Here is a 268,696-nt window from a genome sequence, read left to right on the forward strand (position 1 = left end):
TCCCCTCCAACTAGTGCTTCTCTCACCTGCTCGCTAAATTTCACACAACAGTCTTCCTCCTTCAGCTTCCACCATCTGATCTTTTGTTGAGCTCTCACTCTCTTCTTCTTCTTTACCTCTAAAGTCATCCTACAAACAACCATCCTATGCTGTCTAGTGACACTCTCTCCTGCTACCACCTTACAGTCTGTGATTTCTTTTAGCTTGCATCTCCTATAAAGAATGTAGTCCACCTGTTTGCACCTTCCTCCACTTTTATGTTACCCTGTGCTCCTCCCTTTTCTTAAAGTAGGTATTCACCACAGCCATTTCCATCCTTTTTGCAAAATCAACTACCATCTGTCCTTCCCCATTCCTATCCTTGATACCATATCTACCCATTACTTCCTCATCACCTCTGTTCCCTTCGCCAACATGCCCATTGAAGTCTGCTCCTATCACCACTCTTTCATGCTTGGGCATACTCTCCACCACCTCATCTAACACACTCCAGAAATCTTCTTTCTCCTTCATCTCACAACCTACCTGTGGGGCATATGCACTGATGATATTCATCATCACCCCTTCAATTTCCAACTTCACACTCATCACCCTGTCAGACACTCGCTTAACCTCCAACACACTTTTAACATACTCTTCCTTTAAAATGACCCCCAACACCATTTCTCTTCCTGTCCTCACCATGGTACAACAACTTGTACCCACTGCCGATGCTCCTGCTCTTACTTCCCTTCCACTTGGTCTCTTGCACACACAATATGTCTACCTTTCTCCTCTCCATCATATCAGCCAGCTCTCTCCCTTTACCAGTCATACTACCAACATTCAAAGTCCCCACTCTCATTTCCACCCTTCTAGTTTTCTTCTTCTCCCGCTGTTTGCGGCAACGTTTTCCTCCTCTTCTTCGTCGTCGTCTTCACCCAGCAGTAGCCCAATTTCCACCGGCACCCTGTTGGGCAATAGCACCAGTGGCGGACGTTGTTAACCCGGGCCGCGACCGATCCGGTATGGGAATTCGATTCTGAGTCTGCATAGTTGGGTTGGCTTGTTTTACACCGGATGCCCTTCCTGACGCAACCCTCCTCATTTATCCGGGCTTCGGACCGGCACTCAGAATGTACTGGCTGCACACCCCATGTGGCTGAGTTAGGAGGGGATTAAGGACCTTGCCCAAGGGCCCTTAGTGATTTTTCTGTCAGGCTGGGATTTGAACCAAGGATCCTCTGGTCTCAAGCCCAACGCTTAACCACTGGACCATCACTTCCCCCTAAAGATAATTCAATAGCTTGGAACATACCTCGAAAATGAGGAAAACTCTTACTGACGAGCATGCTGTCTAGTTTGACAGTCACTCTTATCTCCTCTTAGTCAGTGTAAAACATGGATGTTAATGGCACTGTATATTTTTATCTGTAATTGTAGTGTTTGCATAGCCCTCATACAAAGAACATAATCATACAATACCATGCATGGTCAGTTGATAAACTAAGCTTATTCAGTGAATTTTTTTATTTCATACCTGTCAGTCATATCTTGACCTCTATAACTAGTATTATTGCAAGAGCAAAAAGGGCTCTGATAACATCTGGCATAGAAATCTGAAAGTTCCAGAAAATAAATATTTTGTACTCAGATCAAAATTTATATTAACACTTTAGCTGAGATTATTTTAAATATATCATAATGTCATGACAACATTCATACAGTGAGGCAAACAAGTATTTGATCCACTGTTTTCTCCCTTTAACAGTAAGACTATAAAAAAAATAAAAAAATTAAAGCATAGACCATCTGAAATAGAAGCCGTTACTCCAATTTCCTGTGAGTTTCATGCCAAAAAGCAATCATCACACATCAAATTCCTTTGTCGTCTAATGATTGCCTTCTGGCGTGAAACGTAGAGTAACGGCTTCTATTCCAGAAGGTCTATACTTGAAATTATCATATATTGTAATGGGTAATTGTAGAGTACGTCACTGAGTAGCAGCAGTATCTTTAATCATTTGAGTTGACAAAAATGTTTTGATTTTTATAGTTTTTCTACAGTGCACACAGCTCTTCAGTGTCAAAATAACTATTTGTGAATCTTCTAACTGAATTGAGTTTTGCAAAGCAAAAGGGATTGAATACTTTTGCAAACAGCTTGTAATAGTGAGATGCCTGGAAAGAACTCCCAGCCAAAAATTTCACATGAACTTTTCAAGTAGACCCCAACCACCACCAGCTACAGAAATCAAGGGAAGGAGGTTTGAAGCTCGGAAGGATACCACCCACTCCACCAGGTAATTTCACTGATTAATATCACTTTGAGCAGATGGAATCAGTTAATCAGTGAAATCACCTGCTGAAGTGGGTGGTTTCAAAAAAACAAACAAACAAAAAAAACCCTGCACTCTTGGCCCTTCTGGAACCTAGTTTGTCACCTCTGCTTTATTGACACTTGTGGTCCTCCACAGAATACTCCTCAGCCCCTTTCACATTGGCGTATTCGTAGAGCTGCTCATTGTGGCGTATCGTCTACACCAAGTTGAGCAGCTCTCCACCCACTTTTAGCCGCTCTACATCGAGTTTTTTCTCCCTACGCAGCAGTATGTTGAGAGCTACGCGTGTAGCACGGAAGAAATTAAACATGTTTAATTTTCTTTGGTGTAGAGTGCTGGACACGGTTTTAAGCAGGTCTGCACAGCACAGCATTACTGCATGCAAGTCTGTGCAACACAGAGCTCCTGTACACAACCAAAAACTGAGTGCCTCAGCTGGAGAACATGATCACACAGCCCACAGCACCTGTGTGTTCAGAACAGGGAATCAAACCTCAACTCAGAAATCCAGAAACAGCAAGTTGGTCGGTCGCTCTCTCTCTCTCTTTTTCACTCTCTCTCTCTGAGTTTGTGTGTCTGATCAAACCTGTGACTTTAAAATAAAAGCGCACTCGCTGCATGTCGGTGCGTTCATCAAACGCCCTGATCGATCAGGTCTAATCAAACCTGAAAAGAGCTGTGACTCTTTAAAATAAAAGCCTCATTGGTGCGCTCATCAGACGCCCTGATTGATCAGGTCTGATCAAATCAGTGGACTTGATCAGAGCAACCGGATCTTCAAAAGTTTGAGTCACAGCGCTTCATTCACAGCAGTCTTTAACACACAGCCAGACTCAGCAGCATCTGAACACAATGAAAATGATCCACCAAGACAAAAATAATTAATAATAATAATAATGTTAAATGACTGTTTCTGAGCGGCAGCACACTGTGCAGTAGAGAACAGAGCGCACTTCCACAGAGGCAGGAAACAGCAGCTATGGCTACATACGTGGCAGTAATGAAACTGTAAAAACCTCATGATACAGTCCACTGTTTTCCAAGAGCAATGATCTGTTCTGCACAGCCGACAGGAGGAAACTGGTGCGGCAAGGTGCACACATTAAAAAGTGAACACACACAGCTGCAAGCAGATCCACGAACACGGAAAAAGGCTGAGTACGCGCGCATTTTGGGCGTATTTAAATGAAACACAACGCTGCAATACGCAGTTCTACAAATATGCCAATGTGAAAGGGGCTTTCCTCTTTTGAAGTTATTTACATTTCTCACCTTTCTAACCTCCAGCCCAGTAGGAGGTGATAGTGCAGTAACGCTGGATATCTTTTGCCTTTAAATATAATATATATATATATTCCTGCTAGCATGCAAAGCTACAGATGTGACGCTGTCTTTTAAAAATGTCTCAAGTCCAACTGCTGGATTGTTTGAAAGAACCATCATAGACTACAAAGAAGAAATTTTCCATTTAAAATAAGAAAACAAACTACTTAAAGTCATATTTCTAGACAGACCTTTGCACACCAGGTTTGTTACTAAACTTTTGCATTCGTTATACTTTGACTTGTAACTAGTAGTTGCATAGAGCTTAATAACTAGAGAGGACATCCTGCAGCATAAACCAGTAGTTCAGGCTCAGTGATTGAATTCCATTCCAATGTCAATAAATCAACCTGCTCCCTGTTTACTATAGAGTAGCTCATGGTGGTTTTGTATGCACTTGTATGTGCAGAGCTAAACTCTTCAAAAATCATCTAATTGAAGGTCATTGAACATTTTTTGGTTGGTAACACATTTGCCACTGACAGCGGAATGGGTGAAATGGCCGAAATGGCCACACCCCTTTTTAAGAGAAGCACTACCACCCGCCATTACTGTATCTCCAGAACCGTTGGACCTATAAAGTTGTGTGACCACTCAGAATGTTCAGAATGGCCACATTATGGGGGGTCAGTAATACATTTTCATGTCCACAAGTCAATAGTTTTTGAGATATTTGCCAAAAAACTGATTTCAGCATGGTACGCACTACAGTTCTGATGTTCTATTAACTACTAGTACTAACAGCCTATCAATACTACTGTACTATTGATAAGGCTGGTGAATTACTGGTATTGTTGTAAATTTAAATAAAATGATTCTTGTATTTTCCTTTCTTAACACTTATATTTTCTAATTTTATTATTTTTTATTTATTTATTTATTTTTATTTTTATTTTTTATATTTAATTTTCTGAAAGTTTTCAGGTATCCACACTGCAATTCGCTCTCAGACTGCAGGCTTACTTGTAGTTCCTAGGGTTTGTAAGAGTAGAATGGGAGGCAGAGCCTTCAGCTTTCAGGCTCCTCTCCTGTGGAACCAGCTCCCAATTCAGATCAGGGAGACAGACACCCTCTCTACTTTTAAGATTAGGCTTAAAACTTTCCTTTTTGCTAAAGCTTATAGTTAGGGCTGGATCAGGTGACCCTGAACCATCCCTTAGTTATGCTGCTATAGACTTAGACTGCTGGGGGGTTCCCATGATGCACTGTTTCTTTCTCTTTTTGCTCTGTATGCACCACTCTGCATTTAATCATTAGTGATTGATCTCTGCTCCCCTCCACAGCATGTCTTTTTCCTGCTTCTCTCCCTCAGCCCCAACCAGTCCCAGCAGAAGACTGCCCCTCCCTGAGCCTGGTTGTGCTGGAGGTTTCTTCCTATTAAAAGGGAGTTTTTCCTTCCCACTGTCGCCAAGTGCTTGCTCACAGGGGGTCGTTTTGACCGTTGGGGTTTTTCTGTAATTATTGTATGGCTTTTGCCTTACAATACAAAGCGCCTTGGGGCAACTGTTTGTTGTGATTTGGCGCTATATAAATAAAATTGATTTGATTTTAATTCCCTTTAGCCACATTACATTGCAGAAGACAGATGGATTTGCCATGCGAAGTAGTAGTTAACAGAACATCCCCTCAACGTGCAGACAATGTTCCAAAGAAACGTCCAAAAACTGTAACAAGTAAACGTTCCTGATGGAAGTTGCCAGGAGGTGGACAGAATGTTCCTAATTGTGCAACAAAAATGTAACCTCCCAGTAACGTTGCAAGTACGTTCCGTGTTAAATGAAAAACCGTTAAACATCTGGCATTTAACAGCAGCCGGCGATCGACCGGCGCATGCCAGGTCTATATGATTTCCGTCATTGCACAGTTCTCCACTTGCGGCGCCAGCTGATGTACACTGCTGTGAAGTATACACAGGTCACGTGCGTATAGGTTCTTTTCCCAGCTGCAGTGTTTATCCCAAAATATGAGAAAGAAATTGAAAGATGACTGTCTGACCACCTTGCAGTTTATTCGGTGGAGCTATTTGCAATCTGCCTTGTGTTAGAATGGATAGAGGTGGTAAAGACCAGATGTAATGTTATTTGCTCTGATTCTTTGTCAGCATTGACTAGTATCCTACGTGGCAAGTCAGCGTGTAGACCTGACTTACTATATGATGTTCTTCAAAGTCTTTTCAGGCTGCATCAGCAAGATATTTTGGTTAATTTCTTATGGGTTCCATCTCATTCAGGTATTGAAGGGAATGAGGTTGCAGACCAGCTTGCTAAGGATGCTTTGAATTCTGCGGTTTAGTTGAACATTCCGCTCAGTAAAGCAGAAGTTAAGCACATAATAGTTACTAAGATGCTAGGCTTATGGCAGGGGCAGTGGGACAGGGAGCGTAAGGGCGGCTTCCTTCGCACTGTTCAAAAATGGGTTCCCACTAGAAGACAGTGTAGTTGGAGTCGTAAAGAAGAGCAGGTAATAACAAGGCTTAGGATAGGGCACACTAGGCTGAACCATAATCTCCACATTATTGGCAAGCATGCTACGGGTCAGTGTGTTAACTGCGGGGACATGGGGACTGTTCATCATGTTCTGTTAGCCTGCCGAGCATACAGCATAGAAAGACGTATTCTGCTAGAGGAGGTCAGAGAACTGGGGGAGACCAGGCTCTCTCTTGTGGGACTACTTTCCCTCTCTGTGCCATCAGCTTGGAGGTTTGTGTTTAAGTTCCTTAAGAACACAGGGCTTTTTGATAGGATTTAGTTAACTCTATCTATCTATCTATCTATCTATCTAATCTATCTCTTCGTCGATGCTCCACATCTGTAGTTTCACAATTGTACAGTTGGTGGCGGCAATGCAACATTCTGGGAGCCAACCGCCAATAAATTGCAAGAAGAAGAAGAAGGTTCTTTTCCGGTTCCCCCTCCCGCGTGGCCAGTCGAGTCAGAAGATTTCAGCTCAGTCTAATTCTTTTCTAAGATTCTGTTTGGTTTTATCCACCGAGAAGACAAGAAGATTAAAAACGGTAAGGAACGAAGGATCAAATTGCTCGCCTGTAATACTTTAGTTCGTGTTTTATTGCTGATTGGTCTAATTTTCCTTTGCCACCTTTCTATTTGCATTCACAAAGGAATGAAGTCAGACACATGGTCATGGACGGTCTACAGGTTTTCTGTTTGAATCTGAATTCAGTAAGAAATACAGCCAGTTTAAACTTAGTTATGCTAGACTGCTGTATTTGAGCTTCTGTGACAAACTCTCGTGCTGGAGGGCTGTCCAGCAGATGATATAGGAGTAGGGGTATTTATTTATTGGCAGCCACATATCTGGCACCATGCTGATATCATGATTTTCATCCAGTGTCATCAGAGTGAATTTCTTGGCATCGAACTTGAAGATTGATACCAAGTAAAAGGAAATTATGTCTACTTTGCCCTTTTGGTGATATTTTGTCTTGGGAACACAGTCACGATTAACTATAGACACTGGTACACGTGGGAAAAAAAAAATCTTGTGGGCGCAGCCATTTTGTTCTGGCCTTTTTAGGTCACAATTTGACCTGATTTGGATACACAATCCAGCTAAAAAAGAGAAAGTGGCTGCCCTTTTTCAACTTTTTGTTTTATTGTCGATGATCAGGGACCAATGTTCAGACCTGATTGATCAGGGCGTTTGATGAGCGCACCGACATGCAGCGACGAGGCTTTTATTTTAAAGAGTCAAGCCCCTTTCACGTTGGCGTATTCGTACAGCTGCGTATTGCAGCATTGTGTTGCAGCTGCATGTGTTCCCTTTTTTAATGTGCACACAGTCATTACCTTGCTGGTATTTAAAACCAGTTTACTCCTGCCTGGTTATACTAGTTGCCGTCCAGAACCGTCTAGTGCAGACCAGAGCCGTCCATACAATAATGATTATCAATATAGTAATAAGAAATGCCATTTTTGCCATCAGTTACAGTAAGATTTATTTTTAACATCACTTTAATAGGCAGGAAATAAAATTATGTTAGCAGGGCCTTGAAGCTCACCTGGTTGAATAAAATATATGGGAGAGTGGAAAAAAAAATTAAGAAATTTTCAAAATTTTCCCTACAAATTTAATTCATGTTTGCCTAATTTTAGTATAATCCCTTACAGTGTCAGAGAACTCAGTGGATTATCCCCATCAGAGGAGGTGTGAAGTGTTCAGTCTAGAGCAGAGTTCAAGTAACACAAAGGTGTGAATGACTAATATTGATTTTCACCATCAGTTATAGTAATAAGAAATGCAGACCGGACAAATTTTATTTTCAACAGTTACAGTAAAATACACAAAAGATGTGTAGACCAAACAAAAAAGTGTTATCCCTTATAGTGTCAGAAAATAAATGACTTAAAAAAAAATCCAAAATTGGTGGTAAATTATTCTCGGACAAACAGTCACATCTAGAGTTATATTGGGGTAAATTAGGAGATCAAGAGCAGACCAGAGCTGTCCAGTGCAGACCAATGTCGGTTACAGTAATATACACAAAAGATGTGTAGACCAGACAAAAAAGTGTTATCCCTTATAGTGTCAGAGAAATTATTTTTACACTCTAATATTATCCTCGGGTCTGCCCCATTTGTAGTGTGCTCCATGCTCCTCATATGTAATGCCCACACTCCAGTTGGTCATAGTTGGTGAATTTTGCTCCACTGGTCGGTCTTTGTACTAATTATCAGCCCTAACTGGTACAATGATGCTTCTGGACGGCTCTGGTTGGCAATTAGTATGACCCCTCCTGCCGGCTGCGCAGAACACATCACTGCACTTGGAAAACAGTGGACTGTATCAGGAGGTTTTTACAGTTGTAGCCAAAGCTGCCATTTTCTGCCTCTGTGGAAGTGCACTCTGTTCTCTCCTGGACCGTGTGGTGCAGAGTCACAGCTCTTTTCAGGTTTGATCAGACCTGATAGATCAGGGTGTCTGATGTGCGCACCGACATGCAGCGACAAGGCTTTTATTTTAAAGTCACGGGTTTGATCAGACCGGATCGTTCAGGGTGTTTGATGTGTGCACCGACATGCAGTGAGTGCGCTTTTATTTTAAATTCACAGGTTTGATCAGACCTGATCAGACTAGGGCTGAAACGATTAGTCGAGTAATTGGATTACAAAAAATATTTGAGGCAAATTCTGTGCCTCGAAGCTTCGTTTAACGTTGTAGTACATATGCCAGGCCTGTGTGTGGCGCTGTAATGTCCTCAGAAAAACAAACAGAAGAGGACTAGAGCAAGCACTAATCAAATTAGCACAAAAGCTACACCTTACCAACGCGACAAACAGTGAAATAAAGCCTTTTAGGAAAAAGACGGTCCACACTGATCATCTGAAATAGCTTACTGTCCATTTAAAGCAAAGCAGTGTTTGTTTGTTTTTTTGTTTTTTTTTTTAAACACAGTTTGGTCCGCTGGCTGCTCTATGCGCGGCGGCCGGCTGCTGCCTCTCTCTGCCCGGTGTGAGCGGCTCAGCTCTGCCCTCACACAGCTCTGTCCCGGCCACAGAGTGTCTGGAAGAAGTCCACTCGTTCTTCTGTGTGACTTGCAATGAGTGTTTTGCTTTTTAATTTTTGCTTGTTGGGCAACACACACAATGCTTCACAAACACGGGAACTCAAATAAAATAAGTTGATTCCTCTGGATGCAGCACTCAGTTTTTGGATGTGTACAGAAGTGCAGTGTTGCACAGACTTGCCTGCAGTAACGCTGTGCTGCACAGACCTGCTTAAAACTGTATCCAGCGCTCTACGCCGAAGACAATTAAACATGTTTAATTTCTTCCGTCCTACGCGGGTAGCCCTCAACATACTGCTGCGCAGGGAGAAAAAACTTGATGTAGAGCTGCTCAGCTCGGCATAGATGATATGCCACAATACGCCAATGTGAAAGGGGCTTTAGGCTGAGGGAGGGGAGGATTATTGAAAATTTTCTTACTTTAATATCATAAATGTATGGGGCTTTGAAAATTGGCCAGTGGGGAGGAGGGAGTCTGGAAAATGTTGGCCTCATAGAGGAGGGAGGGACCATCTGAAAAATGCATCAGGAATGGGGGGGTCAGATTTTTGGCTGGATTGTTGGGTGGGCGGGGATCTGGGCAGAGCTCACCTCCTACCCCTAAATAACTTGGCATTTTAGGGGATTATTTTCAGTTTATATATATTTTTTCTTTACTTGGGATTTTTTTTTTCCATGCTGCATTCAATAGTATACCTCTGCTGTAAAACAAGAAATTATCCACTGATTCTGAGATTTTTTTTTCTGTAAAAATACAGGGTCTGACATATCTACACCCCACATGCATGATCCTGGGATAATAGTAGTATTGCATGCTTGGTTCCTACTAATTGTTGCAGATTGACAAAGTGTCAGAACATGGCAGAAAGGAAGAGACAGCGCCATGAATACAAGAGGATTGCTGCTAAACGAGCACGCCAAGCAGCAGAGAATCTGCCCGACAGCCAGCATGACCAATTCAGCAGTGATGATGATAATGGCCGTTCTATTCCTTCACTTGAGTTGGTGGCACCAGCGCTAACCTCACAAAATAGACATGTTGAAGATATTACCCAAAATCCAGCAAACAGCAATGACACTGACAGTTGTCATTCTAGTAGTAGATCCAGTGGTGAAGATAATGGTGATAATACCAGTTTGGGGCATCAGTTAGATGAATGGGATGTGACTGATCATCATGAAACTGTATCATCAGATTCAGATGATAACATGCAACAGACCAGTAATTTGGCAGATAACTTGGTAGCATGGGCAACTGAGTGTCAAGTGACACAGCATGCTACTGACAAGTTGCTCAAAATTATGAAGCAATCAGGATTTCCAGAATTACCAGGACAGTGAGGAATGTACCAACAAAAGTAGTATCTGGCATGGAATATTTTTATTTTGGACTAGAGGAGGAACTAAAGAGCTCGATGCCATCTTCAGAGGGTAATGTATTTATACAAACAACCATGTCATCAAATTTCATTGCATGAAAGGCCTATTAACTGATAGAGTAGTTCTGTTGTGTTTACATACGTGTTCCTGCTTTCATCAGCATTGCATTGTACTACTGTAGCTGTTTGATGTACACTAAACTTGATGCTTGAACTTGAACTTTGCTGTGCTGAGGGGACTGGCACTATAGAAATTATTGTATTTTTGTGAACGATTTTCTTTGCTTTTTAGGCAAAGGAGGAGGATGAAAAAGTTGGTACTGCTGTCGATACTGACTCAGAAGCTGGGGTGGATGCCGACGCCATGGACAGTGGTGCCATAACTGATGATGCCATGGATTATTTTGGTGGTGACACGATTAGTCATGTGTCTGATGAGAAGTGATCCATTTTTGAGAACTTGAGACATGTTGGTTTCGCTTCTGTTGGAGTGCACAATACATTGCTATTGTAATAATACTTCGAAAATAATAAACTTGCAATGTACAGACTCATTATGCAGTGTTTACATTTCTTTGTGTTGGGGGACACTGCAACAATATTGCACCAATGTTGTTGACAAGTTGCTGCTTTAAGGGGGGGACTTCAGTTTTATCCATGGCTTAATGCTATTGTAATAATACTGGATGATGACCCCATTAGTCATGGGTCACACAGTGCAGATGAGAACTGATCAATTTTATACTGAGAACTTACCCATGGCTTAATAATACTGGTTGGTTGGCAACGTTCTTGGCACCATCCCAGGAACATTCTGGAGCGTGATACAACGTTACTGCCACTTTGTAACATTTTGGCAATGTTCCATTGTTGGCTGGGAATGTTGCAGCAATGTTGTCACAACCTCCTGAGAACGTTCCAGGTTTGTTGGTTGGCAATGTTCTTGGCAACATCCCAGGAATGTTCTGGAGAGTCTACAAATGAACGTTCCTACAATGTTGTGATGTAACGTTCACGCCTATAACGTGGCTATACTGAACATTTTGAGTTTATGGCAATAGTGTGGGACAACTACATTTTGTTTAAAAAAAAAAAAATCACAACAGTTGTATGACATTGAATACCCCAATTATGTTTTGATTATTTTACTGATATTTTATTCAGAGATATTTTAAAACGTTAAAAAAACGTTTCTTTACCATTCATTTTTATCATTGAAGATCAAAAGTCTGGGTGTGGGACAAGCACAAAACGGTAATATTTGCATATAATGATGCTGAAAAAAGGTGAAAGACTACTAGAACAAATTTCTTAACACACTTTAATTGTAAAGATAACTATAAAAGTGTGAAATTTCCCCTTTTTTCTGTTTTTCATACAATATGATCAAAGGACATAAGTTCCCGTAGTCTAAGAATCACCCATAAATGAATGCTGTTGTATCACACCAAGTTTATGCTGAAACTGTGAATGTTGTATTTTTAAGATGGGGCCTGTTAACTTGACTACCAAAACCTCTGCAATGTTATCTGTCATATAGTGCCAAAGGCAGAAGATATTACTGGGGTTACCAATGAAAATCTTGGGATGGTAAACTAAAAATGCTGCAGCTTATGCATGAAATTTACTATATTAGATATACTTTATTGATCTCACAATGGAGAAATTACATTTACACTCCAGTTACCTCAGACAGCAATTAGTCCACAATTATTACTTCTTTACCGTAATAATGGCACACATCAGAATTAAAGGCAACACATACACATTTGACACTGTTTATGTGCACTAAGTTTGAAGAAGTCTTATCAGAATTGAGGCAAGTGGGTGAAGGTCACACAGCAACCCTGAGATGCGCCGCCATCAGCTTAGGGGGGGGGGGGGCGTGGGCTTGCAGCTAAAACTGCACCACCCCCGCAGAAGGAGTTACGTTAGCGGCGCCGGAAAGGGTGGGTGTTGATGGGAAGGAGGGGGTGGGGTGGGAGTGAATGGAACATGCTTCAGTCCTGTGAAAATCAGTTTATTGCCTTTGTGAGATGAGATAAGAAACAGCCAATGTTCCCCAGGCCGAAACAAATTCCCCTAGAGGAAGAAGTAGGGCAATTTGACCTTCAGGCTCGATAAGCCTGTAATGTTATTGTTACAGCAGTGAAATCACTTTTTAACAGTTCCACTTGCACAACCAAATCCCAATTATGAATTAAGAATATTCACCGGCCTCTGAATTCTTCAGCTTCAACTGCAAGGCACGCATCTGCTCCAAGATGTCATCCAATTTGCGTCTGAGTTCTAGAGTCATCGCAGTCTGACAATGCACTGCCTTGCCAACCTCGTTAATCATGATGGACAAGCGAGGGGCCATGGTTCTCAAAAGGTTTGAAAATGAACTTGTCCCTAGGTCTATTTTGTTACACTACTCAAGAAATTAGTACAGCTCGAATTTCAGCAAAATCAAAATATAATTACGGGGATCACCAAGGCTTTGACATTCTTCAAAAACCATTAAAAGAAAATCAAAAAAATTCATTTCAAATTCATAATTTCAAAGCATTGTTAATATCAGGCCCGGATCCAGACTGGTTTGGACCGATGCAGTTGCATCGGTCAAATTTTTTTACGCATCGTTCATCATCGGTAAAAAAAAAAAAAAAACTTGAATAATCCCGAATAGTGCCGAACATGTCCCCGCGGTGAACACTGCTTTTCGGTGGTTTTCATGTCAACCTATAGTCCGTAAATTATACGGATTTTTCTGAGTTTCAGTTTATGTCCAAAGTTTAAGGATCCAGTGACCAATTTCATATTTATTTACTTTAAGACTCAATAAAATGTTCAATTTCAATTCAATTGGCTTATAAAGTGCCAAATCACAACACAATCTAAATATACTAAAATACATCACAATTGTACATATTTAGTCATGGACATGATGAATATTGTTACCTGCTGGACTGTTTCTAATTTTGATTAGTATCAATGGAAAATGTCTTCTGTGAACTGTCTGTATCTCAATATATTATTAAGAATATATGCAGTCATATTTTTATTGATTTCATCAATTGAAAAAAAATTATATATAGATTCAGGTATAATTGAAAGATTTTGGCAATAAATTTGATCCTGTTTACAGTCAATTTTTGTTATAGTGTTTTTTTTTTTAGGACATCATATTTATACAAATAAGTGTTCACTATGGTCCATGAAGTATAACAAATATATTAAAAGAAGTGTGACAGTGTATGTTGCACACAAATAAAAGAATGAAGATTATTGAATAACAAGATGCGTATAATTTTTATTTTATCATTGGGCAAAAATGCATCTGTCAGATTTTCACTCTGGATCCAGCCCTGAGTATACACGTTTGTTGTTTATATTGTCTCTTGACACAATAGAAGGCAGAGACAGATGTTTACTCTCCAAATTCTGTAGTCTGTGCTAATTTCTGTAACAGAATGACATGAGGTATGAAACTAAAAATTGCTGGAAGTAAAACTGTCTGAACTTTTGTTTCAGACGTTTCGATGGGCAGACTACACTGTCTTTATTTTATTTGAGGATCATACACTCAACAAAAATATAAACGCAACACTTTTGGTTTTGCTCCCATTTTGTATGAGATGAACTCAAAGATCTAAAACTTTTTCCACATACACAATATCACCATTTCCCTCAAATATTGTTCACAAACCAGTCTAAATCTGTGATAGTGAGCACTTCTCCTTTGCTGAGATAATCCATCCCACCTCACAGGTGTGCCATATCAAGATGCTGATTAGACACCATGATTAGTGCACAGGTGTGCCTTAGACTGCCCACAAGAAATTAAATTAATTAAAACCAATTAAGAACAACCTTTATTAAACACACACACAGTACTTTTTTAAAATACTGGTTCTGTTTATTTACCTTTTTCCTTTTAACCTCTCTTTTGCACTGAATGACACTGCATGCAATTTCCTTATTCTTTTTTGTATAACAATAAAAATTATGATTCTTGTTGTATATTTAATATATTTTAATATATATTTAATTCTGTACGCAATAATAATAATTAATAGTGCACCCTGTACATTGCCTCAGAGGTGACTATATGCTAGGGACAATTAACCACACAACAAGCCATATTATACAGATATTTGCAATAAAATGCTCAGAAAAGACGTGGTCTTCCACAACAACTAACCGCCACAGCTCTGTGCTAAAGGAGCTCTGTCCTCCACTCAGCAGCACCTGTCACTCAAAGCCACCACACCCCCAATTATGCAGACCTTTATGACTTAAAATGTCTTAAACTAAGGAGTTCATAAATGGTAAATGGTCTGCATCTATATGGCACTTTTTCATCTGCATCAGATGCTCAAAGTGCTTTACAATAATGCCTCACATTATTCATATATCCAGTATTCACCCGTCAGCATACCCAGGGCTCTCCACATGAAATTCTGCTTGAAGAAGGGGCGGGCATGAGCATGGCCAATATTATGTTCATCAGAATGGTGAGTTCAATAAAATGTCCAATATCATGACAAATAAAAATATATTACAAATAAGTCATCTGTTTTTTTTTGTCCTTTTCTCATTCAATGAATGTGTTCATTGTAATTTATGTCAATTTTGGGTGGGCATTTAATCAACTTTCTTCAAAAAGGGGGTGGGCTGATGCTCAGCCCTGGGCCCTCCAAAGGGGAAATACAGTGTGTGAGCGTATACACACACACACACACACACACACACACACACACACACACACACACAACTCTGCATAGTATGATTATTAGGGATAGAACATTTTTGGCAAACCCACAGTCCTGCTTCATATTCTGATGAGCTTTTGCCAGAAAGGAATGAAACTCAATGTTTTTGTGGGTTTTTTTTTTTTGGTTTTTTTTTGCATTTGATAAAAAAAGTTCACACATGACTTACTTTGAATTTTTTTTTTTTATATACTTGCTTGCATTTTTGTGGATTTCCAAAAACTAGAACTCTGTTTTAATAATAAACAAAAAAGAGAAAAAAATATGATGTCTCAGTAATATAATATAATCACCACTGAAGTTTTAGAAGTGTTAAAAATTTATTGTAAGTAAGTAAAATTTATATAGCACTTTACACAGATAAAAATCTCAAAGTGCTTCACAATGAAAATATAACATATTACAACTATATAAAACAATAGAATACACCATAAAACAGCAAAGTAATTAAAAGCTTGTCTGAATAAAAATATCTTCAGCTGCTTTTTAAAAGAGTCAATGGAGTCTATACAGCGTAAAGACAGGGGAAGAGAATTCCACAGCCTTGGTGCCACTACGTGAAAGGCCCGAGCCCCACGAGTTTTAAACCGCGTACGTGTATCCAACAGCAACCTTTGACCTGACGATCTAAGAGCTTAGGATGAAGAATAAGGTTTCAGCAGGTCAGAGATATACTGAGGAGCTTGACCAGGTAAGGCCTTAAAAGTTAAAACTAAAATTTTAAAATGAAACCTAAAATTTACTGGCAACCAATGAAGAAAAACCAAAACTGGAGTGATATGGGATATTCTATTGGTGCCAGTTAAAAGCCTTGCTGCAGCATTCTGTACAGACTGAAGGCGATCCAAAGTTGATTTATTGAAACAAAAAGACCGTTACAATAATCCAAACGAGAAGAGATAAAAGCATGAATAATCATCTCAACTTCAACCTTTGACACCAGTAATCTGAGTTTTGAAATATTCCTTAAATGATAAAAACAATTTCGAACCAGCTGTTTGGAACGATGCTTGAGGTTCATTGAACTGTCAAAAGTGAACGCTGAGTGCTGTCCAGCCTTGCCCATATTCAATCAGGTTTTGCATAAAAGTACAAACATGGGTTCATGGGTGAACGTTTTTAAGGGTAGCTAAAAAGTCAGTTGAATTTAGTTACTTATACGCCCATCACACATAGCCGGAATTATGCAGAATAGCGTCACAATGACGAATTGGCGCACATCGGAAAAGTGTGGGATTTCAGTTGCAAAATGTTCTGACAGCCATCTTCAGAAGTCCACACAGTTGGTCAAAATCGGACAGCGGCCTAGAGTGTGATACACATGTTCAAAACCCTCCAAACGCCGTTGAGATGGGACACCTATCTGAAAGCGGTCTGAGCACCATCTGAGTGCAATTTACATATTCTGAAGGCGGCATAAACAGGATCAGAAACGATTTGAGCGCATATGAGGGAACCTCGAGATTTATCGGCATGGCAAAGCCTGCCAACATGACCTGCACGTGCTACTTATCCACTTATAATGTCCACCTCCACTGCCCCCCGGAGCACAAAGGAACCGTTGATCGTTGATATGTATGTGGCACACAGCCATCCATGTGCAGGGGATGTGAACAGTGCGAACAAACCAAAAGCCCCATGTCCACTGCGGGTCAATGTGTGGCACAGTGCACGGCGCTGCAGATCTGGACAGGCCGTTATATCCATAATAGACCTTACAGTGCAGATAATATTCCTCCCCATGGGACACATAAATAATGTGAAATATTGTGCCCATCAGATCTGCAACACCACAGCAGCTGGCAGGCAGGTGCGCACGCTGTCACACATCACATCAGAGGCTCAGAGCTGAATAGATCTCACTGCTGTAATAAACAAACTACTGCTTGATCACATTTAATTCTGTCGGACATATGACGTGGAACTGTTTTGCAATGCCAACATATGAAACATGAATCTCGCCTCCAGGAGCATTTAACAGTGCAGTGCATCAAGACCACACAGCCTGTGGTAGAACGCTAGAAACAACGACACCATAAATAAATCCCAAGTGATAAGCCAACCAGAAATCACGATGTAGCGTTGCATTGTGGGGGGGCGGAAAAGAAATTTAAGTTTGCTGGAAAGGCTGCGTCTGACGAATAGTGGGAAAGCTCACTGAAAACTTTTAAGCAAAGGTGTCCTTTGACTCTCAGCAAAGGTTCGCTGCGTGTGCAAGTTTAGCTGGCAGTAGAACTGTCCAGTGACAGCTGAGCATGTACGCACACATAGCAGCTCATTGTTAAAACAGATACACACATACTGAGCGGTCATTTCCTCATGTTAGCACTTCTACGCACACAAGCACATGAGGTCAGTGAGCCTGGCTAAAAGAGGATGAGCGAAGGAGTGATTGTACGGCAGTGGGTGACCGCACAGACTGACATATATGGCGTGAGTCCAGTCCATACGATGGTTGTTCTTTGATGTCCAGTACAGGTCCTGTGCAAAGGGAGGAACACAGCGCTCCGGTCCCGTGTTTTCCATCCAGACATTTGGAGATCGGCCAGTCTTCAGCGCTTTTTATGGCCATCTGACAGCAGTCTGTGTCGTCTACATATACTTTGGATGCGATTTGACGTGTGGACGAGGCAGTCTGTCTGCATTCTGACACGCGTGACCACGCCTCTTTTCCTTATGTCAATATTTGCTGTGTCAGGCATGATTCCTCCACATTCTTGTTATGTGTGATGGGGGCTTTATGCATAAGAGATCAACTAAATATGATACAGGAATTTGTTACTGAGCAAGAAAATTATTAGCCTGCTCTCTGTGTGTGAGGCGATCAGAGGGCACAGTGAATCATCCAGTCGAAACAAGTGTAACAAATGTCTTTGTCCACTAATGGAAAATCAGTATCTTCCAAAGAGTCTCTCTGGCCTGCTGGGAAGAATGTTACCTGACCCCCTAAACCACAAACAGAGCCCAAACTCCCCCAAGCATTTCCTGGCTAGACTTATGACCCCTCAGGACAGTACACCAACCATCGTTGGTGTACTGTCGACAAAGTTGACTGTGTGTTTGTTCTCTCCTGCTCTGAAAGCAACATTCACACTTCGAGGCTCATTCAGTTTGAGGAGCCCCACCCCTCGCTCCATTGATATGGTAAACAGTGCTTTACACCGGAGCGAGAGAGCTTGCCACAGGCTTATCCAGTAACATTCACAGGAAAACTAGTCCAGCAATCCTGATACTCACACACTGTTTGAGCAAGTGAGATTGTATGAGAGGCTCTCCGTCTGCTCACTTTCACTTTCGCTGTGCGTAATGGCGCAGGGCGCATTGGAGCAGCCAGGAGGCTATTCAAATGGGCCAACTAGTGACACATCACTCCTAAAAACAATCTTCGGTGTGTCACGTGTGTCAGATCCCGCTTTTTAGATACACGGCACACGCTCACCCTCCGATGAGTGTGTTTGTGTAAAAACCAGCTCTCCATCTCTGGGGTCCGACCTTCGTGTCTCCACGGGTATTACCCGGCAGGGCTGCACAAAGGCTGTTCAAGCTGGTGGCGAGGAGATTCATCTAGCTGCTCACTGCCTCCATCCGGACGTCCACCCCGCTGAAGCTGATCTCGCACCTCGGTCGAATAGCCTTCTCAGGAACCAGGATACGAACCGGCCACGCCCGTTAACGGCAGCTCTCCTCTTCTGGATCAGGGCTCTTGGTATGTTGCTAGATTTTGAATTTAGTGACTCGTACAGCGAGTCCCCAGGATGTGTTATTTTCATTAAAAAAAACAGACTAACCTTTTAGAGCCTTTTTGATGTTGTACACCCAATAAACTTTTACACCTTAAGAAGCATCAATAATCCAATGTCTGAGCTTTAACACTTTAACTGCATGCTTGGAAATTTATTGCAGGTTTTGCAAGTGCCAATAACATAATCAACATAGATTATATGGTGATAATTTCACAACAGTAATTCAAGTATAATTAGAATAATGATTGGCAGAGATTTTTGTTTTTAATTCAATAATTCTGACTGATCTTACTTTGACTGGGACTGGATTGACTTAACAATTTTTTCTAGGAGTGAGGGAAGGAGGTTTTTGAGGTTAGGGTCCCCAGCTCGATGAACTTGATTTCCTCTTCATCAGCTATTAATCGTTAGCTGACCACGATCCTTGTGTGATGTTGTAATCCTTCAGGAAGTTAATCCACATAAGAATTTATTCCGTCTTCAATCAACCAGAGAGAGAAATTGTTGAACATTCCCCACTCAGACTTAAGGCCAGTGGTTACTCTCCGTTGTTCTGCTACTCCGTGACTGGATGGCCTGAGTGGGAGTTGAAATCTCTCTCAAATGATCTTTTATGGCTCCAGTCCTCTCACTCCACGATTCCAATTGCTGCTCACAAGATGGTCAAGTCTTGTGATCTCCTCGTAGCAGGGGAGTAGTGGCAACAGCACCTCTCCCTGGAAGAATAACCCCGTTTTCTGGTGTTTCACAGTTTATATATGTGCTTGACTCTTGTCGTCCTCAGATGATCTTGGTTACCATGGGGACGCTGTTGACTCAAAACCTCCTCCCTTCTTCTACTTTACTGGAAATCCCCGCAGCCCCTACCAGTAAACTTATTTCTCAAGTTCCTCTTTTCTGTTAACCCTTCAGCTTTTCTGAGAATTCATTCTTTTAAATCATTTCTTCAAAATCACATCAATCATATTCAATCATTTCATTACAACTCTCTTTCACATAAAAATGATTCATATGATCATATACAAACATTCTCATTCCTTATTATTCATTTCATTTTTACCAACATTTTAATCATTTGATCAGTTGTTTAACATCAGCTTTTCTTGCCCTACTTGCAACATCTTCTTCACTTCCTCTTTTTTCTCTGACTCTGCACTCCTTATGAAAAACAACTCATATAATCATTCATTTCACTTATTTGTAACACTTTTTCTAATCAACTCTTAATTTTAACACATTAATACTTCATTTGATCATACTTGTCATGTTACAATCATTCTTAGACATATTCCCTCGTCTTCACCACCGAGTTCATTCCGTGGGCCTCCCCATTTACAATGGAAAAGTCCGGTATGACCTCACTTACTCCTGGAAGGTACCAAACACTGTGCAGTTTAATCCAACAGCATGTATATTAATTCCATGGCACGTATTATATTCCAAGATGAAAACAAGCTGAAAGCAAGCTTAAAGTCATCTTTCCTGACACGTGAGGTGAATGTACCCTATGATTGGATTTTGGAAAACCATGTGACGGTGAACCAATTCCGATTGGACACTCACATTGCTCACGTCATCACACAGCTTCTATGAGGAGTACAAAGATGGTGGATGGTGGCTCAAAAGTCCGCAGAGTTAACGTTCAGCAAAAAAAAAGTAAGTTTCTATCTCATATCATTAAAAAGTTATTTATAATTTAGTAAAGCTTGGTTTCAGCCGTCCCCAGAGGGTTAACATCACAGACTTATTGTCCATTCGGCTGCTCCCGTTTTGTGTTCGGGGTCACCACAGCGGATACAGCCAGATCCACATTGGTAGTTAAGCACAAGTTTTACGCTGGATGCACTTCCTGACGCAACTCCAGTTTTTACCTGGTGAAACACACACAGCCACTGGTGTTCCAAAGAGGTCTCCCATCCAAGTACTGCACCCTGAGAACGTAGGGCCCAAGCTGGTACACAGGGGCTTACCAGGTCATCCAGATAGGGAGGTGCAAGTCCATGAACAATCTTATAAACTAATAACAGTGAATTAAAATCCAATCTTCCAGCGACTGGGAGCCAGTGCAGGGATGCCAAAATGGGCGGAATGTGGTCGAACTTTCTACTTTGTGTCAAAAGTCTGACAGCAGCATTTTGAACCAGTTGAAGACCCCTAATCCTGGACTGCGGTAAACCAGAAAATAGAGCATTACAATAGTCCAATCTAGAAGAGACAAATGCATCCACCCTTTTCAGGTTTCAAATCCCGCAAAACTTCGGAGAGGTCGCCGCGCTGCGAGATCTCAGTACCACTGAGAATTACATTGAGACGCTGCGATTACGCTGCACTTTAACCGCTGCACACAGACAACACCATTAACATTGCAACATAAAACTATTTTTATATTGTGCCTAAAACTCTCAGAATATATTCTCTGGATTTTTAGACGTTGTTATTGCGTTTGTTTTATGTAAACATGCGAGAATCACAGTCTGTCTCTCTGTTATTTTCAATGGGAGCTGCTGTGAGCTACAATTGCTGCCCGATCATGTCGTTCTGGGGGAAAGTGAAGTTTGCTCTTTAATGTCTTGATTATTGTTCTTTACAACACTGTTTGTCCTCTTTGTTCCAGACTAATATATATAATATGTCTGAAATTCGGTTTGCGTTTATTAAATTCCACGGAGATTAAATGTAGCAGACACAGATTATTCGTTATAATTGTTTTAGCAAGTTTTCAGGGTATCATGCAGCAGTCTCTTATTAACGTGTTGAAAAGCATAAATACATTTTTGTAGTATAATATTCATTTACAAATGTCATCATGTGGATTTTCTGTGTTATTTTGACTGCAGCGACTCTCTGGCACGCAAGGGATTATGGGCCAGGGTGGCCCAGGGATGAATCAAAGTCTCAGCATCAGCCAAAGACAGGATGGGACGAATCTTCGCTATATTTCACAAATGGAAGAAAGCAGCCCTCGTAATGTCTCTAATGTGGAGGTCAAAAGACAACTTAGGATAAAAAATTAGAACAAACTTGAAAGAAAGCAATTATAAAATGATGGAAATCGATCTGTAAAAGGAGATCTGCCACCCATAAACAGTGCTGCCACAGTTACTTTGAAAAGTTCCTTTATTAATTACTTTATACAGTTACTTCATTATCAGCTTCATGCAATTACTTTATTAGGCGCTGCCAACAACTTGTAACTAATAAGTAATGTAACTAATAAGGTAACTAGCAATCTAACTTGGTTACTCTTAAGACTGAGTAATCAGCAAAGTAACTAATAGTTACTTTTCTGAGTATTCAAGCTTAAAAATAGCCAAATAAGATTGCTAGTTCTTTTATTAGTTACATTCAGCAGCTGTCAACAAGCTGTCTGCAACTGCTAATGAAGTAACTGTGTAAAATAACTGTATAAAGCAACTTTTCAAAATTACTGTGGCAATACTTAAGTGTGTGGTCATTGCTAAATCACTGACGTCCGCCATTATTGTAGACAGTTTTGTCGACCTCCGACATTTATGGAATGCCATTCCTGTGTAATGGAGGCCAGTGGGTGGTGCTATGCAAAAGTAGTTTGTAAACCTCACTCCCCAAGGACAAAAGACACCCTGGCTGCAGACACTAGAGTCCAGCATCTAGCATCCAGGAGTACTTCGCATGGGTTCAAAGACCGGTGGCCTTGACCTACTTTTCAAGGTCACCAGTGGTCACAACTGTCAAATCCTTCGCCACAAGGTAGCTCAGCACCTATTGCTTGCAGAAACTTCATATTTGGTGGGTACATGCTTTGAAGGAGGAGTACTTTGCATGGGTTTGACCTCCATTTCAAGGTCACCAGTGGTTGCATTTGTTTTGAAGGCTGGCAACCGTGACCGACTTTTTATGGTCACTATTTGTCACATCCTCTAAATAAATATTATGCCAATCTCCAATTTTTTTCATTGTATATCCCAATTTACATGAAACACATAAGGCTTCAACCAAACACCCACCCCATACAAGTAAATATTACTGCACTTTGCATGGAAAATAATACTGCGCGCAGGGCATTTCGGGATGAATGTCTCTAGTTTCTTTCTGCGACTCTGAACTGAACTAGACAGAGTCTTGCAATGGGAGACAGATGCAGCTTTCAGTTCTGCAGCAGCGAGAGAGAGCTTCTCTCTGCAGCAGAATGATCAGCATGTGATCTCATTTTAAAAATGAACGTATGAAGATGGAACCTGGCTACCAGCGAATTGCTACATGCAGTGCTGAGAAAAATAAATGTCATATCAGCGACTAGAAATGGCAGATACTAGGGGTGGGCAATATATATGATATAACCATTCACGACATAAATTTGACCGACAGAAGAGATTTAGACTCCACAAACCAATCGCGGTAACGCTAGTTGATGACGTCATCGTATCTTCCTCAGTGACTCTGAACAACTGGAAAAGGCTGCAGTCAGTGCTTTGGTCACAGGCTCCATCTCCACCTCGGCAGATTAAAACTTCTCCTTGTAGAGTGTAAAATCGTGTTATTTTAACACGCTGGAGTCGCCTGACTGAATTCGATCATGTAAAAGTCACATGATCGAATTAAGCAATTGTCCCATTAAATTCACCAGACTCAGCCTCTGTTTCAATGTGTTTTAAAAGTGCACGCTTCAAACTTTATACAAGTTTTAAAATTATTTTCATAGGCCTACTATAACCCGAATTATGATTAGTAATTCCCGCAATGTTCTTTGTGAATGAGATGATTCCAATGCACAAAAATACATGTCTAACAAGTCAGAGAATCAGGTGTTCAAAATTAATCATGTTTTTGAGTTTTTTGTTGTTGTCTTTATTTGTTTATTTCAATCCAGGGGTTTCCAAGTTCGGTCCTCAAGATCTACCTTCCTGACACTCTTAGTTGTCTCCCTGATCCAACACACCTGAATGCAGTGAAAGACTCATTAGCAGGCTTTTAATGAGCCTTTCTTTGGATTCAGGTGTGTTGGAGCAGGGAGACAACTAAGAGTATCAGGAAGGTAGATCTTGAGGACCGAACTTGGGCACCCATTTTAATCAATTCAGCTTTGCAACAGGACTATATGACCCATTCAGAAACACTTCCATCATAACTTTTACACTTAAGTTAATATTGTGATATATACCGTTACTATGAAGGGATTCATTTTATATCGTGATATGAATTTTAAGTCATATCGCCCAGCCCTAGCAGATATTTGCAAAAATTCTGAATACATACACACATATATGTGTCATGTACATTTGTCATAAAAAGGGAAACTAGCTATAGAGAACAAAATCATTGTTTTTGTTGTTGTTGCCGTTTGTTTGTACCAGGCTGTAAACATGTTTAGTTCTGCTTGAAGTTGGAATTTTAACATGAGCGTTTATGAGAACCTGCTCCCTTTTGGAGCCACCATCAAATGGCCATTCAAGGAACTGCAAATTTTTCTTCATCTGGGTATGCTTCATTTTTACCAGCTGCAGATTGCCGCTTGGTAACAATACCTAATACTGTTTACTTGGGAGTTCAACCAATGCATATTAGCTCATCTGATAAGTACTTTTTATATCTCTCTTGTAGTCTGCCTTCTTTCTAAGGACACATACTTGCATTTATGCTTCCACAAGTTGTACTTTCGGGATGACACTGTCAACTCTTATTCAGTTACATGTCAGTTGGGTCTCCAAAATCAGGAGGTGCTGAGTGGTTACCGTGACTGCAAGAAGTGGTGGCTCTCCTATCTGTAGTGTCATCAGCATGACTTTTTACTTTCTTCCTTGGTGTGGAAGCTGTAGATTTTTGAAAAATCTTGGCAGAATTCCACTGAAAGATTTCTGGACCTCCTTCTTTTTTGCCATCACGAAAGTGACAGGTGCAAACCCGTGAGTGGATGCTTGGTTCCCTGTCTGCACGCCTGGGGGTTAAAAAAACAAACAAACAAAAAAAACATTATATTAGGACATGTTTTTCATACTTTGTGTGAAACCTATATAGAGTGTTTTCACATGACCTCACAAACATAGAAGTCAGCCATGTTGGAGATATTGATTTTTCCACTTCACTAATCCTTTACTGGCCTCTATTCTTAGCATTCTAAAGTTATCATGATGACTTACTGTGATGTTGTCGGCTGCCACACTACGTCAAAGAGAGAGACAGACCTGCATTACTATAGAATGTCAAAAGTGATTAGGAATCGGGGCGAATCTTGTGAAAAAGCCAGTGACAGAAAAAGATATCTGCAGGTAGCCCAACTGCAACAAAATTCCAATTGGAAAAACCTGGACAACATCCATGTATGCGCTGCAAATTTCCTATCAGGTAATATTAACGTGTGAGAGAAATTTAGGATTCAGTTGCTGAGAGAGAGAGAAACTAATTTTTGATCTATCTGATAGAAATAAAATCATCAAGTACATTCTTTGGTTGTCAATTCATGTAAAAAATGCAGAATAAAAGAAGGAAAAATGACAAAACTACATGTGATCAGATCCATCTCACTACATGTATCATACATGTGTACAAACAACAGCCATTTGACCTTAGCTTCCATCAGGACTTTGTCCCTCATGATCTGACATTTCTTCTCAAATCCAGCCACTAAGTGGTTAGACACAGCCACGCCAAGCCTTTGTAGTTTGTAAAGTCCTCTGATGTAAAGGGGTTTGATGAAAATAATAAATAGTTTAAAGGGTTGTAATTTCAATTCAATTTCAGTTTATTAATTTATATAGCACCAACTCACGACAAAGTCACCCCAAGGCGCTTCACACAATCACAACAACACAAATTAATCTAAAATCAAAATTAAAAGCAAGAAAAGCACAATAAAAAGATAAAACACAGTAGAATAAAACCAAATTACAAAGCAAACACAAACAGATTAAATTAATGATAAGACAGTCTAAAAAAGTGGGTCTTCAGTCTTGATTTAAAAGTCTCCACCGTGTTGTAATTCCCAATTTTTCCCAGTTTAATGGGGAGTGAACCCAGAAGACTCAAAAACTGATAGGAAATGAACTCCAATTTTAGATCTTGTATAGAACAGATGCCTTCACTGAACAGGGAGATATTGGTTCAGTTTGCAAACTGAACACACAGCCCTCTGCCTGCACTACTGCCTGCTCTCCAGCACCGCACACAGATGAGCAGGAGAGGTGGGCAGATCAATCCTAATATTGATAATATCGATACCGACGCTGGTATTGATACTGAACAATAAAAAGTATAAAAAGATCGATACCCAAGCTTTTTTTCTCTCTGCACGCACTGACTGCTGCGCATGCAGATTCATCAAAGTCTACTCTCTGTCTGTAAGAGCAGCGCTGTGCTGTGTCACACAACACGGAGCAGCGCACCCTTGTATTGTGGTTTGTCAGCCCTCTACCTCAGGAGATTTTAAGTTGTGTTGAGTGATTTTTTTTTTTAAACAAAATGTTGATTGTGATAATAAAGTAGTTTACTGTCATGTACAATGCTTGGCAAAATTCTATCCTAGGTCTTTTGGATCCTTTGGATCCATGAAGCTTAAATATGAAAAAGTATCAGTATCGGCATTGATATCGGCGATACTGGGCCTGTACTTACTTGGTATCGGATCAATACCAAAATTCCCGATATCGCCCACCTCTAATGAGCAGGCCGTTCCACTCAGCGTGGATCAGTAAAGTTATGTGATTGTTTGAAAGATGTTGCACTTTGACCTTTATATATGGTGACTGCTCGCGCTGTATTAAACGTCATGTGTAAGAGTAAAACTGTGTTTTGTCCATGTAGCATAAGCAGAAGAATAGTATGCATCATGGCATTCCAGAGGAGATACAAAGTTATTATTAATATTATTATCATTATTTGTATAAGGTGATATGAAGTTAGCAAAGTAGCAAACTGGCCATGAGACACACTCCTCCCCCAACAACATCACAGTGTTGCATACATGGGCATCATGAATTCATGATGCCCATGTATGAAACACTGTGATATTTATGAGTTTTACTATGAAACATCCTTTACGCCTATTGATGTATGCATTATACAGTAGTGTTCAGAATAATAGTAGTGCTATGTGACTAAAAAGATTAATCCAATTTTTGAGTATATTTCTTATTGTTACATGGGAAACAAGGTACCAGTAGATTCAGTAGATTCTCACAAATCCAACAAGACCAAGCATCCATGATATGCACACTCTTAAGGCTATGAAATTGGGCTATTAGTAAAAAAGTAGAAAAGGGGGTGTTCACAATAATAGTAGCATCTGCTGTTGATGCTAGAAACTCAAAACTATTATGTTCAAACTGCTTTTTTTTAGCAATCCTGTTAATCACTAAACTAGTATTTAGTTGTATTTCCACAGTTTTTCATGATTTCTTCACATCTGCGAGGCATTAATTTTGTTGGTTTGGAACCAAGATTTTGCTGGTTTACTAGTGTGCTTGGGGTCATTGTCTTGTTGAAACACCCATTTCAAGGGCATGTCCTCTTCAGCATAAGGCAACAAGACCTCTTTAAGTATTTTGACATATCCAAACTGATCCATGATACCTGGTATGCAATATATAGGCCCAACACCATAGTAGGAGAAACATGCCCATATCATGATGCTTGCACCACCATGCTTCACTGTCTTCACTGTGAACTGTGGCTTGAATTCAGAGTTTGGGGGTCGTCTCACAAACTGTCTGTGGTCCTTGGACCCAAAAAGAACAATTTTACTCATCAGTCCACAAAATATTCCTCCATTTCTCTTTAGGCCAGCTGATGTGTTCTTTGGCAAATTGTAACCTCTTCTGCACGTCTTTTATTTAACAGAGGGACTTTGCGGGGGATTCTTGCAAATAAATTAGCTTCACACAGGCGTCTTCTAACTGTCACAGCACTTACAGGTAACTCCAGACTGTCTTTGATCATCCTGGAGCTGATCAATGGGTGAGCCTTTGCCATTCTGGTTATTCTTCTATCCATTTTGATGGTTGTTTTCCATTTTCTTCCATGCGTGTTTTTTCTTTTCTTTTTTTTTTGTCCATTTTAAAGCATTGGAGATCATTGTAGATGAACAGCCTATAATTTTTTGCACCTGCGTATAGGTTTTCCCCTCTCCAATCAACTTTTTAATCAAACTACACTGTTCTTCTGAACAATGTCTTGAACGTCCCATTTTCCTCAGGCTTTCAAAGAGAAAAACATGTTCAACAGGTGCTGACTTCATCCTTAAATAGGGGACACCTGATTCACACCTGTTTGTTCCACAAAATTGACAAACTCACTGACTGAATGCCACACTACTATTATTGTGAACACCCCCTTTTCTACTTTTTTTTACTAATAGCCCAGTTTCATAGTCTTAAGAGTGTGCATATCATGAATGCTTGGCCTTGTTGGATTTGTGAGAATCTACTGAATCTGCTGGTACCTTGTTTTCCATTTAACAATAAGAAATATACTCAAAAATTGGATTAATCTTTTTAGTCACATAGCACTACTATTATTCTGAACACTACTGTGTGTATTTTTATACAGTTTTTTTTTACTTCACACAATAAATTCTGAATTATTAACCATAATCTTTGTTTAGCTTAAAGTGTTTTGAATTGTCCACTGCAGCTGAAAAGAATCTTTCGAATATATTTATACTGACGATTCTAAAAAAAAACCCTAAAGTAGAATTATTATTATTATTACTGTTTTAAGGAAATCAGAATAACCTAGAAGTCAAAGTTTATTTTCGAACACACTGTGACCGATGCAATGAAAGTGTCAGATATAAATCAAACTCTGTATCTCGACAAGTAACCGATAACAGTGAATTAACACAGTGCAACATATGTAACAATCGATCAAATAAAACAACCTTGTGATCTGTAAACACACACACACACACACACACACACACACACACACACACACACACACACACACACACACACACACACACACACACACACACACACACACACACACACACACACACACACACACACACACACACACACACACACACACACACACAATGTAGAAGGCCGATTAACACAACTCGACTCAACGCCGATCGATCGGGTGGCAAAAAGCGAAACAACTCACCAAATTAGTTTAATCCATCGCTTCTTTATTTTTGGATCCTTAGGAAACCGAAGAAACCTGCAGACATCTCGCTCAGACACTCCGGAACGAAACACTGCACCATGTCCAAAAAACTAAACGGACATTTTGAAACTATTTCTGCTTCCGTTTCTTCTTCTGATGGAGTTTATCGGAGGTTAGTAAACCAAAGTGGTGCTTTACCGCCACATACAGGACTGGGGTGCACACAGCACACTCAAAGAGTCTCATTTCATTCCTTTACTCTCACGATCACACAAATCATCACCATCACAACTATCAACTGAACCACCACTTGCTGCTGGTGGTTCTTCCCAAGGTACACTTAAAATAAAAAAAAAAAAAACCCGCACATTTTGAAGCAAACGTGTAGAACCCATAGAGGCGAGAGGGGACATTTACAATTTTATTGTAATTTAAAATGAATACTAAATTATGTTGTTAGGTTGTTGGAGTGTGTATAAACTGGGGGGCTCAAAACAAAAACTCATATCAAAAGTCCTTTTGGCTGTTCTTGTATTTTTTCACTCGGGGTCTCCACAGATCTAAGGTGGGTCTGCATATTGATCTGGCGTGAATCATGCCTGGCATCCTCCTCCTCAGTCCTGCATTTTGGCTCGGACAGACAGATGACGTAGCATTTAGCGGAAAAGTTTTCCCGATTTAAAGATATATATGCACTATTCAAAGAGCTGGATTTGAACGGAGTGTCCCTTTAATAAAAGCATAATGATGTCATATTTCCTCATTGGTTGTCCGTCGCCCTCACAGAAAGTACATCAAAGAACTCCTACCACATGTCCTCAGAGAGAGAGAGAGAGAGAGAGAGAAAATGATTAAAAATGACACAGCACTGTCTGACCTGGAACAGTTGTGTCTGTGCTCCACTCCTGCAGAATTGTGTTCCTCAATTTAAAAAATGAAATAAACAAATAAAAAAACATTAAGCGCATAATTCTAGAAAGCTCAAACAGCTGTCACGTACTGAGATGACTCCGTACCAGATTTGTGTATTCACTATCTGCACATGTGCCAAAAACAGGAAGTTTGTTCTATACTTTTAACCTTTCTGTGTCTGGAAAGAACTGAGAGCTGGTTTCAATTTAAATAACCCAAACCCAAAATAACCCAAATTTAAACCTGATTTTAGTCCGCACTCTGCAAACAGAAAGGGTAAACTCAGTACAGAACAAACCTCCTGTTTTTCGTGGAGATAAGATCATAATTTATTCACATTAAACCTGATTTTGGTCCACGCACAGAAAGGGTAAACTCAGTACAGAACAAACCTCCTGTTTTTCGTGGAGATCACTTTTATAATATAGCTATTCCTTGTCACATCTCTTAAAAAACATTTTGACACTGAAGATACCCAGAGATGAAGAATTCCAGGTGGTATTTCATTCCATTCTTCCTGGAAACACATTTGACCAGATGTGAGAAATACTATGTTTGAAATGTCTGGAGGAGGCAGAGGAGGTGGGGGAAAAGTTTAGGCGATGCTGAAGACTTGCTCTTCTCATGCCGGTGAACGACAAGGAGCTCAATAAGATGCTGGGCGGCGTGATGATCGCTCAGGGCAGCGTGCCCAACATCCAGGCCGCCCTGCTGCCCAAGAAGGTCCAAAAATAAAACTCGATGTTTTAACACCAAAAAGGCTCTTTTCAGAGCCAAAAAGTAAAGCTAAATGTTTGGGGTCATTATTGTTACATTTTTAATTTCAAAATTCTCCACACATTCTCTTGTGGGGATATAGGTCAAGACTGCAGGCAAGCCAGTCCAGTTCACGTATCCTCCTCTTCCACAGACATGCCTTTGTAATGTGTGCATAATGTGGTTTGTGTTGTTGAGAAACATCATAAACATCCCCAGAAAAAAGGTCTTGAAGGCAACATATATTGGTCTAAAATCTAAAATGTGTTTTTCTGCATTAATGCCACCATCACAGAAGTGTAAATTACCTTTGCCAAGGGCACTGTCACAATCCCATAGCATGACAGACACTGGCTTGTGGAGATGTTGCTAATAGGTTTAGATGGTCCTTTTTGTCCTTGGTCCAGAGCACACGCCATCCACTTCTTCCAAAAAACATCTGGAACACAGATTCGGCTTACCACGATACACAGCTTTGTTTTTGGACAATAAAGTTTAAGTGGCATTTATGAATTTATGTAATTTTGTATAGTAGTACTTGACAAAGTTTTCCTAAAATAATCCCTTACCCATGTTGTTATATCAGCTATAGATGAATGCCAGTTCTTGATGCAGTGCTGTCTGAGGGATGGAAGAGCACGGGGGTTCACTTTGGGCTTGTGCCCTTGCCCTTTATACACTTAAATTTCTCCAGATTACTTGAATGGTTTAATGGTACTATGTGTGGTAAAGTTGAGGAGTTGTTTTAATCACTGAAATTTTCATGAATCATGAATGAACATGGCAAGTCAGACTTCTGACACCCTGGGAGTTTTACCCAGGGAATTCTCCAATTTGAACAACTTCAACTCAAGACACACAGGTTCACTGCAAAGAGAGGCAGAGTAGGTGGTTCGCAGTACAAAAAGATTTATTAATAACAATTTATAAAACTATTTATAATAATTAGTACTAAATATTAAATACTACTAAGCATAGCTATATGAGGGCGCCCTTGCACCACACAGTTCAGCAGCAACCGTAGCTGTCCGTTTAAGCTGACAGAACATTCACAGTCAAAATTCTACACACAATACCCATAATGACGTTTTTTTTTTTTTGCAAATTTATTTAAATTTAAAAACTAAAAAAATCACATGTACATAAGTATTCACAGCCTTTGCCATGAAGCTCAAAATTGAGCTCAGGTGCATCCTGTTATCTCTGGTCATTATTCAGATGTTTTACAAATTAATTAGAGTCCACCTGAAGTGAATTTAGTTGATTGGACGTGATTTGGAAAGACACACACCATATAAGGTCCCACAGTTGACAGTGCATGTCAGAGCACGAACCAAGCATGAAGTCAAAGGAATTGTCTTTAGACCACCGAAACAGGATTGTCTCAAGGCACAAATCTGGAGACGAGTACAGAAACATTTCAGCTGCTTTGAAGGTCCCAATGAGCACAGTAGCCTCCATCATCCATAAATGGAAGAAGCTGTGATCCACCAGGACTCTTCCTAGAGCTGGCCACCCATCAAAACTGAGCGATCAGGGGAGAAGGACCTTAGTCAGGGAGGTGACCAAGAACCCAATGGTCACTCTGTCAGAGCTCCAGCATTACTCTGGAGAGAGGAGAATCTCCCAGAAGGACAACCATCTCTGCAACAATCCACCAATCAGGCCTTTATGGTAGAGTGGCCAGACGGAAGCCACTCCTTAGTAAAAGGCACATGGCAACCCTCCTGGAGTTTGCCAAAAGACACCTGAAGGATTCTCAGACCATGAGAAACAAAATTCTCTGGTCTGATGAGGCAAAGTTTGAACTCTTTGGCATGAATGCCAGGAATCACGTTTCAAGGAAACCAGGCACCATCCCTACAGTGAAGCTTGGTGGTGGTAGCATCATGCTGTGGGGATGTTTTTCAGCAGCAGGAACTGGGAGACTAGTCAGGATTGAGGGGAAAGATGAATGCAGCAATGTACAGAGACATCCTGGATGAAAACCTGCTTCAGAGTGCTCTTGACCTCAGACCAGGACGATGGTTCATCTTTCAGCAGCACAATGACCCTAAACACACAGCCAAGATATCAAAGGAGTGGCTTCAGGACAACTCTGTGAATGTCCTTGAGTAACCCAGACACAGCCCAGACCTGAATCTTCTTGGAGCCAGTCTGCCCTCCAGCCAGGACTTATATCGGTGCAGGACCAGGAAGCGAGCTGATAATATCTCTGCAAACCCCTCACATTCTCTACTACACTGTGTTTAAACGCCGCCCCTCTGGCTGATGTTGCGGAGTTCCGTACATCAAAACAAGACACAGGAACAGTTTCTTTCCACAGACCATCACACTGATGAACAATTTATTTAAATCTGTTTGTCTGATTCTTTGCACATTTTAGTTGCACATTTTTATTGTGAATTATTTAGTGTTTATTTATACATGCTTGTACAGAGAGAGTACAGCATATTCACCAAGTTTGAAGATACTTGGTGAATAAAGGCAACCTGATGGAGCTTGAGAGGTGCTGCAAAGACGAATGGGCAAAACTGCCCAAAGATAGGTGGACCAAGCTTCTGACATCATATTAAAGACTTGAGGCTGTAATTGCTGCCAAAAGTGCATCAACAAAGTATTGAGCAAATGGTGTGATTTTTTTACTTTTTGACCTTTAATAAATTTGCAAAAAAAAAAAAAAAAACCCTTTAATGTGTCATTATGGGGTATTGTAAGTAGAACTTTAAGGAAAAATATATATATATTTCACTCGATTGTGTAATAAGGGCATAACATAAATTACTGAAAAAGTGAAGCTCTGTGAATACTTTACAGATGCACTGTAAACAAAAGTGCAATGTGTCACGGTGTACATCTGCCAAGCCTACAGTTCCATAGGTGCTTGGTAGACAAACACACAGGTGAGAGGTTTTGTTTAAGGGGTGCTTTTGGAGAGGATGCCTTTGGGGGATATTTCTGATGTACACAGTCCCTTGCATAGCCTTCTGCAGCAGCTCACCCAAAGCTCGACAGAAGCACAAGGGTCAGAGAGTTCTCACCAGTGTTATAGTTTTTGGGTGGGCATCAGTCCTAGTAAGAAAGGACCCGCTGGATATTTGCTCCCACTCCTGTAGCAATGATCAAGAGGCAAGTGCTACCTGTCACTGGGAAGGCCCCCACTGCCCAGCGATGATGGTAGGCAGCGGGGACCACCAAATTCCTGGATGTGTAGACAGACCTATGTCAAGAATTCCACAAGGAGAGACATAACTTGTCATGACCTTGCACAAGAAAAGCCCCAGACTGCTGCTACAATAATAATTAACAGTCGCAATAACAACAATAATTATTTTTATACCACTGTCTGGACACATACATAGTGCTTCTCAAAATAAAATTTAATAAAAGACAAAAGTATAACAAAGGAGGCATGTTTTTGCTTCCCCCCCCACCCTTCAGGTTTTAGTCATGAGGAGAATAGCAAAACAATATTTTTTGTCATATTACCTATTCCCAGTCAAAGGTCACATCACATCCCTGTAAAACCGCACCTGTTTTAAAGTGCTGTGGGTGTGGAGACAGACACCAACACCAGGTTTTACTCAGGTAGTCATAGGTTGCTGTCTCTGATGTAAGTACATTTGGAGCATGTCTTACTCCATTTTGCTATTTACACCAAGTGTAATCAGTGCAAATTAAGGCGCTGGACACAAAGTGGTTCTATTTCATCATCCAATTAATCACTTGTGTTTTGGGGATAACATGAATGAAACCAATCAGATTGCCATTTTTTATTCCCTTGCATCTGAAACTGCCACACCGCTATTTAGATAGATGACTCAGTAGATGAGATAAGATGTTTTCTGGGGAAACATTGCATCTGTGTGCAGAGTCAATGGATGTTCATTTATGGGGGCAGCAGATTCCTGAGGTGAAGCAGGTATCTTGTTCCAACAATACTGCCTCCTCCACTCCATCTCACCACTGCTGCTCCCATGTACAGCAATGTCTTAGTGCCCACTATCCACAAACCCAGTGTAGAACAAAACTAGGAATACATTTGTGCTCCAGACCAGTGGCTAAAGTTTTGCATTTAGTTTTCCTGTAGTTTGAAACACAAATGTGCATACAAGCAGCATGTACACACATTGAGAACCTGCCTATGTAAAGTATATCTGAATATTGCGCCATACAAAAATGTGTGCTCAACGTCAACCAAGGTCTTTGGTGATTTATGGTGCAATGGCTTTAAAATGCTTCATGTTAACATTTCCAAATCATTGCACCTGACCGCACCTCATCTAAAGACAATTCTTTACAGGCACATATGCTAATTTAAAAAAATGTGGGTGGCTGGGTATGAAAATGACAATTGTATTGTGCACTGCTGTGTCCCACCTGTAATATATATACAAAATTATTCAGTCTTTAGTGTCCTTAAATCAGAATTCTCTTCTGTGTGATTAGATATCAACAGTAGATGACCAGCTGCTGGTGCTTAAATTTTGCCGTGTTCTCATCTCATAATTTAAACTGCACAATGACTTGACAAGTCTGACACATCTGTTTCTCACATCACCGTCAGCTTCTTGAGTACTATTGTCCTTAGTGTCAAAGTGCTAGTCAAGTCAGGAACCTTCAATTATTTCCATTAAAATCACATTAATGAAATGTAATGCTTCTCTAAAAACCAGAACATCAATAATCACAAGAGAAAAAAAAAGTGTTACGTAAAAATCATAATTGTTCCGTAATTTGTGTGGTTTGAGACATGACATCAAGGGTGTGCCAAATTCTTCAGGCTTTGAGTTCTGTGATTTGGGATGCAGCACCCAGCTTAGTTGTTTGGGGAGGTGAGGGCAGCAGGCTTGTGACCAAAGGACACTTGATTTGGTTACCAATCAGAGCAGTCAACTCACTAACCTGCACTTGAACAAAGTTCTTAATCTCAAAGTTGCTCCCAGTGCCTTGCATAGAGCCACCATGACATCACTGTGAGTGGGTGAATGTAAGGCATCATTATAAAGTGCTTTGAACATCTATATTATCCAGTCCAGTCTTCTACTCATTTCATCTTGAAAATGAACAAACCTAAAAAGTCAATAATATCAAATGTTATTTAGTCTTCAAACATTTCATATGCCACATATGAAGAGCGAACGCTCAGTGGTCAACCACTCATTTATTTACATGTCATCGCTAATACAACCTCCTATATGTCTCATGTTTAACTTTAGACTTCTACCTCGTATACGGGCATTACACAAAATCAGCCATAACTGGTTCAGTTACACATGCAGGTTTACAAATCAAATAGGTTCAAGTATGAAATTTCATGTGTCTGTTCAGATCACTCTTATTTCTAAAGCTTTTATTACACTGAAAACAGCAAAATGGTTTCTCTCCCGTATGAATTCTCATGTGTGTGTTCAGACTACCCTTTTCTGTAAATCTTCTACCACACTCAGTGCAACCAAATGGTTTATCTCCTGTATGAATTATCATGTGTTTATTGAGATTGCTCTTATTTCTAAAGCTTTTGCCACATTCAAAACAGCCAAACGGTTTCTCTCCCGTATGAATTCTCATGTGTCTGTTTAGACTACCTTTTTCTGCAAATGTTCTACCACAATCAGAACAGCCAAATGGTTTCTCTCCTGTATGAATTCTCATGTGTCTACTCAAATTGCTCTCACTTCTAAATCTTGTGCCACACTCAAAGCAGACAAATGGTTTCTCTCCAGTATGAATTCTGACATGTTTATTCAGATTGTGGTTTTCTCGAAATCTTTCCCCACATTCAGGACAGCCAAATGGTTTCTCTCCTGTATGGATTCCCATATGTTTGTTCAGGTGGCTCTTATTTCTAAATCTTTTACCACACATGAAACAACCAAATGGTTTATCACCTGTATGAATTCTCATATGTTTAACCAGATCGCTCTTATTTCTAAATCTTCGACCACATGTACAACAGCCAAATGGTTTCTCTCCAGTATGACTTCTCATATGTGTTTTCAACCCGCCCTTTTCTCTAAAATGCTTGCCACACTCCAAACAACTAAATGGTTTCTCTCCTGTATGAATTTTCATGTGAGTGGCAAGATTGCTCTTATTTCTAAATCTTTTGTTACACTCAGAACAGCTAAATGGTTTCTCTCCTGTGTGAATTCCCATGTGTTTGTTCAGATTGCTCTTAAGTCCAAATCTTTTACCACACTCAGAGCAGCCAAATGACTTCTGTACATTATGAATTCTGATGTCTGTATTCAGATGGCCCTTTTGTCTCCACATCCTTCCACACTCAAGGCACATTATTGGATTCTCCCTTGCTTGATGTCTCTTGCATTCTCTGAAACCATTTATGTGGCCAAATGTTTTTTCACATTCAGAGCAGTTAAATTGTTTATTAGCAATGTTATATGTGTTGTCACTGTTTTTCACAGAGTCTAAACCTGAATGAGGTACCCAGGTCTGCTTCCATTCAGAACTGTCATCAGTTTCTGTTTCAGGACAGTCTGAACTCCTGTCATCCATATCAGACTTCAAATGACTGTATGGATCAGAGCTGCTGGCCATTTGTGGTTGTCCCCAGTCCTCCTCATCAGACTTTATTTTCAGCATGCTGTATTCATTCGTACTGCTGGCTACAGGCTCTGCCTCTGGGCTGTCATCAGTCTCATTTTGATAAAGCTGTGATGACTGGGAGGGTTTTTCATCATTTTCAATCTTTACAGTGACAACAGTAAACGGGAACATTGTGAAATCTGTCTCCTCCAACTGGTGTAGCTGCTCTTCTTGACTTGTCCACAGTTCTTGCTGTTCCGCTTTTAAAATTGTGCGCTTCAAGTCTTCCTGGTCCACACTCAGATTCCACTCCTGCTGAGGGACAAAGTCTTCTTTCCTCACTGAGAACTGCTGCATGTCTGTAAGAGAGTAAGTAAATTATTCTTAAAAATAAGAGCCTTTATTAAGATAAAGAAGCAAAGTGGGGTGTGTGTCAGCCCACCCCCCAGGTTTTGTTTTTAATGAAAGTTAGTTAAATGCCCACCCCAAAATAAACTGATTTTGTGATGCCAACGCAGCATATAAATTTTTCACAATGTTTTTTTTAGTCGCTTCTGTCTTAGCTGTGATGACGTCAGTGTGCACAGGTAGTAGTCGCAAGACAATAACATAAATTTGAGAGTTTACAGTATGAGGGGCCAAGGAGGAACGGATCGGGCACTGACACAATAGTCCCACAGTGTGACAGATTGAGTAAATTGATTAGAACAAATTAAATTAATAATTTGTTTGGTGGCAACAATCATCTAATCTGTCTGTCTCCAGTGGATATCAAGCTGTGATGGAATGAGTGAACAACCACTGAAAATGGATGTGCATATAGTGGAAAGGTTTGTGTGTCCCTATGATCATGATCTTATCATGGTGGAGAGGTTTGTGTGTCCCTGTGATCATGATCTTATCATGGTGGAGAGGTTTGTGTGTCCCTGTGATCATGATCTTATCATGGTGGAGAGGTTTGTGTGTCCCTGTGATCATGATCTTATCATGGTGGAGAGGTTTGTGTGTCCCTGTGATCATGAGAGCTATGCTGTAATATAATATCCTTAATAACAGAGCGGAAGGCATTCAAAGACATTAAGTATGACAGTTTCAATTCAGATTGAAGCACATTCCCATCAGAGGGAGCAGAAAAAACTAAAAGCTTTCTTTCCTATTACACTGCGAACATGAGGAACATGGAAACATAGCATGCCATTAAAGCATTAAGCATAATAGCTTTCAGATCTCTGAAGTAAACTGGATAAATAGATCATAACCAGCCCAATAAGAGCCTTGTAAACCAAAGTCATCCAATATGTACATCACCTTACAGTCAAAGAGGGCATGCCAGCATTAGCCTACAACTCACAGTGGTGGGTGAGGCAGCTACAACCAGTGATGAATCTCAAGGCACAATGATTGTGCTCCTGGTAGGGTCTCCTATGGCAAATTGGTCTCAGGTGAGAGGCCAGACTAAGAATGGTTCAGAAAGACTCCACAGAAAAAACAAGGCAGAGGGAATGTGACCCAGCCGAGAGGAAGCCCAGGCCTCGCATTGGGACCCAGGCCTGGACAGAGGGCCCATCATCAAGCGCCTAGTGACTGGGCTTGCCACAAAGCCTAGCTGTGCTCAGCTTGAAGAGGAAACATGGACTTTCCATCTGCACTTTGTGGGCTCCCCACCCGCAGTGGGAACCGCTGGGGTTGGTACACTGTCCTATGGGTGCCAGTGAAAATCAAGGATCTCAATAGACCAGACACAGACAGTAAAGGGTAGCTCTGGGGGCGTGGAAATATCACCTCGCTGTGGAAGGAAGGAGCTGGAACTCATGCGGGAGGTGAAGCACTACCTGTTAGATCTGGTGGGCCTCACTTCCATGCACAGCCTTGGCTCTGGAACCACTCTCCTTGAAAGGGGTTGGATCTTATTCTTCTCTGGAGTTGCCCAGGGTGTAAGGCAAGTGTGGGGATAGTCACACTACCATCAACATTAATGCTTGCCAATTGTCTGGGACAAGTGTAAAATGTGATTGGACAAGCAATCTAAATCTTTGTCCGACCGCACAAGTGGCATGTTTTGTTTTGTTTGTTTTTTTTGGTTTAAAACATTCAAATTCTTTATTTTCATCGCTCGGAAACAAAATACCTGACTGCCGCCTTTTTCTTATTTACATCATGTCTTGTCTCGCACCTCGCGAGAAAGCGTCTTCGTTTTTTCCCGCCACTCTCCACGCAGCGGACAATCGGAAAACATATCACAGGGTTCTCCCCACACAACGGAACAACGGTGCCGCGCCATCAGTGTTCTGACAGCGCCGTCACACTCTGCTCTGCTATCAGGTAGTTTTCTAAAATCCAGCCAGGCTATTTGTGCTGAACTGCCCGCTCGTCCCTCCCCCACCAGCAGAGAGCCGAGCAGCACTGCAGCTCAGAGAGCAAAGTGGAAAAAAAACTCTGTCAAAGTCTTCAGATAAAACGAGCTCCTTCTGCTTGTATAGCTCCAGAAATTCATTTATAGGCTTTATTTTACAGTTTAAAGCCTTCATGTTTCCAAAGTTTGCTCAAATACGGTGTGAGAGTGAAGAGTCTCTCGTTCCCTCACACACAGAGCGAGAGAGAGAGAGCGCGAGAGAGCGAGGGGGGGGGGGGGGGGGGGGGGGGGGGAAGGAGGTAAAAGTGTTACTGGATGTAAAAATGCAGCAAAACAATTTTAATAAACGATCATCACACAGCCTCAGTGAAACAGTAAAGTGTGAAAAACTGATTCAGAAAGTTCATTCATCCAGGATTCAGCTTTAAAAGAACAGATTTACTCCTTTACTTCTTCCAGAATTATTTTTTTCATTTTCTTTTTATTATTGTTGTTTATGCACCAATGACACCAGATCAAATTAGTTGTATGTGAGAACTTACTTGGCAATAAATCTGATTGTGATTTAACAATCAAATTAGTCCAGATTTAGCTCTTGTTCACAAGAATAAGTTTGCAATTCCACTCAAAAATGTAAAAAAAAAAAAAAAAAGAATAATAAAAAAAAAAAAGCTAAACTGTCAACATGACAGAAAATACTCTGTCCAGACTCTTACTGGACTAAAGGTACAGTGTGTCATTTTTAAAGAAGAGAGCAAATGTTATGTCCATCAAATATTAATTTGTTTTTAAACTTTTCAATGTCATTTATTTTCTTAACATAGACAGAAAAATACAAAAGAGAACTTTGCTATTACAACATAAGTGTAAATTTTTGTGTATTATTCTTGCTTTCAATGCATCTAAAACCAGTCAATATGACTCGCAACGCGTCGTCTCGGGCGATAATTGCCAACAGCACCGCTATATTAAAAATTTTGGGAATAACCCTATATAATGTGTGCACCAGACCACTGTATGGAGTGTGCGTTCGTAGCATCTTCTTGCAAGATGGGGTGGCGGGAAACATTAGATAAACATCGCATCGATTAACACGCCTTTTGAAGAATATATTGAACAGCATGTCTTTTCTAAAACCTCCGAAACTGGGCCAGATACTAGGGAAAGCGCCAGTCAAACGCAAAGCATCAACCCCTGCAAGTGTAGAAGCTTCAAAGAAGAGGTATGAAGAGAAAGGAAGAGAGAGGAAGTTTGAGAGTAGCTGGACACAGGATTATCCGTGGCTGGGGCTGTCAGGATTTTCCTTCAATTGCGGACCAGTAAGTCATTTTTAAATGTTGAAATAAAAGAATTTGATTTGCTTTATCAAAAAACATACTGGCAAATGATCATGCATTGAACAGTGATGAATTCAGAAAACACACAGGAGAGAAGCAGATGCATATTGGCATTTACCAATTATTTTAATTTTTTTCCCCAATTATGAACAATTGCAGGAGAGAAACATTATGAGCTATGTCTTGCTTAACAGATTAAAAGGCTAGAGGCTATGCATGCAATATGTAAGAAAATTTATTTTTTGAAATTCAATTTTACCACCCACACAGGAGAGAAGCAATTTATGAAAAAGTGTAATTTCAGTACTTCCACAGTAGCATGCCCCCAGACACCCCTAGGTGACATGCGCCATTGGCGTTATGTATCGCGTGCCTTTGGCACGCTTCACGCGCCTCGAGCCCGCGGCGCTCGCTTGTCCGGACACCAGCTTTTCCTATAGGAAAAGTAAACTGCCAGGGGTACTTGTCCTATGGACAAGTACACTAAAAAGCTTAATGTCAATGCCTGGTCACGAGTTCCCGGCTGAGTGCTACTACATTGGACATTAACCAGTACATGAGAAGGCTGCCTCCTTGCACCTTCAGGCGGCAGGGACGACGACCCTGAATGTTGCTGAATGGAGAAGCTCCAGAGAGCAGATATATGTTTGGAAGTTAAGGCAGCAGACTCTCCTGAAATTGTAATAAACATCCCAGTCCTCTACAACTCACAACTATTAGTAATGTTACTGTGAGCCCAATACCATTAGTGGCAGCTGTCTTTTCCTATGATAAACACATGAAGATGTTGTAGGCTATTTAGTGTTTTTAACAGTTTAATTTCTTGAAACAAAGTTGCTGATAATATTGATAGGCAAATGGTCAGTGATAAAAAAAATGTGTGAGAGAGAGAAAAATTCAGTTTGTTTTATTGCAGGGAAGTACACTGAGGGGACTGCGAGAGAATAGTGTGTGTGTGTGTGTGTGTGTGTGTGTGTGTGTGTGTGTGTGTGTGTGTGTGTGTGTGTGTGTGTGTGTGTGTGTGTGTGTGTGTAGGCCACATGAGAAGCTGCAGAAACTGACAGCAAAGCACTGTCTGTCTGAGAGAAAACTGTCAGGCAATAATGGCTGTTTAACTACCAAGTTACTTTACCTTTTTCTGTGTTGATTGAGAGATCCCAAGCAGCAGCAAATGACATATTGTTACATGAAGTGTGTCCTGAAGCTGTCTTTGAAAGATTCTTGTAGAGAGGAGCAGGATATTGCTGCTATCACATGCTGTTAAAATATAACATTTACATAATAAAATCAACTACAGGCATACCCAAATACTGTAATAAATTAAGCATGATGAGTTGAGCATATGCCAGCATGTGGCCCCCCTTTTAACTCTCTCCTTTTTTTCAAACCCTTATTGCAGATGGACAGACTTAAGCTTAAAAGTGCAGTATGGAAGTATTACACTCAACCAACACCAGAGATGCACCAACACCAACACATGCAATAAAGGTGTCAGCATGGAAGCAACAACAGGAAAAACCACAAATACTTCAAACCTGTGGTTCCATCTTAGGATTAAACACCCTGAGTTGTATGAAACAGCACAGAAGAAACGGAAATCTGAATCCCATCAGGATAAGGCAACTTCATCTCAGCCAACAATGGAGGACATGTTTCAGAAACAAAGAAAGTGGACAAACTCACATGACAGGTCAAAACTAATGGACAAACTAGTCATAGGGATGATAATCACTGACAACCAACTGTTCACCCTGGTGTCTGATGTTGGCTTTAAGTGCCCCAGGGCTGCAGCAGAGGCATGATATGCACTGAAAAGTGACAAGTATGACTGAACTGAAAACCTGCAAGAAGTTCACCGCAAGATCAAAGCCCTGATTCAACCAGAGAATGCTGGCTGCTCTTTCTCCTTCACCACAGACTGCTGGTTTGGTGTGACAGAGCCTCTCATAAGACTGACATGCCATTTCATTGATGCTGAATGGACAAGAAGGCAGGTTGTCTTAAATACAAGATTGATGAATGGGTCCCACACTGGGGAATACCTGAAAGAGACATTCCTCAGTCTGTTTGAGGACTGGAAGGTAAGCAAAGACCGTATAGCACTAATGCTTCGAGACAGCAGAGCAAATATTATGAAGGGAATGAGGCTCGGTGAACTCCTAGACCTCAGCTGTACAGCGCACACCTTGCAACTTGTGGTGAATGACAGTCTGTCAAGTCAAAGAGCCGTCACAGATGTCATTGCAATACTTATGAAGTGGCCAAACACCGTCTGAGAGGTGGTTGGCTCTCACTGCGGTAGGTGGTTGGCTCTCACTGCAGTATTGTATCACTTCCTGTTCCGGAGCACAGCAGTGTTTTGCTGCATCTGTTAGCTGTTTAATCTGCGCAGTTAGATTGCTCTAGTTAACTACATAATGATTTGTTTCACAGTGTAATCTTCACGTGCCTTAACTAAAGCACTCCCTCTGCTGAATCACCTCTAAATTATTTACACATTATTCACTTTGTGTGTTTTTAGGAATCCGCTAGCTTAGCGCAGCTACTAGCTCTTAGCCAGTTTAGCATGGCGGCTTCTCCTGTCTCTCCCGCACTTTTCTGCTCTGGGTGTGAAATGTTTAGTTATTCCTCGGCCTCCTTTAGCAGTAATGGTACTTGTAATAAGTGTAGCTTATTCGTAGCTTTGGAGGCCAGGCTGGGCGAATTGGAGACTCGGCTCCGCACCGTGGAAAATTCTACAGCTAGCCAGGCCCGTGTAGTCGGTGCGGACCAAGGTAGCTTAGCCTCCGTTAGTTTCCCTCTGGCAGATCCCGAGTAGCCGGGAAAGCAGGCCGACTGGGTGACTGTGAGGAGGAAGCGTAGTCCTAAACAGAAGCCCAGTGTACACCGCCAACCTGTTCACATTTCTAACCGTTTTTCCCCACTCGGCGACACACCCGCCGAGGATCAAACTCTGGTTATTGGCGACTCTGTTTTGAGAAATGTGAAGTTAGCGACACCAGCAACCATAGTCACTTGTCTTCCGGGGGCCAGAGCAGGCGACATTGAAGGAAATTTGAAACTGCTGGCTAAGGCTAAGCGTAAATTTGGTAAGATTGTAATTCACGTCGGCAGTAATGACACCCGGTTACGCCAATCGGAGGTCACTAAAATTAACATTAAATCGGTGTGTAACTTTGCAAAAACAATGTCGGACTCTGTAGTTTTCTCTGGGCCCCTCCCCAATCGGACTGGGAGTGACATGTTTAGCCGCATGTTCTCCTTGAATTGCTGGCTGTCTGAGTGGTGTCCAAAAAATGAGATGGGCTTCATAGATAATTGGCAAAGCTTCTGGGGAAAACCTGGTCTTGTTAGGAGAGACGGCATCCATCCCACTTTGGATGGAGCAGCTCTCATTTCTAGAAATCTGGCCAATTTTCTTAAATCCTCCAAACCGTGACTATCCAGGGTTGGGACCAGGAAGCAGAGTTGTAGTCTTACACACCTCTCTGCAGCTTCTCTCCCCCTGCCATCCCCTCATTACCCCATCCCCGTAGAGACGGTGCCTGCTCCCAGACCACCAATAACCAGCAAAAATCTATTTAAGCATAAAAATTCAAAAAGAAAAAATATTATAGCACCTTCAACTGCACCTCAGACTAAAACAGTTAAATGTGGTCTATTAAACATTAGGTCTCTCTCTTCTAAGTCCCTGTTAGTAAATGATATAATAATTGATCAACATATTGATTTATTCTGCCTTACAGAAACCTGGTTACAGCAGGATGAATATGTTAGTTTAAATGAGTCAACACCCCCGAGTCACACTAACTGCCAGAATGCTCATAGCACGGGCCGAGGCGGAGGATTAGCAGCAATCTTCCATTCCAGCTTATTAATTAATCAAAAACCCAGACAGAGCTTTAATTCATTTGAAAGCTTGACTCTTAGTCTTGTCCATCCAAATTGGAAGTCCCAAAAACCAGTTTTATTTGTTATTATCTATCGTCCTCCTGGTCGTTACTGTGAGTTTCTCTGTGAATTTTCAGACCTTTTGTCTGACTTAGTGCTTAGCTCAGATAAGATAATTATAGTGGGCGATTTTAACATCCACACAGATGCTGAGAATGACAGCCTCAACACTGCATTTAATCTATTATTAGACTCAATTGGCTTTGCTCAAAATGTAAATGAGTCCACCCACCACTTTAATCATATCTTAGATCTTGTTCTGACTTATGGTATGGAAATTGAAGACTTAACAGTATTCCCTGAAAACTCCCTTCTGTCTGATCATTTCTTAATAACATTTACATTTACTCTGATGGACTACCCAGCAGTGGGGAATAAGTTTCATTACACTAGAAGTCTTTCAGAAAGCGCTGTAACTAGGTTTAAGGATATGATTCCTTCTTTATGTTCTCTAATGCCATATACCAACACAGTGCAGAGTAGCTACCTAAACTCTGTAAGTGAGATAGAGTATCTCGTCAATAGTTTTACATCCTCATTGAAGACAACTTTGGATGCTGTAGCTCCTCTGAAAAAGAGAGCTTTAAATCAGAAGTGCCTGACTCCGTGGTATAACTCACAAACTCGCAGCTTAAAGCAGATAACCCGTAAGTTGGAGAGGAAATGGCGTCTCACTAATTTAGAAGATCTTCACTTAGCCTGGAAAAAGAGTCTGTTGCTCTATAAAAAAGCCCTCCGTAAAGCTAGGACATCTTACTACTCATCACTAATTGAAGAAAATAAGAACAACCCCAGGTTTCTTTTCAGCACTGTAGCCAGGCTGACAAAGAGTCAGAGCTCTATTGAGCCGAGTATTCCTTTAACTTTAACTAGTAATGACTTCATGACTTTCTTTGCTAATAAAATTTTAACTATTAGAGAAAAAATTACTCATAACCATCCCAAAGACGTATCGTTATCTTTGGCTGCTTTCAGTGATGCTGGTATTTGGTTAGACTCTTTCTCTCAGATTGTTCTGTCTGAGTTAGTTTCATTAGTTACTTCATCCAAACCATCAACATGTCTATTAGACCCCATTCCTACCAGGCTGCTCAAGGAAGCCCTACCATTATTTAATGCTTCGATCTTAAATATGATCAATCTATCTTTATTAGTTGGCTATGTACCACAGGCTTTTAAGGTGGCGGTAATTAAACCATTACTTAAAAAGCCATCACTTGACCCAGCTATCTTAGCCAATTATAGGCCAATCTCCAACCTTCCTTTTCTCTCAAAAATTCTTGAAAGGGTAGTTGTAAAACAGCTAACTGATCATCTGCAGAGGAATGGTCTATTTGAAGAGTTTCAGTCAGGTTTTAGAATTCATCATAGTACAGAAACAGCAATAGTGAAGGTTACAAATGATCTTCTTATGGCCTCAGACAGTGGACTCATCTCTGAGCTTGTTCTGTTAGACCTCAGTGCTGCTTTTGATACTGTTGACCATAAAATTTTATTACAGAGATTAGAGCATGCCATAGGTATTAAAGGCACTGCACTGCGGTGGTTTGAATCATATTTATCTAATAGATTACAATTTGTTCATGTAAATGGGGAATCTTCTTCACAGACTAAGGTTAATTATGGAGTTCCACAAGGTTCTGTGCTAGGACCAATTTTATTCACTTTATACATGCTTCCCTTAGGCAGTATTATTAGACGGCATTGCTTAAATTTTCATTGTTACGCAGATGATACCCAGCTTTATCTATCCATGAAGCCAGAGGACACACACCAATTAGCTAAACTGCAGGATTGTCTTACAGACATAAAGACATGGATGACCTCTAATTTCCTGCTTTTAAACTCAGATAAAACTGAAGTTATTGTACTTGGCCCCACAAATCTTAGAAACATGGTGTCTAACCAGATCCTTACTCTGGATGGCATTACCCTGACCTCTAGTAATACTGTGAGAAATCTTGGAGTCATTTTTGATCAGGATATGTCATTCAAAGCGCATATTAAACAAATATGTAGGACTGCTTTTTTGCATTTACGCAATATCTCTAAAATTAGAAAGGTCTTGTCTCAGAGTGATGCTGAAAAACTAATTCATGCATTTATTTCCTCTAGGCTGGACTATTGTAATTCATTATTATCAGGTTGTCCTAAAAGTTCCCTGAAAAGCCTTCAGTTAATTCAAAATGCTGCAGCTAGAGTACTAAAGGGGACTAGAAGGAGAGAGCATATCTCACCCGTATTGGCCTCTCTTCATTGGCTTCCTGTTAATTCTAGAATAGAATTTAAAATTCTTCTTCTTACTTATAAGGTTTTGAATAATAAGGTCCCATCTTATCTTAAGGACCTCATAGTACCATATCACCCCAATAGAGCGCTTCGCTCTTTGACTGCAGGCTTACTTGTAGTTCCTAGGGTTTGTAAGAGTAGAATGGGAGGCAGAGCCTTCAGCTTTCAGGCTCCTCTCCTGTGGAACCAGCTCCCAATTCGGATCAGGGAGACAGACACCCTCTCTACTTTTAAGATTAGGCTTAAAACTTTCCTTTTTGCTAAAGCTTATAGTTAGGGCTGGATCAGGTGACCCTGAACCATCCCTTAGTTATGCTGCTATAGACTTAGACTGCTGGGGGGTTCCCATGATGCACTGAGTGTTTCTTTCTCTTTTTGCTCTGTATGCACCACTCTGTATTTAATCATTAGTGATTGATCTCTGCTCCCCTCCACAGCATGTCTTTTTCTTGGTTCTCTCCCTCAGCCCCAACCAGTCCCAGCAGAAGACTGCCCCTCCCTGAGCCTGGTTCTGCTGGAGGTTTCTTCCTGTTAAAAGGGAGTTTTTCCTTCCCACTGTCGCCAAGCGCTTGCTCACAGGGGGTCGTTTTGACCATTGGGGTTTTTACATAATTATTGTATGGCCTTGCCTTACAATATAAAGCGCCTTGGGGCAACTGTTTGTTGTGATTTGGCGCTATATAAATAAAATTGATGATGATGATGATGTCACAGAAATCCTACTTTACAATCACACTGCAGTCATTGTTAAATTATTTCCTGTTGCATTTATAATAAACATTTGTATTTATTTACAGTGTCTGTTTTTATTGTTGAAATGAGATATAAATAATCTACCAGACTTAAAAAAAAGTACAAATTTCCATGTTATTTTGTCTAAAAATAAATGTCTGAGGTTCCTTATGTTAAACAAGAAATTATCTAATCTGAAATCACAGGTGGTTTTAATTTACAGATGAAAGGTTTCTAAAGAACCATTTATTGATTTATTTAGCTATTTTTTTTAAACAATAATCAGAAATTCTGAGGTAATAAACAACAACAAAAAACATGTCCAAGGATTTTTCTTCAGAAAACTGCTCCATAAATGAGCAGTCCTGTGACACGTTTGTTTTGTAGAGATCAGTGGTTTCAACACCGATCCAGTTTTTTTTTTTTTTTAACACCGATCCATTTTGTAGAGATCAGTGGTTTCTGCCACTAGTCTTCTGTGTTTTGGCCCGATGCGTAGTTCCTATTGGACAATGCAAAGGTACGTCACAGCTCAGAGCATCAAAAGTTGGATTGAACTTTGGCTGCGTCAGCCTGCCGACAAGCAGCAGTGCGCGCTCCCGTCAGATGCGTCGGTTTAGCTCGGCTTTTGACGCGACGCATCTGACACATCTAAAACGCAACGCGTCTCATTGTAAATGCTTTTTAGACTGATTTTTGATGCATTTGACACAGCTGACGTATTCAGTGTGAAAGGCCCATTATTCTAAAATAGAAGAAATTAATTTTTCCCTCAAAAATCTACACACAATACCCAGTAATGACAACGTGAAAAAAGTTTTGAGATTTTTCCAAATTCCTTAAAAAACAACAACAACAACAAAAAAATAATCACATGTACATAATTATTCACAGCCTTTGCCATAAAGCTCAAAACTGAGCTCTGGTGCATCATGTTTCCACTGATCATCCTTGAGATGTTTTACAGCTTCACATGACAGGATTTTAAAATCATCTTTAGGTTTCCAAAACCTGAGAGACCACACACGTGAAGATAAAAAAAAATCATCGATCTAACAGGTTTGGTCGTACAGTGTGCAGTGTTCAGCCACCCGGTAAAGACACCACCACCACACATGAACAGATTTCACACACGAATATTCCCAGCTCAGACAGGACATCTCGCAAAATTTCTCGAGATTAAACATGACTTCAGAGTAAACAAACAGAGGTACTTTGTGGAATATTTAAAACAGAGGGAAAAAATTATACAAAAAGAAAAAGAAAAGGCATTCTTTAAAGGAGTGGAGACAGCGTGACTACCGGAATTTCTGGTAAGTCAGAACAGCTGTTCTGAGTTTAGATTTCGCTCCATTTGGCTGCACGTCACATTCAGCAGGCTGCGTGCTCGTTTGTGGTTGGAAGACACCACACACACTGCGATATTGGGCCAAGACAATCCAATATGTTGAATATCCCTGATTTGCGATCGGAGCGCCCCTGATGTCCTTCCGAGCAGATCAGAGTGCTCTTAACACACCACATATGGCAGGAATATCTGATAAGATTATCTTTAGCATCATCACAATTGTCGGGGCGTCCTTAAGATTGTTTAAAGGGGAAGATCAGGTCGGATATCGGCCTAATTATCTTGTCGTGTGAACCAGGCTTTGGATTGTCCGGGGCAAGTAGACAAGCTGTTCCAATAGCAGGGGTACTGTATTATGTTGTCCTAATCAGAGAAGTGCAGTTTTTTTTGTTGTTTTTTTTTGTATAAATTGATCAAATTATTTATAAAACACAAACTGTGTTGTAAATCACCGGGAACTACATGGGTGATTCTTTAACTACGGGCACTATTGGCCTTGTAAATGTAATTTCCACCACACCATTGCCTTACAATATAAAGCACCTTGGGGCAACTGTTTGTTGTGATTTGGCGCTACATACATGTGCTCCGATTTCACTGTTTATCTCCATAGAAACTACCAAAACAATCTTTCATACAAACTGTTTAGGGACATTACAGTGTTGTGGTGGAAATTACAGGAATAGTGTGGGACAACTACATTTTGTTTAAAAAAAATCACAACAGTTGTATGACATTGAATACCCCAATTATGTTTTGATTATTTTACTGATATTTTATTCAGAGATATTTTAAAACAATAGAAAAAAACGTGTCTTTACCATTCATTTTTATCATTGAAGATCAAAAGTCTGGGTATGGGACAAGCACAAAATGGCAATATTTGCATATAATGATGCTGAAAAAAAGGTGAAAAAGTCATCATACACTACTAGAACAAATTTCTTAACACACTTTCATTGTAAAGATAACTATAAAAGTGTGAAATTTCCCCTTTTTTTGTTTTTCATACAATATGATTAAAGGACATAATAAGTTCCCATAGTCTAAGAATCACCAACAAATGCATTGTGGGAAACGCCTTTTTAACATGCAGAAATTTTTATTGAATTTCATTTTACACCTTTGCTGATGGCCTGAGTCAAGACAGCGACTTGAAGCAGTGATTCACGATGGATTTAAATCATTTAGGTTTTGAAAACATCCTGTTTTACGATTTGCTTCTGTTGTTTTATCACTTAACTGCTGAAGGCAAACCTAGAATTTAGATGTTGGGCCACATGGGATTCAAGCTCTTGTGACATAATTCTTTGTCCATTAGTCTCATGATTCAAAAACACCATTGAGAAATTCTGATTACACTGTGTAACACAATTTTTGTTCCTGGCTTCTAAGTGTTATATTTCAAGTGCTTATGTCTAAAGTCTATGGAAAAATGACTACATTCAGCACAAACTTTGATTTTATTTTTTTTAACGTTCTAGAAAGTTCTAAAAGTTTCTTGAAATTTCTAGATAATTCTGGAAACTTCTAGAAAATTCTGGACAGTTCTAGCAGTTACAGAATATTCTAGAAGACTACTCAGTAGTAGTGAAGGCGAATCGAGAATATTCTTGAAAAGACAAATTTCAAAATATCATTGTCCTGATCACAGAAGAAATGTTTCTGTGGAATAACAGCTATTTTCTATTTATTTAAGGCATAACATGTTAGGAAAACACACTGTGTACCCAGGAACAAAACAAAAATAAAAATGTTACATAGTGTTAGGTATCATGGTTCAATCTCATCCAAGTAATTTCAGAATTTTTCATAAGCAAATTTGTAAACTTTAAAAATATAATCACAAATGTATCATTTCTAAATGACACATTTAGGGTAGAATCAAATGTTATTTGCCATATTTTGTATTTGTATCTGCAAGTAGTTCTACAGCTAGCCAGGCCCCTGTAGTCGGTGCGGACCAAGGTAGCTTAGCCGCCGTTAGTTCCCCCCTGGCAGATCCCGAGCAGCCGGGAAAGCAGGCCGACTGGGTGACTGTGAGGAGGAAGCGTAGCCCTAAACAGAAGCCCCGTGTACACCGCCAACCCGTTCACATCTCTAACCGTTTTTCCCCACTCGACGACACACCTGCCGAGGATCAAACTCTGGTTATTGGCGACTCTGTTTTGCGAAATGTGAAGTTAGCGACACCAGCAACCATAGTCAATTGTCTTCCGGGGGCCAGAGCAGGCGACATTGAAGGAAATTTGAAACTGCTGGCTAAGGCTAAGCGTAAATTTGGTAAGATTGTAATTCACGTCGGCAGTAATGACACCCGGTTACGCCAATCGGAGGTCACTAAAATTAACATTAAATCGGTGTGTAACTTTGCAAAAACAATGTCGGAGTCTGTAGTTTTCTCTGGGCCCCTCCCCAATTGGACCGGGAGTGACATGTTTAGCCGCATGTTCTCCTTGAATTGCTGGCTGTCTGAGTGGTGTCCAAAAAATGAGGTGGGCTTCATAGATAATTGGCAAAGCTTCTGGGGAAAACCTGGTCTTGTTAGGAGAGACGGCATCCATCCCACTTTGGATGGAGCAGCTCTCATTTCTAGATATCTGGCCAATTTTCTTAAATCCTTAAAACCGTGACTATCCAGGGTTGGGACCAGGAAGCAGAGTTGTAGTCTTACACACCTCTCTGCAGCTTCTCTCCCCCTGCCATCCCCTCATTACCCCATCCCCGTAGAGACGGTGCCTGCTCCCAGACCACCAATAACCAGCAAAAATCTATTTAAGCATAAAAATTCAAAAAGAAAAAATAATATAGCACCTTCAACTGCACCACAGACTAAAACAGTTAAATGTGGTCTATTAAACATTAGGTCTCTCTCTTCTAAGTCCCTGTTGGTAAATGATATAATAATTGATCAACATATTGATTTATTCTGCCTTACAGAAACCTGGTTACAGCAGGATGAATATGTTAGTTTAAATGAGTCAACACCCCCGAGTCACACTAACTGTCAGAATGCTCGTAGCACGGGCCGGGGCGGAGGATTAGCAGCAATCTTCCATTCCAGCTTATTAATTAATCAAAAACCCAGACAGAGCTTTAATTCATTTGAAAGCTTGACTCTTAGTCTTGTCCATCCAAATTGGAAGTCCCAAAAACCAGTTTTATTTGTTATTATCTATCGTCCACCTGGTCGTTACTGTGAGTTTCTCTGTGAATTTTCAGACCTTTTGTCTGACTTAGTGCTTAGCTCAGATAAGATAATTATAGTGGGCGATTTCAACATCCACACAGATGCTGAGAATGACAGCCTCAACACTGCATTTAATCTATTATTAGACTCTACTGGCTTTGCTCAAAAAGTAAATGAGTCCACCCACCACTTTAATCATATCTTAGATCTTGTTCTGACTTATGGTATGGAAATAGAAGACTTAACAGTATTCCCTGAAAACTCCCTTCTGTCTGATCATTTCTTAATAACATTTACATTTACTCTGATGGACTACCCAGCAGTGGGGAATAAGTTTCATTACACTAGAAGTCTTTCAGAAAGCGCTGTAACTAGGTTTAAGGATATGATTCCTTCTTTATGTTCTCTAATGCCATATACCAACACAGTGCAGAGTAGCTACCTAAACTCTGTAAGTGAGATAGAGTATCTCGTCAATAGTTTTACATCCTCATTGAAGACAACTTTGGATGCTGTAGCTCCTCTAAAAAAGAGAGCTTTAAATCAGAAGTGCCTGACTCCGTGGTATAACTCACAAACTCGTAGCTTAAAGCAGATAACCCGTATGTTGGAGAGGAAATGGTGTCTCACTAACTTAGAAGATCTTCACTTAGCCTGGAAAAAGAGTCTGTTGCTCTATAAAAAAGCCCTCCGTAAAGCTAGGACATCTTTCTACTCATCACTAATTGAAGAAAATAAGAACAACCCCAGGTTTCTTTTCAGCACTGTAGCCAGGCTGACAAAGAGTCAGAGCTCTATTGAGCTGAGTATTCCATTAACTTTAACTAGTAATGACTTCATGACTTTCTTTGCTAACAAAATTTTAACCATTAGAGAAAAAATTACTCATAACCATCCCAAAGACGTATCGTTATCTTTGGCTGCTTTCAGTGATGCCGGTATTTGGTTACACTCTTTCTCTCCGATTGTTCTGTCTGAGTTATTTTCATTAGTTACTTCATCCAAACCATCAACATGTTTATTAGACCCCATTCCTACCAGGCTGCTCAAGGAAGCCCTACCATTATTTAATGCTTCGATCTTAAATATGATCAATCTATCTTTGTTAGTTGGCTATGTACCACAGGCTTTTAAGGTGGCAGTAATTAAACCATTACTTAAAAAGCCATCACTTGACCCAGCTATCTTAGCTAATTATAGGCCAATCTCCAACCTTCCTTTTCTCTCAAAAATTCTTGAAAGGGTAGTTGTAAAACAGCTAACTGATCATCTGCAGAGGAATGGTCTATTTGAAGAGTTTCAGTCAGGTTTTAGAATTCATCATAGTACAGAAACAGCATTAGTGAAGGTTACAAATGATCTTCTTATGGCCTCGGACAGTGGACTCATCTCTGTGCTTGTTCTGTTAGACCTCAGTGCTGCTTTTGATACTGTTGACCATAAAATTTTATTACAGAGATTAGAGCATGCCATAGGTATTAAAGGCACTGCGCTGCGGTGGTTTGAATCATATTTGTCTAATAGATTACAATTTGTTCATGTAAATGGGGAATCTTCTTCACAGAATAAAGTTAATTATGGAGTTCCACAAGGTTCTGTGCTAGGACCAATTTTATTCACTTTATACATGCTTCCCTTAGGCAGTATTATTAGACGGTATTGCTTAAATTTTCATTGTTACGCAGATGATACCCAGCTTTATCTATCCATGAAGCCAGAGGACACACACCAATTAGCTAAATTGCAGGATTGTTTTACAGACATAAAGACATGGATGACCTCTAATTTCCTGCTTTTAAACTCAGATAAAACTGAAGTTATTGTACTTGGCCCCACAAATCTTACAAACATGGTGTCTAACCAGATCCTTACTGTGGATGGCATTACCCTGACCTCTAGTAATACTGTGAGAAATCTTGGAGTCATTTTTGATCAGGATATGTCATTCAAAGCGCATATTAACAAATATGTAGGACTGCTTTTTTGCATTTACGTAATATCTCTAAAATCAGAAAGGTCTTGTCTCACAGTGATGCTGAAAAACTAATTCATGCATTTATTTCCTCTAGGCTGGACTACTGTAATTCATTATTATCAGGTTGTCCTAAAAGTTCCCTAAAAAGCCTTCAGTTAATTCAAAATGCTGCAGCTAGAGTACTGACGGGGACTAGAAGGAGAGAGCATATCTCACCCATATTGGCCTCTCTTCATTGGCTTCCTGTTAATTCTAGAATAGAATTTAAAATTCTTCTTCTTACTTATAAGGTTTTGAATAATCAGGTCCCATCTTATCTTAGGGACCTCGTAGTACCATATCACCCCAATAGAGCGCTTCGCTCTCAGACTGCAGGCTTACTTGTAGTTCCTAGGGTTTGTAAGAGTAGAATGGGAGGCAGAGCCTTCAGCTTTCAGGCTCCTCTCCTGTGGAACCAGCTCCCAATTCAGATCAGGGAGACAGACACCCTCTCTACTTTTAAGATTAGGCTTAAAACTTTCCTTTTTGCTAAAGCTTATAGTTAGGGCTGGATCAGGTGACCCTGAACCATCCCTTAGTTATGCTGCTATAGACGTAGACTGCTGGGGGGTTCCCATGATGCACTGTTTCTTTCTCTTTTTGCTCTGTATGCACCACTCTGCATTTAATCATTAGTGATCGATCTCTGCTCCCCTCCACAGCATGTCTTTTTCCTGGTTCTCTCCCTCAGCCCCAACCAGTCCCAGCAGAAGACTGCCCCTCCCTGAGCCTGGTTCTGCTGGAGGTTTCTTCCTGTTAAAAGGGAGTTTTTCCTTCCCACTGTAGCCAAGTGCTTGCTCACAGGGGGTCGTTTTGACTGTTGGGGTTTTACATAATTATTGTATGGCCTTGCCTTACAATATAAAGCGCCTTGGGGCAACTGTTTGTTGTGATTTGGCGCTATATAAAAAAATTGATTGATTGATTGAAATGATTCTTTAATTGGCTAAAATAGTGAATTAATGATCAGTTGGTGTAGATTTGAACTAAACTGTCACAGTCATCTCTAGCAGTTGTGAAGAGCACTGATCGCATAGTTCACTGTAAGTTACTGATGTATTTATCACAATGATTAATTATTACTCATCATAATGGTTACAAGATACACTGTGAACAATTTGAGTTTCTGGTACATCTACCAAGATATTGTTTTTGTAGAACAATCATGTATGAAAGCAGACGCATGCTTAGCTGCTCATTGTATACACTACCATTGTTTATTGATGGCCTAGTTCAAAAATAATGAAGCCTAACTGCTGATTTGCATTGCATTTGTCATGAACAAGCCATTATTTTATTTAGCACCCTCCAGATTTATCTGTGAGTTGCCTATAGTCTCTTTGACAGGTACTGAAAACTTCATGGAAAAATTCCACACGGTTCCAGAGACATGCATGAAATTTACCACAAAAATAGCACTTTTTTCAACAATTTTGTGTGACATTGATATTTAGCATTATCATTTAAAGTTGAATGTTAAAGAAATAACCTTGTCTTTTGTCAGTTTGTTTGTACTTCATACTAACACACAATAATACATTTTTGTAAAGGTAGAAATGTCATTTCCTAGAAAAATACATCATGTTTCTAAAGCAAGGTAAAACTGTCGCAAGCGTAACGCTGAGAATACGTCCTTGATTTATTTGTGTTAAAACCTTAGCTATATCTCCTACGCTGCTTCAATAGAATAATAATATTACTTGTTCAATAATACCAGGAACTAATGGACAGAATTTCTTTGTTTCAGGCTTCTGCGGACTAAAGAAGATACCTCCAACTGTTGTCGCAAGCGTTACACTCTAGCACATTATAGTATATATGCACTGATAATTTCTAGCAATGACTGAACCGAGACGAGTAGAAATATTGAAACACTGATATATAACCATACCTAAAATGATAACATTTCACAAAAAGACCACTTTTAAATTTTGATGGTTATGTCACACTTTGGCTTCGTTATTTTTGAACTAGGCCATCCATATCTCAGGTGCGACGAAAGTATGAAGCTGTTCTAACACTTAATAAGGATTAGTGCACTTATTACGAGGGACCTTGTCCCCATGTGGGACAAAAGCAAATAAAACAAATCATCTCACTAACAAAACTTGAGTACGAACAGTGTTTATGCCACTGGTGTGTATAAATAAATTACATTAATATATCACAATTGAAATATTGTGTTACTAGAGTGGGGTGACTTCATAATGGGGTGACGTCACTATGAACTTACACACTTCTTGTAGAGAAAATAAGAGCTAGAATACGTGATAAAGAATAAATCAATTTAAGCCCCCCCCCCCCTTGTTGAAAAAAAGGGGGGAGCTTAGTGAACAAACCTGCTCTGTATACTTCAGGCTTGAAATCAGCGTTGCACTTTAAATCGTCTGTTTTCTGCTTTTAAACGACCGACTTTTTCGTCGTACTCGGCGATCGTTCTTTCTTCATCACCAGCTCTTAGCTGTTGTTTCAACAACGTTGTCAGCAGCTAATAATCAACATTTTCTACAAAGCCTTTAAAAGACAACTTGCGTTCTACTAAAAACGACTAAACTCAATGTTTACAGCGACAAAGCAACATTAGCTTGTAGCAGAAATATTAAGCTAACAGGAAATGGGCGGTCATCCTTTAAGCGCTGGGTGTCTCTACTGCCTCCTATTGGACTGGAGTGTGATTCATGAGTATGCGCGTTCTTTTTTTTTTTTTTGGAAGGCGTTGCTGCGCTTCGTAACTAGTGCATTTGCTTACATAACACAACATTTATTGTCTGATTAAAAAAAGCTTGTACAGATCGTACATAAAAGCATATCAAAAGTTAGAAACCATAACAATAATAACTCCAATGTTAAAAACCACAATAATACTTGTACACCATAACATATTAATTTAGATAAATAGTACATAAAAGCACACATCACACATCCACGGTTAAAAACCACACTAATACTGATTGTACCTATCTTTAAAAACACTAACAATGGGCAAGTTCCCAACATCCGGTTTGGTAGACTGTTCGGTCTACCAAACCGGGGTCTATTGTTGCATCCTAATCATTACTGGCATTGTATCCGAGGGCTGTCTTCAAGATGGTGACCGTTCCCTTAACTGCAGATATCTGCACCTCATGGGCTCTTGGGTGACCAGGGATTGCTTCGAGGTATTTCTTCAGGTTCTTCTTCATAAGCCCTGTTGCTTCCACCACAACTGGTATGATATCTATTTCTTTCAATGACCATGTTGTTTGTAGGTCATTTTTTTTGTGTCAGGCCATAGTCATTTGGGGACTGTTACATCAATAACTTTTGCTGTTTTCACTTGCTTGTTCCAGATGACAATATGAGGTTTTATTGCACCTCCTTCAGTATGTCTTCTTGCTGGGATCTCTTTGTCATAGAAGATAGCTACTATTCCGTTGGATGAGACTGGTGCTGGCTCATGCTCCCAGACATTTCCCTCTACTTCCACCTCCACTTCCTTGCATACTTTCCACCGTAGATATTTACAGATCTTGTTGTGCCGGTTTGTATAATGTCTGTCTGCCATAAGGATCTGCTGGTTTACACTCTCAACAGCTGCAGAATCAGCATTGATCATTTTGTGAACTTCATGCCATTTTTTGAAGCCCTTTATTAAAAGGCTCTGATCTTGTGCTCCAACTACAATTCTTTCTCCATCGAAACCAAGTTCTCCATTTGTAAGCTACCTTACAGACCCTTCTTTGTCTATGTATTCCTTTTCAAGTTCTTCTTGGAATTATCCAGCCCTTTTGTGCTGTTTCCATCTGTCCATTCAATGTTTTTGTTCTCTTTTGCTGTATTTTACCCTCGTCTTTCTTGCTAGTTTTGTTGCAGGCGTCAGATCATTGCTTTTTCTCTCTTGTAAGAGATCTCCACCAAAGTTTTCTGCCAATTTAATAATGGAGGTCTGTAGTGACAAGGTCTTAATGTGATGTTGCGTTACCTTTTTCATGACTTCTTATTGAGAACTCTTTAAGTACTGCCCAATACTTATTATAGATGCTCTATAAGCCTGGTTCATTTCTGTAAGACCCAGAAATGTACATTTTAAAGACTTAAAGCCACAAGACTGATTCACAGATCAGTGTGTGCCAGGACTGTTTCAGCATCTCAAAACACTTTCATTGTAAAGATAACTATAAAAGTGTGAAATTTCCCCTTTTTTTTTGTTTTTCATACAATATGATCAAAGGACATAATAAGTTCCCGTAGTCTAAGAATCACCCACAAATGCATTGTGGGAAACGCCTTTTTAACATGCAGAAATTTTTATTAAATTTCATTTTACACCTTTGCTGATGGCCTGAGTCAAGACAGCGACTTGAAGCAGTGATTCACGATGGATTTAAATCATTTAGGTTTTGAAAACATCCTGTTTTACGATTTGCTTCTGTTGTTTTATCACTTAATTGCTGAAGGCAAACCTAGAATTTAGATGTTGGGCCACATGGGATTCAAGCTCTTGTGACATAATTCTTTGTCCATTAGTCTCATGATTCAAAAACACCATTGAGAAATACTGATTACACTGTGTAACACAATTTTTGTTCCTGGCTTCTAAGTGTTATATTTCAACTGCTTATGTCTAAAGTCTATGGAAAAATTACTACATTCAGCACAAACTTTGATTTTATTTTTTTTAACGTTCTAGAAAGTTCTAAAAGTTTCTTGAAATTTCTAGATAATTCTGGAAACTTCTAGAAAATTCTGGACAGTTCTAGCAGTTAAAGAATATTCTAGAAGACTACTCAGTAGTAGTGAAGGCGAATCGAGAATATTCTTGAAAACAGACAAATTTCAAAATATCATTGTCCTGATCACAGAAGCAAAGTTTCTGTGGAATAACAGCTATTTTCTATTTATTTAAGGCATAACAGGTTAGGAAAACACACTGTGTACCCAGGAACAAAACAAAAATAAAAATTTGTTACATAGTGTTAGGTATCATGGTTCAATCTCATCCAAGTAATTTCAGAATTTTTCATAAGCAAATTTGTAAACTTTAAAAATATAATCACAAATGTATCATTTCTAAATGACACATTTAGGGTAGAATCAAATGTTATTTGCCATATTTTGTATTTGTATCTGCAAGTAGACCAGCACAGTAAGACACTGAAAAAGTCAAATGAGACAGAGAAAATGCCCTTGGACCCCAGAGGGATAAGTAGTTTGGAAAATATATGAATGTTGTGTGTTTTTCACATTTGATTGAAACTGATCAGCCATATGACTGCAAATGATTCTTTAATGGGCTAAAATAGTGAATTAATGATCAGTTGGTGTAGATTTGAACTAAACTGTCACAGTCATCTCTAGCAGTTGTGAAGAGCACTGATCGCATAGTTCACATGGAACTGTGTGATGACTTACTTTGACACTATGACATTTTAAGCCACAAGACTGAGTCACAGATCAGTGTGTGCCAGGACTGTTTCAGCATCTCAATGTTTCAGCCTCTTTTGACTGACAGGCAGCGCAGATCTGATGTTACACTCTTCAAAGATAACACGATCCAAGCTATATCGTATTAACTATGGCAGCAGAAGTTACCCCTCGGCGAACTCGCCCTGGGTGAAGTCACCCCACTTATTTTGATGAAGTCACCCTACTTTGTTTAGGTGAACTCACCCCAGTGTGTGCTTCTTATATTTCAGTCATTTCTGTCACTCCACTTCATTTAGCTGAGATCACCTAAAGTCACCTAAGTGTATGTTTCTTATATTTCTGTCACCGGACAGGAATGATGCATGTAAAAGTATTAAGTCTCAGCTGGGTATGTGTGGCACTGCGTTATACACCTACAATCCAAATGCTGTAAGTTACTGATGTATTTATCACAATGATTAATTATTACTCATCATAATGGTTACAAGATACACTGTGAACAATTTGAGTTTCTGGTACATCTACCAAGATATTGTTTTTGTAGAACAATCATGTATGAAAGCAGACGCACGCTTAGCTGCTCATTGTATACACTACCATTGTTTATTGATGGCCTAGTTCAAAAATAATGAAGCCTAACTGCTGATTTGCATTGCATTTGTCATGAACAAGCCATTATTTTATTTAGCACCCTCCAGATTTATCTGTGAGTTGCCTATAGTCTCTTTGACAGGTACTGAAAACTTCATGGAAAAATTCCACATGGTTCCAGAGATATGCATGAAATTTACCACAAAAATAGCACTTTTTTCAACAATTTTGTGTGACATTGATATTTAGCATTATCATTTAAAGTTGAATGTTAAAGAAATAACCTTGTCTTTTGTCAGTTTGTTTGTGCTTCATACTAACCCACAGTAATACATTTTTGTAAAGGTAGAAATGTCATTTCCTAGAAAAAAACATCATGTTTCTAAAGCAAGGTAAAACTGTCACAAGCGTAACGCTGAGAATAAGTCCTTGATTTATTTGTGTTAAAACCTTAGCTATATCTCCTACTCTGCTTCAACAGAATAATAATATTACTTGTTCAATAATACCAGGAACTAATGGACAGAATTTCTTTGTTTCAGGATTCTGCGGACTAAAGAAGATACCTCCAACTGTTGTCGCAAGCGTTACACTCTAGCACATTATAGTATATATGCACTGATAATTTCTAGCAATGAATGAACCGAGACCAGTAGAAATATTGAAACACTGGTATATAACCATACCTAAAATGATAACATTTCACAAAAAGACCACTTTTAAATTTTGATGGTTATGTCACACTTTGGCTTCGTTATTTTTGAACTAGGCCAAAAATGCAACATGCTGCCGTCTCAACGGGGTAGATATCCAGGTGCTGTTCATATAATTAGAATATCATGAAATTGTTTATTTATTTCAGTAATTCCATTAAAAAAGTGAAACTTGTACATTATATTCATTCATTACACACAGACTGATATATTTCAAGTGTTTATTTCTTTTAATTTTGATGATTATAACTGACAACTAATGAAAACCCCAAATTCAGTATCTCAGAAAATTAAAATACTGTGAAAAGGTTCAATAGTGTCACACTCTAATCAGCTAAACACCTGCAAAGGTCTTTAACTGGTCTCTCAGTCTAGTTCTGTAGGCTACACAATCATGGGGAAGACTGCTGTGACTGCTGACTGTGACTGCTGAAGACTGCTGACTTGATGTCTTGCCTGGGCTAAAGACAAAAAAGACTGGACTGCTGCTGAGTGGTCCAAAGATATGTTCGCTGATGAAAATAAATTTTGCATTTCCTTTGGAAATCAATGTCCCAGAGTCTGGAGGAAGATAGGAGAGGCACAGAACCCATGTTGAGCTCCAGTGTAAAGTTTCCACAGTCAGTGATGGTTTGGGGTGACGTGTCATCTGCTGGAGTGGCCACTGTGCTTTCTGAGGTCCAAGGTCAATGCGGCCGCCTACCAGGAAGTTGTAGAGCACTTCATGCTTCCTGCTGCTGACCAACTTTATGGAGATGTAGATTTAATTTTCCAACAGAACTTGGCACCTGCACACAGTGCCAAAGCTACCAGTACCTGGTTTAAGGACCATGGTATCTCTGTTTTTAATTGGCCAGCAAACTTGTCTGAACTCAACCCCATAGAAAATCTATGGGGTGTTGTGAAGAGGAAGATGTGACACGCCAGACCCAACAATGCAGAAGAGCTGAAGGCCACTATCAGAGCAACCTGGGCCCTCATCCCACCTGAGCAGTGCCACAGACTGATTAACTCCATGCCACGCCGTATTGCTGCAGTAATTCAGGCAAAAGGAGCCCTGACTACGTATTGAGTGCTGTACATGCTCATACTTTTCATGTTCATACTTTTCAGTTTGCCAACATTTCTAAAAATCCTTTTTTTGTATTGGTCTTAAGTAATATTCTCATTTTCTGAGATACTGAATTTGGGACTTTCATTAGTTGCCAGCAGTGGTGGGACTAGAGTGATTTACTCCCCGGGCGAAACCCCCTGCGTGCGCCCCCCTCGAGCACACTAACGTGGCCACCACCTCCGCCCCACCACCCATAAAAACACTAACTTCGTCCAGAACACCCACAATCCCACAAATTAACTCACAACAGCTATTTTCAAGAACAAATTTCCAGTTTTAATGACTACTGCAATAACAAACACAAAGAAATTGTCACAGTCTAATGTGTCATCATCCATGGACTTATCTGCAATGATCATCTCAAACGTTTGCAGGAGGCATCATAATTGTTTGCCACAGTGCTCACTATCCGTAATGTGAAATTCCATCGAGTAGCAGCATTTCTGGGCAATCTTGAGCAGCCTGCAGACTCAAGAAAAGACATCCTCTTTGTGGATTTTGAGAAAAATGTGGCAAACCCAGAGAGTGATGCAAAAAATATTCTGCACTCAGATAAGCATTTAGCCCCCTGAGACAGAACCAGATTCAGTCTGTGTGCATAGCAATGCACAAACATTGCACTGGGGGCTGTTGCTTTAACTTTGGCCTGCAAACCATTGAGAGCTGAAGTCATGACAGCAGCCACGGCTTCTTCATAAGGAAGACTATCAAATGGCTTCACCAAAATCCACAACAACATTCAAATTGTCTGCCATTATGTGCAGCTTGCTACCTAGCTAGCTCACTAGCTGGGACTGGCGCGAGGCTAGTGTGACGTTTGTCCGCCTGTGAGTGCTTTGTGACGGTGGAGGAGCTCAGCAGCACCCGCTGCTCGGTAGGGACAGAAACTGTGATAGAAGTCGGTCTCCAAACACAAGCAGCTACAAAAAAACACACCAGAAATAGAAGCTCGATTTGTCGCCAGTCGTTTTTAACAAAGAAAATGCCACTAAGAGGATTAGGAAAATCTCCGGTTCAACTCAGAACAGAATGAAAACTAAAAAATGCTCCCACGGACGTTTACACCAAAAGATCGCTGATTCGCTCATTTCGCTGTCAATCAAAAAGGGATTCAGCCTCAGACAGATCATCCAATCATCATGCAGAAGCTGAGCGTCTGGGCCAGCCGAGGCCCGCCCACTGCCCCATAGACCCCAGACACGCTGAGCGTCCGATGGGCGGGACAAAGCCCAACATTTATCCAATGACTCGTCTCGTTTCGCTGCATGCTTTGCTTCGTTACTGTTTATAGCACTGTGAAGCTGCGGGAAAGTGAGAGGAAAGCCGCTATGGGACGGGAAGTGCCGCTCTGCCGTAACGTAACGACACCACGAACTCCCCTGTCAGGACAACTCCCTACCCCGCTTTTTTTTTTGACCGTTTTTTTTTTCTGCACGGTCGTACCGCCCCCCCCTGCGATGCCGCCCGGGGGCTGCCCGGTTGGCCCGCCAACAGGACCAACCCTGGTTGCCAGTTATAATCATCAAAATCAAAAGAAACAAGCACTTCAAATAGGGCTGTCAATAAAGTATAGGTCCTTTTTATTTTTTTCAAAAACTATATGGATTTCATTCATGTTTTTACGTCAGACATGCTTGAACCCTCATGCGCATGCGTGAGTTTTTCCACGCCTGTCAGTGACGTCATTCGCCTGTGAGCACTCCTTGTGGGAGGAGTCGTGCAGCCCCTCGTTGGAATTCCTTTGTCTGAGAAGTTGCTGAGAGACTGGCGCTTTGTTTGATCAAAATTTTTTCTAAACCTGTGAGACACATCGAAGTGGACACGGTTTGAAAAATTAAGCTGGTTTTCAGTGAAAATTTTAAGGGCTGATGAGAGATTTTAAGGTGATTCTGTCGCTTTAAGGACTTCCCACGGAGCGAGACGTCGTGCAGCGCTCTCAGGCGCCGTCGTCAGCCTGTTTCAAGCTGAAAACCTCCACATTTCAGGCTCTATTGATCCAGGACGTCGTGAGAGAACAGAGAAGTTTCAGAAGAAGTCGGTTTCAGCATTTTATCTGGATATTCCACTGTTAAAGGAGATTTTTTTTTAATGAAAGTTTCACTTTTTTAATGGAATTACTGAAATAATTAAACTTTTTCATGATATTCAAATTATATGACCAGCACCTGTATTCTATCCATGCACTGATTTGTAACTTTATGTAGGGTGAGCATCTTGCTGGTTTTAGTGTCTAAATTACTAAGCTCACCCTGTGCCTGTGGCCAGTCTACTATGCCAAACCCACTGGTCACCACAGGCAATGCAAACTGATTTATGGCTGTGATCTTATTCTTTGGTGTTAATTCTGATTTACAGATCTTCTTTAAGCAGTTTAGGTTGTCTTGTGTTACGCTCTCTCTCATTTTCTTATGCTCTGTTGTCGTATTTTCTTCAATTCCCAAGTATTGTGCATGGAATCCTTAGCCAGATCTTCAATGGTGTGCCGTGGCCCTCCTCTGTCCTGCAGGGGCGGTTTCTCCTGCAGGCAGAGGCGGGGTCATGTCTAATTGAAGTCACCTGAGGCTCAAATTTAAAGCAGGGCTTCAGCCACATTCACTCTGCTTGTTCCTGCAGGTAACCTCCTTTTTGTTCAGTTTGTTTTTGTTTTCACTCAGATTTGCACATCCATGCACTGAATAAATCTTACATATTGACATGGCACACCTCATTGCTTCTTATTTAAAGTTAATTTACAATAAAGCTCTTTGATTGGCCTAAACCTTGTCTCCCCTTTGTTTGTAGCAAGCTGGGAGCAGCTTGTGACAGGTGCTCCCCTCCAACTGTTTTCTGCAGTTTCCTTCTTGCCTCCTGTTTGTACATTTATCCAGTCCAAATTCCATACCAATGTCTTTGGAGAACTTATGGACTGCCCCCACTAGCTGACTCCCTGCTCTGAGTCAGCAAATATCTTCAAATCATCCATAAATAAAAGATGGCTCACCACCTCCTGATGTTTTCTTCCTCTGTCTCCACCCAAATCATACCTGATGCTATGCTCCTTAAGGATCTTACTTAGTGGGTCAATGCTGAGACAGACTAAAAGTGGAGAGACTGTCTCCCTGGAATATCCCTCTCTACCCTTTTATGTCTGGGATTATTTATCCTTCTGTATGATTTAAGGTGATGGTGGTGCTCCACCTACCCATCTGGGTCCTTATAAGATCTTATTTCTTTGATCTTTTAAAGCTCTAAGCACCTCATGATCCAGGTGTGTGGCACAGTCAAATGCCTTTTTATAATCAATCCAGGCCATACTGATGTTTCTCCTCCTTTTGCAGTCCTCCATGATGGCTTTGTCTATCAGTAACTGTTCTTTAGCTCCCAATCACTTCCTTTTGCAACCTTTTTGTTCATTTTCCAGGAATCCATCAGTGTCCAGATGCAGCTATGATTCCTGTCAGCCATTTGTATGTTAGGCAGCAGATGGGTCTGTACTTGTTGGGTAGCTGTTTCCTTGGTCTTTGGCAGTAGGCTTGTGTTCCCAGTCATTAGCCAGTCTGGTTTGTCCTCTGTTCAGAATTTTTGTGAAAGCCACTGCACAGTAATGGTGCAATGCCGTCAGCCTTTTCAGCCAAAAATTTGGAACTTTCTCATGCCAGGTGCCTTAGTTACTGTATTCTTGAATTTGACTTCCCACTTCAGTTATTGTAGTTGCTGGCATTTGCTGTTTTATTATTTCAATCCACTCAGCCTGCTGATGTTTAGGGTCTTCAGAGTGGTCTCCAGAATCTCAACTTTCTCTTTTGGGTGGCTGTTGTACTTCTATTGTGTCCTCTGCCATGTTTCTGTAAACTAGTCTGGAGTTTTCTGCAATCTGTTAGTTTTTCTGGCATTTATTTTCATATCTTTGTTTCTGATTTGAGCAGCTAAGGCTCTCACTATGGCTTGATGCTCAACCAGTTTATCTTCAACATTGCATTTTCTTTTAATGCAGTAGACTTTTTGAAGGAGGTTCCTTTTGTGGTTTTGGCCTCTCAGATATTGACATTTGGGAGATCTCTGCTCTGAGGTGACTTTTCTTTCCATCAGTGCAGTACTCCTTTTCCTAATTTTGGGTCTTCTGTCCGAGTAAAGTGAGACTAACTTGCTTTGGATGTACCACGCCGCTCCATAATTCAGTTTAGCTCTAATGTGGTTCCCTGTGGGACCAGTCTGGCCAATCCAAGGTTCATTTTCTTTGGCATACTTTTGAACTTTTATTCTCCTTTTAATTTGGTAAATGTTGGGACACGCTTTCATTTCAATTCTGTTTCCTTAATATTTGCCAATTCCTCTAATTCCAGCTGGTCTGGATGCATCTGTATATCTTGTGGTTGAGTTGGTGAATGACTCACTTTTTTGGGGGGTACCTGATTTCTATTTTGGGGGGGTGGTGTTTGACTCCTACTTCTCCTCTGGTGTGAGAAGCTGGCTTGGTCTGTTCTTCTTGGTGGTCCAGTGGGTTGTGTCAGAGCGCAGATGGCGTCCCTGACCGTTTGCTCAGCCTCATGTTGCATCAGTTGTATTTCAACATCAGACGTTTTTTTTGTCTAAAGTTGTGACTTTGGGTAGTGAGTCAGCCTCTTGGTATGTCTTTCTTACTTGGTGGAATATTCAATTCCTCTCTGGTGTATTTCAGCCCAGTCACTTTTGTCCTCAGTCAAAAAATGAGTCCAGTTTTCGTGATGGGTTTTCTGTTACTAAGCCTATTCCTAATCCCAACCTCCCGCTTCACTTTTAATTTCATGCAGCATCACAGAATGAACTAGAATGAATTTGTGCTCTTGTGACAAATGAGGTGTTTTTCGTAACAGTATCACAAACCAGTAGATTAATGTATTTCATGCTGCTGAATCACAACATGCTGAGACCAGGTTGTATATTTCACTGTGGTATATTCCATTGACCCCTGCAGTACCCACTTTTCCTCCCTCTTCCACTGATTCCTTTCAAACTGTTTCCTCCAGCAACTGGTGATCCTTTGTTTCTTCCTTTATACTTTATTTCTGCTGCTGTCAAATACTTTGATTTGAGGCAATTGATTGTAGTCTGCTCAGCCTCATGCTGCATCCCTTGTATTTCAGCATCTTTGAAGTGTTTTTGTGTAATAAAGTTGTCTCTGGGTGGTAAGTCAGCCCCTTGGTATGTCTTTTTTTTTGTGGGCAGTGGTGGAATATTTACATCTTTCTCTCTGGTGTATTATCTACTGTATTTGTATGTGTATGTATATATGCATATTTGAGTGTACTGTACACTTCTGCTGTTTTTCTTTCTCTTCTATTATGAAGCTGTAAATGAAGGCAACCTTCTAATTAAGGACTGACTTGGGGGTGGGAGTAAATAAGCTTGTCTTCATCCCACTCCCTTCCGAGCTGTTTTTTCCCTCTCGCTACTGCTGTAAGTGTGAATATTGTATGATTTGTTTTTTATATTGCTGGCTTGGAATAAACTAAAACTAAGGGGCAGCTCCTCCCCACATTTACAGACATTTCTATAAAAAGCAGCAGCTCAGAACTCATTTTAAGCAGCGGACATCAAGCCAGCATGGACTCCTCATGCTCTCCTTAGACCTGGACAGGGACCTAACCTGCGGAAAACACATAGCAGGCCCGGAGCAGCCCTGGGCGACTCCACCCAGTTATTCATCTGCTGAAGGGGTTGTGAAGAGGGAGCAGCAGCAGGAGGTTTCGCGGAGCCACGTGGGCTTCAACCTCCCATGGTCAGTTCAGCTCGAACCAGGCTGGGGTGAGAGGCCTCCTTCTTCACCACTTTCTAAGCTGGGAGGCGTGGGGCCCCTTCCTGCTTTCACGGCAGCTGGGACACAGAGCAAGGTACAAGATGCCGAGCGGGGTGAGAAATACACATCTTGCATATCAGACCAGCCAGACTGGTTCCTGTCTGAAGACAAAGTCAGAGTGGCACACTTACTTCTGGTGGTGATCAAAAGTTAGAGAGAAACTCTGTTACGGTTGTCAGGTGGAGCACCCCAGCCAGAAAAATCACGAGTGCCTGGAGCCATTAAATTAATACTTTTTTTTTCCCCAGACACTTTGAGTCATGACAAACCTGTGGACTCCAGGTTCATCCCAACTGTGCTAAAACTCCTGATGCAGTGCTGCCTCAATCCACCGGCAGCGAGGGGCCAGGGTGCCGTAGAAAACATTCTTATTGAACTGAAACATTGTGATAATTTCAAAGAAAAGGTCATCGAATTGTACGTTTCAGTGAAAACACAACTCTGGACCTGAAGGGGCTAGAGGCTGTCTAGAAGTCTGACTGAAAAATAAATGTTTTCAGTCATGGGTAACTGTCTGATGCAATTCTTTCAGAGCCTGGGGGAAGTTTATATTGTACACGGACTCTCGTATATGCTGGAACAGGTGGTCATTTGCAGGCTGGAGAATCCTGACACGCCGCCTTCGTGCGTTAAGTAACAGGTCTTTATCAGGCGTCGGGCTGAGCCCGGAGTGTGGACAGAACATGTGCGCAATACAGCTCACCACTCATCTGAAAAATCTCTGTACAATGTATTACTGAGAATTGCTGTTTTGACTATTTTACAGTGTAATCCGGTGCATGTCTTTACATTATATGCTCTGGATGTGGAGTGGTGGGTGAAACAGCGGCAACTGCCGAGACGTGAGACTTTTCCTACACTTTTACAGCTGAATACTGAAACTGTAAATGCAGGGGGCATGTATTCAGTTTTTCAACTTTGTATGTGAACAAATGCTTTTTTTTTTGATCTCCCTGAATTGCTGTCTGAGTGGTGTTCAAAAAATGAGGTGGGCTTCATAGATAATTGGCAACGCTTCTGGGGAAAACCTGGTCTTGTTAGGAGAGACGGCATCCATCCCACTTTGGATGGAGCAGCTCTCATCTCTAGAAATCTGGCCAATTTTATTAAACCCTCCAAACCATGACTATCCAGGATTGGGACCAGGAAGCAGAGTTGTAGTCTTACACACCTCCGCAGCTTCTTGCCCCCTGCCATCCCCCAATACCCCATCCCCGTAGAGACGGTGCCTGCTCCCAGACCAACAACCAGTAAAAATCTATTTAAGCATAAAAATTCAAAGAGAAAAAATGGCACCTTGCTTTGGAGCCCAACACCCCAAAGCACATCATTCTATTGAGGACCTGAAGGTCTTCCATTCACTCTTTGAAGACAAGGACTCACCTCCACACAACTGGATATTCAAACACATGGACCTCCCCCGTTGCCCTCTCGGTCCAAGAGGACATGAGAAGACACTTCAAAAGGCTGAATCCACGTAAGGCCCTGGGCCCAGACTGTCTCTCCTGCCACCCTGAGACACTGTGCTGATGAGCTGGCCCCAGTCTTCACGGGGATCTTCAACACCTCCCTGGAGTCATGCCATGTTCCAGTCTGCTTCAAGTCCTCCATTATAGTTCCAGTCACCAAGAAACCACACATCACTGGACTTAATGACTACAGGCCTGTGGCTCTCACGTCTGTAGTCATGAAGACCTTTGAACACCTGGTTTTATCCCACCTGAAGTCCATCACTGACCCCCTGCAGTTTGCCTACAGAGCCAACAGGTCTGTAGACGACACCATAAACCTGGCCCTGCACTCCATCCTGCAGCACCTGGACTACCCAGGAACCTACGCTAGGATCCTGTTTGTGGACTCCAGCTCTGCATTCAACACCATCCTTCCGGCTTTGCTCCAGGACAAGCTTTCTCTGCTCCACGTGCCCGACTCCACCTGCAGGTGGATCACAGACTTCCTGACTGACCGGAGTCAGCATGTGAGGCTGGCAAAGTGTCTCAAACACTCGGGCTCTCAGCACAGGATCTCCACAGGGCTGTGTCCTTTCCCCTCTGCTCTTCTCCCTGTACACTAACTGCTGCACCTCCAGCCACGACTCCGTAAAGCTCATCAAGTTTGCGGATGACACCACCCTTATCGGACTCTATTCGGATGGGGATGAGTCTGCCTACAGGAGGGAGGTGGACTGGCTGGTGACCTGGTGTAGCAGCAACGTGAAGCTCAACACCCAGAAAACAGTGGAGATGATCGTGGACTTCAGGAAAGCCACAGCCCCATCACCACTGGACTGTCATCGCTTCCTTGGCACCACCATCACCCAGGAACTCAAGTGAGTCAACTATTAGCTCCCTCATCAAGAAGGCCCAGCAGAGGATGTACTTTGTGCAGCAGCTGAAGGCCAAGCTGTCTGTCCAGCTGATGGTGCAGTTCTACACAGCCATCAAGTACATCCTCTGCTCCTCCATCACAGTGTGGTAGGCCGGGGCCACAGCCAGGGACACACAGACTGCAGCGCATTGTGGCATCTGCTGAGAAGGTGATCGGCTGTAGCCTTCCATCTCTCCACAACCTGCACGTCTCCAGGACTCTGGGCCGAACAGGTCGGATCACAGCTGACCCTTCTCAACCTGCAGTCTATTCAAACCACTCCCCTCGGGCAGGAGGCTACAGTCCATCCAGACCAGGACCTCCCGCCATAAGAACAGTTTCTTCCCCTCTGCTGTTAGACTCATGAACTCCTCATAGCTCAGTCACCTTAACTCTGTCACTTTATCATTTTATCACAGGTCACTTTAGACAACGTACTTTGGATTTTAATTGCACTCCTCCCACTGCAGTTTCCTGTTCCTCTTTCTTTGTTGTTCTGTTGCACACAGCCTTTCATATTTCATGTCATTTTTTATCTTATTTTGGCACATTGTATATTGCATCTTAGCATTTTATATTGCTCTATGTTGCACCATTATATCGAAGTGAATTCTGTTCATTGGCAAACTTCCGATTCAACTGCACCACAGACTAAAACGGGTAAATGTGGTCTAAACATTAGGTCTCTCGCTTCTAAGTCCGTTAGTCTTCTTTGTCTTTCAGCTGTTCTCGTTAGGGGTCGCCACAGCAGATCAATCGTTTCCATCTCACCCTGTCCTGTCACACCAACCACCTGCATGTCCTCTCTCAGCACATCCATGAACCTCCTTTAGTCTCCCTCTTCTCCTCCTGCCTGGTGGCTCCATCCTCAGCATCCTTTTCCCTATATACCCTGGGTCCCTCCTCTGCACATGTCCAAACCATCTCAATCTCACCTCTGACTTTGTCTCCAAACCGTCCCACCTGAGCTGTCCCTCTATGTTCATTCCTAATCTTGTCCATTCTTGTCACTCCCAAAGAGAATCTCAACATCTTCAGCTCTGCCTCCTGTCTTTTTGTTAGTGCCACTGTATCTAAACCATACAACATAGCTGGTCTCACTACTGTTTCATAAACTTTCCCCTTCACTCTTGCTGATATTCTTCGGTCACAAATCACTCGTGCCACCTTTCTCCACCCTGCCTGCAATCTTCACCTCTACCACACTCTCCATTACTTTGAACAGTTGACCCCAAATATTTAAACTCATCTACTTTCACCACTTCTACTCCTTGTAACTGCACTATTCCACTGGGCTCCCTCTCATTCACACACATGTACTCAGTCTTGCTTCTACTGACTTTCATTCCCCTTCTCTCCAAAGCATATCTCCACTTCTCCAGACTAGACTCAACTTGCTCTCTACTCTCACTACAGATCACAATGTCATCAGCAAACATCATAGTCCATGGGAACTCCTGTCTGATCTCATCTGTCAACCTGTCCATCACCACTGCAAACAAGAAAGGACTCAGAGCTGATCCTTGGTGATCCTAATTCCCTCCACCTTCTCAGCACACACTCCTCACTTGTCAGCACATTACCATGTGCATCTTTTACCACCCTAACCTGCTGCACATCCTTTCCAGCTCTGTCCCTTTGTCTGGCCAATTGGTACAAGTCCTTTTCTCCTTCCTTACTATTCAACTTCTTGTAAAGCTCGCAATATGCCTTTTCCTTTGCTTTTGCCACTTCTCCTCGCCTTACGCCGCATCTCCTTGTACTCCTGTCTACTTTCTTCATCTCCGACTATCCCAAAATGTTTTCGCCAACCTCTTTCTCCTTATGCTTTCCTGGACCTCTTCATTCCACCACCAAGTCTCCTTGTCTTCCTTCGACTGTCCAGATGTCATACCCAGTACTGCCCTGTCTCCCTCACCACATCTGCAGTACTCTTCCAGTTGTCCAAAATTGCTTCCCCTCCAACTAGTGCTTCTCTCACCTGCTCGCTAAATTTCAAAGTCTTCCTCCTTCAGCTTCCACCATCTGATCCTTTGTTGAGCTCTCACTCTTCTTCTTCACCTCTAAAGTATCCTACAAACAACCATCCTATGCTGTCTAGTGACACTCTCCTGCTACCACCTTAGTCTGTGATTTCTTTTAGCTTGCATCTTCTATAAAGAATGTAGTCCACCTGTGTGCACCTTCCTCCACTCTTATATGTTACCCTGTGCTCCTCCCTTTTCTTAAAGTAGGTATTCACCACAGCCATTTCCATCCTTTTTGCAAATCAACTACCATCTGTCCTTCCCCATTCCTATCCTTGATACATATCTACCCATTACTTCCTCATCACTCTGTTCCTTCAACAACATGCCCATTGAAGTCTGCTCCTATCACCACTCTTTCATGCTTGGGCACACTCTCCACCACCTCATCTAATACACTCCAGAAATCTTTCTCCTTTGTCTCACAACCTATCTGTGGGGCATATGCACTGATATTCATCATCACCCCTTCAATTTCCAACTTCACTCATCACCCTGTCAGACACTCACTTAACCTCCAACACACTTAACATACTCCTTTAAAATGACCCCAACACCATTTCTCTTCCTGTCCTCACCATGGTACAACAACTTGTACCATCGGCTGATGCTCCTGCTCTTACTTCCCTTCCACTTGTTCTCTTGAACACACAATATGTCTACCTTTCCCCTCCATCATATCAGCCAGCTCTCTACCTTTACCAGTCATACTACCAACATTCAAAGTCCCCACTCTTATTTCCACCCTTCTAGTTTTCTTCTTCTTCGCCATCTTGGCCCAGCAGTAGCCCAATTTCCACCGGCACCCTGTTGGGCAATAGCACCGGTGGCGGACATTGTTAACCCGGGCCGCGACAGATCCGGTATGGGAATTCGATTGAGTCTGCATAGTTGGGTTGGCTCGTTTTACGCCGGATGCCCTTCCTGACGCAACCCTCATTTATCCGGGCTTGGGACCGGCACTCAGAATGTACTGGCTGCACACCCCATGTGGCTGAGTTCTAAGTCCCTGTTAGTGAATGAATAATGATCAACATATTGATTTATTCTGCCTTACAGAAACCTGGTTACAGCAGGATGAATGTCAGAATGCTCGTAGCATGGTCCGAGGGGGAGAATTAGCAGCAATCTTCCACTCCAGCTTATTAATTAATCAAAGACCCAGACAGAGCTTTAAATCATTTGAAAGCTTGACTCTTAATCTTGTCCATCCAAATTGGAAGTCCCAAAAAACCAGGTTCTTATTACCTGTCGTTACTGAGTTTCTCTGAATTTTCAGACCTTTTGTCTGACTTAGTGCTTAACTCAGATAATAGAGAAGCTTGAATCTTCAACTGGACTGGGTACTTGACGCAAGGATGTTTCGCTTCAATCACAGAAGCTTCCTCAGCTAAAATTCTTGCTCTGGTAGTCTGACTTCTGTCTTGACTCTAGAGAAGAATAACCAGAAGCCAACAAAAGCTGGAGTTTTTATCCTAACCAGACCCCACTACAAGAGGCTGACTGCTATAGGCTAATGACTAAACAGTAGCTCTAATTAGTACCTATTGTGCTCTAGTTAGCACTCTCCTAATGACAGGATGGAAGCCTCCCCTGATGGCTCCCTTGACGACTCTCTCCTGATGACGTGAATGGTTCATTACCATGAACAAAAGACTGAAACTGCTTTGACCTGAGTACCACATTGTACACAGGGGACAAAGCATGTCTGAGACCCACCCCCCAGTTAAGGCTGGGTTTCCACTATTACAAAGAATGCTTCCTTGACACCTCAAACCATTTCTTCTCTGGCTAAGATTTTAACTTCCTTGTCCTCAAACATGTGGTTAGTGTCTTTCAGGTGGAGATGAACTGCAGATTGAGGTCCACTGGCGACCTCTCTGCAGTGCTGGTATAGCCTCTTGTGTAAAGGTTGCTTAGTCTCACCTATGTAGTGTTCATTACAGTTTTCCTGACATCTGATGATACACTACATTGCTCTGTTTGTAACTAGGGCTCCTGTCCAGGGTGAACTAATTTCTGTCTGTGTTGACTGGTTTAAAGTAAACTGGGATTTTGTGCTGTCTGAAGATCCTCTGTAGTTTTTTCCCCTACTCCTGCTAAATACGAGGCACTCCTCCTCTTCTCTCTCCCTTAATAACATTTACTTCAATGGACTACCCAGCAGTGGGGAATAAGTTCATTACAGTAGAAGTCTTTCCGGAAAGCGCTGTAACTAGGTTTAAGGCTATGATTCCTTCTTTGTTCTCCAATGCCATATACCAACACAGTGCAGAGTAGCTACCTAAACTGAGTGAGAATCTCGTCAATAGCTTTACATCCTCACTGAGGACAACTTTGGATGCTGTAGCTCCTCTGAAAAAGAGAGCCTTAAATCAGAAATGCTTGACTCCGTGGTATAACCCACAAACTCGCAGCTTAAAGCAGATAACCCGTAAGCTGGAGAGGAAATGGCGTCTCACTAATTTAGATCTTCATTTAGCCTGGAGAGTCTGTTGCTCTATTAAAAAAAGCCTCCATAAGCTAGACATCTTACTATTCATCACTAACTGAAGAAAATAAGAACCCCAGGTTTCTTTTCAGCACTGTAGCCAGGCTGACAGAGTCAGAGCTCTACTGAGCCAAGTATTCCATTAACTTTAACTAGTAATGACTTCATGACTTTCTTTGCAAATAAATTTTAACTAGATGAAAAAAATTATCATAACCATCCCAAAGACATATCTTTCTGTTCGGCTTGCCATCAGTAATGCTGGTATTGGCTAGGACTCTTTCTCTCTGATTGTTCTGTGAGTTATTTTTCATTAGTTACTTCTCTCCAACCATCAACATGTCTATTAGACCCCATTTCTACCAGGCTGCTCAAGGAAGCCCTACCATTAATTAATGCTTCGATCTTAAATATGATCAATCTTTATTAGTTGGCTATGTACCACAGGCTTTAAGGTGGCAGTAATTAAACCATTACTTAAAAAGCCATCACTTGACCCAGCTATCTTAGCTAATTATAGGCCAATCTCCAACCTTTTTCTCTCAAATTCTTGAAAGGGTAGTTGTAAAACAGCTAACTGATCATCTGCAGAGGAATGGTCTATTTGGAGAGTTTCAGTCAGGTTTTAGAATTCATCATAGTACAGAAACAGCATTAGTGAAGGTTACAAATGATCTTCTTATGGCCTCAGACAGTGGACTCATCTGTGCTTGTTCTGTTAGACCTCAATGCTGCTTTTGATACTGTTGACAATAAAAATTTTATTAGAGATTAGAGCATGCCATAGGTATTGAAGGCACTGTGCTGCAGTGGTTTGAATCATTTATCTAATAGATTACAATTTGTTCATGTAAATGGGGAATCTTCTACTTCTTAGTCTAGAATCTTCTAGACTAAGGTTAATTATGGCGTTCCACAAGGTTCTGTGCTAGGACCAATTTTATTCACTTTGTACCTGCTTCCCCTTAGGCAGTATTAGCCAGCATTGCTTAAATGTTCATTGTTACACAGATGATACCCCCGCTTTACTAATCCATTGAAGCCAGAGGACACACACCAATTAGCTAAAATGCAGGGTTGTCTTACAGACATAAAGACATGGATGACCTCTAATTTCCTGCTTTTAAACTTGGATAAAACTGAAGTTATTGTACTTGGCCCCACAAATCTTAGAAACATGGTCTCTAACCAGAGCCTTACTCTGGATGACATTACCCTGACCTGCAGTAATACTGTGACAAATCTTGGAGTCATTTTTTGATCAGGATATGTCCTTTCAATGCGCATATTAAGCAAATATGTAGGACTGCTTTTTTGCATTTGCGCAATATCTCTAAATTAGAAAGGTCTTGTCTCAGTGATGATGAAAACTAATTCATGCATTTATTTCCTCTAGGCTGGACTATTGTAATTCATTATCAGGTTGTCCTAAAAGTTCCCTGAAAAGCCTTCTGTTAATTCAAAATGCTGCAGCTAGAGTACTGACAGGGACTAGGAGAGAGCATATTTCACCCATATTGGTGTTATATGGCTGGGGGGGCCTGGCTGCCGGTTTGTTTGTCTTTTTGTTTCACATCCCCAGGGTTGGATGGTACGGTCCCCTGGGGGGTGATGGGGTGATCTTTGGGTTGTTTTTTCTCTTTGTTTTTTGTTATGCCCTCTCTTCTCCTCTGACTCCAGCCGGGTGTGCCGTAGTGTCGGCATGCTGGAGGGGTGCAGTTAGGTGTGCTGGGCGTTTCCCAGGTGGCCTCTGCACCCGGGAGGGGGGGGGGGGGGGGGGTGGTTTTGGGTTTTTTTTTGTTTTTCCCTCCCCCAGTTTCCGCCCTCAGGGTTTGACTGTGGTGTCCTCTGGGGGGGAACGGGCGTTGGGTCCATCTAGCCGTGGACGGCCGGGGCTGGGTCCATTAGTCATGCGGGGAGGCGTCTCCTGGGGTTGACGAGTGGTCCTCTGGGGGGCGCTGGTGGTCCCCGGGGTGACGTTGGATCCCAGAGGGACCTCGGCCGTGGTTATTACTCCTGGAGCTGGCGGGTGGCCCTCTGGGGGGTGTTGGTCCCTACGTGTCGTTTGGGGGGGAGGAGGGGGGGGGGATTTTGGCATTTGTTTGTGAGCTTAAATTTGGATTGTTTTTCTTTTCTCCCCTTCCCTGGGGTTTGATGGAACGGTCCTCTGGGGGGGGGGGGGGGGGGGGGGTGGTTTTAGTGTTTTTGTTTGTGGGCTTGGGTTGGGTTGTTTTTCCTTTCTCCCCTTCCCTGGGGTTTGATGGGACGGTCCCCTGGGGCGGGGGGGATGTTTTGGTTGTTTTGTTTCTGACTAATCACACATGTTTGGTTAAAGGCTGACCGCACAGGTGTAGGAACTCCTGGCCACACCTGTGCTGAGACTGTCAAACAAGGGCAAAGATGCAGCCAGTTCAACCAGTCTGTTGGAGGACGAACGCAGACGCGGTTTCCAGCCATGGTCCCTGGAGGGGGGTGTTTCTCCTGGGCCAGGTGTGTGGTCGCGGGAGGCTTCCCGTGAGGGTGGGTACTGTTATATGGCTGGGGGGGCCTGGCTGCCGGTTTGTTGTCTTTTTGTTTTCCTCCCAGGTGGCGTGCATTTGGGACTGAGTGGCTGTGTTGCTGAGGCTGTCAGGACCTCACCCTGATCACCTGCGACTCGTCAGGACTCACAGCTGAGGTGCATCTGGATGGATTGGGCATGTTGACATTTAAGACTGGAGTGCACAGTGTGTATTTGCCAGAGACTCGACCTTGTGACCAGACGGGTGAGATCGTCGTCTCGGGAGCCATCTCATCAGCAGCGGATGCTGAGAACGTCCAGGTTTGATGCACAGTCTGTGAAAGAGGAGGGGGTGAGGTCTCACGCTCGTCAGCCACACTTCCTGAGGTACGTTAGATTTTGTGACTAACCGTTATACAGTCAGTAAATGTGGTGTCCCTCACACCTTATTGTATGAGCTGTTGTTAGTCATGTATCAGCTTCCACTGCGGTGGAGTTTTGTGAACTGGATGTTCCATGCCTGCAGGTTGGAAGCTGATCAGCAATCAAGCCAGGAAGTGTTTGCTGTTTGTACACCTTTAAGTGTTCTGTGTGTAGAGTGTGGACTCACATAATGGTTCCTTCTTTCACAGACTCGGTTGTTGCGGCCACCTGGGGGGTGTCGGCGGGGTCCTTGGGTCCGAAACAGCTTCTGGCTCCGGACCGTTAGCGCTGCTGGGAGCGCACCACGCCAGACCGCACCTTTCTGTATTATCACTGTTATGTATTAAATTCAGTTAGCCTTTGTACCGTGCTCTGCTTATTTCATACTGGGTCCTTCAAACGCTGGTCGGTTCTCCGAGCTGCGTCCGACACATAACAATTGGCCTCTCTTCATTGGCTCCCTGTTAATTCCAGAATAGAATTTTAACATTCTTTTAAGGTTTTGAATAATCAGGTCCCATCTTATCTTAGGGACCTCTTAGTACCATATTACCCCAATAGAGCGCTTCGCTCTCAGACTGCAGGGCTTACGTGTAGTTCCTAGCGTTTGTAAGAGTAGAATGGGAGGCAGAGCCTTCAGCTTTCAGGCTCCTCTCCTGTGGAACCAGCTCCCAATTCGGATTAGGGAGACAGATATCCTCTCTACTTTTAAGATTAAGCTTAAAACTTTCCTTTTTGAAAAAGCTTATAGTTAGGGCTGGATCAGGTGACCCTGAACCATCCCTTAGTTATGCTGCTATAGACTTAGACTGCTGGGGGGTTTCCCATGATGCACTGACTGTTTCTTTTTATTCACCTCTTTTTGCTCTGTATGCACCACTCTGCTTCTAATCATTGGTTGATTGATTGATCTCTGCTCCCCTCCACAGCATGTCTTGTCCTGATTCTCTCCCCTCAGCCCCAACCAGTCCCAGCAGAAGACTGCCCCTCCCTGAGCCTGGTTCTGCTGGAGGTTTCTTCCTGTTAAAAGGGAGTTTTTCCTTCCCACTGTCGCTAAGTGCTTGCTCATAAGGGGTCATTTGACCATTGGTGTTTTCGGGGGGGGGGGGGGGGGGGGGTTGCCTTACAATATAAAGCACCTTGGGGCAACTGATTTGGTGCGATATAAATAAAATTGATTTGATTTTTTTTCTTCATGTAAGTGGAACAAATACTTTTTCTTAATGTTTTCCTTCATGTAAGTTGGGTTTAAGAAACACAATTGCTTTTTTTGTGTGACTTTAATGAATATAATAAACCATGTTCTAAAACTTGTACAGCCTGTTTTTTTCCTAAGTTGAAAAGGGTAAAAGTCTTTTCAAATGAGGTTTTCGTGAAAAAAGGTTCTCACCATATATCTGAAGTATGCACGCTTTAAATTAAAGGCAAGCGCTGACCTGTGAGCGCTGTTCACGGTGCTGAATCGGAGTTCAATTTAAAAGTAATGCGTTTTAAGTGGTTATTTAAAACAAAATAAATTAATTTCTCAAGGGTTCAATTAAAGACGAATATTTTCAGTAAAACATAAAAATCAAAAAGGACTGCCCGTTTTATCATTCTGAAAACATTTGTCAAAAGATGGGTGAAAATCTGAGGAAATTGTATTATAACCCGCAGAGTTTTGGAGGATCAGAGCGTTTAGGCAGGGCTCTGCATGATCATCTTGGATCTAAAATTCATATGAAACATCAGATTTCCTGTCGGATGAAGATGCATACACGTTACACAAACCTGCCAGGACGCATTTTCCAAGAAATAATTGTCACAAACCCCCTCAACCAATTGCAGGCAGATTTATGTGACATGCAGGGCTTATCAGATTTTAACGACGGGTACAAGTACCTACTGGCTGTTATCAGTGTCTTCTCAAAAAAAGCATATGCCAGAGCCCTGAAATTGAAACAAGGCTGCGAGGTGTCGCAGACCTTTAACTCAGTCTTAAAACACAGCAGGTTACCCCTGAAGCTGCAGACTGACGCAGGGAAGAAATAAAAAAAAAGCAAAGATCTAATGAAAAAAACACGGTATTATACATTTTGCCATGGCCAGTGATCTGAAAGCCTCGGTTGTTGAGAGGTTTAATCGCACACCGAGTATAGAATGTGGAGATATTTTACCACTAAAAACACACGAAGATACATTGTCTTACCATCTTGCAGCTTATAACAGTTAAAGCATTAAGATGACACCGAATCAGGTTACAAAGCAGAATGTCATAAGTTTTCAATCTTTATGGCTCTGTGCCATCTCGGCCGCCGTGCGTGAGGATGAAATTTAAGACGGGTGATGTCGTGAGGGTGTCTGAAGTGAGGGGTGTAAATGAGCAGACTTTCACCGAAGTGTTCATGGTTTCAGAATGTATACGTGTACCCCGTTTATAAATTGAAAGAGTATGACGGTGACCTTATTAGCAGTTCATTTTATGAGCAGGAATTACAAAAAGTTAAAATAAGCTGAGATAAACGCTATCAGGTGCAAGAAGCTCTGGACGAGCGGATGAAGAGGAAATATTTCCTGGTCAGGTGGAAGAATTGGTCTGAAAAGTTCAACTACTGGGTGCCCGCAAATCAGATTTCAGTGTAAATACACACACCGTCGATTCTCTCCCGTACTTTGAAATGGGCCAGGAACTGAAACACGGGTTTTATGTGACTCTACCGTCAAATTTCAGCCTGGATGAGTCTAAAGACAACACAATTTCGTGCTGTCAGGTCGACTTAGCACAGCATCTCTATTTAGAAGGCGAATGGCAGGTGGCCTTAAGCGAGATCTCGTACCCACACATGGTTGAATGTTGCGGACAGGCAGAGTTCCGTGTTTCACTGGATGAAAAATGGAGCCCCGGTTCAAGAAGACTGAGATGGGATATTGTGACCTTGACGTGCTCGCGTGTCAAATTCTCGCATGACAAATATGAAACTCGGCCTGAAATATAACGTTATTAAATTTCCCTCCGTTTTCAACCGCCCATGGCCTATATGCTGGGTTTAAATCCGAATGAATGGTGCGGGCAGGCGCACGTAAACTCCCCCCACCACCCGATATAAAAGCGGGCATGTATCACCACGTTTGCTACACAGACATCGTGCAGCACAGAGCGGTCCGTAACGCCTTTGCTCCTCTCCTCCGAGCACTTGAAATTGAAGGTCATTTTGGGAAAATAATTACAAAGAAACTGAATCCCGCTTATTACATAGTCTCTAAAAGTCATATTGAAAAAATATGCGTTGAAATCAAAAGTGATCAAGACCAGACGGTTAATTTCATACGGTAAAGTGGTTGTGACGTTACATTTTAAACCAGCGGGATAAAGTCTGGAGCAATGCATAAAGCCGACATTTATAGATTTGTGCCTTACTGTGAAAACCACATTGGGAACACATTTTCAAAACTGTTCAAATTTGTAACGCCACTATTTAAACAAGGATACACAATCACCAAACCTCACCTGAAAAACGCGGCTCGACGCATCGCTTCCAACATAGTGAGCCCCGTTGTTGAGGGTCGGACGGAGTCAGGAACCCGAGCAGCAGCAGCAGGAGTCCAGGATCATGGTGCTCTCAAGAAGGCCACAGAAACATCCCCCAGGGAAACGGGTGAAAACGGTTAAAAAAAACGTAAGATCCCCAGAAAAAGCAAAACAGTTCAAAGAAACCGGAAGAAAGGTCCAGAGATATTATTCTCTTAAATGATCTCTTTTGCGATATAATTCACTGAATGCCCATGAGCGAATTGGATTCATTCGCCGTCCCCGGGACCCAGCTGTCCATCGAACAAAGCCAATATGTCGGTCACCCCGTTATCTGCCCTGAGGGGCACAGGCCCTATCGAATTTTTTTTTTTTTATCACCAGAGACGGTGAGCGGTATTTAGACCTCAATAATACGCTGCTTTATCTGCGTTTGAAAATTACAAACGCTGACGGGACTGACCTGGACGACGATGCCCGCGTGGGGTTAATAAATTACCCTCAACACAATTTTCTCACAAGTTGACGTGACTCTGGGAGACAGGTTAATTTCCCAGGGCAACCCACCTCTACAGAGCTATAATTGAGACGCTGCTGAACTTTTCACCAGATTCAGTGAAATCACGGTTCATGGCTGGATTGTTTTACAAAGACACCCTGGCTCACCACAATTCAGTTCAGGGGCTGCTGCACAGACTTTTTATTTTGCGAGAGGCTTCTCAATAATGTTCTTGGAGTTGCAGGATGCTTTTAGGATAGTATTCAATATCTGGAGAATCAAACCGGGGTTAAACATTTTGTATCACAACAAACAGCTTCAACATGGACTATAGGACGTATGTGGGAAACACTGTGTATTATCTGTATAACAGAACTACTGGGATGTTGTACCAAGATGTGCTGTTTATACAGCACATCTATACCGTGGTCTGATTTTGTAAAAACATATGGTTATTGCCTTAAGAATAGATGCACACCTCCTGTAACCAGCTAGCCGGGCCTTTGCACGTGTTTAAAAATTGTCACAGCTTGTGTTGATCTCTGACCTTGATTTTTTTTTTTTTTTTGGTGAAAATATAACCCCTCTTAGGACGCTCTCCCAATGATACCTTTTAAAGTTTATCGCATTTGCACGCTTCAAAACGTTAAGTACACAAAGTGTTGACCTTTGACCTTGAATTTTTTTATGCTTTTTTTGTGAAAAAGATGTTCTGATGTTGAGAGCGGCCTCCCGATCATACGTATAAAGTTTTATCGCATTTGCACACGTTTAAAATGGCTTGTGTTAATCTTTGATCCTAAATTTTTTTGTGTGAAAATATAACCCCCGTCTTAGGACGGCCTCCCGATCATATCTTTAAAGTTTTATTGCATTTGCATGCTTTAAAACGTTATTAAAGTGTTGACCTTTGATGTTGAAAGTAGGATTTGTTTTTTTAACCATTCACCAATTAAAACTGCTGAAGACCGCTGATGAGTTTCACTTGATGTTTTATTAATAAGGTGAAAAAAAAGTTTAACAGTAATTATGTATTAAAAATGCTGATCATAATATCCAGTCTGTTTTTTTTTTTTTTTTGATGCACGCTGCCATCCTCCTTTTATGGTGAGAAACCTTCCCAACGCTGGAAGTTTCTTCCTGGCCAGTGACTTGGTTGAAATGTGGTTTTTATCTGGTGAGCTGCTCCATCCTTTTTTAAGCTTCTGAAACTGCTCGCGGGCTTGCAGGTTTGACACACACGTCACTGGAATGTTTTGCTCCTGTAAAGTATTGAGGAACTTTTCCCAGCCTGTAGGGGGTTCGATTTCTTGAATGAAGATCCAAGATGTTTCATGAGATCTACGGCATGAGACCCCCTCACAAGTTTCCCTTTGTAAATAAATTCCCCTGACGGACTACAGTGTGTATCACCCTTTGACAATTTTCTCATATATTCAGCATTTCTGTGGCATCTGGATGGTATATTCTTGAGGAATTTTCTTATAGTTTCATCGTCCTCCTCCTCAGGATGTTTAGCGGGACGTGTCTCTCGTGGGATTGAAATACGCAACTCGTGTTCCCCCTGTTTGATCAGTCTTAAATAGCGCTGCAGCAAAGCCTCACTTTTAAATTTTGTTTTTCATAAGGGGAGTGAGTGCATTCGTCCAGCACGGCCCACATTTGCGAGTCTAGAACATTTTCAGCCGTCTGTTATTACCGCTCGGGGGGTTTGCAGGACAGAATGGCTGAGTTGATGCAGCTGTTGGAGTCGGTAAAAACATCTTTTGCGCAGCTTTGACTGCCATTATCCTCTGGGTAGTATTAGACTCATTATAGCAGGCAGCAGAGGCAGGAGAAAGCCACCCGTCTGAATCAGCGCTCCGCGCTTCCTTTTGTAGGTGGTTTTTCTGTCTGCAAGATGTAAAACTTCTTGGTTTTTTTTGTTTAAGGTACAGAATTGAGAATCGCTCAAGGCGATATTCTCCTTTAATATATTCAAAACGATCTTGGATAAAGTTTTCAGAAGCTCCGGCCTGCACGTCTTCAGGATGTGCTGCCTCGCCCCGGCTTGGATTAGCGTTTTAAGAGCGGGGGCGTTCCTTTTTAAAAGAGCTCATCATTTATCTTTCTGTAAATAAACTGCCACTCATGTGGGAGTAATCCCAATCTCAGTCTGAACTGATCTGGACAGTCCTGCGTGCAATCCAGTAATAAATACCCGTAAGGTACGCTCGTACCATCATCGAGAGCCGCCATAAAAAATTGTTTTCTGCCCTTTCACCCGCATCACTGTTTTACCTCCTGTGGTTTTAAGCGCAACTTTTGGGTCCTGCTGCTGCGAACTCTGCGATGGTGTCACCGCCCAACTCATCGGTGAGCTGACCCAAATAATTACCGGTAGGCAGTGGGGTTTCACCTTGCCTACAAACGTATATCAGGCTATCAGTATCATAATACAGAATCCTGTCAGGGTTTGCCACAGCCTCCATAAAACCGTACAAGGTCAAACACGCGTACGCTGTTGTAAACGCCACGATAAAAATATTGTCGGCTTTACCCGGTCGGGTGACATACCGAGGACCAAATCTTTGCCATCTGTCGTTTTGTAGGATTGAGTGATTTATTTACACCTGAGAAACTCAAACACTTTTATCCGCCCGTCAATCTGAGCATGCCCATCAACATAATAACCCCCTATTTTTTTCTCTCTCCTGTTTAGAGTGTGATCGATCGCTGTGTTTTGCGTCTCAGCAACCCATTCTAACCATTGCATGGCAACATCAGAATACTTTTTTATGGGTTGTTCTATAATTATAACTGGGCGGGATTGCCAGCGTTTTTGGTGCAAGAAAGTTAGTTTGGAAGACTTTCATCTGGCTGAGGCAATTGTAACACAGGTGAAAGGATCCACACGTGTTTCAGCGATGGATGTCAGAATTCATCGGTGGATTTTTGTCATTATCACAATACATTATGGCCTTGGCTTTAAAATCAAACTGCGTTTTTTTTTTGGTCTCGTACCACGCATTAAATTCCTGTCTTTTCCCCTCTGACATATTAGCGAGCCCGTAAGCTATAGAGTCGGGTTATGGACCTACATAGTTCCGATTTTTTTTTTTTCTTTCTTTTCTGAACTGAACAGGTGCGGAAAGTAACCTTTGCTTAGCATTTCCTCTTTCAGCCGGATTCCCATGGCTTTCAACATTTGTGCCAAACGCATTGTGAGAAATGATAAGGAATCTGTCATGCTCGGCCCCAGCTCGGGGTTTAGGTCTTAGCCCTTGGTGGATTTCCTTTGTGGTTTTCTGGTTCTACTTTTCATTAGTTCATACTTTAACAAGTTAGTCTCAGTTTGGTTCTGTTTATTGTTTTGCTTTGTTTATTATTTATTTACTGGTTTCATTCAGCACCTCATTTAGTTTGCAGTTATTCAATTATTTGTTGCTTTTTCTTGTTACACTTTCGTCACTGGTTTCATTCTTTGTTGTGTAGTTCGTATTTGCTCACTCTGGGTTTTTTTTTTTTTGTTTTAGTTCTGTTTATCACATTTGTTGTATACTGTTTAGTCATAGGTTTTTGTTGTTGTTTATCTTTGGTGTTGCTCATCAGATTATGTTCCATTTGTTCATTGCATTTTCTGTTTAGCAGTTATCTTTTATTCATTACATTATTCTGTGTTCACTGGGTTTTGTTTATTTGCAGTTTAACTAATAGTTTTGTTTGGCCATTTTATTGTATTCACTTTTATGTACTGTTCAGTTACAGTTCCATTCTAGTTTTAGTTTTACTCATTAGTTTTCTGGTTTTCCCCTTTTTGATTTGTTACTGTAGTTCTTAAGTTTGCCCCTTTTGTTTTTGTTCACATTAATTTTTTGAACACGTCATGTTTCTCACAATTAGTTTTTCTGTCACTCACTTCTCTTGTTTTGCCCTCTTGCACACTCTTGCCTTTCTTCTCTCCTCTTTGTTCACTTCCACACACCTGCTTCACATCAACCTGATTAGTTTGCTCCTCTTTAAAACCCTCACAGTTCCACAGCTCACTGCCTGATTGTTGACTTTGTTCACTCTCTCGCCTTCAGTTCATGTCCTGTTTGATTCTGTATTTTGACCTTGCTTGTTTCTCCGACCTCCGCCTTGCCTTAATCCTGAACTCAGCTTGTATTTTTGACTCTGCCTTTGTTTTTGCCTGTGATACTCCTCGACGCCGTTGGTATGACCTCAGCTCGTATTTTTGACCACGTCCCTGCCTGTACCCTCTCTGATACTTCTGCCTCGTGTAAAGAATCTACTGCCTGGTTCCAAGATAAAGCTATTTATCCATCACAACCAGCCATGTCTGAGTCTGCATTGGTCTCCACCTGTTTCCTGTGTCAGTCCATCACGAGCCCGGACAGAATCTATATACATATTTCTGTTTAAACACGGCGTCTCATGAGTAATGGTTTACTTTCTGTCATAATCACAGCGGGGGTTATGCCTTGCTCGACTAAATACCTTAGAAGCAGATATCCGTCAAAACATTTTGAGTTGTGAGGGATGAACACGTATTCTTTGTTACAGTACTGACGTAAAATGGTACATGTTCGCCGTCATTATTGACAATCGTTTCAAAGTCATAGACGTATTTGTCAGAATGCACCTCTTCAGCTTTGAGCGGCGCCATATAGCAAAGGTGACCCTCGCTCGGTTCATAGACCGCTTCGCTGCATATGACACCTTTTCTGCTTACAGATGTGCGGAGTGCTGTTTTTAGAAAATGTTATGTAATACTGGCGTTTACATCGAGGGCATATTTTCCTGTTATCACACATGCTAACGAATTTAGCGGCGAGAGGACGGTACTTCGGCTTTTTGTGCAGGCTAACACGGGGGAGCGATATGGCTTGTTACAATCACTGCAAAATACGGAGGTTTTTTGGGGTATAACAGTGTCAGGTTTCACAAATTTTACAATAAGACGGACAGTTATGAGAAATAGGTGTTATAACCCTTGTAGCAAAAACTGCATACATATTTCACCCCCAAAAACTGTTTCAGGTTTTTATCCCGTAATAGTGATTTTTAAACAGAAAAACAATTCAATTTATTAATGTATATAGAGCCAAATCACGACAAAGTCGCCCCAAGGTGCTTCACGTAATAATCACAAAAACTGTTTTCTGTTGCAATGGCATTCCTGTTTGGAATTTTGCCAGCTTTCTTTCCCCTTCAGGTCTGAAAAACACCAATTTTCCACCCCAGAGCACTTTCAAATTTTCCTACCTGATCGAGCGATACTGGCATATCAGCTGTTAACCCCACACTAATTTGTAACGTGTGTCCCCGCTCCTCTGCTTCCCACGTGGTCAGATGAGGATTCAATAATTCCAGAGAGCTGTTGGATAAAGCGTTGGAATTCAATTGCACTAATCGTTCTAACAAATTTTGGAAGGCTGTCACATCGGTTTCATCGTTGTATACTGTGGTCAGGGCAGCCTGGTTGTGGACGGACTCCCCACGAATTTCCATTTGGATAAAGTCCCCAGCCCTGGCGTGTGTTAACTCTTTCCATGGAGGTTTGGACAGCTCCCATTACATTACGATACAATTCAGCGTAGTCAAGGATTTCATCGGCATGTAGGAAATTTAGAGGCTGATTTCAATATTGTTAAAAGCCAGTCTCCTGATGACATTAGCCGCGGATCAGCGCTACAGCCTGGTACAGCTTCTGCATCATTGTTTTCCATCAGAGCAGACAACGCTGCGTTAAACGCACCCTGTTTAAAATATCATCTTCCCTGTGCGCCCTGCGCGGGGAAGGACTTCTGCAATCCGTCCGCACGTCTTTCATTAAAAAAAAAATCTCCTTTAACAGTGGAATATCCGGATAAAATGCTGAAACCGACTTCTTCTGAAACTTCTCTGTTTTCTCACGACGTCCTGGATCAATAGAGCCTGAAATGTGGAGGTTTTCAGCTTGAACAGGCTGATGACGGCGGCTGAGAGCGCAGCGCGACGTCTCGCTCCGTGGGAAGTCCTTAAAGCGACAGAATCACCTCAAAATCTCTCATCAGCCGTTAAAATTTTCACTGAAAACCAGCTTAATTTTTCGAACCGTGTCCACTTCGATGTGTCTCACAGGTTTAGAAAAAACTTTGATCAAAGCGCCAGTCTCTCAGCAACTTCTCAGACAAAGGAATTCCGACGAGGGGCTGGACGACTCCTCCCACAAGGAGTGCTCACAGGCGAATGACGTCACCGACAGGCGTGGAAAAACTCACGCATGCGCACGAGGGTTCAAGCATGTCTGACGTAAAAACATATGAATGAAATCCATATAGTTTTTGAAAAAAATAAAAAGGACCTATACTTTGACAGACCTCGTATTATTATTAAGAATATATGCAGTCATATTTTTATTGATTTTATCAATTGAAAAAAACATCATATATAGATTCAGGTATAATTGAAAGATTTTGGCAATAAATTTGATCCTGTTTACAGTCAAATTTTGTTAGTGTTATTTTTTAGGACATCATATTTATATAAATAAGTGTTCACTATGGTCCATGGAGTATAATAAATATATTAAAAGTGTGACAATGTATGTTGCACACAAATGAAGATTATTGAATAACGAGACGAGTATGATTTTTATTTTATCATTGGGCAAAAATGCATCTGTCAGATTTTCACTTTGGATCCAGCCCTGCCAATAAAGGTAGCTATTGTTTCACATTCTTAAAATCAGTCTTTTGTTTCATCACAAACACATACATATGTAACAAACTTAAATATGACAAATCTTTGTAGATATGTACGTTGAGCATTTTAAAAGGAATAATGTGTTGGGGTTCTGCTAATTGGCCTGTTTGGCTGTTTTTGAGTTTGGTATCTTTGTTGGGTCTTTTTTCATCTGTCTTTATTTTTTGCTTGTGTGGGTGTGTGGATATGTGTCATACATGTGTCCTGCACGTGTGTGTGAGACAAATCCGAGGTGATCTGTGTCACGTACCTTTGAGTGTGTGTGTGTGTAACAGACATGAATGGCTCTGTCATGCAAGTGGGGGTGTGTCCTGACATCCTGCACGTGTGAGCATATCCTGATGTTCTGTACCTGAGTGGGCGTGTGACTCCCTCCTGGAGGAATCAGTTCTGAAGTCAGATTCTACATGTGTGTTCAGCACTGACATGTACTCTGCCAATTCAGTGAAGGCAATGGAAAGACAGCGACAAGGTATGGGAGATAAACTCATTGTAAGTAGTGGTGATATGAAGTGACCAAAGGACTGGAAAGAATTCCTGTCTAACAATGACAACAAGGTGCAGCTGGTCAAGGTATTACTTGATACCTGGAGTGGTGCAGCAATGGCTCCAATATTGCATGATCGAGTAGTCCTTCTATATGAAGGAAGTGCATACATGTTGAGGTCAACTGGAGACAATGTATCTTGTGTTGAAGTAGAATCCCTGCAGTCCAATCAGGAAGAGACAGACACAAGAGTTGTTATACTGCATGTATGCAAAGGAGATGCTGTATGCAACAGCCATCTGATAGATATATTTTTTATCCTGCTTCACCATGCTTGTCGGCTCAGTGGCCTACAAGTTCTATTTGAGTCAGGAAAAGGACGCACAAAGTGCTGTATTGACATCAGCAAACTGGCAGAATCGTATGGTACAGTGCTTACACCAGCATTTCTTGGGCTACATGCCTTTTCAGGCTGCGACAGCGCTAGCTCATTCAGATCTAAAGGAAAGGTGAAACCCTTGAAGCTCTTACAGAAGCATGAGAAATTCCAGGCTGCATTTGCTGAGCTCGGGGAGTCATGGACAGTTGCGGAGGAGGTGGTGGCTTTGCTAGAGGAATTCACATGCCTATTGTATGGCGACAGACGTGCAACAGAAGTGAATACCTTGAGACACACTCGACTTCTGAAGAAGTGTGGTGAGGAAGGAAAGCTCAAACCATCCAAGAAGATTGATCTGGCCTCTCTGCCACCGTGCCAGAGTTCACTAGTTGAGCATATTAACCGTGTGAATTTCCAAGTTGCCATATGGAAGCATGCACATATTCCTAAACCAGACATACCTGATCCTACAAAAGGCCATGGATGGATTGTTGAAGGGGGGCAAATTCAGCCAAAATGGTCAGGAAAGAATGTGCTGCCAACAGAACTTGATATTCTGGACACCATGAACCAAGAGGATGAGGAGGCTGAGGACAGTTTTACAGATGGAGAAAGTGACAGTGAGAACGAAGAAGAGTCGGCCAGCGATAGTGACACTGAATGCTAGATGGGTTCTTAGTGAGAATAGATAATATTAATGTATGTTTACCAGTGCTCTGAAGAGTCAATAAATTATAAATTAAATTATATTGGGAATCATTTTACTAGAGGTTTCGTTGTATGACCCAAGAAGCACAATTTATAGCCAAAGCTGCAAAAATGGTACATTTGTTATGTGCAGACACAGGTTGAGGAGCGGACCTGCGTCTGACTGAACCCAGCGCTAAATAACCAGAAAGCGGTTCCAAAAACAAAACAATTTCGTTTTTTTCTCCTGTGCAATAATCTGTGTACAACATAAATGTGCGTTTGTCTGGCGAGGTGAAGGACAGCGCGCTCTCCAGAGCCCAAATGGATCACAGCTCGGCGCTTCTGGACCCAGACTCACCGCCGAACACCCCCCAGGTGGATACGACAAACTGACTCTGAAGGATGGAAAAGGTGAGGTAAGTCAACAGCTACAACAAATATCCTTCAAAGGCACACACTATCAGCAACACATTCAGGTCTGAATTTAAGCTTTATGTAAATGAGCAGCTTCTCACAACAAGTGGAGGATCATCAATCCGTACGACACGGCAGTGAGAAGTGAGCTGCACAATTCTCATCAATATTCAAATATACTGTGTAACAAAATACCAAATTACTGTTAACACTTATTCAGACAATAATCACCTGATGTGTGCTGACAGCATGTGTCCCTCACCTGTCCTCCTTCACAGGCACGATGTGTCAAACCCTGGCGCGGTCCTCAGCGTCTCACAAACGAACGTCACAAGGTCGAGTTCCCGGCAATTCTGCTCGAATTACTCATGGCTTAAATGCAGAACGCCATCTCATTATCTGTTTCAGCTGAAAGTCCTCAAGTCTGCACATGAGCATCATCCACAGGTGCTGCAAATCATGCTGATGAGGGTGAAGGACTCTTCTGCCAGCACCTTCTCCACAGACAAAAACCAGTTTGCATACCACCTGGAGAGCAAAGAAAGAAAACACCAAAATGTCCAGCCAAACCCCCCAACACACAACAGTACCCCCCCATCAACGGGAAGCCTCCCGGCAACCGAACAGACCAGGCCCGAGAACAGCACCTCCCTCCAGGGTCCACATCAGGAAGCAGACGGCGTAACGCTCCCAAGGTCCACCGCAGACAGCAGGACAGGGCACCGCGGCTGGAAGGCCGGCTGGCATCAACAAAAAAAAACAAAAAGTCCCATATACAACCCAACATACAAGAAAAAAACGCAAAACCCACCCAAACCCTCCCCAGGGGACCGTCCCATCCAACCCCGGGAAGAAAAGAAAAACACCCAAATCCAACAACACAATACCAACATAAATTCACAAAGAAAAATAACAAACAACCCCCCCAGAACGACTTGCAGAGCCCAACACCCCCCAGAAGACCATTACCGCCAGTTCCAGGAGAAACAGCCAAAGCCGAATCCCACAGAGGTCCCCAGGTACACATGGAGCAACAGCGCCCCCCAGAGGACCGTACCATCAACCCCAGGAGGCACCCTCCCCACAACCCAGGAACCCCAGACCCGGCCACACTTGGCTAGTCGGCCCCACAAGCCAATTCCCCCCCAGAGGACCGTCCCATCAACCCTGGAGGTGGAACCTGGAAGGAAACATAAGAAACACAAAATCCAACCCACGGCGGACTTCATTAAACCACCCCGGGGGCAAATAAAACTACCGGAAAACCCTGTTACCTCCCCCAGCACCCCGAAAGACCCCAGATCACCCCCAGAGCCTATCGTCGGCTCAATTTTGGCAAACGGCACAAAACTACCAAGCTGGGGAAGGAAACAGGAAAAACTAACCCGATCCCATCCCCGAAGCGCAGCGGAAAACCGGAAATGCGTCCGGTGCCCCTACCCGACCATACCACCAGCCCATCGGGAGGGGTGGAACTACCGAAATGGCGAACGGCAACAGATCGGCCCACCACTCCGACTGAGGTATGTTCCCGCTGCACCACACCCCGGTAACACCAATGACGAACGGTCAAAGGCCCACCGGGGCTGGAGAGGAACCGGGCCCTAACCAAACCCCAAAAAAATGCCCCTGACAACCCCCCCTAGGTGCAGAGGTCTTCTGAGAAATGCTCAGTGTGACCAACCTGCACCACCCCACAACCCAAAAGACAAACGGTCTCAGAGCAATGTGAGGTTGGGGTAGGGAAGCAGGGAAATAAAAAAACAAAACAAAACGACCCAATCCTCAAAGAGGAAATACCTAAGTCCAAATAATGAAAACAAACAATTACCTGAGTCCAGCCAAGCTTCGAACTGCCAGTCGTTCACTCCACCAGAACCGCCCCTAAATCCCCAAACAATTTATAACCCCTTACAAAAACAAAAATTGCCCAAATAACTAAACAACCAAAGGTGTTTTTTTGTCCATTATTTTGCCTGTCCCAGAACACCTGGAGATATGTCATCACTATCTTTCTTGACGCTTATGTGACCAGGGCAATATGGCGGCTTCAGCTCGTCCGAGCTGCATGGGCTCATCCGCAAGAGGAGCCAGAGCTCCTGTCGGAGGAGTCTCAGTGGGGCAAAGAAGAGGCAGCCCAGATCTGTGTCAGGGAAAGCCCGAGACGAAAAGACCCGCTCTGATGTCCGCCCTCTCTCGCGTCCACGCTCCTTTATCCGATCATCTAGACGAATAACAAAAGATATTAGTTCATCTAAATCTTTTGGTTCGTCACGGACTACTAGCTCGTCTTTTAATGAATCGTTCAAACCATCCACAAACACTCCTCTTAAAGCTGCGGCATCCCAACCGGACTGAGCAGACAAAATTCGGAAATCCACGGAATAATCCGCCGCACTCCGCCTCCTCTTGGGTGACGGAGTTATCTGCACCGGTATTGATAGTGCCACAGCAGGAAGCAGAACGGCTTGCGCTGCAAGCTCCGTAATGCGAGCATCTGTTTGTTTAATTTGATTTGCGAGAGGCCGTAATTGCTCCCATATCTTCTCCAAGTATTCTTGAACTTTTTCAGCAAAAGGAACCGCTTCTGCCGCTGGGTCCATTTTGGAATGGCCGGGAACTACTGTTATGTGCAGACGTGGGTTGAGGAGCGGACCTGCGTCTGACTGAACCCAGCGCTAAATAACCAGAAAGCGGTTCCAAAAACAAAATTTTATTTTTTCTCCTGTGCAATAATTGGTGTACAACATAAATGTGCGTTTGTCTGGCGAGGTGAAGGACGGCGCGCTCTCCAGAGCCCAAATGGATCACAGCTCGGCGCTTCTGGACCCAGACTCACCGCCGAACACCCCCCAGGTGGATACGACAAACTGACTCTGAAGGATGGAAAAGGTGAGGTAAGTCAACAGCTACAACAAATATCCTTCAAAGGCACACACTATCAGCAACACATTCAGGTCTGAATTTAAGCTTTATGTAAATGAGCAGCTTCTCACAACAGGTGGAGGATCATCAGTCCGTACACCACGGCCGTGAGAAGCGAGCTGCACAATTCTCATCAATATTCAAATATACTGTGTAACAAAATACCAAATTACTGTTAACACTTATTCAGACAATAATCACCTCTGTGTGCTGACAGCATGTGTCCCTCACCCGTCCTCCTTCACAGGCACGATGTGTCAAACCCAGGCGCGGTCCTCAGCGTCTCACAAACGAACGTCACAAGGTCGAGTTCCCGGCAATTCTGCTCGAATTACTCATGGCTTAAATGCAGAACACCATCTCATCTGTTTCAGCTGAAAGTTCTCAAGTCTGCACGTGAGCATCATCCACAGGTGCTGCAAATCATGCTGATGAGGGTGAAGGACTCTTCTGCCAGCACCTTCTCCACAGACAAAAACCAGTTTGCATACCACCTGGAGAGCAAAGAAAAGAAAACAACACCAAAATGTCCAGCCAAACCCCCCAACACACAACAACATTATGACACTGGGAAGAAGGGTTAAATCTTTATAACTGTATCACCCTTCAGGGATTTGTTTACAGTCACAAATATTACTAATGCCAACATTAAAACACCTGAAAATTGAGTTAAAGATCTCTAAGCAATTTGGCCACAGCAGCATTTTGATTCAGGAATATTGTAAATTTTTACTTATAGTATGCATGACATTTTGACCTATATTTACATAAACAATGAAGCAATCAGCTTTTAATTAATACTAAAATTTAGGGGAGCTCAAGACCTTTCAAATGACACCTAATATGCCCAGATAGTAAACTTAGAAATGTGTAATCTAATCAGTTTCATTTCCCCTACCTCTAATTTTTCAGTCCATTCGAAAAGTTAAGTCACAACTCTGATATTTGGCTTGAATGCATATTTTGCATGCCTGTATTTGGCGTTAACATCATTTTTCTCATGCTGTAGGCATATATATATATACACAACAGTATGCCAAAGAAGTTAAGTTGTGGGGGGGTTGCATGAAGACCCTAGTAGCCCATGGACTATAAAGTTAGAAAGATATTCACAGATTCGAAGTTCACGGCTCAATAAATCTTAAGAGAAACGTTGGAGAAAGACAAATACCACTAGTTTCTAACTTCAGGAAGGTAGACAACGAGCTACAACCTTATTTTTATCCATATGAGCCGTCCTCTGAGCTGAAAAAAATAACACTGATCTCAACGGGCAGCCGGCAGAGAAACGGAAGCTTAGGGACCGTCTACAAAGTGCATACATGCAAAAAAGACACCAGAAAATTATTGAATAAATCATTGCAATAAGGAGTGATATCACCAAATTCACTGCACACATCAGTGGGGTCCTGCTGATTATACTACAACACTCAGTTTGGGAAAGTCATTTTCAAAAAATCTTGGAGAATTTTTGATTGTTTACATTTTCAATAGCATCAAAGTCATAAGGTGTAGTGACACAAAATTTCCTGCACACAACAGTGGCGTCTTGTTGATTATACTACAACACTCACTTTGGGGAAAGTCATTTTTTGGAAATATTTTTGTTTAAATTTTCAAAAGCATCAAAGTCACAAGATGTGGTGTTGCCAAATTCACAATGTTCAACAATGACATTTTAGTGATTTTTTTTTTAAATCATTAAAATAAGTAATAAAATGACCAATAACCACAGTATAACATGTTGTAGTGCCACCAAACCCACAGCATTCATAAACCATTTCGTCGTGATCATACTACATCTCTTAGTTTGCTAAAATATGCTAAAATTGAATTGTCCTGATTTTTTTCTTACCATTAACTTTTGCAATAGAATAAGCAATAGCTACACTATTACATCGTGTGGTGACACCAAAGTCACGGCACCCATAAAGCATCTCCCCTCGATTATACTATAACTGTTAGTTTGGTTAAATGCGCAAAAAGTAAATTTTTGTGAAAAAATAGTGATTTTTAATTATTAAATTCAGCAATAAAATGAGTAATAACTGCAGTGTAGCATATTGAAGTGCAACCAAACACATAAACTATGTCCTCGGGTTCATAATACAACTCTTAGTTTGATAAAATGTGCTTTAGGTATTATCAATCAATAATACTGTTGTATGGCTGGGGGGCCTGGCTGCCTTTTTGTTTCTGTCTTTTGTTTTTCCTTCCAGGTGGCTTGCATTTGGGACTGAGTGGCTGTGTTGCTGAGGTTATCAGGACCTCACCCTGATCACCTGCGGCTCGTCAGGACTCACAGCTGAGGTGCATCTATATGGATTGGAACATGGTGGCATTTAAGACTGGAGTATACAGTGTGTATTTGCCAGAGACTCGACCTTGTGACCAGACGGGTGAGATCGTCGTCTCGGGAGCCATCTCATCATCAGTGGATGCAGAGAACGTCCAGGGTTTGATGCACGGTCTGTGAAAGAGGAGGGGGTGAGGTCTCACGCTCGTCAGCACACTTCCTGAGGTACATTAGATTTTGTGACTAACATTTATACAGTCAGTAAATGTGGTGTCCCTCACACCTTATTGTATTGAGCTGTTTGTTAGTCATGTATCAGCTTCCACTGCAGTGGAGTTTTGTGAACTGAATGTTCCATGCCTGCAGGTTGGGAAGCTGATCAGTAATCAAGCCAGGAAGTGTTTGCTGTTTGTACACCTTTAAGTGTTCTCTCCGTGTGTAGAGTGTGGACTCACATAATGGTTCCTTCTTTCACAGACTCGGTTTGTTGCGGCCACCTGGGGGGTGTCGGCGGGGTCCTTGGGTCCGAACAGCTTCTGGCTCCGGACCGTTAGCGCTGCTGGGAGTGCACCACGCCAGACCGCACTTTCTTTTGTTCACTGTATTAAATTCAGTTAGCCTTTGTACCGTGCTCTGCTTATTTCATACTGGGTCCTTCAAACGCTGGTCGGTTCTCCGAGCTGCGTCCGACACATAACAAATACTTTATCAATAAAGTCACTTTTATAAGTTGTAAGGTGACATAAACATCAGCACATATCTATCCATATATATATTTATATATCCATATCATGCTGTTTACTCTACAGGGCTTGGGGATTTTGTATTTCACTCAATGTCGCATGCATCATGTTCTCAGGTAAAATTTGTAGTTGCAGTGGCCATGGGTATGAATCAGAGCTTTGTCCTTTGCTGCATTTCATCCCCCTCCTTTACTCCCAACACTTGCTGTACATTATCAGCAGGTCCATCTAAAAAAAACATTAAGGCCACACAATTTAGCAAGTCACCAATGCATTTTGTATGGAACCATCGTCCACAGGTTTCACACTGTATCTACAATATGGGGAAATACATGACTATCATATTGTGATTCTTTTAATAAGAAGAAATCAATATAGAATAAATTTGTTTGCCATTTCAGTTCATATATAATTGTTTTGTTTTTTTTAACCTCCAGATCAAGCTATCCAGTAAACAGATAATTAATTGATTATGTTAATCCATTAAATGCTTTTTCCTCACCCAAAGGGCAGCAACAGCAGAATGGAGCAGGTCCCCATTTCCACAGGAGCAGAACTCATCCCTTGAATCTTAAAATAGTTTCAATCAATTAGCCTATAATTAATCTTATTTTAAAAAGAAATAACTTTCATTTGCAAAAATAAGTCTTTTATTACCTGATCCTTTGAGAATTTCTTCTGCCATGTCTCCTCTGAGTTTCTGAATGCTTCTTTTTGATGACTCAGTGTGAAAGCTCTTTAGTATTTCTGGAAATTCCATCACTGTCATCTTGGCCATCTATACAAAAGGCAAAACACATGCATTTTGTGTGAACCTACACTGTAAAATATATATATATTTTTCAACAATATCAAAAATGTTGTGCATATAATTACCTGCATGACAAAGACCCCACAGCCGGTGCCATCTTTCTGGAAGGTGTGGGTTATGATGCCAGGCTTCCACTTGATGTGAACCCAGACCTCTTTTCCAAGTCTATTTCGGCACATCTTGAAGTACTGTCTGCAGAAATCAAGGATTTTGATTTCTCTTAGGTTCTTACTCTTTTGCTTTGGAAAATATTTGTGTAAAAAGTCAATTTGTAAACAGCTCAAAAATAATACTCAAATCTGTAGCCAGCCATCCTGGAGTCCTCAACTTCATTTGACCCTTGCAGAGGATTGACCACAAAAATGTGATTTGAAGGGGCATGGAGATACTGTTTGAATGACGTGTATATCATTGAAACAAATTATCCTTAAGCACTAACAAAAAAGCAACATTGTTATAAACAACATAGTCACATTTAATACATCATCATAAAATCTATGCAAATAGCTTTGAAATGTATTTATGAAAGTGTTTTACAGTGAAATTATGGTTAATTATTGTCTATATAATGATAGCCACGTGGCCTGTGTGTATGGCTTTGATCGCGCAACGTTGAATGCTGCAAAGAGAGTTTATAATAACATTTTTTGATATAGTGATTTTAGATAACTAGTAAACAATGGATATTATGTTGCAATGCACTATGGGAGTTCAGGGTTTTGAGGTTTTAAATGTTGTGGTTCATGGTAGTTTAACAATGTTAGTGTCATTCATTTATTGCATTTTTGTAGTTCAATTAGTTTAGTCAGTTTAGTTAAGTGTTATGTTGCTTTTACAATGAGTGAAATGTGTAGTGCTTTTAATGTCTTTCGCCACTGTCTGTCAAAAAATTTACAAAATTTATTACAAGCCTTGAAATATATCAGCTACCTATTTTAAAAAAACACTACTCAATCTAGAGCCTATGGGTCCCTACAGGGAACATACTAGTTATGGTTAAGTCAATAAGAAAATGTATAAAAATTGCACTTAGTGTTGAGGAATTTGAATGCTCTCCAAATATCCCGATATGACAAACATTAAAAAATGCTTCCCTAAAATAACAATGAAGACCATAAAGACATTTTAAACCTTTTTAAAAATGTCTCAAATTAATCAGAATGAAAAACTTTTGTGTGTAAAAAAAAAAAAATAAATAAATATTGGACTGCAATGGGATTTTGTTACTGCTTGTTTGCTCATGAAGTATTATCAATAAACACATGTGCCTTCAGTGCCAATTACATTATACAGTTATTTATGTTAACTTCAAATAACAGACAGTTCTGTTCTTTGTAATTGCAGTGCAGGTAACGTTAAACACATTCAAAGAGCCTTAAGGAATACACAAGCAATATGCTCACCACAAACTTCCAGTGCACATTGTTCATGTTGACAAATCCAATGATTCCATCATAGTCATCAAATGTAACCTGTAAAGTGTTCGAGGAAAAGTTTGAATTACTCTTTTTTTTTGTGATAAGACTGGGGTTAAAAAAATGTTTTCTTATTCGCAGAGAAAACAGTATGTGCCTTTCCCAAGTGAAGTAACTCCAAAAGGTGAATGTTGCTATGTATTAAAGAGAATACTATCAGTTGTCACATCAAGGACACTAAAACTCAAGAATATCTTCACATACAAATTCGAACCATTCGGTTGCAGCACATCACACTGCCTTTTATTTTAGAAATTAAGAGTTATACTTACACTTTTTAAACCTTGCCTGGCCACCTGCTCTCTTGTGCCGTATAATATTGCGCCCATGTTGTAGTGACTTAATTGGTACAACTGGCCAGCAGTATCCTTTGCATTGAGGATGACTCTTATGTAACCTTCAATTACCTTTTAAAGAAAGTTTATGAAATTAAGAAGCATGCCTTAGGATTTCGAGAATAAAATCTAATACAGTGAGTATCAATAGGTTTGAAAATAGATTACTTTTAAGCAATGATTAGTTTTTACTTAAAGTTACACTGCACACGGTCTTCCAAGGAAATCTTCCTTAAAAACATTGCAGCTCAACACTGAAATGCAGCTATTTTGGACACAGAAACAAGCTTGCCTCTCCTAAGAGAAGTTCGTGAGGCCTCAAACTCTGAAATTCCCTGTCTGAGGGTGATCATCTTCTGTTCATCATTTCTGACAACAGCCACAACAACTTCATTTGGTTTACTGGTCCAAAGACACTCATGAATAATAACTGTTATCACTTTATACAGTATAAACCAAGTCTTTGAATTAAACATTTTCAAAACTCTGTCATTGCAGCTACTTAATGCTACTGTGAAGCATTAAGACACTGTCTTAATGCTTCACTCACATAAATATTGATTTATTCTGCCTTACAGAAACCTGGTTACAGCAGGATGAATATGTTAGTTTAAATGAGTCAACACCCCCGAGTCACACTAACTGTCAGAATGTTCGTAGCACGGGCCGGGGCGGAGGATTAGCAGCAATCTTCCATTCCAGCTTATTAATTAATCAAAAACCCAGACAGAGCTTTAATTCATTTGAAAGCTTGTCTCTTAGTCTTGTCCATCCAAATTGGAAGTCCCAAAAACCAGTTTTATTTGTTATTATCTATCGTCCACCTGGTCGTTACTGTGAGTTTCTCTGTGAATTTTCAGACCTTTTGTCTGACTTAGTGCTTAGCTCAGATAAGATAATTATAGTGGGCGATTTTAACATCCACACAGATGCTGAGAATGACAGCCTCAACACTGCATTTAATCTATTATTAGACTCTATTGGCTTTGCTCAAAATGTAAATGAGTCCACCCACCACTTTAATCATATCTTAGATCTTGTTCTGACTTATGGTATGGAAATAGAAGACTTAACAGTATTCCCTGAAAACTCCCTTCTGTCTGATCATTTCTTAATAACATTTACATTTACTCTGATGGACTACCCAGCAGTGGGGAATAAGTTTCATTACACTAGAAGTCTTTCAGGAAGCGCTGTAACTAGGTTTAAGGATATGATTCCTTCTTTATGTTCTCTAATGCCATATACCAACACAGAGCAGAGTAGCTACCTAAACTCTGTAAGTGAGATAGAGTATCTCGTCAATAGTTTTACATCCTCATTGAAGACAACTTTGGATGCTGTAGCTCCTCTGAAAAAGAGAGCTTTAAATCAGAAGTGCCTGACTCCGTGGTATAACTCACAAACTCGTAGCTTAAAGCAGATAACCCGTAAGTTGGAGAGGAAATGGCGTCTCACTAATTTAGAAGATCTTCACTTAGCCTGGAAAAAGAGTCTGTTGCTCTATAAAAAAAAAAGCCCTCCGTAAAGCTAGGACATCTTTCTACTCATCACTAATTGAAGAAAATAAGAACAACCCCAGGTTTCTTTTCAGCACTGTAGCCAGGCTGACAAAGAGTCAGAGCTCTATTGAGCTGAGTATTCCATTAACTTTAACTAGTAATGACTTCATGACTTTCTTTGCTAACAAAATTTTAACTATTAGAGAAAAAATTACTCATAACCATCCCAAAGACGTATCGTTATCTTTGGCTGCTTTCAGTGATGCCGGTATTTGGTTAGACTCTTTCTCTCCGATTGTTCTGTCTGAGTTATTTTCATTAGTTACTTCATCCAAACCATCAACATGTTTATTAGACCCCATTCCTACCAGGCTGCTCAAGGACGCCCTACCATTATTTAATGCTTCGATCTTAAGTATGATCAATCTATCTTTGTTAGTTGGCTATGTACCACAGGCTTTTAAGGTGGCAGTAATTAAACCATTACTTAAAAAGCCATCACTTGACCCAGCTATCTTAGCTAATTATAGGCCAATCTCCAACCTTCCTTTTCTCTCAAAAATTCTTGAAAGGGTAGTTGTAAAACAGCTAACTGATCATCTGCAGAGGAATGGTCTATTTGAAGAGTTTCAGTCAGGTTTTAGAATTCATCATAGTACAGAAACAGCATTAGTGAAGGTTACAAATGATCTTCTTATGGCCTCAGACAGTGGAATCATCTCTGCTTGTTCTGTTAGACCTCAGTGCTGCTTTTGATACTGTTGACCATAAAATTTTATTACAGAGATTAGAGCATGCCATAGGTATTAAAGGCACTGCGCTGCGGTGGTTTGAATCATATTTGTCTAATAGATTACAATTTGTTCATGTAAATCTTCTTCACAGACTAAAGTTAATTATGGAGTTCCACAAGGTTCTTTTATTCACTTTATACATGCTTCCCTTAGGCAGTATTATTAGACGGTATTGCTTAAATTTTCATTATGCAGATGATACCCAGCTTTATCTATCCATGAAGCCAGAGGACACACATCAATTAGCTAAACTGCAGGATTGTCTTTCCGACATAAAGACATGGATGACCTGTAATTTCCTGCTTTTAAATTCAGATAAAATTGAAGTTATTGTACTTGGCCCCACAAATCTTAGAAACATGGTGTCTAACCAGATCCTTACTCTGGATGGCATTACTCTGACCTCCAGTAATACTGTGAGAAATCTTGGAGTCATTTTTGATCAGGATATGTCATTCAATGCGCATATTAAATATGTAGGACTGCTTTTTTGCATTTACGCAATATCTCTAAAATTAGAAAGGTCTTGTCTGAGTGATGCTGAAAAATTAATTCATGCATTTATTTCCTCTAGGCTGGACTATTGTAATTCATTATTATCAGGTTGTCCTAAAAGTTCCCTAAAAAGCCTTTAGTTAATTCAAAATGCTGCAGCTAGAGTACTGACGGGGACTAGAAGGAGAGAGCATATCTCACCCATATTGGCCTCTCTTCATTGACTTCCTGTTAATTCTAGAATAGAATTTAAAATTGTTCTTCTTACTTATAAGTTTTGAATAATCAGGTCCCATCTTATCTTAGGGACCTCATAGTACCATATCACCCCAATAGAGCGCTTCACTCTGACTGCAGGCTTACTTGTAGTTCCTAGGGTTTGTAAGAGTAGAATGGGAGGCAGAGCCTTCAGCTTTCAGGCTCCTCTCCTGTGGAACCAGCTCCCAATTCAGATCAGGGAGACAGACACCCTCTCTACTTTTAAGATTAAGCTTAAAACTTTCCTTTTTGCTAAAGCTTATAGTTAGGGCTGGATCAGATGACCCTGAACCATCCCTTAGTTATGCTGCTATAGACTTAGACTGCTGGGGGGTTCCCATGATGCACTGAGTGTTTCTTTCTCTTTTTGCTCTGTATGCACCACTCTGCATTTAATCATTAGTGATTGATCTCTGCTCTCTTCCACAGCATGTCTTTTTCCTAATTCTCTCCCCTCAGCCCCAACCAGTCCCAGCAGAAGACTGCCCCTCCCCGAGCCTGGTTCTGCTGGAGGTTTCTTCCTGTTAAAAGGGAGTTTTTCCTTCCCACTGTGGCCAAGTGCTTGCTCACAGGGGGTCATTTTGACCGTTGGGGTTTTTTCTGTAATTATTGTATGGCTTCTGCAAAGTTTTTCATAATGGCATTTTTCCAAACTGAGCTCTGTAGTATAATCAGCAGGACCCCACTGATGTGTGCAGTGAATTTGGTGATATCACTCCTTATTACAATGATTTATTCAATAATTTTCTGGTGTCTTTTTTTTTTTTTCATCTAGGCACTTTGTAGACGGTCCATAAGCTTCCGTTTCTCTGCCGGCTGCCCGTTCAGATCAGCGTTATTTTTTTCAGCTCAGAGGACGGCTGTAAAATAAGGTTGTAGCTCGTTGTCTACCATCCTGAGGTTAGAAACTAGTGGTGTGTCTTTCTACAACGTTTCTCTTCAGATCTATTGAGCCGTGAACTTCGAATCTGTGCATATCTTTCTAACTTTACCTAAATATCCTTTGGCTCGAACCAGCTCCGTTTTCTGATGAACTTTAAATCACCTCACACAGCAACGTTTCATCACTGTGATCGGAGTTTCAGCGGCGCGCAAACAACTTCGTGCACCGTAACATTATTCCTTCAGTCTCGGATCATTACGTGAAAACGACAAAGTTAATATCCACTGTGGCGTCTCATCACAGACGTTTCCAAACGATTTTACAAACACAAACCTTGTGAATAAAGCCCACATTAAATCCGAACAGGAAAACAAACGGAACGTTCGTTTAATGGCGGCTTGCAAACCAACACGGAGCATTACTGCCACCACCTGTTTAGGCGTGGAACTGAATGGATTTTGACATAACTTATGTAAAATAACCCGGAAACGTTCACCACGTGAGTAAAAACCCTGAATTTCGGTCATTTCCGGAAGACTTTCATCACTGGACTAAATGACTGTTGATAACTTAACAGATTATTTTCATATTATACTGTTCTGGGACAAAAGCAAAACCCTGCAAATAAATCCTTAGTTATGTATTGCTGTTCAGATGAGGACCACAATGGAAATAAGTATTTATGCTTTTTTTTTTTTTGTTATCCTCGGCAATTTTAGATCTTTATGTATATATTTTATGTACTTGTATTTTGCCAAATGAGTACAAATACAGGAGGTTCTGCTCCCCATTTAGCCCAATGTTGCAATATTACAACATTTCTGTAAAAACTTACAAAAACATAACATTTTTGAAAACACTTCATTTTCAGCCCCAAAGTCCTCCTACAACATCTGAATGGTTTTAAGTTTTTTTTTTGTCTGTTTGGGTTTTACAGGATTGAAAATAAGCAGATACACATCTAAAAACAGAGCAAAAATTTTACAGCCAAGCAAGAGTAAACACATTAAAAAAAAGAATTAACATTAGTAAATACAAAAAAGGAGCAAATGTATAAATAGTAGAGGCAGTAATACCAAATAATTCTATGTGGCGCAGCTCATTTTGTATCTCTGTGACAAAGGTAATACCACACAGCAACCTCCATGAACAGAAATTGTATTTCAAAGACGGGGGGCGCTACAATTGTATGTGCATCTGTGCTGCATAAAATAAACTATATTAATTAGTTATCCATGTGAAAATGCCAGATATGAAATTCTAATGCAGTTGCAAAAACACAGCAAATCAGACTTCATACTCTTTATTTCTTTTATCATTTCAGTATGGTGGTCATAGCTGCCCTTCCTCTGGCACGCATCTGGAGCACTCTCACATATTTTATCATGAGGCATAATGCAAGGGGTTACATACAGGCACAGCGACACACACATTGGTTTAAAAAATGTGCAAATCTTTCACTTACTGTAAGTAAAAGTACTAATAAAAAATAAAAGGAGTAATATTAAAAATATACTTTCAGTACTAACAGGAAAAGTACCAAGACCAGGGCCCGTATCCGCGAAGCAACTCAAAGCCCTCCCAAAGAGCTCCTAACTTAGCCTAAAATTTCCTGGCAAGGAATCCTAGCCTAAGAATGAGCTAGCAGGTGTCTGAGAGCAACTCTGAGCAAGGAGGGGACAGAAACTCATCTTTGTGAGGAGGCAGGGTTGACCCTATTGCTAGGTATGATGCAGTCCTCTAAGAGCTGTGATTGGTTGTCACAGGAAAGGGAGGATAAATCAAACAAATGCGCTCTGCCCTCATCATGAATGGACAGAAAAATCAACCGATCATAAAAACAGAACTCCATTAAGACGTGTAATCACAAGGATAACTTAGTTATAATGATGAAACTCAGCAAAAATAAACTGTTACACAGTTTGAAAATGTTTGAACATACCTCACTCAAATGCCGAAAATCTATATATTAAAAGCGTGTGTGCATCTGTGCATGAGTTTATTTAGTGCATTCATTGAGTTACATTGTGAGTACATAATTGTAAATACACTACAAAAATACATGCATGGCAAAAGAAAATGAAGACACTTATTTCCTTTGTGGTACATTTAAAACCAAATTAACATAGATGCAATAAAAGAAAACTGAAAATAATAATACAATAAGAATACATATTGACAGTATGTATATGATAACAAGCTAAACAATTTATAAATACATTAAGACAGGAAATTAACATAATTACGTAGATAAAGCCGGAAGCCTTACTGACTCAGTCATCCTACATACGGAGAATATCTCTGTTTCCTCTCTGTCATTTCTGCCATCTTCTCTGCTTAAGACACTCTTAGGCTTCTTAAAAGAAGTCCTCCCTACGCTTACCAATTTGGCATCCTTAAGGCCTAAGGTAACTTTCATCTTATTAAGGGAGAATTTTAAGAAAAGATTTTTCTTAGAATAACGTCACTGTGAGCTATTTTTAGCCTTAGGCTGCTTCCTGGATACAGGCCCTGGTCATTTCAGAGTAATATCTACCATATTACTAGATTACAATTATTGATGCATTGTGTAATTTGCTTTATTGTTGCATCTGGTACATTTAGAGCTTATTTTAATTAACTGATATATATTTTAGACATTACCTAAAACTGGGTAGCTTGTGAACTTTCTCCTGCAGGCCAATTATAATTAATGTGTTGATTATACTATGTATGTATTTGTAATCTCAATCTACATACTAACTAAACCTGCTGGATAACTGTAGTGGAGTAGAAAGCCCATTTGCCTCTACAATATGGTAAAAGTTTTTTTTATTTTTTTTTTTTTTTAATTGAAACTCAAGTCTCAAGTACTAACCCATGCTTAAGTATAGTACCTGTGCAAATGTACTTACTGCAGAGACAGCACATTATCACGTTATTTAACAAAAAACAAACAGAAGGTGTGGTAACAAAGTTGGGTACTGTCAACTTCTTATCAAGTCACATATTGTAAAGCTTGCAAATTATTGGTTCACTGGTGTAATTATTACAAAGTTACTGGTGAACCCTGCGGCATGAATACTCATTTGTTTAGAGTACCTTTTAAATGATGAAGTTGAGTGCATTTACAGTAGTGTTCAGAATAATAGTAGTGCTATGTGACTAAAAAGATTAATCCAGGTTTTGAGTATATTTCTTATTGTTACATGGGAAACAAGGTACCAGTAGATGCAGTAGATTCTCACAAATCCAACAAGACCAAGCATTCATGATATGCACACTCTTAAGGCTATGAAATTCTACTATCAGTAAAAAATAGTAGAAAAGGGGGTGTTCACAATAATAGTAGTGTGGCATTCAGTAAGTGAGTTCGTCAATTTTGTGGAACAAACAGGTGTGAATCAGGTGTCCCCTATGTAAGGATGAAGCCAGCACCTGTTGAACATGCTTTTTTCTTTGAAAGCCTGAGGAAAATGGGACGCTCAAGAAACTGTTCAGAAGAACAGCGGAGTTTGATTAAAAAGTTAATTGGAGAGGGGAAAACGTAGACGCAGGTGCAAAAGATTATAGGCTGTTCATCTACAATGATCTCCAATGCTTTAAAATGGACAAAAAAACCAGAGACGCGTGGAAGAAAACAGAAAACAACCATCAAAATAGAAGAATAACCAGAATGGCAAAGGCTCAACCATTGATCAGCTCCAGGATGATCAAAGACAGTCTGGAGTTACCTGTAAGTGCTGTGACAGTTAGACGCCTGTGTGAAGCTAATTTATTTGCAAGAATCCTGCGCAAAGTCCCTCTGTTAAATAAAAGACGTGCAGAAGAGGTTACAATTTGCCAAAGAACACATCAATTGGCCTAAAGAAAAATTGAGGAATATTTTGTGGACTGATGATAGTAAAATTGTTCTTTTTAGGTCCAAGGGCCGCAGACAGTTTGTGAGACGACCTCCAAACTCTGAATTCAAGCCACAGTTCACAGTGAAGACAGTGAAGCATGGTGGTGCAAGCATCATGATATGGGCATGTTTCTCCTACTATGGTGTTGGGCCTATATATCGCATACCAGGTATCATGGATCAGTTTGGATATATCAAGATACTTGAAGAGGTCTTGTTGCCTTATGCTGAAGAGGACATACCCTTGAAATGGGTGTTTCAACAAGACAATGACACCAAGCACACTAGAAAACAAGCAAAATCTTGGTTCCAAACCAACAAAATTAATGCCTTGCAGATGTGAAGAAATCATGAAAAACTGTGGTTATACACCTAAATACTAGTTTAGTGATTCACAGGATTGCTAAAAAAAAAAAGCAGTTTGAACATAACAGTTTTGAGTTTGTAGCATCAACAGCAGATGCTACTATTATTGTGAACACCCCCTTTTCTACTTTTTTTTTTTAAACTAATAGTCCAATTTCATAGCCTTAAGAGTGTGCATATCATGAATTCTTGGTCTTGTTGGGTTTGTGAGAATCTACTGAATCTACTGGTACCTTGTTTCCCATGTAACAATAAGAAATATACTCAAAACCTGGATTAATCTTTTTAGTCACATAGCAGTATTATTCTGAACACTACTGTCTATAGCACTTTTCCATCTGATACAGATGCTCAAAACTTTACAATGATGCCTCATTCATCCATTTGTATAAACACACACCGACGCACACACACACGTGCATACTAAAATCAGCATGCTGCCATGCAAGGAGCTCAACTGGACATCCATCAGGTGCAACTTGGGGATTAGCGGCACCTTGATAATAGACCCCAAATTGTCTGGTGAAGCAATCCAAAGATGCTATGGTTACTCCTGCTGCTCGATCCCCCAGACCACACGTCCTTTACTATAAATCCGTTACCACGCTCAAAAGAGCTAAAGATTTCTCTTTGGTATGAACTGTCATGTGTTGGTTCAGATGGCCCTTTTGTGTAAATCTTTTACCACAGTCAGAACAGCTAAACGGTTTCTCCCCCGTATGAATTATGATGTGTTGGTTCAAATTTCCCTTCTGTGTAAATCTTTTACCACACTCAGAACAGACATATGGTTTCTCTCCCGTATGAATCCTCTTGTGTTTGTTCAGGTCGCTCTTCACTCTAAATGTTTTACCACACTCCAAACAGCAAAATGGCTTCTCTCCCGTATGAATTCTGATATGGTTGTGCAGGGTACCTTCCACTCGAAATCTTTCACCACAAACAGAACAGGCAAATGGTTTCTGTCCTGTATGAATTGTCATGTGTGCGCTCAAACTATGTTTTTCTCGAAACCGATTACCACACTCAGAACAGACAAATCGTCGCTCTCCTGAATGAATTCTCTTGTGTTGGTTCAGATCCCCCTTTCCTTTAAATCTTTTGCCACAATCCAAACAGCCAAATGGTTTCTCTCCCGTGTGAATCCTCATGTGGTTGTGCAGGGTACCTTCCACTCTAAATCTTTCACCACACTCAGAACAAGAAAAGGGTTTCTCTCCTGTATGAATTCTCATGTGCGCATTCAAATTGGACTTTTCTTTAAATCTTTTATCACACTCAGCACAGCTATATGGTTTCTCTCCTGTATGACTTCTCATGTGTTTGTCCAAATCAATCTTTTTTGCAAATCTTTTCAAACACTCAGAACAACCAAACGGTTTTTCTTCTGTATGAATTCTCATGTGTATGTTAAGATGGTCATTTTCTCTAAATGTTTTACCACATGCAAGACAGTCAAAAGGTTTCTCTCCTGTGTGAACTCTGACATGCCTGTTCAGATGACCCCTTTCTCTAAATCTTTTACCACACTCAATGCATTCAAATGGTTTCTCTCCAGTATGAATTCTCATGTGTTTGTTCAGGATGTACTTTTTGGTAAATCTTTTGCCACATGCAGGACAGCCAAATGGTTTCTCTCCTGTATGAGTTCTCAAGTGTAAGTTCAGCTGGAACTTTACTCTAAAGGCTTTACCACATTCAAGACAATTAAATGGTTTTTCTCCTGTGTGAATTCTCATGTGGGTATTCAAATGGCTTTCATTTCTACATCTTTTACCACACTCAGAACAGCCAAGACAATTTACTGGTTTTTCACTTGGTAGTGTTCTGTTGTGTTGTTTAAAATCAATTTTGTAAGCAAATGTTTTTCCATATTCAGTGCAGCTAAACTGTCGTGTTGTAAAGGTACAATTGTTACTACTGACGGATACATCACTGTTTTTTAGACAGGTTAACCCTGAATCAAGTTCCCTGGTCTGCTTCCACTCATAACTATCATCAGTCTCAGTTTCAGAACAGTCTGAATTCCTGCTATCAGTACCTGCTTGTAATTGACTGTATGGCTCTGAGCTGCTGGCATGTTGTGAACCTTGGCAGTCCTGTACTTCTGTTTCTATTTTCAATGTGATGTGTTCAGTTGTGCTGCTGGCTACAAGATCTCCCTCTGTGCCTTCAATGGTTTGGTTTTGATAAACCTGTGAAGACTGGGGATTTTCATCATCATTTTCAATCTTAACAGGGACAATAGTAAAAGGTAATTTAGTGAAATCAGTCTCCTCCAGCTGGTGAAGTTGCTCCTCGTCGTGACTTATCCAGAGGTTATCCTGCTCTTCTTTAACATTTGGTGGCTTTGTGTCCTCCTGGTCCAGGCTCAAATTCCACTTGTGCTGCTCAAGAAGAAAGTCTTCTTTACTTATCGACAGCTGCTGCATGGCTGTAATAAAAAAGAAGAAAGAAATTAATAGAACTAAGAACATTCAATAAAATAAAGAAAACAGCAGAGTGATGCGTGTGTGAGAGACCAGATGGCATTACTGTACTGATAGGATTGACACTTGAAATTTACATCAGGAGTTTGAGAGTTATATTTCACAAACTTTTGTGTAGAACAGACATTTTCACATGACATGACATTCAGTATGTTGCAGCACTACAGGTGAAAAACAAAAGTGACATTACGATGGAGGAACATGGTTCTAGGTAGGAAGGTCTAGGAAGGTCTAGTTTTAGACATACAGAAAGCCCATAAAGAAAGATGAATAGTGGGTATATGTGGTCATATTTGATATTCTTGGTTATAACCCTGTCACACTTAGCACAAATAAGGCCGAATACCAGCTGAATGATAATTTGAACCACAACTGGCAAGTGCCGAGGTGCATTGTGAAATGTCGGACAGCTTTCGCAGAGCAGTCAAACAGGTGGGAACAGATGTGCAGCTGCCCTGAATGTTGGAATCCCTGTCACACTAGAGCAGTGATTTTCAAACAGTGAGGCACGTCCCCCCTGAGGGGGGGTGCCAGAGTTCTTCGGGGGGGGGGGCATAAGGATACTTTTCTTTTTTAAGAATCATTAAGAAATGATTCAATCCAACAACAATAGCCTCTTTGCTTAAGGATTCCCTTATCGGTCTTTCAAAGTGGCTGTTTTTGAGGGTGTTTTATCGGAAAAATGATCAGACGCTGCAGTGGGTCTGTAATCAACCGCTTCTGCAGTGGCTGTTCTTGAAGCAACGAAGCAGTACTCCGACCCACTGCTTCGTTGATTCATTGCTTTGCTGCTTTGCAGAAGCGGCAAGTCTGCTTCTTAACCCCTCACAAAGCCATTTAAAAATGTCAATCGTGAGTCACTTTTGTACGGATTAAAGTCAATAACTGGGACAAGAATCGTCCTCCGTTACATTTGCAAAGCTCTAAATGCTGCGCCGCTCTCTGCCAAGTCAAGTTGGAGTCCGGTCGGAATTAATAACTTCAAAGTGAATCACCATTTTAAATCAAATGACACCTCTTTCCAAATGTTGTAACACAGCAACAAACTACAACAGTATAAAATGTTTTTTTTTCCCTCCCAAAATGAGATGTCCTGCATTCTTTATGAATTAATTACATTGATGTTGACTTGCAGCGCAGCCTGCTGAGCTCAGCTCAGAGGTATGGAGTGACATTCATGCCATTAATGTCTGAAAGGAAATGATGCTTTTGAGAAAAACTACAGATTTTTATTTATGGCCAGAGATCAAGGATCCAGTGACCAATTCATATTTATTTGCTTTAAGACTCAATAAAATGCTACTGACATAGAAATCCTGTAAAGCCTACTTTTAGTATACAGAAAATCCACAGGAGGTACTGATACGGGAATCGATAAGGAATCAGATCGATAATGGCAATGATAGATAAAATCTTATCAATACCCATCCCTGTTTGAATTAATATTATTTATGTTAAAATGTGTTAGTTATGCCAAAGACACTTAAAAACAGAGCTCTTTAAATCTTTTACAAAAAACGATGTTTAAAATATGACAAAAGGTAAAAATAGAAGAATAGAAGGTTCTTTAAAAACATGTTTACAAAGGCTGTAAATTGTGTAAATTCATAGACAGTTCCTTAAAAACGCACATATACTTGTAAAATGGGTTTCAGATGTATTAAAAAATTAAAATGAAACGCACTCCAATTGTGCGCAAATTTCAGTTAAGGCGGCTTCGGCCCACATTCTGGGTATTCACATGGCATTCATACACAGATGGCTGAATATTTGTCCCTCCCGAATGCGTCTCAAATTTTGGCTTTCTTGCCCATTCGGGCTCATTCGTGTTAAGTGTGATGGGGCCTTTAGGTTTGTTGTGGCCACATTTTGGAACATCTCAAAACTTTAAATAAGGGTCAGTATCATTTCATTTTATTTGTGGTAAACCAGTAATGTTCAGGCCCCATTTAGGCACCAACAAATGGCGGTCCCGAATGGTGGGCAGTACCACCCAGTGCCGCTTGCCAATGGGCAGATCCCTCTCTTAAAAAAAAAAAAAAAACAAATCCTTCTCTGTGTCAGTCCACTATGAAGCTGTGTAAGTGGTGATGCAAGAGTTAAGTCATACAATGCATAATTTCAACCACCGCCTAAGAAGCCTATAACTCCTAATGTCTACATACACTGCTCAAAAAATCTGTGTGTGTGTGTGTGTGTGGTGGGGGGGGGGTCATGCTGGATAACTTTCCTGATATGGACTGGGTAATGTGTCCAGAAGGAAAAGATATCACATTGCTTGATGGAAATGAAAACAGTTAACCTACAGAAGACTAAATCGAAAGACATCCTGAAAAGCAAAAAACCAAATCAAAGCAAAAAAAAAAAACCTATGTAGTAGGCTTGACCATTTTGTCAAAATTGGACTGCAGCAACTAAAATAGTAATCAGTATTATGCATGGCCCCTATGTGCTTGTCTGTATGCCTGAAATGTTGGGCCATGCTCCTAATGAGACGACGGATGGTGTACTAGGGATCACCAAATTCATGGCTGGCGTACACGTTTCTACAGCTATTCCACTGCCGACACAGGGAGGTGATGCTGAGAAACTATTAATAATGTGAAAACAAGAAATCAGAGTGATGTGCACATCAGAGGCACACTTATGAACAATTAACACACACGTTTGAAATTATATGGGTGGATATAAAAGCTTGCGCAAAGTGATGAGGCAAATGGTATTAATAGCTACGATAGGGCTGTTAGAAGACTTTGCAAATGGTACAATCCGAGGTGAGCATGTATTCAAGGAATGAGAAGATTTACTTGCAAATGACAATAATTGTCTCAAACATATTTTGTTTACCAAGGCCACTGTTACTGGAGTTGTGTGCAGAACTACTGCCAACCCTAGAGTGCAATATGGCGAGGAGCCAGGTGTTGTCTGCCCACACAGGTGTTGACCACGCTGGGCTTCCTGCCAACAGGTATCCCACCAGGAGCTGGCTGATCAGTTAGGAGTGTGGCAGTCAATGTTGAGCTGAGCCATGCCAGCTGTGTGGAACGCAACCATCAGAAAGTCATCCAGGTACATGACATTCCAACATCAAAGTTGGGGAGGTGATGGTCTAGTGGTTAAAGTGTTGGGCTTGAGACCGGAGGATCCTTGGTTCAAATCCCAGTCTGACTGGAAAGTCACTAAGGGCCCTTGGGGAAGGTCATTAATCCCCTAGTTGCTCTTGGTATGTAGTGGCTGCCTTGCATGGCAGCAGCCTCACATCCGAGTGAATGTGAGGCATTGATGTGTAAAGCGTTTTAAGCATCTCTTATTCTGCACTCTTTACCTGTATTAACTGCACCTGTTTGAACTTGTTACCTGTATAAAAGACACCTGTTCACACACTCAATCAATCACACTCCAACCTGTCCACCACAGCCAAGACCAAAGAGTTGTCTAAGGACACCAGGGACAAAACTGTAGACCTGCACAAGGCTGGATGGACTACAGGACAACAGGCAAGCAGCTTGGTAGAAGACAACAACTGTTATGATTATTTATTAGAAAGTGGAAGAAACACAAGATGACTGTCAATCTCCCTCGGTCTGGGATTCCATGCAAGATCTCACTTTGTGGGGTAAGGATGATTCTGAGAAAGCTCAGAACTATACAGGAGGACCTGGTCAATGACCTGAAGAGAGCTGGGACCACAGTCACAAAGATTACATTAGTAACACATGATGCTGTCATGGTTTAAAATCCTGCAGGGCAGCAGGGACCCCCTGCTCAAGCCAGCACATGTCCAGGCCCGTTTGAAGTTCACCAGTGACCATCTGGATGATCCAGAGGAGGCATGGGAGAAGGTCATGTGGTCAGATGAGACCAGAATAGAGCTTTTTGGAATCAACTCCACTTACCATGTTTAGAGGATGAGAACAACCCCAAGAAAACCATCCCAACTGTGAGGCATGGGGGTGGAAAAATCATACTCTGGGGATGCTCTTCTGCAAAGGGAACAGGACGACTGCACAGGATTGAAGGGAGGATGGACAGGGTCATGTATTGGGAGATTTTGGCAAACAACCTCCTTCACTCAGTAAGAGAACTGAAGATGGGTCATGATTGGGTCTTCCAGCATGACAATGACCCCAAACACACAGCCAGGGCAACTAAGGAGGTGCTCCGTAAGAAGTATTTCAAGGTCCTGGGTTGGCCTGGCCAGTCTCCAGACCTGAACTCAATGGAAAATCTTTGGGGGGAGCTGAAACTCCAAACCTGAAAGATTTGGAGAAGATCTGTATGGAGTGGACCAAAATCCCTGCTGCAGTATGTGCAAACCTGGTGAAAAACTACAGGAAACATTTGACCTCTGTAATTGCAAACAAAGGCTACTGTACCAAATATTAAACTTTGATTTTCACAGGTGTTGAAATACTTATTTGCAGCAGTAACATACAAATAAATTATTAAAAAAAAATCATACATTGTGATTTCCGGATTTTTTTTTTTTTTTTTTTTTTTTTTAAGATTATGTCTCTCACACTGGACATGCACCTAAGACGAAAATTTCAGACCCCTCCATGATTTCTAAGTGGGAGAATTTGCAAAATCGCAGGGTGTTCAAATACTTAGTTTCCTCCCTGTATGTGATGCGCAAATGCATTAGGTTGGATTGGGAACAGGCTAGGGGCTGGCACGGTGCACAATGGGTGGCTGCTTAGTGATTTAATTATGTATTTAGTTGTTCAGAACAAAAACCAGCGCAGGCACATTTGGCCATGTGCGCATTCAAATGTGTTTTTTTGTTATCATTAATAGGTGTTTTTTCTTGAGGGTTAAACTAGGGCTGCAGAACTTTGTAACAGGCCCCCGATTGTCTCCCTGTGCTCAGTATTTGTTAAGGCTGCCACACTTAGTTGACCAGTCACGATTACGTTGATGATCAACATCACTGGCTACTAATTTAACAATCGACGTCATCTCTTTTTTAAGCTTTGTTTTTCTCTCAAAGCTGCTGCTGTGCCTTCCGCTGTCTTCAAAAACCATTGTTTGATCTGTGGCATATTTCCTTATATTTCTGTAATTGACACTTTTTGAATCCTGTAGCTGTGCACTTTCAGGGCCAAATCTGGGTGAGCAGGAAATTTGAAATTTCAGCAAATAAGATGTCCTTTCCTGTGTTAACCAGTACACAGAGTTGATTTATATGGTTATTTTGGTGATTAGAGGTCGAGATCATTGATAAAGGTCAAGCTCATTCTCAAATTTTACAATTTTTCACATATCTTTTGTGCTTAACAGGGCATTTTAGTACCTGAAATGATAAAAATTTAGTTTGACTACATCAATTGATAGAACATATTGATAGCATAAAGTTAATTGCTAACATGCACAGTTTTAAGTATCCGCATTCTGTGAGGTAATCAAATCAAGCATTCTAAATGCAGAAGAAGCTGAAAAAAATTGGGTTAATTTTTTTTTTACCAATATACATTTATTACAAAAAGGTATTTTCTCCATTCATACCATGATATGCAAAGTTTACAAGCTCAAAAATGTAAAAGTAGAAGTTTATATTCAGTCTCCTATTACATGTAACTTCTATTGTGCAATTAATTTTTCCTCTTAAAACTGATAAAGCTAGCATAGATTTTGTGTCAGCTTACCAAGGTAATGACATATCTTTGAAATTAAAGACTGCAAATTAATTACAAATTGTATTTGTACCGATATATCTCACTTTCTGTTTTTGATAGGTAGCTATTGGCGCTCTGTACAAAGAAATGGTTGTCTAAGCCACACACAAATATGGCTATATGAATAAGACAAGAACAACATGACCTCTCAACGTGTGCAAAATTTTGTCAACCTCTTAAACTAAGTCAACTCAAGAATATGATTTCTTCAATCTTTACCAAGCTATACATCTCAAGAATTCTCACTGTAAAATAATACAAGGTCTTGGCCTTGAGTAACACTGCAATATTCTGATTACACATGTGACATATCTTAACCTCTCAAACCCTAGAGTCCCCAAATTTGGGGACTTGCCGTGTTTTGGAAAATTTGAACACTCATAACTAACCAGTGCTGACGCCAGCATACACTTATTATACATCAAAATGTCAAGCAAAGTCTCCTCTACAAAAGTATCCACTTCAATCACATATCAACTAACCACAGCTGAAACGCCAAGCAAATGTCAAATCGGAATTCATTTTTTGGGAGAAAAAAAAACAAAACCTCATTTACTCCTACCAAGTATTATTTACTTTCACTTTTTTGCATCCACAACATCCCCTAGGACCTGTCTTTTAGCTGATCAGACATGTCTGTATACACAATACACACACACAGACACATACACCATTCATTCGGCGCTGAAGGGCGAGTCCTTCACTTGAGCTCTGTCGTGCAAGTCCACGGCAGTCTCCATGTCAGTTTCCTGGACCGCATCTGTGATAGCTAATGTACTCTTGACACGGAACAGATGGAATAGTTTGCACTATCTGTCATGCTCAGTTATCATGTTATGGGGTAACATATGTCACAGAATCCAATGGATGCTGACCTTGTTTGACCTTTACTTTGGACACAAAGCATTAAACAGTCAAAACGATTCCATTTATTAACCCTATTAGCTCAACCAATAATTTGCATCACTTTTTAACAAAAATCAAGGAACTTTAACTTTTGACCCCTGTACAAACTGAAACTGACCTTTGTCACCATTTTTGCCATTTTTACATCATAACTCCAGAACATTCAGTCACAGATAGTCCAAACTATACCTTTTTGGAATTGTTATGATCAGACAAATAATGTGGTATAGTTTTTAACGTGATTGGAGCTTTTTAAAATTTTGACCTCTGTGTAACTTTTTATTGACCCCTGTAGCTCATTAGGTCAGCTCCAGGATGGCTCCATATCTGGAAATAAACATTAGTTAATTTAGAACATGTATGCCAAATTTGATGTTTTTAATCACAGAATGCACAATTGTTTTGCTATGCGGCCGCACTAATAAAAGGGTTCATGGACTGGCACCTCCCTATTTAGCTGACCTATTTTGTCATAACAATTTTTGGTAAAATATATAAATTCAGAATACAAACTAAAAGGTTATGTAACAGGTTAAATTAGCTTTGGAATTATTTTATCGTCTGCTTTGTCAATATAGTATTTGCAGCCTCGGATTCGATGGTCATGCCCTCTGTGTTTAAAGACAGTAACTAGGGAATTTGACCTTCCCTCAGAAAAGGTCACTTTGCTAATTTACACTGCAATATGCCACACTACAGACACTAAAAATATTTAGAAAAAGATATTTCCTAAATTCTGGTACACAGGGAACAGCAATACAGGTGTCGAGAATTGACAACATTCACTTTCAAAAACAGCTTTTTTACTCTATATTTCAATGCAGAGACGGCAAGCATGGCCAAAAGTGGGTCATTTTAAAAATTGTCTAAAGTTGTTCAGAACGTTTTATGGAGTGAAAAAATGTTATGGGTCCAAGATTTTATAATTGCTGTTCACTTCTGGAGAGTTTCATGGAAATCGGTGATGGTCATCTAGCCAACTTCTTTTTTTCTGCATGATTTTCTCTGAGACAGCTCATTAAAAACAGAGATGTTTAAATGTTGAAAAAAAGATGTTTAAAATATGACAAAAGGTAAAAATAGAATAATACAAAGTTCATTAAAAATGCATATTGAAAATGTTTGAAAAGGGTGCAAAATGTGTGAAAGAACAGAAAGTTCTTTAACACAAATATATTTAAAATGTGTTTAAGATGTGTAAAAGAATAAAAAGAAACACACGAAGATGTTGAAACTATGTGTATGTGTGTCGGGGGGGAGGCAGTGATTCATTTGTTCTCTGGGGGGAGCTCACTCTCCTGAACTTTGAAAACCCCTGGTCTAGCCTGTAGAGATCTGTGGGTCCTTCCAGGGATATGCCTCCACAGATCATCACTGACTCCCTGCCAAACAGGTCATGCTGAATGATGTTGCAGGCAGAATAACATTCTCCACTGCACCTCCAGACAAGGGGTAAACCAATGGCTGTGTAAGGACTGTTACCTGAGCAGCGGAGAGGCGGCCCACGATGGGGTCGCGCCTACGGCCAGACGCCCAGCAGTCGAGCGGCCCCCATTACCAGTGGTGTATCTTGTGACTCGGGATCTAGCAGGCGAGCGAGATTCATCAGTTGCCAACAGTGACACACATTCACAAGTCCAAATAAAGGTAAACTCTAGAAACCCTGCCATAAAAACACCGCTCATACAGGATCTTTCAAACACTTAACCACTCCAAAACAGTATGGGATCCCAACTCCAAACCTAAAGGACTACTACTCAACAAAAATATAAACGCAACATTTTTGGTTTTGCTCCCGTTTTGTATGAGATGAACTCAAAGATCTAAAACTTTTTCCACATACACAATATCACCATTTCCCTCACATATTGTTCACAAACCAGTGTAAATCTGTGATAGTGAGCACTTCTCCTTTGCTGAGATAATCCATCCCACCTCACAGGTGTGCCATATCAAGATGCTGATTAGACACCTTGATTAGTGCACAGGTGTGCCTTAGACTGCCCACAATAAAAGGCCACTCTGAAAGGTGCAGTTTTATCACACAGCACAATGCCACAGATGTCGCAAGATTTGAGGGAGCGTGCAATTGGCATGCTGACAGCAGGAATGTCAACCAGAGCTGTTGCTCATGTATTGAATGTTCATTTCTCTACCATAAGCCGTCTCCAAAGGCGTTTCAGAGAATTTGGCAGTACATCCAACCAGCCTCACAACCGCAGACCACGTGTAACTACACCAGCCCAGGACCTCCACATCCAGCATGTTCACCTCCAAGATTGTCTGAGACCAGCCACTCGGACAGCTGCTGAATCAATCGGTTTGCATAACCAAAGAATTTCTGCACAAACTGTCAGAAACCATCTCAGGGAAGCTCATCTGCATGCTCGTCGTCCTCATTGGGGTCTCAACCTGACTCCAGTTTGCCGTCGTAACCAACTTGAGTGGGCAAATGCTCACATTCGCTGGCGTTTGGCACGTTGGAGAGGTGTTCTCTTCACGGATGAATCCCCGTTCACACTGTTCAGGGCAGATGGCAGACAGCGTGTGTGGCGTCGTGTGGGTGAGCGGTTTTCTGATGTCAATGTTGTGTATCGAGTGGCCCATGGTGGCGGTGGGGTTATGGTATGGGCAGGCGTCTGTTATGGACGAAGAACACAGGTGCATTTTATTGATGGCATTTTGAATGCACAGAGATACCGTGACGAGATCCTGAGGCCCATTGTTGTGCCATACATCCAAGAACATCACCTCATGTTGCAGCAGGATAATGCACAACCCCATGTTGCAAGGATCTGTACACAATTCTTGGAAGCTGAAAATGTCCCAGTTCTTGCATGGCCAGCATACTCACCGGACATGTCACCCATTGAGCATGTTTGGGATGCTCTGGACCAGCGTATACGACAGCGTGTTCCAGTTCCTGCCAATATCCAGCAACTTCACACAGCCATTGAAGAGGAGTGGACCAACATTCCACAGGCCACAATTGACAACCTGATCAACTCTATGCGAAGGAGATGTGTTGCACTGCATGAGGCAAATGGTGGTCACACCAGATACTGACTGGTATTCCCCCGCAATAAAACAAAACTGCACATTTCAGAGTGGCCTTTTATTGTGGGCAGTCTAAGGCACACCTGTGCACTAATCATGGTGTCTAATCAGCATCTTGATATGGCACACCTGTGAGGTGGGATGGATTATCTCAGCAAAGGAGAAGTGCTCACTATCACAGATTTAGACTGGTTTGTGAACAATATTTGAGGGAAATGGTGATATTGTGTATGTGGAAAAAGTTTTAGATCTTTGAGTTCATCTCATACAAAATGGGAGCAAAACCAAAAATGTTGCGTTTATATTTTTGTTGAGTGTATGTGGACATTTGAATGCTAGAAGCATATGTAATAAACGGGAACCACTTGAACATATTTTTTATGACTCTAACATTGATTGCTTTGGTATCTCTGAATCTTGGTTGAAACAAACATCAGCAGAAGCCATGATAACAGTGCCGGGCTACCATGTATTCAGGAAGGACAGAGAGGCAAGGGTGGGGGAGTTCTGCTCTGTTAAGAACACAATGACATGCAGAAAATTAGAATGGCCTGACGACATTGCTTTTGATTCTATCTGAGTCAAAATTACTCTATCAAATGAAATGTCATTTCTGCTAATTTGCCTCTATCACCACCCCTCAACTAAAGTGGAGTTTTATGACCAACTGAAAAACATGCTGACCTCTCGTAATCAAAATAAAGAGATTATCATAATAGGGGATTTTAATGTGAATTGGGACGACAAACAGGCTCGTAAAAATCTTAAACGAATTATGGATTATTTTAACTTTGATTATTTTAACACTGGGGAGGTAATGGTCTAGTGGTTAAGGTTAAGAAGTCTGGAGCATAACAGCTAATCAAATTAGCAACAATAGCTACAGCTTTCCAACATGACACAGAGTAAAATAAAGCCTTTTATGCGAAAGATGGTCCACGCTGATCATCTGAAATAGACTTACTATGCTTTTAAAGCGAAGCAGTGTGTTTGTCCATTTTTAAAAAACACACGGTCTGCTCTACGTGGGGAGGGACTATTGACCCAGTGGCCGGCTGCTGTCTCTCTCTGCCCACTGTGAGGGGCTCTCAGACTGGCGAGTCACAGCTCTGTCCCCGGCCACTCTTTCTTCTGTGTTTCTCTCAGACTCACACTGAGTGTTTGACTTTTTAATTTTTGCTTTTTTGGGCAACACACAACACTTCACAAACACGGTAACTTAAATAACACCAAAAACACCAAAAAAAAAACTGTATGTATAATGTTCACCAAAAGACCAATTAGGCTAGCCAGATCCCATGTTTTCTTGGAAGGGGAAGAAGTGGTGCTTGTGAACCAATTTAAATATCGGAGTGGCATTAGACCCAAATCTTACATTCAAAAAACATATCAAAAAGGTAACTAACACTGTAAAGTTCAATCTATCTAATTTTAAACAGATAAGACCGTTTATTACAACAGATGCGGCCAAATCTTACTTACACTGCATGATCTTGTCACATATAGAGTATTGCATTACAAACAGGGTCCTTTGCAGGAACAACTGTACTGAAACCAGTCGAACAATTGTACAAAAAAGCCGTAAAAATATTGGACAAAAAAAACACAGACTTCTCATCACTGTCCAATCCTAGAAAAATATAAACTTTTAAGTTTTGAGAATTTAATGCTATTTAAAATGTGTTGTGTTGTGTAACAGGTCCCTATACAATTTGGCCCCACCTCCTCTGAGGAACTATATTAACAGGAAAGGCCGTGGCTACGGGTAAGGACCCGTATCTACAGAAACCGTTCTAAAGATACGGAGGGTATTCCCCAGTGATGTCATGTCTTACCGACCAATCAGAATGCGCAAATATGTCCGTACCCGTGCGCACCTGTCATTATTGTATACATCGCTTAAGGCTTAAAGCCTTTGAAACAATCCTGGTAAGCCTTAACTTTCAGCCTTAACAGTCCACTAATGCTACTGTATACGAAATTCAATGGGAGCGGTGTGAGTTTGGTAGTTAGAATTTTTGCCCCCGTCTGACCCACGCATGCGCAGATGCATTGCGCACTTCGCTTATTCTCTTTGGTCCGTACCTTTAGCAGTCCTGCAGAAGATACGGATGTACGTATCCTTAGCAACTTCAAACAGGAAAAGTAACAATGAAATTAACACCAGATCCTCCATGAGGGGTGATTGCGAGATCAAATTTAGTAAGCCTGCCTTTGCTCAAAATGTACTCTCTATTAGGGGCAGTAGCACATGGAATACTCTGCCAATGACAATCAGGCTTAGCCCCACATTTGCTTTAGTCAAGACACAGCTTAAAACATGGCTTAAAGATAACAAACCTGTAATCATTACTAGTTAAAGACATGCGAAAACAATATACTTTCATATACATGCACATGAAATTATACCTGGCAACATTCACATCTGAACATTCCTGTCCACTTTCCCACTGCATCTTTTCCTTTGCATTTTCACTTTGTTTGCGTGTAATTTGCTTAAAAACCCATTGAAAATTTATCCTAAATTTGTGATCTGTTGTTTTTCAAACTTATGCAAAAACAAATCTTGAGAAAAAAAAAAACAGTATGCAATAGTTAATAATTATTAAGAGCCTGTTCTTTCATATTTATGAATACATTTTACCACATTGCAGTTGTTTTATTTTTTTTAATGAAAACTCAACCTATCATTCTTTTTGAGTTCTACACATGTGGTGATACCTTATTTACACCAGGATGTTAATAAAATCAATGCTGGCTATTCTCAGAATAAAGTACTTATATCCACAGTTTCAAATTGCATAAGTCAAATGGTGTCCACTTTATGGTCTTCTCAAAACATTAAAATTACTGTTCTGGATGCTCTGAATGCATCTGAGCTTATCTAGAAACCGTTGGCTTCTGGGGGCCTAAAGCGGCCCCCAGACCCCCGGCCTATGGGCTTCGGCCCTGCGGGCCTCGCACTTTGTCGTCCCCCCCCAATTTCTAGTTCTAAATTGTGCCCTTGGATACGACACGACCCGTGTGTCACTCTTCACAACTTTAAATTTGTGCCTACTATAATTTTCTCATCCACTAGATGTCAGTGTTTTACGCTTCGAGACATCGACACTTTACTCGATACAAGGGGAACGTGACAGTCTCATAAGCTTCACGAGGCTTCATTTGCCTGACCTTACGACTAAACAATTCATGAAAAGAAACGTTTAGCAAACAAACCTGTTCAGCGTAAGCGACCTTCAGACTCGAAAACAGCATCCAGCTCTTCAATCCGTGTTCTTCGTTTAAACGAAGAACGTCTGCTTCGTATTCTGCTGTTGCTCTTTCAAACAGTCCAAATAGTTCTTCAAGAGGTTAGCCGTAGTTTCAACAATGTTTCCAGCAGTTAGAGTTAAGATGGTTTTATATATCACTTGTATCACTTTGCGTTGTACTTAAAAACGACGAAACAACGCTTATCACTACAAAGCTAAGCTATGTATAGCAGAACTGCTTTACATAACAGGAAATCTACGGTGGCCGAGAAGGGCCAAACGCGTCTCAGAAAAACCAAATTTCACAAACTCAAAAACCATTTTAAACGAGTTACAATAAGAGGAACGTGGTGCAAATGAAAAAAAAAAATGCATCGTCATCAAATGCGTCATAAACGACGCATAACCAGTCGCTTCAACGGAAGTGCTTCAATTCTGCAGGGGGCGCTCTCAGCGTAACAGCCATAGTGATACGTATATAATGTCTATGTGGAGAACGGTGTTTGCGACCATTTTTTTTCAACAGCCACATTGACAATAAGGGCTAAAATGGTAGAATGAAACAAGCATACAAAATGAGATTTAAAAAAAGAAAAAAAAAAATCAAACCTTCAACTGTGCCGTATGATGGAATCACTACGATGACCTCTCAAAGATGGCGACCGCATTTCTTGCGCCACAGCGCTGTTACTAAACTGATTTTCACACGATTTGTTTTTTCTGCAAACGTCACACATGTAGTGCAGTAGATAACAGAATATTGGCAGTGGAATCGCTCAAATGGTGATGCAAGCACCAAATTCGGCAGAAATACTCCTTAGACATTACTCGTTTGAAAAAACGACTGGCCACTTGAACGTTCAAATGGGCAGCGAGGTAGGGGTCAATTGAGGAATTACACAGGGGTCAAAAATGAAAAATGCTCCAATCATATTGAAAACTATACCACATTATTTGATTGATCATAAAGATTCCAAAAAGGTATAGTTTGGCCTATCTACAACTGAATTCTCTGGAGTTATGGAGTTAAAAACAGCAAAAATTGTGACAATGGTCAGTTTGTTTCTACAGGGGTCAAAAGTTAAAGTTACTCCAGTTTTGGTAAAACGTGGTGCAAATTAATTAACAATATTGGTTGAGTTAATAGGGTTTCAAAAAGAAATAGCTTGCACCTTGTGTCTTCCTTAGTTATCATGTTATGGGGTAACATATGTCACATGTCATAGATTCTAATGGACGTCGACATTGTTTGACCTTTACTTTGGAGACCAAATATAGTAGACAAGTCTTTTTTTCAAACTTTATTGGAATGTACAAGACAAGCAAAGGAAAGCGTAAACAGCCACAAATTAAGGGCAAAAATTGTAGAATGGTACAAGAATACAAAATGGGATTTTAAAAGAAGAAGGAAAAAGAGGTATTCAAATCCTTAGATAAGTGTACAACATTTTTTAGCCTTTTGATTCAGTTTTTCTACACATTACAAAGATTTAAAGTAGTGGGTGAAATCACAAATGAAGGCAGAGAAAGAAGGGTTGTAGCTTCACTTCCTTTATTATGCAGATGCAACTGCCACGTGAGTTGAGCAAAGTTTGTTTCGTTTTGTGTTTTTTTTTCTTTTGTTGTTTTTTTTTGTTTGTTTGTTTGTTTTGTTTTGTTTTTTTGTTGTTGTTGTTTCGAGAGGCAGGATAGATAGGATTTAATTTCTGGTCCGCACCCCGGAGCAATAGGTGGCGGTAATGGATTTAACAAGGTGGTTGGCAACCTAAGTAAAACAAGAAGAAGAAGAAGAAGAAGAAGAAGATGACGATGACGATGACGATGACGATGACCCGCTTACTGTTAGCATACAGCGATACCCAAGCTAACTTAGCTTTGTAGCGGTTCAGTAATTTTTACTGCAGGGCAAAGTTGTGAAAAGACTTAGTGTAAAAATACTAACAGCCAACCGCCGAGGAAGTTAAGTCAACTGCTAAGTGCTGCTGATGAATAAATATTTGGATTGTTTGACAATGACAGAAGAAATTTTCCGTTCGAACGAAGAAAATAAACGACTTAACGTGCTGGATGCTGTTCAGGAGCCTGAATTTCACTTATACACAGCAGGTTTGTTCACGCAACCTTTATTTTAAATGAACATCATGGCATTGATGTGTAACTATAGTAAAATCTACGAATCAAGTATTCTTGTTGTTTTACGATTATAATAACCTTTGTTTAACCAGGTAGAATTCCGTTGAGATCGAAACCTCTTTTACAGTTATGCAACACGCAAAGTCTGGTTTTCTGAAAATATTTGGGTTCATGTTTTGTGCCTAGAGATTAACTTGGTGGTTTGGTTGTAAGGGCAAACCGTCAGATCTGTGCTTTCAGTGAAAAGAGGCAGAAATCAGTGTTGTCAACTCCTCAGTAAGAAAAGTAGCTATTGGCTGTCCTAAAAGTCGCTAGAAGTTGCTAAATGACGCCATTGTCTAATTTGCATATTATTTGTATAATATGATGTAACAGATGCTGTCAGAAAAAAATAACGTCGTGGGAGACACAAAAAAAGTGAGGAAAATACCATAATAATATTTAGAACTACAAATAAATTTGATTCTTGGTTTGTTTATTTATCTTGCCATTAAAGGACATATCGCACTGAAATCATAACAGTTTAGTTCTAAGCCGTTAGTGGCCATTTGATGATCCACCAGGATTACTTTGTGCAATTCCGTGACAAGTTTCAAAGTATATGGCATTCGCAGCAAACAGCTATGGAGACTTCTGAAAACAAAGTACTCATGAGTACTCGAGTGCTTCTGACAGGTGATGTAGTTATGGTCGCACGCACGCACATAATGTCTGATCACAGCTCTTCCTTCAGCTCAACTTCTGTCAGGATCGTGGCACATTAGATAGTCCATTAGCTCCTGAAAATAGCATCTTCTGAGTTTTTCCATAGGAGACATACATCTGCGTGTCCATGATCACAGCAGCATGCAACTGCCACACAAATGGCAGCATCGCGGCACTTTAAGTTCCAAATCCGACAGACTCTAAAAAAGTTTTGGGGTGAAGTATGTCACCTCCTCTGTACATCTGAGCTGCTGCTTTCAAAGAAAAGCTCTGAAGCTTTATCGGATGGCACTGCATTTGTTTTTCTCTGCTTGTCTCTGTCTGGGATGTTTCTGTTTTGCTCTTAACTATGTCACACAAAGAGAAATGCCAAAAATTGCCCAGTGAGATGTTTTCTGGAAATGCATCTGTTTCCTGGCTTCAGGAGAGGAATAAAAACATCAGAAACCACTAATTATGAGCATATGCTGGGCTCGACAATAGCACTGGTCCGATGGCCCGGCGGCCTTTTTTACATGTTCCGGGCCACCACGGGCCAGTGAAGTTCATATTTCACTGGTCCGTATGGGCCAGTAAGAATTAAAATCGCTTTGGGCAGATTTATTAGTCTAATGTCGCGTTCACCGGGCGCGATCAGACAAATTCGCGGGGGTCGCTTGGCAACGGACGCGCCTCCTTCACCCGGTGTGTCGCTCTGCTTTTGCTGCGAAAATTCGCCCCGGTGCGTCATCAAGTAGGAGGAGCTTCCATTCAGCTCGCCGGCTCCGGTTGTCAGTCAAGTTAACATGATTGATCACACGGAGCGAGTTGTTGTGGAAAGCTGACAAACGTCATGAGACGTTCCCAATTCAGGCAGTATCATTATTTGCTGCAGGAGCTGCGTCTGGATGATGGCTGCTTTCAGCGGTCCTTCTGCCTCTGCAGGACCCAACTTGAGGACCAACCGTCCCGTTCACGCGCGCACATGTAAAGAATTAAAAAAAAAGAAAAAGAAACTCCGCTCCCACTGCTGTGGGGCTGCTGCTCCTCCAAAAACTCTTGTCATAGTTGTGAAATAAAGGACAAAAGAGACATACGTCCTGCTCACAGGCTGCTACCAGAGACAGGACATGTTGCACTACTTCGCAATGTTGGGAACATTGCCGAAGTGCAGACAAACTTCGTCTGCAGGCGCATCTTCTGATGTGGCGCAAATTTCGCTTCAACATCGACGCGTCATTTTCGCTTAAGCAAGATCGAGCGCAGTGAATATTATGAATTTCTTGAAACCTCCTGCCCCTGGGCAGAAACCAGGAAAGCAAAGGAAAGAACAGCTATCACCCTCAAAACAAGCACAGAAGAGGAAGGCTGCTGATGCTGAATATGAGAAGAAAAGGGTGAGGAAAACTTGGCAAACTTCCTGGAAGAAAAGACGGCCATAGCTGGAGCGTGATGAGGAGAGTGAGGTTGTCTTCTGTGGAACTTGTAGGGCCATGCCAGAATATGCTAACAAGTAAGTATAAATATACCATGTCCTGGTAGACAATGTGGTATGATTTCATGCCAGTTTAAAAGTCTAATCAGTATGCCCTTGTGGAAACCCCACGGTGACAACATTAGCAAGGGAACTTGGTTTATGAAATTTAACATATTAATTTTGTAAATGATCAAGAAATAAATTTATTTTTGTATTAATGTCTGAGTGTTGAAAAAATTCCTATCAGTTACCTACCGACATTTTTTTCAAAGTTTACTCACTTTAAGGTTTTTATCGTGTAGTATAAGAATTTTGTGTTTGTTTTTCAAGTGTTTTTACATTAAGGAAACCCAATTCTAATGTCTGATAAAAATTCTTATCAGTTACCCCCCGGTTCGGCACAGGCGTGAAAGTATGGGCCAGTGATATTTTCATCCGGGCCAGTAACTTTCAGATTCTACTGGCCCTGTGGGCCAGTGCATAAATTGCCTTATTGTCAAGCCCTGATATGTGCACAGAGAGATTTACAATCATGAGTACTTTGATGTTGTGTTGCTAATTGGGACATTAAACCACATGCGACATGTCCTTTAAAACTGGCCATAATGTTTCAAAATAAAATAACTTCTCAAGGCCAGGGCTTCTGAAGTCATAGAGAATAATTAAGCACACTGTGCAGCAAACGAGGTAAGTAGACTGACTGAGTTTGAGTGAGGTCTGCGATTCACTGATCAAATCATTGCAGCAGTATTTAGGTGAGAAAGAAATTTTTTTTGTTAGATCCTTTCTAAAACAGGGCGGGGTCCGCTGCAGAGGCATCATGCGTGTGTGATTCATTTGCACTTTGAATGCAGAGGAGTGTGTATCTCTCACCGCTCTGCTTTGCAGCTGCTGCAGGCGACACACACTCTGTACTGATCGCTTGTCACTGCTGTGGCGTAGTGCGGACCTGCTGCCGCTCGGTGAGAACAGAGACTGACAGATCAATATGTGCTTTCACTTTTGAGTCACCAAACACCAGAAAAGTTTCCAATGACACCACGAAAAGTAGCTAGATTTGTTGATAGGCGCTTGTAAGGAAAAAAGTCGTTAAGAGGGTTTGGAAAGTCACCAGATTTGGAGAGAAAGTTGCCAAGTTGGAGCACTAGCCAGTTTTGAGTTTAAGTGGCGCAGGTGCTGCTGGATAAGTTCACAGGTCAAGTCATACAAACCACGCATTCCCAGGATCACAAAAAGTAAGCAAACGCACAAAAAATAAACACTGTCATCATCTTTATCAAAAGCAGTAAATCACAGTGTTAGAAGTCACAGTTTATCTCTGGATTATATTCATAAACTGTTACAGGAACGGCTCGGCCGTGTTGCGTTCGTAAACATTACACAAACCAAAATGAACATGCGAAAAATAAATAAATAAATAAAAAATTCCCAGACACGGTCATTATCTTTAACAAAAGCAGTAAATCAAAGAGGTAATAGTCACAGTTTATTGCTGTATCATATTTATAAACCAGTAGGGGAGGTAATAGTTTAGTGATTAAGCATTGGGCTTGAGACCAGAGGCTCCTCAGTTCAAATCCCAGCCTGACTGGAAAATCAGTAAGGGCCACTGGGCAAGGTCCTTAATCCCAGAGTTGCTCCCGGTGTGTAGTGAGCTGCCTTGTATGGCAGCACCCTGACATCGGGGTGAATGTGAAGCTTTATTGTGTAAAGTGCTTTGAGCGTCTGATGCAGATGGGAAAGCGGAGACGAGATTTTGTGGTTCCCAAACCAGACCCCCTCTACACCCTGGCTGCGCCTAGAAATTCTGTCCATAAAAATAATGAACAGAACCGGTGACAAAGGGCAGCCCTGGCGGAGGCCAACATGCACTGGAAACAGGTTTGACTTACTACCGGCAGTGCGAACCAAGCTCCTGCTGCGGTTGTACAGGGACCGGATAGCCCTTAGCAAAGGACCCCGGACCCTGTACTCCTGGAGCACCCCCCACAGGGTGCCCCAAGGGACACGGTCGAACGCCTTCTCTAGATCCACAAAACACATGTGGACTGGTTGGGCGAACTCTCATGAACCCTCGAGCACCCGATGGAACGTGTAGAGCTGGTCCAGTGTGCCACGACCAGGACGAAAACCACACTGCTCCTCCTGAATCCGAGGTTCGACCATCGGTCGAATTCTCCTTTCCAGTACTCTGGAATAGACCTTACCGGGGAGGCTGAGGAGTGTGATCCCCCTATAGTTGGAACAGACCCTCCGGTCCTCCTTCTTAAACAGAGGGACCACCACTCCGGTGTGCCAATCCAGATGCACTGTCCCCGATCGCCACGCGATGTTGCAGAGGCGTGTCAGCCAAGACAGTCCCACAACATCCAGAGACTTAAGGTACTCAGGACGGATTTCATCCACCCCAGGAGCCTTGCCACCGAGGAGCTTTCTAACCACCTCGGTGACTTCGGCCTGGGTAATGGATGAGTCCGCCTCTGAGTCCCCAGTCTGTGCTTCCTCTTCGGAAGACGTGACGATGGGATTGAGGAGATCCTCGAAGTATTCCTTCCACCGCCCGACAACATCCCCAGTCAGGGTCAACAGCTCCCCACCCGCGCTGTAAACAGTGCTGGAGGAGAGCTGCTTCCGCCTCCTGAGGCGTCGGACGGTTTGCCAGAATCTCTTCAAGGCCGACCGATAGTCCTCCTCCATGGCCTCCCTGAACTCCTCCCAGACCCGAGTTTTTGCCTCTGCGACCTCATGGGCTGCGGCACTCTTGGCCTGCCCATACCTGTCAGCTGCCTCCGGGGTCCCACCTACCAACAAAAATAAGTAGAACTCCTTCTTCAGCTTGACGGCATCCCTTACTTCTGGCTTCCACCACCGGGTTCAGGGATTGCCGCCGCGACAGGCACCAGAGACCTTGCGACCGCAGCTATGAGCGGCCACATCGACAATGGAGGTGGAGAACATGGTCCACTCGGACTCCATGTCTCCAACCTCCCCCGGGATCTGGGAGAAGCTCTCCCGGAGGTGGGAGTTGAAGACCTCGCTGACAGAGGGTTCCGCCAGTCGTTCCCAGCAGACCCTCACGATACGTTTGGGCGTGCCAGGTCTGACCGGCTTCCTACCCTCCCAGTGGATCCAACTCACCACCAGGTGGTGATCGGTCGACAGCTCTGCCCCTCTCTTCACTCGAGTGTCCGAGACACGTGGCAGAAGGTCAGATGATACGACTACAAAGTCGATCATCGACCTCCGGCTCAGGGTGTCCTGGTGCCACATTCACTTATGGACACCCTTGTGCTCGAAAATGGTATTCGTGATGGACAAACTGTGACTAGCACAGAAGTCCAACAGCTGAACACCACTCGGGTTCAGATTGGGGAGACCGTGCTTCCCGATCACCCCCCTCCAGGTCTCACTGTCACCGCCCACGTGGGCGTTGAAATCCCCCAGGAGAACAATGGAGTCCCCAGTCGGAGCACTATCTAGTACCCCTCCCAGGGACTCCAAGAAGGTCGGGTACTCTGCACTGCCACTCGGCCCGTAGGCCGAGACAACGGTGAGAGACCTGTCCCTGACCCGAAGGTGTAGGGACGCGACGCTCTCGTTCACTGGAGTGAACTCCAACACATGGCGACTGAGCTGGGGGGCAATAAGCAATGCGACCCCAGCTCTCCGTCTCTCCCCGTGGGCAATGCCAGAAAAATGAAGCGTCCAGCCCCTCTCCAGGAGTTGGGTACCAGAGCCCAAGCTGTGCGTGGAGGTGAGCCCCACTATCTCTAGTCGGTATCTCTCACCCTCCCACACAAGCTCAGGCTCCTTCCCCCCCAGCGAGATGACATTCCACATCACAACAGCCAGGGGCTGTGGGCATGGACCGGGCCGCCGGGCCACCCGCCCTCGACCGCCACCCAATCCTCTCTGCACCCAACCCCTGGCCCCCTCTGCAGGTGGTGAACCCACAGGAGGCTTCACCACCTGAACGCGCGTGCACCAGCTGTTCACGTGTACACGCGCCTAACAGAGTCTGAGGACCATCTGACTGCAATTTACATATTCCGATGGAAGCAAAACAGGATCCGAAATGATTTGAGGGCATACGAGCAAACCTCAAGATGGATCTAGCACGGCAAAGCCTGCCGGTATGACCTGCACGTGCCATGTATAATAATGTATTCATTAATTAAAGTTCCCTGGAATGGCTGTGTCTTTCACATAGAACAGCATGGCCCAATGCCAGTAAACTTTCAGCAAAGCTGTCCAGTGCCGCGCATGTGCGCCCCGCGTGCCCCAGCACGGGCTTAGTGGCTCCTGCAGCGTTACACACACACACACACACAGACACACGACTGAGTGATAATTGCAGCCCCATGCGTGTGCCAGCATGCACGTGAGGAGCACAGCGCTCCCTTCCGCTCTGGTCCCGTGTTTGTCATCCAGAAGTTTGGACATCGGGCAGTCTTCAGTGCCTTTTATGGCCGTCTGACAGCAGTCTGTGTCATCTACCTGTTGTTTACATGCGCTTTGGATGCCATCGTGCAGGTGTGGACAAGATAATCAGTATGCTTTCTGACACTGCTGACCACGCCTCTTGTCAGGCATGGTTCCTGCACATTCTTGCTATGTGTGCCGGGGGTTTTACTTTTCCATTTGTCCTCCACGATCTGTGACACTTTTTCCCTGACCAAGCCACAAACAAGCTGGTTACAGACATCCAAGCTTTTGTAGTTTTTCAAGTCCTCTGAGAGGTCCAGGTGACAATAATAAATAATTCACAATGTCCATGTATGTAACACTAGGCACTGAATTCTCACTCTCCGACCAGGCAGATGACGGGATTTCACAGTCTTCATCACCAGTTAGCTTCATCTTCATCTCATAGCTCAATCCTGCTTCACTGCTGAGTCCGTGTCCACATCTGTCTCACACATTTTTACAGCCTTTTCACAAACGTTCACTATAGGAGAGAGTAGAATGTGTGCATCCTCTGTTGTTTACTTGCCGATGGCACCGACATGGCCAAAATGGCTGGTGTGCCGAAAATTGTGACGTTGGTGGAAACACTGTAATACTCATAAAGTCCATTGGTAATATTAACTAAATGTCCACAGAATTTAGCAGTAATGTTCATTCAGTTGTGAAGTGGAACACAATTGAGTTAATCAGTTCTGATCCTTAGAACATCACTAAATGTCCCAGTCCCCAAGCAGTCTCCAGAGAAGGCACAGCCAGTCCACACAATCAGAACATCACATCGGTGAGTGGTCCATGGGATTCACATTCCACAGTTAAGACCATCTTCCTGCCACAGTACATCTTCTGGGATGTAAGTTGTGGATGTCTGCAGCCCTTCATCAGCCAAGACCTTGGTCAGAGACCAAAGAAATCAATGAGCTGGAATGAACTTGACAGCAACATTATAACCAGGATGCTCGTGTGAATGCCAACAGTATAGTCCTACATCTCACAAACATTCCCCAATATTTGGATGTGGTGAGACTGAGACAAACTTCACCAGTAGGAACATAATAGATTTAGGAGAAAAAGTATATTACTCACAGGATAGAGAGAACAGATAAGTCTTTTATCTGGACTTGAATTATTGAGATGATGAGCCAAGAGGGGTTAGCCTACCTGAAAAGGTAACCAATTCTTAAGGATACAATGTGCTGGGCGTGGCCAGGCATGGCAAAGAGTAACTGGAGACCCTAGAACGAAACGACCGCGGTAACACCGATACCATCTCGCTACGTTGTTGGAACTGCTACGATCTTGGAACCAGGACGGTCACGGTACCACATGTATTGATCCACTACAAGCCACTGAGATCTTGGGAACTGTTTATGCGTTTCATACTCCTTCATCTCACTTAATATTTGTCCTATCCTACCGAGTTCTTCCTGCTCACATCACCAGGCTCAACGCCCCGCTCTGTCCCTCCCTCCTCTGCGTGCACACACTCATCTCGTTTCACCGAAGACGTTCCCTACGGTACATTGGCAGAGGGAATACAGCCGAAACTACCACTTCCACTGTTACATTTAATGGCTCACCCCGATAGAAAGCCAAGGAAAAGAAAGCCAGAGGCAGAAAAGGCTGCGATGAAAAAGGCTCAGAATAAAGCAAGAGGTCAGATGAGAGTCGACATCGGTACGGCATTTTCTTGGTGGAAACAACTGAGGCATCTGAACGCTACTATTGTACTTCACGCAATAGCATGCACGTCATCCTGATGATCCCACCCGCTGTGTTCCCAGCTGGACACCGTTCTTTGTTCTACCGGCTGCCACGCGCTCTGTGCTGGACGCTGTGTGTATAAAATAATTATTTCGTGTCAGATTAATCATTTTCTCTGCATCATTTTCTCTGCAAATTGGCCATGGAAAATGGCTGTAATTGTTTCCTGAATCACAGAGGGCCACTCCAGCTCACCTGTTCACGTGCGCATGCGCCTAACAAGCTGTAGAAAGCATTTTGAGCTGTCTAAAAAGGTAATTATTTGTCATGTTTACATTGTCATGGCTTGATAAAGTTGTATGTTCTTTCCTTCTTGTGTGCAGCTGTTAAAGTATAACAGATTTAACTTGTTATAATCATTCAGACGAGCTGCACTCTGATGCGATCCACTGATATCACCACTCGCTCTGTTCACTTCTTCTTTACTTCACTTAACGAGCTGCACATCGTGTTGGCAATTAGATCACGGCGCGTAGCACAACATTTATGCGTGAAAGATTTTTTTTTGAACATTTCAAAATTCTCTTTGCACAATAGCACACGCTGGCGCCCCTCTCATGTCCTGTCTGCACCCGTTAAAGACGAGTTTACTCTCCAGCATGACACAGGTCGTGCTAGTGCGTGAGTCAAACTCATGCTCGTGTCAGTGGGCCTTTACAGGTGAACGAGAAATGAGGTAGTTTGGTCGATGCTGAAATGGCTATGTCGGCTCTCCTCTGCCCCACTGAGTCCCACAGTCAGATGCGCGTTAAAGTTTGTGGGGGCATGGCTTTGGATGGAGCACTGACAGGGTAGGGGAGAGGGGGTGGAACCTAGAGGAGGTGCTAATTTCAGATCTTCCTAGCTTTCTTGCTAGCTCTCCAGGGCTACCAACTTTAGCTTTAAATGCTTTTGGCAGACCTGCAACAGGGGGAATACCAAAAATTGCAGATAAAGAATTCAGAACAACAGCACAGCGATAAGCTCTACTCAAAACATCAAAAATGTATGCTCAGAAGGACCCTAGTTTGGGACATAGCCAAAACATATGTGCATGACTTGCCGGTGTCAAATTACGTCTTCTGCAGGCATCATTCAGATGGCAAATTTTTGCCAATCTGGCATTGGTATACTGAACCCTAAAAACAACGTTAGGGCTCTGTCCCACTGGGGAGAGGATTAATTGCGCATGAATTGAGTATACAAATTGCGGGCGTTCGTTGTCGTCCGCAACAAAAATGGCCAAAAATGACAAATGTCCCAGTATGATTACCGATATATTAATAATATATAGCGAATATATGATGAACAATCACGGTTATATAACGCATGTAGTGAGGAAACTGATCCGACACATTGAGATTATCACGGCAGTATTACGGGTGTATTATGAATGCATCGCGCACGTGTTGCGCGTACACGGCATCTGCATTGCGGTCATAAAATAAGCGCACTCGGGCCGTCGGTATCACTATTCACACTAGCAATACAGCCTCTGGAGCATTTGCTGGACATGGACAAGTTGATCACAGAGTGTTGTCATGCGAGGGTTAACTGTTCATGAGTTTGGGGAGCAGGAGGGGGGAAGCCGCTCGGGGTGTGAGACTGTGTTTTGTTTTCTTTTTTGAGAGTGTCACAGAAAACAGATGTCAGCATGAGTTGTGGGTAAACAGCAACTCTTCCTTTTGTTGGTGTTAAATAAAAGTCCTGGATTGCAGCAGCTATTATGTCTTTGTGGATCTACACAGCCAGACCGGCACTGACTGGCAGGTATGTCGCGTTCTGCCAAATATAGTACTTTGGGTTTATGTGACGTGTTTGTTATGCATTCACAGATTGTCCGCAAAGCAGATGTAATAAAAACGCTTTATTCGTGGCCAATTTGTATGCAGTCGCTACAACATATTTTAGTTTGTGACGTGGACATGATAGGCACGATATATATCTGTTTTACACACTGTCCCGGTCCGCTGCCAAGCCGCAAATCCCTGTCAGTTGCGGATATCAGCGGTTAACGGCAGATATACAGCACATAGAGTGAGTATGTATTGTGTATGAATTGAGTATGTATGGAATATGTAAGGCGGATGTTATCCACATTCATATTTTTGAACAGCTCAAAAATCCTGGCTGCGGACATGCGTGCCTCTGCGGATGATAACGGGCGTGTTCGGATGACGGCCGACATACAGGCATGTTACACGGATATTGCGGATGTTTGGCGAATATGGGCCAATTTTGTGCGCAATCCATACGCATATCCTCCTAAACGCCAGTGGGACAGGGCCCTTACATTGAATCAGTCTGTGAGGAGCAAAGATAGAGAACACGTGAACAAGAGACAAAGCAGAATTCCATTGTTGTTCACTAAAGGTAACATTTAGGCTTTCCTTCCATACATTCTTGATTACATTAAGTGATGTTGAGGATAACAACCAAATAGACCTATATATGACAGAAATACATCCCTTAACTACAGGGTCCGTTGAAAGAGTATCTAGTAAAGTTTCTGGAGGACAATTCGGAAAATGAGGAAACAATGTTTTAACAAAGTTCCTAACCTGAAATAAATGGAAAAGATGATGCTTTGGAAGGTTATCTGTGGAAGAGAGCTGCTCAAATTAAAAAAATACACCGTCGGTGTGTAAGTCATTAATAGAATTTATCCCCTGATTTTGCCAGACCCGAATTACTGGATCAGTTCTAGATTACATTACATTACATTATGTTTGGCAGACGCTTTTATCCAAAGCGACTTACAATCGAGGACATAATCATAGCATATAACACTTGCAACTACAAAGTGCACAGGAAATATACAGAATAAGTGCAAATGCCAAGTGGGGTTAGGGTTTTTTTTTTTAAATTTAAGTACATTAACACAGGGTTAAGTAGAGTAGACACACATACACACACACACACGCCCAGAAACCCCACATACAACATGCCTTAGAGTCTACCCCAGGTCTGGGCCAGCTTAGGCATCAGTGCAGTAATAGTCACGAAAGAGGAGAGTCTTTACTTGCTTCTTGAAGGTTGAGAGAGATAATTCTAGTCTTGTTGCTTCTGGAAGTTTGTTCCACCACGGAGGGACAGTGACAGAGAACAGTTTTGACTGGGATCGCTTAGAGCGAGCAGGGGGCACGGCTAGGCGGTTTGTGTTGGAGGAGCGCAGATCTCTGGCAGGAACATATGGCCTTAGTATGTCCTTCAGATAAGCTGGGGCCGTTCCTGAGGTAGTTTTGTAGGCAAGGGTTAGGGCCTTGTGCTTGATCCAGGCAGCCACCGGTAGCCAGTGCAACTCGATAAATAGAGTAACATGGGCCCTTTTGGGTTGAGTGGGTCTAGTGGGTCTAGATGGTTCAAAAGCCCAATTTCTGTAAACAGAAGCCAAAGTAGAAGGGCCTAAAAGCACAAATTGTTTCCTGAACTGATTCCAAATCTTTAAAGAAATTAGTACCACTGAACAACATGTCAAACGCGAAAGTGAGAGCTGAGAGCACAAAACTGAACACAGCGAAAATGGGGATAAGCTCTTTTCCAGATACACCCAACCAGACAGCATACCCTTCTCCTCATGCATCCAAAACAGAAGACCTTGCATATTGGCTGGCCAGTAGTAGTACCTAAATACTGGTAGGGCAAACCCTCCTTTATCCTTAGGAGACTACAAAACTGATAATCAGATTCTGGCTGGTTTGCCAGCCCATAGAAAAACCATAAATGAGTCTGTCTAACTTCTCAAAAAAGATTTAAGAAAGACCAGAAGGTGCTGAAACAAATAAAACTTTGGAAGAATCACCATCTTAACCAGATTTATCCGACCCACAAGTGAGAGAGGCAAAGATGACCAGCGTGCAATGTCCCTTTAAGTCTTGTCAATCAGAGGAGCAAAATTAATGTGATACAAATCCGAAAGAGATGTAGAAATATGAATGCCCAAGTGTCATAAGCCACCAGTTAAATGGTGCTGTAGAGGGAAGAATCATTAAAAGGTAACAGCTCAGTTTTTTGATAATTAAGTTTATAACCTGATATGTCACCATATTTATTCAAAATATTAAAAATTGTAGGAAAATAATTAACAGGGTCAGATACATAGAGGAGGAGGTCATCCATATATAAAGAAACCTTATGAACGGTTGATTACAGACCCTGCAGCGGGTCTGTAATCAACCGTTTCTGCAGCGTGGCTTTGCTTTGAACCTTGAACCAATGAAGCAGTGCTTCGATCTGCTGCTTCGTTGGTTCATTGTTTCACTCCTCTTCAGAAACGGCAACTCTGCTTCTTAACACCTCTCAAAGCCATTAAAATATGTCAATCGTGAGTCAGTTTTGTGCAGATTAAAGTGAGTAACTGGGACTCCTGTGTTGTTGCAAGAAAGAACTGCAGTTGATCAAAATCAACAAACTGCAATTGATCCAAATGGGTTTTTTTTTCCTCCCAAAATGAGACGTCCTGCACTGATGTGCAGCAGCCCAAGACTATATGGCTGCAGACCTGCAGACTCCAGCAGCCAGCTGAGCTCAGGTCAGATGTATGGAGAGACAGTCATGCCATTAATGTCTGACAAAAACTACAGATTTTGTTTATTTCTATTTATGTCCAGAGATCAAGGATCCAGTGGCCAATTTCATATTTATTTACTTTAAGACTCAATAAAATGTTGTTGACATAGAAAACCTGTAAAGCCTACTTTTAGTACACAGAAAATTCACAAGAGGTATCAATAAGGGAATTGATAAGGAAATGTATCTATTGATAAAATCTTATCAATACCCATCCCTAGACGAGAATGGACAGCATTAGGAATGCACATATCAGAGGGGACAGTTCAGGTGGGACAGTTTGGAGACAAAGTCAGAGCAGTGAGATTGAAATGGTTTTGACATGTGCAGAGGAGGGAACCAGAGTATATAGGGAGAAGGATGCTTAGGATGGAGCCAACAGGTAGGAGGAGAAGAGGGAGGCCAAAGAGGAGGTTTATGGATGTAGTGAGGGAGGACATGCAGGTGGTTGGTGAGACAGAGGAAGTTGCAGAGAACAGGGTGAGATGGAAACCATTGATCTGCTGTGGCGCCTCCTAACGGGAGCAGCCAAAAGAAGAACAAGATTTTATCACCTTTGTGTCAAATACGCATAATTTAATAAAGATTATTTCCTTCAGTGCTGTTGCTTACATTTCTGACAACACTCTGGTCTTGACAACACTCAGCAGGCCCAGTATTACAATAATTGGGGCAAGCAGTTTTAAGAGAATTTGGTACCACGGCCCAGAAAAGAGCCATGAGGACCAGCTGTTATCTCTAATAAAGTCCTTACAAATGGTATTTCTCAAAAGTGTTAGATTTTGGATGGCCAGGCGTATTAAGCCTCCTTCATAATTGTCTGAAATGAATGTACAACAGCTTTCTCCCACCATGGCACACATTCCACCTGAGGCCGCAGTCATTTGATCCAAAACCATTCGATTTTGCTTTTCCATCATCCTCAGAGCTGTCATCTCCGCCCTCATGCGCTAAGAGCATCAACAGTGGAGTTCAAAAAGTAGCTAAATCGATCATTTAGAGTTTCACCTTGCCCAATTTTCACTGCAGTGGGGGAGGTCAGCAGCCCTCGGAACGGGCCTTCCCACTTTGGAGATGACCAGTTCTTTCTCTTAATGGCCTTTATCAGCACCCAATCTCCAATCTGGATAGAGTTCTCAGCTTCCTGCGCAGAAACAGGAGAATCTGGCATCTTGTTAGCATGTGTTACGTCTTTGTGGGTTAACACTCATCTCATATAATCAACTAATCCCTCATCTTCACTATCAGGCCCCATTATTGCTTGTAAGTCTGGTAACCTATAGGGCCTTTCATACAGAATGTCAAATGGAGTAAGACCAGTTTCTAAACTAGGCGTTATATGCATGTACAGTTTCACTAGATCTAAACAGTAAATCCAGTTTTTTCCTGTTTCTTCCATGCATTTTTTCAGTCTATTCTTAACTGTGCCATTTGTTCTTTCTACTAAACCTGCTCTTTGTGGATGGTAGGCACAGTGTGTTTTTGCATTTATTTTCAAGTGATCTGCTAAATAGTGGATGATTTTATTCACAAAATGTGAGCCATTATCACTGTACAATGTTTCTGGTATAGCATGTCTCAGTATTATCTCTACAGAGGATTTTCGCTACTCTCAGTGCATTTGCATGTTTCACTGGGAATATTTCTGCCCATTTAGAGTATGCATCTATAATGACTAGACAATACGTTTTCCCTTCACACTGATTTCGTTCGATAAAGTCCATGTGTATTATTTGAAAAGGGTATTGCGGTGTGGGAAATTTGCCCCTTTTTGGTCTTTTGTTACCTTGTGGATTGTGCTTTGCACATATTAGACATGCCCTACAAAAGTTTTTTTTTTTTAATTGCATATGTCTGCATATGTCTGAAACTCAAACGTGGTGAAATGTTGATATACCACAGTCCAACCTAGGGATGTGAATTGTACAACAACTCACGATTCAATTCGATTCCGATTCTTGGGGTGACGATTTGATTCAGAATCGATTTTCGATTCAAAGAGCTCTAAGAAATAGTTATATTACTTAAAAAATGTTTATGTTTAAGAAAATGCAGCTTTACAAGGTTAATCAAATGATTCTAGATGTAAATTTACTTATCTGCTTTGCTCGTTCAGAGTTGGCTGGCAGTTTAGCGAAGCACTGGTCAGTAGTCGGCAGATAACACTGCTCCCCTCTTTTAGCTCCGGGTGATAGCGTAGCATGTGGGCTTGTGGATTTGAAATGTTTCCGAAGTACTTGACTTTCATTTTGCAGATTCTGCACACTGCATAAGTCATGTCAAGCTCCTTCTTACGCAGCAAATAATAAAATCCAAAATGCGCCCAAACATTTGCCTTCAGCAAAGACGGTGCTGGCTGAATTAGCTCTTCGTCTGCCATTCTAAGCTACAGCCACTGAACTCTGCAGTACACGAGTGTTTGAAGCACGCCGGTCCACCCCCCCCCCCCCCCTCGCGGGGACGCTGTGGTACGGAAGCCGTTGCCTGACAAACAGTACACGCAGCGAGTAAGCAAGATTATGTTTAAAAAATGCTTTTAAAAAAATTGAATCTTGGACATTTTGGATCGATTCAGAATCGTAATAAATAAGAATCGCGATTCGGATGTGAATTGATTTTTCCGACACCCCTAGTCCAACCATCCCTCCTGTTGAGGCATGGCAAGGACCATGGCTCAAAATAGCTGCCCATTTATATAAGCGTTTGGATAATATCGGTCTGTCTAAAGGTCACATGTAAATGCAATCTCTGTGTTGCCCCTCGTTTTTCTCCATACCTCATCCTTTTTATCCCCAAACCTTCCCAACATACTAACACCCCTTTTTTTCCTTCCCCTGTGCGAGGAGAGAGAGAGACAGTGAGACGCCTTTTCCTTTCCACTTTCACCCTCTCTGGCATCTCTCTCTGCCATCGAGCTTTTATTTTGGTAACTCAGACAAAACACATAAGAGTGTGCAGAAGCAGGCATGAATCATTTTTAGAGTCTGTCTCCATACAGATAAGCCATTATTATGGGTTTTTCGACAGACTCAAAATAGGTCTGTTTGCAGCTGCTTTCACAGGCCTTCTTCGTTCTTTCTCAAGGACAGTCAGTTAATTAAAAATACACCACTGTGCTCAGCTCATTTCTCTGAGCATACAGAAGTTAGCTTAGTAGAGAAGCTTGAATCTTCGACTGGACTGGGTTGCTTGACACGAGGACGTTTCGCTTCAAATCGCAGAAGCTTCCTCAGCTAAAATTCTTGCTCTGGAAGTCTGACTTCTGTCTGACTCTTGTAGAGAAGAATAAAACAGAAGCCAACAAAAGCTGGAGTTTTAAACCTAACCAGACCCCTCCTACTGAGAGGCAGACTGCTATAGGCTAGTGACTAAACAATAGCTGTAATTAGCAACTATTGTGCTGTAGTTAGCACACCTAATGGCAGGACAGCTGTCCCTCTAATGATGGGATGGATGCCTTTCTGATGGCTCCCTTGATGACGTGAATGACTCATTACCATGAACAAAAGACTGAAACTCCTTTGACCTGAGTACCCCATTGTAAACAGGGGATAAAGTGTGTCTCAGACCCCCTCCCCGGTTAAGGCTGGTTAAGTTTTATTCTTCTCTACAAGAGTCAGACAGAAGTCAGACTTCCAGAGCAAGAATTTTAGCTGAGGAAGCTTCTGCGATTTGAAGCGAAACGTCCTCGCGTCAAGCAACCCAGTCCAGTCGAAGATTCAAGCTTCTCTACTATGGAAACCACCTGGACAACTGAGAGCCTACACAGAAGTTAGCTTAGCTGATAAGATTCATGGTCTCGACATTCCTCATGGCAGCAAGAGGTCATTTCACACAGTAATGATCAGTGGTTCAATAGAAAATAAAATCTCACACACAATGTATAAGGACATTATAAGTGATAACATATATTTACAATTTCTCTAACCCCTGTGCCATTCTATGTATTAAAAGCCAAGTGGGCAATTCCAGCGTTACTCACGTTACATTTAAAACAGATGCTTGAATAAAGGTGTCTCCCTCTTTTATGACTGGACTGAACATATGTATACATGGCAAATACTAAACCCTAACCCATGGTGAATACTAAACACCAGTCTCTACATCCACATAGCACAACATGAGAAAAATCTTTCTTCATTGTCCTTGCTGGGCACATTTTGTCACCGTTACTCACATTATGCAAAAATCACATGGCTTTTTTTAACTTAAGTTTGCTTTCACCTTCTTGTTAAACTACAGATGACAGAGCAAAATGATCTATTATAGTTTAAACCTTTATTAATAACCTCTTCAAAAGAACAAACAAATTGGAACAGACTAACATTTGTCTTTATAGACATTAAAAGAATAAAAGTCGTGTTATGTTACGTTACTCACGTTACATGTTCACCAAGAACACTGCAGTGCATTAAAACCTTAAGTTTTTGAAGTGAAGACTGCCGAGTAAGCAATTAGTAACTCTGTGAAAACTGTTGACTAGCTCCCCCAACACCCCACGATCATTGATCAATCTTGTCCATCAACCATGGAAATGCAACATCAATAGTCCTGTACAAGAAAGTTGAGTGGAGTATCTTTGAGTTCCCGATACTCCCTTCGTATTTCTTTCACAACGTCTTCATCAATCGAAAAGGAATTTTGGGATTTTCCCCTACTCCCTTATTTAGCAGGAGTAGGGGAAAAACTACAGAGGATCTTCACACAGCACAAAATCCCAGTTTACTTTAAACCGGTTAACACCTTGAGACAGAAATTAGTTCACCCTAAGGACATGATCCCTAGTTACAAACAGAGCAATGTAGTGTATTCTATCAGATGTCAGGAAAACTGTAACAAACACTACATAGGTGAGACTAAGCAGCTGTTACACAAAAGGCTATACCAGCACCGCAGAGAGGGTGCCAGTGGACCTCAGTCCGCAGTTCCTCTCCACCTTAAAACACTAACCACACATTTGAGGACAAGGAAGTTAAAATCTTAGCCAGAGAGAAGAAATGGTTTGAGAGAGGGGTGAAGGAGACATTGTATGTGAAACAGTTGAAACCCAGCCTTAACTGGGGAGGGGGTCTGAGACACGCTTTGTCCCCTGTTTACAATGGGGTACTCAGGTCAAAGCAGTTTCAGTCTTTTGTTCATGGTAATGAATCATTCATGTCATCCAGAGAGCCATCAGGTGAGCCGTCAAGAGAGGTGTCAGTCCCATCGTTCGGACGGACAGCTACCCTGTCATTAGGAGGGTGCTAACGAAAGCACAATAGGTGCTATTAAAACAGTTGTTTAGTCACTAGCTAATAGCAGTCTAGTCGGTAGGAGGGGTCTGGTTAGGTTTAAAACTCCAGCTTTTGTGGCTTCTGTTTGTTCTTCTCTACAAGGGTCAAGACAGAAGTCAGACTACCAGAGAAAGAATTCTAGCTGAGGAAGTTTCTGCGATTTGAAGCGAAACGTCCTTGCATCAAACAACCCACTCCAGTCGAAGATTCAGGCTTTTCTACTATGTTTGTTTGATGTCGCTGGAATGAAATTTGTTATGACATGACACAGATTCAATTTCTCCCACCATACAGGAAATTACATGTATCACCTATTGCACTATGGGAAAACAACCTGCCACCTATGTCTCAAAGTTAAAACAATAGCTAATTGGCTGCCACCTATATGTTAAAACAATAATTAGTTGGCTGTCTGAGTAACTTAGTGGTTCAGTGATGAAGTGAGTGTTACTCACGTTACAGTGTTACTCACGTTACAGATTTTGAAGCACTTCTGCCCAAAGGCTATGAGGGATTTTTCTGATTTTGTTTCATGAATATAGTAATTCAGGGTGGAAGAGATGAATGCAGGAATCTGGCTGTTATATCTACCAGCACTGTCAAAGTAGAGAAAATTTCATCATTTTTTGTTACTCACGTTACCTAGAAGGACTACCTCATTTTCGTTGCCCAGGCTAAAAAACACAAGGCTTGCTTTTGAAATTAATATGTTGTTCTCATTACTCTAGTAAGAATACTAACAGAAAATAGTTACAAATTCTGTATTAAGCTCAGGACTTGTGTAATACAATGAGGAAGAAAAACTGTGTTTTGGACTTGAAACTTGCTGTTTTGTTGGGGCAAAAATAAGTTGTGCAGCCAAAAACCTAAGGTCGGCTGAACTGGTAGAAATCCTCGTGTTTCTCATACTTGGGTACCCAAAGGACATAACCAAGTGGTATTTGATGTGATATTTACATTTTGAAATTTCACCTGCCATGTTACCTTTTTGCTGGAATTGCCCAGGTGCCTCTGTGTATGTGCGTGCATGCGTGTGTATGACTTAGATTACGGAGAAACTGGGGAGAGCTGACATTTGTCGTTTGGTATACTTATGTATTTTGGGTCAAGGATGAACACTGCGAAAACAGAAAGTTGATGGGTCTCGTATTTTTTGAGAATTAGGGATATTAGGTAACAACAGTGAACAAGGGATGTTAATAATCAAATTCTGGACTCATACGCCATTCCAGCAGGGGGGCGGTAAATCATCTATATATTAAAAGCCAAGTGGCCTCTGTGTACGTGTATGCATGCATGTGTGTACTTTCGAACACGTAGAAACTGGTTTGAGCTAACATTTACAGTTTTTTATGATTGTGTTTTGGGTGATGGCTGAATGCCGCCAAAACTGAACGCTGAAAGGATTAATATTTTTGGAGAAATTGCGGATATTTCATAACTTTTCTTTAATGCTAACTTTTCTGACACCTTCTGCTTAAAACCCAAAAAGTCAGAAGGATCAGGAGGCCCGGCTTTCACGGTCTGTATTCATACTGAAAATCAAGATCAAGCCAGTAGCCCGTGGGCCAACATAGGCTACCGTGCACCCCCCAGGACCCATCGCCACTACATTTTTCTGATACTTTATGACCTCTAGATTAAGAAAATTAAATGTTGCCATGAATAAACTTGATCCCGTTAGCATTTAAGCAGCCTTATTTAAGGCTACCCCTTAAAATTTTGCTAATTTCAACAATATCCCAGCATTGACTTTATGAACCTTCATATTAAAAAATAAATTGCTTCTTGTTATGAGGAACCATGTAATATTGCATAACAGAACAAAATTTAATGTGATTTTAAAACTAAGTAAGGTATTTGAGCCACAAATGGTTTAAAAATGACAAAAAAGTGGTGGTGTTTTGAAAAATTAAAACCTGTTTTTTACTCTGTTTCAAGAAAGGCTTTATTACCTGAACAAAACACATACCAATGGCCTCCAAACTTACCCTGTTATGCAATGCAATAATTTTTGTGTAAATTTGGCTTGTTATATTTCAACTAGAAACATAAATGTTACCCCTACCCCCTAATTATCTACAAAGTTGCCAGGTGGTAGGCTGCTGGTAGGGTTCAACCATAAACCTTCAAATCAAACAATAATGGCTTCTATGTATAAGAAAACATTTTATACCTAACAGCAGAACAATGTAAATACAAAACTACACAAAATTTGAGGCCTTGTGGGTCTTTTATTACTGAATAAATAACAAAAAAGTTGTCATTTTGATATTTCAAATGCTTATTTTACCGTCTTTTCAAAAGACATTTTAAGGCCAGGCACAAAACAAATACCCAATGCCACCTTAATGACCCTACAATGCAATACAGTAAAGAGTAGTGTGGATTTGGCTAGTTATATTTAAACCCAAAGCATTATTGTTACCCCTACCCCCTTAATTACTTGTAGTTAAGGCGCTAGTATAATATACAATTGTAAGACAATTCTTGTCAAAAACTTAAATTTCAATTTTTATTATACATCTCAAACACCAATATTATTAGAACTAACAATACAACTTACATGTATCAGTACAATAAACAGCTTTGGCATAAACACTGTATAGACTCCTTACTTAAATATTTTATAATTGTTCTTCAGATAATAGTACAACAAATGATGCTAGAAAATGCATTCCCATGCAAGTAAAAGATAAAACATGTTATGTGTCATGAGAATCTTTGAAACAACAATAAGAGTTTCATTCAAGACATAGGAAATATAAAAGTTAAACTTGTATACTGTTTTGTTTTGTGAATTTCAAACACACTTTAAATAAGCTTAGTTTAAACACACATATATCAGCAATCAGACTTTAGTAGGCAGTCAGTTCATTGTTTATCATCACTGTCTGTAAAATCATACAACCTCTGGCAAAAATTATGGAATCACCGGCCTCGGAGGATGTTCATTCAGTTGTTTAATTTTGTAGAAAAAAAGCAGATCACAGACATGACACAAAACTAAAGTCATTTCAAATGGCATCTTTCTGGCTTTAAGAAACACTATAAGAAATCAAGAAAAAAAAATTGTGGCAGTCAGTAACGGTTATTTTTTTAGACCAAGCAGAGGGAAAAAAATATGGAATCACTCAATTCTGAGGAAAAAATTATGGAATCATGAAAAAAAAAGAACGCTCCAACACATCACTAGTATTTTGTTGCACCACCTCTGGCTTTTATAACAGCTTGCAGTCTCTGAGGCATGGACTTAATGAGTGACAAACAGTACTCTTCATCAATCTGGCTCCAACTTTCTCTGATTGCTGTTGCCTGATCAGCTTTGCAGGTTGGAGCCTTGTCATGGACCATTTTCTTCAACTTCCACCAAAGATTTTCAATTGGATTAAGATCCGGACTATTTGCAGGCCATGACATTGACCCTATGTGTCTTTTTGCAAGGAATGTTTTCACAGTTTTTGCTCTATGGCAAGATGCATTATCATCTTGAAAAATGATTTCATCATCCCCAAACATCCTTTTAATTGATGGGATAAGAAAAGTGTCCAAAATATCAACGTAAACTTATGCATTTATTGATGATGTAATGACAGCCATCTCCCCAGTGCATTTACCTGACATGCAGCCCCATATCATCAATGACTGTGGAAATTTACATGTTCTCTTCAGGCAGTCATCTGTTATATGGCTGGGGGGGCCTGGCTGCCTTTTTGTTTCTGTCCTTTGTTTCTCCTTCCAGGTGGCTTGCATTTGGGACCGAGTGGCTGTGTTGCTGAGGTTATCAGGACCTCACCCTGATCACCTGCGGCTCGTCAGGACTCACAGCTGAGGTGCATCTATTTGGATTGGAACATGGTGGCATTTAAGACTGGAGTATACAGTGTGTATTTGCCAGAGACTCGACCTTGTGACCAGACGCGTGAGATCGTCGTCTCAGGAGCCATCTCATCATCAGTGGATGCAGAGAACGTCCAGGGTTTGATGCACGGTCTGTGAAAGAGGAGGGGGTGAGGTCTCACGCTCGTCAGCACACTTCCTGAGGTACGTTAGATTTTGTGACTAACATTTATACAGTCAGTAAATGTGGTGTCCCTCACACCTTTATTATATTGAGCTGTATGTTAGTCATGTATCGGCTTCCACTGCAGTGGAGTTTTGTGAACTGGATGTTCCATGCCTGCAGGTTGGGAAGCTGATTAGTAATCAAGCCAGGAAGTGTTTGCTGTTTGTACACCTTTAAGTGTTCTCTCCGTGTGTAGAGTGTGGACTCACATAATGGTTCCTTCTTTCACAGACTCGGTTTGTTGCGGCCACCTGGGGGGTGTCGGCGGGGTCCTTGGGTCCGAACAGCTTCTGGCTCCGGACTGTTAGCGCTGCTGGGAGCGCACCACGCCAGACCACACTTTCTGTTATTTTTGTATCACTGTTATGTATTAAATTCAGTTAGCCTTTGTACCGTGCTCTGCTTATTTCATACTGGGTCCTTCAAACGCTGGTCGGTTCTCCGAGCTGCGTCCGACACATAACATCATCTTTATAAATCTCATTGGAACGGCACCAAACAAAAGTTCCAGCATCATCACCTTGCCCAATGCAGATTCGAGATTCATCACTGAATATGACTTTCATGCAGTCATCCACAGTCCACGATTGCTTTTCCTTAGCCCATTGTAACCTTGTTTTTTTTCTGTTTAGGTGTTAATGATGGCTTTCATTTAGCTTTTCTGTGTGTAAATCCCATTTCCTTTAGGCGGTTTCTTACAGTTCGGTCACAGTTCATTCCTCATTTGTTTTGTTGTGCATTTTCAATTTTTGAGACATTGCTTTAAGTTTTCCATCTTGACACTTTGATGTCTTCCTTGGTCTACCAGTATGTTTGCCTTTAACAACCCTCCCATGTTGTTTGTATTTGGTCCAGAGTTTAGACACAGCTGACTGTGAACAACCAACATCTTTTGCAACAGTGTGTGATGATTTACCCTCTTTTAAGAGTTTGATAATCCTCTCCTTTGTTTCAACTGACATCTCTCGTGTTGGAGCCATGATTCTTGTCAGTCCACTTGGTGCAACAGCTCTCCAAGGTGTGATCACTCCTTTTTAGATGCAGACTAACGAGCAGATCTGATTTAATGCAGGTGTTAGTTTTGGGGATGAAAATTTACAGGGTGATTCCATATTTTTTTTCCTCAGAATTGAGTGATCCATATTTTTTTTCCCTCTGCTTGGTCTAAAAAAGTAACTGTTATTGACTGCCACAATTATTTTTCCTGATTTCTTATAGTGTTTCTTAAAGCCAGAAAGTTGCCATTTTTGTGTCATGTCTGTGATCTGCTTTTTTTCTACAAAATTAAACAACTGAATGAACATCCTCCGAGGCCGGTGATTCCATAATTATTGCCAGGGGTTGTAGTCACCTTGTGTTGCTGTTTCATCCTCAGATTCTTCACTCTCACCCTTCCAGTGAACTACCTGAAAAATAAATTGATTCTAGGTTACAAATTTTGGACTCAATTAATTTTACAGTGCTGACTCAGAAAAAGAGTATATGCTGTTGGGAAAGTGTAGTGACACGGACCCACAACAGGGGCGTAAATGAACGGACAATGGAAGGAGTCAAATTATAACACTTTACTGTTGTGAATGACACAACCAAACACAGCAGATTACAGAATGTGCAAAAGTCAATCAATAAGGTGTCGTGTGGGCAGGCTCGACGATAGGAGACACCCGTCTGGAAACGAACCGGAACCACACGATTTCCACTGCCACCGAACCCGAGGAATACTGGAGCCGGGTGGCCACCGTCACGGCGTGTCGGATCTGGTACTGCTGGCAGAAAGCAAAGACAGTTAAGGGTGGGTGCGTGAACACCCAGTAACAATCCTGGTGGGAATTCCACCTCCACCTCTCAATACGTTGCAGCGATCCCTCAGAGGAAAAAGAGTGCCGTTTTGCACAGCCTCCACAAAAAGGACCGGTACTCCTGCAAACACTCACAATAAACTGTTTACAAAATACCACAAAAAGGCTGAGGATATTACCTCTGGTAGAAGATGATATCTCGGCAGTGTGGTGGAGGTGTCTTCCTGCTTTTATTCCAGATGTGGATTGGATGATGGGTGACAGCTGTCACCACGGCTTGTTCCTGAGGCGGCAGCGCCCTCTGGTGGTGGGCCAGCAGTACCTCCTCTTCTGGCGGCCCACACAACAATATGCTATCAGATTACATTTTAAGTAGACACATTTACCTCTCATTGTCCAGCCATTTCTGTCAGTGGATGAAGGGACCTCCGGGTAGCACTCATGAGCCCTTTTCCAGATCCCAACTTGGTAATTCACACGCCGAATGTGCTGCTCAAGAGTACTCTTGCAAGCAGCAAGGCAGGCCATGTCAATGTTTTTGGAGGCATCCAGCTTGTCCTGGTTTGCACCACACTTTATCTTCACCATTTGGAACCTTAGATCATTGACACTGGTGATTCGGGGTCTGCCATAAAGCACACAAGTGAACTTTTCCATTTCATCCAGCACCCAGTCTGGAACATCCCAGCTGTCGCCCAGGAGTGACAGAACACTGCAGTACTTTGGACACTTTTGTAGACACTTGATGGGTTTCACTTTGCCAAGCCCTTTGAAAGCAGATGTACAGTCTGCCACAGTGAATGCATGTAGAGCTAACGGAGCAGTACAGTATTCAGAAGTAAATCTCTGTGACAATTCACTGATGTTTGTCAGGCGTCTCTTATTCCCAACTCCTGTTTCAAAGAGTATTGTGGTCTTCTTAATCAGTGTGCTCACATAGTGCAAGAGCAGAAAGAAGATGTCTGTGTCAGGGCTCTTCACTATAATGTACTTGTACTCGTATCCCTCTCTCTCCCCATGCAGACTGTACAAAATCACCCTTGTGTCAGTCTCCTCTTGGTTGGACTTGATCTCAGGAATCTCTGTTCTGCTAACTTTCTGGCCATCTTCTGATGAGTAATTGAATGCTGTCCCATTGCATACGAGTACCACCTTGTGGTTTTGGATACGGGGTGCTAGGTCATCGTCATTCCAAACATTAGCCAGAAGTTCTATGAGCTGCTACTTGTTTTCATCATTGCAGATAAACTCTTTCCAGTTTGCTGGTTTCCTTGTATTCTCCCCTTTGATGATCAATTTTTCACTGGTCCGCCGTCTTTGTCTTTCCAAGGACTTAATAGATTGAGGTTTGTACATGTCTGTACTAAAAATTGCATCAGAAGCAGGAACCATCGTAAACAGTTTGAGTGCAATTTCCTTGAAGGTTGGTGGTACATCCTTCATCTGATAGAAAAGAGCATTGCCATCCAGAATGGTAAGTGTCTCATCTGTGGGCGGCATTGCTTCTACATTTTCCACATCAGATGTGAGGTATTGGAATCCCTTGCTCTTGTCTGTCAAGGGATCTGGAACTTGTTCACACAGCTCTTGCATCCTTTGTTTGGATCCACTTGGCTGTAAAAGCCTTTGTTTGCATATACTCTTTAAATGTTCAAATCTCCCATTTGGATCTTTGGTGCTCGAGATAAATGTAAATGCTTTGCATTTAGATCCTGGAAAGTGTAATATATATGTTCCAGAGGTGGCTGGCGTTTCCACTTTCGATTCATTCCTTTTACGCTTTCTTGATTCCATAATTATTGTTCATTTGCTGAAAGCAGAAAGGTAAGCAAGTGAGTCTTGCCTTCAGATTGCTATATTTGAAAGCTAAAAGAGCTAAAAGGCTACACTGACATGCATCTAACAAAGCAAAGTTTTGTATGGATATCTATATGTTATAACTAATCATTAACAAAGTGATTAGTACAAAGCAGCTATATGGACATCTAGAGCATAAAGAAGTTAGGGCAAAGCAAATGACAGTAACCAAGAAGAATATTGTATGTTACATATTAATCTACTGAACAAGCAACATTCTTTAATACATATTTTGAATAATTTAAAATAAAAAATCAAACATGGAAAAAGGTTTCTGTGATGCTTTAGGACCTCTAGAACAAGATTAATAAATGGTGACATTAATAAACACAGTCCCAATTATGGGCAAAACCTACAAGCAGCTGACACCTGGCAACTTTGTAGACTACTGTATTAGGGGGTGGGGGTAACATTTATGTTTCTGGTTGAAATATAACAAGCCAAATGTACACAAAATTTATTTTAATGCATTGCAGAGTAATTTTGGAGGCCACTGGTATATATTTTGTACAGGTAATAAAGCCATTGTTGAAACTGAGAGTAAAAAATAGCCTTTAATTTTTCAAAATGACACCCATTTTTTTTTGCCATTTTTTCACAGTTTTTGACTCAAATACCTTGCTAATTTTACAAATCACATTACAGGCTGTTTTGTTATGCAATATTACATGGTTCATTATAACAAGAAGCCATTTATTGTTTAACTTGGAGGTTCATAAAGCCAAAGCTAGGATATTGTTGAAATTAGCAAAATTTCAAGAGGTAGCCTTAAATAAGGCCATTAAAATGGTATCGGGATCAAGTTTATTCATGGCAACATTTAATTTTCTTAATCTAGAGGTCCTAAAGTATCAGAAAAATGTAGTGGCGATGGGTTCTCGGGGGGGGTGCACTGTAGCCTATGTTGGCCCACGGGCTACAGCTTTTTTGACCTCCTGGACGTGATGGAGAGGGAACTACAAAAATTTAAATGCTGGTTTGATTCAAATAAATTATCGCTTCATTTGGGTAAAACAAAATGTATTATATTCAGAAATAAGCCCAGGAACCTAAGTAGAAACGTATTATTGAATGATGCTGAAATTGAAATAGTAACCGAAACCAAGTTTCTTGGAGTTTTTATCGATGATAAATTAAGATGGAAAACATATAAATTATGTTAAATCCAAAATGTCAAAAGTTATTGCAATTCTGTATAAAGCACAATACTTTCTCTCCCAGCATTCGTTGGTTACGCTATATCATTCATTGCTTGTCCCATACATGACCTACTGCATTGAGGTTTGGGGAAGCACACATAAAACAAATACAAACCCAATATTTCTGTTAGAAAAGAAAGTATAAGAGTTATAAGTAAAAAAAACATATCGTGAGCCAACAAACCCACTGTTTGCTTGCTTGTACACATTTTGAAATTTTGGGACTTGGTTGATTATATTACGATGCAGACCATGTATAAAGTTAACCATAAACTCTTGCCTCAACATGTCCAGGAACTGTTTAAAATGAGGGAGTCCTGTTATCACCATAAAGATTCAAACTACTGTAAAAAGTCACTGCATCTCTGTAAAAAGGTGTTAAAATATGGAATAACTGTTCTGATAGTATTAAATTATCTGGTACAGGTATTATACGTGCCGAATAAAATTCATTCACACAATGAACAATGGATGTTGATAATACTGGTCGAAAAATAATAATTCTTGAGATGGACTTTGAGAACTGATTTGGGGTAATTTTGGGGTGCTGAATCCAGTTCTGAGCTCAGATTTCCTCTATCACATCACGTTTGTTTGTAATCTGCATGTTCCCTATTGATGGATTACACAAAAGCTGCTCATTCATTCACGATTTTGACACCACTAATCATGCACAAAAGCAGCTTCAAAGACATATCTTTTAAGTCAAGTTCACTAAATGTGAACAAGAGCCGAAGTAGTGTGTGAGACAGCAGCTCTTGCTTCAATGCTTGATACAAGAAATATGTATTCATATCTCAACAACCTGATGTGATTGGCAAAAGCTAACACCATATTCAGATTGAGCGGCGAATCTGTTGAAAAACTCCATTCAAGAAAAATCGCATTATTTAATTACTAGCACATTGCACATTGGGGATCTATGGGCTCTAGAGTAGGTAGTGTTTATAAAATAGGTAGCTGACATTTTTCAAGGGTGGTAATAAATTATGCAAAGTTTCTATAATGATTTGGAATGGTGTATGAGTATGTATGAGTCAAGATTGTAATAGCATTTATAGTATACATATATATATGTGACCTGTTGCCAGTGGTGGGCACAGTTCCGCTAACTGCTAATTAGCAAAGCTAATGGTACATAGCGCTTTTCCATCTGCATCAGACGCTCAAAGCGCTTTACAATAATGCCTCACATTCACCCCGATGTCAGGGTGCTGCCATACAAGGTGCTCACTACACACCATGAGCAATAGGGGATTAAAGACCTTGCCCAAGGGCCCTTAGTGATTTTCCAGTCAGGCGGGGATTTGAACCCAGGATCTTCTGGTCTCAAGCCCAACACCTTAACCACTAGACCATCACCTCCCTAATGTTTTTAATTAATGGATTAGCTTTTTAGCTAACTTTGAAAACCATCAGCAGGCAGTTAGCTTCCACTAAATTTTGTTCCACTTTCAGTCTGCTAACTTTTTTTTTATTTTATTTTTTTGTTGTTGTTGTTTTTGCTGTTAACATGACTAAATTTAACTGTCAGATACATTTGCAAACCCTAAAATTATACATGTTAGTTCCTGTTTATGAACACAGAGAGTTAGCTACCACTTTCAGTTCAAAGGTCAGAGCACATAAGCGTTAGTAAGATGTCGCGGCTCGTCTTTTTGGTCTTCTCAGGATGTCGTCTTTTAGATAACACAAACTAATTGCAAGTGATATGCTAGAAAGAGGACACAACACTTTAGAATAATTCAGCCTTAAGCAAGATAAAATGCACAGAGTTTTTAAGTTTATTTAAGCCTTCGACACAAAGCTTAGACAAACTGAGTCCTCTAGAGAGACTGAATATGACAACCGCGCTCGTCTATTTATTGGAGACCCGCGGGCATCGCTCCTCCTTCGACTTTTTTATTTATTTCATTCCCAAGACATGGTTTTCTATTGGAAGCGTCCTCTAGTGAACCCTAAGCAGGTGTTAGGCCATTATTTCAATGTGACAAACGCTCCCATTAAAACATGAAGGATTTACAACTGATTTTTTTAAAAGACCTTCAGCCACAGGTGCAGCTGGCCTGAGGCCCCCTCCGCACATGGCCTCAGCCACACATGCAGCTGGCCTGAGGCCCCTGCACGCGGCCTGCGGGAAAGCACCTAAAAGGCCTTGGAAAGCCCCTGACAGACTAAATGACTAATAGAGCCCTTTTTTTTGGGTTGAACACCTGCTAGTTCAACCAGAGGACATACAGTTCGGATCAGGACACTTGATAGTTCATCACAGTTCAAATATGGACCTAAAAATTCTTCTACAGTCCCTCCTCTGGGACTCGAAAGAGTCCCATTACATCAACTATACTCTTGGGTTGTTTACTGACAAGACATCCTCATTTGTGCATTGCAATATAAAAGAAAAACACAGCACTCGACTTACTGATAACTCTGGTGCGGATATGAATATCAGTGATACTCCACACGGTAAATATATTGCAGTGCAGGTGAACCTACATACTAAGGCACAAGGTGAGCAATTAGCTGGATTATATCAACACAAGGTGACATTCAAACATTGAGTTTTGGTGTAATTCAAGGCACTTAAAATGGCCACATAAAACAAGTTACATCAACCTCTTAATCATGGCAAAGTAAAGGCTTCACATTGACATCAGTGCAACCAATCATCTTCTGGCATCTATTGACTCACTCAACCAGAGGCTCCAACCCATTATACTTGGTTCTACATATTATTTTGTTAAAGCGTCACACATTTATTATTTAAATGCATCAAATAACCCCTACGTTACCACTATTTAGTCAACCAATCAAGTAACTATTCTAAGGTTAGCGCAGCTATGTCTAGTTAAATGATAAACACAATAAATGGTTTCCCTTCATGTCCGTCCTGAAGTCATTTGCCTTAGTCAGTCGTATAATGGTTTTCATTATAGGCCATTTCTCAACATTCTCCACTTTGTTTTTCTTCTTTTTCAGCTTGTTTTCTAATGCCCGTTTTGGCCAGACACCAAATTTAGGTAATGCATGTCTCTTGAGGCATGCTATAATTTAAGAAAAAAGGGGTCCCTATGGTGCATCTTTACTACTAAATCTACAAACACGCCGTGTAAGGGTCCCCTTTTTATAACTTTGCAATGTGATATCTATGTGTATGCATTTAGCTTTATCTGTGTTACGCAGATGATGGTAAGGACAGACATTTACCCAACTTTCGTTACTAACATATATCCTTCTTTGTTTTATTTACACTCAGATTTCTGAAACCAGTCCGCAATTCAAACTCAAGAACCAAGATCATAGTCCGTGTTCAGTGCCATTACGTCAGTCCGCGCTCCTCAGCATTTACTCAGCATCTGAAGTTTTGGGAGAAGTTGGGGAACATGGGGAGGTTGGCCTTTCAGGGGTAGTGGGGGGAGGATCAGGAATTCTGGCTTTCAGACAGTCCTGCAGTTCTCTGATGGATCTTTCCAGCTCCTTGTGCTGCTTGGCCAGGTTGTACAGGGCCCCCAGAGAATTCTTACCCACATTCAGGGTGGTGGTGGCCAGCCCTAGCTGTTCCCTTTCCATATGCTCCATCATGCAGGCTAGCATGTCCATACTAGACTGAAGACCACACAGTTGAGTATGGAGGCCCTCCTGAGCACAAGAGATGTTGGCATTGTCACGGTGTATCCTGAACAGGTATGCAGCTGTCTGACTTAGTTGTGGCATGATTTCCTCAAATAGCTCATGGGGAATGTGATTTGTGAGGGGCAGGAGCTGCTCCAAGGTTTTTGGAACAGACTCTTGTGGAAGACGAAGCTCTCGAACCAAGATTGCCATGTCCTGTGGGGTGACCATGACCAGATTAAGGTTGTGCAGTCCAGGGGACAGGAAGTACAAGGGGGAAGGCATTTCGTGTGTGGGGGGAGTATTGTTGATGTCGCACAGGCAAGTGGGTGGGACACTCTGGGCATTTAGCAGCCTGTACAAAGCTCCCCTCTGTCCTGGTGGGTGAGTTCGGCTAAGGTCTACCCCTGCTGATCCTCCTCCAGAGGTACTGGGCTGATCAGAATATCTCTCCTGCCTTGGGGGTGGAAAGCTGGGGACAGGTCCTAGCAGTGAATTGGGTCTAGGATGCACTCGGGCAGTTGCTGCATATGGCCGACCTTGGCTGCCTCCCCTGGAGGGTATCGTTGCCACTGGCACATGTGACTGTCTCCATGGCATCTGCGGAAGGGGTGTGTTCCTGAGTCCAAAGGGTCCTTCAGGTGATGGTGGAGTCCTCGGGCCGACTCTTGCTGCAGGCAGATTCTGTGAAGCCGTCATCGCCAGGTGCTGGAACGATGAAGATCCTTCTGTTGCCAACTGGTTTAGCTGCTGGATGGAAGGCGGCTGTGGCGACCAATCATGTCTCGACCATCCCTCCTGTATATCCTCTTCTCCAAACAGTTCTGAGAGTCCAATCAGACTTGATAGAGGCAGATCAGGCATAGGTCCCTGATCAGGGGAGTCTGGTCTCTCAGCCATACTCCTGTGTCCTAGTAATATACATATACGTTCATTATTACAGCTCCATGTCATTCTTTCAGATATTGTCTATCCTATCCCTCATTTTTGTGGGTGCATGAGTGTGAATGTAAATGTGCGTGCATGTCTTCTTCCTCGTCTACAATATCACCCAGCACGGTCCATCCCAGTCCTCCCTATCTGGGGTGTACGCCACAATATTAGGGAGCTGGGGGCTGTCGGGGAGGATAATTGGCATTTCATCCATTTCCATATATTCTGGTTCTCTGTCTGTTTCGTTTGTGCTTTCTTCTAGGGCTCGGATGGCTAACAGTGGGAGCTGTCCTACTGTGGATGAAAGCAATTTATTGACCAGAAATTTTATCAAGGGAATACCACAACATATTACCAGCAAGACCGCCACCCCTGTTAGTGCCAAGATTACACCTATCTGGTATAACCAGTCTTTCCATGATATCCACCCTCTCCTTAGAGTCCCAAACAGTGAAAACAGTGGGCCAATATTCATTCCATTCCCTACAATGTATCCAGAATCGTCAGTTTCATTTCTCCCTCCTATGGAGTTACTTAACAGTTCCTGTTGCATCTCTTCAAGTGTGATTAAGAGCTCTGTCAAATTTCCGTCTTCCCCTGTACGCATGGGAATAGCTGTGCAACATTCGGTGGCTTTGATCATAATACAAACTCCTTGTTCATCAGCCATCATCATCTCGATAGCTAATCTATTTTGCATTGTCATTAGCGAGGTGGCGTGCAGTTGTTCGGTTAAGGCTCCTACTGCTGCCAATGTCCAGTTCAGGTATCTTTGCTGATTATACCACAAGTAATTAATCCACTGCACCTCCTGGAACCTAGAACGGATTTTTGGAGTAACCCCAAACAGAGCCAATGCCCATCCCCATTTATCCGCATCTTCATCTGCTTTAACTCTGCTACTGTCTATGGCTTCTAACTGTCGGGGTATCCCTTCTGGTATCCCATTTCTTACTGTGATGTTGTAGTCTGTTTTAAACGTCATTATTCCTCTTTTCTTACGAAGTTTCTGTGGCATGGGTTGTATTGAATTTGGCATTTCAATTACTGTTATTGCTCCTGTGAGCATCACAGGAGCACAAAGGCCTTTCCAATTCGGGGACAGTGATGACAGGAGTTTCCTTTTTTGTCCGCATATCCAAAAGATGTCAGCTAAGGGTACCGTTCCCTTAGCTAAATTTGGAGTAGATACCCATGAAGCATGGGTGAGATTCAGTCCAATTACAGACCCCCCTGTGGCCGGTACTATTTGTTCACACCGTATGCCTGCTGCTGGCAGGGTGTGACAGACGGTAATGTTCCATGCTGTTTTGGCCGGTTTGTATTCTTGCTGCTTTTGCATACACTGTATGTGGTGTTTTGGCTGGGTCGTCCCTACCTGCCAATCGCTTATGTATTGTGCTACTAAGCCTTTAGCTATACAGAATGGGTGTATCATCCCTTTCTCTATTTTAATCATAGGTGGAACGGTTCCTTCTGTACTTAGGGGCACTGGACAAAGTTTACTGTCGGCAGCATATTTTTCATCACCTACTGCCATTTTCATAACACATTGTGTATAGCATTCTGCTTGGTCTGAGTTATGTTGGGGACTCCTATAACAGTTGTTGATATCAGGTAGGGGTTTAGCCTGAGGTATCACACCTTTCCGGTGACAGGCTATGCAAGGCTTTTCACTGATCTGCCTAGCCGAAAATTTCAACCATTGGTAAAATAAATTGGTCTTCAACCCTTGTGTGCGGGCTAGGTCTGTACTGGGATCCCATCTCCCTAAGTGACTGCTTGTTTCTAGACTTCTAATTGTCCTCTTTTTCCTTGGTTTGATTTTTACCCATTTTGTGGCTTCATGTACTGTAACAGTTACATCTTGCTTGGTTTCCCTGCATCCTCTTTTATCACAAATTACCTCTATGTTGAGTGTTCCCTCCTCTTCACATTTGATGCTAATGGCTTCGCCTAATATGTAATCCCCCAGCTTTCCCTGTATTCCTATGTTCTTGTAGGCTTTTGATTTAATGTATACCAAATTATATGTTTTTCCTGTGTTTAGAATGCCTTGTTTAGCTGCTATTGCGGCCATGGCCACGGCACAGTCCGTTGTATGTTTTGGATGTCTATTTTCTCCCATACTGACCACCAGTAGTATTGTCAATCCCTTGAATAATTCCTTAATCATTGCTCTGATGACTGTTGAGATGTGCTACTAGATGTGCTACTAAGTGAGCCGTCACTAGATGAGCTGTCACTAGGGATGTGTGGTGTATCTGTGCTTTGTCTGGGTTGTACTTCCTGCGGTTCTTCTGTCGGTAAATCTACTGAGTTGCTGTCCGAGTCTGATGTCTCCTGTGGCCTGTCTATCTGTCGGTCTGTATTTCTGTCTGTCTGTTGGCCTACGTCTCCAGTTGTCTCTGAGTCTGCATCTGAGTCTGTCGCTGCTCTATCTGGCAGGGATCCACTACTCTCTGAAGCTGTGCGTCGTCTTTGTTCAATCAGTCTCTGTGAGCGCCTTGGCCGGTGTTCGCCTGGCTGCAGGGAGGCGTGGCCTTCCCTCGGTGCTTCTTCTGGCTGCAGGGAGGCGTGGCCGTCCCTCGGTGCTGCTGTAGGGTCTCTGGCTTCTCCTGCTTCCCCCCTTGGCCCGGCGGCTCTGCCAAGACGAGCTTGCCGAGGCCGCAGGGGCGCTGGGCCACCAACCCTACAGCAGTGGTTTAAATGAAACCAAGTGTCCTTACCGTCTACTTTGACTGCTGTACGTGAGGCAAGAATAACTTTAAAAGGACCTTCTCGGCGGGGCCTGTCCCACTTCTTTTTGAACACCTTGACGTAAACCAGATCACCAGGCTGGATGCTCTGATTTTCGAGTGGAATCTCTGCTTCTCTGTCTTCTGTAGCACCTTTGACCTGCAAAAAGATAGTTTTGTGTATTTGGGTTAACTGTCTCAGATAATTATGCCATTTGTCTTGTAGCTGCTCCAGCGATGGTCCTTCGTAGGGTCCTCTCAGGTATGGAATAGGCATCGGCCGATCTGTAAGAGCTTCAAATGGTGTCAAATGGGTTAGTCGGTTAGTTTGTGAGCGCATTGACAATAAAGCAAGCGGCAACGCATCCAGCCAGGTTAGTTTGCCATTGCTGTCTGCTATGATTTTTGCTAGTTTGTTCTTTAAAATGCCATTAGCCCGTTCCACCGCCCCATTTGATTGGGGGTGATAAACACACCCAAACTTCTGTTTGATACCCAATTGTTTGAATGTTTCTTGTGTAACCTTGTCTACAAAAGCCCTACCATTGTCAGATGAGATAGTATCTGGAATGCCAAATCTTGGAAAGACATCTCGGCACAAGAATTTGGCTACCGTTTTATGGTCTTGATTTGCAGAGGCTACTGCCTCAATCCATCGGCTGAATCTGCATATCACTACCAAAACATATCTCATTCGTTTAACCTCGATTTTCAGCTCCCATGTCTATGAAATCCATCATAAGATGTCTGAATGGCCCATCAGGGACCGGAATGTGGGCTAAAGGGGCTGTGAATGATTTCCGGACATTGTACTGTGCACATACCTCACACTCATTCAACAAACGGTCCACTGTTGCTGCCATATATGGTGACCACCAGACAGCTTTTAGTTTGTTCATAATTTGGACTCGCGAACAATGATCGGGTCCGTGGGCCCAAATGATTGCATGTCGTAATAAATTGGTGGGTAACACAAAATGTCCATGACTACTGCGCCACAGCTTGTCCGCTGGCCCCTGACTGCGTGTCTCAATAGCGCCTCGTTTAACCCACATTCGTTTTTCTTCTCCACTGGCCCTACTTTGAGCCACTATCAGTGCGTCAAGTGAAACCAGTGGGGCACAATCTTGGATGGTTAGCAGGGGAAACATATTTTCTCCTTGTGCTCCTTTGCGCGCTGCGTCATCTGCTAGGTTGTTACCTTGAGCTATGATGTTATTATTCTTTTGATGACCTGCGCATTTAATGATGGCTACCTCAGACGGTAATTGGAGAGCTTGTAACAGTTGGGAAATCGCTTCTCCATGAGTGACAGGGGTGCCATCTGCTCTCAGGAATCCCCTTTGTTTCCAAATGTTTGCATGTACATGACATACGCCATAAGCGTAGGCTGAGTCTGTGTAGATATTAACACGTTGATCTTTAGCTATCTGGCAAGCCATAGTTAAGGCTTTGATTTCTGCCAGTTGGGCTGAACAAGGCTGATCAATTCCTTGGGACTCCAGTAATTCAAAGGTCTCGCCATCCGTGTTTAGTTTAACAATCCCCATACCCGCATGCAATCCCGCGGCATCCCGAAAGCATGAGCCATCCACGAACAGGGTTAGATCTGCATCTATGGCGTGATTATACAAATGTTCTCTGGCTCTCAAAAATTTCTCTGTCTCTGCCACACAGTTATGTGGAGTACCATCTAACGGTGTGGTCAATTTGGTGGCGGGATTCACCGTGTGACAACGTTGTATTGTTATTTCTGGAGCGGACAACACAACTTCATATCCAGTGCGTCTAGCTTGTGTTAAGACAAAACGTTGACTGGTTAGCAGGGCATGTAACTGATGCGACGTGTACAACGTTACTGCATGTCCCATGATTATGGATGATGCTTTTTGAAATGCAAAGGCAGCTGCTGCTAGACCCTGATAGCATGGTGGCAATCCTGTTTCAATGTTGTCAAGCTTTGTACTATAATAGGCCAATGGTTGTTTTCCTTCATTTGTTTCCTGCATTAGTACAGCACAAGCATATCCAGTTTTTTCAGTAACATACAAATGGAAAGGTTTCCCATAATCTGGGTTACCTAACGCGGGAGCAGATTGCATGTCTGTTTTTAGGGCCTCAAAAGCTCCCGTTGCCTGATCTGTCCAGACGAGGAGAGCTGCATTGCTTGTTTGCCCCACTGCTCTAATCATGGCACGCAAAGGTGCAGTTTTTATAGCATAATCACAAATCCACGGCCGACTGTACCCTGCCATCCCAAGGAATGAAAGCATCTGTCCCACTGTTTGGGGTTTGGGAGCCTTGATTATAGCCTCCACTTGGCTTGGGGCTATACATCGCGTGGTCCCACACAACTGTCTTCCCAAGTATTCTACTTGTTGTTTGCAGAACTGCAATTTGTCCTTACTTACTTTATGACCTCCATCTGCCAATGCATGCAATACAATTAATGAATCTTTTTCACACTGTTCTTGAGTCTCTGATGCAATAAGGAGATCATCCATATATTGCACCAATGTACTGGGTATGTCAAGGTGTTGTAAATCTTCAGCCAGGACTTTGTTAAAGATGGCTGGGGACAGGTTCAGTCCCTGAGGTAGCCGTGTATACGTTAGCTGTTGTCCCAGAAATGTGAATGCAAACAAATGTTGTGAGTCTGGGTGCACAGGCACACTGAAATAGGCTGAACACAGATCAATTACTGTGTACCATTTTGCTCCAGCAGGGATGCTTGATAGTATAGTATGCGGATCAGGTACTATAGGTGCATCCATTTCTATTATTGCATTGATAGGACGCAGATCATGTACCAGCCGATACTCTTTGGTATTGTTTTTAGGGATAGGATAGATAGGAGTATTGCATGGGCTTGCAGTTTTTATTAGAACTCCAGCTGCCATTAGTCCCTTAATTACTGGTTTTATGCCTTCAATAGCCTGAGGTTTTAATGGATACTGCCTTTGGTGAGGCAGTTTTGCTCCCGGTTTTACTTTTATTTTTACTGGTAAGGCTGTTTTACTAGTCCTACATCCGTTTTGCTTTTGGACCACACCACTGGTGGTATTTGCTCTAACAATTTCTCTTGTTGGGCCGATAACACCATCTGTCCCTCTGGTCTAGGATTGAGCTCCACTTTTTGAGCTATAGCCTCATCATTTACTTTTAAATTAATTCGTATAAACTGCTGGTCTTTTGACAGATGTACTTGTGGACTTTCCATGTTTTGCCATTCTTCAACTTCTGAGGCTGTCTTTACCATTGGACCTAGGTCATGGGATTCGTACTTTTCTGAGACTAAAAGGGTCACATGAGGCATGGCATTCGGCACTTGATACCATTGTTGTTCAGCTGAAGTTAGCTTGACAGAAGCTGCGGCCCCTTGGGGGCCTAAATAAATTTCTGTGGTGGTTATGTGAAACAGCCGTTGATTCATCAATGCATCCCAGCAGCATGCATAGTCAGTTTGTTCTTGTTTGGCATCGAACATCAGGGTGACATGTAAAGGTAAACTAGGTGTATATACTGCTTCATAGTGTTGTTCGGCCCAGGGCTTCCATTTTTCCCATTGCAGTTGAAGATTTGAATTTTCTGGTTGTAACTTCAGCCAGTATACCATGGGTTGCACAGGTCGGACCTTGTTTTCCATGTCCATAAGCACCATAATGTTGGCGAGTGCTTCGTCGGGAAAGTGTATTTGCAGTCCTTGATGGGTACACACTATCTGGGTTTGTAGCTTACATAAAATGTCTCTTCCCAGCAAATTCACAGGTGTATTTTGTGAGTATAACAGGGGTGCTTCAATTGTTTTTCCTGCAATCGTTACAGGAAGTGGGCGTGTAAACGGTATTATTTGAGTCTTCCCAGAGAAGCCGATGGTCTTAATTACAGACCCAGAGAGGGGGAGATGAGCGCCCATTTTCCCTATGCAAGAGTATGTTGCCCCTGTATCCACCATGAAAGGGAAATCTCTGTTTTGTATATTAACAGTGACGGTTGGCTCTTCCTTAGGTATCATCGAAATAGCCAATGCCACCGTTTCCCCCTCTGTCTTCTCTAGGCCCCCCTATTGCCAATAGGCAGAGGGTCCAACCCAAGGTCGGGCCGGACAATTTCTCATTCGATGTCCAGGTTGTCCACAGCTCCAACACTCATTAGAGGGTTGATCCCCTATTGGGGGTGTTGGTCCCATAGGCGGTCCCGCTTGACTGTTCCTGGGAGCTGAGTTTGGAATCTGTTTCCAAATGAAGGTTGGCGAGATCCTCTTCGCCACCCTCCTCTTTGACCTTGAAAGTTCCGTGACTCTCCTCTCCACCCATGACTGTAGGTGGGTCCATTTCCGGGTGTGCCAGTGCTATGGTAGTGATAGTGATGCTCCACTGGTGCTGAGACTTCTCCTGCAGCAGTGCTCCCTGCTGCTCCTTGGGGGCTCTGTGTGGCTGTTACCACAGGTGCCTGTATGGTGGCAGCAGTGTTTGCCGTAGGGCCTAGGCTTGCTGACTCAGAAGGAACAGGGGTCATCATTGGTGCCTGGGTCTTTGTTTTTTCTTTCTTGACTTTGGTTAGCTCTCCCAACTGCATCTGCACCAATTTTTTCGTCAGGGATTTTGCTGCATCTTTTTCTTTTTCTTTTTCTTTCTTGTAGATTTCAAGATGGTGACAAATATGCTCAGAGTATAAAGCCCAATTCATTTTTGATAGTCCCACAACTCCATCTAGGGCTTTCTGAACCTCATCTGGTAGAGCCTTTTTTACAGTTATTTTAAACAGGATTTCAGTTGCTGGAGAATGCTTCCATGCATTTCCTGTTTCCTCCGCCCATCTCTTCTGGAATCGGTGCAGGAACTTCTTTGGGCACTCTTCAGGTGTCCACTCCTCATCATCCAATTTAGAGGGATCCAAGACCTCAGGGTACTTTCTTCTCAGTCCTTCCCACATGGAGTTTCTATAGCGATTAAAGGGGACTTCATCATGTTGATTAGTGCCCATCATTTGTGTTAGTCCAACCTTTCCTGCTAATTCTTCAGTGTCATGTTTTCCCATGACATGCATTAGCAAGGCTTTTATGTCACCTAAAGACAAGGTTACCCCTGCAGTGCCTTCTTCTAAGGCAGTTATCCATCTCCCAGCTCCTTGGGTGATGTCTGGCAGTCTGTTGGCCAGCCCCACCATGTCTGTCCAGCTCCATGGGGTATACACATGATGACCATTTCTAACCACCAATGGGCATATGAGGTCTTCGTCCTCCTCTTCTTCTGTGCGGGCTCCATACTGTCTTCCAGATCGAGTGCGACTGACTGGTTCCAGGCAGCCAAGTATTGATCAGTCTGTCAGCTTTTTCACTATAATCTAAGCTTTAACTCTTTTGATTTATAACCAACTTTATTTATTTAATCCTCTTACAACCCTAACACCTCCTAATGTCTTTGCTCCCGACTTTCTATTTCCCTTCTAATTTTTATTTTATTTTATTTTTTATTTTTTTAACTTTCTGCTTCTCGTCTTTTTCTGCTATGTTTGTTTATTAGTTTTCTCTCTTTCAAATAATATCTACCTTCTCTGTATTTACATAGCACTCTTCTCCTGTCTTTTTCTTCACTGCCTCTGTTTCACACTTTCCTCTCTGCCTGTCATGCACCTCCCAAGTCCTCCTGTTGGGTCTAAATACCTCCCCCTCGTACTCTTTCACATTAATCTTGTATGTCAGCCAGCCTGCAAGTTCTCACAGCTTTACACAGATTACTCTCCACTCTCCCACACACCAATCTTCAAAAGCTTTATACACAAAAATTATTAAAAACAACTTTCTATATATCTCTATCTAGACTTCTGCCACTTTTCACTCCGCGGCTTTAAACAACCTTTTTATTCACTTAACACCAATGTGTTCTGTTTAAGCATGTATCTCTTCTTCACGTTAGACAGCTTCTCCGGCGCTGTCAGCAACTTCATATATTACTTTTTCCAAGCCCTCTTTGAGCGTACAATATTTCATTTACTTCTACGCCTTACCGCGCCTCGCGTGCGTATCCTGTGCTTACTATATTATTTTCACAAGCTCCTTTCTGAGCATACAATATTTCATTTACTTCTACTCCTTACCGCGCCTCGCGTGCGTATCCTGTGCTTTTCTGCACTTTCTTCTACCTTTTTTCTTCACTTACTGAGCTCCTCGTGAGCTTAATGTGCCTTTGCACTGAAAATACTCTCTTTTTCTTTTCTTATAAAAAACTCATATTACTGTGTACTTAATTACTTATTCTTCTCCCACGCCCCACAAGCGTGTATCTGGTGCCTTACTGCACTATTTTCTGCTTCATTAATTCTCATGTATTCTGCACTAACTCTTCATTTATTTTTTTTATTTTTTTTATAGTTTTTCTCTTTTCTTAAAAAATGACGTCCTTTATTGAGCTCTTTTACTTACTGTCAGCGGTGCCACTTTGCACTTTCCTCTTTAAATCTCTTTATCATGTACGGTATTTCTACTGCGCCCCCTCAGGCGCTTATCTTGTGCTTTCTCTGCACGTATTCTCTTGTTAAACTCTTCTTTCTCACTTATTTCACTTCAGTCTCTGTTAAACTCTTTAAATAACCTTGTATTACCTTGTATCTATTTGTCAGTATACTCCCCTAAATTAACCCCTACAGCGCATGCTATCAGCCGGCACGTTAGTAACGAATTTCAACACCAATTATTCCCCAAGCATCCAGGTTAGTTCTCCACGCACTCTTTCCGCACCAGAGTTCATGAACATTCCTGACCTTTCACTCACATAGACATTCTTTTTCCCGGGAACACACACACCTTCTGAGCATTTTATCTACAAGGCCTGATAATTTTCAATCTTATCTTTTTTTAGTCTCTTATCAATTTTCTTAGTCCAGGTTCTTTTGGGTAAGAGGCAATTAAAAAATATCACCTGTCAACTTGGGCGGAAATCCCGACTCACTCCTCCAGATCGTGCAGAAATTATAAAAGGTTTCTGCTTACCTTTTAGTCGTGATCACTGTTATTTACGGTCTGGAGGGATGAGCTGGACTGCCCCAGGCTGCCGGAATGCCCCTGGACCCTCCTGAAGCTGGCTCGCCAAGTTCTGTCGCGGCTCGTCTTTTTGGTCTTCTCAGGATGTCGTCTTTTAGATAACACAAACTAATTGCAAGTGATATGCTAGAAAGAGGACACAACACTTTAGAATAATTCAGCCTTAAGCAAGATAAAATGCACAGAGTTTTTAAGTTTATTTAAGCCTTCGACACAAAGCTTAGACAAACTGAGTCCTCTAGAGAGACTGAATATGACAACCGCGCTCGTCTATTTATTGGAGACCCGCGGGCATCGCTCCTCCTTCGACTTTTTTATTTATTTCATTCCCAAGACATGGTTTTCTATTGGAAGCGTCCTCTAGTGAACCCTAAGCAGGTGTTAGGCCATTATTTCAATGTGACAAACGCTCCCATTAAAACATGAAGGATTTACAACTGATTTTTTTAAAAGACCTTCAGCCACAGGTGCAGCTGGCCTGAGGCCCCCTCCGCACGTGGCCTCAGCCACACGTGCAGCTGGCCTGAGGCCCCTGCACGCGGCCTGCGGGAAAGCACCTAAAAGGCCTTGGAAAGCCCCTGACAGACTAAATGACTAATAGAGCCCTTTTTTTTTGGGTTGAACACCTGCTAGTTCAACCAGAGGACATACAGTTCGGATCAGGACACTTGATAGTTCATCACAGTTCAAATATGGACCTAAAAATTCTTCTACAAAGATAACAATAAGTTACACTGTGAACTTTTTAGCATTGTAATGTAGCGTTATAATACATGAGCGTTATCATATTTCCTATTCAAACATGACATTGCTATTATGTCTCACCCTTTCATGGATACTGCTTTTGTACACCATCATTGTTAAAATCACTTCTTGTCATCACCTGTTTGACAGAACATCTTTTTGTTGTTGTTGTTGTTTTTTTCCTCATTTACTAGCCTTAAATTGCCAAAATCCTTTGGGAATGTGTTCCAAGCCATAAATGCAGGAAATGGATGTGTATTAGCAAATGAAATGAAGTTGACAATCCAAAACATGAAATGTCTTGTTTATACTGTCTGCAGTGAAAGGGAAATCAAAATAATTATTTATATTAAAGCAGCCCACAGGCTTGACTTATTGATGATGTTGAAATTTATTATAAATCATAATAATAGTGTTTTTACATGTGTATTAACATGCAAACCCTGAAACCCCTTTGTTGCCCCCCCCCCCCTTTCTACAGTCAACACTGGTTCTGAAGTGTGCGGATAAACTTATGGAGCCCTAATTTTCCACAGTTTTTCGGAATTGTCTTTTGTCAGGTAAAATGGCCCTATATGTATTAGTGTTTTCATGTTCTGTCACATGGAGTGTTTTGTTTTTTAATTACATCATTAGTCATTTATTTTGGCAGGGAAATATCAGTGTTTGTAACTCTGGCACTCACGAGTGTTAGACTGTCCATACACTTTTCAGTGTTCTTTCTTCTTTTGATGTATTCAAATTCAAATGAATTTCATATTATTTATGCCTTTCATTTTTTGAGGGACAATCTCCTGCATGTTGCAAAATGATGTATGCTGTACAGTTATTACACTCTGATGAAAGAACAGTCCAAGGAAATCATGAAAAGCCCAAAATTACCATGGCATTCATGACCATGATGAGTGTATGTAAATTTCAGACCACAACTGTAGGTATTAAGAAGGGGCAGGGGTGGTTATGACAGTGCCATGTTTACATTTCTCAAGTATGTTAATATTTCATCTTTGTCATATTGTATCTCTAAGAGCCAACACCACACAAAAATTGTTTTTTCCACATACAGGTTTGGCAGTCATCTTGAAAAATGGCCACCTTGATGGATTTTCAATATGCCCAATTGATCAGAATTGTTAATACACCGTTGGAAACGCTTATCAATCAATCAATCAATCAATTTTTTTTTATATAGCGCCAAATCACAACAAACAGTTGCCCCAAGGCGCTTTATATTGTAAGGCAAGGCCATACAATAATTATGTAAAACCCCAACGGTCAAAACGACCCCCTGTGAGCAAGCACTTGGCTACAGTGGGAAGGAAAAACTCCCTTTTAACAGGAAGAAACCTCCAGCAGAACCAGGCTCAGGGAGGGGCAGTCTTCTGCTGGGACTGGTTGGGGCTAAGGGAGAGAACCAGGAAAAAGACATGCTGTGGAGGGGAGCAGAGATCGATCACTAATGATTAAATGCAGAGTGGTGCATACAGAGCAAAAAGAGAAAGAAACAGTGCATCATGGGAACCCCCCAGCAGTCTACGTCTATAGCAGCATAACTAAGGGATGGTTCAGGGTCACCTGATCCAGCCCTAACTATAAGCTTTAGCAAAAAGGAAAGTTTTAAGCCTAATCTTAAAAGTAGAGAGGGTGTCTGTCTCCCTGATCTGAATTGGGAGCTGGTTCCACAGGAGAGGAGCCTGAAAGCTGAAGGCTCTGCCTCCCATTCTACTCTTACAAACCCTAGGAACTACAAGTAAGCCTGCAGCCTGAGAGCGAAGCGCTCTATTGGGGTGATATGGTACTACGAGGTCCCTAAGATAAGATGGGACCTGATTATTCAAAACCTTATAAGTAAGAAGAATAATTTTAAATTCTATTCTAGAATTAACAGGAAGCCAATGAAGAGAGGCCAATATGGGTGAGATATGCTCTCTCCTTCTAGTCCCCGTCAGTACTCTAGCTGCAGCATTTTGAATTAACTGAAGGCTTTTTAGGGAACTTTTAGGACAACCTGATAATAATGAATTACAATAGTCCAGCCTAGAGGAAATAAATGCATGAATTAGTTTTTCAGCATCACTCTGAGACAAGACCTTTCTGATTTTAGAGATATTGCGTAAATGCAAAAAAGCAGTCCTACATATTTGTTTAATATGCGCTTTGAATGACATATCCTGATCAAAAATGACTCCAAGATTTCTCACAGTATTACTAGAGGTCAGGGTAATGCCATCCAGAGTAGGGATCTGGTCAGACACCATGTTTCTAAGATTTGTGGGGCCAAGTACAATAACTTCAGTTTTATCTGAGTTTAAAAGCAGGAAATTAGAGGTCATCCATGTCTTTGTCTGTAAGACAGTCCTGCAGTTTAGCTAATTGGTGTGTGTCCTCTGGCTTCATGGATAGATAAAGCTGGGTATCATCTGCGTAACAATGAAAATTTAAGCAATACCGTCTAATAATACTGCCTAAGGGAAGCATATATAAAGTGAATAAAATTGGTCCTAGCACAGAACCTTGTGGAACTCCATAATTAACTTTAGTCTGTGAAGAAGATTCCCCATTTACATGAACAAATTGTAATCTATTAGACAAATATGATTCAAACCACCGCAGCGCAGTGCCTTTAATACCTATGGCATGCTCTAATCTCTGTAATAAAATTTTATGGTCAACAGTATCAAAAGCAGCACTGAGGTCTAACAGAACAAGCACAGAGATGAGTCCACTGTCCGAGGCCATAAGAAGATCATTTGTAACCTTCACTAATGCTGTTTCTGTACTATGATGAATTCTAAAACCTGACTGAAACTCTTCAAATAGACCATTCCTCTGCAGATGATCAGTTAGCTGTTTTACAACTACCCTTTCAAGAATTTTTGAGAGAAAAGGAAGGTTGGAGATTGGCCTATAATTAGCTAAGATAGCTGGGTCAAGTGATGGCTTTTTAAGTAATGGTTTAATTACTGCCACCTTAAAAGCCTGTGGTACATAGCCAACTAACAAAGATAGATTGATCATATTTAAGATCAAAGCATTAAATAATGGTAGGGCTTCCTTGAGCAGCCTGGTAGGAATGGGGTCTAATAAACATGTTGATGGTTTGGATGAAGTAACTAATGAAAATAACTCAGACAGAACAATCGGAGAGAAAGAGTCTAACCAAATACCGGCATCACTGAAAGCAGCCAAAGATAACGATACGTCTTTGGGATGGTTATGAGTATTTTTTTCTCTAATAGTTAAAATTTTGTTAGCAAAGAAAGTCATGAAGTCATTACTAGTTAAAGTTAATGGAATACTCAGCTCAATAGAGCTCTGACTCTTTGTCAGCCTGGCTACAGTGCTGAAAAGAAACCTGGGGTTGTTCTTATTTTCTTCAATTAGTGATGAGTAGAAAGATGTCCTAGCTTTACGGAGGGCTTTTTTATAGAGCAACAGACTCTTTTTCCAGGCTAAGTGAAGATCTTCTAAATTAGTGAGACGCCATTTCCTCTCCAACTTACGGGTTATCTGCTTTAAGCTACGAGTTTGTGAGTTATACCATGGAGTCAGACACTTCTGATTTAAAGCTCTCTTTTTCAGAGGAGCTACAGCATCCAAAGTTGTCTTCAATGAGGATGTAAAACTATTGACGAGATACTCTATCTCCCTTACAGAGTTTAGGTAGCTACTCTGCACTGTGTTGTTATATGGCATTAGAGAACATAAAGAAGGAATCATATCCTTAAACCTAGTTACAGCGCTTTCTGAAAGACTTCTAGTGTAATGAAACTTATTCCCTACTGCTGGGTAGTCCATCAGAGTAAATGTAAATGTTATTAAGAAATGATCAGACAGAAGGGAGTTTTCAGGGAATACTGTTAAGTGTTCTATTTCCATACCATAAGTCAGAACAAGATCTAAGATATGATTAAAGTGGTGGGTGGACTCATTTACTTTTTGAGCAAAGCCAATAGAGTCTAATAATAGATTAAATGCAGTGTTGAGGCTGTCATTCTCAGCATCTGTGTGGATGTTAAAATCGCCCACTATAATTATCTTATCTGAGCTAAGCACTAAGTCAGACAAAAGGTCTGAAAATTCACAGAGAAACTCACAGTAACGACCAGGTGGACGATAGATAATAACAATTAAAACTGGTTTTTGGGACTTCCAATTTGGATGGACAAGACTAAGAGACAAGCTTTCAAATGAATTAAAGCTCTGTCTGGGTTTTTGATTAATTAATAAGCTGGAATGGAAGATTGCTGCTAATCCTCCGCCCCGGCCCGTGCTACGAGCATTCTGACAGTTAGTGTGACTCGGGGGTGTTGACTCATTTAAATTAACATATTCATCCTGCTGTAACCAGGTTTCTGTTAGGCAGAATAAATCAATATGTTGATCAATTATTATATCATTTACCAACAGGGACTTAGAAGAGAGAGAGTCTGTGGCGCAGTTGAAGGTGCTATATTATTTTTTCTTTTTGAATTTTTATGCTTAAATAGATTTTTGCTGGTTATTGGTAGTCTGGGAGCAGGCACCGTCTCTACGGGGATGGGGTAATGAGGGGATGGCAGGGGGAGAGAAGCTGCAGAGAGGTGTGTAAGACTACAACTCTGCTTCCTGGTCCCAACCCTGGATAGTCACGGTTTGGAGGATTTAAGAAAATTGGCCAGATTTCTAGAAATGAGAGCTGCTCCATCCAAAGTGTGATGGATGCCGTCTCTCCTAACAAGACCAGGTTTTCCCCAGAAGCTTTGCCAATTATCTATGAAGCCAACCTCATTTTTGCTTATGCAAATTTTGCTGCTTTTATCCACATTTGCACAATTTTGTCACGAAATGAAGTTTGTGATCCACTGTGTATTCTTAAGCCTTGGTCTCACCGAATAATAAGCCATGAATAATGAGCCATGCATGGTGTGTCAGTGATTATTTGAAGAATGATCCATGTTTTAAGCCATCACGTATCTGCTACTAAGGTGCCTTTATGTACAATTTAAATTCAATTTCAATTTATTTTCATTTATATAGCACCAAATCACAACAGAGTTGCCTCAAACCGCGTCACACAGGTAAGGTCTAACCTTACCAACCCCCAGAGCAACAGTGGTAAAGAAAAACTCCCTCTGTGGACAAAACCTCAAGCAGATAAGACTCAAAGGGGTGACCCTCTGCTCGGGCCATGCTACAAACATAAATTACAGAACAATTCACTGATGAATATACAAGAAATGCTATTGGCGCACAGGACAGGAGGATCGCCAACACAAATACAACTCCCATCTCTGGATGGAGCTGCACCTTAAACAGAGAGAAAAAACAGAATCAGGCATCAGAAAGACAAAAAAATACTGTATAATTTGCCAGCATTAAACAACAAGAAAAACAGAGAAATACTAAGGTGATTGCCGGCCACTAGCCCTAAACTTCACTAAAAGACCCAGAATTTAGGTAAAGTTGAGGCCGCGGCCCGCTCCAATTACTAATAAATGAATTAAGAGTAAAAAGTGTAAAACAAAACTGTACCAGTATGCTAGCCATATGAAAGGGAAAATATGTGCGTCTTAAGTCTGGACTTGGTCTCCACAGAATCTGACTGTTTTATTGACGCAGGGAGATCATTCCACAGAACAGGGGCATGATAAGAGAAAGCTCTGTGACCCGCAGACTTCTTAATCACCTTAGGGACACAAAGTAATCCTGCACCCTGAGAACGTAAAGCCCGGGCCGGTACGTAAGGCTTAATTAGGTCAGCTAGGTAGGGAATTGCCAGTCCATGAATAATTTTATAGGTTAGTAGCAGAACCATAAAATCTGATCTCACTGGGACAGGAAGCCAGTGAAGGGATGCCAAAATGGGTGTAATGTGGTCGAACTTTCTGCTTCGTGTCAAAAGTCTAGCTGCAGTATTTTGAACCAGTTGGAGACCCCTAATGCTAGACTGCAGTAAACCAGAAAATAGAACATTGCAGTAGTCCAATCTAGAAGAGATAAATGCATGGATCAGGGTCTCAGCATCAGCCATAGACAGGATGGGACGAATCTTCGCTATATTTCGCAGGTGGAAGAAAGCAGTCCTAGTAATATTTCTAATGTGGAGGCCAAAGGACAACGAAGGATCAAAAATTACCCCAAGGTTCCTCACTTTGTCAGTGTGATGTATGACACACGAGCCGAGGCTGAGCGTTAACTGGTCAAATTGATGCCGATGTCTCACTGGACCAAGAACCATCATTTCAGTCTTATCAGAGTTTAAAAGTAGGAGGTCTCTAGACATCCAACTTCTCACTACTGCAAGGCAATCTTCTAAGGATTTTATGTGAACGAGATTACCAGCTGTTATCGGCATGTATAACTGAGTATCATCTGCATAGCAGTGAAAGGTAATACCCAAAACGCCGCAATATGTGCCCAAGGGGTGCTATATAAAGGGAGAAAAGCAGGGGGCCTAACACAGACCCCTGTGGAACCCCAAATTTCATGTCACTAAGGTTAGAGGTAGTGTTACTGTACAAAACACAGTGAGAATGACTGGTCAAGTATGATGTCAGCCATGCAAGGGCACTCCCAGTAATCCCAAAATGATTTTCCAGCCTATCAAGTAGAATATGATGATCCACTGTATCAAATGCAGCACTGAGATCTAACAGCAACAGAACTGTAGTGGTGTCCGAATCCATTGTAAACAGAAGATCATTCACCACTTTAGTGAGAGCCGTCTCTGTGGAATGATATTTTCTAAAAGCAGACTGCAGTGGCTCAAAGAGATTATTCTCAGTAAGATAGTCTACGAGCTGCCGTGACACCACTTTTTCCAGAATTTTAGAGAAAAATTATAGATTTGATATCGGCCGATAGTTTGTCAATACACTAGGGTCAGGATTAGGTTTCTTAAGTAATGGTTTAATCACTGCAGATTTGAAACATTTAGGAACAGATCCAGAAGTTAAAGAAAGATTAATAATTTCCAGCACAATCGGCCCAAGAGTGGGCCACAGGTCCTTAAACAGTTTTGTTGGTATAGGATCAAATAAACAGGTTGTGCTTTTTGTTGACATTACGAGTTTTGTCAGCATGCCTAGTGAGATACTGTCAAATTCTGTAAATCTAGGTAATACCTCAGTAGTGGCACCCACATCAGTAGCAGGGTGTAGTGGCTGGATTAAGGCATGCCGGGATATGTTTAACCTGATGTCTTCTATTTTCTTCCCAAAGTAATCCAGGAAATCTTGTGCTGTAAAAGGAGAGCGAACTACAGGTGGTTGTCCATGCAAAAGTGTTGCCACCGTGTCGAACAAGAACTTTGAGTTATGTTTGTTTTTGTTGATCAAATCAGAGTAGTAAGTCCGCTTTGCAGCCAATAATGCATGCTTATAGTCTAAGATAGCATCACGCCACACAAGGTGAAATACTTCTAATTTTGAACGACACCATTTCTGTTCTAGACCTCTTGCTTTATGCTTGAGGTCATGCAGATAATCATTGAACCAAGGTGACTGTGATTTGGGGGAGCGCGGTTTAACACAGGTGGTGGAATCATGTCGAGTGTAGTTTTGAGCACTGAGTTTAAACTATCCACAAGTCTGTCTACTGACTTGGTATTTGTCAAATGTGAAGCTAAGACATCAGGCAGTCTAGCTTCGAGTTCAGTCTTAGTTGAGTTTTTTTCCACTGCAGCGCTGCTCAGCTCTGTCTGCGGGGGAGGGGGAGCAGCCAGTTCTGCACAGCCTGGCTGGATTTTAGAAAAACTACCTGATAGCACTACCAAACTACCTGTGACGGCGCTGTCAGAACACTGTGGCGCGGCGTCGTTGTTCCATTGTCTGGGGAGAACCCTGTTTATCATGTTTTCCGATTGTCTGCTGCATGGGGTGTGGCAGGAAAAACCGAAGACGATTTCTCGCGAGGTGCGAGAAGAATTTGAACTTTTTAAACCAAAAAAAATTAAAAATGCCACTTGTCCGGTCGGACAACGATTTAGAGCTGTTACTTGTCCGATTTTACACTTGTCCCGGACAATCGGACAAGCGTTAATGTTGATGGTAGGACTTTGACAACATTAATTAAAAAAAACTGTCGGTGCTGTTACTGTTCTTTTTCTTTTTCTCTCACTCTCTGCCCCTCACCTCACTGCTCTGGGAGACGCGCAGACAGCCTGAGCCTGACTAGATCCAACCGTCAGGCTTCATATCACTGCCTGACTTGTCATACTGAGACGTTACGACTGCTTACACAAAAATAAACAAACATTTAACTTACCCAGACACTGAGCTCTCTCCTTCCTCGTTGATGACTCCGTCGTACTCCCGTGCCATGCGAGGTCCGACTTGCAAATGTTGCAGTTAACAAGCGTCTTTGCATTGTTTAACGTAAAGTGCTCCCACACTTTTGAAGTCTTAACTTTCTTTTGTCTACTTGCATCTGCCATATTCTAACTGTGTAGTTCTACGAAACAGCATCTGATCTGCTCTGTGCACTGGTCGCTACTGGCGTCAGAAGCGGCCAGCAGCATCTGACGTCATAATCGCTCGACACAACGCATTGATGACGCAGTGTGTTGCCAACGACTGTTGTCATCGAATTTTATCGATTCGTTGTTGCAGCCCTCGAGTGTAGTTTTGAGCACTGAGTTTAAACTATCCACAAGTCTTGTCTACTGACTGGGTATTTGTCAAATGTGAAGCTAAGACATCAGGCAGTCTAGCTTCGAGTTCAGTCTTAGTTGAGGAGTTGATGCATCGCCGTAATGATATATAAGGTTGTTGTGCCACTAAACACGGCAGCGAAACTGTAAACTCAATAAGTGAGTGATCAGATACCACTGATGTAAGAGGCATGATGTCAATATTTGTGACAGCAGTACCACGTGCGAGAACCAGATCCAGGGTATTTCCACTAATGTGCGTCGAATCCCGAATGCATTGCCGAAATCCTAATGCAGCCACAATTTCCATAAATAAACGAGATCAGAAGACTTATTTATATGAATGTTAAAGTCACCAATGATCAGAATGTTATCTACACTAGTTGACAAGTTAGAGATAAATGCACCAAATTCATCTAAGAATTCAGAATATGGGCCAGGAGGCCTATATACAGTTACAAAGTAATACAACTGATTTTTATTCTTCTGACCTTGGCAATGTGTAATATCCTGAGCAGAGTGGAGAATCAGATGCTCAAACGAGTGATATTTGTAACCCCCAACAGTTAATAAGCTAAACCTAGATTTATAAACAAGAGCAACACCCCCGCCTTGCTTCGCATCACGAGGGACGTGACTAAATGTATATGCTGGTGGGCAGGCCTCATTTAAGGGGAAGACAGCTGTAGGTTTAAGCCAGGTTTCACATAGCCCAATTATATCTAAGTGATGATCAATAATTAGATCATTGATCAACAATGATTTTGAGGACAGTGATCTTATGTTAATGAGACCCAGTCTAAGGACCTCAGTGGGGTTGACAGTTGAACTGTTTGGGTTTCGGGGTGGTTCCAGAGTAGCATATATGAGATGCCTAGAAGTAGGTTTAGGTTTAAGACATTCCTCGCGCGTTGTAGGTAGCAGACACAACATCTTTGCTATTGCTGGAACAACCACTGGGCCATCCTCAATTTCAACATCATCCAATATAGTAATGGGTATTAAGTTTGGAAAGCATATCCCTGTATGATTTTTATTGACACGACTACGGAAGCAGGCCACAGTCTCAACTTGTTGAAATTCCCTCCCTGGCAAATAAAGTGCACTATCACCATAGTGGATTTTCTGCACTAAATTCCCAGCTAAGCTAATGGATTCCACACTCACATTTGTCATAAGCCTTGCAGGGTCTCTTATCACCTGCTCCGTGGCCTGCTGTAGATTCCTAATGTTACCCTCCATGTAGAGCTGTATCTGTGTTCACAGACAAGATGGCGGCGCCTTCCCCAGTAGGGTGGAGGCCGTCCAGCATCAGCAAGCCACGGTGGCCCCAGAACGAAGGCCATGTACCTCACATGTGCCTTTAGTGAGCCACGACCGACCTGTCATTTGAACCCTGTCCAGCCTGGAATGGCTCGTATCACCGCATATGATCCACATCAAGCCAGATATGATCCATGTAATACGACATTGGTAAATGGTAAAGGGACTGCATTTATATAGCACTTTTCCATCTGCATCAGACACTCAAAGCATTTTTTTTAAACTCGCACAAAACCACACCATGATCCGTGGACGAATTGCGAGTTTTTCTGTGTTTGGTGGCGGAGGAGACGATACAGAGAGCTGGACAAAGCGACCCGAAATTGGTAAATCTCCCAGTTTTTCGCCACGCACAGCTCACCAGTCATTACAGCAATGCAGAGAAAAGCCGAAAAAGTGATTGCAGGACCACAATGGCCAGAGTGTCAGACTGTAAGGGCTGGAAATGGTTCGACCACACAAACACAATTCTGCTTGAAAGCACAGTTTAACATTACTTATCCCATTGGTGGTAAGAGCACTTTAACAAACAAGGATATTTTGAGTTTAAACTTGTGTTAAAGTAACATCGTTGACTCGTGTATACAGAAACACGCACACCTAACGCTCAGCATGTCAACAATGAACGTGTACTGACTAATTTGGTGCCACTACTCTGATTTTTTTGTTTTTTTTACATGTCGCCCTGTGTTGTGAGTTTTTTTGTCAGGTTAAATTGTTCATCAATGTGATGGTAAGAAACTGTTTATGTGTCTGGTTGTTTTGGCTCTGTAACATCATCCAGAAGGGAGGAGTTTAAACGGTCTGTGTCCAGGGTGTGAGGGGTCTGCAGAGATGTTACCAGCTCACTTCCTGGTTGTGGAACGGTATACGTCTTGCATGGAGGGCAGGCTGGCTGCAATGTTTTTTTTTTTTTGCAGACCTGATGGTTGAAGTCTGTGCCTGTCATGTTTGGAGGCAGAGGGAAATCAAACAGATGGAGACGCACAGGACAGACTGGATGATGGATGTGTTAAAGATGACGAGCAGTTCCTGGGGTAGGTTGAACTTCCTGAGCTGTTTGAGGAAGTACATCCTCTGATGTGCCTTTTTCCTGAAGGAGTCTGTGGGTGAGGTCCACTTCAGATCTTGGGAGTTGGTGGATCCCAGGAACCAGAAAGTGTCCACAGTAGACACAGTGTTACTGAGGATTGGAAGTCCACTATCATCTATCACTACTAGGAGTTTAACAGAGGAGTTCTTTGATGTGCAGTCGTTTGTGTAGCGGGAGAAGAGCAGTGGGGAGAGCACAGACCCCTGAGGGGCACCAGTGCTGATTGTCCGTGTGCTGGATGTGATGCTCCCCAGGCTCACCCGCTGTGTCTTTTCCATCGGGAAGTTGGAGATCCACTGACAGGTGGGAGATTTCACAGAGAGGTTGGAGAGGTTTTTTTTGTGGAGAATGTCGAGTATGATGTTGAATGCCGAACCACTTCTGTAACCCTCCTCCTTAGCTTGGCGAGGCTGCCTCAGTTTCCCAGTAAACCAAGGTTTGTTGTTGCTGTATGTGCAGAAGGTTTTGGTCTGCACACACAGGTCCTCACAAAAACAGATGTAAGATGTCACGGTGTCACAAAGTCCATGAATGTCTGTAGATGCAGCTTCTAAGATGATCCAGTCTGTGCAGTCAAAACAAATCTGTAGCTCCTTCAATTCATCCGTCCACTTCTTTACTGTCTTCACTACAGGCTTTGCAGATTTTAATTTCTGCCTGTAAGTGGGAATGACGTGGGTCAGACAGTAATCAGAGAGTCCCAAAGCTGCACGGGGAACAGAGCGATAAGCTTCCTTTCTTGTTGTGTAGCCATCTGTAAAATAAAATAAATAATAAAAAAATTAAGCCCCTTTGGATGCTCTCATTTCCACTCAGGCTCATCACAGCAGAGCTGAGGGAAAACCTGCATGTTGAATTCGCACAAGTTTTACACCGGATGCCCTTCCTGATACAACTCCACATTATATGGAGAAACCAGTAAAAATCTATTTAAGCATAAAAATTCAAAAGAAAAAAATAATATAGCACCTTCAACTGCACCACAGACTAAAACAGTTAAATGTAGTTTATTAAACATTAGGTCTCTCTCTTCTAGGTCCCTTTTAGTAAATGATAAAATAATTGATCAACATATTGATTAATTCTGCCTTACAGAAACCTGGTTACAGCAGGATGAATATGTTAGTTTAAATGAGTCAACACCCCCGAGTCACACTAACTGTAAGAATGCTCGAAGCACGGGCCGAGGCGGAGGATTAGCAGCAATCTTCCACTCCAGCTTATTAAGTAATCAAAGACCCAGACAGAGCTTTAATTCATTTGAAAGCTTGACTCTTAGTCTTGTCCATCCAAATTGGAAGTCTCACAAACCAGTTTTATTTATTATCTATTGTCCACCTGGTCGTTACTGTGAGTTTCTCAGTGATTTTTCAGACCTTTTGTCTGACTTAGTGCTTAGCTCAGATAAGATAATTATAGTGGGTGATTTTAACATCCACATAGATGCTGAGAATGACGGCCTCAACACTGCATTTAATCTATTATTAGACTCAGTTGGCTTCGCTCAAAATGTAAATAAGCCCTCCCACCACCTTAGCCACACTTTAGATCTTGTTCTGACATATGGCATAGAAATTGAAGACTTAACAGTATTCCCTGAAAACCCCTTTTTGTCTGATCATTTCTTAATAACATTTACATTTACTTTAATGGACTACCCAGCAGTGGGGAATAAGTTTCATTACAGTAGAAGTCTTTCTGAAAGCGCTGTAACTAGGTTTAAGGATATGATTCCTTCTTATGTTCTCCAATGCCATATACCAACACAGTGCGCAGTAGCTACCTAAACTCTGTGAGTGAGATAGATTATCTCGTCAATAGATTTACATCCTCATTGAGCACAACTTTGGATGCTGTAGCTCCTCTGAAAAAGAGAGCCTTAAATCACAAGTGCCTGACTCCGTGGTATAACCCACAAACTTGCACCTTAAAGCAAATAACCCGTAAGCTGGAGAGGAAATGGCGTCTCACTAATTTAGAAGATCTTCATTTACCCTGGAAAAAGAGTCTGTTGCTCTATAAAAAAAACCATCCGTAAAGCTAGGACATCTTACTATTCATCACTAATTGAAGAAAATAAGAACAACCCCAGGTTTCTTTTCAGCACTGTAGCCAGGCTGACAGAGTCAGAGCTCTGAATTGAATTTTTGAATTGAATTATTTTATTTCGACACACATGGTTGAATAAAAAAGAAATACAATATTTACAAACACAAAACAAAACAACAATACAGCAAAACAGAAAACAAAATACAATAATCCAAAACTAACCAAAATCAAAACCCATGTGACCGAAAGGGGGTGGGTAGAAGCATAACTTATCAAGACCCACCCCTTATTCCACAAAATCAATAAATACACTCACTACTAATTAGATTCACACACACACATGTATGCAAATATATATATACATACACACACACACACACACATGTATGTACATACACACACACACACACACACGTATGCAAATATATTTATACATACACACATCCATATATATATATATATATATATATATATATATATATATATATATATGAGGTCTGTCCAAAAAGTATCAGACCTTTTTATTTTTTTCAAAAACCATATGGATTTGAATCATGTGTGCTTGCATGAGCCAAGCTTGAACCTTCATGCGCATGCGTGATTTTTTTTTCACGCCCGTCGGTTGCATCATTCGCCTGTGAGCAGGCTTTGTGTGAGCACTGGTCCTCTCCTCATTGGATTTTCATTGCGAGGTGGAACGATTTGTAGCTTTGCTGCATCAAATTTTTCCAGAAACTGTGAGAGACAGCCAGGTGGAAACCATTCGGAAGATTCAGACGGCTTTCGGTGATGATCCTATGGGCATCACACAGATTAAGGAGTGTTACAACCGGTTTAAAGACGGCGCACAATGGTGGAGGGCGCGCCGCGCTCCGAGCGGCCATCGACGGGCTGAAACGACCAGATCATTTCCAAAGTGAACGCTGTGTTGATCCGGGACGTCGTCTGACTACCAGAGAAATTGCAGAAGAGGTGGACATCAGCACTTTTTCGGCACATTCCACTGTTACAGGAGATTTTGTAATGAAAGACGTGCGGAAGTTGGAAGTCTCACAGGACATGTTGTGACATGTCCAGCTCTTACACAATTCCTCGGATACTTACTCGACTGAAAAGCCACCGAAAGCCGTTTGAATCTTCCGAATGGTTTCCACCTGGCTGTCTCTCACAGTTTCTGGAAAAATTTGATTCAGCGCTGCTCCAATCGTTCAGACATTTTCCTCGCAATGAAAATCCAATGAGGAGGGAGGACCAGTGCTCACTCAAAGCCTACTCACAGGCGAATGACGCAACCGACAGGCGTGAAAAAACTCACGCATGCACACGAAGGTTCAAGGTTGGCTCATGCAAGCACACGTGATTCAAATCCATAAGGTTTTTGAAAAAAATAAGGTCTGATACTTTTTGGACAGACCTCATATATATATATATATATATATATATATATACACACACACACACACACACTATTGATCTCAATAGGAGACTCATTCCACATCTTCACCCCTGTCACTGATACACATAAACCTTTTACATTAGTGCAAATTAATGGTTTCTTGAATAATACACAGCCAGGTAAACTATACTCAGAATCCCTCATTTCGAACAACCTCTGTACATGTCTCAGCAAGGCTTGGTTTTTTTGCTTTAAACAAAATCTGTAGTGTAATGTACTCCACCATGTCTCTAAATTTTATTACGTTCAAAGAAATAAATAGGGAATGAGTTGGTTCATGAAAGTGTTTATTGCAGATGATACGTATGGCTCATTTTTGTAGAAGGAATATTTGATTAGTGTTTGATTTATAAGTATTTACCCACAACTCAATGCAATATGTCATGTATGGTGCTATTAATGAATGGTATAAAGTAAGTAACCCTTCACCTGATAGTGTGTCTTTGGCTTTATACAAGATGGCGATAGATTTGGACATTTTTGATTTAATATAGTTTATATGTACTTTCCAACTTAGTTTATTGTCAATTATAACACCAAGGAATTTATTCTCTGTTACTACCTCAATTTCCGTATTGTTTATAGTCACATTTTTAAATTTAGGTAATTGTTTATTTCCAAATATAATACAATACTCAATGACAGTATTATATGAAAAATATAATAGTCAGCTCTATTGAGCTGAGTATTCCTTTAGGATCAAGGAAATTTTATTGTCATATGCACAGAACAGAAGAACTTTCCTGCACAATGAAATGTGGCTACTGCATTTAACCCATCCTATTTGCCAGTAGGAGCAGAGGTCGCCATTAGGCGCCCAGGGACCAGCTCCAGATGTACATCCCTGCCTTGGTCAACAGCAGGGCTGAGCAAACCAACACCGACCCATAACAAACAACACACATAACACACAACACATAGGCTGGCCCGGTACATAAAACATATATATGAAGCAAAACACGAAGGAAAAGGAGAAGAAAAAAAAAAAACCCTCATAGCCGCTGCATTACACAGCGGCAATGAGGGAAAAAAAATCCCATCAGCACAAAAAAACAATAATCACAGAGATAAAACAAGGACACAGGACGACAACCGAGATTTGAAAGGACCAGTTTATCAGAACACTCCGGAAGGCAGCCAGTTTCGGCGCCGTCGACGGCCTTGTTCGACAGTCTGGGGGGGGGGAGGGAACAGCCCTGCGCAGGCTGAGAAAGTCCTGGACAGTCCACAGTTCACGTCAGAGCTGGAGAAGCTGAGGGGAGGGGGGAAGACCAGGGAGCGAGGCATAAGAGTGTTGTTCTTCTGAGGAGGTATCTTATCACAGCGACCTTGAAGTGCAGCTGTATTGGGGAAGCCAAATGAATAGCCAGATTAACAGACGCCTGAAAGATTCCACAGTTCTGAGAACAGAGTGGCTCCCAATGCATCTGAAATGTAGAAATGTAGAATGTGGTCTTCACAGACGGTCAAAGCGGGTTTCCAGGGCTGCAATCTTCCAGAGATGTCATCCAGTGCGCGGTTAACCCCCGCCGACTGCGAAGCCACTGCCTTCCCAATCGAATCAATCATATAGGGCAGCTTGGAACGACCAATCAAAGCTGCTTCCACTTTCTTGATTTTCCGGTAAACCAGCAAGTGCCCCGCTCCACACATCAGAAAGCCGGTCACCACCAAGCCGAATATGTACACATCTTCAACGTCCTCCACAGAAAGCATGTAAAGGCACATGACCTGCCATCTCCTCCACGAGTCCATCACGTAACCCATCACATGCGTCCCAGCAGGACAGGTCGGGTCCTCCGCTCCCGAAGATCTTGTAGAAAAAATAGTGTCAATTGCGTTCAGAGACCACTTTAACAGATCCATTTTTGTCGTTTCCAGAAGAGCAACGCTGCAGCCTCACAGACAACACGCCACAAAAGCAGGAAAGATAAGGAGGGAGGGAGAAGAGAAAAGTGCGTCCGTCTCGGTCGAGTGCAAGCTAGTAATGACTTCATGACTTTCTTTGCAAATAAAATTTTAACTATTAGAGAAAAAATTATTCATAACCATCCCAAAGACATATCTTTATGTTCAGCTGCTTTCAGTAATGCTGGTATTTGGTTAGACTCTTTCTCTCCGATTGTTCTGTCTGAGGTACTTTCATTAGTCACTTCCTCCAAACCATCAACATGTCTATTAGACCCCATTCCTACCAGGCTGCTCAAGGAAGCCTAGCGTTAATTAATGCTTCGATCTTAAATATGATCAATCTATCTTTATTAGTTGGCTATGTACCACAGGCTTTTAAGATGGCAGTAATTAAACCATTACTTTAAAAGCCATCACTTGACCCAGCTATCTTAGCTAATTATAGGCCAATCTCCAACCTTCCTTTTCTCTCAAAAATTCTTGAAAGGGTAGTTGTAAAACAGCTAACTGATCATCTGCAGAGGAATGGTCTATTTGAAGAGTTTCAGTCAGGTTTCAGAATTCATCATACACTCAACAAAAATATAAATGCAACACTTTTGGTTTTGCTCCCGTTTTGTATGAGATGAACTCAAAGATCTAAAACTTTTTCCACACACAATATCACCATTTCCCTCAAATATTGTTCACAAACCAGTCTAAATCTGTGATAGTGAGTACTTCTCCTTTGCTGAGATAATCCATCCCACCTCACAGGTGTGCCATACCAAGATGCTGATTAGACACCATGATTAGTGCACAGGTGTGCCTTAGACTGCCCACAATAAAAGGCCACTCTGAAAGGTGCAGTTTTATCACACAGCACAATGCCACAGATGTCGCATTTGAGGGAGCGTGCAATTGGCATGCTGACAGTAAGAATGTCAACCAGAGCTGTTGCTCGTGTATTGAATGTTCATTTCTCTACCATAAGCCATCTCCAAAGGCGTTTCAGAGAATTTGGCAGACCATCCAACCAGCCTCACAACCGCAGACCACGTGTAACCACACCAGCCAAGGACCTCCACATCCAGCATGTTCACCTCCAAGATCGTCTGAGACCAGCCACTCGGACAGCTGCTGAAACAATCGGTTTGCATAACCAAAGAATTTCTGCACAAACTGTCAGAAACCGTTTCAGGGAAGCTCATCTGCATGCTCGTTGTCCTCATCGGGGTCTCGACCTGACTCCAGTTCGTCATCGTAACCGACTTGAGTGGGCAAATGCTCACATTCGCTGGCGTTTGGCACGTTGGAGAGTTGTTCTCTTCACGGATGAATCCCGGTTCACACTGTTCAGGGCAGATGGCAGACAGCGTGTGTGGCGTTGTGTGGGTAAGCGGTTTTCTGATGTCAGTGTTGTGGATCGAGTGGCCCATGGTGGCGGTGGGGTTATGGTATGGGCAGGCGTCTGTTATGGACGAAGAACACAGGTGCATTTTATTGATGGCATTTTGAATGCACAGAGATACCGTGACGAGATCCTGAGGCCCATTGTTGTGCCATACATCCAAGAACATCACCTCATGTTGCAGCAGGATAATGCACGGCCCCATGTTGCAAGGATCTGTACACAATTCTTGGAAGCTGAAAATGTCCCAGTTCTTGCATGGCCGCCATACTCACCGGACATGTCACCCATTGAGCATGTTTGGGATGCTCTGGATCGGCGTATACGACAGCGTGTACCAGTTCCTGTCAATATCTAGCAACTTCGCACAACCATTGAAGAGGAGTGGACCAACATTCCACAGGCCACAATTGACAACCTGATCAACTCTATGTGAAGGAGATGTGTTGCACTGCATGAGGCAAATGGTGGTCACACCAGATACTGACTGGTATCCCCCCCCAATAAACAAAACTGCACCTTTCAGAGTGGCCTTTTATTGTGGGCAGTCTAAGGCACACCTGTGCACTAATCATGGTGTCTAATCAGCATCTTGATATGGCACACCTGTGAGGTGGGATGGATTATCTCAGCAAAGGAGAAGTGCTCACTATCACAGATTTAGACTGGTTTGTGAACAATATTTGAGGGAAATGGTGATATTGTGTATGTGGAAAAAGTTTTAGATCTTTGAGTTCATCTCATACAAAATGGGAGCAAAACCAAAAGTGTTGCATTTATATTTTTGTTGAGTGTAGATGCAGCAGACTTTGTTCAGAGGGTCTGTGCACCCAGGAACGACATGCACCAGTCCCCCCTCCACACCTCGGCCGTGCCTCCCATCAGCCAGGGTAAATGTATTCTTTTTCCACACACAATATCACCATTTCCCTCAAATATTGTTCACAAACCAGTCTAAATCTGTGATAGTGAGCACTTCTCCTTTGCTGAGATAATCCATCCCACCTCACAGGTGTGCCATACCAAGATGCTGATTAGACACCATGATTAGTGCACAGGTGTGCCTTAGACTGCCCACAATAAAAGGCCACTCTGAAAGGTGCAGTTTTATCACACAGCACAATGCCACAGATGTCGCATTTGAGGGAGCGTGCAATTGGCATGCTGACAGTAAGAATGTCAACCAGAGCTGTTGCTCGTGTATTGAATGTTCATTTCTCTACCATAAGCCATCTCCAAAGGCGTTTCAGAGAATTTGGCAGACCATCCAACCAGCCTCACAACCGCAGACCACGTGTAACCACACCAGCCAAGGACCTCCACATCCAGCATGTTCACCTCCAAGATCGTCTGAGACCAGCCACTCGGACAGCTGCTGAAACAATCGGTTTGCATAACCAAAGAATTTCTGCACAAACTGTCAGAAAACCGTTTCAGGGAAGCTCATCTGCATGCTCGTTGTCCTCATCGGGGTCTCGACCTGACTCCAGTTCGTCATCGTAACCGACTTGAGTGGGCAAATGCTCACATTCGCTGGCGTTTGGCACGTTGGAGAGTTGTTCTCTTCACGGATGAATCCCGGTTCACACTGTTCAGGGCAGATGGCAGACAGCGTGTGTGGCGTTGTGTGGGTAAGCGGTTTTCTGATGTCAGTGTTGTGGATCGAGTGGCCCATGGTGGCGGTGGGGTTATGGTATGGGCAGGCGTCTGTTATGGACGAAGAACACAGGTGCATTTTATTGATGGCATTTTGAATGCACAGAGATACCGTGACGAGATCCTGAGGCCCATTGTTGTGCCATACATCCAAGAACATCACCTCATGTTGCAGCAGGATAATGCACGGCCCCATGTTGCAAGGATCTGTACACAATTCTTGGAAGCTGAAAATGTCCCAGTTCTTGCATGGCCGCCATACTCACCGGACATGTCACCCATTGAGCATGTTTGGGATGCTCTGGATCGGCGTATACGACAGCGTGTACCAGTTCCTGTCAATATCTAGCAACTTCGCACAACCATTGAAGAGGAGTGGACCAACATTCCACAGGCCACAATTGACAACCTGATCAACTCTATGTGAAGGAGATGTGTTGCACTGCATGAGGCAAATGGTGGTCACACCAGATACTGACTGGTATCCCCCCCCAATAAAACAAAACTGCACCTTTCAGAGTGGCCTTTTATTGTGGGCAGTCTAAGGCACACCTGTGCACTAATCATGGTGTCTAATCAGCATCTTGATATGGCACACCTGTGAGGTGGGATGGATTATCTCAGCAAAGGAGAAGTGCTCACTATCACAGATTTAGACTGGTTTGTGAACAATATTTGAGGGAAATGGTGATATTGTGTATGTGGAAAAAGTTTTAGATCTTTGAGTTCATCTCATACAAAATGGGAGCAAAACCAAAAGTGTTGCATTTATATTTTTGTTGAGTGTAGATGCAGCAGACTTTGTTCAGAGGGTCTGTGCACCCAGGAACGACATGCACCAGTCCCCCTCCACACCTCGGCCGTGCCTCCCATCAGCCAGGGTAAATGTATTCTTTTTCCACACACAATATCACCATTTCCCTCAAATATTGTTCACAAACCAGTCTAAATCTGTGATAGTGAGCACTTCTCCTTTGCTGAGATAATCCATCCCACCTCACAGGTGTGCCATACCAAGATGCTGATTAGACACCATGATTAGTGCACAGGTGTGCCTTAGACTGCCCACAATAAAAGGCCACTCTGAAAGGTGCAGTTTTATCACACAGCACAATGCCACAGATGTCGCATTTGAGGGAGCGTGCAATTGGCATGCTGACAGTAAGAATGTCAACCAGAGCTGTTGCTCGTGTATTGAATGTTCATTTCTCTACCATAAGCCATCTCCAAAGGCGTTTCAGAGAATTTGGCAGACCATCCAACCAGCCTCACAACCGCAGACCACGTGTAACCACACCAGCCAAGGACCTCCACATCCAGCATGTTCACCTCCAAGATCGTCTGAGACCAGCCACTCGGACAGCTGCTGAAACAATCGGTTTGCATAACCAAAGAATTTCTGCACAAACTGTCAGAAACCGTTTCAGGGAAGCTCATCTGCATGCTCGTTGTCCTCATCGGGGTCTCGACCTGACTCCAGTTCGTCATCGTAACCGACTTGAGTGGGCAAATGCTCACATTCGCTGGCGTTTGGCACGTTGGAGAGTTGTTCTCTTCACGGATGAATCCCGGTTCACACTGTTCAGGGCAGATGGCAGACAGCGTGTGTGGCGTTGTGTGGGTAAGCGGTTTTCTGATGTCAGTGTTGTGGATCGAGTGGCCCATGGTGGCGGTGGGGTTATGGTATGGGCAGGCGTCTGTTATGGACGAAGAACACAGGTGCATTTTATTGATGGCATTTTGAATGCACAGAGATACCGTGACGAGATCCTGAGGCCCATTGTTGTGCCATACATCCAAGAACATCACCTCATGTTGCAGCAGGATAATGCACGGCCCCATGTTGCAAGGATCTGTACACAATTCTTGGAAGCTGAAAATGTCCCAGTTCTTGCATGGCCGCCATACTCACCGGACATGTCACCCATTGAGCATGTTTGGGATGCTCTGGATCGGCGTATACGACAGCGTGTACCAGTTCCTGTCAATATCTAGCAACTTCGCACAACCATTGAAGAGGAGTGGACCAACATTCCACAGGCCACAATTGACAACCTGATCAACTCTATGTGAAGGAGATGTGTTGCACTGCATGAGGCAAATGGTGGTCACACCAGATACTGACTGGTATCCCCCCCCAATAAAACAAAACTGCACCTTTCAGAGTGGCCTTTTATTGTGGACAGTCTAAGGCACACCTGTGCACTAATCATGGTGTCTAATCAGCATCTTGATATGGCACACCTGTGAGGTGGGATGGATTATCTCAGCAAAGGAGAAGTGCTCACTATCACAGATTTAGCTTGGTTTGTGAACAATATTTGAGGGAAATGGTGATATTGTGTATGTGGAAAAAGTTTTAGATCTTTGAGTTCATCTCATACAAAATGGGAGCAAAACCAAAAGTGTTGCGTTTATATTTTTGTTGAGTGTAGTACAGAAACAGCATTAGTGAAGGTTACAAATGATCTTCTTATGGCCTCAGACAGTGGGCTCATCTCTGTGCTCATCCTGGTAGACCTCAGTGCAGCTTTTGATTTTTATTACAGAGATTAGAGCATGCCATAGGTATTAAAGGCACTGCGCTTCAGTGGTTTGAATCATATTTATCTAATAGATTACAATTTGTTCATGTAAATGGGGAGTCTTCTTCGTGGACTAAGGTTAATTATGGAGTTCCACAAGGTTCTGTGCTAGGACCGATTTTATTCACTTTGTACATGCTTCCCTTAGGCAGTATTATTAGAAAGCATTGCTGTTCGGTTTGCACCCTGTTTTTAAAGAAATGAGAGGCACAAACACTGAAAAGAAACCAGTCAGAGAGAGACAAATATATATTTTTTGCTCTGCGCAGAGGAGGAGAACCAGAAACAGCTTGTAAGTGCTCAGCCTTCAAAGCTCTCCTAAAATCCCCTCCTCTGGCCCAGCCTTTTATTTAGTTCATCAACATGAGAAAAAACAAACAAGGACTGTCGGGAGAGGTTACACATGAGTCATGTCTGCAAGAGGGTGATAGCAAAGCAAGGTAACGGCTGAAACCTTCCATTCCTGCAACATGAGCCTTGTGGCTCGTCAAAGCAGGATAAGGCACTTATGCAAAATGAAAAATAGTTTGCTTAATCATGAAGAATGCAGACAACAAGTCTTTCTTTCTAAAACCTCCTCTTCTCACAAAGAGGAAAAATAATAAGCATAAACTATAAGAAAATAAATAATAATAATATAAGCATAAACTAAAGAAAATAAATGATAATATGAGCATGAACTATATAAAATCCTTGACAATTGCTTAAATTTTCATTGTTATGTAGATGATACCCAGCTTTATCTATCCATGAAGCCAGAGGACACACAGCAATTAGTTAAACTGCAGGAATGTCTTTCAGACATAAAGACATGGATGACCTGTAATTTCCTGCTTTTAAATTCAGATAAAATTGAAGTTATTGTACTTGGCCCCACAAATCTTAGAAACATGGTGTCTAACCAGATCCTTACTCTGGATGGCATTACTCTGACCTCCAGTAATACTGTGAGAAATCTTGGAGTCATTTTTGATCAGGATATGTCCTTCAATGCACATATTAAGCAAATATGTAGGACTGCTTTTTTGCATTTGCGCAATATCTCTAAAATTAGAAAGGTCTTGTCTCAGAGTGATGCTGAAAAGCTAATTCATGCATTTATTTCTTCTAGGCTGGACTATTGTAATTCATTATTATCAGGTTGTCCTAAAAGTTCCCTGAAAAGTCTTCAGTTAATTCAAAATGCTGCAGCTAGAGTACTGACAGGGACTAGGAGAGAGCATATTTCACCCATATTGGCTTCTCTTCATTGGCTCCCTATTAATTCCAGAATAGAATTTAAAATTCTTCTTCTTACTTATAAGGTTTTGAATAATCAGGTCCCATCTTATCTTAGAGATCTCATAGTACCATATCACCCCAATAGAGCGCTTCACTCTCAGACTGCAGGTTTACTTGTAGTTCCTAGGGTTTGTAAGAGTAGACTGGGAGGCAGAGCCTTCAGCTTTCAGGCTCCTCTCCTGTGGAACCAGCTCCCAATTCGGATCAGGGAGACAGACACCCTCTCTACTTTTAAGATTAAGCTTAAAACTTTCCTTTTTGCTAAAGCTTATAGTTAGGGTTGGATCAGGTGACCCTGAACCATCCCTTAATTATGCTGCTATAGACTTAGACTGCTGGGGGGTTCCCATGATGCACTGAGTGTTTCTTTTTATTCACCTCTTTTTGCTCTGTATGCACCACTCTGCATTTAATCATTGGTGATTGATCTCTGCTCTCTTCCACTGCATGTCTTTTTCCTGACTCTCTCTCCTCAGACCCAACCAGTCGCAGCAGAAGAATGCCCCTCTGAGCCTGGTTCTGCTGGAGGTTTCTTCCTGTTAAAAGGGAGTTTTTCCTTCCCACTGTCGCCAAGTGCTTGCTCACAGGGGGTCGTTTTGACCGTTGGGGTTTTTCTGTAATTATTGTATGGCTTTGCCTTGCAATATAAAGCGCCTTGGGGCAACTGTTTGTTGTGATTTGGCGCTATATAAATAAAATTGATTTGATTTAAATGAAATGTTTAGTTTCACTTGGACCACTGAGCAGTCAAGTTAATTTTCTCTTTACCCCAAGTAAGATGCTTCTGCCATTGTTTCTAGTTCACAAGTGACTTGACTCATGAGCTGTGCAGCCCAGTCTCACGTTTTTTTTTTTTTTCTGTGCTTCTGTGACAAAATTAGTCAAATTTTCATAGCTTTTTAAAAATCAGTGTTCCTAACCCTACTCCTACCCCCGAACCTAACCTTAACCATAACCTAATCTTAATAACCATAACCATAACCCTATAACCTACTCTTTCCCCCACCCTAACCATAACCACCCCCGACCCCCCTCCCTCCTCCCCGCTTGACTTTTAATTTCGTCCAGCCATCACGGAAAGAATTAGAATGAATTTGTGCTGCCGTGACGAAAATGAGGCGCTTTTCCTCACAATATCATGAACAAATAGATTAATGTATATTTCGTGCTGCTGAATCATGACTTGCCATGAAACCAGGTTGAGCTTTAACACTTGTAACCCATTTTCTGGACACGTGTGCATAATGAATCTTGATGCATTGATTCCAGCCTCAGTCTACTCCTTGTGATGCTCCTCCAAGTTCATGAATCAGCTTTACTAGACAATTTTCTCAAGACTGTAGTCAAAGCTGTTGCTTGTGTATCTTTTCCTACCTATATACAATGATAGCCCTTTCAGCAATGACCTTCAGTGGCTTGCCCTCCTTGTGAGGGTGTCAGCGAATGTCTTCTTGACAACTGTCAAGTCCGCACTCTTTCCCCATGATTGTGGTTGTGTCAACTGAACAACACAGAGATTCATGGTGTTAATACTGCATAAATACTGACTTGAAATTAAATACTCTTAATAGTTTGAGCTTTATATTTTTTTAGGGTCCCATAATGATCAAAATTTTAAAAATTGCCAAAAATATCATACTTTATATGTAATGAGTTTGGAATATATAAAATTTCACTTTCTGAAATATCTAACAAAAATAATTGATGTATCACTTTTTTTTTTTTACAATATTCTATTTCATGCACCTGGATATTTAAAGGTAGTTAAAGATGATATAAGGGGTGGTGGCCAAGTGGTTAATGCACTTGGTTTCAGGGTTCAAATCCCACCCCTGCCACATTTCTCCATGTAATGTGGAGTTGCGTCAGGAAGGGCATCCGGCGTAAAACCTGTGCCAATTCAACATGCAGGTCCACCTTGGATTTGCTGTGGCGACCCCGAGTGCAAACAAGGGAGCAGCCGAAGGGACTTACTTTACTAAATATGATATAAACAAATTAGTGTCAGTAGACGTCACACTAGCACAGCATCTCAACTTCTCTGCAGAACCCCAATGCATGGAAACCATGCACTGAGAAAAAGGAAGGCAAGTTCTGAATCAAATTGGATCCATTTAACAGCTGAAAAGGCTCTGCCTTTGGGAAAAGCATGACCTTTGTTGATTCTAGTCTGATGACATTGTTGGTCAGAAACCTTTTTAGATTATGATCTTGGTTTCTTTGAGGGAAAAAGTCCCAGAAAGTCACAACTTTCTGCCACTTTGAATGAACAGTGCTACATCAGTGGTCACTACTGTCTCTTTATAAGCATGGAGAGAGACAAAGGTTTCACAGGGTGGCAGTCACATGCTCTAACTAAAAACATGAGGCTGATTCGGCAATTTCTATTTTCAATTTCAATTTATTTTCATTTATGTAGCGCGAAATCTCAACAGAGTTGCCTCACAGTGCTCCACACAAGTAAGGTCTAACCCAGAGCAGCAGTGGTAAGGAAAAACTCCCTCTGAGGAAGAAACCTCAAGCAGACCAGACTCAAAGGGGTGACCCTCTGCTTGGGCCATGCTACAGACATAAATTACAGAACAATTCACAAAACGAATACAGTGGTCCCTCATTTATCGCGGGAGTTACGTTCTAAAAATAGCCCGCAATAGGCGAAATCTGCGAAGTAGTCAGCGTTATTTCACCCATATTGGCTTCTCTTCATTGGCTCCCTATTAATTCCAGAATAGAATTTAAAATTCTTATTATTACTTATAAGGTTTTGAATAATCAGGTCCCATCTTATCTTGGAGACCTCATAGTACCATATCACCCCAATAGAGCACTTCGCTCTCAGACTGCAGGCTTACTTGTAGTTCCTAGGGTTTGTAAGAGTAGAATGGGAGGCAGAGCCTTCAGCTTTCAGGCTCCTCTCCTGTGGAACCAGCTCCCAATTCGGATCAGGGAGACAGACACCCTCTCTACTTTTAAGATTAAGCTTAAAACTTTCCTTTTTGCTAAAACTTATAGTTAGGGTTGGATCAGGTGATCCCGAACCATCCCTTAGTTATGCTGCTATAGACTTAGACTGCTGGGGGGTTCCCATGATGCACTGAGTGTTTATTTTTATTCACCTCTTTTTGCTCTGTATGCACCACTCTGCATTTAATCATTGGTGATTGATCTCTGCTCTCTTCCACTGCATGTCTTTTTCCTGACTCTCTCCCCTCAGCCCCAACCAGTCCCAGCAGAAGACTGCCCCTCTCTGAGCCTGGTTCTGCTGGAGGTTTCTTCCTGTTAAAAGGGAGTTTTCCTTCCCACTGTGGCCAAGTGCTTGCTCATAGGGGGTCGTTTTGACGTTGGGGTTTTTCTGTAATTATTGTATGGCTTTTGCCTTACAATATAAAGTGCCTTGGGGCGACTGTTTGTTGTGATTTGGTGCTATATAAATAAAATTGATTTGATTTGATGTGTCAGGGTTGAGGTTTGAACTGGGAAACTCGCGCACTGAAACCAAATGCATTTGGCCACCACCCCTGCTAAATTAAAATTAATCACAGACCTAATTAAATAAAAAATACAGGCTACAAGAGATGTTATGCAAGTATTTAAAAAAAAACTAAACTATTAAGCTAAACATTTAATTATGACTTCAGTTTTAAATAAAACTGAGTTGCCTTCAATAACTAAAATTCAATGCTTTCCTTTTTCCCAGGTTTTGCACATCTAAGTGAGGGTTAATCAACCTCAAATATTTGCTGACTGTAAATATTGTCAATAACGTTGAAAGGAAGAAGCTGAAAGAACAAAGAACTGAAGAAAACTGGGCTGAAAATAAAATGTGTTCAACACTTGAGAAGACACCATTTTACATCTTAAGGTTAGGTGAAATGGAAATTTTATAATTGTCCAGGTCTGCCTTGCAAAAGAGATCTCGATCTCAGTGGGACTATCCTGGTTAAATAAAGGTAGTTTTATAATGTGCACACAGTTGAATTTCAAGGTGAAGATTGTAATAACAAGATAAAGGAATATGGTTTATTTCAATTAAGAAAATTGGCAGTGGGGAGAGAGATTGCACACTGGCTTGCATTAGGTTCTTCCACATGCTTTCCAAATGTATCTCTTGCCTAGTAGAAGAATAATGCGTCACTCAAGAATTTGCAGTTCATTTGTTTTCTTGTTAATAATAAATGTTGTTGATAACTTTATTTGCCATTGAATTCCTTACAGATATGCACCGCCTGTCATTGAGTAAAGAAGACATTCACCCTGAGCAGCAGGAGTGGAAGCTCAGTCAGGAGCAGGACTCAAAGCCCCCCAAGATCAAAGAAGAGCAAGATAAACTGTGGATAAGTGGGGAAGCAGAGCAGATTTACCAAATGGATGAGATTGATTTTGTCAAGCCCCCTTTCACTGTTGTCCCTGTGAAGATCGAAAGTGATGCAGAAAACCTTGTGTCACCGCAGCTTTATCACAGCCACACCCGTGATGGCATAGAGGCAGAGTTGGTAGCCAGCAACACATTTAAGTATATCACACTGAAAATAGATGCTGATGTAGAGGACTATGGAGGCTCACAAACAGCCAGCAACTCAGATCAGTGTCACCCTTTACATGCAGACACTGATGGCAGGAGTACAGACTGTTCAGAAACAGAGACTGATGACAGCTGCAAATGGAAGCAGACCAGGCAACATCATTCTGGTTTAAACTGTCAGAGCAACAGTGACATCTGTGAAAGTGGGAACAGTTGTAGCATTGCTAAGAAACAGTTTACTCATGCTGAATATGAAAAAACATTTGTATACAAAGAACACAACAGAACACTAGCAATAAATAAGATTATAGAACAGGACCATCTTAAAAGAAACATAACAACTCATACAGGAAAGAAATCATTTGGGTGTTCTGATTGTGGTAAAAGATTTACAAAAAACAGTATTCTGAATAAACACATCAGAATACACACAGGCGAGAAGCCATATGAATGTCTTGAGTGTGGTAAAACATTTAGAGAAAAGGGCCATCTAAACAGACATACAAAAATTCATACAGGGGAGAAACCTTTTGGCTGCCTTGCGTGTGGTAAAAGATTTAGAGAAAAGGATCAGCTTAAAATACATAAGAGAATTCATACAGGAGATAAACCTTTTGGCTGTTCAGAATGTGAGAAAAGATTTATTAAAAAAATTGATTTAATCAAACACGTGAGATGTCACACAGGAGAGAAACCATATATTTGTTCTCACTGTGATAAAAGATTTAGAGAAAAGCCAAAACTGAATGCACACATGAGAATTCATACAGGAGCAAAACCTTTTGGCTGTTCTGACTGTGGTGAAAGGTTTAGAGTGGAGTGTACCCTGCACAACCACATGAGAATTCATACGGGAGAGAAACCATTTGTCTGCTGTGAGTGTGGTAAAAGATTTCGAGTAAAGAGCAGTCTGGTTAAACATAGCAGAATTCATACAGGAGAGAAGCCATTTGTCTGTTCAGAGTGTGGTAAAAGATTTACACAAAAGGGCAACCTAAACCAACACATGATAATTCATACGGGAGAGAAGCCATTTGGCTGTCCTGAGTGTGGTAAAAGATTCACACAAAAGGGGCGCCTAAAACGACACAATAGAATACATACAGGAGATAAACCATTTGTCTGTCTGGAGTGTGGTAAAAGATTTAGAGTAAAGAGCGGGTTGAATAAACACAACAGAATTCACCTAAGAGAAAAACCATTTGTCTGTTCTGAATGTGGTAAAAATTTTACACAAAAGGCTGGTCTGAACCTACACATGATGATTCATATTGATGAGAAATGATTTGACTGAGTGCAGTGGAAGATTTAGAGAAGTGCTGCCTGAACAACCCAGTGAAAATTCATATCAAAACAGCTGGGTTCAACATTAACTTTTTAAACAAGTCCAGCGGGCCAGTGGCTTGCAAGATTGACAAGCCCCGACCTGCAATCAAATACACAAACTCATTGTTTCACAGACACCCACCCCCCCACCCCAATTTAAGTGTCAAAAGTTGTTTTGTTCAGTGTGTGTTTCTTGCTATTTTACTTCTGGGAGCAAATGGTGTACAATGGAACCTCAGTTTTAGAATTTAATTGGTTCCTAAATAATGATGTTAAACCGAAACCAATTTTCCCATAAGGAACCATGTAAAATGGATTAATCCATTTCTGGCCCCAAAACAGTGTTTTTTACATTTTTAAACAGCATTTTATGCATAAAAGTCAGACAAAAAACAGAATATGCGTAATATACAAAAATACTGTACAGTAATTAGAATAAAATATACAATTTAATTTCACCTTACCTGTACAGAAGAGACTTGATGTCAGTTCCACCATCATCTCCCTCTGCTGCTCTTTGGGAAGAAGTTCTAGTTCCTCTGTAGACAGCTCAGTACTGTGGTCGCTAGCTAACTGCTAATAGCTTAATTGGAGTCCACCTGGGGTAAATTCAGTTGATTGGACATGATTTGGAAAGGCACACACTTGTCTACATATAAGGTCCCACAGTTGACAGTCAGAGCACAAACCAAGCATAAAGTCAAAGGAATTGTCTGTAGACCATTGAGACAGGAATATCTTGAGGCACAAATCTTTGCATTGCTTTGAAGGTCCCAATGAGCACAATGGCCTCCATCATCCGTGAATTGAAGAAGTTCAGATCCACCAGGACTCTTCCTAGAGCTGGCCACCTGTCTAAACTGAGCAATCAGGGGAGAAGGGCCTTAGTCTGGGAGGTGACCAAGAACCTGATGGTTACTATGTCAGAGCTCCAGCATTCATCTGTGGAGAGAGGAGAACCTTCCAGGAGGACAACCATCTTTTCAGTAATCCATGAATCAGGACTGTATGGTAGAGTGGCCAGACAAAATCCATTCCTTAGTAAAAGGCACATGGCAGCCCACCTGCAGTTTGGAGAAACAAAATTCTCTGGTCTGATGAGACAAACATTTGACGTGAATGCCAGGTGTCATGTTTGAAGGAAACCAGGCACCATCCCTACAGTAAAGCGTGGTGGCAGCATCATGCTGTGGGGATGCTTTCTAGAGGCAGGAACTGGGAGACTAGTCAGGATTGAGGGAAAGATGAGTGCAGCAATGTACAGAGACATCCTGCACAGTAAAATCACCAGTGTTAACACCGATAGTGAACATATGGTCCCACTCTGATCAGAGTAGGCCCATATATACACTGGCAGTGTTAATTTAACACTTTCAGTGTTAGTTTTACACTGGCGAATTTCCTGTGTGGATGAAAACCTGCTCCAGAGCGCTCTTGACCCCAGACTGGAGCGACGGTTCATCTTTCAGCAGGACAATGACCCTAAGCACACAGCCAAGATATCAAAGGAGTGGCTTCAGGACAACTCTGTGGATGTCCTTGAGTGGCCCAGACCTGAATCTGATTAAACATCTCTGGATAGATCTGAAAATGGCTGTGCACCGACACTCCCCATCCAACCTGATGGAGCTTGAGAGGTGCTGCAAAGAGGAATGGACCAAACTGCCCAGTGGGAGGGTGCACCAAGCGTGTGGCATCATATTCAAGAAGATTTGAGGCTGTAATTGCTGTCAAAGGTGCATCAACAAAGTATTGAGCAAACGCTGTGAATACACCTCGGCAGCTGACTTGGAAGTGGTGCGGACCAGTGGAATCTGACTTTAATTAAAATGACTGTGATCTCTTGTTCTTTTGTTTGTTTAAATAAATTTGCAAAAAAAAATTTCATGTTGTAATTATGGGATGTTGTGCGTTGAATTTTGAGGGTAAAAATTAATTTACTTCATTTTGGGATAAGGCTGCAACATAATAAAATGTGGAAAAAGTGAATGCTTTCTGGCTGTACTGTATCTACAATGTATACAAATAAGTTCAAATTAGCTCCAAATCTACGAGCTGCAACAGTAGACATTTATATTTAAATACATTGATCCAATACATATAATCCAATAATATATATCTTATGGGCTGGTCTGTGTAATGAGTACTTCAGCTATTGGTATTCAAGTGTATTTTGATACAAATACTTTTGTATTTTTACTGAATTAACATTTTCAGAGTGTGATGTTTCCTTGTAATTGGGTATTTATCTGTATTTCTACAGTGTGGTATTACAATTTTTACTTGAGTAAAATATGTAAGTACTTAACCACTGTGTGTACCCCTGTAACTGTGTATAATTCTTTTGTTCCTTGCTATATAAGGGAAGATGAAGTATGTTGGGAGGCCCCCTGAGTGGTGAAGGTGTTGGTGGTATTGGGACTATGGGGGACACGGCAACCATGCTTACATTCCACTACCTCCTGCTTCCAAATGAAATTACAAAAGTAATAAAGAAATTGACAATGAGATTGGATGTGATAAGTTTTTCTAATTGCATGACATCCTGGGAAATTTAGGTTCCACATTATAGGATCCATAATTCATTATTTGATAAAAGTGGAGCAGAAAAGTATGACTTTTGGCCAGAATTGTTCACTTGGTCATACAAGCATCAGATTTTGCATGAATGTTCTTCATAAATCAGTGTTTGAAAAAAAAGTGCTGGCCACTTGAAAATCCAATATGGTGGCCAGGTAGGGGTCAATGAAGAATTACACAGGGGTCAAAATTTAAAAATGCTCCAATCATATTGAAAAGTATAACACATTATTTGTCTGATCATAAATATTCCAAAAAGTTATAGTTTGGACTATCTATGATCGAATGTTATGGAGTTATGAGCTAAAAACAGCAAAAATGGTGACAAAGGTCAGTTTCAGTTTGTACAGGAGTCAAAAGGTAAAGCTGCTCCAATTTTTGTAAAATGTGATGCAAATTATTGGTTAATAGGGGTTTAAAAAGGAATAGTTTGCACCATGTGTCATGCTTAGTTGTCACGTTACAGGGTAACATACGTCATATGCCATAGAATCCAATGGACGTCAACATTGTTTGACATTTACTCTGCAAACCAAGCATTCAACACACTCAAAACTATTCCATTTATTAATCCTATTAGTTCAACCAATAATTTGCACCACTTTCTACCAAAACTGGAGCAACGTTAACTTTTAACTCCTGTGCAAACCGAAACTGACCTTTCTTACCATTCTTGCTGTTTTTACCCCATAACTCCATAACATTCAGTCATAGATAGCCCAAACTATACCTTTTTGGAATCTTTGTGATCAGACACATAATTTGGTATAGCTTTCAATATGATTGGAGCATTTTTAAATTTTGACCCCTGTGTCATTCTTAATTAACCCCTACCTGGCCGTCATATTGGATTTTCACGTGGCCAGCACTTTTTTCTCAAACACTGATTTATGAAGAACCTTCAAACCGCCAAATCTGATGCTTGTATCGCCATGTGAAGGATTGTTTCAGTTATCTGCTGCACTATAATATGAAATACAGGTCTGGTCCACCGAGGCCCTCAATTTTCACTGCCACCTATGGGAGAGCGCACCCGACACCAGCGGTTCCCCCTGCAAGTGATAAGCCCACATTGCCTTATCAAGTTGTGCCTGACTGGATTACATGGCAAGTCCAGCCACCAGGTGCTCGATGACGGGCCCTCCATCCAGGCCTGGCTCCAGATGCAGGCCCCGGGCTTCCTCCAAGCAGGGTCACATTTTCTTTACCTTGTTTTTTCATTGGTCTTGTGAACCAATCTTAGTTTGGCCCCTCGCCTGAGACCAATTTGTCATGGGAGACCCTACAGCACAAAGGCTCCAGACAGCACAGTTCTCAGGTTCATAGCAGCAGACAAACCTCTCCACCATGATAAGGTGATGGTTCCTGGAGAGGAACCATCACCTTATCCAAGCCCACTGTCCAACAGATCTTCAACTCACATCTCCGGCAGAGCTTTTCTAGCATCTCTCTGGAGCTTGGGAGCATTGAACCAAAATGGGCAATGTTCAAAGCTTCCATTGTTAAACCTGCAGCAGGGAGCTGTGGGCTGAAGGTCTTAGGTGCCTCAAAGGGTGATAATCCTTGAACACTGTGGTGGACACCGGTGGTCAGGAAGTCGTCTGACTGAAGGAGTCCTTCTGGGATATGTTCTCTCTGAGGACTCCGGAGGCATTTGCAAGGTACTGACCAGCTCTTTGTTCTCATAAGGGTCTTGGAGGGTGCCTGGGAGTATGCCCATCCAGTCTACATGTGTTTTGTGGACTTTGAGAAGGCGGATGATTGGGTACCTTGGGAGATACTGTGGGAGGTGCTGCGGGAATATGAAGAGAGCGGGTCCCTTCTCAGGGCCATCCAATCTCTGTACTCACGAAGTGGGAGCTGTGTTCGTGTGCTCGAGTGGGACTCGTTTCCGGTGGGGGTTGGCCTCCGCCATCTTGTTTGTGGTATTTACTGACAGGATATTGAGGCGTAGTCAGGATGAGGAGAGTTTACAGTTTATTGGGCTCAGGGTCTCATCACTGCTTTTTGCTGATGATGTGGTCCTGCTGGCTTCATCGGCCTGTGGCCTCCAACACTCACTGGATCGGTTCGCAGCTGAGTGTGAAGCAGCTGGGATGAGGGTCAGCACCTCTAAATCTGAGGCCATGGTTCTCAGCAGGAAACCAATGGATTGCCTACTCTGGGCAGTATTGCATTCGCTCTACCATACTGTTGTGACAAAAAGAGAGTTGACCCAAAAGGCAAAGCTCTCAATCTACTGGTCAGTCTTAGTTCTTACTCTCACCTATGGTCATGAGGGTTGGGTCATGACCAAAAGAACTAGATGACGGGTACAAGTGGCTGAAATGGGCTTCCTTAGGTGGGTGGCTGGTGTCTCCCTTACAGATAGGGTGAGAAGCTTGATTATCCATGGGGAGCTTGGACTAAAGCCGCTGCTCCTTTGCGTTGAAAGGAGCCAGCTGAGGTAGTTTGGACATGTGGTAAGGATGCTCCCTGGGCCCCTCCCTCAGGAGGTGTTCCAGGCACGTCCATTTGGCAGGAGACCCTGGGGAAGACCGAGGACTAGGTGGAGAGATTATATCTCTCCACCTAGGCCTCAGGCCTCTCCACCTGAAGGCCTCAGGATCCTTCAGTCGGAGGCGGTCAATGTGGCCCGGGAAAGGGAAGTCTGGGGTCCCCTGCTGGAGCTGTTGCCCCCGCAACCCAATCCTGGATAAGCGGTTGAAGATGAGTGATGAAATACAGGTACACATAGAATTATGGTCATTTGAATTTTTGTTCATCTATAATCTTTTAAATGAATGTTCAAGGCTATGATTCAAAGAATGGAAGATACTACTTGTAAGTAATATAAAATATGTCCTGGGTGGGCCTGCAATGGACTGGTGTACTGCTGGGTGTACCCTACCTCTCACCCAATCATACCCGTTGTTATAGCAGAATTCCTGTCATCTGCAGTGGCATACTGTACATGACAGGTAATGGAATTTTATTTTTTCATCAAATTGATTAAAAACAGTCTTTATCCTTACAGCCAATGTGAATGCAGCATAACAAATGAAATTATTAAGTTGAACACAAAACATAAAATCACAAGTTCAAACTGCCTGCAACTGAACAGAGGTCAAAGCAAATGTAAGAATCTTTTCAACTGTTTGATAATTATCAATGGCCATCCCATATGTACGTAGCTGGTCTTTGGAAAAGCTAAACAGACTTTTTAGGCAACAAAACATTCCTGTTTTCTTTAAGCCCACCAACCCACTGAGATAGAGTAGTCCACCCCGAAGATCCAATTCCACTGCAGAAGAAAAACTATGTGGTGTATGTTGTCCAGTGTAGTGAGGAGTTCTCTGACCTCTACTTTGGAGAAACCAAATGGGCATTACTCAAATGGATGGCCCAACATAGAAGGTGTAGTTCTTTGGGTAAGGACTCAGCTGTGTTCCTTCACCTTATGGACAATGGACACTCCTTTGAAGATGACTAAGTTCACATTTTAGACTGGGAATATAGATGGTTTGAGAGAGGGGTAAAGTAAGCAATCCATGTCAAAATTGAAAGGCTCAGAACTCAACAGGGTGAAGGTCTGAGCCATCACCTTTCCATAGCTTACAAATAATGTCCTTTCATCTCTCACTCACTCATCTTCAACTTTGTTTTCCTCTGCAGCCAGAGTCTGATACGACCCCGCACACACTGGAAGGTGTGATGAGAAGTCAGCTTCCACCAGCTGCCTGCTGTGGGCTCTCAGCAGCCCACATCAGGGACTGCATTTGTTGTTCGATCCTCTGGCTCATGGGTACCTGGAGATGTCTTTCTGCCTCTCACTGCCTCACAGTCTGAACTCAGTATAGATGTCCAGGCTTTTTATAGGCCTGAATATTCATGAGAAGATTTTTGAAACCACTCTGCAGTAAAATTTAACCAATAATGCCCATTGTTGAAATAAGGATATCTACGCCCCAAATGACCTAATACTTTTTCCAGCTAAAGGAGGTTTTTAAAGTCTTTTTATTTCTACACCAGACAGAGCCTTTTTAAAATACCTTATTTGTGTGAGCACTGCAGAAGGACCAAGCATCCTTATCCTGCCAGCGGATAAAGGCAGATGCACGGTGGTCCTGAACACATTGGACTACGAGGCCAAGATCAACAACTTGCTCAGTGACTCCAATACATACGAGCGTCTGAAGAGAGACCCCACAAGCGGCTATAAGAAAATCATTAACTATCTCCAAAACCTGGAGAAAGAGGGACTCATCAACAGGCAGGCATACTACAGACTGTACCCTGGGGATGCCACTCCATGCATCTATCGACTGCCCAAAATCCACAAACAGGATGTGCCACTCAGGCCTATTATATTTAGCACAGATTCCATCACGTACAATTTGGCCAAGCACCTCAAGTGGATTTTGACTCCTCTAGTGGGTAACTCAGACCACCATGTGGAGAACACACAAGATTTTGTGAACAAGATCAAGGACCTTCAGCTAGAGGCAGATGAAACTATGGTGTCATTTGATGTGACATCGTTGTTCACCTGCGTCCCCACCACTGAGGCCGTCTCAGCTGTGAGGCAGAGACTGCTGGAGGATGCATCTCTACTTGAAAGGACCAAACTCACACCAGACCACATCTGCCAACTCTTGGAGATGTTATGTGTCGACGCGGGTTGAGGAGCGGACCTGCGTCAGACAGGACCCAGCGCTAAAAATAACCAGAGAGCGGTTCCAAACAGAAACTATTTATTATTCACCTGTGCTTAAAAGTGTAAAAACATAAAAACAACGTCCCTCTGGTGGAGTGATTCGTGGCTCGCTCTCCAGCGCCCGCAAGGATTAAAGCCGGCGCTCCTGGACTTCCTACCACCGCCCAAACACCCCCCAGGTGGACACGACAAACTGATTCTCTGTGAAGCAAAGAGAAGGTGAGGTAAGGCAACAGATACAACTATATCTTCCAATAAACACACGCTATCAGCAACACACTCAGGTCAGTGTCCTTTTTTTACTTTATGCAAATGAGCAGCTTCTCACAACAAGTGGAGGATCACTTATCCTTCACGCCACAGCAGTGAGAAGCAGACTGCACAATTCTCTTTACAATTCCAGTATACTGTGCAACAAAACACCAAGCCACTATCAACAACTACTCAAACACTCAATTACCTTTCGTGTGTGCTGACAGCATGTGTCCTCACCCCTCCCCGCTTCACGGGCTCGATGTGTCAAAACCCAGGCGCGGTCCTCAGCGTCTCACAAACGAACGTCACAAGGTCGAGTTCCCGGCAGTTCTGCCTGAATCACACATGACTTAAATGCAGAACGCCATCCAATTATCTGCTTCAGCTGCAAGTCGTCCAGGTTGCACGTGAGCACCACTCACAGGTGCTTTCCATGATGTTAATGAGGGTGAAGACTCTTCAGCCAGCACCTTCTTCACAGACAAATCAGCCCTCATGCCACCTGGAGAGCAAAGAAAAGAAAAGAACACCAAAACATCCAGCCACGCCCCCCCCAACACACAACAGGAGATCTGTCTTAACACCACGTATTTCCTGTTTAGGGGGAAATACTACAGGCAGATCCATGGTTGTGCAATGGGGTCTCCGGGTATCCCCCATTGTGGCCAATCTGTACATGGAACTAGTGGAGAAGAGAGCCTTGACGTACTTCACAGGCATCTGTCCCGCAGTCACTGGTTCAGATATGTTGATGACACATGGGTTAAAATCAAACAACAGGAAGTTGAGGACTTTACAGAACACATCAACTTAGTGGACTCCAATATCAAGTTCACACGTGAGGATGCCAGAAACAACCATTTAGCCTTCTTGGACTGTGATGTTACGATTGGAGAGAACAGGAAGCTCCAGACAGGGGTTTACAGAAAACCCACTCACACTGACCAATATCTGCTCTTTGGCTCAAACCACCCCCTTGAACACAAGCTTGGGGTGATCAGGACTCTTCAACACACAGCCCTACAGGTGTCCACAACTGCAGAGGGAAGGGCTAAAGAACAACAACTTGTCCAGAAAGACCTCACAATATGTGGGTACCCACGATGGTCCCTGGATAAAGTGCAGACGTCCCAGAGAAGAAAGAGACCAGACAGACAGGACATGGAGACAAGAAGAGAGGAGTGTATCTCCCTTATTTAGCAGGAGTAGGGGAAAAACTACAGAGGATCTTCAGACAGCACAAAATCCCAATTTACTTTAAACCTGTTAACACCTTGAGACAGAAATTAGTTCACCCTAAGGACAGGATCCCTAATTACAAACAGAGCAATGTAGTGTATTCTATCAGATGTCAGGAAAACTGTAAGGAACACTACAAGCAGCCGTTACACAAAAGGCTATACCAGCACCACAGAGAGGGCTCCGGTGGAACTCAGTCTGCAGTTCATCTCCACCTTAAAGACACTAACCACATGTTTGAGGACAAGGAAGTTAAAATCTTAGCCAGAGAGAAGAAATGGTTTGACAGAGGGGTGAAGGAGGCATGGTATGTGAAAAAGTTTAAACCCAGCCTTATCCAGGGAGGGGGTCTGAGACACACTTTGTCCCCTGTTTACAAAGGGGTACTCAGGTCAAAGCAGTTTCAGTCTTTTGTTCATGGTAATGAGTCATTCACGTCATCAGGAGACTTGTCAGGAGAGGTGTCAGTCCCATCGTTAGGAGGGACAGCTACCCTGTCATTAGAAGGGTGCTAACTAGAGCACAATAGGTGCTAATTAAAGCAATTGTTTAGTCACTAGCCAATAGCAGGCTGCCTCTCGGTAGGACGGGTCTGGTTAGGTTTAAAACTCCAGCTTTTTTGGCTTCCGTTTGTTCTTCTCTACAAGGGTCAAGACAGAAGTCAGACTACCAGAGCAACAATTTTAGCTGCGGAAGCTTCTGCGATTTGAAGCGAAATGTCCTCGTGTCAAGCAACCCAGTCCAGTCGAAGATTCAAGCTTCTCTAGTAAGGAAAGGTGATGTAACACAGTGATAAATATAACACTGTCCCATCTTTTTTGAAACATGTTGCAGGCATCCATTTCAAAATGAGAACATATTTACACAAACACAATAAAGTTTATCAGTTTGAACATTAAATATCAATCAATCAATCAATCAATTTTTTTATATAGCGCCAAATCACAACAAACAGTTGCCCCAAGGCGCTTTATATTGTAAGGCAAGGCCATACAATAATTATGTAAAACCCCAATGGTCAAAACGACCCCCTGTGAGCAAGCACTTGGCTACAGTGGGAAGGAAAAACTCCCTTTTAACAGGAAGAAACCTCCAGCAGAACCAGGCTCAGGGAGGGGCAGTCTTCTGCTGGGACTGGTTGGGGCTGAGGGAGAGAACCAGGAAAAAGACATGCTGTGGAGGGGAGTCTTTGTGGTGTATTCAAGTGGTCGAAAAGGATTTGCAAATCATTGTATTCTGTTTTTTATTTACATTTTACACAACATCCCAACTTCACTGGAATTGGGTTTGTATATATGAGGTGCATTCATAAAGTATTTTACCTTTGGCTGTGCAAAATACAGTTATTCACCTGGGGGTCTGAAACCCAAATCCCCTTTGAAGTAGTCTCCTCTGTGATGAAACAGCTTAGTCCAGCTTGCCTTCGAACAGGTTGGCTTATAAAGTGCTGACCTGGCAACCCGCCCAAAAACAAAGGAAAGGGGTTGCGCTCTCTGCCAAACATGATCAAAAACCACAACAAATGGTGCTTTGGCTTCAAATTTTTACTCCAGTGGAGCAGGATCAAACACATTTCAAGCTGTAGTCACTAGAAATGCCTTGTTTAAAGAAGTTCGAACATGATTGAAGCCAGTAAGACTGCAAATACCTGGACGATACCATGTTCTATCAACTGTTTTGAGAATCATGAAATTTTTTGAACAGTTCAGAAATTTGGTCTTGATTTTAAATCTGGTGCCGATGATGGCTGTAACTACTACGTATACCAAGTTTGTTCAAGACTGACAAAGATGGATCAAGAACTTACTGTGATGCTTCCAAACGTCCCCTGACTTGCTATTCAGGATTAAACAGGAAGGAAGAGCGATCTGTGGAATAGCCCTGTAAGACTTTGACGTTGCTGCACACCTGCTCTGCTTTCTTTGCCCTCTGTGATGTATTTTTTCATTGCGATAATTGAAAATAGATGAGAATCGGACAGGTGCGCAGTATGTGTGTTCACTCTAAAGGCTGCCTGCTAGCGACTGTTGCGCTCTGCTGGTGAGAAAAAAATTCATGCTTGTGCAAGAAGGGACCCTGCACCTCCCCAACAAATTTGTTTCTCTCACATAAAATAAGGTTGGATACTTTTTGAATGTACCTTGTGTAACGGAGGCCAGCAGGTGTCGCTGTGCAGATGTAATTAGTAAAACCTCACTCCAAACAGCTCAAAAGGATTCTCTGGACACACGGCCAGAGCTCTGGATTTTAGCCTTCTGGTCAGAGAGTCCGACTCCCATGCCAGAGCTTGTGAGTTCGCGTCCCGAGGGGAGCGAATGGGCGGAGTCATAACAACACAACGCGGAGTGCAGCTGCTACACTTGTATAAGTGTGTGAAAAGTGTTTTTGATTTTTCCTTCCTCTGTCTCTACTTTAAGTCATACCCGATGTCATGCTCCTTCAGGATTTTGCTGAGCGGATCAATGATTAAGCAGAATAAAAGTGGTGAGAGTCTGTCTCCCTGAAATATCCCTCTCTGAACTTGTACGTCTGGGATTGTTATTCGTCCCTCGGTGTGATTGAGGGTGATGGTGGTGTTCCACTTGTTCATTTGTGCTCTCAGGAAAGATCTTATTTCCTCACTGATGTTGTAGAGTTCTAAGCACCTCATGATCCAGGAGTGTGGCACGCTGTCAAATGCCTTTTTGTAATCAATCCAAGCCATGCTGAGGTTGAAAACATTGATCACGTCCACATTAATATCTATTTATGTCTGGTAAATATATGGGACACCGGTGCAGGTTGTTTGTGTCTCAGTTACAGTCAAATCCAAAATACCAAAACAAATTAACAATTTTTTTTAATATTACTCTCTCAAATGCATAGAAATAGTTTTCTTTTCAGTTTGATGTCCTTGAGTTATATATATTAATTTCGATAGATTTGTTTTGTTTTTTTGTTGTTTTTTTTTGCAACACTGATTTTTTTTTTTTTTTTATCATGGTCACAAGTGTAACTTGTTATGAATGGACACCAGTGCACAGGGGTGTCCATTGTTACATTTGCGATTGCTGTTAGCCAAATACATACTCTTAATTTTTTTTTGCTGACATATTTTAGGAATCCTGTGACGTGAATGTTGAAGTATTTATTTATTTTGATGAGTGTTATTAGATAGAACTGCAGCTGACCAGTTGAAACGTAACATAGCACACCATATGACATTACTGTGCTCCAGTTAGCTTTAGAATTTTTTATTATGACCACGGGATACATAGATCTTTATTTAATCTAGTGTGTATCTTTGACTTTGTTAAAATAAAGCAGATACTTAAATCTAATCAAATTAGCCATGGAAATTTTTTCATTATGTTTGATGGTTTTAAATGTAACTTGGGACAACACTCTCAAGACCAGGATGGTCTGAAATTTTAAATAAGCCTGTTATACTGTATTTAAATTTCATAGACTTTTTTTTATGAATCATCACATTTTCCTTTATAAGTCATTGGTTGTCTGGTTCAGAAATTTCAGTTAAATATATCATATAGCAGACAAACGCACTGATATTTGAGAAGTGAAATGAAGTTTCTAGTATTTACGGAAAGTGTGCAATAATTATTTAAACAAAATTAGGCAGGTACATAAATTTTTATTTTATTATTGATTTGAATACATTTAGCAGTGATTATTGGAACACAAAATTGGTTTGTTAAGCTCATTGACCCTTGACCTCCTTACACAGATGAATCCAATCATGAGAAAGGGTATTCAAGGTGGCCATTTGCAAATGTTTCTCCTCTTTGCATCTCTTCTAATGAGTGGCAACATGGGAGCCTCTAAACAACTTTCAAATGACCTGAAAGCAAAGATTGTTCAACATCATGGTTTAGAGGAAAGATACAAAAAGCTGTCTCAGAGATTTCAACTGTCAGTCTCCACTGTGAGGAACATGGTGAGGAAATGGAAGACCGCAGACACAGTACTAGTTAAGGCCCGAAGTGGCAAGCCAAGAAATATCTCAGATAAGCTGAAGCAAAGGATGGTGAGAACAGACATAGTCAACCCACAGGCCTGCTCCAAAGACCTACAACATGACCTTGCTGCAGATACTGTCTCTGTGCATCGTTCAGCTATACAGCACACTTTGCATAAAGAGATGCTGTATGATGCTGTAATGTAGAGGAAGCCTTTTCTGCATACACACCAAAAACAGAGTCACTTGAGGTATGCTAAAGCACATTTGGACAAGCCAGCTTCATTTTGGAATAAGGTGCTGTGAACTGATGAAACTAAAATTGAGTTATTTGGACATAACAAGGGGCGGTATGCATGGCTGAAAAAAAAAAACAGCAATCCAAGAAAAACACTTGCTACCTACAGTAAAATTTGTAAGTGGTTCCATCATGCTGTGGGGCTGTGTGGCCAGTGCAGGTACTGGGAATCTTGTTAAAGTTGAGGGTCACATGGATTTCAGTCAATATCAGCACTTGTGAGGTACCTGTTCTTGAAGACATGGATAGTTTAATCCTCATTGCAAAGCTTGAGGATTAAACTTTGCTTGTCTCGGTCTCGGTCGAGTGCAAGCTTTGCACTCGACCGAGACGGACGCACTTTTCTCTTCTCCCTTCCTCCTTATCTTTCCTGCTTTTGTGGCGTGTTGTCTGTGAGGCTGCAGCTTTGCTCTTCTGGAAACGACAAAAATGGATCTGTTAAAGTGGTCTCTGAACGCAATTGACACTATTTTTTCTACAAGATCTTCGGGAGCGGAGGACCCGACCTGTCCTGCTGGGACGCATGTGATGGGTTACGTGATGGACTCGTGGAGGAGATGGCAGGTCATGTGCCTTTACATGCTTTCTGTGGAGGACGTTGAAGATGTGTACATATTCGGCTTGGTGGTGACCGGCTTTCTGATGTGTGGAGCGGGGCACTTGCTGGTTTACCGGAAAATCAAGAAAGTGGAAGCAGCTTTGATTGGTCGTTCCAAGCTGCCCTATATGATTGATTCGATTGGGAAGGCAGTGGCTGCGCAGTTGGCGGGGGTTAACCGCGCATTGGATGACATTTCTAGGAAGATTGCAGCCCTGGAAACCCGCTATGACCGTCTGTGAAGACCACATTCTACATTTCAGATGCATTGGGAGCCACTCTGTTCTCAGAACTGTGGAATCTTTCAGGCGTCTGTTAATCTGGCTATTCATTTGGCTTCCCCAAATACAGCTGTACTTCAAGGTCGCTGTGATAAGATACCTCCTCAGAAGAACAACACTCTTATGCCTCGCTCCCTGGTCTTCCCCCCTCCCCTCAGCTTCTCCAGCTCTGACGTGAACTGTGGACTGTCCAGGACTTTCTCAGCCTGCGCAGGGCTGTTCCCTTCCCCCCCCAGACTGTCGAACAAGGCCGTTGACGGCACCGAAACTGGCTGCCTTCCGGAGTGTTCTGATAAACTGGTCCTTTCAAATCTCGGTTGTCGTCCTGTGTCCTTGTTTTGTCTCTGTGATTATTGTTTTTTGTGCTGATGGGATTTTTTTTTTCCTCATTGCCGCTGTGTAATGCAGCGGCTATGAGGGGTTTTTTTTCTTCTCCTTTTCCCTCGTGTTTTGCTTCATATATAAGTTTTATGTACCAGGCCGGCCTATGTGTTGTGTGTTATGTGTGTTGTTTGTTATGGGTCGGTCTTGGTTTGCTCAGCCCTGCTGTTGACCAAGGCAGGGATGTACATCTGGAGCTGGTCCCCGGGCGCCTAATGGCGACCTCTGCTCCTACTGGCAAATAGGATGGGTTAAATGCAGTAGCCACATTTCATTGTGCAGGAAAGTTCTTCTGTTCTGTGCATATGACAATAAAATTTCCTTGATCCTTGATCCTTGATCCTTGATGATTCTGGGATCTTTTTCATAAAATTTTAAAAAGTGTGTGTGTGTGTGTGTGTGTGTGTGTGTGTGTGTGTGTGTGTGTGTGTGTGTGTGTGTGTGTGTGTGTGTGTGTGTGTGTGTGTGTGTGTGTGTGTGTGTGTGTGTGTGTGTGTGTGTGTGGCGGGGGGGGGGGGGGTCTACTTCTAATGCCAAAGAATCTGTCAATAATTGTAACAAAACAACCATCCTTGGTCACATATACTCAACAAAAATATAAACGCAACACTTTTGGTTTTGCTCCCATTTTGTATGAGATGAACTCAAAGATCTAAACGTTTTTCCACATACACAATATCACCATTTCCCTCAAATATTGTTCAGAAACCAGTCGAAATCTGTGATAGTGAGCACTTCTCCTTTGCTGAGATAATCCATCCCACCTCACAGGTGTGCCATACCAAGATGCTGATTAGACACCATGATTAGTGCACAGGTGTGCCTTAGACTGCCCACAATAAAAGGCCACTCTGAAAGGTGCAGTTTTGTTTTATTGGGGGGGATACCAGTCAGTATCTGGTGTGACCACCATTTGCCTCATGCAGTGCAACACATCTCCTTCGCATCATCCATGAAGAGAACACCTCTCCAACGTGCCAAACACTAGCGAATGTGAGCATTTGCCCACTCAAGTCGGTTACGACGACGAACTGGAGTCAGGTCGAGACCCCGATGAGGACGATGAGCATGCAGATGAGCTTCCCTGAGACGGTTTCTGACAGTTTGTGCAGAAATTCTTTGGTTATGCAAACTGATTGTTCCAGCAGCTGTCCGAGTGGCTGGTCTCAGACGATCTTGGAGGTGAACATGCTGGATGTGGAGGTCCTGGGCTGGTGTGGTTACACGTGGTCTGCGGTTGTGAGGCTGGTTGGATGTACTGCCAAATTCTCTGAAACGCCTTTGGAGACGGCTTATGGTAGAGAAATGAACATTCAATACACGAGCAACAGCTCTGGTTGACAATCCTGCTGTCAGCATGCCAATTGCACGCTCCCTCAAATCTTGCAACATCTGTGGCATTGTGCTGTGTGATAAAACTGCACCTTTCAGAGTGGCCTTTTATTGTGGGCAGTCTAAGGCACACCTGTGCACTAATCATGGTGTCTAATCAGCATCTTGGTATGGCACACCTGTGAGGTGGGATGGATTATCTCAGCAAAGGAGAAGTGCTCACTATCACAGATTTAGACTGGTTTGTGAACAATATTTGAGGGAAATGGTGATATTGTGTATGTGGAAAAAGTTTTAGATCTTTGAGTTCATCTCATACAAAATGGGAGCAAAACAAAAAGTGTTGCGTTTATATTTTTGTTGAGTGTATGTTGAAATGAGGGAGGTTTAAAAACATTCTCTGTTTACTTTTGTTCTTTTTATTAATCTGGCTTCTTCTTTCCAGAACTTTGTTTCCCCAAAAGTTGTTTCCTTAAATGTTAACACAGACATGTTTCAAGTGGAGATAATTCCAGACGAAGAAGACAGTGGTAACACATCTGTCACACAAAGTATGATGGAAAAACTTGAAAGATGGAGACCACAGGCTCAATTGATGGCGAAGAGTCCGTTCACATTCCGGAATGTGTGGTAAGAGGCATTACCTTTTTGTCAATGATCTTACATTGTTCAAGCTGTTTAAAAAAATATCTATGGTTGGCCTTCATCAGATTCATAATGCTGCACTGTAGCTGTGAATTATATCAGTTGTTCTACATCTGCTTTGGAAGTAGAATTATTCTCATATTCCTAAAGAATCAGACAGAATCAAGTGAAAGTAAGTAAATGCCAGCTGTCAGTCTTGATGACAGTCTTCTTGTAGACAGTCAGACTGGCTCTCTCTATGTGATGCATTTTGTCTTCATTTATTTTGTAGCTTTTCTGATGAAACTTAAAGTTTGTATATAAGTTGAAAAGTACACGGGTGATTCTTTAACTACGGGCACTATTGGCCTTGTAAATGTAATTTCCACCACACCATTGCCTTACAATATAAAGCGCCTTGGGGCAACTGTTTGTTGTGATTTGGTGCTATATACATGTGCTCTGATCTCACTGTTTAGTTATCTCCATAGAAACTACCAAAACAATCTTTCATACAAACTGTTTAAAGGGACATTACAGTGTTGTGGTGGAAATTACGGCAATAGTGTGGGACAACTACATTTTGTTTAAAAAAATCACAACAGTTGTATGACATTGAATACCCCAATTATGTTTTGATTATTTTACTGATATTTTATTCAGAGATATTTTAAAACATTAGAAAAAACGTTTCTTTACCATTCATTTTTATCATTGAAGATCAAAAGTCTGGGTGTGGGACAAGCACAAAACGGCAATATTTCCATATAATGATGCTGAAAAAGTGAAAAAGTCATCATAGACTACTAGAACAAATTTCTTAACACACTTTCATTGTAAAGATAACTATAAAAGTGTGAAATTTCCCCTTTTTTCTGTTTTTCATACAATATGATCAAAGGACATAATAAGTACCTGTAGTCTAAGAATCACCCACACAATATTTCTCAGGTCCTCTCTTTACATTTTCAGGTAAAAGATATTCAGCCCTGCAATTACTATGCAGTCTACTATAGCAGGAATTTTTACATCGGGCAAGTTGTCGAACAATAGGATAATGGTTTCCTCTTCAGATTTCTACAGCGTAAAGGTTTGGAATTCACCTGGCCACTTACAGAGGACAATGATATCATTGCAAGTTTTCTTTGGACCAGTGGAGCTGCATGGCCATGACCCCTTCAGACTTGAGGACCTGCAGAAACGCTGGTGCTGAACCAAATAACTCTTGGATCAATAGACCTCCTTGAACATTTTGGCACTTTAAATGTGCACAAAAGGCCTGAAAGAAAAACAGATCCTGCTAATGTTTATGTGAACATAAAATTCTCAGTTACAATGTTTTTTTGTTGTTGTTGTTGTTTGTTTTTTTAATTTTTTTTTTTTTTTTTTTTTTTTTTTTTGGAGAAGTTAACAATTATTGGAGGTAAGATTATTTTCCAAGAGTATTTGCTCTAATGTCTTGTCTTCTTTGGACACTCACTTTCTACCTGGAATGGTGAAAAATTCAAGGACAGGTTAATTTACTTTATTAATATATAACTCTGACCGTGTGTGCATGCTATGCACAGCCACAGTAATTTAGCAATCAACACCAAACTTGGTATGGTGACTGGGAACATCAAGGGGAGGTCACTGGGGTCCTTTGGTTTAAAACGTATGTGCATGAACACACACATACACATGTGATCAGCATTATATATTAGATCATGACCTGCTCCACTGTGCACAGCCACAGTAATTAAGTAATCAACACCAAACTTGCTATGGTGACTGGAGTCAGAACGGGGGAGGTCACTGGGGCTCTTAGGTTGAAAGTGTATGTGCGCGAACACACACACGTTCAGCCTTATACATTAGATCATGACCTGCTCTGCAACAACAACACAAATGCATTGTATGCAGACACACAAACACAACCAATGGCCATTTCCTGGTTATTCGCTGGCAAGTGTAGGTGCCAGTCAGCTTGTCTAGAGTGTCCACTCTTTCTTTGTTTTTAATTATAGTCCAGGGCCCGTATGCTCGGTGCATCTCAAAGAGCTCCTTGCTTAGCCTAAAATATCCTGGCAAGGACTCCCAGCCTAAGACAGACACAAGAGATGTCTGAGAGCAACTCTGAGCAAGGAGTTGACAGAAACTCCTATCTTAGTGAGGAGGCGGGGTTGACTCCATTGCTAGGTATGACATGGTCCTGTAAGAGCTGTGATTAGTTATCACAGAAAGGGAAGGGGAAATAAAAAAATAAATGCACTCTGTGCTCCTACACATGAATGAAGAGTAAAACCAATCGATCATATAACTGCTTTAAGAAATGTGTAATCATAAAAATTATTTAATGTCATGATGATGATACTCAGTATAATTAATTTGGAGCGATCGCCAGGCCAGTCACTAAACCTGTAAATTCTTGTGCTGCAATGCATTATGGGAATTATGAGTTTTGGGCTTTTAAATGTTGTTATTGTGGTTCATGTTAGTTTAACAGTGTTGTTAGTGTCATTGATTTATTGTGTTTTTGTAGTTCAGTTGGTTTAGTGAGTTGTGTCACCATGTTTTCACCATAAGTGAAAAGTCAACTTCAGTCAACTTTTTTTTTATATAGCGCCAAATCACAACAAACAGTTGCCCCAAGGCGCTTTATATTGTAAGGCAAGGCCATACAATAATTATGAAAAACCCCAACGGTCAAAACGACCCCCTGTGAGCAAGCACTTGGCTACAGTGGGAAGGAAAAACTCCCTTTTAACAGGAAGAAACCTCCAGCAGAACCAGGCTCAGGGAGGGGCAGTCTTCTGCTGAGACTGGTTGGGGCTGAGGGAAAGAACCAGGAAAAAGACATGCTGTGGAGGGGGGCAGAGATCGATCACTAATGATTAAATGCAGAGTGATGCATACAGAGCAAAAAGAGAAAGAAACAGTGCATCATGGGAACCCCCCCACAGTCTACGTCTAAAGCAGCATAACCAAGGGATGGTCCAGGGTCACCTGATCCAGCCCTAACTATAAGCCTTAGCGAAAAGGAAAGTTTTAAGCCTAATCTTAAAAGTAGAGAGGGTATCTGTCTCCCTGATCTGAATTGGGAGCTGGTTCCACAGGAGAGGAGCCTGAAAGCTGAAGGCTCTGCCTCCCATTCTACTCTTACAAACCCTAGGAACTACAAGTAAGCCTGCAGTCTGAGAGCGAAGCACTCTAATGGGGTAATATGGTACTACGAGGTCCCTAAGATAAGATGGGACCTGATTATTCAAAACCTTATAAGTAAGAAGAAGAATTTTAAATTCTATTCTAGAATTAACAGGAAGCCAATGAAGAGAGGCCAACACGGGTGAGATATGCTCTCTCCTGCTAGTCCCCGTCAGTACTCTAGCTGCAGCATTTTGAATTAACTGAAGGCTTTTTAGGGAACTTTTAGGACAACCTGATAATAATGAATTACAATAGTCCAGCCTAGAGGAAATAAATGCATGAATTAATTTTTCAGCATCACTCTGAGACAAGATCTTTCTGATTTTAGAGATATTGCGTAAATGCAAAAAGGCAGTCCTACATATTTGTTTAATATGCGCTTTGAATGACATATCCTGATCAAAAATGACTCCAAGATTTCTCACAGTATTACTAGAGGTCAGGGAAATGCCATCCAGAGTAGAGATCTGGTTAGACACCATGCTTCTAAGATTTGTGGGGCCAAGTACAATAACTTCAGTTTTATCTGAGTTTAAAAGCAGGAAATTAGAGGTCATCCATGTCTTTATGTCTGTAAGACAATCCTGCAGTTTAGCTAATTGGTGTGTGTCCTCTGGCTTCATGGATAGATAAAGCTGGGTATCATCTGCGTAACAATGAAAATTTAAGCAATACCGTCTAATAATACTGCCTAAGGGAAGCATGTATAAAGTGAATAAAATTGGTCCTAGCACAGAACCTTGTGGAACTCCATAATCAACTTTAGTCTGTGAAGAAGATTCCCCATTTACATGAACAAACTGTAATCTATTAGACAAATATGATTCAAACCACCGCAGCGCAGTGCCTTTAATACCTATGACATGCTCTAATCTCTGTAATAAAATTTTATGGTCAACAGTATCAAAAGCAGCACTGAGGTCCAACAGAACAAGCACAAAGATGAGTCCACTGTCCGAAGCCATAAGAAGATCATTTGTAACCTTCACTAATGCTGTTTCTGTACTATGATGAATTCTAAAACCTGACTGAAACTCTTCAAATAGACCATTCCTCTGCAGGTGATCAGTTAGCTGTTTTACAACTACCCTCTCAAGAATCTTTGAGAGAAAAGGAAGGTTGGAGATTGGCCTATAATTAGCTAAGATAGCTGGGTCAAGTGATGGCTTTTTAAGTAATGGTTTAATTACTGCCACCTTAAAAGCCTGTGGTACATAGCCAACTAATAAAGATAGATTGATCATATTTAAGATCAAAGCATTAATTAATGGTAGGGCTTCCTTGAGCAGCCTGGTAGGAATGGGGTCTAATAGACATGTTGATGGTTTGGAGGAAGTAACTAATGAAAATAACTCAGACAGAACAATCGGAGAGAAAGAGTCTAACCAAATACCGGCATCACTGAAAGCAGCCAAAGATAACGATACGTCTGATGTATGAATGTATGATTTTTAATAATTTATTTGTATGTTACTGCTGCAAATAAGTATTTGAACACCTGTGAAAATCAATGTTAATATCAAAATGTCTGAAGTGACATTGTTGCCCGGAAAATATTTCTGCCTGTCAATACTTCCCAGAGACTATTAGTGGCCTCATTGCTTGATCTGTATACTCCAGCAAGAAGAACACCACCAATAAATACATCCATATGATGACTTTTTTAGTGACAGTGGCATAAACAGATCAAAACATGTCTCAATGTCGTTTACTGTCATCACAGCAAACTTTGTGATCCCAGGGGTCATTTCAATGACATTTGCAGCAGCTGCCCTGCCATGTAAATCAGGATGTTCTGAGCTCCAACAGATGTTACCACATTTGGATTTGAATGTTTCAGCAGGAGCAGCTTCAGCACCAGTGACATCGTCATCAGATATGTTTGTGTCTTCTAGTTGATACTCGACATTATCTTCCTCCTCAGAAGCTCATCCGTATCACTTTGCAGCTCTGTGTCCTCTGCCTCATTTTCAGTGAAGATCCAGAGCTTGGCTTGTTAAATGGATGGTAAATGGAGTGCATTTATATAGCGCTTTTCCATCTGAATCAGACGCTCAAAGCGCTTTACAATTATGCCTCACATTCACCCCGATGTCAAGGCGCTCACTACACACTGGGAGCAATAGGGGATTAAAGGCCTTGCCCAAGGGCCCTTAGTGATTTTCCAGTCAGGTGGGGATTTGAACCCATGATCTTCTGGACTCAAGCCCAACACCTTAGCCACTAGACCATCACCTCCCCTATTGTAAGTCTTCTCATTTTCACATTCTGCAGTCTGGAGATGTGTACTCTGCAAGTCACCAACTCTGAACTGAATTGGTCTTGTGCATGCCTTACATGTCTGTCTTTGTTTGTTTTGCCTGTTCAGGGCAGGAGATTAACAGGCAAAGAGAGACGCCCCTAATTATAGCTCAGCTTGGCTTGAAAGTGTTCGTGAGCTGACAGTGTGTTTATAATTTAAGTTTTGGCACAAATTATTGTTTTAGAATCTTATAACTGGGTCGGAACTGACCCTAACAACACAAACATAATTTTCAATAGAGCATTTTAAAATTTTGTAAAATAGATTACTTTTATTTTGTTTAAATAGAGGTTACTGACAAAGTCAAAAAGTCATTTATTAATCCTATTAGCTCAACCAATAATTTGTGTCACTTTTTTACCAAAATTGGAGCAACTTTAAATTTTGTCTCCTGTACAAACTGAAATTGATGTTTGCCACCATTCTTGCTGTTTTTACACCATAACTCCATAACATTCAGCCATACATACCTTTTTGGAATCTTTATGTTCAGGCAAATAATGTGGTATAGTTTTCAATGTGATTGGATCATTTTTAAATTTTGACTCCTGTGTAAATCTTTAATTGTCTCTTACCTTGTCACCTATTGAAAATTCAAATACAGTTTCCAGAAGTGAATGATTGCTACAGTTATCTGCTCCATTATAATTCTTCAGTGACAGCAGGCCACAAACTGCTTCAGCCTGGTGCTCCACATGAAAAGAAGGGGTCTACTGAGAGGCAGATTTGGAACTACATGTTCCACTCTTAAGTTTGCATTTCACATTTTGTCACAACCTTTTATGATTTGGGGTTGTGATATAAAGAGGAAAAAGGACACGTATTGTCCGAGTGGACAGGAAAAAGATTACGTGAAAAGATAAAGCAAAAGGTTATTTGTTCATGCTGAATTGGTTTTATGATGATATACTGTATGAAATACACAAGGCCACTGTGGGGGGAAAAAACTGTTTTTGGAAAATTGCTTTTAATGGTGACACACTAATTATTTATTATTATTTAGTAGATATTTTGCAAAGACAGCACTGCTGTTGGACTTTGAAAGCAGTATTATGGTTTTGTCAGGCCATATTTATAAAGCGGAAGAAAATGGATGGATGGATGGGTTTTGAACTGATACTTGCCTAGTCAGGCCCTACAATCTCCTGTTAAGACTCCCGACCAGTAGGTGGCAGTAACACATCTTATCGCTGAACGTCATCAGCCTAAAGAAAAAAACTGAAGAAGGCTGCTTTCCTGTTAGCTTAGAAAGCTACACATTTAGCTTTGTAGCTGCAAAGTTTGGTCGTATTTCTTGCAACACAGTGGTTTTTCAAGAGGCTTTGTATAAAAATGTCTCAGGTCCGACTGCTGAGAACGCTGCTGAAACAACGACTGGCTGCTGCTGCTGACGACGACGAAGAAGTATTTGTATTGTTTGAAAGAACGATAGCGGAGTACGAAGAGGAAATCGGTCGTTTAAAAGAAGAAAACAAACGACTTAAAGTGCTGGATGCTGTTTTCTGGCCTGACGTTTGTTTATACAGAGCAGGTTTGTTAATTACAACTTTTTAAAGATTTAACTTAGAAGCACGTTGTTAACTACCAAATCTCTTTCAGTTTGAGTATTCTACACTTTATTTTAAGATTGATCACGCAACAGGTAAAGCCTTGTCTTCTGAAAAAGAAACATGACTACAATGGGTTTGTTACGCTCAATGACACCTGGATTCATTCTTATTAGGCAGAGTGGATATTCTTCCGGAACCGTAAGAGGATTAAGTTTGGGTATTTGTCTGAAACTCGCTGTGATTGATCGAGCGCGATGACATAATCACGTGACCCACTTCAGCAAGTCACTGGATTTTTAATATCGTGACGCGGATTTACTTTATTTTACTGTCTAACTCTAACCCCCCGTCACGCTCTCATGCTCCTGTCATAGCATGTTCTGGAAAAATAAATCCCTTCCGGACTGTGGTCTGGGTGCAGAAGTATTGTTCATATTTCAAAAGTTGTATCCTTCCGCAGCTGAGACATCAACTTTTGGGCCTAGTTCTGACTGAGAGGGAGCAGTGCTCTTTGTGACTGTCCACAGTTGCATTCTGTAAGGAACAGGTTTGTGTGTGTGTCTGTGGTTACACATTTGGGTTGGAAGGCGAAACCGTCAGGTCTATCAATGAAAAGGGGCAGAAACGAGGCTGAAGTTGAAGGACGTCAGTGCCTGCCAGCTCCATTCTGAATATGCTAAGACGAGACTATTTTGGATAGTGTTCAGCACTGTTGTGCCTCAGCAAGAACGTCCTGGGATTGCGTCCCACCTGGGGCCCATTGCACGAAACGTAGGATTCAGGCATCCAGGATAAATGACTGAGCTGAGTTCATTGTATCCACAACAGGAGCATTCAGGCTCAGTCGGTTGCACAGTGAGTAAGCCAGGATGAGCAGACATCTATACTACAACCCCTGGCAAAAATTATGGAATCACCGGCCTTGGAGGATGTTCATTCAGTTGTTTAATTTTGTAGAAAAAAAGCAGATCACAGACATGACACAAAACTAAAGTCATTTCAAATGGCAACTTTCTGGCTTTAAGAAACACTATAAGAAATCAGGAAAAAAAATTGTGGCAGTCAGTAACGGTTACTTTTTTAGACCAAGCAGAGGGGAAAAAAAATATGGAATCACTCAATTCTGAGGAAAAAATTATGGAATCATGAAAAAAAAAACGCTCCAACACATCACTAGTATTTTGTTGCACCACCTCTGGCTTTTATAACAGCTTGCAGTCTCTGAGGCATGGACTTAATGAGTGACAAACAGTACTCTTCATCAGTCTGGCTCCAACTTTGTCTGATTGCTGTTGCCTGATCAGCTTTGCAGGTTGGAGCCTTGTCATGGACCATTTTCTTCAACTTCCACCAAAGATTTTCAATTGGATTAAGATCCGGACTATTTGCAGGCCATGACATTGACCCTATGTGTCTTTTTGCAAGGAATGTTTTCACAGTTTTTGCTCTATGGCAAGATGCATTATCCTCTTGAAAAATGATTTTATCATCCCCGAACATCCTTTCAATTGATGGGATAAGAAAAGTGTCCAAAACATCAACGTAAACTTGTGCATTTATTGATGATGTAATGACAGCCATCTCCCCAGTGCCTTTACCTGACATGCAGCCCCATATCATCAATGACTGTGGAAATTTACATGTTCTCTTCAGGCAGTCATCTTTATAAATCTCATTGGAACGGCACCAAACAAAAGTTCCAGCATCATCACCTTGCCCAATGCAGATTCGAGATTCATCACTAATATGACTTTCATCTAGTCATCCACAGTCCACGATTGCTTTTCCTGAGCCCATTGTAACCTTGTTTTTTTCTGTTTAGGTGTTAATGATGGCTTTTGTTTAGCTTTTCTGTATGTAAATCCAATTTCCTTTAGGCGGTTTCTTACAGTTCGGTCACAGACGTTGACTCCAGTTTCCTCCCATTTGTTCCTCATTTGTTTTGTTGTGCATTTTTGATTTTTGAGACATATTGCTTTAAGTTTTCTGTCTTGACGCTTTGATGTCTTCCTTGGTCTACCAGTATGTTTGCCTTTAACAACCTTCCCATGTTGTTTGTATTTGGTCCAGAGTTTAGACACAGCTGACTGTGAACAACCAACATCTTTTGCAACATTGCGTGATGATTTACCCTCTTTTAAGAGTTTGATAATCCTCGCCTTTGTTTCAACTGACATCTCTCGTGTTGGAGCCATGATTCATGTCAGTCCACTTGGTGCAACAGCTCTCCAAGGTGTGATCACTCCTTTTTAGATGCAGACTAACGAGCAGATCTGATTTGATGCAGGTGTTAGTTTTGGGGATGAAAATTTACAGGGTGATTCCATAATTTATTCCTCAGAATTGAGTGAGTCCATATTTTTTTCCCTCTGCTTGGTCTAAAAAAGTAACCGTTACTGACTGCCACAATTTTTTTTTCTTGATTTCTTATAGTGTTTCTTAAAGCCAGAAAGCTGCCATTTGAATGACTTTAGTTTTGTGTCATGTCTGTGATCTGCTTTTTTTCTACAAAATTAAACAACTGAATGAACATCCTCCGAGGCCGGTGATTCCATAATTTTTGCCAGGGGTTGTATGAGCCAGGAGACACCAATCCTGGATAGGTGCATGCAGCTTCCTCAAACAGATGCTGCCATTGATCACAGGTGGAGGTGATGGTGTAGTGGTTAAGGTGTTGGGCTTGAGATCAGAAAATCCTTGGTGCAAATCCCAGCCTGACTGGAAAATCACTAAGGGCCCTTGGGCAAGGTCTTTAATCCCCTATTGCTCCCAGTGTGTAGTGAGTACCTTGTATGGCAGCTGATGTATAGCTGATGCAGATGGAAAAGTGTGATATAAATGCAGTCCATTTATCACAGATTCACCGATGCACCATAGCAACCTGAGCGGCGTACTTCTCCCCAGTAGTAGTAGTAGACATCTGTGCCACATACTGATGGTATTATTAGGGGTTGGTATTATTATTATAACCCTAACCCTAACCCTGTAGAAAACCCCCCAAATCATGCATTTTTCACTCCAAAATGCTGCCTGGAAATGACAAAGAGCCTATAAACCAATAAAGAAAGCTGTTCTAGTAACATTTTCTTTTATCACATGCAAAAAAATATTACAGGAACATTGTAGATATTGTGAGATTTGAATAATGTGAGCATTTATGAAACGGACCATTATGGACATAATGCATGATTTGGGGGTTTTCGACTTCAGGGGGTATTATGTACAGGGGGGTTAGACTAAATCATTTGGTCAATGATTTATATTTTCTTATTCATAATAATGTCCCCATATTTTTATGGGGTAATACACTGCAGTGTTTAATTATATGAAATAGTACCATCTCCTACCTACATGAGGCAAAAGAGGTCACTTGATTTCAGCAGGGAAAGTGAGGTATCTCAAGCATAGTGAACTTCCAGGTAGAGACGTCCTACCATTGCCAGGCAGCATTTTGGAGTGGAAAATGCATGATTTGGGGAGTTTCAACATAAGAAGGTATCTACGGGGGGTAAGAATAGATAATTTGGTTAATGATTTGCATTTTCGTGTTCATAATAACCATCTCCATATTTTTTGCTAACACCAACCCCTATTTTTGTCATCAAATAGTCCAAAATGTGGCTGAAAGTGAGTTAACCAAAATTCCAAGTATGACCACAAAATTCCAGTACTGATGTTTCTTTACAAGCTTCCTGTACATATAAAATTTTATACAACCCACAAACCTATGTAGAGCATATATGAATTATCCTGCCTGTCCATTCATTTATCTGTCCCCAAGTCTTGTAAGCACAGCTCCTTCTGAACCTGTTTGTGAATGTTAATGAAACTTCACACACAGTGGTAGACATCATATTAAGATGTGCATGAAAGAAATGATACCAGTCTGACATCTTACGGAGAGATAACTGGACAGTTGATTATTTTAATGTCATGTGAAAATGTATCATCTGTCCAACTTAAGAATTTGTCACATGCCACACTTACACTCCTGATGATGTTAAAAAAAAAAAAAAATCAATTATCTCGGTACATTAATCTGTTGTCATCCTCACCACTTCATTGTCTTATCTTTATTTCAGTAAATGTTTTCCATTTTATTAACCCTTAAACTACTTCCTTGCAGACACGCAGCAGCTGTTGGTGAATAAAGAAGACATTGTCCCTGAGCAGCAGGAAAGGAATCTAAGTCTGGACCAGGAAGACTCAAAGCCTCCAAATGTGAAACAAGAACACGAGAAACCATGGACAAGTTGGGAAGAGAAGCAGCCTTCACTTCTGAAGGAGGCTGATTTCACCAAGTTCCATTTCACTGCTGTTCCTGTGAAGATTGAAAATAATGATGAGAACTTGGATTCATTGCAGTTTTATCAAAGCAAAACTGATTACAGTGCAGAGGCAGAGCCTGTAGCTTGCAACTCAACTGATCATAGAATATTGAAAATGGAAGCTGGTATAGAGGACTGTGAAGAGCTACAACCAGCCAGAATCTCAGATCCATATCTCCATTTACAAATAGATACTGATGACAGGAGTTCAGACTCTTCTGAACCTGAGACTGATGACAGTTATGAAGGGAATCAGACCGAAGAACCTCATTCAGGTTTAAACTGCCTGACAAACGATGATGCAGTATATATTCATAACAGTAAGTTTCACCAAATACATGTGGAACAAGAGTATCCTTCAGGACTAAAGCGAACTGTACCTTTAAATAGCTCACAGTGCAGGGGCTGCATGATTGAGAGACATGGTGATCGTCCTGAACGGAGCGGCTCAAAAGTCAGGCAAGTTAACCAGCACCTCAGGAGAAGTTATGACGCTAACTTTAAGCTCATGGTGATAAATGCAGCAGAATCATCAAACAACTATCAAGCAGCCAAAAAATACGGTGTGACAGAGTGTAATATTCGTAGATGGCGAACCCAAAAAGATTGTCTTAAAAATTCTAACAGTCAGCGAAAAGCTTACCGTGGTCCTAAAAATGGCCGCTTTCAGGAAATTGACAGGAAAGTGTGGCAGTATGTGGTTGATAAAAGAAATGAGGGGCTGCCTATAACCAGAGCTGCCATCCGACTGAAGGCCCTGGAGATCGCCGAAGAGCTGAATATTCCCACTAGTGAGTTCAAAGCAAGTCTCAGCTGGTGCAGAAGAATGATGCGGCGTAAGGGAATATCATTACGCAGCCGAAGTCATCTTGGTGAGCCCATGCACCCTGACTTCAGAGAGAAGCTACTGTCTTTTCAGTGTTGTGATTGGCTTAAGGAAGAAATACTCCTACCCCCTGGACCAGATGAGCAGTGCGAATCAAACACCTGTGGTTTTTGACATGCCAAATCTGTTACTGTGCAAAAGGTGAGACGTGAGTCATGTAGGCCATATATTGCAGCTATAAAAGGTTTTATTTTTTGAGTTTCGTAGCAGCATTTTATTGTTCAATGCCTACTTCTTGTTGAGGTAAACCTTCCCCAAAAAATTCCGTGCAGTATGTGGTGGGCACACCTTCAAATGTAGTCAATCAATCAATTTCAATCAATTTTATTTATATAGCGCCAAATCACAACAAACAGTTGCCCCAAGGCGCTTTATATTGTAAGGCAAGGCCATACAATAATTACGTAAAAACCCCAATGGTCAAAACGACCCCCTGTGAGCAAGCACTTGGTGACAGTGGGAAGGAATGTAGTGAAGGTAGTGTGTGTGTGTGTGTGTGTGTGTGTGTGTGTGTGTGTGTGTGTGTGTGTGTGTGTGTGTGTGTGTGTGTGTGTGTGTGTGTGTGTGTGTGTGTGTGTGTGTGTGTGTGGGGGGGGGGGTGGTATACAGTTAAAAACTCGTCTAAAACGTCAAGGTATAAATCGGATATTCACACTCACTAGACAAAAGAAAAGTTCCAATGCTTTTGTATGGTTTTCCATACAATAAACACCGTATATAACAGATTTTTGCTCACGTCGGACAAAACATCCGGCTCCATCATAATGTATTCCCGTTATAAACCCCTTGCATGTACTGGACAAAGCAGTCTGGATGTGCCTGGTAACAGAGGTATGAAATGAAGTTCAGCACTGACACTCGCCGATTTAAGGAAAGTGGGTCCTGTATTTCCTTTATTAATAGACCGGCCATGTATTTTTTTTTTTTTTTCTTCTTCTTCAAACCATGCACAGACACAGGACCTAAACCAAGCAGGCTGTACGCTCATGTTAGTTTGTCATCTGATGGTTAATAATCACATTATTCCCTTTGATTGCTTTGGGTGTAGAGAGTCACACTCAGATGTGCTGCTGTGGTCTGAAATGTTCCATGCGCAGCAAATCAGGGTGGACCAATATTTAGGGGGCACCGTTCGGTCGGTGACACCGGCACCCTGTCTTCAGTAGCTATCCGGCTATCCATGTCTCAGACAGAGAAAAAGAGCAGAATCAGTCGGCCGGAAAAACTACACCTAAGGTATAATTCATCAGCAGTAAATCAACAGGAAAGCAGAGAAAATACTAAGGTGATCCCGGCCACTAGCCCAAAGCTTCACTAACAGACCCAGAATTTAGATAAAGTTGAGGATGAGACCTGTTCCATTACTTATAAAATGAATGTAAAAAAAATAGGAATCATAGTTCCCTACTATACCAGTATGCTAGCCATACGATAGGGAGAATGAATGCGTCTTAAGTCTGGACTTGAATGTCTCTACAAAATCAGACCATTTTATCTCCATAGGGAGATAATTCCATGAAACAGGTGCATGATGAGAAAGCTCTGTGGCCCGCAGACTTTTTATTCACCCTTGGGACACAAAGTAGTCCTGCACCCTGAGAACGCAGAGCCTAGGTCGGTACGTAGGGTTTAATTAGGTCAGCTAAGTAGGGAGGTGCTAGTCTGTGAATAATTTTCTATGTTAATAGCAGAACCTTAAAATCCGACCTCACAGAGACAGGAAGCCAGTGAAGAGATACTAAAATGGGTGTAATGTAGTCAAACTTTGCTGCTGTCAAGAGTCTGGCAACAGCATTTTGAACCAATTGGAGACCCCTATTGCTGGATAACACACACATCATTGCATGGCCATGGCGTTACATAGTTGCAGAAGCATAAATCAGGCTTTAGGATTTTAAGGTACCACTTTGCAGCAGACTTAGAAAAAAAGAGCTTCTTCAAGGCGCTTCACACAAGTAAGGTTTAACCTTACCAAGCCCTAGAGCAAACACACAGACGATAGTGGTAAGAAAAACTCCCTCCGATGATATTGAGGAAGAAACCTTAAGCAGACCAGATTCCGAGGTCCAAGATTAGCATTAACCACCAGCAAATTGCTCTTCTCTGCGAACATGTAATGACTTGGCGTTGGGTCTCTTCCATCTTCTGCTGGCTTGTTTTTAGACAGTGGTGCATTCATGGTTTACTTAGTAGTGTTCAGAATAATAGTAGTGCTATGTGACTAAAAAGATTAATCCAGGTTTTGAGTATATTTCTTATTGTTACATGGGAAACAAGGTACCAGTAGATTCAGTAGATTCTCACAAATCCAACAAGACCAAGCATTCATGATATGCACACTCTTAAGGCTATGAAATTGGGCTATTAGTAAAAAAAAAAAGTAGAAAAGGGGGTGTTCACAATAATAGTAGCATCTGCTGTTGATGCTACAAACTCAAAACCATTATGTTCAAACTGCTTTTTTAGCAATCCTGTGAATCACTAAACTAGTATTTAGTTGTATAACCACAGTTTTTCATGATTTCTTCACATCTGCGAGGCATTAATTTTGTTGGTTTGGAACCAGGATTTTGCTTGTTTACTAGTGTGCTTGGGGTCATTGTCTTGTTGAAACACCCATTTCAAGGGCATGTCCTCTTCAGCATAAGACAACATGACCTCTTCAAGTATTTTGACATATCCAAACTGATCCATTATACCTGGTATGTGATATATAGGCCCAACTCCATAGTAGGAGAAACATGCCCATATCATGATGCTTGCACCACCATGCTTCACTGTGGACTGTGGCTTGAATTTAGAGTTTGGGGGTCGTCTCACAAACTGTCTGCGGCCCTTGGACCCAAAAAGAACAATTTTACTCTCATTAGTCCACAAAATATTCCTCCATTTCTCTTTAGGCCAGTTGATGTGTTCTTTGGCAAATTGTAACCTCTTCTGCACGTCTTTTATTTAACAGAGGGACTTCGCGGGGGATTCTTGCAAATAAATTAGCTTCATACAGGCGTCTTCTAACTGTCACAGCACTTACAGGTAACTCCAGACTGTCTTTGATCATCCTGGAGCTGATCAATGGGTGAGCCATTGCCATTCTGTTTATTCTTCTATCCATTTTGATGGTTGTTTTCCATTTTCTTCCACGCGTCTCTGGTTTTTTTGTCCATTTTAAAGCATTGGAGATCATTGTAGATGAACAGCCTATAATTTTTTGCACCTGTGTATGTTTTCCTCTCTCCAATCAACTTTTTAATCAAACTACGCTGTTCTTCTGAACAATGTCTTGAACGTCCCATTTTCCTCAGGCTTTCAAAGAGAAAAGCATGTTCAACAGGTGCTGGCTTCATCCTTAAATAGGGGACACCTGATTCACACCTGTTTGTTCCACAAAATTGACAAACTCACTGGCTGCCACACTATTATTGTGAACACCCCCTTTTCTACTTTTTTTTTTTTTTACTAATAGCCCAATTTCATAGCCTTAAGAGTGTGCATATCATGAATGCTTGGTCTTGTTGGATTTGTGAGAATCTACTGGTACCTTGTTTCCCATGTAACAATAAGAAATATACTCAGAACCTGGATTAATCTTTTTAGTCACATAGCACTATTATTATGAACACTGCTGTACTCTCATTGACAATCTTTGCATCTCATTTCCAGATTATACAAGGCGTTCTAGATCAGTCGAACAGGATGAGGTTATAATGACAAAGGAGATGCCTGATTGGTTAAGAGACTTGTGTGACACCTTCATATTGAGACTAGGGATGCACTGATCCACAATTTTTGACTTCTGATCCGATCCCAATACCTGAATTTGGATATCTGCTGATAAGATACTTTTCCGATCCGATACCAGAGCTCTGTTTGCTTTAATATTAGTATTGTTGATTTTATGAGGATTTTCTTAAAACGGAGACCTGAAAGTTGAGCTACAATTTGCCAGATGGTGTATTTGAGATGAAAGCCTAGATTTGATGTTTTGATGAAAGAATCAAATACTTTTATTTTTTTATAGACTTTTATATCCTTATATTTATAGACTTAAAGAGAAAAGACAGCACTCTCTTCCTCTCTCTCTCTCGCTTTCTCTCCGTCCGTCTCTCTCTTTCTTCTTCTCTTGCTGTTTAACTGCTGTGCAAACTTTGAACTTTTGGGAAACACGAAACCTTTCAGCTGTAAAATAAATACACTCAACAAAAATATAAACGCAACACTTTTGGTTTTGCTCTCATTTTGTATGAGATGAACTCAAAGATCTAAAACTTTTTCCACATACACAATATCACCATTTCCCTCAAATATTGTTCACAAACCAGTCTAAATCTGTGATAGTGAGCACTTCTCCTTTGCTGAGATAATCCATCCCACTTCACAGGTGTGCCATATCAAGATGCTGATTAGACACCATGATTAGTGCACAGGTGTGCCTTAGACTGTCCACAATAAAAGGCCACTCTGAAAGGTGCAGTTTTATCACACAGCACAATGCCACAGATGTCGCAAGATTTGAGGGAGCGTGCAGTTGGCAAGCTGACAGCAGGAATGTCAACTAGAGCTGTTGCTCGTGTATTGAATGTTCATTTCTCTACCATAAGCCATCTCCAAAGGTGTTTCAGAGAATTTGGCAGTACATCCAACCAGCCTCACAACCGCAGACCACGTGTAACCACACCAGCCCAGGACCTCCACATCCAGCATGTTCACCTCCAAGATTGTCTGAGACCAGCCACTTGGACAGCTGCTGAAACAATCGGTTTGCATAACCAAAGAATTTCTGCACAAACTGTCAGAAACCGTCTCAGGGAAGCTCATCTGCATGCTCGTCATCCTCATCGGGGTCTCAACCTGACTCCAGTTCCTCGTCGTAACCCACTTGAATGGGCAAATGCTCACATTTGCTGGCGTTTGGCACGTTGGGGAGGTGTTCTCTTCACGGATGAATCCCGGTTCACACTGTTCAGGGCAGATGGCAGACAGCGTGTGTGGCGTCATGTGGGTGAGCGGTTTTCTGATGTTAATGTTGTGGATTGAGTGGCCCATGGTGGCGGTGGGGTTATGGTATGGGCAGGTGTCTGTTATGGACGAAGAACACAGGTGCATTTTATTGATGGCATTTTGAATGCACAGAGATACTGTGATGAGATCCTGAGGACCATTGTTGTGCCATACATCCAAGAACATCACCTCATGTTGCAGCAGGATAATGCATGGCCCCATGTTGCAAGGATCTGTACACAATTCTTACAAGCTGAAAATGTCCCAGTTCTTGCATGGCCGGCATACTCACCGGACATGTCACCCATTGAGCATGTTTGGGATGCTCTGGACCGGCGTATATGACAGCGTGTACCAGTTCCTGCCAATATCCAGCAACTTTGCACAGCCATTGAAGAGGAGTGGACCAACATTCCACAGGCCACAATTGACAACCTGATCAACTCTATGCGAAGGAGATGTGTTGCACTGCATGAGGCAAATGGTGGTCACACCAGATACTGACTGGTATCCCCCCCCCCCCCCCCCCCCCAGTAAAACAAAACTGCACCTTTCAGAGTGGCCTTTTACACCTGTGCACTAATCATGGTGTCTAATCAGCATCTTGATATGGCACACCTGTGAGGTGGGATGGATTATCTCAGCAAAGGAGAAGTGCTCACTATCACAGATTTAGACTGGTTTGTGAACAATATTTGAGGGAAATGGTGATATTGTGTATGTGGAAAAAGTTTTAGATCTTTGAGTTCATCTCATACAAAATGGGAGCAAAACCAAAAGTGTTGCGTTTATATTTTTGAGTGTATATGTGTGTATATATATATATATACGTATGTATATATATGTATATATATGTATATATATAGTTGCATAAGTAATAATAATAATACATTTTATTTGTATTGCACCTTACATTTCAAAGAAATCTAAGGGGCCCCTTTGGTATAACACCTGCAAATGATCAGCTTTATTGCTAGTTTTCTTCAGACAAGTCAGGGGATGGATACATGAACATTTCCAAGTCACTGAATATGTCTTGGAATTTATTTACATAAATTATGAAGAAATACAGACGGTATGACACTTTATGCTAAATTTGTATGGAGCAGACAGTTCTCAAAAACTGAGTGACTGTGCAAGAAGAGTGAGGAAAGCCACCATGTCACTCAGACAACCCATAAGAAGTTATAGACTTATGTGGCTTTGATTGGAGAAATTGTGCATAGTGCAAGTTTTGCATTTTGCATCACCAGTTATACAGCTTCATGATGAAGAGGTATAGAGAAGGATTTTCTTAAAAAAAAAAAAACACCTGAAGGTTCAGCTACAATTTGCCAGAAGGTACATCTGAGATTTGATGTTTTGGTGAAAGAAAACCCCCCTCCTCCTCATTTTCCAAATTTTTATATTGAGAAACCTGATTTACTTTTTGTATTTGAAATGGCATAAATAAATTAAAATGCATGAAATACCAAGGGGCTGAATACTTTTGCAAGCGTGTGTGTGTGTGTGTGTGTGTGTGTGTGTGTGTGTGTGTGTGTGTATATATAAAACCAAAACATAGAAAATGGAAAACATCTCAAAATATTACAATGTTAAGTTTAAAAAAATGACTCATTATCCAGGAATGTCAAACTTGTGAAAAACATGTTTTATGTTTAGTTCTTGGATGGGACGCCTTTTCCACAAATTACTGCGCTGGTGTACCATGGCATGGAGGCCATCAGCCTGTGGCACTGCTGAAATGTTATGCTATGGTCACATTAGCTACAAATCACGGTGACAAGTATTTGGATTTGTCGCTTGATGGGTGTTCACGCTAACAACTCTGTAAGATGTCTTGTAAATCACTCCAGATGTGTTATCTGGTTACAAAAACTGTGTTTTTAGATTTACAAGTGTTTATTTCTTGCTACATAACCTTTAGAAAATATGTGAGAAACATGTTTGATTTATGCAGATACAGCTGTTTTGGAGGATTTTCCGCCATCTTAGTTTATTTTCTTTGAGCAAGCTGCTGTCTGATGACACACTGCCTATTCACTTGGATTGACAGTTGTCGAGTCGCTCTGTATTTGCATAAAATAGACTTCTGGTCTATTTTGGCCCAGCCAAGCTAGCAGCAGGGTGACCATAGTGTCTTGTCACTACAAAATAGCAATTGAAAGTGAATGGCAAGTCACTACTTTGACTCTGTCTCTTGCAGTCACTTGTAGCTAATATTGACAGTAAGGTTATTCTTTGATAGTAGCCTACACATCATCTGCATTGTTGGGTCTGGTGTGTCTCATCTTTCTCTTGACAATACCCCATATAGTCTCTATAGGGTTCAAGTCAGGTGAGTTGGCTGGGCAGTCAAGTATAGTAATACCATGGTCATCAAACTATTTACCGGTAGTAGTCATTTTGGCACTGAACAAGTGCTAAATCCTGCTGATAAAGGAAATTGATATATCCATAAAGTTTATCAATACATGAAAATCTCCTGGTAAACTGCTGAATTGGCTATGGACACCAGCAGATGACATGGCACCCTAAACGATCATTGCCTGTGAAAGTTTTATATTGGACTTCAAGAAACTTGGATTTTGTGCCTTTCCACTCTTCCTCCAGACTTGTGGGGGTGGAATTTCCAAAAGAAATACAAAATTTATTTTGGACCATATGGCAAAGGTCTAGTTATTTTTCTTTCTCCTTGTCCCAGATAATACTGCTCTGACATTTTCTCTGGTTCAGGAGTGATTTGCCCCTTGGAATACAATACTTGTAGCCCGTTTCCTTGACATGTGTGTATGGTGACTTGATGCACAGCCTCAATCCATTCTTGGTGAAGATCCCCCAAGGCGCTGAATTGGCTTTGCTTGACAATCCGCGGACAGTCTGGGGCTTGAACCCAGGACTGTAATTTGTATTTTAAAAACTGCTGTTAATGTAATTAATGGTGTCCTCAAGTGTTGAGTTCAAATGGAATCAGGAAAAAGATTGCCAGATCTGGATTTTTCATTCACTCACTCGCTCATCTTCAACCGCTTATCCAGGATCAGGACGCAGGGATTTTTCATCTAATTGGTCATAATTTATCTTTGCTGTGTATATTTGAGGCAGATTTCTTTAAATCATATCAGTAAGTTCAGATCATGATGTGTCACCCATTTGGCTTTCTTTTTTCCCCTCCTTTTTTTTTTTTTTGAAGGCTGGTGAGTACATTCTCAAAATAGATAGACGCTGAGATCTTGAATTTTTCATCTCGCCAGGTTAAATGCTGTTTCCTCCTCAGGTGCGCTCATATTTGGTTTTCTCAGACAGTGCACATGTGTGTTTTTGGAGGTGTGGCCTTATTGGGGGGCATGTTCTGTTTTAACCATTGAAATTGTACTTGTATTTTTATTTTATGTTTGGTTTTCACCTCACTTACGTATATTGAAAACTGAAATTATATCTAAAGAAAATTTATTGTTAAAATGGAAGTTAAAACTTCAGTAAATGCAGGATGCTTTGAACCTTTGCCCAAATATTTTAAATAAAAGGAGAAGAAAAATAATCCTTATCTTTTTATGTTTGCATAGATAATTGAAGATGTTTTTATATATAATTTAAAATGTGCAGGACCCTTTTTTGGTTGGGATTGAGTGACAGGACCTCAGCCATCACAAAACACTTTGCAAAGCTCAACACTGGCAAAGATCTTTCATTTTTGCACTCCATTGGAGTAATTTCACTGCTACCATTCATCAGAAGCAGTGGCGGTTCTACACTGAATTACTCCCTGGGCGACACTCCATCCGAGCACCCCACCACCACCACCACCTAAAAAAAACAAAACAATTTTGCACAGACAGACATTTTTTATTATTATATTATTAATATTTTAGAAGTTCACCTGAAATTGCAATTAAAATTGACATCATAAGCCCGCAGGCTACAATATTACTCCAGAACAAAATACCCATGAATTTTAAGTTTGAATAAACCTGCCTTACGTTAGACACTTTATTAATCTGTCTTTCAGGAAGGAACAGTTAGCTCTTTTATTAAGGTGCATATTTGTCTCAACATTTAGCTAAATATTTAGCTTGATGTTTGTACATACAGTGCTGTGAAAAAGTGTTTGCCCCCTTGACACTTTACATGTTAGATTTTTATTAGGACATCAAAAAGCAAAACAAAAATTCAGGCCGCATATATTAGAATTTCCAAAATCATGCTCTTACCCTCACAGTGAAAGTAAATCTCTACAGTTTGATATAAATTAATTAAAAATCTAAAAGCCAAAATGATGATGTGAATAAGTAAGTGCCCCCTTTAGTATAGCACATGTAAACCATCACTTTTATATACAGTTTTCTTCGGGCAAGTCAGGGGGTGGATACATGAACATTCTCAAGACACTGATTATGTCTTGGGCATTATTTACATGAACTATGAAGAAATACAAACAGTATACCACTCTGTGGTAAATCTGTGTGGAGTAGACAGTTCTCAAAAACTGAGTGGCTATATAAGAAGGTGGAGAGTGAGGAAAGCCACCAAGACACCAGGACAACCCTGAAGAAGTTATAGATTTCTGTGGCTGTGATTGAAGCCACAGAAGTCTTCAGGGTTGTCCTGGTGTCTTGGTGGCTTACCTCACTCTTCACCTTCTTATATAGTCACTCAGTTTTTGAGAACTGTCTACTCCACACAGATTTACCATAAACAAATATAGAAATAAGTCAAAAATAAGAAAAAAAAAATTGAAGAGTAAATTGACTGAGACTAAGGGCCCAGTCACATGACACACTACAATAGCTGAACGAAGGAAAAAAGCCTCAAATCATCAAGAAAAAGTGGACAAATGAGCCTGCACTTCTGCCATCACCAAAAAGTCTGCGAGTCCAGAGTGGAAACAAAACCAAAACTAACAAAAGAAAAATGAAGCAAAAGGCGACCTTGGCGCTTTAAACAAAACGAAAAATTCATGATGTGGTGACTTGACGGCTGGTATCGGACCGAGCTGTGCTGTCCACAGCTCCTGCAGCTCCAAGATCTGGTTGTCTTGCTGTAGCAAGGTGAAATCCAGATTGAAAAGAGCTTGGCTAGCAGGGAATTCCCCTGACCTGGTATAGTCTTGGTCTAGAGGGGGAGCAATCCGGTGTTCGAATTTGAGGGGGAGCAATCCGGTGTTCGAATCCCACTGCCATCCCTGCCACAAAAATAAGTCCTCCGGTCACAAATTGGCGTTCGCACTCAAGACCAAGAATCTACCAGGTCAGCCAAAGGGGGAATACCCCGCTAGCCAAGCTAGCAGGAACATCTTTTCAATCCGGACTTCACCTTGCTACATTGACAACAGGTTTGTCTTCACTACAACGCGTGCCTACACGCACGTTCCAGCCAGAGACGGCTGCAATGTGCGTAAATAGTTAAAGTACAAGGGTAGGCTGAAAAGTTCTAAGGCTCACCAAGAAGGAGAAATGCCATTTCAAAAAAACTTGGCATACATTAAGTTCAACTCTTCTGATGACTGTGTTTTTTCTTCCAGGTTGTGAGGTAGTTTGTGGTTCATAGCCAAGTTTGAAAGTTCGTGGTAGAGGGAATCGGCAAAAATGGACAAAATCTGGCATTGCAGTGTGATTAAGTACCTGCATAAGAAGGGGTTAAAGCCCAAGGACATTCATGCGGATATGGTTGCTACATTAGGGGATGAAGCTCCCTCCATATCTACAGTGCAGAAGTGGGCAGCTGAATTTAAGAGGGGCAGAGAGCCTTGAAGACGACCCATGGTCTGGGCGGCCTGCAACAGCCACAACCCAGAAAAACATTGACCTTGTTCATGAAATGGTGATGGACGACAGACGATCGACGATTAATCAGCTAGCAGATGCTGTGGGAATATCCCGTGAGAATTGAACACATTCTGCATGAAGAACTTGGAATGTCAAAGGTGTCAGCTCGGTGGGTGCCACGTCTTCTGACGCCTGATCAGAAACGCACCAGGCTAGTCATGTCGAAGGCAAACTTGGCGCAATTTGAAGAGGATCCAGCCAATTACATGGAACGTTTTCTTACCCAGTATGAGTGTTGGGTTCACCGCTTTGAACCAGAGACAAAAAAAACAATCAATGCAGTGGAAACACCCAAGGTCACCACCTCCAAAGAAGGCCAAGGTCGTTTCGTCTGCGGGGAAGGTCATGGTTTCAGTTTTCTGGGATGCCAAGGGCATTGTGTTCGTGGACTATCTTGAAAAGGGACAAACCATAAATGGACAGTACTATTCTAACCTACTGAGACAGTTATGCGAGGCTATCAAAAAGAAGCGACAAGGAAAGCTGACGAAAGGGGTGCTGTTCCATCAAGACAATGCCCCAGCTCACAAATCAACAGTGGTCATGGCCACTATCCACGAGTGTGGATTCAAACTGGTAGATCACCCACCATACTCCCCCGACTTGGCACCCTGGGACTTTCATCTGTTCCCAAACCTGAAAAAAACTTTGGCTGGGAAGCACTATCGGAGCAATGATGAGGTGATGGCTGCCGTTGAGGACTATTTTGACTCTCAAGATGAAAGCTTCTATGCCAAGGCAATCGAAGCACTCAAGCACCGCTGGAAGAAGTGTGTGGAGTTACAGGGAGACTATGTAGAAAAATAACCCTGAATTTGTTCAATTCGACAACTGCATCATAGTCAGCCTTAGAACTTTTCAGCCTACCCTCGTAGTTGATAAAACGTTCTTGCAGCTATTGCTTCTGTATGAAAATGTTGCTTTTTGTCTCACACATGGATGAGTGACGTTCAGCTCGTCTGAGCTTTAGTTATTGATCCGTTCAGATATCAACATTCTTGCAAGACACTGGACGACAATCAAACGGACTGCTGATGGTATGTGTACTACACAAATGATTATGGGCCGATGTCATTATGGTCCTGGGGCTTCCTGTTTTAAAGTGTGGTTATGAGACTTGCACACTAGTTCCTTACCTAAGGTGATGACTTGATGTCTTTGGTATCAGATCTCATTGGAGAATCCTTGGCTACCACTGGAATGACTTTGTATAAAATGAGCAGATACTTGGAGAGACTAAGATAAGGAGTATCACTTGCAATGTGAGGGAATGTGAGCTTTGACATTATTGCTATGTGGTGCATTTTGCTGTGCAAGATTTAACATCTCTAGGCGCTTTAATATTGAGAATCCCAGGGGCTAGAGGAAGCCATGGGGATGCTCACGCTTTACCTGGATGCAGCAGATGAATAGAAACAAAGTCATGTTGGAGTGTAATGATAGACCCAGACCGGAGGAATCCTTTATCAGTCGAGTCGAAGTTGGTCATGTAAATTTTTACAACACATTGAACACAATGGGTAAAAAAAAAACAAAAAAACAATAGGTCTCTGTAATCAGTGTCAGCTGGAGGAAGCAGTGCAGCATTTGGTCACGCAGTGCAGCAAATAGCTGGAATGATGACAAAAGAAAGTCTCCCTTGCAAAAGAGTTCGATCTCAATGGGACTAAAAAAAAAAAAGGTTAAATTACATTAAATTAATTCTGGGAGCCAATCTCTGTTATAATAAAAATAATAGTTTGGAAAACAAAAGATGAGAAATAACATTTGAAACGGGGAGGAGCATTGTGGTAGTGTTGCAGAAGAGTTCAGGTACGTAAAGGGCTGTTTTCATGTTACACATGCACGCGTTCTCAAAGAGATGTTACAACAGTTCTAATGTAATCTCCAGTCCAGATGGTGGCGGTATTGCAGGTAAAAGCTTGATTTAAACCGCCATAATAGGGTAAGAACAAGAGATTCGTTTCCTGTTTTATCTTACGAAGCTACAGAATGTAGCTTGTTAGCCGTTGAAAAAAGAAAAAAGGTTTCGTTCTTTTACTTAAGGGGGAAAAAGTTTTAATAGCTTTGTGCAAACCTATTTAAAGCCATACTACTGAGACCCCTGTTGGAAGTCCGGCTAACTGCTGCTGAAGGGGCACTATTTGGCTTGTTTGAAAGAACAATGGCAGAGCAGAAAGAAGAAAAGTGGCATTTTAAAGACGGAAACAAACTAATGAACGTGCTGGAAGCTGTTTTCAAGCCCGACGTTCGCCAAAACAGCAGGTTCGTTCACTAAACCTTTTGTAAACGAACTCCACGACATGTTTAGTAGTGACTGTCAAATGTCTTGTCGCCTAGCAACAAGGAAACTAGTAAGAGATTCGAAGTTCACGGCGCAATAAATCGTAATAGAAACGTTGCAGAAAAACAAGTCTAACCAGTAGGAGAGCATTGATGTGTACTGTGAATTTGGTGTCACTACACCGTATAACGTTACGGAGTGGCTATACGCCCAACCGTTGGGTCAATAAAGTAAACTCGCGAGCATATACGCCCAACCACAAGCGACCAATGAGCGCGCTTCTAAGCTCACTTCTGGTTTCAACGCGGGAGGGAAAAAGGAGAATATTTTCTCGCCGGCTGCGGGAGGGTTCGCAGCCCGCGGAGGAGCTGTGATCTAAAGTGGTTCTGTTTGGCTCATCACACCCAGGGAACATGCCCAGTAACAGAGGCACTAAATGAAGTTCAGCATTGACACTCACTGATTTGAGGAAAGTTGGCACCATATTTCTATGATTAAAAGACCAGCCGTTTATTTTCTTCAAACCGTGCTCAGACACGGTGCCTAAATGAGGCAGGCCGTAATTCAAGGCCAGTGATTAACAAAACACTGCTTGTTACCTGCACTGTAACATGGTATTAAGTTTCACTCATATTCCTGGCTATGACGAACCAAACCACTTTAGATCAGAGCTCTCTGCAGTGCTGCGAACCAACACATCTGCTAAATGATGGAGACCGCAAAAGGCCTATGATTTGTCACTTTTCTGATTTTACTCCTTCCCCTCCCATCAGGTTTTTGCAATATGCACACTGATTTCATTCCGATCATGGATCAAATACGTTTGGCAGAAAAGGCCGCAAATATGACCAACTTCACAACACGGAGTCAGAAAAAGACACTCAAATGACCTGAAATTTGTGGAAGGAATTGTACACTTTACCTTTGGTTTGAAGGTTGATGATTGTATAAAGGTCATTGAGGGACAAATTAATCCAGAAAAAGCCACCATTCCTGTGGGCTTCAGGGAGGCGGTGGCATCTTCGGCCCCCTGCTTTTCTCCCTTTATATAGCACCCTTTGGGCACATATTGCAGTATTTTGGGATTACCTTTCATTGCAATGCTGTTGATACTCAGTTATACATGCCAATAACTGCTGGTAATCTAATCCACATAAAATCCTTATGTCGCGTTCACACCGGAAAACACGCAAGCGATGGCGGCGACAGGTTGCCATGTAATCCATATGGAAGGATGCATTGTGTCACCACAAAAGTTCAAGCCACGCAATGCTACGCAAATGAAGCAATTTTGAGTGATTGGCGCGTTTGTGGTGTGATAACGCGTTGCGCCGCCCTCCTCCCCAAGTTGAAAAATCTGAACTTTTTCGTCTTGGCACATCGCGATGACCAATCAGGGACTGGATATGTAGAGATGTGGAGATTATACTAGATGTCTGGAGTTTATGCTTGATGTGGACATGTCCTGTCTCTGGCAGCCAGCCTGTGAGCAGGACTTATGTCCCTTTTGTCCTTTTTTTCACAATTACGACAGAGTTTGAGGGGAGAGCGAGCAGCAGCACCGCAGCAGCGGCAGCAGACTTTTTTTTTTTTTACGTGCGCGTCCAACGAATCATCCATGAAGATTATTTTATTTATTAGCTACACAGATGTATACTAAAAACAAATGGCGACTGGTTTATAATACAATTATGACAGGGTTGGAGGGGAGAGCGAGCAGCAGCACTGCAGCAGTGGCAGCAGCCGATTTTTTTTTTTTTTCGCATGCATGCATGAACGAATCGCCCGTGAAGATTTTATTTATTAACTACACAGATGTATAATAAAACAAATGGTGACTGGTTTATAACACAATTATGACAAAGTTTGAGGGAAGAGTGAGCAGCAGCACCGGCAGCCAGTTTTTTTTTTTTTTTTTTTTTTTTTTCTTCTTCATCACGTGCACGTGCGAACGGGACAGGAGGTCCTCAAACTGGGTCCTGGAGAGTTAGAAGTACCGCTGAACGCGGCCGTCATCCAGACGCAGCTCCTGCCACAAATGATGAATTTGTAGCGTCGCGTGGCATCCGGTGTGAACGCGGCTCAAGCAGAGCGACACACCGGGCGATGGTGGCGCGTCCATCACCAGGCGAGGGATGCGAATTTGTGGTGTGCGGTGTGAACACGGCATTAGAGGTTTGCCTTGCATCAGTGAAAAGCTGGATGCCTAGCAATTTCCTTCTTTTATACTCTGACAAGACTGAAATGATGGTTCTTGGTCCATTGAGACTTAGGCTTATGTGTCAAAGTGTTTTTTTGCAGATTTATTAAAAGGGGGGGGGGGGGGGGGGTTAAGAAATGGCATGTTCATCAATATGTACTGTATATGCTGGATTTGGAAAGGTTAAATCTTACTCGTGTGAAGTGCCTTGAGGTAAGATTGTTGTGATTTGGCACTATATAAATAAAATAAACTGATTTGAGCAGTTTGCCATGATGCAAAAACATGATGTCATATTTATGTTGTACTGAATGTTCTTATATTGTTATTCAATTTTTTACTTCCTTGCAGACATGCAACAGCTGCCAGTAAGTGACATTGTCCCTAAACAGCAGAAGGGTAATCTGAATCTGCACCCAGAGGACTCAAAGCCACCAAATATTAAAGAGGAACAGGAGGAAGTCTGGATACAAGAAGAAGGAAATCAGCCTCATAACCTGGAGGGGGTTGATATCACCAAGTTCCTTTTTGGTGTTGACAGCAAAAGTGAAGAAAAACCCCAAACTGACGGACAGTGCTATGGAGGACCACATCCAGCCCACAACATTCATCCATATCACGATTTACAACAAGATAATTATGACAGGCATTCAGATTCTTCTGAAACGGAGACTGACGATAGCTATGACTGGAAGCAAGCCAGAGAACCTCATTTGGATTTAAATTGTTTGAAAAGCAGTGAGGTGTCTGGAACCGATCAGTGTCAAATAGCAAAGAAAGAAGTGAACTGCTGTGATTATGGAATAAAATTTGATCACATGAGCTGTTCAAACCAAAACAAGCAAATAGATGCAAGTGAGAAACGGTATAGATGCTCCGAGTGTGGTAAAAAGTTTGGACATAAGAGCAATCTGAACAGACACATGAGAAGTCATACGGGAGATAAACTGTTTGGGTGCTCTGAGTGTGGTCAGAAATTTGGACAAAAGGATTATCTGAGCATACACATGAGAATTCATACAGGAGAGAAGCCATTTGGCTGCCCTGAGTGTGGTGAAAGTTTTCGACAACAGAGCCATCTGAACATCCACATGAGACTTCATACGGGAGAGAAACCATTTGTCTGCTCTATATGCGGTAAATGCTTTAGACAAAAGAGCCATTTGAATCTACACACAAGACTTCATACAGGAGACAAACCATTTGGCTGCTCTGTGTGTGGCGTAAGATATGGACGGAAGGACGAATTAGACAAGCACAGAAGAAGCCACACAGGAGAGAAACCATTTGGCTGCTCTGAGTGTGGTCAAAAATTTCCAGAAAAGGCCACTCTGAACAGACACACGAGAATCCATACAGGAGAGAAACCATTTTGTTGTTCTGAGTGTGGTAAGATATTTGGACACAAGTGCAATCTGAAACACCACATGAAAATTCATATCAGGCTGTCTGCAAGTGATTTAGCACCAGGTTCTTCACAAACATGAGGTGCGAAAAAGGAGGGGGTGGCCACATAGCCATCCGCGCCCCAGTCCAGTCAAGAACGGCTCTGCTTGTAAGGCCCCGGGGACAGGCCCCAGCTATCCGGCCAACCAAAAATCCACAGCGCTTCAATATCGCTTCATCTAGGCAGGATTCTGACTTAGAGGCATTCAGTCATAATCCCACAGATGCTAGCTTTGCATCATTGGCTCCACAGCCAAGTACCTACACCAAATGTCTGAATCTGTGGTTCCTCTCGTACTGATATTGAAACTACACATCATCAGTAGGGTAAAACTAACCTGTGTTCCGACGGTCTAATCCCAGTTACGTTCCCTATTATTGGGTGAACAATCCAACGTATGGTGAATTCTGTTTCACAGTGGCAGGAAGAGCCGACATCAAAGGATCAAAAAGCGACGTTGCTATGAACACTTGGCCGCCGCAAGCCAGTTATTGCTGTGGTAACTTTTCTGACACCTCCTGCTTAAAACCCAAAAAGTCGCAGACTTCCGGTTGGACAGCGAGGGAATGGCAGCTTAAATCAGAGGTCTTGCCAGGAGAAGTAATTATACCCCACAAAACAACTAAGAAGCCTGAATACATACATCAAAGAGTGTGATGAGTGGGGGTGACAAACGTGAGAAGAGAGAGACTCGCAACACCCGAAACAAAATTCAAGAAAACGCCGAAATGGAAGAAAATCCAATCGCCGAAGCTAGCATGCTAACGGCCGAAGCTAGCATGCTAACGGCTAACACCTCGGAGCCACGAGAGGGGATACCTGGACTGACCATGCAAATTGTGGAACTACGAAAAGAAATAAAAGACGGATTTTTGTCTCTCAAAGATGAAGTTAAGGCTGACTTCAAGAGGGAGTTTGAAACATTTAAGATGGACATAAACAAGAGAATTGACAACACTAATACAGAGCTGCAAGATCAACGGGAGACATTAAACGAAGCACAAACGCGCATAAGTGAAGTGGAAGATTGGAACATGGAAGCAAAAGATGCTCTGCTTAATGGTTCTTAAAGAGCAGAAAATATTGAAAGCTAAGCTGTCAAATTTAGAAGGAAGGAGCTGCAGAAATAATGTGCGCATTTTCGGAGTTCTGGAACTTTCCGAAGGGGACTCGGTTATATGCTTCGTGGAGGACCTGTTGCAGAGAGAGCTGGATCTCTCCGCAGAGACAAGACTCATGATACAACGTGCGCACCGGACTGGGGCTGGGAGACCCGACCATGGAGCAACGCCCAGGTCCATTATCGTAAACTTCCTTCAATTTGACACAAAAGAACTGGTCCTCAAGAAAGCTTGGCAGAAACGTGTTAAAATAAATGGAAAGCCAATATTTTTTGACCATGACTATGCCTACGATGTGGTGCAAAAGCGCAAAGCTTATGGAGGGATAAAGAAGGTACTAAAGGAAAATGGAGTTAAGTTCCAGACACCATTGACCAACATCAAAATCCACTGGCACGACGGTCCCAAGACATACGGCAGTCCGGGAGAGGCAGCGGGGGAGATGCGGAGAAGAGGGCTCGAGGTGACGACCAGAAGCGCGGAGCAGAAGGAAGACGTGATGGAGAGACGCATTCAACAGGCTTTTCCCTGGACGCGCACCTCTACAGCATCTGATACACCGAGCAGTGCGGGCCAAAGAGCAAGGGAGAGACTACAGGAGTTTCGGAAATAAGGCGGAAAAGTAATTAAAGGGAGGTAACTGATTATAAATAACAGATTCTTTTTTTTCCCTTATTCTTATTACTTTCTCACTGAGTGAGCAAAGGGGTGAAAAACAAAGTTGCATAGAGACATTTAGATCATATATATTGAAATTCGAATTATTTTACGTTTCTTCATATTAACACCCCTCTTATTTATTTAATTTATCGGAAAAAAGAAGCTAGTGAGTGAAAACCCGATAATCTTCCTCCCGGGGAGGGAGATGAACTGGCAAGAAGCAAAATACAAGTTATGTTGGACTTGGGTAGATTGGAAGGAGGACTCTTCAAGTCAACACCTACATCTACTGAGGGGCCCTTCTTTTTCAGGAGGCTTTACCCCTCTCCTACCAACGGGACTTTGGGACCAATTAGTGGTTCCACAGGATATCGGATAGATCCTTTTCATTTTTTCATTAAGTGTTCTAGAGTTCATTGTGTTGTTATGGTCAGACTGTCTTCAGAGTTATTATCTTAGTTATAATGCATCTTGATACTGTAAGGTTCATGTCATTAAATGTGAATGGTTTAAATAATCTAATAAAAAGGGGCAAGGTTCTTACAAAGCTTAAAAAAGAAAAAGCTAAGATAATTTACTTACAGGAACTTGACAGACAAGGAGCACCAAAAATGACAAAATATGGGTTTTAAAAATACATTCTATAGTTCATTTAAAGGAGGAAGAAAAAGAGGGGTAGCGATCCTAATTTCTAATCATGTAAAATTTGAAGGTTTAAAGGAAATTAAAGATAAAGATGGAAGATACATTCTGATCAGAGGAAAATTGGAAGATCAAATGGTCACATTATTAAATATTTATGCCCCACCAGAATCTGATAAATCTTCTTATAAATCTGTCTTTGATAATATTACACAAGAAACGGAAGGAATTCTAATCTGTGCAGGAGACTGGAACGTAGTCCTAAATCCTTTTCTCGACTCTAATAGTACTAAAAAGAAAAGTAAAACACATTTGTCTAGATACATTAATGTAACACTAACTGAATTGGGAGTGATGGATGTTTGGAGAGAATGTCACCCTTTAGAGAGGGATTATACATTTTATTCTGCTCCACACTCAGCTCACACAAGAATAGATTACTTTTTTATGAACATAGAAGATCAGTTTTGGGTTGTAGAATGTCAGATAGGGACAGCTGATCTATCAGATCACTGTTCCTTGAAATTAACACTGGATCTCAATAGGAAACCTAAGGTTACAAACTGGAGGTTAAATATTGGTTTGCTAAACAACCAGCAATTAGTGCAGGATATAAAAAATCAAATAAATGCCTATCAAAAAGAAAATGATAATGGAGAGACAGATCCCACAATGGTGTGGGATGCTATGAAGGCAGTAATAAGAGGCAAACTAATTTCTTACTCCTCATACAACAACAACAACAAAAAAAAAAAGGAATTCCAGATGGTTACAGAAGAGATGGAAATATCAGAACAAGTACATAAGAAAAACAAGGATCTGGAGTCCCCGAAAAAGGGATGAAAATAGATAAAATATTATCAGAAGAAGTAGAAAAGAAAATTAGATTTTTAAAGCAAACATACTATGAAGGAGGCCCTAAATTAACTAAATCTCTTGCCAGGTGATTAAGAAACAAACAACAACTAAATACTATAAATAAAATCAGAGACCTTGTACACAAAACATTAATGTATAAACCAGAGGAAATTGAAAAGGCATTTGAAGGCTATTATTCAAACCTGTACTCTCAACCTGAATCAGCAGAAGATGAAACAATTAAAACATTTTTAAATACAGACCTCCCAAATATAGGAGAACAAAAAAACTCAATATTATGTGCACAGATTACAGAGAAAGAACTAGAATATTCAATAAAAAGAATGAACTCAAACAAAACTCCAGGAACAGATGGATATCCTATTGAATGGTATAGGATTTTTAAGAAAGAGCTATATCCAATGTTACTTGCATCCTTTAATCAAACTCTGAAGAATGGTACACTGCCACCATCATGGAGAGAAGCTGTAATTACTGTCATTCATAAGGAGGGTAAAGACAGGGAGCATTGCGAAAGTTTTAGACCAATATCAATTTTGAACTGTGATTATAAGATACACACATCAATAATCTCAAATAGATTCCAATCATTCATTTCAGAAATTATAGATGAAGATCAATCAGGCTTCATTAGAGGGCGCCAAACTCAAGACAATGTCAGAAGGACACTACATATAATAGAAGAAATACAAAAAACAAAAGTGCTGTTTTTTTTTAAAAATTTGGATGCGGAAAAGGCCTTCGATTCTGTTAGTTGGCGATTCCTCTATCTCTGTTTAGAAAGGTTTTGGCTTAACTCACAAGCAATCAACTGTGTTAAAACATTATATCAAAACCCAAAAGCAAGAATTAAGATAAATGGTAGCCTCACAAATTGGATTAGATTAGAAAGATCAGCGAGGCAGGGTTGCTGCCTGTCTCCAACCCTGTTTGCCATTTATATTGAGCCCTTGGCTCGGGCAATTAGACAAGAGCAAGAAATAGAAGGAATAAAAATTAGAGATATAGAAAACAAAATTGGATTGTTTGCAGATGATGTGTTAATATATTTAAAACAACCAGACAAATGTTTACCTAAGATAATGGATTTATTAAGCTGTTATGGTCACCTCTCAGGTTATAAGTTGAATATTGATAAAACTCAAGTGCTCCCCATTAATTATAGCCCCTCTCCATCTATGAAACAGCAATATAAATTCAAGTGGAATAAAAAGTCAATCAAATACTTGGGAATTCAAATCACCAACAACCTTACCAAGTTGTATGAAATTAACTATAGATCTTTAAATACACAAATATACCAAGACATGGTGAGATGGAACATTCATTTGCTAGATTTACAATCTAGAATTGAAACGCTCAAGATGAATGTGCTGCCTAGAATTTTATATTTATTTTAATTTCTGCCAGTGCCAATACCAAGCAATCAATTCGTAGAGTGGGACAGAAAAATCTCTAGATTCATTTGGAATGGGGCCAAACCTAGAATTAAATTCTCAACACTTCAAATTCCTAAAGATGAGGGTGGATTGGCACTGCCCAATTTAGAAGAATATTTCTATGCAGCACAGCTCAAACATATGGTCTGGTGTGATTCAAACTACATGACAAAGTGGAAACAAATAGAAATGGGCAATGTAGACCATGTACAAGCTATGACAGCAAAGATGTTTAAGGAAAGAGAAAATAAGTTGGACTCTATTACTAGATTCACCATGGAGGTTTGGTTTAAATTAGTAAAGAGATGTAAAATAGAGGAAGAAATTAAAGTATTTAGCTGGATAGCTTTTGACTTAAACTTTAAACCAGGCAGTATGAATTCTAAATTCAAGGAATGGGCAATTAAAGGATTAAACATTTTAAATAAATTTCTTTAAAAAAAGGCCAAATTGAAAGGTTTCAAACACTACAGAAAGAATTTGATTTAGCATCTCGAGATTTCTATATGTACCTTCAGGTACGGGACTATTATTTAAAAGAAGTAAAGCCAAACCTCCCATGTGAAATGAATGCAATTACACAAATATTAAATAATGCATATAAAAACAAAAGTAGTAAAGTCATATCAAAGTTGTATAAAGGATTGATAGTTAATAGGAGAACATCAGCACTGTATATTAGAGATAAATGGGTAAAGGAGTTGCAGGAGGACATACGTAATGACGTGGTATAATATTTGCAAATCTCAAGTAACTACAACTAGCTCAAGAAATTGGAAAATTTACTGTTGGAAAAATTTAGTAAGATATTTTATTACACCAAAGATAAAAAAAAGGCATCAATATCCTTGCACCAACCCTGCTGGAGAAAGTGTGGAGAGCAGGATGTGGGACATGTACACATCTTCTGGGAGTGTCAAAACTTGTCCCAATTTTGGGAAGATGTTGGTAGTGAAATTGAAAAGGTATTTGGGTACAGTATACCAAGAACAATACTGACATTATACTTTGAGTATGTAATGGGAGCAGGGATTCAGAAAAAAGATGTATACTTATTTAAAATTTTGTTGGCAGCAGCAAAAAAAAGCCATCACATGCAAATGGTACAAACAAGAACCTCCCACAGTTAAAAACTGGGTGGACATTGTTGAAGAAATTCACAGTATGGAAAGACTTTTATTTTAAGGTTGCAAGAAGCTAAACACAAAGACTTTTGGGAAAACTGGACAATGTATATTGATGACAACTGACCAATTGTTCTGTGTATTTTGTTATAATTTGTGAAAACCAATAAAAAAACAAGTATAAAAATTAAAAAAAAAAAAACACCAAAAAGTCAGAAGGATTGTGGTGTTGTTTAGGGTCTTCAAAGAGTAGTCTCCAGAATCTCTGAACATGTTCTCTCTCGGGTGGCTGTTGTACTTTTATTGTCCTTTGCCATGTTCCCTTAAACCAGCCTTGGGTTTTCTGCAAACTGCATGTTTATCTGTTTTGCATTTATTTTCTTGTCTTTGTTCCTGATTGTGGACGACTGGGAAAGTTCTGTCTCTGTCTGACAGCTGCGTGTGCTGCCGACCTGCGTGGCGCAAGTGCGCCCCCATGTGGCTGTGTTTAGGAGTGTTTTAAAATTAGGATTTATAAATTGTCATTTTAAATAGTTTTACTGTTAATAAACTCTTTTGTATTTTGGAGCCACTTATCTGTTTCATTTGCAACAAACCTGTCTCTTGAGTTTAAGTTATTTAATTGCTGAATTCCCAGAGTGAAACTCCCGGTGTGGTGTCAGAAGTCTGACCTAGTAGAGAAGCTTGAATCTTCGACTGGACTGGGTTGCTTGACGCGACGACGTTTCACTTCAAATCGCAGAAGCTTCCTCAGCTAAAATTCTTGCTCTGGTGGTCTGACTTCTGTCTTGACTCTTGTAGAGAAGAATAATCAAGAAGTCACAAAAGCTGAAGTTTTAAACCTAACCAGACCCCTCCTACCGAGAGGCAGACTGCTATAGGCTGGTGACTAAACAATAGCTCTAATTAGCACCTATTGTGCTCTAGTTAACACCCTCCTAATGACAGGGCAGCTGTCCCTCTCCTGATGGCTCCCTTGACGACTCTGCTGATGACGTGAATGACTCATTACCATGAACAAAAGACTGAAACTGCTTTGACCTGAGTATCCCATTGTAAATGGGATAAAGCGTGTCTCAGACCCCCTCCCCGGTTAAGGCTAGGTTTCAAATGTTTCACAAAGAATGCCTCCTTGACCCCTCAAACCATTTCTTCTCTCTGGCTAATATTTTAACTTCCTTGTCCTCAAAAATGTGGTTAGTGTCTTTAAGGTGGAGATGAACTGCAGACTGAGGTCCACTGGCGCCCTCTCTGCAGTGCTGGTATAGCCTTTTGTGTAAAGGTTGCTTAGTCTCACCTATGTAGTGTTTGTTACAGTTTTCCTGACATCTGATAGAATACACTGCATTGCTCTGTTTGTAACTAGGGATCCTGTCCTTAGGGTGAACTAATTTCTGTCTCCAGGTATTAACCGGTTTAAAGTAAACTGGGATTTTGTGCTGTCTGAAGATCCTCTGTAGTTTTTCCCCTACTCCTGCTAAATAAGGGAGAGACACTCCTCTTCTTCTTGTCTCCATCTCCTGTCTATCTGGTCTCTTTGTTCTCTGGGACTTCTGCACTTTGTCAAGGGACCATCGTGGGTACCCACATACTGTGAGGGCTTTCCGGACAAGTTGTTGTTCTTTAGCCCTTCCCTCTGCAGTTGTGGGCACCTGTAGGGCTCTGTGTTGAAGCGTCCTGATCACCCCAAGCTTGTGTTCAAGGAGGTGGTTTGAGCCAAAGAGCAGATATTGGTCAGTGTGAGTTGGTTTTCTGTAAACGCCTGTCTGGAGCTGCCTGTTCTCTCCAATCGTAACATCACAGTCCAAGAAGGCTAACTTTAGAAATTAGAATTAGAAGGCTTCATTTTAAAATACCAGACCTCCAAAATAATTTTGATAGTCTGCACAAAATGTTAGAAACTTTAGTGGAGGAAGAGGCCCATAATAAGATCACAAAGTTCATAGTTAAAATTTAAATGGCTGAGCATTTAAAAAGTAAGGAGCGGCAAATCAGGAAGTTTCACAACCTTTTAGTGCAGACGTAGTGGGAGTATTTTTAAAGATACACCCAGACAAATTAGTGACAACAGGGAAAATTGGGTAAAGAATCTCTCCAACAGGGTTCTTACACAGACAGAAAAGGATGTGCTCGCTAAAGGACTAAATTTCTCAGTGACCCCTAAACATATACCAACAGTAGATTACATCACTGCAGTAGAGTCAGCCATTAAACACAACAGTTTGTCAGAGTCAGAAGCTGGGGACCTCCGACTAAGAGTCACAGCAGTGCTGAACAGTGCTAAGCCTCCTCCGTCCAACATCACAGGAGAAGAACGGAAAGCTTTGTCAGCACTGCAAAAGGACCAAAGCATCCTTATCCTGCCAGCGAATAAAGGCAGATGCACGGTGGTCCTGAACACATCTGACTACGAGGCCAAGATCAACAACTTGCTCCGTGACTCCAACACATACGAACGTCTGAAGAGAGACCCCACGAGCGGCTATAAGAAGAAAATCATTAGCTACCTCCAAAACCTGGAGAAAGAGGGACTCATCGACAGGCAGAAATACTACAGACTGTACCCTGGGGACGCCACTCCGTGCATCTATGGACTGCCCAAAATCCACAAACAGGACGTGTCACTCAGGCCTATTGTATGTAGCACAGATTCCATCACCTACAATGTGGCCAAGCACCTCAAGTGGATTTTGGCTCCTCTAGTGGGTAACTCAAAACACCATGTGGAGAACACACAAGATTTTGTGAACAAGATCAAGGACCTGCAGCTGGAGGCAGATGAAACAACTGTGTCTTTTGATGTGACTTCGTTGTTCACCTGCGTCCCCACCACTGAGGCCATCTCAGCTGTGAGGCAGAGACTGCTGGAGGATGTCTCTACTTGAAAGGACCAAACTCACACCAGACCACATCTGCCAGCTCTTGGAGATCTGTCTTAACACCACTATTTCCTGTTTAGGGGGAATTACTACAGGCAGATTCATGGCTGTGCAATGGGGTCTCCGGTATCCCCCATTGTGGCCAATCTGTACATGGAGCGAGTGGAGAAGACAGCCTTGACGGCTTTCACGGGCATCTCTCCCAGTCACTGGTTCAGATATGTTGATGACACATGGGTTAAAAATAAAGCAACAGGAAGTTGAGGACTTTACAGAACACATCAACTCGGTGGACGCCAATATCAAGTTCACATGTGAAGATGCCAGAAACAACCATTTAGCCTTCTTGGACTGTGATGTTACGATTGGAGAGAACAGGCAGCTCCAGACAGGGGTTTACAGAAAACCAACTCACACTGACCAATATCTGCTCTTTGGCTCAAACCACCCCCTTGAACACAAGCTCGGGGTGATCAGGACTCTTCAACACAGAGCCCTACAGGTGCCCACAGCTGCAGAGGGAAGGGCTAAAGAACAACTTGTCCGGAAAGCCCTCACAGTATGTGGGTACCCACGATGGTCCCTTGACAAAGTGCAGAAGTCCCAGAGAACAAAGAGACCAGATAGACAGGAGACGGAGACAAGAAGAAGAGTGTCTCTCCCTTATTTAGCAGGAGTAGGGGAAAAACTACAGAGGATCTTCAGACAGCACAAAATCCCAGTTTACTTTAAACCGGTTAACACCTTGAGACAGAAATTAGTTCACCCTAAGGACAGGATCCCTAGTTACAAACAGAGCAATGTAGTGTATTCTATCAGATGTCAGGAAAACTGTAATGAACACTACATAGGTGAGACTAAGCAACCTTTACACAAAAGGCTATACCAGCACCGCAGAGAGGGCGCCAGTGGACCTCAGTCTGCAGTTCATCTCCACCTTAAAGACACTAACCACACATTTGAGGACAAGGAAGTTAAAATATTAGCCAGAGAGAAGAAATGGTTTGAGAGAGGGGTCAAGGAGGCATTCTTTGTGAAACGTTTGAAACCTAGCCTTAACCGGGGAGGGGGTCTGAGACACGCTTTGTCCCCTGTTTACAATGGGGTACTCAGGTAAAAGCAGTTTCAGTCTTTTGTTCATGGTAATGAGTCATTCACGTCATCAGCAGAGTCGTCAAGGGAGCCATCAGGAGAGGGACAGCTGCCCTGTCATTAGGAGGGTGTTAACTAGAGCACAATAGGTGCTAATTAGAGCTATTGTTTAGTCACCAGCCTATAGCAGTCTGCCTCTCGGTAGGAGGGGTCTGGTTAGGTTTAAAACTCCAGCTTTTGTGACTTCTTGATTATTCTTCTCTACAAGAGTCAAGACAGAAGTCAGATCACCAGAGCAAGAATTTTAGCTGAGGAAGCTTCTGCGATTTGAAGTGAAACATCCTCGCGTCAAGCAACCCAGTCCAGTCGAAGATTCAAGCTTCTGTAGAAGAATTTTTAGGTCCATATTTGAACTGTGATGAACTATCAAGTGTCCTGATCCGAACTGTATGTCCTCTGGTTGAACTAGCAGGTGTTCAACCCAAAAAAGGGCTCCATTAGTCATTTAGTCTGTCAGGGGCTTTCCAAGGCCTTTTAGGTGCTTTCCCGCAGGCCACGTGCGGGGGCCTCAGGCCAGCTGCACGTGTGGCTGAGGCCACGTGCGGAGGGGGCCTCAGGCCAGCTGCACCTGTGGCTGAAGGTCTTTTAAAAAAATCAGTTGTAAATCCTTCATGTTTTAATGGGAGCATTTGTCACATTGAAATAATGGCCTAACACCTGCTTAGGGTTCACTAGAGGACGCTTCCAATAGAAAACCATGTCTTGGGAATGAAATAAATAAAAAAGTCGAAGGAGGAGCGATGCCCGCGGGTCTCCAATAAATAGACGAGCGCGGTTGTCATATTCAGTCTCTCTAGAGAACTCAGTTTGTCTAAGCTTTGTGTCGAAGGCTTAAATAAACTTAAAAACTGTGCATTTTATCTTGCTTAAGGCTGAATTATTCTAAAGTGTTGTGTCCTCTTTCTAGCATATCACTTGCAATTAGTTTGTGTTATCTAAAAGACGACATCCTGAGAAGACCAAAAAGACGAGCCGCGACAGAACTTGGCGAGCCAGCTTCAGGAGGGTCCAGGGGCATTCCGGCAGCCTGGGGCAGTCCAGCTCATCCCTCCAGACCGTAAATAACAGTGATCACGACTAAAAGGTAAGCAGAAACCTTTTATAATTTCTGCACGATCTGGAGGAGTGAGTCGGGATTTCCGCCCAAGTTGACAGGTGATATTTTTTAATTGCCTCTTACCCAAAAGAACCTGGACTAAGAAAATTGATAAGAGACTAAAAAAAGATAAGATTGAAAATTATCAGGCCTTGTAGATAAAATGCTCAGAAGGTGTGTGTGTTCCCGGGAAAAAGAATGTCTATGTGAGTGAAAGTTCAGGAATGTTCATGAACTCTGGTGCGGAAAGAGTGCGTGGAGAACTAACCTGGATGCTTGGGGAATAATTGGTGTTGAAATTCATTACTAACGTGCCGGCTGATAGCATGCGCTGTAGGGGTTAATTTAGGGGAGTATACTGACAAATAGATACAAGGTAATACAAGGTTATTTAAAGAGTTTAACAGAGACTGAAGTGAAATAAGTGAGAAAAAAGAGTTTAACAAGAGAATACGTGCAGAGAAAGCACAAGATAAGCGCCTGAGGAGGCGCAGTAGAAATACCGTACGTGATAAAGAGATTTAAAGAGAAAAGTGCAAAGAAGCACAGCTGACAGTAAGTAAAAGAGCTCAATAAAGGACGTCATGCAAAAGAGGCCCGACTCAGGCAAAGACAACAATGTGTAGCCAAAGACATAGCGGCTTTAGAACAGAATATAACCGACTGGATGGACTGCCTGGAACCAGTCAGTCGCACTCGATCTGGAAGACAGTATGGAGTCCGCACAGAAGAAGAGGAGGACGAAGACCTCATATGCCCATTGGTGGTTAGAAATGGTCATCATGTGTATACCCCATGGAGCTGGACAGACATGGTGGGGCTGGCCAACAGACTGCCAGACATCACCCAAGGAGCTGGGAGATGGATAACTGCCTTAGAAGAAGGCACTGCAGGGGTAACCTTGTCTTTAGGTGACATAAAAGCCTTGCTAATGCATGTCATGGGAAAACATGACACTGAAGAATTAGCAGGAAAGGTTGGACTAACACAAATGATGGGCACAAATCAACATGATGAAGTCCCCTTTAATCGCTATAGAAACTCCATGTGGGAAGGACTGAGAAGAAAGTACCCTGAGGTCTTGGATCCCTCTAAATTGGATGATGAGGAGTGGACACCTGAAGAGTGCCCAAAGAAGTTCCTGCACCGATTCCAGAAGAGATGGGCGGAGGAAACAGGAAATGCATGGAACCATTCTCCAGCAACTGAAATCCTGTTTAAAATAACTGTAAAAAAGGCTCTACCAGATGAGGTTCAGAAAGCCCTAGATGGAGTTGTGGGACTATCAAAAATGAATTGGGCTTTATACTCTGAGCATATTTGTCACCATCTTGAAATCTACAAGAAAGAAAAACAAAAAGAAGAAGATGCAGCAAAATCCCTGACGAAAAAATTGGTGCAGATGCAGTTGGGAGAGCTAACCAAAGTCAAGAAAGAAAAAACAAAGACCCAGGCACCAATGATGACCCCTGTTCCTTCTGAGTCGGCAAGCACAGGCCCTACGGCAAACACTGCTGCCACCTTACAGGCACCTGTGGTAACAGCCACACAGAGCCCCCAAGGAGCAGCAGGGAGCACTGCTGCAGGAGAAGTCTCAGCACCAGTGGAGCATCACTATCACTACCATAGCACTGGCACACCCGGAAATGGACCCACCTACAGTCATGGGTGGAGAGGAGAGTCACGGAACTTTCAAGGTCAAAGAGGAGGGTGGCGAAGAGGATCTCGCCAACCTTCATTTGGAAGCAGATTCCAGAACTCAGCTCCCAGGAACAGTCATGCGGGACCGCCTATGGGACCAACACCCCCAATAGGGGATCAACCCTCTAATGAGTGTTGGAGCTGTGGACAACCTGGACATCGAATGAGAAATTGTCCGGCCCGACCTTGGGTTGGACCCTCTGCCTATTGGCAATAGGGGGGCCTAGAGAAGACAGAGGGGGAAACGGTGGCATTGGCTATTTCGATGATACCTAAGGAAGAGCCAACCGTCACTGTTAATATACAAAACAGAGATTTCCCTTTCATGGTGGATACAGGGGCAACATACTCTTGCATAGGGAAAATGGGCGCTCATCTCCCCCTCTCTGGGTCTGTAATTAAGACCATCGGCTTCTCTGGGAAGACTCAAATAATACCGTTTACACGCCCACTTCCTGTAACGATTGCAGGAAAAACAATTGAAGCACCCCTGTTATACTCACAAAATACACCTGTGAATTTGCTGGGAAGAGACATTTTATGTAAGCTACAAACCCAGATAGTGTGTACCCATCAAGGACTGCAAATACACTTTCCCGACGAAGCACTCGCCAACATTATGGTGCTTATGGACATGGAAAACAAGGTCCAACCTGTGCAACCCATGGTATACTGGCTGAAGTTACAACCAGAAAATTCAAATCTTCAACTGGAATGGGAAAAATGGAAGCCCTGGGCAGAACAACACTATGAAGCAGTATGTACACCTAGTTTACCTTTACATGTCACCCTGATGTTCGACGCCAAACAAAAACAAACTGACTATGCATGCTGCTGGGATGCATTGATGAATCAACGGCTGTTTCACATAACCACCACAGAAATTTATTTAGGCCCCCAAGGGGCCGCAGCTTCTGTCAAGCTAACTTCAGCTGAACAACAATGGTATCAAGTGCCGAATGCCACACCTCATGTGACCCTTTTAGTCTCAGAAAAGTACGAATCCCATGACCTAGGTCCAATGGTAAAGACAGCCTCAGAAGTTGAAGAATGGCAAAACATGGAAAGTCCACAAGTACATCTGTCAAAAGACCAGCAGTTTATACGAATTAATTTAAAAGTAAATGATGAGGCTATAGCTCAAAAAGTGGAGCTCAATCCTAGACCAGAGGGACAGATGGTGTTATCGGCCCAACAAGAGAAATTGTTAGAGCAAATACCACCAGTGGTGTGGTCCAAAAGCAAAACGGATGTAGGACTAGTAAAAACAGCCTTACCAGTAAAAATAAAAGTAAAACCGGGAGCAAAACTGCCTCACCAAAGGCAGTATCCATTAAAACCTCAGGCTATTGAAGGCATAAAACCAGTAATCAAGGGACTAATGGCAGCTGGAGTTTTAATAAAAACTGCAAGCCCATGCAATACTCCTATCTATCCTATCCCTAAAAACAATACCAAAGAGTATCGGCTGGTACATGATCTGCGTCCTATCAATGCAATAATAGAAATGGATGCACCTATAGTACCTGATCCGCATACTATACTATCAAGCATACCTGCTGGAGCAGAATGGTACACAGTAATAGATCTGTGTTCAGCCTATTTCAGTGTGCCTGTGCACCCAGACTCACAACATTTGTTTGCATTCACATTTCTGGGACAACAGCTAACGTATACACGGCTACCTCAGGGACTGAACCTGTCCCCAGCCATCTTTAACAAAGTCCTGGCTGAAGATTTACAACACCTTGACATACCCAGTACATTGGTGCAATATATGGATGATCTCCTTATTGCATCAGAGACTCAAGAACAGTGTGAAAAAGATTCATTAATTGTATTGCATGCATTGGCAGATGGAGGTCATAAAGTAAGTAAGGACAAATTGCAGTTCTGCAAACAACAAGTAGAATACTTGGGAAGACAGTTGTGTGGGACCACGCGATGTATAGCTCCAAGCCAAGTGGAGGCTATAATCAAGGCTCCCAAACCCCAAACAGTGGGACAGATGCTTTCATTCCTTGGGATGGCAGGGTACAGTCGGCCGTGGATTTGTGATTATGCTATAAAAACTGCACCTTTGCGTGCCATGATTAGAGCAGTGGGGCAAACAAGCAATGCAGCTCTCCTCGTCTGGACAGATCAGGCAACGGGAGCTTTTGAGGCCCTAAAAACAGACATGCAATCTGCTCCCGCGTTAGGTAACCCAGATTATGGGAAACCTTTCCATTTGTATGTTACTGAAAAAACTGGATATGCTTGTGCTGTACTAATGCAGGAAACAAATGAAGGAAAACAACCATTGGCCTATTATAGTACAAAGCTTGACAACATTGAAACAGGATTGCCACCATGCTATCAGGGTCTAGCAGCAGCTGCCTTTGCATTTCAAAAAGCATCATCCATAATCATGGGACATGCAGTAACGTTGTACACGTCGCATCAGTTACATGCCCTGCTAACCAGTCAACGTTTTGTCTTAACACAAGCTAGACGCACTGGATATGAAGTTGTGTTGTCCGCTCCAGAAATAACAATACAACGTTGTCACACGGTGAATCCCGCCACCAAATTGACCACACCGTTAGATGGTACTCCACATAACTGTGTGGCAGAGACAGAGAAATTTTTGAGAGCCAGAGAACATTTGTATAATCACGCCATAGATGCAGATCTAACCCTGTTCGTGGATGGCTCATGCTTTCGGGATGCCGCGGGATTGCATGCGGGTATGGGGATTGTTAAACTAAACACGGATGGCGAGACCTTTGAATTACTGGAGTCCCAAGGAATTGATCAGCCTTGTTCAGCCCAACTGGCAGAAATCAAAGCCTTAACTATGGCTTGCCAGATAGCTAAAGATCAACGTGTTAATATCTACACAGACTCAGCCTACGCTTATGGCGTATGTCATGTACATGCAAACATTTGGAAACAAAGGGGATTCCTGAGAGCAGATGGCACCCCTGTCACTCATGGAGAAGCGATTTCCCAACTGTTACAAGCTCTCCAATTACCGTCTGAGGTAGCCATCATTAAATGTGCAGGTCATCAAAAGAATAATAACATCATAGCTCAAGGTAACAACCTAGCAGATGACGCAGCGCGCAAAGGAGCACAAGGAGAAAATATGTTTCCCCTGCTAACCATCCAAGATTGTGCCCCACTGGTTTCACTTGACGCACTGATAGTGGCTCAAAGTAGGGCCAGTGGAGAAGAAAAACGAATGTGGGTTAAACGAGGCACTATTGAGACACGCAGTCAGGGGCCAGCGGACAAGCTGTGGCGCAGTAGTCATGGACATTTTGTGTTACCCACCAATTTATTACGACATGCAATCATTTGGGCCCACGGACCCGATCATTGTTCGCGAGTCCAAATTATGAACAAACTAAAAGCTGTCTGGTGGTCACCATATATGGCAGCAACAGTGGACCGTTTGTTGAATGAGTGTGAGGTATGTGCACAGTACAATGTCCGGAAATCATTCACAGCCCCTTTAGCCCACATTCCGGTCCCTGATGGGCCATTCAGACATCTTATGATGGATTTCATAGACATGGGAGCTGAAAATCGAGTTAAACGAATGAGATATGTTTTGGTAGTGATATGCAGATTCAGCCGATGGATTGAGGCAGTAGCCTCTGCAAATCAAGACCATAAAACGGTAGCCAAATTCTTGTGCCGAGATGTCTTTCCAAGATTTGGCATTCCAGATACTATCTCATCTGACAATGGTAGGGCTTTTGTAGCCAAGGTTACACAAGAAACATTCAAACAATTGGGTATCAAACAGAAGTTTGGGTGTGTTTATCACCCCCAATCAAATGGGGCGGTGGAACGGGCTAATGGCATTTTAAAGAACAAACTAGCAAAAATCATAGCAGACAGCAATGGCAAACTAACCTGGCTGGATGCGTTGCCGCTTGCTTTATTGTCAATGCGCTCACAAACTAACCGACTAACCCATTTGACACCATTTGAAGCTCTTACAGGTCGGCTGATGCCTATTCCATACCTGAGAGGACCCTACGAAGGACCATCGCTGGAGCAGCTACAAGACGAATGGCATAATTATCTGAGACAGTTAACCCAAATACACAAAACTATCTTTTTGCAGGTCAAAGGTGCTACAGAAGACAGAGAAGCAGAGATTCCACTCGAAAATCAGAGCATCCAGCCTGGTGATCTGGTTTACGTCAAGGTGTTCAAAAAGAAGTGGGACAGGCCCCGCCGAGAAGGTCCTTTTAAAGTTATTCTTGCCTCACGTACAGCAGTCAAAGTAGACGGTAAGGACACTTGGTTTCATTTAAACCACTGCTGTAGGGTTGGTGGCCCAGCGCCCCTGCGGCCTCGGCAAGCTTGTCTTGGCAGAGCCGCCGGGCCAAGGGGGGAAGCAGGAGAAGCCAGAGACCCTACAGCAGCACCGAGGGACGGCCACGCCTCCCTGCAGCCAGAAGAAGCACCGAGGGAAGGCCACGCCTCCCTGCAGCCAGGCGAACACCGGCCAAGGCGCTCACAGAGACTGATTGAACAAAGACGACGCACAGCTTCAGAGAGTAGTGGATCCCTGCCAGATAGAGCAGCGACAGACTCAGATGCAGACTCAGAGACAACTGGAGACGTAGGCCAACAGACAGACAGAAATACAGACCGACAGACAGACGGGCCACAGGAGACATCAGACTCGGACAGCAACTCAGTAGATTTACCGACAGAAGAACCGCAGGAAGTACAACCCAGACAAAGCACAGATACACCACACATCCCTAGTGACAGCTCATCTAGTGACGGCTCACTTAGTAGCACATCTAGTAGCACATCTCAACAGTCATCAGAGCAATGATTAAGGAATTATTCAAGGGATTGACAATACTACTGGTGGTCAGTATGGGAGAAAATAGACATCCAAAACATACAACGGACTGTGCCGTGGCCATGGCCGCAATAGCAGCTAAACAAGGCATTCTAAACACAGGAAAAACATATAATTTGGTATACATTAAATCAAAAGCCTACAAGAACATAGGAATACAGGGAAAGCTGGGGGATTACATATTAGGCGAAGCCATTAGCATCAAATGTGAAGAGGAGGGAACACTCAACATAGAGGTAATTTGTGATAAAAGAGGATGCAGGGAAACCAAGCAAGACGTAACTGTTACAGTACATGAAGCCACAAAATGGGTAAAAATCAAACCAAGGAAAAAGAGGACAATTAGAAGCCTAGAAACAAGCAGTCACTTAGGGAGATGGGATCCCAGTACAGACCTAGCCCGCACACAAGGGTTGAAGACCAATTTATTTTACCAATGGTTGAAATTTTCAGCTAGGCAGATCAGTGAAAAGCCTTGCATAGCCTGTCACCGGAAAGGTGTGATACCTCAGGCTAAACCCCTACCTGATATCAACAACTGTTATAGGAGTCCCCAACATAACCCAGACCAAGCAGAATGCTATACACAATGTGTTATGAAAATGGCAGTAGGTGATGAAAAATATGCTGCCGACAGTAAACTTTGTCCAGTGCCCCTAAGTACAGAAGGAACCGTTCCACCTATGATTAAAATAGAGAAAGGGATGATACACCCATTCTGTATAGCTAAAGGCTTAGTAGCACAATACATAAGCGATTGGCAGGTAGGGACGACCCAGCCAAAACACCACATACAGTGTATGCAAAAGCAGCAAGAATACAAACCGGCCAAAACAGCATGGAACATTACCGTCTGTCACACCCTGCCAGCAGCAGGCATACAGTGTGAACAAATAGTACCGGCCACAGGGGGGTCTGTAATTGTACTGAATCTCACCCATGCTTCATGGGTATCTACTCCAAATTTAGCTAAGGGAACGGTACCCTTAGCTGACATCTTTTGGATATGCGGACAAAAAAGGAAACTCCTGTCATCGCTGTCCCCGAATTGGAAAGGCCTTTGTGCTCCTGTGATGCTCACAGGAGCAATAACAGTAATTGAAATGCCAAATTCAATACAACCCATGCCACAGAAACTTCGTAAGAAAAGAGGAATAATGACGTTTAAAACAGACTACAACATCACAGTAAGAAACGGGATACCAGAAGGGATACCCCGACAGTTAGAAGCCATAGACAGTAGCAGAGTTAAAGCAGATGAAGATGCGGATAAATGGGGATGGGCATTGGCTCTGTTCGGGGTTACTCCAAAAATCCGTTCTAGGTTCCAGGAGGTGCAGTGGATTAATTACTTGTGGTATAATCAGCAAAGATACCTGAACTGGACATTGGCAGCAGTAGGAGCCTTAACCGAACAACTGCACGCCACCTCGCTAATGACAATGCAAAATAGAATAGCTATCGAGATGATGATGGCTGATGAACAAGGAGTTTGTATTATGATCAAAGCCACCGAATGTTGCACAGCTATTCCCATGCGTACAGGGGAAGACGGAAATTTGACAGAGCTCTTAATCACACTTGAGGAGATGCAACAGGAACTGTTAAGTAACTCCATAGGAGGGAGAAATGAAACTGACGATTCTGGATACATTGTAGGGAATGGAATGAATATTGGCCCACTATTTTCACTGTTTGGGACTCTAAGGAGAGGGTGGATATCATGGAAAGACTGGTTATACCAGATAGGTGTAATCTTGGTACTAACAGGGGTGGCGGTCTTGCTGGTAATATGTTGTGGTATTCCCTTGATAAAATTTCTGGTCAATAAATTGATTTCATCCACAGTAGGACAGCTCCCACTGCTAGCCATCCGAGCCCTAGAAGAAAGCACAAACGAAACAGACAGAGAACCAGAATATATGGAAATGGATGAAATACCAATTATCCTCCCCGACAGCCCCAGCTCCCTAATATTGTGGCGTACACCCCAGATAGGGAGGACTGGGATGGACCGTGCTTGGTGATATTGTAGACGAGGAAGAAGACATGCACGCACATTTACATTCACACACATGCACCCACAAAAATGAGGGATAGGATAGACAATATCTGAAAGAATGACATGGAGCTGTAATAATGAACGTATATGTATATTACTAGGACACAGGAGTATGGCTGAGAGACCAGACTCCCCTGATCAGGGACCTATGCCTGATCTGCCTCTATCAAGTCTGATTGGACTCTCAGAACTGTTTGGAGAAGAGGATATGCAGGAGGGATGGTCGAGACATGATTGGTCGCCACAGCCGCCTTCCATCCAGCAGCTAAATCAGTTGGCAACAGAAGGATCTTCATCGTTCCAGCACCTGGCGATGACGGCTTCACAGAATCTGCCTGCAGCAAGAGTCGGCCCGAGGACTCCACCATCACCTGAAGGACCCTTTGGACTCAGGAACACACCCCTTCCGCAGATGCCATGGAGACAGTCACATGTGCCAGGGGCAACGATACCCTCCAGGGGAGGCAGCCAAGGTCGGCCATATGCAGCAACCGCCCGAGTGCATCCTAGACCCAATTCACTGCTAGGACCTGTCCCCAGCTTTCCACCCCCAAGGCAGGAGAGATATTCTGATCAGCCCAGTACCTCTGGAGGAGGATCAGCAGGGGTAGACCTTAGCCAAACTCACCCACCAGGACAGAGGGGAGCTTTGTACAGGCTACTAAATGCCCAGAGTGTCCCAACCACTTGCCTGTGCGACATCAACAATACTCCCCCCACACACGAAATGCCTTCCCCCTTCTACTTCCTGTCCCCTGGACTGCACAACCTTAATCTGGTCATGGTCACCCCACAGGACATGGCAATCTTGGTTCGAGAGCTTCGTCTTCCACAAGAGTCTGTTCCAAAAACCTTGGAGCAGCTCCTGCCCCTCACAAATCACATTCCCCATGAGCTATTTGAGGAAATCATGCCACAACTAAGTCAGACAGCTGCATACCTGTTCAGGATACACCGTGACAATGCCAACATCTCTTGTGCTCAGGAGGGCCTCCATACTCAACTGTGTGGTCTTCAGTCTAGTATGGACATGCTAGCCTGCATGATGGAGCATATGGAAAGGGAACAGCTAGGGCTGGCCACCACCACCCTGAATGTGGGCAAGAATTCTCTGGGGGCCCTGTACAACCTGGCCAAGCAGCACAAGGAGCTGGACAGATCCATCAGAGAACTGCACGACTGTCTGAAAGCCAGAATTCCTGATCCTTCCCCCACTACCCCTGAAAGGCCAACCTCCCCATGTTCCCCAACTTCTCCCAAAACTTCAGATGCTGAGTAAATGCTGAGGAGCGCGGACTGACGTAATGGCACTGAACACGGACTATGATCTTGGTTCTTGAGTTTGAATTGCGGACTGGTTTCAGAAATCTGAGTGTAACTAAAAACAAAGAAGGATATATGTTAGTAACGAAAGTTGGGTAAATGTCTGTCCTTACCATCATCTGCGTAACACAGATAAAGCTAAATGCATACACATAGATATCACATTGCAAAGTTATAAAAAGGGGACCCTTACACGGCGTGTTTGTAGATTTAGTAGTAAAGATGCACCATAGGGACCCCTTTTTTCTTAAATTATAGCATGCCTCAAGAGACATGCATTGCCTAAATTTGGTGTCTGGCCAAAACGGGCATTAGAAAACAAGCTGAAAAAGAAGAAAAACAAAGTGGAGAATGTTGAGAAATGGCCTATAATGAAAACCATTATATGATTGACTAAGGCAAATGACTTAAGGACGGACATGAAGGGAAACCATTTATTGTGTTTATCATTTAACTAGACATAGCTGCGCTAACCTTAGAATAGTTTCTTGATTGGTTGACTAAATAGTGGTAACGTAGGGGTTATTTGATGCATTTAAATAATAAATGTGTGACGCTTTAACAAAATAATATGTAGAACCAAGTATAATGGGTTGGAGCCTCTGGTTGAGTGAGTCAATAGATGCCAGAAGATGATTGGTTGCACTGATGTCAATGTGAAGCCTTTACTTTGCCATGATTAAGAGGTTGATGTAACTTGTTTTATGTGGCCATTTTAAGTGCCTTGAATTACACCAAAACTCAATGTTTGAATGTCACCTTGTGTTGATATAATCCAGCTAATTGCTCACCTTGTGCCTTAGTATGTAGGTTCACCTGCACTGCAATATATTTACCGTGTGAAGTATCACTGATATTCATATCCGCACCAGAGTTATCAGTAACTCGAGTGATGTGTTTTTCTTTTTTATTGCAATGCACAAATGAGGATGTCTTGTCAGTAAACAACCCAAGAGTATAGTTGATGTAATGGGACTCTTTCGAGTCCCAGAGGAGGGACTGTAGAAGAATTTTTAGGTCCATATTTGAACTGTGATGAACTATCAAGTGTCCTGATCCGAACTGTATGTCCTCTGGTTGAACTAGCAGGTGTTCAACCCAAAAAAAAGGGCTCCATTAGTCATTTAGTCTGTCAGGGGCTTTCCAAGGCCTTTTAGGTGCTTTCCCGCAGGCCACGTGCGGGGGCCTCAGGCCAGCTGCACGTGTGGCTGAGGCCACGTGCGGAGGGGGCCTCAGGCCAGCTGCACCTGTGGCTGAAGGTCTTTTAAAAAAATCAGTTGTAAATCCTTCATGTTTTAATGGGAGCATTTGTCACATTGAAATAATGGCCTAACACCTGCTTAGGGTTCACTAGAGGACGCTTCCAATAGAAAACCATGTCTTGGGAATGAAATAAATAAAAAAGTCGAAGGAGGAGCGATGCCCGCGGGTCTCCAATAAATAGACGAGCGCGGTTGTCATATTCAGTCTCTCTAGAGGACTCAGTTTGTCTAAGCTTTGTGTCGAAGGCTTAAATAAACTTAAAAACTCTGTGCATTTTATCTTGCTTAAGGCTGAATTATTCTAAAGTGTTGTGTCCTCTTTCTAGCATATCACTTGCAATTAGTTTGTGTTATCTAAAAGACGACATCCTGAGAAGACCAAAAAGACGAGCCGCGACACTTCTCTACTATGGAAACCAACTGGACAACTGAGAGCCTACACAGAAGTCTGACCTATCATGTTTATTCATGATTTCTAATTGTTTTGATGATTTAAAGCAACTCATCCACTTTGCCACACACATACACACACACAAAAAAAAACAGGTTCAGACCTGGCGGGACACTCGGTTAAGACCATCGAAATCCAACAAGCTTTTTAAATGCAGCAACTTTAAGATCATTATTGGAACTAGAATTACCATGGTTACTGGAAACAGACAGACACAAAATACTGATAAACAGAGAGAAATTACTTACATTTAAATAGTGCAGCTCACACGTCGGCTGTGTTTGGGTCAGATGACCTCTCACCTCTCCCACAATGCAGTGCATCTCCTGAGAGTGTGAGATCATAGATGTTGTATACGTAGACGCCTCATGGACCATATAGACCTGACCTGGAGTGCTGACCCGCCCATCTTGGAAGATTGAAGCACTGCACCTGTCAGTGGAATATGCACGCTCTGCGCTTGTAATCACTGTTAATTCTCTGGCTGACTTTGCTGCCGTTATTTACATTTAAGATGTGAAAACTTGTGCTTAGGTCAATTCAGATACAGTAGTGTTCAGAATAATAGTAGTGCTATGTGACTAAAAAGATTAATCCAGGTTTTGAGTATATTTCTTATTGTTACATGGGAAACAAGGTACCAGTAGATTCAGTAGATTCTCACAAATCCAACAAGACCAAGCATTCATGATATGCACACTCTTAAGGCTATGAAATTGGGCTATTAGTAAAAAAAAAAAGTAGAAAAGGGGGTGTTCACAATAATAGTAGCATCTGCTGTTGACGCTACAAACTCAAAACTATTATGTTCAAACTGCTTTTTTTTAGCAATCCTGTGAATCATTAAACTAGTATTTAGTTGTATAACCACAGTTTTTCATTATTTCTTCACATCTGCGAGGCATTAATTTTGTTGGTTTGGAACCAAGATTTTGCCCGTTTACTAGTGTGCTTGGGGTCGTTGTCTTGTTGAAACACCCATTTCAAGGGCATGTCCTCTTCAGCATAAGGCAACATGACCTCTTCAAGTATTTTGAAATATCCACACTGATCCATGATACCTGGTATGTGATATATAGGCCCAACACCATAGTAGGAGAAACATGCCCATATCATGATGCTTGCACCACCATGCTTCATTGTCTTCACTGTGAACTGTGGCTTGAATTCAGAGTTTGGGGGTCGTCTCACAAACTGTCTGCGGCCCTTGGACCCAAAAAGAACAATTTTAATCTCATCAGTCCACAACATATTCCTCTATTTCTCTTTAGGGCAGTTGATGTGTTCTTTGGCAAATTGTAACCTCTTCTGCACATGTCTTTTATTTAACAGAGGGACTTTGCGGGGATTCTTGCAAATAAATTAGCTTCACACAGGCGTCTTCTGTCACAGCACTTACAGGTAACTCCAGACTGTCTTTGATCATCCTGGAGCTGATCAATGGGTGAGCCTTTGCCATTCTGGTTATTCTTCTGTCCATTTTGATGGTTGTTTTCTGTTTCCTTCCACGCGTCTCTGGTGTTTTTTGTCCATTTTACAGCATTGGAGATCATTGTAGATGAACAGCCTATAATTTTTTGCACCTGCGTATAGGTTTTCCCCTCTCCAATCAACTTTTTAATCAAACTACGCTGTTCTTCTGAACAATGTCTTGAACGTCCCATTTTCCTCAGGCTTTCAAAGAGAAAAGCATGTTCAACAGGTGCTGGCTTCATCCTTAAATAGGGGACACCTGATTCACACCTGTTTGTTCCACAAAATTGACAAACTCACTGGCTGCCACACTATTATTGTGAACACCCCCTTTTCTACTTTTTTTTTTTTTTACTAATAGCCCAATTTTATAGCCTTAAGAGTGTGCATATCATGAATGCTTGGTCTTGTTGGATTTGTGAGAATCTACTGGTACCTTGTTTCCCATGTAACAATAAGAAATATACTAAAAACCTGGATTAATCTTTTTAGTCACATAGCACTATTATTATTCAGAGCACTACTGTACATACGAGGTCTGTCAATAAAGTATAGGTCCTTTTTATTTTTTTCAAAAACTATATGGATTTCATTCATATGTTTTTACGTCAGACATGCTTGAACCCTCGTGTGCATGCGTGAGTTTTTCCACGCCTGTCGGTAACGTCATTCGCCTGTGAGCACTCGTGGGAGGAGTCGTCCAGCCCCTCGTCGGAATTCCTTTGTCTGAGAAGTTGCTGAGAGACTGGTGCTTTGTTCGATCAAAATTTTTTCTAAACCTGTGAGGCACATCGAAGTGGACACGGTTCGAAAAATTAAGCTGGCTTTCGGTGAAAATTTTAACGGCTAATGAGAGATTTTGAGGCGATACTGTCGCTTTAAGGACTTCCCACGGAGCGAGATGTCGTGCAGCACTCCCAGGCGCTGTCGTCAGCCTGTTTCAAGCTGAAAACCTCCACATTTCAGGCTCTATTGATCCAGGACGTCGTGAGAGAACAGAGAAGTTTCAGAAGAAGTTGGTTTCAGCATTTTATCCGGATATTCCACTGTTAAAGGAGATTTTTTTAATGAAAGACGTGCGGACGGGTCCGTCGTCAGCGTCAGCCCTCTACCTCAGGAGATTTTAAGTTGTGTTGAGTGATATTTTTTTTAAACGAAAATGTTGACTGTGATAAAGTATTTTGTTGTCACGTACAATGTTTGGCGAAATTCTATCCTAGGTCTTTTGGATCCTTTGGAGCTATGAACCTTAAATATGAAAAAGTATCGGTATCAATATCGGCGATACTGGGCCTGTATTTACTTGGTATCAGATCAATACCAAAATTCCAGGTATCGCCCACCTCTACTGTTCTGCTCTATTTTGCTGCTTTGTCTCCGTCCGTGTTTGTCTGCTGTGCGCTGGTGGCGCCCCCTGCTGCACTGGTGTGACTCCTGTGGGGAAGTGGATCAGATGCCTGCAGCTTGAGCTGATGTGAGCCTGAGTGTGAACGGCTGAGAGGTACTAATGGTTTGGACTTATGTGAAATACATCGTATATGGTGTAATGGTTGTTTTTAGTAAGAGAAATCAATTCGCAAATAATAAAGTCAATCACGTATTTGTGAATCACTTTCTCTGTCTCTGGTTTGCCTTATTATTGTAGGTTAGTCCAAATATTAAACATAGTCCCTAGCTGAAATTCCCAGGGTGGTGTCAGAATAAATATCTGCTTCACCACATTTGGTGGGGAAATAGGATCCATTATTCCTGATTGTTTCAATGATTAAAACCAACCCGTCCGCTTTTCAGCAGACAGACAATCTGACAAACGAAGCAGGAAAATAATTAATCCAGTTTGTATGAAATGATGGTTACCAAAGAAAAGCATGCCTCACATCCTTGTCATTCATTGTAGATCAAATAAAAATTTCTGGAATATGGAGACATTTTTGTGACAAGCATTAAAGTGGCCAAATGTTCATGGAATAACAATTTTGCCATGAATACATACAAAGTGAGTACATCTTTTTGCAACACAAATTAGCTCCCCTATTATCAAAACAACACACATTAGATTTTTTTTTAAATTGACACAGTTTTATTTATTTTTAAAGTACAATGGAATAAAATTACCCAGGCCCAGTTTCTTAAAAACCACCAACACATGAAAGCAATAAAAGTCCAGAATCTAGGAGAGACTCTTCTCCGTTGTAATTGGGCTGGGCCAAATCAGTGTCCAGGCTTTAGTGGAGGCTAATGGTCTCTGTGCAGAAAGGGTAAGAGTAGAATCATCTTGAAAGCCCCTCACACATACATTACACATCCGACCACAGTTCACAGCCAGAACGTTTGCTCTCAGAATTCCTTTTCAAGAACAATAAAACAAACACTTCCACCTTGAAGGTGAACGAATCACAGCAAAACCAAGTTAGTAAAAACAAAATCAAATTTGAGGTGCATCTCGCTTCATCTTAGTGTTGTACTCTGTAATCGTGATCATCACTGAGTTTTTAAAATGCCTATCGCAAAGCGTTTCCTTTTTTTCACAACATTGTGGCCCTAACCCTAACGCCATGTGGCTCCTGCAAGATGCTTAAGCTAAACTAACGTGGACATTGCAAACTTTTAGAGCTCTCAAGTTTTTAAAAGAAGAATTTTGCAGCATGTCTGTGTCACGGAGCGATGTGTGAGACAGCAGATGGCAGGAAAGACTGTTTGAAAAGGTCTGACAAAGACAAGAATCTGGAATTGTCGCTGGCATCATGAACACATCTGAAAGATAAACAGAAAAAGCGAACTGTGCCATCAAGAAACATGGTAAGAATTTTTCTCTCCCTGGAAAGTAAACATTGTGCTGTTCAAACAGGATTTTAGACAAGACTGTGACTTTTTAAATAATTAATCTACACTT

The 268,696-nt window shown here is 41.8% G+C and overlaps 4 protein-coding genes and 2 long non-coding RNA genes across 7 annotated transcripts; 3 read left to right on the plus strand and 3 right to left on the minus strand.

The window, feature by feature from the left end:
• The first annotated feature begins 9,791 nt into the window (after positions 1-9,791).
• LOC117500981 lies at positions 9,792-30,197 on the plus strand. The gene is made up of 3 exons (XR_004557906.1): positions 9,792-9,802; positions 12,244-12,249; positions 30,111-30,197. It is a non-coding gene; the product is annotated as an uncharacterized LOC117500981 (long non-coding RNA).
• LOC117500974 lies at positions 24,902-29,275 on the minus strand. Its single transcript, XR_004557904.1, has 2 exons — positions 29,128-29,275; positions 24,902-24,961 (listed from the first exon to the last, which is right to left on the minus strand). It is a non-coding gene; the product is annotated as an uncharacterized LOC117500974 (long non-coding RNA).
• Positions 30,198-35,602: 5,405 nt separating the features above from the next.
• Positions 35,603-57,171, minus strand: LOC117500876 (gastrula zinc finger protein XlCGF57.1-like). Its single transcript, XM_034159662.1, has 2 exons — positions 56,901-57,171; positions 35,603-37,706 (listed from the first exon to the last, which is right to left on the minus strand). Exon 2 carries the CDS (start codon positions 37,702-37,704, stop codon positions 36,100-36,102), a length of 1,605 nt encoding a protein of 534 aa, XP_034015553.1. The 5' UTR covers positions 37,705-37,706; positions 56,901-57,171; the 3' UTR covers positions 35,603-36,099.
• Positions 57,172-107,826: 50,655 nt separating this feature from the next.
• On the minus strand, positions 107,827-123,162 carry LOC117500847 (gastrula zinc finger protein XlCGF57.1-like). 2 transcript variants are annotated; one of them, XM_034159644.1, is made up of 3 exons: positions 122,827-123,162; positions 118,033-118,134; positions 107,827-109,914 (listed from the first exon to the last, which is right to left on the minus strand). In XM_034159644.1, exon 3 carries the CDS (start codon positions 109,910-109,912, stop codon positions 108,068-108,070), a length of 1,845 nt encoding a protein of 614 aa, XP_034015535.1. In that variant the 5' UTR covers positions 109,913-109,914; positions 118,033-118,134; positions 122,827-123,162; the 3' UTR covers positions 107,827-108,067. The 2 variants fall into 2 exon arrangements, with proteins under 2 accessions (XP_034015535.1, XP_034015531.1); XM_034159640.1 differs by lacking the exon at positions 118,033-118,134 and having other exon boundaries at positions 122,827-123,161.
• A 1,560-nt stretch (positions 123,163-124,722) lies between these two features.
• On the plus strand, positions 124,723-241,746 carry LOC117504513. Its single transcript, XM_034163969.1, has 4 exons — positions 124,723-124,967; positions 194,786-196,375; positions 223,822-224,895; positions 240,568-241,746. Exons 1-4 carry the CDS (start codon positions 124,847-124,849, stop codon positions 241,701-241,703), a joined length of 3,921 nt encoding a protein of 1,306 aa, XP_034019860.1. The 5' UTR covers positions 124,723-124,846; the 3' UTR covers positions 241,704-241,746.
• On the plus strand, positions 219,448-225,106 carry LOC117500912. The gene is made up of 2 exons (XM_034159702.1): positions 219,448-219,676; positions 223,822-225,106. Exons 1-2 carry the CDS (start codon positions 219,478-219,480, stop codon positions 225,021-225,023), a joined length of 1,401 nt encoding a protein of 466 aa, XP_034015593.1. The 5' UTR covers positions 219,448-219,477; the 3' UTR covers positions 225,024-225,106.
• Positions 241,747-268,696: the final 26,950 nt, after the last annotated feature.

This window comes from Thalassophryne amazonica, chromosome 2 (assembly GCF_902500255.1).
Source record: "Thalassophryne amazonica chromosome 2, fThaAma1.1, whole genome shotgun sequence".
NCBI classification, from domain to species: domain Eukaryota; kingdom Metazoa; phylum Chordata; class Actinopteri; order Batrachoidiformes; family Batrachoididae; genus Thalassophryne; species Thalassophryne amazonica.

Bases quoted from the DNA above. Each gene is read 5' to 3' on its own strand.
- LOC117500876 (XM_034159662.1), bottom strand. From the start codon at position 37,704: ATGCAGCAGTTCTCAGTGAGGAAAGAAGACTTTGTCCCTCAGCAGGAG.
- LOC117500847 (XM_034159644.1), bottom strand. From the start codon at position 109,912: ATGCAGCAGCTGTCGATAAGTAAAGAAGACTTTCTTCTTGAGCAGCAC.
- LOC117504513 (XM_034163969.1), top strand. From the start codon at position 124,847: ATGAATAAATATTTGGATTGTTTGACAATGACAGAAGAAATTTTCCGT. The intron at 124,968-194,785 runs GTTTGTTCACGC...AATTCCTTACAG, and splicing joins ATTTCACTTATACACAGCAG to ATATGCACCGCCTGTCATTG. The intron at 196,376-223,821 runs GATTTGACTGAG...ACTTCCTTGCAG, and splicing joins GATTCATATTGATGAGAAAT to ACACGCAGCAGCTGTTGGTG.
- LOC117500912 (XM_034159702.1), top strand. From the start codon at position 219,478: ATGTCTCAGGTCCGACTGCTGAGAACGCTGCTGAAACAACGACTGGCT. The intron at 219,677-223,821 runs GTTTGTTAATTA...ACTTCCTTGCAG, and splicing joins CGTTTGTTTATACAGAGCAG to ACACGCAGCAGCTGTTGGTG.